Here is a 248640-nt window from a genome sequence, read left to right on the forward strand (position 1 = left end):
ACAAAGGAGAATTTTATTATCTGATTATTAGTAGTTCTAGTAAGTACTGTTCAGAATATACTGTGTTCATTTGCTGAATCTCTTTCTCTAGAAGGCCAAAAGAAGTAGTGGCTAGCAGCAGTACTGCATTTAATTAAAGTAGGTAGTCTGTGAAGATTTTAGTATAACCCAGTTTATCTGTATACTGTTTTTACAAAGAATGTAATATGCAATAAGCTCAGATCTTGAGCAAAACTAGCAATGAAAGAGGTGTGAAACTTGCCAGTAAGCCACCTGTATGCTTGTGTCTAGTGTCCAGGGAGTAATGGAATTTGCTCAGCAGCTTGATGGTAGCCATTGCAAGGAAGTTATACCATTTAAAAGCGTGCAGTCAATTCTCGTATCATGACAACCTTTGGTCACAACGGTTTCATCAGCTGATCAGTAGCACCTTGTTTATGTGTTTTTCTGTTTAAAGATACTGTATTTAATATATATTGTTGATTCGTTAACATTGAACTCACAAGCAACAGCACTGTAACTCATGCCTGAACAAAACTTCTCTAACAACAAGTATTTTTGTCTATAAGTCACGTCATAGCCTTCTTGCACTTAGGAACTCTAGACAGCACTTCAGCACAATCCTTGGGGGCCATTTTAAGTGGTGAAATCACCAGCAAAACCTACAAAAAGGCACAAACATGGCACTAAATAGACTGAGAAAATGACACATTGACAGTGTGAAAGCTGAAACAAGAAGGCAGAGCATCACCTTTGTCAGGCCTCAACTGGGAATGTGTAGGTCAGACAACTCAAATTTTTCGCTGCTGTATACATGTCTGTAAATGACCATGAAAATGCCACAAGTGTTTATTTGGGGTTACAAATAAATTTTAGCGAGTGGGTAAATTCACAAATAAGGAATCCACGAATAATGAAGATTGACTGTAATTGCTTTCTTAAAGCTCTGGTCTTGGGAGAATATGTCTCCACAAATGCAGATGCTTAATTCCAGTAGGCTTTTAAAATAATAAATATTCTTAGCTAAAGAATACTTGTTCCCCAGTAGTATGTTACTAATAAACCTAGTTCTTTATTATAAAAACTATTAAAATAATAGTGATTTGAATATAGACCTCATAATGAAACAGTAACTAAACTGTATTAGCAGTAGAACCTTACTTCTACCTCCATCACTGTTTCCATGGAAAAATTTGTTCCAAATTCCAATTGAGATGCCAAAGCCCTTTTGCTTCCTGAATCCTTAGTTCCAACGAAGACCAACCCACCATACGCACCTACAGTGTAGGACTTCCCTTTTTCCCTCTAGTCTAGTTCTGGGACTGGGAGCAGAGCTATAGGAAATGGACTGTGGAGGGTATGAAGGAAAGAACAGACTTGCAACTCCTAGAAGGGAGTACCAGGGGCTTCTAGGACGACAGACAGCTTCTTCCAATGACTCTCAAGACTAACACCACGATTTTTAGGGAAACTAGGGATGATTGTCAGGACTGCCCCAAACTTGACAGAAGCCAAATTCTAAAAGCAGTGGCCCTCCTAGAAATAAAATTTTGGACGACATGGTTCATTGATCTGACGCAGCAAGACATTTCCTACCCTCCTTAAGGATTCAGTTTGAAAGATATTATCAGTGGTGTTGAAACGAAAACATAGAAGACACGTCTTCGCTGGGATAAGCCATTGTGGAAGTCTCTGATCAAGAGGATAAAAGCTCTGCAAGTTCATATTAACTAAGCAGTATTATGCTCAGGGTTTTCCCTCAGCATTACTAACTCTGTAATATTCAGCAGATGTACACATGTTTTATGTTCATTTGTATTCTCTTAATGTTTAAAAGTTTGAGGTGAGACAGTGATAATTCAGATAGGAAAATATGTGGTGGTGAACTAAAACCTTATAGAACTTAAAAATGAGCCACACCAGTTTCCTTTAAATGACAGATTTCTTTAGGGAGAGGGAGGCTTCTAATGAGATCTGCCGTCTTTCTTGTTAGGTTTCCCAAGTTTAATATCTTTTAATGGAAAATAAGGGACTAGGTACTAAATAGATTTTAATTCTGCTGAGTTTTTTTTATTTTAATAAGATAATTTAATTTTAATGTATTATTTAACACAATATGTTAATGTTTGACCATTTTTTAATTTTAAATTTTATCCCAAGGAAGAATAATACATAATTCTATTTTTAGTAAATAGAGCACCTAGCAGAGGAGGAAACAAATTTTGTTTTAAGGCAGAACTCTTCTGTTTCCTTTCCTTAAATATTCTCTAAATGGATTGGGGACAGTAGCATATAAACCTTATTTCAAATTTTGAGTGCTCACCAGCCTATTAAAGGCTTAGAGAAGTCTAGCTGTAAAGGAATTTGTTTACTTACATTTCTCAGACTTTGGAACCCTTTTTTCCCCCAGAAACTTTTTTTTTAATTTAATTATTTTATTGAGGTCATGTTGGCTTATAACATTGTATAGTTTCAGGTGTACATTATTATATATCAGTTTCTGTATAGACTGCATCGTGTTCACCACCAATAGTCTAGGTTTTATCTGGCACCATACACATGTGCCCCTTCACCCCTTTCACCCTCCCCCCATTCCCTTCCCCGCTGATAACCACTAATCTATTCTCTTTATCCATGTGTTTGTTTATCTTCCACATGAGTGAAATCCTATGGTGTTTGTCTTTCTGTCTGGTTTAGTTCACTTAGCATAATACCTTCAACATCCATCCATGTTGTTGCAAATGGCATGATTTTGTCTTTTTTTATGGCTGAGTTACATTGCGTCATATATATATACCACATCTTCTTTATCCATTTGTCCATTTATGAGCACTTGGGTTGCTTCCACGTCTTGGCTATTGTAGATAGCACGGTGATGAACATAGGATGCATAAACCTCTTTGAATTGTTGATTTCATGTTCTTTGGATAAATACCCAGTCGTGCTGGATTTTATGGTATTTCTATTTTTAATTTTTTTAGAAATCTCTGTAATGTTTTCCATAGTGGCTGCACCAGTTTGCATTCCCACCAGCAGTGTATGAGGGTTCCCTTTTCTCCACATCCTCTCCAACACTTGTTATTTCTTGTCATTAATTATAGCCAGTCTGATGGGTGTGAGGTGATATCTCTTTGTAGTTCTGATTTGCATTTCCCTAGTAATTAGTGATGTTGAACATCTTTTCATGTGCCTGTTGGCCATCTGTATGTCTTCTTTGGGAAAATGTCTGTTCAGATCTTTTGCCCATTTTTTGATTGGGTTGTTTGTTTTTTTTGTTGTTCAGCTGTATGCGTTCTTGTATGTTTTGAAAATTAAACCCATGTTGGATATATGATTTGCAAATATTTTCTCCTAGTTGGTGGGTTGTCTTTTCATTTTGTTCATGGTTTCCTTTGCCATGCAGAAGCTTTTTAGTCTGATGTAGTCCCATTTGTTTATTTTTTCCTTTGTTTCCCTTGCCTGAGGAGACATGGTATTCGAAAAGATACTGCTAAGACTGATGTCAAAGAGTGTTCTGCCTATATTTTCTTCTAGAAGTTTTATAGTTTCAAGTCTTATCTTCAAGTCTTTAATCCATTTTAGTTAATTTTTGTGTATAGTGTAAGGTAATGATCTACTTTCATTCTTTTGCATGTGGCTGTCCTGTTTTCCAACAGCATTTATTGAAGAGACTTTCTTTTCTCCGTTGTATGTTCCTGGCTCCTTTGTCAAAGATTAGCTGTCCATAGATGTATGGTTTTATTTCTGGGCTCTCAATTCTGTTCCATTGATCTGTGTGTGTGTTTTACTGCTAGTACCATGCTGTTTTGATTACTATAGCTTTCTGGTATAATTTGAGTTCAGGGGTGTGATACCTCTAACTTTCATCTTTTCTCTCAGGATTGTTTTAGCTATTCGGGGTCGTTTGTTGTTCCATATAAATTTTAGGATTCTTTGTTCTATTGCCATGAAGACTGTTATTGGGATTCTGATTAGGATTGCCTTGAATCTGAAGATTGCCTTAGGTAATATGGACATTTTATGCTTGTTCTTCCAGTCCATGAGCATGGAATATCTTTCCACTTGTTTATGTCTTCTTTGATTTCTTTCAATAATGTCTTATAGTTTTCAGTGTATAGGTCTTTCACCTCCTTGGTTAAATTTATTCCTAGATATTTTATTCTTTTTCTTGTGATTGTAAATGGCATTGTATTCTTGACTTCTCTTTCTGCTAGTTCGTTATTAGTGTATAGAAATGCAACTGATTTTTGCATGTTGATTTTGTACCCTGCAACTTTGCTGTAGTTGTTGATTATTTCTAATAGGTTTTTGGTAGATTCTTGAGGGTTTTCTGTATGTAGAATCGTGATCTGCAAACAGTAAGAGTTTTACCTCCTCCAATTTGGATTCCTTTTATTTATTTTTCTTGCCTAATTGCTCTGGCTATAACTTCCAGTACTGTGTTGAATAAGAGTGGCAAGAGTGGGCACACTTGTCTTGTTCCTGTTATCAGAGGAATGGCTTTCAGTTTTTCACCACTGAGTATGATGTTGGCTGCGAGTTTGTCATATATGGCCTTCATTATATTGAGGTACTTTCTTGGATCTCTTTTTTCCCCCAGAAACTTTTATGTCTCATGGGACTTGATAACTGAGGAACACAGTTATGAGAATCAGCTTGTCATAGGCAAATGGCCCTTTCTCTGGTCATATAGGGGGTTTAATGAAACCATTGTGGTACTGCAGCATAGGCAGAGAGCTGAAGCAGCACCCTGGGAAATTAACATTCAGCCAGTCCTTTCTCTTGTTCTCAGGATGACAGAAGTAGTTTTGTACCTTCTCTGGAGGAGGTACTTAGATTTATTCTCCTTCACCTCACACGTGTTCTAACTCATCCACCCAGGTGACCAGTTGGCCTAGAACTGTCTTAGGACCTTTAAGAGAATGTACGAGGACTAAGTTACTGTTTGTAGTAAATACTAGTTTACAAGAAAATTTTTTAGTGTGTTTTAAATAAGCTTTTTAATAAGTCATTAATCCTGAAACACCAATTCTATTGTAAACCTTTAAACAAAGTTAAATTGTTCTTTTTAATTAAATCAATGCATCTTATAAACTTTGACATTCTTTTTTTTAAACAACAAAGAAATAGGAAGATCACAGGACAATGGACAGACAAATCACAGACTGATTAAAGATTTAACACAGGAAGAGTTGAGATTTTAAAAACCCACAGGGAAACGGATTATGTGTAATTGATTTTAGCAGACTAATAATAACATTCTAATCAATAGAAGAAATCACTGCATTTGGTCTGACTATATGAGAATGTAGAAATTTCTTCTTGGCATATAATGCAGCTAAACAAAAAAACAAACATGGGGGAAACACAGCAATATAACAAAAGGTTAAGGTTTATAGAATTACAATGACTCTTACAATTTGAGAAAATTATCAAACCCCAGTTAAATAAATGAGAAAAGAACAAGCAGTTCATACTTGGGGAAGTTGTCAGACATCAAAAGAACTCATTTCCTTAACTAACATTTTCTGCACACCTGTGCCTTGTGCTCTGTTTGGGGTTAGAGTTTCAGGGTGAAGACAATACTGTGGGTCCTTTGGGGGAGAGAGGGAGGCAAGTGATATATTCAACAAAGGAATGCAAGGATTATGAAGATTCCTTTACAGATGCTGCAAGGCTGTGGAAACTGGTGCAATTATTGATGAATCCTAAAATGACAGAAACTTTTTTTGTTCTTTCAACCTCAGAAGTGATCCTAACGAAATAATTTTTTTAAAAAAGAAAGAAACAGGAGCTGGCCTGGTGGCATAGTGATTAAGTTCTCACACTCCACTTAGTGGCCCACGGTTCATGGGTTTGGATCCCTGGCACAGACCTGCACACCGCTCATCGGGCCATACTGTGGTGGTGTCCCATTTACAGAGTCGAGGAAGACTGGCACAGATGTTGGCTCAGCGACAGTCTCCCTCAAGCAAAAAGAGGAGGATAGGCGTTGGATGTTAGCTCGGGGCCAATCTTCCTCAGGCAGGAAGAGGAGAATTGGCAAGGGATGTTAGCTCAGAGCCAGTCTTCTTCACACACACACACCAAAAAAAGGAAAGAAAGAAACAGCTTGTATATTGAGCAGTAGGGGTTGGCCAAGTAAATAAGATTTCTTTGCCCAATGGAGAGTGACTCTGATTAAAACTATAATTATGAAAATTGTAGCAGTGTGAAACAGCGTTAAGATAGGTGGCTATCGTTGCATTCATGCTGCTGAACTCAGTTCTGTAAAATAAGTAAGCACATGCTTATTAATGGTAGTATGATTATGATATATTAAAATCTGTTTTGTGTAATATTGACTTCCTAGAAGAAATGTTAAGATTCATTTTGTTAAAAATGCTTTTTCCTCTTTGTCGCCGACTACACAGACTCTGCCTTCTCCATGTTTCCATAGCCAGAGACATGACCTGAAACCTTGGTGACCAGTCTCAGGGCCCTTGGGTGACTGGCTGGTGCACCATGGAACTTAAAGTATGGGTGGATGGAGTCCAGAGGATTGTGTGTGGAGTCACCGAAGTCACCACTTGCCAGGAGGTTGTAATAGCCTTAGCTCAAGCGATAGGTAAGTGAACCCTCTGGGTGGCTGAGATGAAGTGGTTTATGCTTTCTGTTGCTATTTGTTTGTTTTAAACATAGCTCTCTAGTTGGTTTTGCTCATTGGTTCCATGATACCTGCCACAGGCACACTTTTACTGTGCCCTTTGAGGAGGTGAATCTGTGAGGACTCTTGTTCTCCGGCTTCCCCCAATTTTACTGAGTCTAGAGTCTGCACTGTCTTCTCTCGTGGTGTAGTATGCTAAACAATGATTTCTGGAACCAAAAATGTTCTTGAGCCAAAACATAGATTCCTACTTCCCAGACCCCTCATTAGGAAAAATCCTATTTACTGTTTATTCTGAATACTTTTAGAAAAGAAAATGCAACGAATTGAATAACATCATTTTTCTTTAAAAAGGTCACATGTACTTTTTTTTTTAAAGATTGGCACCTGAGCTAAAAACTGTTGCCAATCTTTTTCTTTTTTTCTTTTTTTTAAGCTTTTTCTCCCCAAATCCCCCCAGTACATAGTTGCATATTTTAGTTGTGGGGCCTTCTAGTTGTGGCATGTGGGATGCTGCCTCAGCATGGCTTGATGAGCGGTGCCATGTCTGCGCCCAGAATCCAAACCAGCGAAACCCTAGGCCACCGAAGTAGAGCACACAAGCTTAACCACTCAGCCACGGGGCTGGCCCCTCACGTGTACTTTTTAAATCTTATTACAGAGTGAAGATGAAATTGTTAGGTATATGTTTTCTAGCTACGTCTTATTGACCTACCCTATTGCAACTTTCTTCTTATTTATTCTCAGTTTATCTTTATCGTATTTTATGTTTTTTAGTTGCCTTAAATCCTTTTGGAACATGGTGAAGGCATAAACACCTGCATCAGTAGAGTCAGTAATGTGGGTTAAAGTTTATATTTGCATCTTAAATCCATCATTTAGCAAACATGTATTAAGAGGAAACTGTGTGTTCAGCGCCGTGCTAGGTGCTCAGGGCCTCTTTGTCTTTGAGCTCCTTATCAAAAGTTTGTTTTATGTCATGCTAGTTTGTATTGGAAGCATGTCAGGTTAGCTCAGGATTGAAACAAGTCACGCTGTCACCATGGCACCCGCATTGTGACAGATGCACTGTTAGAAGTTGACAGCCCAATACAAAGATAGAGGCACTCTTTTAATTCTGACATCTTTTGATTTTTTTCCTTAAATACTGTATAACACAGTCCTACAGTAAAATAATGCTGAAAATCCTAGGCTTTCACATCCAATGAAATTTTCTTGCATTTGAGACTAATATACTTATGGACTTAAGTTTAATTATTAAAGAGGGGAAAATTAAGGCATTTAATTTTACTTCATATTCTTTGCAGCCAACTTATTTAGTAATTGTCCCTTTTAAAAGTCTCACATAATTTATTTGAATTAATATATTCAGCTTTTTTTTTTTTCCTCCTTCATGAAAACTAGAATTAGCATGCATCAAACCCCACTTTGTTCTATCTGAGAATCAAGCCATGGGCAGCAGCCAAACAAACAGACGAGTGAAAACAATGAGTAGTATTTACAAAAGTCACGGTAGTTGAGGCGTGCAGCAGGCTGTGTCTTCCACGTGGTAACCACATTTTCTACCCAGAGTTTCAAGGGGAAAATGCTCAGATGTACCAGGTGTGTGTTTATCCATTTGGACTGAGTGTGCTTGTTTGTGAACAAGCTGAAAAGTTTTAACTGAATCTGTTTCCCATTTTTCCTTCCTCAGTAACTCAGTCCAGACCTGTTTTGAAAAATTGACAACTTGAATACAAATGTTTTATGATATTTCTCCAAACTTGGAAACAACTCTTTCTCTGTATCATAAATACTTCATTGAACTCAGAATTCATCTGAGAGATGAGGCAGCTGGCAAGCAGCCGAGGGCCGGTGATCCTTGCTTTTGTTGTGCCTTAAGATTTTCTCAGCATCAAATTCAATCTGCTTCTGATACATACTTAAATATTTATCTGTCTTGTAATGAGAGTGATTGGTATTCAGAGTCTAAATGCTAAATGAAAATTTTATAGCATTTTGTCCTTATTTCTACTATAAGAAATAACGGAGAGTTTATTAATTAGAGAAAATTTCTGCTGTAACAAAAAACCCCAGAATTTCTGTGCCTTAACACAGTAAAAGTTTAGCTATATTATTTTCAGAGTATGGACTGACTGAGCAAAACTGCAGAGGTTTCTAAAAAATATATAGTGAAGCAGCTTGTAGACTAGCTTCTTGGGTTTAAGTTCACATATTTGCCTCATGGGGGCACTATCTATCTATCTATCTATCTATCTATCTATCTATCTATTCTTGCTGAGGGAGTATTGAGTTTTCCTGATTAGGTAAAATTACTTTCAGAAAACCATCAAAATATAAAAATATGGGGGTTAGCCTGGTGCTGTAGTGGTTAAGTTTGTGCACTATGCTTCGGTGGCCCAGGGTTTGGATCCTGGGTGTGGACCTACACACTGCTCATCAAGCCATGCTCTGGTGGCATCGCACATAAAATAGAGGAAGATTGGCACGGCTGTTAGCTAAGCAACAATATTCCTCAAGCAAAAGAGGAAGATTGGCAACAGATGTTAGCTCAGGGCCAATCTTCTTCCCACACACACAAAAACAATAAAAAATAAAAGTAAAAATATGTACATGAGTTGGCAATCTGCGAATATGTATGACAGCTAACATTTCCTGACTCAGTGCTACTAATCAGTCAAATCAAATTAGAAAAGAGCTAAAGACAGAACATAATTTGATAAAAGATGTTGAGTGTATCTAATAGTATAGAAAGAAATACTTTCTACTCTGATATTTGACTACCTGAACAGGTTGTATTTAGGTGGTGGAAATAGAACACATTCTCAAATTATAAGAATAACTAAAAGTGACATCATGATTGAAACTCGTAATTGGCATGAAGTGGTTAAACTGCCCAGCAGGAGTGCACTGTGTCTTTGATCACTGTGCATCCCAGGCTTTCTGAGACATTCCTAGTTTTAAATATTCTACCTTATTTCTCCCATAAACTATCCCAGAAATGCCATTATTTCAGAGTTCAAACTGCTTCTCAAATCTGTGTATGAAACAGAAAGCCATTGACAGATAATCTGTCCCAAGGTATAGTCAAGAAAATGCATTTGCTTTTACAATATCCTAAACCAGAAATATGAAAAGAATGTATTTCTGCCCTCAAGGAGCTTAGAATGTAACATACAGCTAACGAAAGATTAGAGAGGAGGGGGAGGAAATGAAGGTGTCTGAGGAGGTTTTCTGATTCACACTGCTTTGGTGCCTCGTGTCATTTAAAGTACGAAAGACTCAGAATTTTGTTCCCAATTCTTGTGATCTTATTCCCATTTCTCCATCAACTGTGGCCAGAGCTAGCATTTAACAGAAACAAATTGACTGGGGCCGCGGCCCAAAGTGGAATAGGCTCTTCCTAAGGAACCATGTTTCATATAGTTTGCCCAACCAAATCAGTTTTCAAGCACATTTTTTGCTAAACCCTAGTTTTAGTATTTGTTAACACTTCTTTCTCTTTTCCTGAAGTCCCTCCAAAGTAGGGGACCTGCTTGTTTATCTTTCGTACACCATCGCTGTGCCTAAAGTAGGTATTCATTAAATCATAGTTTCCAGGACACTGCTGCCCAGTAGAACTTTCTGCAAGGAGAGAAACATTCTCTATCTGTGCTGTCCGGTATGGTAGCCACTAGCCACGTGTAGCAATTGAGTAACTGAAATGTGGCTAGTATAACTGAGGAAATGAATTTTTAATTAAAATTTAAATGTGGCTAGTGGCTATTGAGAAGACAGCACAATTCTAGAAGCTGACTGATTGGTATCTCAGACTTAAAATGGCAAAACCCAAGCTCTGTGTCCCAACTACTGCCCAGCCTCAAATTTCCTCCTTCTAATCTCAGCAAATGAAAACTTTTTTTTTTCAATTGATTAGATCTAAAACCTTTGTATGATCTTTGATTCTTTTCTTGCTCTAATTCCTTACAACCAATCTATCAACAAATCCTACCTGTACTACTTCAATATACATCCAGAATCTTGTTGCTTCTCTCAACAACCACTCTTAGCACCTCCATGTAAGCCGTCATTTCTCACTTAGATTTTTGTAGTGGCCTTCCACCTCATCTCCCTGCGTCGTTCTGGGCCCCTCTAGCCTGGTTCCAACAGATTTCTTTTAAAGTAATACTTTTAAAATATGTTGCATCATATCACTCCTCTTCTCAAAACCCCTCAGTGGTTTCCTGACTCAGAAAATTCCTAAGTCCATGCAGTGGTCTTCAGGGCCCTAAATGAATCCCTATTTTACCCCTTCACCGTTCTGACCTCATTTCCTAGCACTCGCTTTTGATTGTCCCCTCTTAAACATCCCAAACACTCTGTTCTTCTCTCTGCTGAGAATACTCTGCACCCACATAGCTTCAAAATTCACTCCTTTGGATCTCTGCTTAAACGTCATCTTATCACAGAGCCCTCCCTGAGCACATGGCCATGCGCACTGCGCACACGCATGCATGCACACTCATACTCCCTACCTGCCATACTCTGTTTTTCTCTATAGCACTTACTCCACCTGACAATATTACATATAGGCCACAATTTTATCCACATTTTGAAATCTAAAAAGTTTTAAAAGCCTAAAGTTTTTCACACTTCCTTTGTTAGCCATAACTGACATGGCTTGAACTCATTTGGTGGTAAAAACTGATCTGATTTGATGCAAGGCTGTTCTTAATCTATATTTATTCCATTTGGTATGAACTTTGATACATTTTACTTTGAAATTTTAATATGTTTGATTACAGACCTCCCGGATAGCACTCTGCTACCTTTCTAAAATCCAAAAAATTCTGAATTTTCAGCATATCTGACCTTCAAGTTATTGGATAATGGATGGTAGACCTACATTCATTTATTTGTATATTGTCTGTTGCCTGCCACTGTTTTGTTATTGCTTATTCTGTCTTGTCTAGCATGTGGTACACAGTAATACACATTTGTGAATAAATGGATGAATTTTTAAAAATTTTTTCCTGTTAATTACATACTGAACTAGGGGACCACCTAGTGTCCCATCCATCTCTAAAATTATATGATCCTTTAGAAGATAAGGGAAAGAATTTATTTTATATTGTCACATGTAACTCTTAATTTCTTGTATAAATTATCAATTTTAAAAGTTTACAGATTGATGGATTTTCTGCCTGTTTACAAAGTAATGCTATTCATTGTAGACTGTTTTGAAATTGAGAAAATCACAAAGAAAGTCAGAGAATCACTCACGATCCTACCTCCTAGAAGTAAACACTATAAGCAATGCTTTCTCTGTACCTATAGATGAGCTTAAAAAAAAAACTTCACTCTTCATAATCCTTCATAATTGTAAAATCTCATTTTTTATTTACTGGATTACAGATTAAATTTTCCACATCAGTTAATTCTCACAACAATCTTATGAGGAAGGCACTGTTATTATCCCTACTTTACAAATGATCAAGCTGAGGCACAGAGCTGTGAAATAACTTGCCTAAGCTCATATAGCTAGTAAGGAGGGTACTGGGATTCAAACCAGTAGCCTGATTCAAGAACCCTGCTCTTAACTACTATTACACTGTCTTCTTTATACCCCCTATAATATCAATGGACAACTGTTAGAAAATAAGACTACTGATTGAATTACATTGAAACAAGAAACAAAAATCCTCAGTAGTGGGGCCAGCTCCATGGCTGAGTGGTTAAGTTCGCGCACTCTGCTTTGGCAGACCAGGGTTCACCAGTTCGGATCCTGGGCACGGACATGGCACTGCTCATCAGGCCATGCTGAGGCGGTGTCCCACATAGCACAACCAGAAGGACCTGCAACTAGAATATACAACTATATATGTATGTGTATATATATATATATATATATATAGTAAGAGTTATCTTAATAGCTACACAGAGGACTTGTAGAAAATTCACTGATAAATTTGCAGAATAGCTGTATATCATTGGGGAATTGCTTTAAATTCTTTAAGCTTTGATTTCTTCACTGATAAGTTGAGAATCATAATACCTATACTGCTTAACTCACAGAACAAATTAAGATTATGTATATTATATATATTATATGCTTGTATGTTATGTATATTTATATTTATAAAAGCATCAAAAGCATTTAACAGACTATAAAATGATACAGTGTAAGTTCTGTTACAGAAATCAGTGTTTGTTGTAAGAATTCTAAGTCATCATGGAAAGGATTAGTTATGTTCACTAGAGTCTGCATGAGACTCAAAATGGTTATAGCTCAAGGAGCAAAGCTTCTGTTATTGGAAAAGTTCAGTGGGGTAGGATAGTTTATTCTCCATAGATAAAGAATAACTTCAGTGTTACTGGCATTCCTTCCAATATGTCCAGAAACAGGATATGTAAGCACTGAATTTCTAAGTGATTAATACCTGCTCTCTCTCACATTCTTTTGAACAATGTACAGTAGCCATCAATGTCAGTTAAAACTAAAACTTAAAAAGAGGGTTGATGATCAAGGTGTTTAATAGAATCTATATCCCCAGGGCCTGACACTATTTCTGACAAATATTTGGTGTTCAGTATATATTTGTTGAATAAATAAGATATGACTTTTAAATCATGATTTGTTTGTTGGCTCTAAGGAGCAATTTACTCAAATTGTGAAAAAATGGTTGCAATACAAAAATGGTTGAGGGGCCAGCCCCATGGCCAAGTAGTTAAGTTTGCACACTCCACTTTGGCGGCCCAGGGTTTCGCCAGTTCACGTCCTGGGCGCGGACATGGCACTGCTCATCAGGCCATGCTGAGGCGCCATCCCACATGCCACAACTAGAAGGACCCACAACTAAAAATACACAACTATGTACCGGGGGACTTTGGGGAGAAAAAGGAAAAATAAAATCTTTAAAAGAAAATGGTTGAAATAAGGGCATAATGTTTCTGGGTGACCCATATTTGAGTTTTGGTGTATGTTTTCAAAAACTTCATATTACTTCATAGTCATATATTACACTTTAAGTGAGAGTAATCTGTTATCCTATTTCCTTTTAATTTGTGTCAGTCATCCAATGAGATTCCACTAATACATTGAAATCTCTTTGTGCCATTTTCCTTATTACATGAAGTTAATGATTCTTGGAATTACAGTCAATTGCTTCAGCTATTCAAAAGTATAGTCAGTATTTTATTTACCATTACTTAATGTGGCACACAGGCCGACATAGCCAAAACAGCTTAAACTATAGATTCCACAGAGAGAGAGATATTCTTTTTAATTAGTTTTAAGGCTACATCAACATAGTATGCAAGGTAAAACCAAATACATTTAATAAAATGCACTAAAAGGAATTTTGCAGTATCTATATAATTTTGAATCTATATAAATAGACAGGATCTGTAGGGCCTTGCCAAGTGTAGGTATTAAAAACAATGATTATGGGATTTGATTCTTATATAAACTATCTAAAACCCAATTCCTATAATAAAATTAAAGCTATTAATTCATTTACCTTTGTAAAAAAGCTTTTTTTATTGCTGGATAGAAATTTTTTTCTTTTTGCCTAATTGCACTCTAAATAGGCATTATTTAACAAAAAGGGAAAACTAGCAGTAAAAGCAATTCTAAATAATCTTCTACCAAGACATTCTCATAGGTCAGCAGTACCCAATTCTTTCCATTAAGAATTGGAAAAATCAGTTTTATATTTAATTATGACTAAATTAGGGGCTTTAAAAATTTTAATTTAGCTCATATAATGTAATGATTCCGTTTTCTTTTCCTAGATGCTTCATTGGCCTGATAGAAGTAGAGCAGGCTCTTCTGACCTGCTCTCACCCTTCATGTTACTGATGAGGAACAGGAGTCCAGATAGCAGGAGTGAGGTCCTAAAAGTAGTTGATAAGCAGCCGAGCCAAGAACAAGAACAAAGAGTGCCGGGATCTCTGAGGCACTGTGTACACACGGAGCAGTGGTAGCCTTACACATTTGTCATGTGGTTTTTCTTGGGGTAATTACAGTAATTTTTAACCTGAAAATTATTAGAAACATTTTTTATTCCAAGAAGCCAATCCAATGTGCTAAGGCTTTCTTTTTCATTCCCCTTGTTTGCCTAAGTATTTTGATAACAGTAACAACTAATATTTGTATAGCACTTTCCATTTTTCCAAAACATTTTTATATTTTACATCTCACTTGACTCTCACAACATTGTCATGTAAGACAGTACTACTCTCACCCTATAGATGAGGAAACTGAAGCTAAAGGAAATTTAATAATATGTGCCAATCATGTAGATCAATGGCAGAGGCAGATCTGAACAGACCTTCCGTCTTTAGGACCCTTGTTCTTTACGCTCTGTCCAGCTTCACATAGTTGGGAGTTGCTGAAAGTCACTTAAGGATTTTTTTAAAGCCAGATTTTTGTCATCTCACATCACTATTTAAAGAGGTCTCTGTCAGCCCTTTTATTACGTGAATAACAGTGTTTTAAGTTAATCATGGCCCCCACGTACTGAATGCCTGCTGTGGGCCAGGCAGTGTGGCAGGTGCTTATTACACCTGACTCGGACTCTCGGAGGCTGTGAGGTATTGCACTATCCCCATTTTAGAAGTGAAGTCATGCTCCTTTCCAGTAAGTAATTTACCTGGGATTAAAACTCCAGTCTGTTTGCCTCCAGCTCTAGCTTTTCAGCTGCACCCAAGATTCAGGTTTCCTTAAAGGAGAACATACACATATGCTTGTTAGAGCAATATCATTCTTCATGTGCTGCTTCTGAATTGCATACATCAGTGTTCGTATTTACATATCCAGATCTCCATTTATTGACCCCGTAATTGAGAACCTGCTACTGTTGGCTCAGAAGCTTATGAGATTAAACAAAAGGCAGGGAAGATAAATCAATAGGTGTATATACCAGTATTATAATTGCTACATGGCAGGGTCAGGTTTTTTCTTTTGTAATAATATCAAGTCTGACACTTTTTTATTGAAGTATAATTGATATATAACATTATATTAGTTTCAAGCGTCTAATGGACACTTTTTTTTTTAAGATTTTATTTTTCCTTTTTCTCCCCAAAGCACCCCCCGGTACATAGTTGTATATTCTTAGTTGTGGGTCCTTGTAGTTGTGGCATGTGGGATGCCGCCTCAGCATGGCTTGATGAGTGGTACCATGTCCGCGCCCAGGATTTGAACTGGCGAAACCCTGGGTTGCCACAGCGGAGTGCGTGAAACCACTCGGCCACAGGGCCAGCCCCTCTAATGGACACTTTTAACAAAATGAATATAATCCCTCTGACCCACCCACCTTAAATGGAAATATTTAGGAGCTGTGTTCAAGCTAATGACATTGTATTGTCTTCTGAAACTTTATCTTCCATAATTACTAGTTAGGTTCAGTGTAGTTTTTTATTTAAATGCGACTTTATTCTGTTTTTGTTTTTTAATAATACCATTTTTGTCTTTTAAAAAATTTTTAGAAGAATCTTAGAAGCTATTACTACTGAACAAGACTTCTCTTTAGGTCCCTCTTTTCATATGAAATTATTTAAGAATTATTTTCATTGAGGTAATTTTTTATTTGCCACAAGTGTGCAGGAAGAAACCAGCTATGTGAGCTATGGGTCTGCCAAGCCCTCATGGGGAAACAAAGGAAAGACCTGTCTAGCCACCTGTTAGCTGAGTAGTAGGTTCTCCCCTGGCTCCCTGTCTCCCTTCAGAAGGATAAGTGGAGGCTTCAACCTTCCCAAGTCCTGATGTGCAAAGAAAGCAGAGCGATTTACAAAACAAAAGTTTATTCAAGTTTTGAAGTTCTACGTAGTTCCTGAGACCAGGCCCTCTTGGCTTCCAGTGGAGCATTCTAGAGTCCTCTTTTGTTCCAGCTGGAGGTCTTGCCCCACACAAGAAGGTCGAGGCAACCAGGCATTTCACAAGAGTGTAAAATTCTCACTGAGGTTTAAAGTATAAAGTTGAATTTCTAAGCAAGTCTGAAGAGTGTATGCAATTCACATCCCGTAATTTTATGCTGTTACATATCTTAAGGAGTTCGGTATCCTCAAGTGAAAGTTTTAAAGGCAGCATGGACTGAACTTTGATGCTAATCAAGAAGAAAGTTATCAAATAGCATCTTCAGTTGCATTATTTGAGCTATTGCGTTATCCCATTTTGACAATTCATTCTTATCTTTTTCATCTAGGTCGAACTGGAAGGTACACTCTTATAGAAAAATGGAGAGATACTGAAAGACACTTAGCACCTCATGAAAATCCTATCATATCCTTAAACAAATGGGGGCAGTATGCTAGTGATGTACAGCTAATTTTACGTCGAACGGGGCCATCTCTCAGTGAGCGACCCACTTCAGATAGTGTGGCTCGAATTCCTGAAAGAACTTTATACAGGCAGAGTTTGCCTCCCTTAGCTAAACTGAGGCCTCAGATTGACAAATCCATCAAAAGGAGAGAACCTAAAAGGAAATCATTAACATTTACAGGAGGTGCCAAAGGATTAATGGACATTTTTGGGAAAGGTAAAGAAACTGAATTTAAGCAAAAGGTGCTGAATAACTGCAAAACAACAGCAGATGAGTTAAAGAAGCTGATCCGTTTGCAGACAGAAAAGCTTCAGTCCATTGAGAAAGAGCTAGAATCAAATGAAATAGAAATACGATTTTGGGAGCAAAAATATAGCTCTAACCTTGAAGAGGAAATTGTCCGCCTGGAGCAAAAGATCAAAAGAAATGATGTAGAAATTGAAGAGGAAGAATTCTGGGAAAATGAATTACAGATTGAACAGGAAAATGAAAAACAGCTGAAGGATCAACTTCAAGAGATAAGACAGAAAATAACAGAATGTGAGAGCAAATTAAAGGACTATTTGGCTCAGATCCAGACTATGGAAAGTGGTCTCGAAGCAGAAAAATTGCAACGAGAAGTTCAGGAGGCGCAAGTCAACGAAGAAGAGGTTAAAGGGAAGATTGGTAAGGTCAAAGGAGAAATTGACATTCAAGGCCAGCAGAGCCTGAGGCTGGAAAATGGTATTAAAGCTGTGGAAAGATCTCTTGGACAAGCCACCAAACGATTACAGGTAAGAACGCTTTTATAAAAAGAATGTTTCATCTATATAAATGAATCATCTTTAATGATTAGCTATTTTCTCTTACATTTAAAGTTAGAAGCCTACCTTTGTTTATAAGTTTCTTAGAATTTCTGTGACTTATGACAAAGTTAAGTTGTGGGATCAAATCAAAGATGAGAGCTGAAGCCACACTGACCCTTGCTCCATGGAAGGAGCTTTCTTGCTATGGTGGTTGTAGCATTCCATAGTTGGACACAGGAGAATAGAATCTCAAAGCTGGAGTGGACACTAAGGATGAGATAGCGAGTCTGACCTTCTCCTGTCAGAGGTAGGGAACTGAAGCCAAAGGAGATTGCCAAGGATCGTGTGGCTAGTTGGCTGCTTATCTATCACTTCTCCATTGTCGCTAACCTCCTCTTCTTTCCTAAGATGTAAGTAGTCCCCCACCCTCCTCCCCTCTCCACGTGACCCTCCTGTGCCTTCCTGAGAGGGGAACAAAGTTTCCTCTCTGACTTTCCCTCTCTCGTTCATGTACAAGAACATCTGTATTTCTCCACTTAGACCCCCATCACTCAACTTATATTTCTTGGATGCCTATTCTTGAAAAGACAGTGGAGTCATGTTGTAGGAGTTGCAAAACGGTGTCAGTCTCTAACAGATGAAATGAGAAAGACACACAATTGATTATAATATGACTACTTTAATTTAAATTAATTAAAATTAAATATTTAATAATGCTGTTTTAAAAGATTAAACAAACTTAAAATTCTGTTTTTAGTCACCTTTGGCTACATTTCACATGCTCGACAGCACGAGCGTCTAGTGGCTCCTGTATTGGACAGTGCTGGTTTAGAAGCTTGCTGTTCAAAGTGTGATCCCTGCAGCTTCAGAGCACCCTGTATTGTAACAGGCTCGCCACAAAGCGCCTGTGCACTGTGAAGTTGGGAAGAGCTGCTTTAGAATACGAACAGTTCCACAAACAGAAAGCAGAGGAACTGACGTGACTGTCACCAACTGCAGTGAGAGGGAAAACTACCACTAAAAGTTTGAAAATCAGGCATTTCTCATGCAGTAGAAGGTTATTAAGCCCCGATTTGAGAGTATTTTACTATTTGGATTCATTTTGACACTTAAAAAGGGATTCAGTTGGAAATCGTGTTGTCTTTGATATTACTTTCAGGAAACACTCATTCATGACGATCATTACTAGCAGATCTCACTCCCCAATGAAAAGTGTCTGACAATCAGACTACTAACAGATCTCTATGTAACCTCGGCACTCAAGGTACATACTTAAGGTACATAGAGAAAACAAGCACTGGTTTCTGTTCTCTCTTCCCTCTCCCTGCCCAGCCCTTCAGACACACCCAGCCTGGGTGCGGTCTTGCCCTCTTTCTTAGTGCAGTGAAGGAAAGAGAAGATGATCCTTTTCAATAATAGAATGCCTCGCTTGCATTTGGAGCTTTCTGGCTGCCCAAACTTGATCTCCTTTCTCTAGTGCTCTTCAGTTCTCAGACCTGTCTTTGTCAGGGATCTAAGAACCCCAGAGTGGGACTTGCAGGAATCTTGCTTTCCTTGTGCTATAATATAAATCTCAGTGACAGATCCCTTGAAAACCTAAACAGTTTACAAAAAATAAGAACTCTGAACTCATGGAACAAATGACTGCGACTTTTGCAGCCAGCTATGAGATGTATAATAAGGAAATTTAATTGTGAACAGCTTAGCAAGATTGCTGTAAACACTGGGATAGACGGAAACCAATATTTTGTTGATGAAAGTTTATAGGCGTACCTTTATTTTGTCAGGTGCATAGTCTCTTCCCAACAGAAGAAAGCATCACATTTCAGAGGACAGATGAAGAAGCTATTGTCCTTTATTTGCTTATTTTCCGGCCCATTCCACAGAGTGAAAGTGACCTGTTTAGGCCGTCATATTGATATAGAGCAGACTTGTTAAATGTGTTCTTGTGAAACCAGGTATCCCACGTGCATGCCTTGTAGCAGATGGGCTGTCGCCAGGATGTCTTGAGCTGGCCGACAGTGAACCCTCAAATTAAAACAAATTAACTCGCATCTAGGACAAAGAGCGAGGAGCTGGAGCAGCTGACGAAGGAGCTGCGGCAAGTCAACCTCCAGCAGTTCATCCGGCAGACAGGGACAAGGGTGACTGTTTTGCCAGCAGAGCCCACTGAAGTGGAAGCCTCACAGGCAGACAGAGAGAGGGGTAAGATGCTGAGAAATCTGGTTTTTTCACTTTATTCTCATTGGTTAACTTTGAATACACTGCTTGCATTCAAATAAAGTGTTATGCTACCATTCAAACCTAATTCTTGGGCCACTTAAGAAAATTTTTGATGTACTTCCTCTTTCTACAGAAAATGAGTAATATTTAGGTTATTTCCTTAGACGGGCATGTAATCACCAAATCTCCTATCATTAGTTTTAAACTGCTTCTTTATAAAACTTTTTCCTGGAGTATGTATGAGTCATAGTCTGTTCACTGTTTTGGCTTGTCTCTGTCCCTGGTGCCCCATCTTCCTCTCCTGAAAGTCTTTATTATTAATTTGTGCCAATATTTAAGACACTCCTCAATCTGTGTACGCATATGGTCTGAACAACCAAGAAAGACAAGCAAAGTGCTCAGCTTTTTAAGAAGATCATTAACTGTTCAAATCACTGAAAACTGTTTTATCAGCTGAGAGGGTCAAGCAGAGTCAGCCTTCTCTCACCCCAGGACCCATGGGGATTGCAATTGTACTGTATGTGATTTGGTTCTTTAGGGCAGGAAAAGTTCCAGTGTTTCATATTGCTAAGTAATTCAAGTTGATGAGTCCATCGAATGACTTTCTCTGTTTCCTGTCTAGAGGCACCATTCCAGTCCGGGTCCCTGAAGCGGCCTGGTTCATCTCGGCAGCTCCCCAGTAATCTTCGTATTCTACAGAATCCTATCTCATCTGGTTTTAATCCTGAAGGCATATATGTATAACATTATCTGTCTTTAGGGGAGAGACCCACTAAAGGTACCAAGGACAATAAAAATTCCTTCTTTGATTTGTGCCAATGATGAACAGAGGATATATTTCACAAGCCACCCTATCTTTTTTCTGTCCTAAATTGCATACCACTTGGAGCCATACCCTGTGCACTGATGCTAAAGAACAAAGAAACTGTGTTTTCACACATCAACAGTGTTGACCTTTTTGTCCAGCAGCTGTAATGCAAAGCCTTCATTTTTATTTGTAGCATTTTGAGAGCATTAGGGAAGTAGTATACTGTGTGTATACATAAATAAAACCGTGACTTCAGAGTGAAGAGAAATATGTGACTGGCTTAGTTTAATTTATTCCATGTAATCGATTAATGTGTGAATGTTGATGTTTTAATAGTTTTTATTAATACTTATCCTGTGACTGAATTACATTACATACTGTGTGATTATGACTTTGTGTGCATGTTGCCAGGCTCCATCCGTGTGTTGCTGATTTACAACTACACAAGTGTCATAGGGTGCTCCGCCATCAAAACTCACTCCAAAAGAACCCACTTGTATTTATTTTGTGAACCTGTCCTAGCCATTGCTTAATTAGGTGAAATGATTAAGGTTTTATTTTTAATTTGGAGTTTAATCTTTTCTTTACAATATTTCCAGTATATGAATGACCACATACCAGAACAGAAATATTTTCATGAGGTAAATTGTGTGTTTAAAAGGTTTGCAGTGCTTCAGACACTGTTGAACAAAAATGTAATTCTGGAATATCTATTCACACAGGCGTGGGGTTTGCTGATACATTATGTGTTTTGTTTCTGCCCTTCCTTCTCGTTTTAATCTTATGGATCCTCAGAGTTGCCATAATACATAAGTTAGAGAAATCTGAGGACCAGGTTGGTCTACTTCAGGAAGGTTACCTTAAGTAGTATATTTTTAAAATAATCCACTTCATATGTATAGTCTATTGGTGTAAGCATCCATGGGTAAGTTATTGCTTGCACATAATTTACTCTGTACATTATGGACTACTGCGATTTCTCCAATGACTTAGAGAGAAAGTAGATTGGAGTTTGTTACTTTTTACCAAGGAAGTAAAGTTAATTCACTGTTTGTTTTCATTTTGAACTTTTACAGGACATTAATCTCCATTTGTACATATATTTTCTTATTTATAAAACCAAAAATGAGTCAGTACCCCTCCCATGAGTAGTGACTTAACTAAGATTCATTCACAAGTAATATCTAGACAGATGTGGTCAAATACCTCTTAGCCATTTTTACATTCCCTCTGATCAAACTTTGGTACAATATAATTAAGACTTTAATCTGAAATTTATTGTAGTTTTTAATTCTGAGGAAAATACATTCTCCGTATTATTTACATGCAACAAAGTAAAAGTGGATTAGTATATTAATGCCATGGTAACAATAAAAAGATGTAAGTTGTGTCTTATGCATGAGGGCAACTTTGGATGTTTTAACACATATGACTTATTTTTGGTTTAGTGAATGCTGAGAATGCTGCTATATTTAGGTTTCCAATGAAAAATTGTAAGAATGGCTATGAAAATATATAGAAGCTTCTAGAGAACTGAAAGTAATAATGCAGAGTTGCCTTTTCTAGTCCAGCTAAATGGCAGACCTCAACTAAACATATTATTTTCTTTGGGTTTTTGGAGTTATCGAGTTGACCTTGCCATTATACTATTTTGCAAATAACTTGAGAAATAAATGAGTCTTACCTAAATAACCACAACCTATACACATTTGCTCTCAATTTATAATAGTTCTTTCCTATCTACATATGTTTAAAAATTAGGAGAAAAAATCAAAATAATTTGTAGATTTTGTGACAATAATGATGTATGTAAGCCCAGGATATGCCTTATTTTTAAAGCGTTCCATCCTATACTGAGTCATTTTGTTATTATTGTTCAGGGAAATTAAGATCTTATTCACAAAGAAAAACATTTTTATAAATTGACTACATTCTATTTAAATCAAAATGTTAAACTGAAGATATATTAAACTTCACAGTTTTTAATTGCAAAGATGCCTCTGCGTGCCATGAAAAACACAAAGTCAATATCCAACTTAATTGTTGTAAATTATTATCAGCATTAACCTAATAACTTTAAAGAAAGACTGGTAGCATTCTGACAACTTCATTTGAATTTTCAAGCTGCCGGGTAATTTTCGCAGACCCAGTTACAGATAGAAATACTATTTCCTAGATGAGCAGAGTATATAAATGTGAATTTAGTGAATACATTGAGCAGCTGTACTTTTTAATTGCTTAGATTACTTTTGGAAGTACATCTCTAAGAAATATTTTCTAAGTCTCTTTTTAAAATAGAGGAAAGAAAATGCATTTCCCTAGAACATCTTAAGAATATTTTAGTCTGTTCCTGATCATTTTTATCAATTGTGAATACAGATGAATTAGATGAAGTGCCACATCTTTGGATGCATTTCAGAGGGGGGAGCGGGCAACGTTATACAAAAATACCAAATATAAAATTTTGCATCTGGGGGAATATTCAGGTTCTAAATACTAAATTAGATTACAAGTTTTTTTTAATTACTATACTGCAAGTTCTTTTATTGTGATTTTCTACAAGTATTAAAAAGAAGATAATTCTTTTTCCTTACCAAGGAATAATTTGAAATAGTGTTGGTCTGTTTGACCCTTTTGAGTGTCTGTCATCCTCAGAGAATGATCCATAGTGGGTTGCCTCAGTCCTTTTGCTGTTACAAGATATTTTGGTGGTTAGCATTTTTTTTGTCCTGATGCACAGGGAATTTATGTCTGAGACGTTGGGTGGTATTAATAGGAGTTAGCCATCTAATTCCCTCAGCCATCACTGACCCAAGCATCATTTCCCATAGTTCAAATTAATCATAAACTAGAGCTAAAACAAGACTAATGCCCTAAAAATAGAGAACTTATGGTATGAAATGTGCATTTTAACAGTGTTTAAGAAGAACAAATAAGCATTTGCTTCCGGGGCATAAGTAAATTTTATACTTGCATTAAAAGAAAATTTTCTTTGTGAATAAGAGCAAAACGGTCTTTAGAGAAAAGAAACTTCATTTAAAGCCATTTCCGTGAACATCTTTCCAAGTTACAACTGTAATAATGTATTGAGGAATTAATATGGAAAAGGCAGAAACTCTTGATTTCAGGTGTGCAAAGGGTGTGAGGAGATGAGCAGTTAATTCCCTGTGTGCATTGCCTTGAAAACTGGGCCTTAATTTATATGTAAATAACAATGCTGTGTTCACATCCCTCTTCCACCTAAAGTTATCTTTATTAGTCTATATTGTATTAAAATTTAGCTCCTAAGTATTACTTTTATATTATGTCCATTTTTTTAAGTTGCATGTTTATAACTATTTGCTACAGTATTTTTAAGTTTTGGGTGAAGGCCATCAGCTGTATGGAGAAGACAAAACAATCACTATTTATTCAGTATTGCTGTTTTACTTTTCCAGAATAAGCTTTCGATGCCAGGACAGTGACTGCTTGAAAGCTGCAGGAGCTCTATTCCAATGCATTTTATATATTTTTAAAAACCAAATAAATGCAGATAACTATTTAGTATACTAATTATATTAAACCAGCAGAAATATAAAGGCAATAAAGTATATACATATATATATATGGGGGGGGAAGGGAAAGATTAAAAAATAGGTTTACAGCCAGACGTGGTGATAGCCCTAAATGTATTTCTCAATCTGTCTTTCTTTATTGACGCAAGGAGAGTTTGAGTTGCTGCAGCTTTAAACAGAAAATTGCCATGTTCACTACTTGTGAACACATAAATATGCTTTTAGTACTGCTTTGCTTATGTACAAATAAATATCTGTAATCTGTATTATATGTAATTATTCTTTTCTTTTGTCTTTCACTTCAAAATGTATATTTTCTGATTATTATCATGAGCTGTAAAACAAAGGTATCTGATATTCTCCCAAATAATAAATTTTCAGGATTCACTGGGGCATTACAAATGCTGGTTTGTTTCTTACGTATTTAATCTTTTAAAATATAATTTTATTTCCTTTAAATGATGCCAAAGAGAAAAGGTCTGCATATCATTGACACAAAATTACATTTTTCTAAAAGTAATGTTAGTTATTAAAACTAAAGAATTATCTATTGCTGAAAAGGTAGCTGTTTCACCAAGTGAAACTGAATCGAGAAACTAATATCCCTCCCTTCATTTCAAAAGTAAAAGAAAACTTTACGTCTAAATGAAGCTCTGTATTCCCAGATCTCCTTAAGACCATAAGTGAGAGGAACAGAGCTAAGAGTTCAGGAGCCGCCACATGCCAGCCAGGTATGAACAGGAAGTTCATTCAGAGCTTTTCCCAGATCACATACATAACAAATAGCTCACACCGCATTTGAATTTAGACCTGTCAGATACCAAGTACTTTGTTGTATTCCATGATAAAGCTGCATCAGCTGTACAATGCCCAGTTTCTACATTTTAACCACTTTTTAGTGTGGAAGTATATAAATTGTCACTTATTTTTTATAAGTAGAAGTGAGTTCTTGATCAAGAAATTATACATGTAAATAATGGTATATTATAAAAGCAAAGATAAAATAAGAAACAAAATAATTCAAAATATAAATTTTCCTATGTCCTACTTTGGGACACTTTTAGAATCTTAATTATCCATCCTATCCTCCTCTGAAGTCATATGTTTTGTTAATGGCAGAGCAAGAAATAAACTCCAGTTCACTTGGCTCTTGACCTGCTGCCCACTCCACATATTTGTGCTGCCTCCCTTAGCAAAGATCAACGGAGTCGTAAAAAACAGGCATAAACATGCTGGACACATTCACGCTGTCTACGGACATTTAGTGCGCCTCTATTGTTGACCAGACACTGGAGTGAAAGTAATATGATTTGCTTTGCACCTCAAGGAGGTTACAGTCTAATGATCACCACTAAGGAACAAGGATAGAGTGCCATGGGAACACACCAGGAGGGCTTTTCTGCAGCCCAGGGTGTCGGCATACTCTGGGAAAGGGGATATAAATTGGGGAGGGCTATCTGGCACAGACTAGAAGATGCGAAGATGAAGAGCCTGTGGGGCCATGACCAGACGGTGAAGGATTGGGAAGGGCTAAGAGGGAAGGTAGGCTTCAGATCATCAAGGGCCTTGGTTGCCATGGTGAGGAGTTTGGACTTCATCCTTAGTGCCATAGAGGAGTTTTAAGCATGGAAATGAGATGATCAGATTAGCATATGGGGAAGATCCTTCTGGCTGGCATTGTGGAGAACTGACTGGAGAAAGGTGAAGACTAGAGGCAAGAAAGACACTGTAAGAGTCCTGCAGGAATCCAGGCCAGAGGTGATGGTAACCTGGACTAAGAAAGTAAGCTGTCGAAGTGGATTCAATAACAAATTTTCATTAAGAACCTACTTTGTGCCAGGAGAAGAAGAGACAGGTTTTAGACATCCTAAGTAGACAGAAGCAAAAGGATACGATGGTTAAATGGTGGGGGCAGAATAAAAGAATCCAAGACACCCTAGGTGCTTGACAGCTATCTACAGCCTTAAGTGGCTTAGTGGAAATGGTACTGTGGGTCTCGTAATAAGTAATACAGGTACTCTGTGTGCCGGGGGTAAAAAGATGGGACAGGAAGAAGGGAAGACAGAAAATAAACATATGGAGAATACGTATTTGAGAGGTGGGCCTGCAAACGGGCCTCCCCTTTGTAGAGAGCCCTGCAGTCTTTCCTGGGAGAATGGCGTGAATTTGGGGAAAAACTCCTTGCAGCACCAGATTTAACCATCCAAGTCTCTTCATCTGGTAGGTTGGAATCCTGTTTTCCCAGCATTATACTTTGTGTCCTGTATGGGCCACTTTCATTCATCTGCCGTAAGTATGTGTCCAAGATGGTAGAACGGTCTGACTTTGGTCCAGAATGAAAAGAAGTGAAGAGAGTGGACAATACAAACTCATCCCTGTCTATACCAAGCCAGTATTTACAAATTTTTGCAACTGCTAGCAGCATGAAAATCAAATAAATGAATTGTAATACTTAGTAACAAATGATTTTTTTAAGCATAAAGGAAATTATAGACACTTTAAGCAAAGAACACAATGAGTTAAAATGCTGTGTGGCAACAGGTAGCACTCAAAAGGAGGCTGGGGAGAGCAGGGACACCTGCAGAATGTACACCAGGAGCCACCCACTCAGCCAAGAGGGCGGCAAATGTGGCAATCACTGAGTGCCACCGTGACCCATTTCCACATCCTCCCCACCAAATCCAGCCTGCACCAGGATCCTCAAAGACTATACCATCCTGGGCTATCTCCACAGGCGAGAAAGGTTTCCTTTTCATTGAGCCAGAATAGATTTCCCTATAATTTCCAACTTTCCTTAATACCACACAGAAGAAACCATTTCTCACCAATATGACAGCGCCTCAGATATTTGCAGGCATCTGTTATGTCCCCTAGTGTTCTCTTTCCCAGGCTAAATTTTCCCAAGTTTTTCATACAGTATAATTTCCAGTCTCCTTTCTCCTGAACATACTGTAGACTATGGGCTGAATGTGGAGCCAAGGACTGATCACAAAACTCCATTTGTGATTTGACCAGGTCAACCTGGAGGAAATTGATTCATCGTTATGCAGCCTAAAACTAAACTCCATGGGTGGGTGGTTAGTTTTTTGCGAACCTCCTCTCTTTGAATCATTGAGCTGATAGTTCCCTAAAATCCTGTCTTTTTCACACTTTCTGCTGTCAGTGAAATCCTTCCTAACTCGTATGTGTGTAACTGAGTTTTAGGACGCATGTGCAGAATCTTACTTTATCAAAATACTTACCTCCTCTAAACACTTTTAAAGTAATCAATCCCAAATGGAAGATGTGAGTTTTAATGTCAGATCAATAATGAGTTTACTTTTGTTGAGGGTGGAGTGCTACAGGAGCCAGTGGGCCGTGAGTGGGCCAATCAGACAGGCCCCGCTGCAGAGGTGGATTAGGCTCCAGACGAGTCAAAGGGCTTTCACTCAGATGCGGGAGGTAGAGCAGTATATCAGACCAGAAAGACCAGAGTCCCTGCCCACGTGGAGCTCATATTCCAGAGAGAAAGACAGAGGAACCAACTAAAATATATAGTATTTTTGATTGTGATAAAAGCCAAGGAGAAAAAAAATAAAGCAGCAAAGAGCAATAGGAAGTGCCAGATGTTGGGGGAAGGATTGCAACTTTATATGTGTGGGCTGGGGAGACCTCTCTTAAAAGGTGCCGCTAGAGTAAAGGCCTGGAGGAGACGCCGGCACACCTGCAGAAAGGAAGAGGAGGTGTCCGGGCCGCAGAGCCCGCGTTAGGCTTCGGCAAGCAAGGATTGGAATTCCTGGCAAGCCTGCAGAGACCAGCTTTGTTTCCAAGCAACTGACTCAGAAAGGATAGGCCTTTTCCTAGCTGGGAGCCTTCTCCCAATTACTCATTCGATCAATCTTCTCAAATCTAATAAAGCGAAGGGAGAAGATATTTTAAAGAGGTTTACACTTTTAAAAAATCTGAATGGAATTACCTTTAAGCCTTCCCAAATTAAAATTAAATTCATAGATAAAATGTCCTATGAACAGACTCAAACTTGATCTACTCTATTTCCAAAATAGTGGCTAAAGAAATACCTTTAGATCTAAAATGCTTATTTTCTAGACATCCCCTCCCAATTTAATGCAGCTTTATAACCTAACAATACGTATTTTGCAATTCAACATCTTAAAAACAATCCATTGTCAGATATTCTGCCATATACTGATCAATGTTACAGTCTCAGTTTATGGAAGGGATCTGTAACTTGAGGTCCATGGACTCCAAGGAAAGTTTTCAGAGGCTCCTTGTGTACAGATTCCCAATATGGACATTTGGGAGGTCACGGGAAAGTAGAGAGTGCACTGAGTAGGGGTAAGAAGAAGAGGGAATGATAGAAAATGAGGCCATATTGTGAAGGACTGAATTTCAGGTAGATAATGGAGAGCCAAACAAGGTCAAAGGACCCTCAAGATTAGATTCGCTTTTTAGAAAGCTTACTGTGGCAATGTTGCAGTGATTGGGCTGCAGTGGGATGAGATTGATATTAGGGAAACTCACTGGGAGGCAGTTGTAATAGACCTGCTTAAATGTCGAATCTGTGAAAAACTGTCCTGATCTTCCATCCTCTCCAAACTCCCCTCTAATAAATAGCATTGAAAACTCTTCACCTTGTGTCACCATTTTGCCCTGAAATATGTCTAACATAGCCCATGAAAAATCCAAGGTGGACTAAATGGAAAATTCCTAGACTGTGCAGTGCAAGGACAGATATGAAGAGATTGCCCAAAGGATGGCACAGCAAAAATTTCAAAGTCTGGCATCTGGCTTAAGGCCCAGTCAGTTGACACACAAAATTAACCATCACAGTATATACATGTACATGTATATGTATATATACACCTATATATGCACTATGTTATATATAGACTATTTACATTATAATACATACAATAGCAGCCAAATCCAAACCTTTCTTCTTATTGAATACCACTGTATACAGACTCTCCAGTAGGAGTCTCAAGTAAACCACTGGAATGGCTATACCGCTATTGCTATTTGACCATATCCCTCTTGCCAAGAGCTCTGACACCAAATAAACTTATAAGATTTAGAGAAAACATAATGGCTCAACTCTTTACAGGGTCCTCTTAGCAAATACTCACAGAGGGCTTCCCTCTGCAGTGTGGTAAGTGGAACTTCTAATGGAGGCACCAAATGGAAGCCTGGGCAAGTTCTTGAAACTCTGTTTTATAGGAATCAGTTCATATCTATTATAATACCCCATTAAGTGCCTTGTTGCCTTGACAGTTCTTCCTTTATGACACAAACAAGTAAGAGAAATCTTCCAAACTGATTTTCACTGTTTTTCATTTGCTATTGCCTTAAAGTTATGCCCCTGATTCTTCTAAATCAGCAAACATTTGGCATTTTTTTCAGGTCCGTTTAGGGCACTAGGGACCTGGAGGACATCCTGAAATTCTACCACTTCGTGATATCTTTCACGGAAGTGGGATCCACCAGGAAAGAAGCTATTGAGAGGATGAGGAATAAAGCGTTGCACTTGTCCTGTTGGGATGCTGGTAGGATCCACACTGAGGTATCCAGAAAGCATCTGAATATGCAGGTCTGAAACTTGAGAAGGAAGCAAAGCTGGAGATGGACATATAGAAACTATCTGCACTGAGACAATAGTTAAAACTGCAGGAGAACCCCTGCTCCCAAACACAAATATACTTTTAAATGAAGAAGAGGTAAATTTTCTCAGGGGGAAGCACAAACATTTGTTCTCAGTATGGTCAGAGGACCAGCTGCATTGGTGTCACGTAGGGACTGGTTAGAAGTGTAGAGAGTCAGGCCCCACTCCGGACTTACTGAGTTAGAATTTGTATTTCAGCAAGATCCTCACGTTATTCACATGCAGGTTCCAGCTGGAGGAGTGCTAGAGGACTCCAAGAAGAGGAGCGAGGCCTAGAGCTGGAGGGACGTCTGCATTTAGGAGGTCAACAGACAGAAGAGCCCAGAGAGGGGACCACGAGGAATTAGAAATGAAAACGTCAGAGGAGGTCATCATGGAAAAACTGGTGGCATGAACACTTGTCTAAGCAGAATTGTACTTAGGTAATAGGGTGACATGAGGACAAATTTAACCATTGTCTTTTGGTTTTTAGTTTCTTTTGGTTTTGTTTTTAGCAACTCTAGGTTTTCTCGAGAATATTAACCGCATCACCTTTCTCTTCAATTCTGGCCTCAATGCCCAGAAAGGAGAAAAGATCAGTAAGTAGCCAAACATCTGGGCTCTTCTTACCTCTTAGGGTGGCAAATTGCTTTTGGTATGTGGGTGATTTAAGGTAAATGAAGAGAATTTTGAGATGAGAGGAGACTGCCTTGCAAACGATCTTTATGATAGAAACGTAGCAGGCCAACAGAACCGATAGACTGGATTGGACCTGGGGAGCGAGGGGTGAACAGGCAAGTCAACACCTGGAGATGAGATCCCTCCAGACTCTGAGAGGGGATGAGGGTTGTGGGCTGCAGACCCCTTTGCGCTGGCTGCTGAGGCCTCAGGCCAGCGTGGGCCACCCCCGTGCTGAGCTCAGCTGGAGTGCCGATGCACACGTGTGGTGGTGGGGAGTAGATAGCTGCCAGCTCAGCCTGGGCCTTTGATGCTGCTCCTTCAACAGGGCCTGAGAACCAGGCCCTACTCTTCTTCCCTGAATTATTGAGGTCCAGGGATTCTTGTGCTCTCCAAAGCGGAGTAAAGGGCAATGGTAGGGAAAGTGCCTCAAACTGACGGAGACTATATGTAATTAAGAGAAAGAACAAATGTGATATTTATTTAACATTTAATTGTAAAGAAATTTTTGCCTATTTCATTTCATTTACTGTCTTTTGCCAGAGTTGCTTCACTGCTAGAATTTATTAGAAATGGTTTCTAACAGGTTAACTTTATGTTTGTTTGAACTCACCGTTTCCTGACTCTGTCGGACACGTTAAAAGAGATGGTAAAGCAGAAAGTACAAAGAAGTCTGGAGACTCAAGTTCTGACGTCATCTCTCTTTCATAAGAGCCACATGACATTGGACAAGGCACTGACTCTCTCTGGGCCTCAGTTTCCACCTTTGTAAAATGAAGATCTAAGATGAGATGATTTCTAACTCTTTTCCAGCTCTAGCCCCCGCAATTCTATGATGTGCAACAAAGACATAAATGTAGAAAGGTTTGAAAATCAGGACGATTAAGAATATAAATCACAAATATGGCATAAATTTAAATTCATCAGTCAATTCAGTCTCTAAAGTTTTTCACTGAACATTGTCCACACTTTGGGCAGCCAGGGAACACAGAGAACAGTTAAGAGGTAATCAGTCTGAGGAAAGGTCAGTAACTCCTGACACATATGCCTAGGATGAGGATCCAGTCTCCCCACTCGGTGTGGCTGAAACTCTGGCTAAAACTTACCTGCTCCCACACCCTCACTGCAGGGTGTCCTTCTACATCAGGCTGTCTATTGCTGTTAAAGACTGACTCTGCACAAAGAGGCCCCTATGGCTCCAATCCTCACACCTGCCCTACTGGTTTTAGTTATAAAACTTTACCTGACATCCTTCCTTCCCTCCTCCCAATTAGGTTCACCCATTCTATGCTCATAGCATCCTTAACTTGCTATCACAACAGCTATCCTAATTAGACAGTGATCTGTCTGATGACTGAATATCTGTCTTCACTATACTGTAAGCACCACAAGGGCAGGGACCCTGTCCGTTTTGTTTTCCCTGTATTCTCAGTACCTGTTCCAAGCCTTGGCACATGATATACATTCAGTAAATATTAATTGAATGAAGACAAATGAATGAATTCCATCTTGCATATGAGTAGATGAAGACTCATTAACCAAGTCAAATCACTAACAAATGAGATAACAAAAACATGGATCTGTTCTTACTGGCTCCACAGCCTACCTGTCCTCCACTCCAGATGGCCTCTTCATCTTTCTCCTAGACTTCACTCTCCTGGCCACAGCACTGGTGCTGGAGGAGCTGGCAAGGGAGAAGCAGGCACAGAGATGAGGATATGCTGCTGTGGACCTGGTCCCTTCTCACTTGCCCTTCCTCTGCTTGTTCACCAATGCTTAGTATATACTTTATGCATATACTCTCGGCACCTACTTGAAAGAAGTCTGCATTTGGCCCGGTGACCTTACCTTCATATAGAGGACCATACTGAAGTATTCAAGACTATGACCTCTCACCTCTCATCTGCCTTCATCTATATCATGGACTCCAGTACATGAACATTCAAGTTGGAAATACATGGAAATTTATTTCTCCAATGGACTCTATTCAGGATCACCTCTCATTCCTAATGCGCAATTCCATCTCTGTCCCAGATATCTGAGTTATATAACCTGAGGTCAGTCCTTGATCCACCATGCCAAGCTCTAGGTCCATTTCCAAAGCCCAGGTGTCCTTTGCCTCAATTTCCTTTCTCTTGCCCAGAGGTACATTCCTCAACATGTCCTCTCCATCTGCTCTATCTGCTTACCTCCCTCTCTCTCTTCCATGCCCACAGCTCCTTCTCATTGAATTATTTCTTCAAAAATCCATTAGGCTTAATATCTCTAATTTAAGATAAGCAGAATGAACACATTCTTGCCCAAATGGAAATTAGTTTAACTACCTTTCTTCAGAATGTCATCAAAGCAAATTCTTAAAGTTTGAGTGGCACAAGTAGTTTTTAATGATTCTTTTACTTGTGTGTTTTATTTACCACAACTCGGAGAAAATGCGTTCTCAGTAGACTTTCCTCAACCTCTGCTGACCATTTATTTGATTTAGAAAAAGCCTGACTTTTCTCCAAACCAGCCTGCAGCACAGAGGATGTGTGCAGAAAGAGTGGGAAAGTTTGCGTGCGTGGAGGGCACGTGAAGCCTGACGTTGCCTCGTTCTGTTGTCTCCAATTGCCACCGGCGTCATCCTCCAGGTCTCCCTCAGAGCGCCATTGAAGCGGTCTCCCTTGCGGGGTGCGCCCTGCACCACAGCTGTGGCTCCCTGCCTGGTCATGCGATGCCCTCTGCAGGAGGACTCCATTTTGGCTCAAGTTACGCTCCTTCAGTCTTTACAAAACCAGAGCTTGATCTTCTGACATTGTGAATATTACCTGCAATTACCCCACAAATTCCCATCTTTTTAAAGTTGGAGATTTATCTTTATGCTGCTAAATTTCACTGAAAAATTTCTGTCTACACTGAGAAACTGGTGCTTGGAAGACTTTCAAATTTGAAGGGATGTGAATATTAATATTCTGCTTTTATTTTACCTAAAAAAATCCCTTGGCATATAAAACTAATTACCTTCTTGTTTTCCCTTTGTTCTGGATCTTTACTCCAAGCCTATATTTGTATTTGATTTTCCATATTGAAGATAAAGCATTTGGAGCAGGTTGAGTTGAAGAGCAGAAAGAGCTGTAATGAGAAATAAACCAGGTTCTAGGCCTAATTTTCCGCTTTTCCTGTGAGGCTTTGAAAAGCCATTTCACTCCTCTGGGCTTTGGCATTATCTTCTGTAAAATTAAAAGGCTGGCCAGGATGATTTCTAAAATTTCTTCCAGCTCTGAAAAGTAGTTGCCTTATGCTTACTCCTGGGTCACCCTTCTCTATTAATATTTACAGCTGGGGTTTTTTTTGTTGTTTTCGTTTTGTTTTTTTATTTTTATTTTTTGAGGAAGATTAGCCCTGAGCTAACATCTGCTGCCAATCCTCCTCTTTTTGCTGAGGAAGACTGGCCCTGAGCTAACATCTGTGCCCATTTTCTTTTTATGTGGGACACCTGCCACAGCATGGCTTGACAAGCAGTACATAGATCTGCACCCAGGATCCAAACTGGCGAACCCCGGGCCACCATAGCGGAAAGTGCGAACTTAACTGCTGCGCCACTGGTCGGCCTCTACAGCCATTTTTTAAAGTCACATAAATTGGTTTTATTTCCTACCTTGTCTTTTGTGCCTTTTGATGGTCACATTTATGGCTCTGCTACATTTGCTGTATTCTCTTAAACAGAGATCAATGATTTTACATATAGATCTTTTAAGGAAAACAATGTCATAGTCACTGTGGTCATATTTTTAAAATTAAAGAAACGTTTTCTTTCACAGTCCTCTTTCCAAATTATTTACAACTTAGATGTTAGTTCACTCTGTAGGTTCCTTAGAGCCCAAAATCAGTCTCTTAACAGGGATGACAGCCAATGATCTTTATCAGCCAACAATAAGAACACTTGCGGAGCACCTCCTATGTGGCAGGCATTCTCCTGGGTGGTGTGAATACAAAGACAGACAAACCCTGGACCTTGTAAACGAAGGGTAAGAGAAAATGTCCCTATATGTTTAGAAGTTAATGTGCTACGACCTACTCCTCGTTCTTCCTGCTCTATCCCAAAACTCACCTCAAGGCTATCATACTGAATCTACACACCCTAACATGGAGAAATAATCTAAGGCAGAGGAACATGATCTTCGTACATAAAATAAAATATGGCTTCTGTTGTGTACCGGTGGCAAATGAACTTAATTCTTACATGATTGCCTCTTTTATCTGTAAAATAAGAACGCTTTGTGTGTGGAGGCAAAGATTGGACTATATGATTCTGAGACTTATTCTAACTCTTATAAGCCTGTAGTTTGAACTTATAGTTCAATTATATAATGCTTTCAACAATTGTTAAGAGGCAGGACTTTTCTTACTATAAAGACTAGAAAAAAATGAAGCAAAATCCACTGAATCTTCCATTATAGGAAAACTTCCATTGTAGGAAAACCAAATACATGTCTAGCCATGTCTATTTTGTATCTACAGTGGTGGACTAATTAGTCAAGGCCACAAGATCAGTGGAACAAAAACTCACTTCATTAAAATTGGGAGTACGTGCATACAAAAATAAATCTCATATCTGGCTGATTGTAAGATCATTACTGTCTTTCAAAATAAAGGTGGAATAAACAAAGTTGAAAGAATTCATCACCAGAAGACCTGAACTGTAAGAAATGTTAAAGTCCTTCGGGCAGAAAGAGAATGATACCAGTTGGAGATACGGATCCACACACAGGACTAAGAAGCTCTGTCTGGAGACAAAGTCATTAGCTGGTATTCCAGCCTTTGCCCAATCAGAGGCAGCAAGTGAAGAAATGGAGAGTAGCTGGTCTGATGGAAACAGATACACTGATCATTCAGAGAAGGAAAATACTGATAACCCTACACCCAGGGAAGAAAACAGGAAAAGGGAATTTTATTGAAGGAAGAGGAGAAAGAAGGGAGAAGAAATAACTTGAAAATTCTAACAGGCTAATGCCAATTACTGTTGGCCATCAAGAAAAAAATCAAATCGGATTCCAGATACCCTTTGAGAAGGCAGGAAACTGAGATATGTCATCAAGAGATTTTTGTCTACGTTGAGTGAAATAAACTTTTATTACTAGACTAGTGGAATTTTTAAAATTGGACCTTACACTGTTTTCTTATCATTCCATGGCTGTCATTCTGATTTCCAAACAGATGGGTCCTGGAAGGCAGGAGCTCTGCCTTCTACTTCCGGACTCTCACTCTCCGCACCTGCTCTGAGCCTGGTACTCACAGAATAAATGCATTTTGATTGAATCTTTCATAAATTAATTTCATAAATTTTCAACTAAAATTCAGTCCTACCACGCATATTTCAACACCCTTTAAAAGGTTAAGCTGAAGAAACTCTACTACTTATCTGTTCTGAAATACTACAAAGTTTTAAAAGTAAACTTAATCATACTGAGGAGTAGGAAAAACCTCTTTCTGGTTTCTTTACTGCAAATATCCTCTGGTCTTTTAAAGCATGCCCCATTAGATGTAGTAAACATTCTCTCATGATTCCTGTATTAATGATCTTTATCCCCATTTCAGAATGAAGGCTCTGAGTCAGAATGCCATGATTTGTATTCTGGAGGTGGGGCCCATGCACATGGCTCCAGCCACAGAACCCCATTTCAGCTGTCCCTGCCTACGAGTAACCATTGACCAGTGGCTGTACACTAAGAAAAGTCCCTCCACATTCTTCCGAAGAGCCTGAATTATACATTCCCATTTGAAATTGATGCAAGTCCAAACAAGCCAAACAGATTTGGGTTGTACTCTCGTGGAACTGATTAAAGTTACTCACGGTGGGATTCGTGGGCGTGCAACCTGTGCAGCTGTACACAGTCCTGAACTCAGAAGGGCCCTGTGCTTGGTTTAATGCTCTGCTGTCACTGTCATGAAATTCTTAATAATTTTATTTTTAAACTTGGGTTTTGTAAGTGAAGACCGTGGGACAATGGAGCATGCTGTGAACAGAGGAGATACACACAATATGCACGTCCATCATTCCTTACCTCCCCATCTGCATGTAGCATTCTCCATGTCCCATGAACATAGAAGTCCAGCGGGGCCACAATGCAAGGGAGTTCAGCGAGATTCAAAGCAAGTACAAGATACATATGTCACATCTATGGTTGAGTAAATGGGGGCACTGAGAGCCCCAAGAGGGCATTCTCTCCCCTTGAATCATAACTTGCTTCTAACGCAGATAGAAGGCAATGGTGTTTTAAGAAGCACAAATGACAAAGAAACCCTATCATATCCTTTTTCTTACTCATGTTACTTAGCCAACCATGTCTGCTGCATATTTTGACATAGAAGAAAAGGGAAAGTCAGGGCAACCCACACTCCCTTTTCTTTTCAGTCCTTACTTACCCATCAGTAAACCAAAGATAGTTGGTTGAATGTGCATGAATCAGGAAGTGAAACAAAAACAGCTGAAGCACTTTTGCTCAGCATTTCCACTGTTCTGGGAAGAACAAAATCCATATGCATGTGTGAGCTACAAAATACAAATTGTGTCATTTCAGTAATTTCATAGTATGAATTAAATTTTCACTTTATACAATTATATTTGTGCTTATATTTGCACTTATAATTTGCAGTGTACAACATAAAAATAAATGATAAAATTCATTCTAGTAATTAAAAAGTTTAATTTTTCTTAAGAATGACACTAAATAGCAAATAAAAACCACCATAACAAATCAAGAGAGAGATTGCCAAAGAACGGAAAAGGTATTTTAGTTCCTTTAATGGCACTCTTTTCCAGCTTTTTAAACAACGGATCCCACATTTTCATTTAGCAGTGTGCCCTGCAAATTACATAGCCAACCCTAAGTGAGGAAGCAGAAAATGATGATGATAAGCAGTGACAGGAAAACATTTAAAGGACTGTTTCTTCAGGCAATTACAAAAAAGTGTTATAACTATACATTCTGAGAGAATGAGATACTAAAACGTTCTCAATTGTCTGCATCATTTAAACAAAGCACCTTTGTTTATTTCCCAAGCATTTGGCAGTGGGCTGCTGGTTATTTCAACCCAGTGTCTGCAGTAACAACGAGTCCCACACTAGGGGGCAGCAGCTACCGTCCGTCAACCTTCCAGGGCTCGAAAGCCACAGGATTACTATGATTCCTTATTGAAGGGACCCTGAGACAATGAGGAGATATTCACCACCTAAGAAGTTTGCTGCTTATTTTTATGTTAATTTGCTTTGCTGCATTGTTTTTGAAAGAGGATGGGCCTGTTATTCCAAGGACTCAAGGTGTTTCTTTACTAAAAAACACATAGCACTGAACACCTATTTTACCTGCCCTCACTCCATGACTCATTTCTAAAGTGACAAAGTAACGTAGTCTGAAAGATCGTTTTAAACTTAGTTTCTTTGTACAGCCAGTAGTAACCGGTCATTTTTATTTACTATGGATCTGATCAAAAGGAACAACTCATTTCACTGAGGTCACTTAGCAGCTACCAAGTGATAAGAATTTTGTTAACTCCTGAAGGGTGTGAAGATTTCACAGGGAATCTGCCAAGACAAGAGATTAGTAAATCATTACAAAATCCACACCCCGTCACCCAACTAGGCTTATTCATTGAAGAATCAGAATGTCCTAAAGAGAAACAAGAATCTAGACGTCTATATATAAAAGGAAATAATTTGCAAAGATGACTATATTTGCCAAGACATGGAAAGTTATTCAGTTAGCATAAAGGTGAGAATAGCATTGCCCTACAGATGAGTTGGCTCAAACATAGCTGGCAGTATTGTATTTCATTGTTCCAGCAAGATTTTCCAAATAAAAACTTTATAAAAATTGGATTGAAAGTTCCATGAAACAATATGCTAAGAGACCACTATTGTGAATTCCAGACCCTCTGGCAAAACTTAATTAAAAACTTTCTTTTATTTCAGCTTATCACAAACATCCAGGGAGGTGCTTCTCAATGAAAGCAGCTCTACCCATTTGGAAATTTGCAGGGGTGTTTCTGGTGGTCCCAGTGATTAGAGGCACAACTACCATTGTATACAGCAGTGAGCCAGGGATGGGAAACCTCCTACAACGCATAGGGCATCCCCAAATGATGAAAAAGTATTGTCACATATCTCTCACAACTTTTAATGCCCTGCCTTAAATTTACAGGTGAAAAACTTTTGTATAATTTTTTGAGCCTAAAAACGAAGTCTATTTTACATATAATCACAAACTATTTTTAGCATGATTTTAATAAAATTGAGTGTTCCAGGAATATGACTCCCAGGTAAGTTGGGGGAAGATTGTGCTTTATTTCATTCAGAACTTCACCAAGAAATGTTAACCATCTTTAAAGATGGTGTCACCAGTAGCATCTCAGCTTGTGGAAATGAGTCACCAACAGAACACATTGGCTACAGTCTGCGTTTGTTGCTCTTGATTCATGGTGATTCTAAGGGTGCATTTAAATATATCTTTTTCGTCCGTATTCAAAATGTCAAATATAAAAAGAAGAATCAACTTGAAGATTTTCCTACATCTCTTAAATTCAAACATTTTCATTATCAGTGTAAACATCTGACCACTTCATTATGTTCTCTTTTATATTTCAGTGAAGGCATGACATATATCTTTAACTTATATGTATTATTGACTATACTTTCTATGGATTCTGTTTCAGGGTAGTACAGGAGCATAACAAAATATTTGTTATAAATAGGGGGCCTTGGGTCTCACAGGTCTGAGAGCCAATGTTCCAGGGATTCCCCTTCCAACTGTGGCTACTCCACATTCCTCCCTCCCTCCCCACCCACCCCTGCCACTTGCACAGAAGAGAGTGGTCAATAAGAAGAAATGGTTAGTAGTTAGGCCATGAAGAAAATTTTATTCTAATAATTTTTTAAATAGGCACTTGTAAGTTGAGCATTCTTACATGACATGGATATACATATAGAATTGTCAAAAGTACATATTAATTAGTTAATTATTCCATTCATTAAGGATAACTAAGTACCTACTAGGTATAAGGCGTTTTGCTGTTAGATAGTGTCCAAATAGCACCAAAGTCATTGTTACCCTAAAGAAAATCTCTTCCTGGAAAAAACAAACAAACATGAATTTAACAAGGATATTACAAAAGGTGACAAAATAATTGACTGTGTGAAATTTTCAACTGGATATTTTGGAAGCATTTAATTTGTATTCTATCCATATTAGGCAAGTTAGGTCCTCCAATAAGCCAAATCAGAGTAGAAAAAAAAAAATAAAGCTAAAACTTAAAATATATCACATTTAGGGGAATAAAGCAATTTTTAAGGAAAAAAATTCTTAAAATATGATAAATAAAATAGTAGGACTCATTATTTTTTACCCAAATATACATTTTTTAGAATCAGAATTATGTGACTGTGAAATTAGTCCTGTTTTTAAAGCTCTTTTGTATGACTGTTTGGAATCAAATTCTTTACAGTAAATTTGGTAAAAGAAAGAAATCTTTCTCTGCAATTATTAGAAACAAATTAAATGTTACTATGGAGATTTTTTTTCTTTCCTTTGGCCAGTTGCTAAAATCAAATATGGAATAACAAAAGGCAAAACAGCCTAGGGACGGGTGGCTGTGTGACTAGGAGCAAGTCACTTAACCTCTCAGTGCCTGGGTTTCCTTATATGGTAGCACGTACCTCATAAATCAAATGAATTAGCACATGTTATGTGCTTAGCACAGTCCCCAGCATATAAAGTAAGAGCCACATGGCGAATAGCCATTATCATATTTCTTTTCCATACCAGAAACGTGAAGACTGCTCGTGGGAACAATTGCCCAACAGAGGAAGGGCCATCTTGACCTGACTAGACAGTCACATGACTTCCCTATTACTTCAGAGCTCCAGATGTGAGAGACGTCAACCCGTCCGAATGTAATTAAGAGTGTTTGACAGCCTGGAAATCTTAGGGCGTTCCTGACTAAGCTATGTTCAATTGTTCTAGTTAGAAAAATGAAAGGTCTGTGCGGATTTTAGATATCGGAGTTTATTACCCAGCAACAGATTGAAATTCCTGAAGACATTCTGAATTATCTCACAGCCAAGTGACTTCCTGATGGGTGGCTATTGACTCTGACCACAGTGAGAACTCATGATCCTCTGACCCAGAAAAAACTCACGTGAGAACTGATTAGGTGGCAAGACACCAAGAAAACTAGTTTTACAACCTATCTGGTGGCTAAAGGTTGATGCTTTAGCCTAACTGGCTGGGGGAGCAGGAAGAGCAGGACCAGCATTTCACAGGGGGCTGTCAGCCTAGAATACGCTGTATGGGAATGGACTCCAGAACTTTGTGCAGCTCGGCAGCCCCAGAGAGGGCCTAATGCAGCTGGGGCACGCAGGCCAACTCTACCAAATGGAAGCTACGTCAGTCTTCCCTCCTTCTAGCCTTTCCACAGCATTGCACGACCACTGAACTCGCCCAGAAAGAAATGCAAATACAGGAGGTTTTAGATTATGTCTCTAAATCCTTGGAACTCTCTTATCTCGTTAAAATTATCCTCTTTACAGGCAAGGAAACATAGATTTAGACAAGTAATGCTTACGGTCACAAAGCTGATAAGTGAGACTCAAACCAAACTGTCTCACTTCAGATTTCATGCTCTTGACCTCTGTGCTAGACTGCTTCCTAGGAACCATTACAACTAATGCTTGTTTAGTGTTTTTATATTCATGAAGTTCCAAACACTCATGGACCTTATATCTTCATCTCCATTATATAGATGAGAACACAGACAAAAAGATGTACAAGTGATTTTCCCAAGTTTACACAATTAGGTAGTAGAGCCAAGATTTGCACCCCAGGTCTTTTGAGTCTAAGTAGAATTTATCAAAGGAATGCTCAACAGAATGGGGTGAACTACACTTAGCACCCAGCTTAAGGGGAAAGAGTTATGAGGGCAGGACCTTAACCTATTTTTGTCTTTGCTTTGTCTGCCCAGACAATGCTTTTATATGAATAGAATTATCTGATGATGACTTGCATCCCAATTACTGCATTTGTACATTCTAGATATAATACCTTTCCCTAGATGATACGTAGACTTTGTATAATCTGGAAATGTCTTCTGTGTTAAAGATGAATATTGAAGACAGCACTTTTGGATTTAAGCACTATCCTTAAAATAGGGTGTCAAGAATACTCAGCCCCACATGGAAATCCCCCCAGGGTAATAAGCAAATACTATCTGTCCAAGATGCCAAGACTTAGAAGGAGATAACAAGACGAGAACCTTCCATCCCCCCAGAGGACAAACATCTCTGAATTTGGGGGAAAATGCCATTTTCAGACTTACTGCACTACTTTTATCTAATTACGTGTTGCTTATCATGGATTTCAGAAGTTCTGCGGAAGGCGGGGTAGTTGAATTGGTAGGAGATTATTCAGTGTAAGACAGGAAATAACTTACTTAGATCTCTGCCAAAGTTCATTCCACTGAGTTCATCTTGAGACACTGTGTTACCTGGTCTCATAATGCTGGCAGGCATCCCAAGGAAGTTTTGAGAGCTTGATGATGGCTGCAATCTACAGAGGCCTCGGCAGCTAAAGAAGGAAGAGAGTGACCAAGATCAGTTACTTCACACCCATTTTACCACATTTTTCATCCTATAGGGTACTGAGTCTATTCATCTAGAAAACTGTTTTTTTCAGTTATAAAACATGATAAAATGTTTCATTATTTTATCCCTTTAGGCTCAACTGTAAAATTTATTTAACTTTCTCTAGTTAATTTATTGTCAATTTATAATAAATGTAGAGTACATTATTCTCAAGAGATGAAACGTCCTTAAAAATATGTTTGACCCATGAAGTAGAAAGTAATGCAATGCTTCTCTCAACTACATAATAAATTGTCAGTACCACCAAATTTTACCTATTTCCAAGATTAGAGACATGAAAAATTTAGAAGGGTCATTCATTTGATGAGTGAATGCGTGAAGAGATGAACTAATTAATTTTTTAAATATTTCCCGAATGCTAGGCACGGCGCTAGGTACTGGGCATAACCGGATTATAATTAACCAAAGCCTAGCAACCCACCCTCAACATCAAGACAAGAAACATAATTTCTTGAGCAGGAACAGGAAACATAAGTACTTCAGAAGTATCCTAAGAGGAGACTTTTGGGGAAAATTCAAAAATAGAATTCAGGAGATGTGACTTTTGTCCTATTCTGGTTCATTACTTTGTTCTCTGTGTGAGCTGGAAAGCACATGTTCTCCCATTGTGAGAGGAAAGGGGTGGCATGTACTCCAAACCAACCACTTGTGCCTTAGGCAGAAACTGTCAATGTTAAGACAAATCACATACAGTTTATTGTAGACCTAGATCAAAACTGAAGAAAAGAGATGGCCTCGGATGCTTGAGAACAGTGCTTTGGAGCTTGACAGGTGTAAAGATTGTCAAATCTTTACCTCTGCCAAAATATATATTCTCCAACAGACAGAAAGATAAAATGACTAAAGCCATGAATGTGGGGAGGGGAGCTGAGTATTAAAAATTCCAGATGTCTTGCAGGCTGATGCTAAATCCTGAGGAAAACCAGCACATCAGAGTTCTTACCCCAACCAATTTTCCAGGAAAGGAATCCTTGTCTCCACAGGCAACAGTCAGAGAGTTTACTGGTTATAAAGGAATAGAGTCACACTGACCTTCAACAAGACCAAAACCATGGCAAGCCAACTCATCAGGCCTGATGACCAGTTCCTTGAAACTGGGTGATTTGAGTTCTAGCCAAGTCAACCGTACAAGAGTGGGCCTTCACCAATGGGTAAAGTGGCCAAACAGTGAGGGTGCTCCAAACCACTACTCGGACAACTGGAGTGTGGGAGACAGGGGCCTGAGCACCTAATTTCTCAACCAGAAAAAGGTGAAGGTGGCTAATCTTCTCCAAGTTTGGGTAGGAAGTGCAGTCAGTCTGATTTCACAGTAGAGAAGGCAGGCTCTCCTGATCTGATGGCATCTCCTATGAGTTTCTTCCTTGCTCACTCTATATTAGGCATACTGACCTCCTTGCTCTTACATGTTGCACATGCTCCTAACTCAGGGCCTTTGCACTTGTTGTTCTCTATGCCTGGAATGTTCTTCCTCCAGATTTCCTCACCGTTCCTTCTCTCACCTCCCTCAAGTCTTTGCTGAAATTTCATCTTTTCAATGAGGCCAACTGTATTAGTTTCCTTTGCTGCCTTAATAAATTACCACAAATGTGATGGCTTAAAACAACACAAACTCATTATCTTACAGTTTTGTAGGTCAGAAGTTCGGTGTGAGTAACACTAAACTAAAATCAAGGTGTTGGCGGTCGGCATTCCTTTCTGAAGGCTCTGGGGAGGATCCATTTCCTACTCATTTGGATTGCTGGCAGAATTTAAATTATTGTTGTTGTAGGACTGAGGTCCCTCTTTCCTTGCTGGCTTTCAGTTGAGGGCCATTCCTGGCTTCTAGAGGCTTCCTGCATTCCTTAGCTGGTGGCCCCCACCACCACCTCCATCTTTAAAGCCAGCAATGACAGGTTGAGTTCCTCTCCAACTTCAAGGCTTTCCTTCTTCTTTCTTCTCTTCTCTCTTGCTGAACCAGGAAAGCTTCTCCACTTTTAAAGACTTATATGATTAGATTGGGCGTACCTGGATAATCCGGGGTAATCTCCCCATCTCACATCTGCAAAATTTCTTTTGCCATGTAGGGTAACATATTCCCAAGATCCAGGGATTAGGGCAATTAGGGCATGGACATTTTCGTGGTGGAGCCTTAAACACATTAAAAATCATGACAATTTAGTAGAGTTATCCAGTAGGAGAACAACTAACTTTGTTTAAAAACCCAATTCAGGATTATCCACCCTCCCCTATGGTCAGAACTTGCCCAAAACCCAATGCAACATGAACCTCAAGTTATTAGTTGTGTCAGTGATGATTCTTTCCATGCTCAGGGCCTTTAATGAAAATTCCCCTGATGCCAGCAACTGGTGAGTGGGGCAGCCGTGTTAGGTACCTGTGACCTTTTCTTTTCGTCACAACTGATTGGAGTAGAAAAGGCACTTTAGGAAAGGCCACCAATCCTGTGATTCTTTGATTAGAGCAAAAAAGACCTAAGAGTAATGGACAAACAATGATAGAATAGTAACTGATATTTTTCAGAGCTTGGTGTATGCCAGGCTTGTGATGGCTCCTTCCTGATCGCTACTCTGTGGGCACAGGTGCCCCAAATCACATACATACACATATGCCAATACTCACAAGACCCTGTGATGAAGGCACTCCTACTAACCAACAGATGAACCCAGGTAGCCAATCTCCAGAGTCCCCACTCTTGCTATTGCCTCCTAACTAGCAAGGAATGATTCTAGAGAAGCCAAATATACGTTTTTAATGAAAAATTCCTTCTTTCCTCCTTTCTTAATGACTGGAAGTATATATGCATATAAATATATATATATATATAAATGAAATAAATTTTAAATAAAGATGTCCTATAGGTCATTCAAATATTATGAATGGTATTCATTCAGTAATATTGGCATTTGCATTAAAACAGGACTACACGTAAAAAGAAAAAGCACTGTATTATACAAATGTTACAAATTTCTCTGGACTACAAAATTTGAATAAAATTGACAAATAAACACATATCATCCTCATCCTCTAGAGATAGATGCTAAACGAGGTAGAGATAGATGAAATGGTTAATATTTACTCAACTTGAAAGAGTATTTGAGGAAACATGTATTTAAGGACACCCATTAGTTCTTGATTTGGGTTATAGATTTTTGATTAGGAAAATCTGTTCATGACATAATATCATATATGTGGGTATATGATATCCACATGACTTACCACTGGCGATGTTAACCTTGATCATTTAGTTAGGGTGGTGTTTTCCAGGTTTCTTCGCTGTAGTTACTATTTTTTTTCTTTCCATATTCTAACTTTGGATATGAATCATTATGTTCAGTCCACACTCAAAGGGATGTTTTGTTTACTATTTATTTTGAAAACATTTCAGACTTCTAGAAAATTTCACAGACATAGTGTGATGAATTCTCATATATACTTCATCTAGATTGGCCACTGATAGCATTTTCCATATATACTTTATCAATCTCTCTCTATACAAATCTACATATTATCGCTATTCGTAGAATTCTTGTTTTGACTGAATCATTTGAAAGTAAGCTGTAAATAACATAACCCTTTACCTCAAGTACTTCAGCATGTATATCCTAAGAACAGGAGTTCTTTTATAACCACAATATAATGATCAATTTCAGGAACATTAACATAACATAATACTATTATCAAATATGTAGCCCAGCATTTCTGCTTTTGTCTATGATGGAGTATGTGGTACGAGCCCTCTTGCCTTTACTACAAAACTAAACAAAATGTCTGAGGCAAGTATTTTCAGACATTGGAGAATGAGCAACAGCAGACAGGGCAGGCAACGAGAGCCTGGAATCACCCCGTGAAGGCAGGGAAACCTAAGAGGGGAGCCTCATGACGCCTCTGGCTCTCTGCCTGGGACAATTTCCTGACTGCAGTGCAGCAATCTGGAATCCAAGCGGAGAAGGGCAGCCCCTCTGAGCTGAGGGCAAGAGACTGGAGGTTGGGGCAGCTGAAGTGCTGGACCCTGCAAGGCAGGGGCCCACAGAGGCGGGAGCTGTGCCGTTCATGTAAACATAATCATGAGTTCATACTCATACTTCTAATTCTGATCCAATATCACAAGGCTTCCCTAGTCTTCTCCTATTCCACGTTTCTGGATCTCTTTCAGAAACCCAGTCTGAGAGCAGACTGGCAAGGTAAGTCTCCATTTTCACCATCCAGTCTCCTAGCCGAGGAAAAGCCTGCCAGTGGGGACGTGAGTAAAAGGGGGGACGAGGAGCAACAATCACTGTGTGAAACTCTGAGAACTAATGATGGAAAGCTCAGGAAATAATGGATTTGGTGTGAGAGCGCATCAAACATAAATAGAAATTTAGGGGGTAGACAAGCCCATTTGCCTTCTGGAGCTCCAATCACTATATTCTTTAACTAAAATTCTAAGTTTTTCAGTTGGAATTTATTTTTAAATTAATTCAATAACTACCTCTCACTGCAGCTTCTTTGCTCCTGAGGTCTTTATTTCGATTCATTTCTTTGTTGTCTGGAGTCCATCTTTCAGTAATTTTTCCAAGAAAAACTAAATTTCAAAAATTTTTCTTGGAAAAATTTTTGGTTTCCCTTGATTCAACGATTCTCAAACTGGCTGCATACTCTAAGGACCTCGGGAGCTTCTGAAAAACTACTGACTTCTGGCCATCATCTCAGACCAATTCAATCAGGTTCTCTGAGGGTATGACCCATGCAACAGTATTTAAAAAATAATATTAATAAACTCCTCATGTAGGTCTAATTTGCAGACAGATAAATATCTCCAGTCTCAAAGAAATTACATAAACAGGCTCTCTCAGAAAAAAAAAAAATTAAAAGACCAAAGAAAGTTGCAAGCAAGTTTCAAAGAAGCAGCCTAGGTTGAGAAGCACTGCTTCAGTTCTTTCAGATTTGAAAATGTTAATTTGTTGTCTCCATACTAGGGATTCCTGAGATAAGTTTTTAAAATTGCATCACATTTTAGTTCCCTCAGAACTTTAAAATGCATAGGAATCACCTGAAAATCTGGTCAAATGCAGATTCTGCTTCAGTAGATATGGAATGACAACTGAGATTCAGCATTTCTAATAAGCTCCCAAGTGATGCCAATGCTGCAGGATCATGGACCACATTTCTGAGTAGCAATGGTATAAACCTCACTCCTCTGTCTTCGGTGAATACTGCGATGGAGGAATCTGGAGCTACCTGAACTTGACCTTTTTTTCCCTTTTGGGTGGCTTGATTCTTCTTCCTGGATGTCCATATGATTATCTTCTTATCTTTGAAATTCAGATGTAGTTAGGTTACACACGTTAATAAAGTATAGAATGAAGAGTCCCACACTGATAGTGCATTTGCTTCTGATCTTTTTGTTTGTTTGGTTTGGTTTGATTCTCATGCCTGGGAGGCCCAAATCTACAACAGTTCCAGCTCTTTTTGAGGACTTCTCATAGGACTGACATGATGCCTGGCCTACTGGTGGATGAGATTCATGTTTCCTCTTTTGCACATTCATTCTTAAAATAAAATGCCCACCACTTGAGTCAACGGGAATGACTTTGTTCCTTACAACAAAAAGAAATTAATTAAAACAATTAGAAACCACAGATTTTAAAATGTACAATATGAAAATAAAGATGCCACAGAATGCTATGACAAAAAGCCACATTAATGTAGAAACAAAATGTACTTACGGTGACAGTTGGCAAAAAGGGAGGGAGGGGCAGAGAAATTTTCCTATTTCAATGTGCTTCTTACAAGCCATTATTTGAACTAGATTGATTGACAGAGAATAAATAAGAGAAAAGGTAGAAAAGTTATAGTGCCAAAAAGGAAAGGAAGAGAGAATAAAGATTAAAATATGATGCTAAAGTATTCTGAAAGACTTAAAACCAATTAAAAGCTGAAAGTTGAGAAATAAGGAAATCTTAAAGGAATAGTAAAGCAAAATTTTAAACCAGGAGAATTACAAAAACTCATCAAACAAAAATACAACATGAGCTATAAATTAAGCTGAATAAAAATGAGAGCAAAATAATAAAATTTAAAAGGAAAACAGAAGGTTATAATAGTTTATTAAAATTAAAATAAAAATGAAGTTGGTTATGAAATAATTTCAAAAAGATGAAATTCAAAATATATGAAGGTTGAAAATCAACAGGGGAATGAGGAAGATACATATTAGGATATGAGATACTCGTTTAAAACATGAGAGTAGAACTAAAGATAAATATAATTAGATTATATTTTAGATAATAGTATAATTAGATAATTTATAGAAATTAAAAATACGATCAAAGTAGAAAAAAATTAAAAGTTTAAAAGTTAGAGGAAAAGAAGAGAAAAATCTCTTGAAACATACAAGGAGGAAGAGGGCTTGGTGCTTATCCACCTTTCCCCAAGAGACAGTATGCTAACGAAATACTGGTGTCTTGGATGGAACCTGAGGGGACAGAGAGCGACGTGACACCTTGTGGAGGCTTCCCCCTTGCTCCCCTCAGCAAGTGCCACCGGCCAGCCTCACCAGCAGTAATAAGAGAAGACAGATGGAAGGTATTAATACAGCAAACTCACAGCTGGATAGCACCAACCTGACCCAGGAGAAACTCCCCAGCCTGCCAGCTACATTCCCTCTTGGATTATCTCCTCCAAATTTAGCCCATGCGCAGAGTCAAGGGAAACTACTCTCTCTAGTTCAATAACCTGTGAAGCATCAGGTGTCAACAGTTGTCTCATGGCTCTAGAAAAATGTTTTAGGAACTGAGGTACAGCCCCCAGATAAAAAAGGCAGTTATTCCATAAATGTTGACTGGGCATCTTCCCTGTTCCTGGCAGCGTACGAGACTCCAGGAATACAAGGATGAATGAATAGCAGAGCTCCCTTGACAGAGATCCACATGCACCGCCTGGAAAGGTTAGTGGAGTTTTAATAGATAGTTTTGGTACATTAGCCACAGCACAAACAGAAGAGTTGGCTCTGAACAGGAGGGCCACCTTTCCTTCTGCATTGTAGGAAAAGGAAGTTAGGGTGTGGGAGGAGGTCTGGAGGAAGCATCAAGAGTTAGGAAGATCATGCCCGATGGGCTGAATTTTCTTGACGAAATAGGGGTTTTCCTGACAGTAAGGCATCTGGAGATAAGCAGGGGGAGAGAGAGGTCTGGGAGGGTCATAAAAGAAATTCGAGAAGGAGGTAAGAACAAGTAAACAGACTGATACACAGCAGCGAGGGCCAAGCGGAGGGTGGAAGTGATGCCAGTCTGATAGCAGCAGCGTTTGGGTGTCCAGGTGTGGGACACACACACAGTTAATTACAATACAGTGTCAAAAGTTCTAGCATGACAGGGTAATTTATTGAGACATTAACCTGTGCCTGTTGTCATTTCATTTTTCCCTCCATCCATTTTCAAGACTGACTTCAGGGCTATTGGCATCAGGGAAGTTTTGGGTTAAATTCTTCAAGGAAACTTCCCACCAGGCCTTTTTTTCCCCCTCCTTTAAAGCAGAAGTCTCAAAGTGCCTTCCCCAGGCTAATCCTTTTACACACATGCTTCATTTGTAATGAAGACTGTTTTCAAGTTTTTTAAAATAGTTGCCAACATTTTGAAAGTAGATTTCACGTTAAAATCTAAATTTGAGCTCTCTTGGAACAATCAGATGACCTGGCTACAATTAGGTGGAGCTGAGTAAAGTCTGTCCCTTTTAAGGGGGCACAACCTCCAGTTTACAGTGGTCCCTACCATTGTCTATGGTCTTACACTTAGCCAACATCACTCATTTGGGTTAAATGCCTGGTCCCTGTAACCCTCTCTAAAGCTGGAGATGATGTCAGGAGGAAGGACTAGAGGCAGAAGCAATAAGGCAGTCAGGTTACAGGTCTGTAGTTCCTTGGGTGTGGAAAAGGCTCAAAGGGGAATGGGGACCCCATGCCCTAAGGCCTGGATCATCCAGCCTCAGCAAAGACTCCTACCCAGAGAGCAGCAGAGGACGCAGGGCTAGCAAGCAGCAGCCTCGGACACTGACAATTACCTAGGACAGTCTGAGAATGAAGTGGTCCTTCCCCTGGGACCTGGCATCCCAGGTCCTCGTGAAATCCTAAAGCAGGTGGGAGTGGGAGAGCCCACAGTGACTGAGATTATTTTCCACCAGCCATTGGGGAGGTGGTTGAAGTTAGATTTAATGAGAGAAAATCAAGATATGCATCATTTCATGCACACACCCATTTGTGGAATAAGATTTTAAACACCCAAGTAGAGAGTTAAAGAGCTAAGAGAACACAAGGCGAAAGAGTGGGTGAGGTTAAGTTTTGACTAAGATAGTTTTGGACAGTTTTCACAGAGGAGATGTAATTTGAGCTGAGTTTTAAAGTGTGAATAGGAGGCCTCCAAATGAAGGTTATTCCACCCAAAGACAAACATTTGAGAGTACAAACCACATTCAGGAACTTGTGGTAGTTCAGTGCAATTAGAGCATTAGATACCCATCTTCTGGTTGGGAGAAAGGAGAGAAGGGATAGAGTGGAAGGACAGTGACACTGCAAGGGAAGGGTTAGGCCTTCACACCTTCTTCATGTAATGGGGAGTCCCTGACTATTCTGTAGTATAGTATCCTTTAGTCTGGTGTTTAGAAAGTTAATTGTGCTGGCAGCGTGGCCAATGCATAGGGAAAGGAAGATTGGACAAAGGTCACTGAGCAGGTTCTTGCAATAATCCAGGTGAGAGATAATAAAGCTTGGAACTAGGGCAATGATTATGGGAATGGAGAGGAGGGTTTGGATTTCAACAGCCATTTATTGAGTGTTTGCTGTCTGCCAGGCATTGTGCTAGATGCTAAGCATACACTGATAAATAGATACTAGTTCCTGCCTAGAAGAAGATCATTGTTTAAGAGACAAAGGTTACCACACCTGGCAGAGCCAGTCAAGTGCTGAAGCATCTGGAATCTTCGAGCCTTAGTCACATGCGTTGTGTATTCCATCATGGGTTGCACTCAGAGAGTCCCACTCAGTTCCACACAGGTTCAGGGGCCATCTCAGAGCTGAGATAAAACCTTTTTTGAAACTTCTTCTTCTAGGCGGCTATTGTAGCTTCTTCTCTCCTACTCAGGGGGTGGAGAAATGATCAGAATCTTCTTTAATTTTAAATTTCAAAGAAAGTATTTCAGTTAAGTGAACAATTTTTTTTAACATAAGAAGTTATAATCATTTGGACTAAAGTGAAATTGATATTAACTCTATTGTTAGGGGAACTCTATTAGTGCTTAGATACCATATATATAATTTTATTGCAGCAATAAAATTCAACCTGCTTCTAAATCACCCTGCATCTTTTCCCATCCGCAGGTACGAGATGCTAACTGCCTTTGTCTCCTTACCATTTGTTGACATCTCTATGCCACCCAGTGCCTGGGACATAGCAGGTGCTCAGTGAGAACTGAGGAAATGGATTCACAGTATGGAAGGTGATGCTTTGAGAAGTTGTGTGCTGTTGTCTCTGGAAACCCTCAAGCTGAAGTACTTGCCAGAGATATTCATTCATTCATCCAGCAAATATTTACTGAGGAGTAATACATGTTTATTTATAAAAGGCAAATAAATATTTATATATTTCTATATTGCAAGGTATTATTTTGGCACTGGACAAATGGCAATGAACAAAACAAGGTCTGTTCATCTTAATGAGAGAGATGAACAATAAACAAATTATTTGTATATGTGTGTATACATATACACACACTATGTTAGGGGTGATACCTACTATGAAGAAAAATAAAACAGTAACAATAAAGAATGATGTTGGCAGGGGGTATTTTATATATTGCCTATGGGCTGCTCAGGGAGGGTCTCTCTGAAGCAGTGGCATTATAGCAGAAACCTAAAGAAAAGGGGTGGTGGGGTTTGGAATCAGCCATCCAGACAGCTGGAGGATGAGCGCTGCTGGCAGATGGACAGAGCAAATGCAAATATTCCGGGAAAGGATCAAGCCTGTCCTGTTGGAAGACCAGTAGGGAGACTAGCATGGTTCCAAAAGGGTAGGGGAAGGGGAGCAGGGATAGGAGGAAGGGCAGGGGACTGATGGCGCTGGAGCCTCAGTCCCTTCACCTGGCATTCTTCCCAAGAGCCAAGGAAAAAATCCAGGGTAGACGAATACAGTCACCAGTCATCGTAAATCATATCGGTGGGCAAATGCCTGGGAATTTGTGAGGCTTTATTACCAGTTTTAAGCACCATGATGGGTGATGAATTTGCATGGGTCACTGCTGTATGCCCAACATCTGGCACAGAATAAGAGCTTCATCTATATTTGTTGAGTGAATGTCTGAAGTCTATCTTTGCTTTTTCAACTTTCAGAATATTAATAATAACTAAACTGTCTCATGTAAACAGCCTAACCTTTGGGAGGTAGGGGAGTGTTACTCAAACTCAACCTGTAGGACATTATGCATACATATTAAAAGGCACCCAAACAATGGATTGGGCAAGTGCTTTGTGAATGTCTGTTGGCTTATAGCAGCCTGTCTCCAGGGTGGCACTCACTGCACCCTTTAGACTGGAGAGTTTAGCACACTCTACGATGTCTTAGCAAATACTGGCACCTGACCTGTCCAAATATCACTGGCAACGCCTGAGATGGCCTTTCCATCACATGACCAGAATCATATTTGCAGGGAGTAGGGGTGCTTCCATACTTTTGTACACCCCCGGGGTATACTCAGTTACCGAAATGTCATCATCAACTCCAAACTCCTCCAAACTAATTATTCATTTTAGATCGTTAATAAACATACATGCTTCCGGAAGTGTTACAAATCAAATAACGTTATCGTTTCAGTAAGTCAAAGTGTGAAACTTCATCATTTTTCCCGAGGAGTTTGTAAATAATTATTTTAAACGTAAAAAAAAAAAACCCATCCCTCAGCCCCTGGCTACGTTAATTTCCTTCTCTTGACTGCACCACGCAGAACCCATCAGCGGCAAACAATCACTTATTTTACCTCACACCTTGCACGGAAAGTCCCAATATATTTTATCAAAATTAAATAAATTCCTTAGTGCTTAATCAGTCGGCATTTAATTTGCAAAAGTGAGACCAGTGAAAGAGGCAATGCCTCCATGAGCCGGTACTGCGACACCTCTTCTGCCCAGATCACTGCTCTGCATTCCCTCCCCACCCCCACCCATCGCCGCGGGGCTCTGCAGTGAGTCTTGGCTAGGGACCAGGACGGGCTCAGGGTCTGCCCTGCGTCCGGGCGCCACCGGGTGTGTGACAGCGCCTCACCCCCGCCCGGCCTGTCACTTCCCCCGGCCGGGGCCAGCCCAGGCTTGAAGGTCCCCCGCCCCCAGGCCCTCCCGGGCAGCTGTCGACCTTCCTCTAACCCGCGCCCAGACGGGCTGCTCGGAAACTGCTGTGTCAGAACGGTTCGAGGAGTCCGGCATCCCGGGCAGCTTTAATTCGGGAGGAATGACTATCTAGGGCCGGCCCGCGAGACGCCGCGGAGCAGGGTGTGGCGCAGCTGTGGGGAGGGCACGTCCTCGTCCCCGCCTGGCCACCCCGCCCTCGGCCCGGCCGCCCCGCACCTGGCCAGCCTCCACAGAGCAGCCCGCCGACTGCCGGGGCCCGCGGCCCGGCGCGGGGGGGCGGTGGCGGGCGCGGTGGCGGGCGCGGCGGCCAGCGCGCGTGCGCGGAAGGCCGCGCGCCGGCCCCTCCCCGCCCCCGCCCCGCCCCCTCTCACGTGCCGCGCAGCGTGCGCCCCAGCATGTGCGGGTGCACGTGACCGCGCTGCGTCCGGCTCCGGCTCCCTCACCCCGCGCGGCTGTACTTTGAACCCGGGCGTGGGAGGGGGAGGGGGGGGGAGAAAGGGAAGCGGGGCGGGGAGGGGACTGGAGGGGGAGGCCGGGCTCCCGGAGAATGATATCACCGGCAGATTTATCGCTAGGCAACCTAAGAATGCCTCTCTCTTTCCAATCCTGGAGCTCCTTGCAGATCGCGAGGCTGATGACATTATTCCCCCCTGCTTTAATCCCGCCACCACGCAGCGCTCGATCGGCGCTTTAAGGAGCGAGGGTGGGTTTACCAATTTTTAAATGAGTCCGTTTCAAACACGGAGCTCAGAAATAGGTCCTTTATCACTCCCACTCGGGTCTGCAGAGCTCTCCATGGGTGCGGGCGTGGAGTCGGGTTTCTCCTCCTGTTGGGTCCTACTCGGATCACACAGCCACCTTGTAGCTCTGCCGATGAGTCTCGATCAAAATAACATGAACTCGAAAACAAAGCTCTGCTTAAGGTATCGTGGAAGGAGAAGCTGGTGTCGTTAAAATGTTACAGGGAATTTTCTGATTAAGTAGTTGAGATCTTCAGGAATTGGAGCCAGGGTGAAGTCCCCCTGTTAAAACTAATTTTCAAAACACAGTGCGGAACCTGTAAAGCCGCACATGGAAGCAAAGTTTATTTCAGAGCTATGTGGTGGATACTCAATACCTCCGTTGTGAAGCATTTGATATTCTGTGTACACATGTGCATACCCATATGTAAAAGGCTTCAAATTGAAACGGCAGCTAGAGTTTACAACACCCTAAAAATACTCCATATAAAAACTGTAGCAAATCGCCCTCTTTCCTACTTCCTCATCTGAAGGTTCCCTCTGTCCAGCTTCCTAACTTGCTTTTTGATCCCCTCTTTTGTGGACAATCTCTTAGAGTTGAAACGGAACCACCCAGGTAGAGGGGTGGAGGCAGAGGTGGAAAGCTCACCAGATCACATGGAGACTTCCAAACCTGGGAGGGCACATTTCTGGATGTCTTCAAATTGAGTAGAAGGCAAAATTGTATGGTTCTTTGTAGGGGACCTTGAAAATTGTTTCTCCAGAATTTCTCTATCTTAAGTATTGCAGGCACTATGCCATCATTTAGGCACGCTATTACCGTGACGATCTTTCCTTCTCCACCAACAATGTGTACTCGCCTGTTAGGACCTCACACGGACTAGCTCAACTCCTTCCATGAGGAAACTTCAGCCTGTGGCCTCCTCTTTACTGTTACTATGGGTTGATAGTATAAAGAGCAGTGGACTCAGAACCAAAAAATCTGATTTCAATCCTGGTTCTGCTACTTACTGAGCTGTGTGACCTTGGACTAGTTGCTTGCCTCAGCTTCCTCCCAGAGGGTTTGACAAACAGGCCTTAGGATTCCTTGTTGCCCTCTAAGGCTTGTCTCTCTCTCTCTCTTTCCCCTTTGGGTACTGAGTGGAGAACATGGATCATCATGCCCTTATTTGAAGGGAAAGAAGTCACGCTTAGTTTCTTTTGTAAGACAGGTGGATGAATGAGGTGAGCCAGAGCTGCCTGTGAGGGATGTTTGTTCCCCGCTTCTGCATTATATACTATCACGCTATGCATGCGATCCTTTGCAGTAGAAAGTACCGTGACTCTCAGTGCCAGCTCATGGTTCAGATCCTCAGGAGGAGACGATAGGGAAAGCCAGTATGGCAGTCAAATTCTAAAGAAGCTGAGAAGTTGGGAAATCCTTACTCAGACCTCAAGTCGAATAGAACCAATTAAACTGTCCTGGTGCTCAGTGTGCCACAGTCTTCTCCTTGGAGATAGCCCCATGGGCTTACTCTCCTGTTCATTCTGTAAAATGCAGCTACTTCTCAAGGCCTTCTCTGTCCCACCCGGATGAAGTTAGCAATCCTCACCCCCCCAGTATTGTATTCACCCCTGCATAGCACTTAACTATGTTTATTTTAGTGTGCGTCTGTCATCCCCACTAGACTTTGAGATGCTTAGAGATTATTAATCTTTGATTCTCCAGCTCTTACCACAGTACCTCACGAAGTAGGAGCAAAACAAATGTCTGTATCCCCTTACCCACTATTTATTGAATCTGTAGGCTCAAAGAGAAAAGGAGTGTGCTGCAATCCGTGGGGAGCCTGAAACCTCTCACCAGAAGGTTTCCAATGGGTGTGTCTAAACTCAAAGGCAACCTCTAAACTCAAAAGCACATCCTCCCTGCCAGTTCCCCAGAATGGTTTTCTGGACCTGCCACCCAAGATGTCCAAAATCCAGCGGTGGAGGAGATTACACACCAGAAGCAGGGTCCAGGGTCATCCATGAATCAAAATGTCAATCAGTTTTCACTAATGACCCTTGGTCTCCCATTCCTATCAACCTGAGAGAAAGAAGTGTTCATCGAATCAAATAATTTGTTTCTGGCATGAAAATTTCTTTATTTTGTGGTTAGCTGTGGAATAAAACCATTAGTGAGCTGCTTTTTTATGTAATAAAATGATCAAAAATATATAAAGTATTTGAAGGCTTTTGCATTAAGTGTTCTGAGAGGGAACATTGCTGAGCATGTCAAAGTTAAAAGAAATGAGGAAAAAAGGTTGGAAGGAGAAATGTGTCACTGTAGAAACATTCTACAAGCTCATACAATTTAGAGAAGTACCCTTCAGGTACTGTTAAAGCCTATTTATTCTAATTTTAGACACATTTCAAATGGGTGTGGTTTTGGTTAAAATGGTTGCACAGGCCATAGTAAGTCAGAGTAGCAAATTAGATAAAAGTTGGAGGCAAGCACTCTGACACATCAAGAAGTGACAGCTGGCAGCCGGACCATGAGTAAAGAGACTGAAAAATCTAATAAAAGCAGATATAAGAACTCAAAAAGAATTTAGTGCAGGTGCCAATATTCCCAGATGACAGGCATAGTGCAAGAGTGATGTTTATAATGATGACCCTGAATTATTGAGAAAGGTTAACTACAGATCAGGTATTTTTTTCTAAGACGTGCAAGACTCTTTAGAGGACCTGTATAACATATTTTAGTAAGCTTTTCCACTAAAATAATTTAAGAAAGAAAAAAAAAGAGAAACAATGTTGGCACTTGAACATAAAAGTTTCACTGTTCTGAACCATTGTTACATGGAGCACGTTAATTCCCTGAGGCCAGATGAACTGGGCATCACTGAATTCGGAATTTTAAAATATCAACTTTTAGAAAGGTATAGTTTTACATTTGTCTGGAATTTTCAATATGGAATCACTGAACAAGTACAAGAAACCCAATTTTAAGACAAATGTCCAACTCCTTTCTAGGAGCATATTTTTAAACTACATGTTGCACATGTTTTTTAGTATAAATCCCATCTTAATCACAGAAAATATGTGATAATTTTCCATGTCAATCGTCTATTAAACTCTGTGAAAAACTGGAACTTACATTGAACTTTAGCATGCACTGTATATCCATTTTGAATTTATTTAAAACAACACCGAACAATGAGGGGCCCTAAATATATTGATCTGAGGGTCCAACAGATTAAGAATTTTTGTTTAATGAAAAACATCAGATTGCTATCTGAAGTAAAATACTGTGATCACAATAGTACAACTAGCTTTTGGCATTAGGATGGCCTTCATTCATTCATGAGGGCTCTGTTGATTTCTTTCTAAAGTAAAAGGCCCTAGTCTGTTTGCCCAGCCATGTCTTCCTAGGTCTCATTTGGCAATCGCCTTCCATGGCGAGGTTCCTGACCTGTGACATAGTTAGGAAGAGCCTAAGGCTTCTTTTACATACTTTTGAACAAATCTCAGGTGATGGGCAATAACCAAAGTTATGACCTAGACGGCCAGCAACAGAGAACCAAATGAAAAATAGTTTTCATAATGATAGGAACTAAAATGCCAGTGATACTTTTCAATAGCTATGAAAATGTAGTTTCTAGTGCCTTACAAATGTGCTTAGCTCTTTGGGAAGAAAAGGCCATTTATCAATTCAACATAAAGTTTGCTGAAAAATATGTGAATGTAAAATTAATTGGTATACTGCTATATGTATAAAGGTATTATGACTCAAGATTCATATTTGTCTTCAATTGAAAAATCACATACACTGTGAAGCAGTTTGGCTAAAATTTCACCACTGCAGGTATAAAACCCTCCTTAGTGAATTATGACTCCAGTCTTTTAATTCATTAAAATAAATCAATGACCAAAATAACATTTTTCAGATGCCATATAGACAACATTATTTTGCAATTCTGTCCTAACTTTATCTTATTACCATGTTAGAATATAGGCATTTGGACTAAATAACCAACCTATAAAATCTGGTCCAACCCTAAGGTTTCCCATTTTATTATACCAAAGTTATACAAATGCTAAAACATTTTATTATCCTCCAATTTACTTGGAATCTTTTTGTTTATGAAACATATTAATACAATATGGCATTAAAATGTAGCTCAAAATATTTAAAACACTATTTTTCCCATTATTCTGGTCTACACAGATAGAATATTTTTCTAAACGTCAATAAATTGCAATGCTCAAAAACCCTATGTGGTTTTCCAGCATTAATTGTTATTTCCTTTGTTCCTGTGGTTTATTCATGATGTTTCATGAATGCTACCCAATCAAATTCAGTCTATTTGGTTCGAGATGCTGCCGTGGGAAGAAGTTCACTGACTGGGGGATAAGATAGATCTGGCCTCTAGTGCTGGCTCCAGGTAGCTGTGCGACCTTTGAAATATATTTGCTATCTCTGGGCTTCGTTTCCCTCCTATTATCAAGTGCAGGGACCTGGACAAGCTGATCTCTGAGGTTCCTTCCAGCTCCACTTTCTGAGACTTGTAGTTTGATTGCCATAAAGTCAGCAGAGGGAGCACTTTTTCTACATCTCATAAATTTTGACTATTATTTCAACACCTTTCAAAAATCAAGGGGTTTGTAAAGAACATTATTGAAACTAACAAATTGACAATCCTTCACATAGTTTGTATCAAATCACAGATTTGATTATAAATTTGAGAAAAGTCTAGAAATTATTTCTGTTTCTTGAATTCCATGATAAAGTCCCACAAAAGAATTATTTTATAAAGGTTAAGGAGCTAAACTAAACTGATCAATTAAGCACCCCCAAGTGGTACTATATTTTATAGGGGACCCAGAGAAAGAGAAACACCAGACCACACTACAGTGGCTATGTGGTGTCAAAGATGAAAAGTGAAAAATTCATCAATCTTAAAAATATTAGCGAATTGCGTCTAACATAAACCACACAAGTGATTGGTAGGTTTTTCTTTTACACTTTTCACTAAAATAAGTTGGGAACAAGCAGGTAGAGACAGCCAGAGCCCGGAGACTTGCAAAACACTGGAAACGTGTGATATTAAGCCAATGACAAATAAAGTTGTATTCTGAGAACCTAAGTGACTTTCATCCCTATATTCACAGATACCCTAAAACTAATCGAGCATCCATTATCTTTTTAATTATTAGACAGTCTCATATCGTATATTAAAGTTTTTATTCCTTAGTAAGAATTTTAAAATCACAAAAGTGTGGCAATATTTAAGTAATAGAACTTACGGAGTGCTGAAAATACTAGAATATAAAGATAATTTCTAGTTTATCTTCACATACTAAACTTTTCTAAACCAGGTGGTTTCTTGCAGACAGTATTTATTTATTTTTTTTAATAATTTAAGACAGCATAAGCTTGTACCAAGCATAAGCATTGTAACAAAAGTGCAACTTTTCAGCAAATCCTCCCCAAAAGATATTTTAACTCAAAATATCATTAGCACATATTTTCTCCCTACAAAAATAGCAATGTCAGACATCATTAATTGGATGTATTAACAACTATGTACATAAGAGCCACCTTGTAGGCTAAGAATTTAACGTTGTTTAAACACAGCGTTTGAGGCAAACAGTAGCAACAGCAGCAGCAAATGCACCAAACTGACTAAAAGACCCAGATATTTTCTTCACTCATAGTCAGACTGTTGTGTCTCACCCCTTACATAACATTCAAGTGAGATTCCTCACAGTGCTACCTTGGCAACAAACTAAAAATATCTAGACAAGGTCTTGGTTTAAGCCTTATTAAAAAAGCTTTCTTTGTGATTATCTGGTATCTGGTTTGGTCTCCAGAAAATACATAGACTTGGAGATCGGAAGGCCTCCCAGGGCTTCATTCCACATCTTTACAGCATTTCTAATCAAAACTGACCAGTTTAATGCTTTCCTCCGCTTTTGTGATCTAACAGAATATAGGATAAATCAGTTTGGACTTGTTTTCTTTCTTTGCTTTTAAGTTCAGTGCACATTCTTTTTTTTTTTTTACAGCAAGATTATAAAAACTTAGGATCATGATGGATTAAATAATGCCAGGGTGGGAATAGATGCACTTGATATATATATATTCATATACATATATATGAAATTAAAATGGGTCAATTGATTCACGGTCAATTTCTCAATAAAGTGCTAGCAAATGGACTAAGAATGATTCTGGCCTTCCTCACCCATCTCCTTCCCTGACTTAGTTCGGACGATGGCACAACTCCGTGTCTCTTTAAACAAGTTCAAGTTACTAAGGGATACCATTCAAACCACTTCAGAATACGTGGCAACGCAAGCGACTGCATCCTCACCTCTTCCTCTTTGAAAAACATATGCCTTTTAAAAAGCTGAACATTATAAAATACTGAAGAGTAAATTCAATTCTAAAGGAGCCTCATTCTGTTTGTGGAAAGCCTCCTGAAGCAGGCAGGACCGCACTGAAACACAGATAACAAACAGCTACCTGCTGTTCGATGTCAACTCCTCAGCCACCTGTCCCCCTGCCCTGGTTCAATGCCCTCAGCCACAGAACAGACCATTCTTACTTCCTCGAGAATTAGCTTCTATATTTTAAAAGATAGTGGAACGTGGCCTAAAGAAAGGCAAAACTTATTTGGGGGAGTTCTTTAAAGAAAAAAGAATCAGTATCTATCGCAGAGGTTCTTTTACAGCTGGTGGGAGAAGAAAGGGTGTGTGGAGGGTGGGGTGGTGAGGGATGAGCAAAACAGGAACTCCAAATGTACACAAAACACCTGTGTTTTTCTTTTTTTTTTAAAAAAAAAAAGCCTGTCGTGCATCTATTACACTTCCTCCCTTAAAAACGTTAAGGGTGTTTTAACTTATTAATATTATTATTCCGCGTGTACCCTCGTCCTTTCGAAGAAAGGGGTGCAAGGATTCAGGGGGTCTCCTTTCCTGGCTGCGAGGGATCTTCCTGAGCAGAGCTCTCCGGATTCCCGGGCTCACGAGGGCCGGCAAAAGGCAGGTGGGTGCGGCCGTGCGGGTGCGGGGGGTGCAGCGCCCCAGGGGGCGCCACCTCGTGTGGCAGGAGGGTCGCGGCGGCGGCGGCGCTCGCTTTCTCGGGCGGGGGCGACAATACCGAGGACAAGCAGGGGAAGGCGGCGGCCGCGGCGGCGGCAGCGGCGGCCGCGGCAGCGGCGGCCGGGGCGGGGATGCCAGGGTAGAGCAGCGGGAACGGGGCGGCGGCCGCCGCCGGGTACAGGTACTTCTCCAGGCCGCTCTTGTCCAGGAAGGGCTGCACGTAGGCGGCGGCCGCCGACGGCGAGAGGAAGTAGAAGGGCAAGCAGAACGGGGCGGCGGCGGCCGCGGGCTGCGCAAAGGGCGCGCCCCCGCCTCCGCCGAACGCCACCAGGGAGCTGAGCAGGGCGGCGTCGGGTCGCAGCAGCGCGGCCGCGGCTGCCGGGTCGGGCCCCAGAAGCGCGGCTGCTGCCGCCGCCGCGCCGCCCCCCGGGCCGCCGCGGGAATCCAGCTTCATCCTTTTGGGCGCCGGCGAGTCTTCCCCGGGGGGCTCCTGCTTGATGGTGATGCGGCTCGCCCCCGCGCCTTTGCTCTTCTCACGGTCCGGCCGGGCCTCGGCCTCGCCACCGTAGCCGCTGTCGGTGTCCGTGTCGTTCTCGGCGGCGAGCTCGGCGCTGGGCTGAGTCCGCTGGATGACCGGCACGCAGTGGGCGAGGGGCTCCAGCTTCTGGCCCGCGCGCTCCAGGCAGGGGGCGGCCGCGGGGGCGGCGGCCGAGGGCGCGCCGGTGCTTTTGCTCAGAGGGACCTGTTGAGTCAACAGCTGGGGAGTGGGCAAGAACTGGGTGGCCACGGCGTGCAAGTGGTTGATCAGCTGGACACACCGCGGCTCCCTGGGCGTCCAGCTCTCAAACCGGGAGAGGTATTGCAAGACTTCTTTGGCGCATGTTTGAAATCCCGAGTGGAACGCATCCAAGTCGGACTGAATGGGCGATTTCAGAGATCGCTCCCCTAGGATGAGGAAGGGGATGGGGGTGGGGACAGAGGAATGGAGGCAAGAAGAAAAATACCGACGTTAAAACATCTGCTTATCACGTGGGCCCTGCATTGACTAAAGTGATCTCGGTTTTTCCTCTGTATTCGAGTGATATAATCCACCGGTTGCCGCGGGGGGTGGGAGAAGTGGGAAGCGGGGGTGGGGGGCGCTCTACTCCCAGCTGAAAAACCAAAGTGGAGAGGGCGCAACCGCCACTTTAAATAAAAATCTGATTCCTCTGAGTTCTGCTGAAAGCCTCTAGGATGCTGCGGGAAATGGGCACTTTCCAATGAAGGGAAAGTATAAGCAATTTAACAAATGAGAGGGAGCCCGTGGCCCACGGCAGGAGGTGGGGGTGGGGGAAGAGAAGAGTCCTAACACTGCTCCTCTGTGGGCTGCCCGGCTTCATCAGGGTGGGTTGGCCTCCCTGAACTGACTTACCATTCTGTAAAGCAATTATCTTCTGATGCTGCTGCTCGGTTAAGGCTGTTAAAGCTTTTAAGTGTTTCAAAGTTAATTCCAAGACTACGGCTTTCTCCAGATGCCCCAGAGTCTGCAGTGGTGCAAAAGAGAAGGGGGCACTTGGTTACTTAAAAACACACCTTTGGCTTGATTGGCTCTCCATTCAGCACAGCAACTTAAGCAAACACTTTGAAAGAAGTACTATTCCTATACTTCTTGAGCTTTCCACAAGACAGGTTAGAAATGATTTCTTGGCTTCAGTTGTGAGCACCTACTCTTGAGTTTGTAGGAAACTCTACACTATAGCACAAGTTGTATCGCATCTGATATTTACATTTATTCTGATATCTCCGGGAGGAGTACTAGGCTATTAACACACCCATGGAGAGCAGCAAAGAATGAAAATGTGCATCTTACTGTCAACTTCAGATGTTCAGGCAGTAAATCTTTCAGCTGAGCAATACATTCATTAATTCGGTCTCTTCTTTTCTTTTCTATTAATCTGTGCGGTAATTTGTAGGTATCCTTAATGTATGGGAGTCATGGAAGAGAGAAAACAATAAGCTAAACATTCATTTACTGGATATAACAATATCCACCCCCCCCCCCGCAACCATACTATGTGATAAACTATGCCCAAGAAACCTCTTTCCTCTGCACTATTCTGAAATGCAATCTAAATTCAGGTATGATTTTTAATCTCCCCCTGAGAGTATCCAGCAAACGACTTAAAATTCACAGTTGGGGAAGCTCAAGGGCTGGAATATATTTGAGGGCAGAGCTTCGCTGTGAAATCACTGGCCCTAATTAACTATCCAGGCAGGTTAGGAGGAACATCGGAAACTTACACTTACCTTGCTGTCGTCTCGCTTCATGCTCCTTTTGGGTTTACACATATATAAAGAAGAATAGTCCAGTCTGCAAAACAGAAATCAGCATCAGGCACCCATTCGGGGAGGTGCTCTACCCTCGCCCGCTCCATACCACTTTCTGGAGAAGAAAAAAAAAAATCAAACTGAAGCCTACACAGATATTCGCAAGGGTGCCTGCACCTTACCCTATAAAATCTCTATGTTCCAGTAACTGTCTCTCTTGCAAATGAGGAATTCCTTCGTCCATGTTCAACCGCTGTCCGTTTCCTCTGTTTCGATTTTTGGGGTTCTGTTCTATAATCTGTGGGACGGTAGCTTTTGGAGATCTTGGGGGGATCTGTGCGTCTCCAGTCTCTCTCTCTCTCTCTCTCCAGTGCAGTGTTGAAAGTGTGAAGCAGTTGGTCCCCCCCTCCCACCGCGCTCGCCCTCTCGCACACACACGCACACACACGCACGCACACTCGCGCCGGCCCCACTGCGCTGGTAGTTTGCTCTCACTCCGGGCAGTGTTTGGCCACAGGGCACGCGCGTCGCCGGCCAGACCAGCACCCAGCTCACGTGCGGAACGTACCATCCGCGGTCCAGCCCGGAGGGGGGCGGGGGAGGAGGGGCCGGGCCGGGAGGGGGCGTTGGAAGAAGGCTGCGAGGGAAGGCGAACGGCGGGAGGGGGCGGGGACACCTGATCAGGGCCACCGGAAAGGAAAAACAACTTCAGCCAAGCTATTCATCTTCCCAAAGGCGATGCAGTCAGCTGAGGGAGGGGGAGGGGGCGCAGGGGGTGCGGGGCAGCCAGGGCTTCCTCGGCTCCGAAATGCGACTCCCTCAGTTTGTCCGTCATTACGGTGCAGGAACGTGAACGTGGCTTTTTGCTTTTCCACCGACTGTACTGTTGGTTTGGACCAGAAAAAGGAAAAAGAAAGAGAATTCGCGGTGGGTAAACTTCGGTCCCGAAGGAAAATTTGGAGACTTGTTTGCTCACCGCTCAATGGCCTGGGGGGACCCCCCTTGGCCCCGGTTGGAGGTCGCCTCCAAAAGGGGCAACTTGAAATCTGTTTCCTGAAGGATTTAAGATAAATGAAAATGTAGTCAGTGGGTCAGAATGTCGCAATCCAAGTCTCTTTCGGCGACACGGTGTCCCTGGGCCACCCAAACTTCCCGCAGCAGCCGGAATTGCGGTGCCACTAATCACAGCAGCAGATGACGACGTTTGGGGCCTCTGGTGCTCCCGGAGGAACGCGGCGGGGAGGGAGGGGGAGACGGGGGGGTGGCACGAGAGGGGCTACCGCGGAAAGGCAATGCAGCACTATCACTCGCCCGCGAAACTCCGCCGCCCCTCCACGCCTCGGGTGGCGCTGCGTGCTTTCCCCGCCCCCCACTCCTCGTGCGATAAGCGACACTAGGAGTGTGCAGAGCCCACGTTTACTACCGCTGGCACCTCCAAAGCCTCCCTCCTTAATCCTGTCTCAAACGGGTACCAGCACAGGGCCAGCAACGTGATCCGACCTGCGGCTGCTGCCACATCACTGCGCGGGGAGCCCGTGCGCGCGTGCGCGCGCTCTCCCTGCAGCCGCGGCGCCGGGCGCGGGGAAGCACAGACCAGCACGAGCCGGGCTACCTTTCCCCAGAGCCACCCCGGAGCATGACTCACTGCTAGTGAGAGTTACCGGGAGGTGCCCAGAGATGCGCACAGCCCATGCCGCCCGGCGCAGCGGGCGGCTGCGGCCTTGGAGGCCAGGGGAAAGCATGTCCTGAGGGACTCCCAGGTCTCTGGCCCCGCTGCCGCTACTCTGGTCTGCCGGGGGTGGGATGGAGAGAATATATATTAATTTCTTTATATATCGGTAGACAGATATAAAAACCAAAGATCTTTCCTTCCTGCACCAAGAGTAAGATTTACATTCTCCTGGGTGATCCCCGAACCAGTCACGATCGCCACTGGCACGTGGACCAAGGGAAGAAGTACCCCGAATGCACACGCACCGGGGCGCGGCTGGGACTGGGGCCGTCGCTACGTGTCCCCCAGCCCGCCCCGCCAAGCGCGGGTTCCGGGGACGGATCTGGGTCGCGGGAAGCGGCGGCTGGGAGGAGGTCACGTGTCTGCAGGAGTCGCGACTCCTCCCCGCCCCCAGGAGCCGCCCGGACAGCGGCCGCGCCGCGCGCTGCTGCAGTCTCCAGAGTCCCGGGCGGAGACGCGCGCCGCGTCTGGCTTCGTGACTCCGGCGGCGGCCCAAGCTCACCCCGGCGTGAGCAGAGGCTCAAAGTCCGTCCGCTTTGTCTGTTTCGAGGGCCCTTTAAGGTCTCTCGACTGCCTCGAATAGGGGGACGTGTTTTGCACCAAACAGGCGATTTAATAATGATAAATACGTAAAAAGTATTTTTAAAACATAGATTTTATTTTAAACCTAATTCCAACCTTCGTCTTGTTTCCAAGTGATTGGGTGATTAATTCCCTTTGGTGGGGAGGGCAATTTGGTGTCCTAACAGCGGCATATCCCTGAAGTAATGTATCATTTTGTCTTCCTGTTCTAAATTGACCCCCCCCCCCGAAAAAAAAAATTTAAAAAGCAGGGGAGGGGAATGCCGTTAAGGTGAATAATCAAAAAATAAAATACCAGCTCCCCTTATAGCTTTCTGAATGGTTGGAGAAGAAAGAGTGTGTAAATATTTGCTCCAGAGCTAAATTTTCACTTGAAAAGGATGGCTGGAGTAGTTAGAGAAAATGACATGAAGACTAGATAACTGCATCTTGGCCTTGTCGGTAGAGCAGACAAGACACAAGGCAGACCTCTGATCAGGGCAGACCTTAGGGACTAAGCCTGGAGCAGACTCTAAAGCCAGTTAAATTAGGAGGAATAGGGAAAGCAGCCCAGTGGATCATGGGTGTGTTAATTTTGGATGTAAACTTCCCATAATTTAAAGACATAGAAGCCTGTTGCTGTAAATGAAGTCTTTTGTGTTAGCAGTTTTGTCTTCTCTGCTCACATCCCTTCTGTACCAAGTTTCCCTACTTCTGTATACAACGTTTTGTTTTCTCTCCACTGCTCTCTTTTTCTGATACACAGCTCAAGCTGTAAATGGAGTCTTTTCTAATGTTTGGTTTCCTATGTTATTCTCAGTCCTCCTTTTCTTCTGTCTTTCCTTTTCATGGCTGCCTTTTATTCATTTCCCTTTTTCTGTTCTTTCCCATCTGTTTTTATTCTTCCTAGCTTTCCCCCCATTAAATGTCTGCTTTTGCTTTTTCCCTGTAGTTTGTTCTTTCTCTTACTTTTTGTCTTTTTTTCTTTAGTCTTTCACCTTGATGTCCCATCTTACTTATCTGCTTCTCTTAAACTTGAGTCCTACTCCCGTTCTTTCTTAAACTCTTGCCTCTGGAATATGGGCATAGTTTAATGCTTCCAAATGTCCCTTTGCTGCAAGGAGGGTATAACAGTAGCTAACAACTATATAGCATCTACAATTAAAGGATCAGACACGATTCTAAGAGCTTTTCATGTGTTAACTTATTAATCCTTTCCACAACCTTGTAAGTAGATACTATTATTGTCTCCATTCTACAGATGAGAAAATAGATGGATGGGGATATTACAAAAATGTGTTCTTAGTCCCAGAGGCAGGATTAAAGCCCAGACATTGAGCTCCACAGTCTGTGCTCTTAACCATCACCCCTTGATGTGAACAGTGAGGGCCCAGGTCTAAATGTTAAATAGCTGTTTAAGAGTTTTTTGGGTTTTGTTTTTTTTTTTACCAGTGTGAGTGTGCACATTTGGTGTGTGTGTGTGTGCATGTGTGTATGTGTGCATGCGCACGAATGTGTGTGGGCAGTGTTGGAAGAGAGATGGGAAGGGAACGATGTTAGCACAGGAGCTAAGAAAAAAGTATAGAGAAAGAAAAAAGTATAAGAAAAAGAAGGATGGCAGTCTTTTGTCAGTGAGTGATTCAGTTGGCACCTACCTCCAAATTTATTAAATCGAAATATCCTAATTAATTGTTATAATTTCATACAGAGGGACGCATGGAAGTACAGTTTAGAGGAGGCTAATGGTGACCAGCTGTTCACCATTTCCATGGAGCAAACCAAGCCAAACTCTAATATGAAAGCTTCAGGTTAGTAATGGGGAGTTCACCTGTGGTGAGGTTAGAAAGGGAAAAAAAATTCCCCTAACAAAGGAACAGAAGACTAGAATGCCCTCTTTGGGTATGTTTAAAAATAGGTTGAGTCTTATCTTTTTAGGAAGGTTTAATGCTGTCCTGCTGAAAGCCAAGGAGATACAAGATGAGCTCAAAGCCCCTTTGAGCCTATAATTAAAGAATTTTATGATGCCTTGCTTTCAATTAAAGATGCCCATCTTTCTCCTTTTAATAGGTGAGGAGGAAGCTGCTTCCACGGCTTTTCTTTGGTTGACTAGGGAAATCACTACCTATAGAGACTCTAATGAAAGGGAACGCTTATCCCAGGTCTCACCCCCACAACCCCCCACCCCTGCCTCAGGATTCTAAGCCCTACACTCATTATTTTTACCTTATGACTTTGGAAGTTCTTATCATGTTTGCTTGCAAAGTCTTGGATTTCCAACAGAAACAGAACTCTCCTGAGAGGATTAAACTTTCCATAGAGAAGAGAGGCTTTCTGCATCTTTAGGGTCCTGCAAGCCCTGTCGCTGTCCTGGAGAGGAGATGAGGGTGTTTTGGGACCCTGGATCTGCTTCAAACTAACTGTCCGTCTCTAACGATCTTGAAGGCCCCAGATCTGCCCAGGATAGAGCCTCCTGCCTGTCCTGCTGTGAAAATGCCCCATCAGGTGGGCAGATGCCTTTCTTAATCACCTCTGTTTTGGATGGTGGACAAGAATTTCTAGTCATTCTACATCACTTTACATCAAAAAGGGGAGTGTACCCCATTAAGCAGAGTTCATAAAAATCTAAAGGACAAAGCTTAGGGTTGATGCTAAATTTAATGTGGGGGCGGTGGGGGACCAAAGTGGGATGATAGATGGGGGATGTGTGAAGCCCCTTGGTGTCCCTTCTCTGGGCACACACATTGCTCTTAGGGAGAAAGGTTAGTGTTGTCAGGCAGACCACAGAAAGAAGCCACCTCATTGAAGGATCTTAGGAGGGAGGGACACCCCACTGCTACTCTCCAGAAGCCAAATATGACTTTAAAATATTGATAATGCGGGGCCAGCCTGGTGGCGCAGTGGTTAAGTTCACGCATTCCGCTTAAGTGGCCCGGGGTTTGCTGGTTCGGATCCTGGGTGTGGACCTACGCATGGCTTATCAAGCCATGCTGTGGCAGGCATCCCACATATAAAATAGAGGACGATGGGTACAGATGTTAGCTCAGGGCCAATCTTCCTCAGCAAAAAGAGGAGGATTGGCGATAGATGTTAGCTCAGGGCTAATCTTCCTCAAAAAACACACACAAAAGACGAAAAGATTGATAATGCTATTTGCTGAAGGTACCAGATTTAAAATGCCAGAATAGAAAGTTGGGTTTTCCAGTTGCATACTCAGCGAATTAACAGGAACAGAGCTGGTGTCCCTATTTAATTTGTGAAAGAACTTAAGTCTTTGTGTAGAATACCAATTAGTGTGTCTTTGTGGTTGTAAACATGCACGTGAATCACATTTTATATTTCTGAGACACCACTCAAGAAGTTTATACACTTATTAGTCTTTGCATAGCACCAAGGAGCAGGTAATATTAAGTATCAGAAATGAATTTTATTACTGTTGAAATCATTTGTGTTTTTGTACTTATGTGATTATCATAAACACTCGTGCAAGTGGTCCCAAATTTAACATATGCTCAGTGTTCCTGGGGTTTTTACATAGAAGAGACAACTAGAAGAGAGCCAAGTCTAAGAACACCACAGGGGATCCCCCTGGTATTTATCTCACCTGCCCATTATGGGCATGGATGGTCCTTGAATCAGTTTTCAGATGGTGTCCCCCCAGTGCAGAGAGCTATTTATAGCAGAGTCTGTTGCTTTATGAAAGCAACAAAAAGAATAGCTAAGGAGAATTTAAGGCTACCCTTAGAATTAGAATGTGGTAGAAATTCTGGAATTAGAATCTATTGGTATAAATTTTATTCAATAGTTAACTTAAAGCAAGAATTCATATAAAATTACCGAAAAAAGTAATATGGTTCTGACAGTAATTTAGAATCTTGAGTCACAAGGAAGCTGATGGAAATCTAGGCTAGGTGTGAGTTTTCAGTTAAGAATTTGAGCCAAAATAACAGCAGCTTAAACAAATTAGGATGTCTTTTTTGGTCACATGAAAGCAGTCTGGAGGAAGGGAGTCCCGAGGTAATGTGAAGCAGTAATAGTGCCATCAGTGTCCTAGACTTCTCCATTTTTGCTCCACTCTCCACCAGCTTCCATCCATCCTCAAGATTGCCTCATCGTTATAAGATGGCTGCTGGAGCTCCTGTAGGGAAGGATAAAAGCGTGCCTACGAGCTGAGCAAGTCTCCTTTCAAGAGCTTTTCTTGTAAGCTCCACATTATGACTGCTGCTTACCCTTTATAATCCAATCCTATTAGAAGGAGGCTAGAAGTATAGAACCCCAACAGCGCGGGCGTTCTTTAGGAAAGAGGGAACGGAGAATGGATATTGGGTTGGCACTAGCTGTCTCTGTGGTGGTCCAACTAAAGGAAATGGCTTGTTCAGGCCCTCTTCTTTTTTTCATCAGTGAGTCTTTTTTTCTCTACTATGCCATATGTGTTGGCAGTGTCATTTTATTGTATGAGGTTATTTAATACTAATTTCAGAAAATATTCAGTCTTTCCATCTGTAGTTGCACACACTTAACTAACTCCTTAAGCACAGGGTCTTTAACATCTGTATTTTTAAGTCCTAATAATTGTAGAAATCTGCTTAGGGAGTGTAACAGGCTTTGCTCTTCTTCCTGTAGAAGGCAAGTTGCAGCTGCATGTATTCTGGGAAGTGATTGTCTTCCCTTTTTTGTAGTGGCATCTGTCCTCTGGTTGTTCTGTCTCTGTAGCTATGCCTTCTGTCCTTGGCGTTTGAATTGAAGAGAGCAACTTCCAGCAGAAATGCACTCTCTGATAGTTCCCACCTGAGTGTAGCTATGGTTATGCTCTTCAGCTACTTCTAGCTGTATTGCTGGGGGATACAATAGCTTTAGGGGCAGAAGATTAGGAGAAGAGCTTTGTGACTGAGTTGAGTTCTGGAGCAGAGGAGGGAGGAGAGAAGAAGTAGGTAAGTGCAGTAGAATGGGAGCAGTGGGCCAGTCTCTAAGGCTGGAATCTTGGGAGGTGAACTCTGGAAGAGAATGCATCTTTGGAGCACTTTATTGTGGGCACATATTAAGGCAGGTGTCTTACAAACATTATTTAGTTCTCTGCGTTCTTTCAACTAGGCACCACAAACTCCACTTAACATGGACAAACTCAGGTTCAGAGACTGTAGGCACCTTGTCTTTGCCGTGTAGTAAATAGCAAAGCTAGGCAGTAGGGAACCTAAGGCCTGAGGTGTGCTCCTGGGTGTTGTCACTGGCAGGAGTCTAGGGTTGTAACAGTCACCTTCTCTCCTCAGCCCTCGAGGGCATCCCCATTCCAAGCCTTTCACCTCCCTTGAGAAAGCTCCTACTCCAGGTTATGGGAGCCATCACCAGAGGCTGTTTAGATGATTGTTGAGAGATGAGGAGGAAGATGGGAGAGGGGGTCATTCTTGGTCCCATTCTAGGTGTGGAGTGGTGTTCCTGACATATGAGTTGGAATTCTGGGTATATTTCCCCACAAGTGGACACTGGATAAAGTTTGTGATATGCCCACTGGATAAAGGTACCCAATGTCTTGGAAACTGCTATTCAATCCTCTTCTATTAAATGAATATTTACTGTGCTTGTAGATGCTATGCACTGTGATGGGCATTAGGGATTCAGTATTGAACCTTGTCTTACAATTTAGTAGATCATAAGTTCTCAAAAAGGAGAGATCACTAAGAAATCTGAGTAGTTATCCTAAAGACATTTCATGTTCCAAAGGCAGTACTCAGACACCGCCTCCTCAGTGCATTTGAGATACGCTTATAGCTATGCCTCTCTAGTAATACACTTTGGAAATCATTCCAGAAAGTGTAGTCAGTGACTCAGTCTATGGGTAAGCCTTGTCCTCTTGTAATCAAAACCTCCCTGAATGAAAAGATGGGCAAGGAAAATGCTGTCTGCCCTGCTCCCATCAGCTGTCTAGACCATCATTACCTTCCCCCATTTTGCCCTAACTGCCTGATGCTGGTGGGAATGCCCCTTCAACACCCACCCCTCTAAACCTATACAGCTTTACTTTATATGTTCTTGATCTGCTCTGTCTCTGATTCTGCCATCTCCTGTGACACATATCATGATCTCTTCTCGTGGCTTAGTGTTTGAACTTTCTCTCTTTGGTATTTGACTCTAAACTTTATCCTGTGGATTATAAATTGGTTTGCCTCCTTGGTGCTCCACATCCTCTGTTGTCTCTAGTAAGAAGCTCCTGCTCCATCCCAGGCCCTCTGCCCTCACCCTGACCCCAGCTGCTTGGTCGTTGCCCTAGCAGGTTTCTTTTATGGGGAGATTTGATCAGAGTTTGGCTTAACCAATTTCCTCTGCTCCAGAGCAGACTGGAGCAGTTTTGAAAAAGATGATAACTCATTACAATGGCCCATAAACTCCAGGGTGTAGATTTTCACATCCTGCAAAAGGGCATATCTTCCTCACCATCATACTGTTGACTTCCTTAGTTCTTCTTTGGCCTCAGCCCTTCAGTCCAGTAAGGGGCCTGGCAAGGCTGGCAATGTGGGGCAGCCTGATGTCCACATCCCTTCCAGCTACATGGACCAGATGGCAAATTTAGCAAGATAGCCTGACCTTAAAACAGAACACTTGGTGGTCATTCTTGATCCCTTCATCTTTCTCACTGCCCCCATCCAATTAACAACAATGTCCTGTAGATTTCACTTCTTAAATATACATTAAATTCGTCCTCTTTTTTTTCCATCCTCACTGCCTACACTCTAGATCAAGCCCTCATATTTTCTCACCCCAACTACTGCAAGAACTTCTTACCTGCCTTTAACAGTTGAGTTCTAGTAAGGAAAACTGAAACCACTCTAGATATTTCAAGTAGGAGGGATTAAACAGAGGGAATTAGAAGTATACATGACCTTTGGATATATAAGCTGGGGTAATCAAGGTTGGGAAAAACCGTTGCTGACTTTCAGGAAATCTTGACAGTCAGAAGTTTCAGGGAAACCTGGAGGCCATTGAGCTCAGCTGCCTGCCTTGCTGAAGAGGCTGACTTGCAGGAGCTTCCCTGGAGGCCACTGTAAGCCTCACCTCTGCATACAGCTGCTGCTGCCACTGGAGAAATATGGTGTGTCTCTTCCACTTTCCACATCTTGTACAAGGGCTTCTCATTGGCACAATCTCAACTAGAACCCTGTGGGCAAGGGAGAGTGGAAAACGTCGTTCCCAAACTTCTCACTGGTGATGAAAGCCCAGTGCAGAAGGCAGTGGAGCTGGGGCTGAGTTGACAACAGATATCTCACACCCCATAACCACTGGGTATCCCTACCTTCTCCCTCCACCACGCCGAATTCAATCCTGTATTTTGATCAGAGCAGTCTTTCTATCCATGTCATTCCTTTGATCAAAACTCTTTATTTCCCATTTCCATCAAGGTTAAAATAAAAATGAAAACTCTTCCGTGTCCTGGAAGACACTGTGATTTAGCCCCTGCCTACATCTTCAGTCTCATCTCTCATTTCTCTTCATCTCTTTCTATACTCCAGCATACAAGCTTTCTTTCAATTTTTTTTTTTTTTTTTAGTGTACCTGCTCTTTCAGGTCCTTCATTAATGCTGTCCCAACTGATTGGAATGCTTTTCCGCATTTCCCTGGCTCCCTTCAACTCTCTTCCTCCTGCTCATCCTTCAGGTGTCATCTGAAACATCGCTTTCTCCAGGGAGCTTTGTCTGAGTTCTTAGACCATGTTCGTCCCCTTCTCTAAGTTCCTTTGTACTTTGTAATTCTCTTTCATAACACATAGACTGTTTGAAAGATTCACAAGACTTTTCAATGTCTGAATTCCCCTAGTTGGTAAGCCCCATGAGGACAGACACCTGAATGGTTTATAGCTGTATCCCCGGTGCCCAGGACAGTGTTGAGCACAGAACAGACACTCAACTGTTTTTTCTAAATGACTCCTGGAGATGCCCCACCAAATCATCTATGAACTGAAACCGTGTTCTAGGAAGAGGCTTGAAGGACAAGTCATAACCCAGCCACATAGCATTTGAAGGGTCCTCATACCTGCTGGAGATGGGGAATATAATGTTGGATCCTACCTTCCCATCCTCCTGCTAGGACTTCTGTATGTTGGTGCAGTGTGTATGGGCAAGAGCACCCTCACTGCACTTGGGGTCCTGCATATTTGTTTCTTGGCCTCACCGGGCGTGTGAAGATTAGGAAGTAGGTAGCATGAAGGATCGTAAAGTGCTCCTGATATAGCAGGAAACTCAGGAGCCTGGCAAGGTCTTTAGTGAAGTGGTGGGTAGTTCTATTGGGAAATAGGTCCTGTGCCTCTGAAATTGCTGTTAGTCACTGTGCCAGGATGGACATGTTCTGTGCCCAGAAGGGAGGAGACTCTGCCAGTGTGCTCCCTAACAGTCTTGGTAAATTGGTGTTTCTCGCTCACAGAAATTGTACTTCCTTTCACAGTGCGCATGAGCAAGACAGAGAGACTTTAGGGGCTGGAGCTAGTCCAGCTAAGTTCCACAGGTGCTCTAGAGACCCCTGGTTGGTTGGGGACATCCAGGACCTGGCTCTCAGAGGCCAGAAGTGGGGATGGGGTACAGAGTTTGGCGTGGCAAGCTGTGTTTACAGGTCTGCTGGGCTGAGTGGATCCCAGGAGGGGGTCCTGGGGCAATGCCAAAGAGCTTGGTTACCAGGAGTGCAGAAAGAAACAAGAACTGTGCCAGGGTGTAGGAGGCTAGCCTCAGACTGTGGAACAAAGTCAGAGGGTTGAGAGCCAACGAAGCCAGTCCATCAGAATGCCAAACTGGTAGGCACAGAGGAGACAAGAAGTAAGGGGTCAGTACAGACAAAAGAGAGCTGGAACAAGACGTGGGAGGCAGGAACCGGGTCTGGATGAGATGCTGCTGATCGGGGGAGTTCTCCTTGGGGTGGCCAGTCATGCTCCCGATAGGCTGGAAATAGGGACAGGACCACTTTGACCCTCATTCCCAAACCACCTTTGCATTTACTCCTGGCTCTTATACTTGCAAAAACACAGAGTTCCCGTTTCCCTAATTAAGTATTCAGACAGGCAGCGTTGATTTTCCTGACCATGAGGTTGCAAAATAAGACTACACTTAATGAACACAGCCCCGGTGGTAGCAAGCCGTCAGCAGGCCTGGGTCTGAGTTCACACCTGCTCAACAGTCTTGCATTGTCAGTGGTGATCCAGTGGATAAAATTCTGAATCTACTGTGATTTTGGATAGCTATGCTAATGATTTTTCTAGAACCTGTGTTTTTTATTATATTTTAGAAATTCTGCTTCAGTCGTACTAAAGGTAATAAAATAGACACATCAGTATTTCTGGCCTGTTTCTTAGTATTTCCTGTTCTTGCTTATGGTGGCAGAGCAATATGGGCTCTGGCTTTAAGATCAAGAAGACCTGGGTTCAAATGCAGTTTTCTGGGGCCAGCTCTGTGGCCAAGTGGTTAAGTTCATGCGCTCCGCTTCAACAGCCCAGAGTTTTGCTGGTTCGGATCCTGGGCCCGGACATGGCACCACTCATCAGGCCACGCTGAGGCGGCGTCCCATGTAGCACAACCAGAGGGACCTACAACTAGAATATACAACTATGTAATGGGGGGCTTTGGGGAGAAGAAGAAAAGATTGGTAACAGATGTTGGCTAGGTTCCAAAAAAAAAAATTGCAGTGTTCTCCTGCCTAGCTGTGTGCCCTTGGGCAGGTTTCTCAAATGTAACACAGAGATAGCAGTGCCTACTGTTGGCTGGTTGTTGTGCAGGTTGGCGATAATGTATGAAAACCTGCACCATAGTAGCTGAGTAGTAAACGGTAGCTATTATTTTCCTTATTTGAGTTGTTTGGTTAAAATTATGGTATCGTAGAATATGGTTTGAAAATAATTCATAGATGAAGTAACATATTTGAAGTTCAAGAGGTAAACCTATTGCTTTCAACTATTCTTTTCTTTACTAATAAGTGAACAATAACAAAATAGAGAACCAGACCTGTCAATGTGATTTTCCATTAATGAGATACAATTTTAGTGCATGTTAGAAATGGGCAATATACTGGCCACAACCTTATGATTTTAAGCCATACTCTTCAGACAGTTCTTCTGAGAGGTCACACAGTTCCATATTTGTACGTGAATGGGGGGAAATGCTGTGAGCCCATGCTTTGTCACAAGTTAAAGCCTTGTTCAGGTCTTAAAGAAATGACATGGCTGAATTAAGTTTCCAATTTTGCTAGCTGGCCACTGACTTCTTTCTTCTTTATGTCGTTTATCCTAATAATAATAGCAAGCACTTTTATAGCAGTTACTCTGTGCCGCACTCTGTTTCAGTGTTTTACTAATATTAATTCATTTAATCATTCAGCAATCCTTTGAGATAGGAACTGTGAGTATACCATTCAGAAAAGCAGGAAACTGAGGCCTAAGATGAAGTAATTTGTCCACATCGCCCAGCTAGTAAATGGCAGGGCCAGTATTCCAGGCAGCATTGTGACTGCAGAGTCAATGCCACAGCCTCTCATTTTACTGTCTCTCTGCACAGTGACCTCCTCAATATCGAGAGGTAAATTGAACATTTCTATTCACCATCTGTGATTTTTGTTTAGAGAAGAGAGGGCTCACGGTGCCAGAAGAAACATGGACTTTGGAGTCTGAAACTCTGAGCACAAGGTCAAGCTTTGCCACTACATGTTGGCCTGACTGTGAAAGGCAAGGTATTGCATTTGCAAACCTCAGCATCCCCACTCATAAAGTGAGGCTATTATATACCTGTTGGGAGGGTGACTAATATTATGTCTTTCGCATAGGAGATGCCCAATACTAAATATCTAAATACTATACATTGACTATATGAATATTTGAGTATGTTGAATATTGCATACTAAATATCTAAATCATATATGCAATTATTGATGGATTCTTTTCTCCTGAAAAATAAATTCTTGATTTCTTTTAACTTCTCAGCTTAAAAAAAAAATAGGGTAAAATTTGATCACTCAGTTAATAATTGTAGAGCATCTTCTATGTGGAAGGCGTTTTCTAGGTCAGTGCTGCCGGCAAATCCTTTAGTGATGATGGAAATGTTCTATGATCTGTGCTGTCCAATATGGTACCACAACTGCATGTGGTTGTTGAGCACTTGAAATGTGGTTAGTGGAACTAAGCTGATTTTTAAATTTTGTTTAATTTTAACTAATTTAAATTTAAAGAGTCACATGTGGTTAGTGGGTATCGTATTGCATAATGAAAGTATAGATGCTTTAATCAGGTCTAAATACTGGCTGATCAGCACACAATTCCTTTAAGAAAACCAAGTCAGTTTCCTAGCCTGTTCTTTTTCTAAGGTGTCTATGATGCTCAGCATCTGTGCGGGAAGGAAAAAATATGAATTATCAAGCATAAATTCAGGCAAATAAAGAGAAACTCAACCTCTCTACGTTTTATGATATTTGACAGATCCATTTTAATTTTACTGGAACCCAAATGACATAACTTATCAACATTTTAAAATACTGATCATGAGTTTGCTGTGAATATTTTAGTCATTTCCCATAAAGAGGCTGTAATATAATGATTTTTAATACTGCATATAATACCATATGTCTATTAGGTTTGGATGTAAGCAGTGGTGTTCTGGTAAATGTTTAACCTGTTCTCTGGGAAAAATGAGTGTGTGTGTGTGTGTGTAGTTTATTATACATTTTACTATTATAAAGGATGTGTAACAAAGCACACATTTACACATAAAAATAAAATATACATTAGTCCTGTAAATTCCGTATTGCCAGTTGATTCTCACTGAATGCTTTTATTGATTTTTGCCAGACTCTTTTATCCCTTGCCAACTTGTGTTGCAATTAATTCACAAGTGTAATTCCAACATGAATGTTGATATTTTTGTTTATGTTAATGAGTAAGGTGAAAGTGAAACAATGGAGACATTTGTTAGAGCCTCACTCATTCCTCAATGATATAAGCTACCTCTTTCCTAACCAGATAATCATTTTCACATATCAGAAACATATTTTTTCAATTTTTTGTCTTATTCACAATATAATGACTACTGATATGACACACTTTTAAGTCCAATCTGCATGATTAAAATTTTCTGTCACTTTCTTGAGTCTAACAATTGACAAAATAATGTATCAAGCGGTAACTTGTAGCATTTGCCAATTTCCACAGCATAAATACTCCCACCATGACCAATTTCAGCCTCCCAATGCAGCATCACTGAAAGTGGAGTTGGGAGGCTACAATAGACATAACCTCAAGACCACAGATAATAGTAAAATATAGTAAAATAATTAGAAAGTGATGAGTTTTGAGTATTTATTGCCTCTATTCTTAATATAATTTATTTAGTTATAAGTTTATATAACTTAATTTCTAATAATGGTTAGTTCCAGAATTAGTCCTGTGCTCATCAACAATTTGTTGAGGGACCACTCCGTGCCAGGACTAAGTGCCAGGAGTATAAATATGAATAAGGCCTGTCAGTGGCTCGTGGCTTGAATATCATCCTTATGCTGGTGACTCCCAAATTTGTGTTTCCACTTTTGTTTTCTACTGCAAGCTCCAGAATCAAAAATCCAGCTGCCTACTTGATGATTCCCCTTGGATATCTTATGGTTATCTTAAACTTGGCGTAATTATTCTAGTCTGATACATCTTAATGTGTGCCTTCTGCCTCAAATCCATCCACTCTTTCTCTATTCTTTGTAATTCTGTCATTGACACTAGAGTATACCAGTTGATTGAGTCCCAAATTTGGGACCCATTCCTGCTCCTTCTTTTTCATTACTTTCTACATCCAATCCATCAGTAAGTTCTGTTTCTTCTATACCAAAATATTTTCTGAATCTGGACAGTCTTCACCATTTCACTTTATCATTCTAGTCAAATCCACTGTCGCTCACTGGGACTAGGAAGAGACTCTTCTTTGGTTTCCTTGCCTCCACTTTTCCTTCATGTAGACCTTACACACAGTATCAAGGGTGAACTCTAAAAAATATATAACCCAACCCGTGTCACGCTTTTGCTTAAAATCTCTCCAGTGGTTATTTATTACAATTAGAATAAAGTCCAAATTTCTTTCCATATCTGTGGTAGGCAGAATAATGGGCCCCCAAAAATCTCCATGTCCTAACCCCTGGAACCTGTGAATGAATATTTCCTTCCATGGCAAAAGGAATTTTGCAGCTTGAATTAAGGACCATAATTAAGGAATTAAGGACCGTGAGATGGGGAGATTATTCAAGTGGGGCAATGTAATCACAAGGGTCCTTAAAAGTGGAAGAAGGAGGTGGAAGAGAGTCAGAGGGAGATGTAACTACGGAATAGTCAGGGAGATGCAACATTGCTGCTTTTGAAGATGGAGGAAGTGGGACAAGAACCAAGGAATATAAACAGCTTTCAGAAGCTGGAAGGCAAGGGAATGGATTCTTCTCTAGAGCCTCCAGAAAGGGATGCTGCCCTGCCAACACCTTGATTTTAGCCTAGGGAGACCCATGTCAGACTTCTAACTTCCAGAACCGGAAGATACATTTGTGTTGTTTAAGCTGCTAAATTTGTTACAGCAGCAATAGGAAACTAATATGATAGCCTACAGGACCCTACAAGATCTGCTTCCTGTCAGTCTCTGTGATCTCATCTCCTGTCATTCTCGCCACTTGTTCACTGTGCTCTAGCCATCTGTGCTTTCATTTTGACTGCATAACAAGATGGATCCTTTCTTAGGGTTTTTGTACCACCTGCTCCTACGCCTACAATTTTCTTCCCCAGATCTTCACATAGCTGGCTATCCATCATCTGGATTTCCAAAACTTCCTCAAAAAGGCACCATACCCTAGTCACATTTTTTAGTCTCATTGACATGCGTCAGTACTAATGTGCCCTTTAATCCGTTTCACCCTCTCCCAACCCCCTTCCCCTCTGGTAATCACTAATCTGTTCTCCTTATCTATGTGTTTGTTGTTATTGTTGTTTCATCCTCCACATGTGAGTGAAATCATATGGTATTTGGCTTTCTCCATCTGACTTATTTCGCCTAGCATAATACTCTCAAGGTCCATCCATGTTGTTGCAAATGGAAAGATTTCATCTTTTTTTTTTGATAGATGAGTAGTATTCTGTTGTATATTTATATACACTGCATCTTCTTTATCCGCTCATCCACTGATAGGCACTAAGATTGTTTCCAAGTTTTGGCTATTGTGAATAATTCTGTAATGAACATAGGGGTGCAAATATCTTTTCAAATTAGTGTTTTCATGTTCTTTGGGTAAATAGCCAGAAGTAGAAAAGCTGGATCATATCTTAGTTCTATTCTCAATTTTTTGAGGAATATTCATACTGTTTTCCATAGTGGCTGCACCAGTTTGCATTCCCCCCAGCAGTGTATGAGGGTTCCCTTTTCTCCACATCCTCTCCAACACTTGTTATTTCTTGTCATTTCAATAATAGCCATTCTGATGGGCATGAGGTGATATCTCAGTGTAGTTTTAATTTGCATTTCCCTAATAATTAGTGATGTTGAATATCTTTTCATGTGCCTTTGTTGACCATTTGTATATCTTCTGTGGAAAAATGTCTGTCCAGATCCTCTGCCCATTTTTTAATTGGGTAGTTTGTTTTTTTGTTGTTGAGTTGTATGAGTCTTTTATATATTTTGGAAATTAACCCCTAGTTGGATACATGATTTGCAAATATCTTCTCTCAATTAGTAGGTTGTCTTTTCATTTTGTTGGTGGTTTCCTTTGCTGTGCAGAAGCTTTTTAGTTTGGTGTAGTCCCATTTGTTTATTTTTTCTTTTGTTTTGCTTGCCCAAGGAGACATGATATTCAAACAGATACTGCTGAGACTGATGTCAAAGAGCATATTGCTTGTGTTTTCTTCTAGGAGTTTTATAGTTTCAGATCTTACATTCAAGTCTTTAAACTATTTTGAGTTAATTTTGTGTATGGTGTCAAATAATGGTCTACTTTAATTCTCTGTCCCTTAGTCACTTTTTAATCTGTTTTATTCTCTGAATACCTTTTATCAGGGTCTAAAATTGTCTTAATAATTTGTTTATTGTCTTTTTACCCCTCTACCAGAAAGGCACCATTAAAATATAAACTTCATGAAGTCAGGGACCTACTGTATTATGTTCACCCATTAAGCACTCAATGAATATTTGTTGAAAAAATGAATGAAAACATGGTGACTTGCCTCAGGATGTGTACATTTTGTTGGAGAGAAGATGAATAAAGCAATGATTATAGAACAGTGTAATGAATGCTGTGAAAGGGGTTTATATGGAATATTGTGGGCACCCATAAGAAAAGCACTTCGGGAGCCTTCCAGAGGAATGTCGACTGGGAAGAATTTTGAAGAGAAAGTGGGAAAGTAAAAGCCAGATAAAGAGGAACAGGTGGATTTTCAGGCAGAGGATGTTGGAGGGGCAAGGGCACAAAAGTATGAAATAAAAAGGTGTTATGGGGACTGCAGGTGGTTTGGTTACCTGGGAGGCTAGAGAGAAAGGTGAGAAAATGCCTCATCACAGAGAACTTTGTATGACCTGCCAAGAGACTTTTAATTTGTCTAGGTGGCAATTAGGGGCCCTTGAAGGGCTATAAGCAGTATCAGTTTTGCATTGTGAAAAATTTATTCTGATGGTACTATTGAGAATAGATTGAAGAGGGAGCAGACACCTGTTGGGAAGAGACGGCCATTGTCAAGATAAAAGACCCTAGGGCAGTAACAGTGAAGATGGAGAATGATAGGGAGAGCTGAGAAATATTTTAGAGGTAGATTCTAAGGCATTGGGTGACCAATTTATTGTGTGGAGTGAGGGAGGAAAAGGACTAGGAATGACTCTCTGGGTTTTGGCTTGGGTGACTGGGCAGAGAGTGGTTCCACCAACGAGAATAAGGAACACAGGAGGAGGAGATGAGATAAATTTCACTGTGACATGTTTACAGTGCCATGAAGGTGGAGGAGATACCTCAGAGGCATTTAAATAATTGGATCTGAAGCTTGGGGGAAGGATCAAGGCTAGAGACTTAGAGTTGGGAGTCAGTGGCATATGTGATGTGAATGGTTGACATAGTTCCAAAGACGTAAAGATTAAAAGAAAAGTGGGTTGAGGGTGGAATCCTGTGAAGTACCAGTTTTTATGCATTGGATGGAAGGAGATTAGTCTAAGAATGGGACCAAGATGGAATAATCAGAGAGGGAAGAAAAGAACCAGGAATGTGCTCTCACGGCCAGAAATGCCTGGCTCCTTCTTCTGCACCTGTGATTTGGCACCCGTTTCAAATGTTGCCTCTTCCAGGTCCTCTCAAACGCATGCAATTGCTTTTCATTGAATCACTACCATATACCTTATTTGTGCCTATTTTATAGTCACTGTTACATTGTAATTTTTTTGTACTTTGGTCTAATTATCTCCCTCCTAGATTGTAAATTTCTTGAACACAGAGACTATGCCTTTAGTTAGTTTTCATGCTTTGTAGTTCTCAGAAGAATATTTTATACATACTGCCTTTATGACAAATGAATATGACCACTGAATGTAGCAAATGTTTTGGAAAGTAATATTTCTTCATATTTTAAAGAAAACAGTAATCATTTGAATAACCATAGGTGATATCAAACAGCTAAGCAAAATATTTCTTCGAGATGACAATAGTGTACTGTCTTGATACTCTTGATCATTATGAGTTCCTATGTAGTCATAATAGAGAATTATTATTTTGGGTTTTTTTTTGTAATTTATTCATTTTAACTCTCTCAGTATACATATCTTGTCTAATCAAACTCATTGTTTTTTCATTTGGTTGCCCAGAGAGCTTCAGCTTGCTATTTTTTTCAATTGAAGTATGACAGACATACAATCTTATACTAGTTTCACATGTACATCAAAAGTGATTCAACATTTATATATATTATGAAGTGAGCACCACGACAAGTCTAGTAACCACCTGTCACCATACAAAGTAATTACAATATTATTGACTATATTCCCTATCCTCTACATTACATCCCTGTGACTAATTTGTTTTACAACTGGAGGTTTGTACCTCTTAATCCCCTTAATAGAGAATTATTTATTGAATGCTTACTGTGTTACAGACATTCTGGCAAGTACTTTATACATATTATTTCATTTAATCTTCACAGTAACCTATGGGTTGGCATTATTATTATTCACATTTCACAAATGGAGGATGGGAATCTCAGAGAGGTTGAGTAACTTACCCAAGATCACACAGTGGATAAAGGGCTAAGATTGAAAGCTGGGCAGCCTGTCTCCAGAGCTCTGGTGCGTTTCAGGTGACATTGTAGGAAATCCTGAGCCAAGGCAAGTAGGGTGAAGGAGGGGGCACTTCAGAGACCTGCAAAAGGAGTTTGCTAATTTAATTGCTCATGATTCGGTGTGCATTTTGAATGGTTAGAAATAAATATTTGACATATTTGCATGTGAAACAAATAGTTGCATTTTTTTGATGTACCTTAAAACAAAGAGCTGATTTAAACAAATACTAGAATAAGACCAATTCATTCAGTAAGAGATTTAGAATGCAGCGCTTGGCCATGGTATACTATGGCACAAAAATCAAATACTGGCCTCTGTGATCTAGGGAGGAACAAGTCAATCTAATGGAATAAAAGATGCAAAAAGAGGTCTTAGTGCCCAAGTAGGTGGGCTTAAGAGCTATTGTTCCTGCAGCTCTCATAGCAATATCTGTTACCCCTGGATCTCTACCGTTTAACAACAGGTGGGGAATGGTCTTCGTTCCCACTGGCCTGTTAATATTATAACATATAAGGTATAAATTGGGTTTCTCCCTTAGACTCTTAGCCCCTCAAGAGCAGAGCTCAATTTTCCATTATTCTGTAGCAAAGACACAACGCGAGCAGGTAATGAATAGGCTACAACCTATAGCAGTTATTGCCACAGGAGGCAGATATAAGCCCTGGGCTGGTAGGGGCTTTGCTCTTTTATTTACCATGGACCTTCAAGACGGATCCTGAGCTCAGTAAATATTTGTGGAAAGAAGAGTTTTATAGAATGGAGCGATTGTCTGACAGGTGAAATGGATCATCTACTAAATCTTTCCATTTCTAAGGTCTGTGATTATGTTACTCATAGTCTAAATTCCTATTAAAAATTGTGGGTTGGTCACTTCTCTGCCAATGCGCAGTACAAACTCTGTTCATTTTTAAGTTCAGTTTTCCAGATTGTTCAACATAATGATAAATTTGCTTATAATCACTTCTAGAGCACCCTATAGGTATGTTTTCAACTATTATTCAATTAATTGAATAATAGAGCAAATGCAAATGATTGACTGTCTTACTGTGTTATTGGAGAAAAAAAGAATTCTGATACTGTGAGACACCACCATCACAAATCTATATTCCATGAATTATATATTGTCTGTCTATTGTCCCATTTATTAAGAAAAACTAGAATTGACATGTCTGTCAAGCTCTTGACACATCTACATTTGTGTAATCAGAATATCTCAGATTTCACCAGGCAGATAGCGCTATTGTATTATTCAGGACCCATCCCACTCCAAGCCAAATAGAAATTAGCTGAAACGGTGAAGTAGAGTATGGGTCTGTGTAACCACCTGAGGGGAGGGCAAGGTGACAGCACTACAGATGTGAACATGATTAGACCTCCTTCTGCCTCTCAGTTCGCTCAGAGTTCTCTCTGCAAATTAGCTTTAATCTCTCAAACCAGTTTCTTCCTCAAGGCTAAAACTGAGGTGGGGGATGAAGGGGCTGCAACTTTAAGGCACATCTTCATGGATTTGTAACCAGAGAGAAGGGTTAATTCTCCCAGTTTCCGTGCAAGAAAGGCTGGGAAAGGACTCTGATTGGCCCCTCTTGGCGCACCTGATCAATGTTTGTGTCCCAGAAGGACTAGTGAGAAGCTCTGATCCGTTAGCCTCAGTAAAGGTTCTGCTCTTATGGTTGGGGATCTGTATCAAAGGAGTCGGGGAAGAGTGCAGGGTAGGCAAAACACAGTGGTGTCCACAGCACTCACCCAGGACATTCACGTTCACACCTTGATGGCTATGAGCAAGGTAGACAGCAGGAAGTTCTGTCTTGTACAGAGCCTCCATGTGCTAATACTTCTGGGAATCCTCAGGATGCCTACGAGTATCCCATTAGTCCTGGACATGTTCATGAAACTCCTCATAGGAGGCAGCAACAGCGCCACCACCACAGCCTTGGATTGGGTACTGGTGGAGGTGAGTACCCACTTTATGAAGACGAGAACGGAATGCTGCCCCGGTCCCACTGCCAGGAGTCTGCAGTTCTCGCTCTTGCCATGAGGTCGTTCCTTCTTGGGAATGTTTCTCGTGCAGACTGCACAACTTCCGTGGTGGGTTGACTGGGCGGGGTGGATTCTGGTATCACTTTCCAAGTCGTATGCAGATGTTTGTATGATTGAAGTAGTTACCTTTGCTCTCCGGGTGAGTTCTTGGCATGCTGTCAGTCTCACCTCATTCTGACCTCTGTTGGGACCATTTCAAGTTGAGAGGTGTAAGGAACATTTGCGCTGTTAATTTGTACCACGCAGGAGTTATCCTTTGGTGTCAGTTGATTTAGTTATCTACATAATTCCTCGAAATTCAGATTAATCTTAACTTTAGTAGTAGTAATAGGAACCTCACCCTCTTCACACACAGCTATTAACTTTTTAAACCATGAAGAGAATGAGTTAAGGCAAACTTTCAGTTTGTAAGGTTTTTTTTATAACAGTTTTATTGAGATATAATTCACGTACCATAAAATCCACCCATTTAAAGTGTGCAATTAGTTTTTAGTATATTTACAGAGTTATGCAACCATCACCACAGTCAATTCTAGACCATTTTCATCATCCAATAAAGAAACCCCTTACCCATTATCAGTCACTCCCCATTCCCTCCCTCCTCTCTGCTTAGCCCTAGACAGCCACCCATCTACTTCCCTCCTCTATAGATTTGCCTGTTCTGGACATCTCATATACATGGAATCATACAATATGTTGTCCTTGCCATGGGCTTCTTTCACTTAGGATGTTTTCAAGGTTCCTTCATATTGTAGCATGTGTCAATACTTCATTCCCTTTTATGCTGAATAATATTCCATTGTGTGGATATACTACATTTTGATTATCTGTTTATCAGTTAATGGGCATTTGGGCTATTTCCACTTTTGGCTATTATGAATAATCTGCTGTGAACATTCACATACAAGGTTTTGCATAGATAAATGCTTTCAGTTCTCTTGGATATATACCTAGGAGTTGAATTGCTGGGTCATATGGTGACTGAACTGCCAGACTACTTTCCAAAGTGGCTGCATTATTTTGCATTCCCACCGGAAGTGTCAGAGTCCCAGTTTCTCCACATGGCAAGGGATATTTTAACAGAAGACATGATGAATGTCAAAGTGAGGCATGTGAAGTCATGATCTCTATTTACAGGCAATAATCTCAATAAACTTTAAAGTTTTAAGACTTAATTGATTCAACCTAAAAAGTAGTATTTAAAATACATAATTTTACTCACAAACATACAAATCTGAGTAAGATATAAGCATAAAACTTCAGTGTGCAGTGCAAGTTTACCCCCCAGGTTTTAAAAAGTGACAGATAGCAAGGATTAATGTACCTGGACAAAGATCTCAGGTTGGTAAGGGTCAACTCTTTTTCCCAGGATGCTCTTCAACATGTAAGTGAATTAGTACATAAATACAACTGGATAGGTGGGGTAGAGGTGTTGCTTAATTCCAGTTTCTAGAAATATCCATCTCTGAGCCTTAGCTTAGCCGAGACATTCTATAAGGTATATAATAAATATACAGTGTAGCTAGGATTGAAAAAAATACAGCACGATAATATTTACAAATGACAAAAAGGCATGGAGGAGCTATTCAAATACTACTTAATGCAGCATCATGGAATTCTTTGTGATCAGAGACAACTGTAAGGGATGTGGCACTTCTTTTCTCTCCCCACACTTCCTCAGCAAGCCTGACACTGGAAGGCTTTCGGGGGAGCGGGTGTTTGCATTTCAGTGATCTGTCCCTTTCCATCGTCAGGTGAATTTTGGCAGAGCCCTCGGCCCTATGGGTAGGTGGTTAGGTTGGTGTACAAGGCTCTCAAAACCTATCTGAGGGGGTGGGGTGCGTGTTCATACTTCTGTCTTTGCACTGATAGCATCTTCTTTTTAGAATGATTGTGTCTAAGAGAACTTTTTGGAGCTTTAGAATCCATCTTAGTATTTATACAATGAAGTAAATGTTTCATTTCATAAAATAGAAATGACTAAGGGATTATAAAATAATTCGTCCATTTTTTGGGGATCTCTGTTGTGTGAATCTCTGTCAAGAGAGGGACTCAAAGATCTTATCCATGGCTAACAACCCATAAATTAACACAGTGCACTTCTATACGATTCAGCTACTTTTCCATTCACCTCCCACACTTACTGTTACTCGCTGAGCGTCAGGTTATCTCTGTGGCTTTGTGTATCTCAGCTTTACCTTGAGGCTATTTTGGAGTCACCTGGCTTCTTCCGCAGATTCCAATTAGGCGGAATGGCCTAAATTTATGCTATTGTGGAGTAAATAAAGTAAGATGCTGCCTAGATTGTACTTTTGTTCTGGGCACTGGTGGAGAGGAGACCTTAAATCGATCACAATAAAATTGAGGCAGGGGATAATCCTGTTGAATGCTTTAGAACTGACTTTGTGAGATAAACGTGAACACTGCGGGCTTGTGTGATGATCAAGAATGGACCAACACTATGTGCTGCCTTACAGAGTGGATCCCAGTGAAAAATGCAGGGGTGAGAGCAAGCAATAATTTCTCTACTTAGGTTTTAACAATTTTGGCATCTTGTATTCTGTATTTTAACTCAATTCCACCTTGTTTCAAGCATGGTTTTCTAAACCAATGTCTACATCAAGTGAAAACATGAATTCAAAAGATGGCAACATGGTGAACTTTTCTCTTTGAAAAAGCTTACTTCATCATTATGAGATTCTCTCAGTTGTGCTCTTATGTGACATTTCCATTCAGAAATGTCTTGAAAATAAATGAAGACTTTACAGGAATCACAGCGGACAAAGTGCTGTGTCTGTCCGATCATTACTGGCTGCCCTAGTGCAATTACCATTCTCATCTGCAATGTTACACACTCAGACCTGCTGGGTGCCCCATGCAAATGCCTGGATTTTTTTTAAATCAGAAGTTCTCTTTGTTCCCATCAAGCATTACTTCTGTTTAAGGTTTTCAATTAGAAAAACTTCGAGCCATCTTGGATTTTAAAGGAATGGTAGATTTTTCTTCTGGAACATTTATGTTATGTGGAGAAGCACTAACTATGAATTGATGAATACACGGCTTCTGCCCGTTACTTGATGTGTAAAAAGTATTTTTAATTTGGCTTCAATGTGATGCAATCTATAAATTCCACCTCAAAAGTACTGTGTCTATTTGCTTGCATTGCGCATTTATAAACATTTAATAAAAGTTTTCTCGTTCGTAATTCTCATGATTGGAACTCTTCATGTTTTGTATTTTTTATACACCTACCATGCAGTAATTAGTGACCAAACTGGTGATTCAGAGGCACTGTGACAATAAGGATTATTTTTTAAATCGTCAAAGAAAGATCAAATGATTTCAATATTTAATCCATTTTATTTTAGCATAAAAAATAGGCTTCAGAGCAGCCAAACACCAGTCTTGAAGCCAAGCTTCACCTTTGTCTAGCTTTCACTTTGGGCAAGTGACTTAACCTCTCTTAGCCTTATTTTCCTCATCTCTCTTTTATTGATAATCAAATATTGCTCATAAGTTTTCTCTGAGAGTTAAACAAGCTAATAAATGTACTTCTCTGGCGCATAATTTCTACTCAGTACATGTTACCTATTGCTATTGTCAACAGCAGCAATGACAACAATAACGATACTTTGCAATTGTTATTCTGTGTGGGGCATATGTTGTAATCTTATTAACCAAGTAATGTGATGCCCCATTACTCAATTACTATACCTTTTATTATATGGGTAATATATGTAGCTATGCTCACACGTGCACATGCACACACACACACGAGTCCATATATACTGCACTTGAAGTTTTTAAGGAGAGGTTCTTGAATTTAAATCCTCCTATATTTGGATACATTATGTTCTCAAGGTCAATACCTTCTCACATCTTCTCAAATGTAGGAAGAAACATGGGCACATAACTATGCTATATGGTATACTGTCTCAAACTGGAAGACAATTCCGGCCGACTGAACGCCGTCTTAACCTAGGGCACCCATGGTTTACAGCTCCCCCTTGATTGTGTCAGGAAGGGCTCAAGGCCAAGCTTGCATTAGCCACGAGAAAGAAAGCACTTTGGCGAGAGCAAAAGTGGATCTGACTCTGGGGCCGCACAGGGCGCTTTGTTTTGCCTACCCAACTCACGGAGATTACACTTCACACAAAGCCCTACGGAACATCAGACAGCGAAACATTTTAACACTGCACAACACGTCTCAGTGAAAGCTTTTGATAATTTCTATGTGACCCCCTCCCAAAAATGGCACCCTCACATTTTAGTCTATTAACCAGTTACAGTTTTACACACTGATGAGATAAAACTGGTTTAATTATTTTTTTCACGTGAGCTAGTGATTTTATTTCCCCAGGAATGACTAAGTTGTTTCTTTGTCCTTCCTATACATGTAGTTTAAATATGCTTCAAAAAGAGCTTGTTTACGAGTGTCCTTTTAAAAAGAAAAGTCAAGTGATGAAAAGTCATATTTTTTCTTTTTGTGCAAATCCTTGCAAATTTTTAATTTGGGAAGTCATCTGCATCATTATAATCTGCTTGCCTACTAAAAACTATGTCAAGGGAGACCCTTGAGACTCCAGAGCCGAGAACACTTTGTAATAAATGAGCATGGAGCCCAATGCCATGAGTGCTAGTGGGTTTTGGAAGGAGGGCTAAGGCTCTTGTTTCTTTAGACCTTTCTTAAAACCTGGAAGGAGACAGTCACCATTGGGATTTGGGACGTATTCTGCATGAGGATAATTTTGCCTCTGGGAAAATCAGAGCCAGGCCAAAATCACTCCTGGGATTTGAAGTCTGAAGTCACTTGTTTGGCTGTGCTCACTAGAGAACTCAAGAATGCTATTCATCGGCCAGTATGAGCAGTGGTTGAGAAATGATTTGCTGCAACAATCATTTCCAGAATTTTGTAACGTATAAAAAATTCTTCTACATTGTTTTTCAGGCACTGGAAAGGCAAATCTTGGTGAGGTTTCCAGGTGGGCCTTGGAAATAAAGGAACCAGTATATATTTTTAAAATCTCCGGGAAGGTTTCTCTCAGAGAACTCTTAAGTGTCCTGTTAGTCTTTTGAACAGGTTTTTTGGAAAAAGAATCATGCTATAATGCCAGCATGAGATCAGCTTTGTTAAAATACCCAAGCAAAACCGTCAAACATTACTGAATCATTTTGGAGATGCTAGAAGAGAGCAAGGAGAGAAAGTGAAGGGAGATAAAGTTCATTCTGGGATATTTAGATTAGTATTGACATTATTTCCATATTTAGACCTCTCTTTTTTAGTTTAATTTTATTATTCTTTTTAAAGGTTGGCACCTGAGCTAACATCTGTTGCCAATCTTCTTCTTTTTTTTTTCCTTCTTCTTCTCCCCAAAGCCCCCCAGTACATAGTTGTATATTCTAGTTGTAGGTCCTTCTAGTTGTGGCATGTGGGATGCCACCTCAGCATGGCTTGATGAGCGGTGCCATGTCTGCGCCCAGGATGCAAACCAGTGAAACCCTGGGCCGCCGAAGCAGAGCACGCAAACTCAACCACTCGGCCGTGGGGGCCGGGACCCCAGATCTCTTTTAAACCATAAGATGATAGTTATATACATTGTGTTAATTTTTTTCTTGCTGTTACCCAGCATGACTGCTTCTTAAAATCCTCAACTGAGTCTCTAAGCTTCTGTTCAGAAGCACTTTTTCATATAAAGTTTCACAATCTCAATTAAAAAAATCATTTATTCATTCAACATGTATTAATGAAATACCAAGTGTGTGTCAGGCACTGTTGAAAGTTCTCAGGATATGTCAGTGGACAGACAAATCTCCCTGTCCTCATAGAGCTTGTAAGTTAGCTCACCGAGAGCATCTTTATCTATGCATGATAAGACCCAGCCTTCAGCATGCTTTACGGGGCCCTGTGGTCCAAGGGGATCTATTACAAATTGCTTGTAGCGTGGCTGTAAATTCACCAACACACTCCACTCAGATATGCAGAAAATAATATTTTTAAAAAATTTTGTCCACACCTGATCTAATCTTCCTCATGTGTCTCTGCCTGGTAGAAAATGAAAACAAAACAAAACAAAAAGCTAGATTTTTTTCTTATCCAGTGCAGCAATTTAGCCATTGCTCTGAGTAATGCTTAGCCTCTAGATTGAAAGAAGGAGGGAGGGGGAAGAATTGCTGCATCAGAGAACACTTTTGAAAGCCAGAAGGCTATTTCTCAATATTTTGTGCTATTCATAATTTAATGACTACAGACAATACTTTTAAGTCTAATCTGCATTATTAATATTTCCCCCTTCATTTTCTTAAGTCTAGACAATCAACAAAACAATAAGTCAAGCCCTGATCGTAGCATTTGCAATGTCCATGGTGTAAATATTCCCATCGTGGCTGATTTCCAGCTACCAACGTGCCGTCACTAACCATAGAAAAGACGTGCAGCAGCTTGCGGTTATGTAATATTTCCACCAAACGGATATGTAACAATAAATAACTTCAAGATAAAAGACAATAGTAAACATGTAGGACAAGTAAAATACTTAGGGAATGAGGAGTTTTGAGTATTTATTACCTTTGTTTTTAATCTAACTTATTTAACTATAAATTTATATAATTTGATTTTTAATAATGGCTGTGTTTAACAACTGGCTTGCAAAATTCCTAAAAATTTAACAATTGACTCTTACAAGTCACTATGTCAGGCCAAAACCATAGTAATCATAAATGATCTCTTTAATTCCCTTGTCATTCTCCTTCAATCCAGCAGCGAGTCATGTGACTCTAAAAGCTGTCTTGAATTGCTTGCTTCCCTGCCACCATCACAGTTCTCATCACCGTCACCTCTCGGCTGTGTTCTTGCAACAGCCACCTAACTGCTGTCTCTCCCTCCACTCCTAATGTGTTTACGGTCCATTCTCCGGGCAGAAGCCAGAGTCATATTTTTTAAATGTGTGTCACATCACATCACTTCCCATGTTAAACTCTCCAACGTTTTCCCATTGTTCTTAGAAGAAGACCCAAGTTCTTATCATGCCCAATAAGGCCTGGCATCATCTGGCTACAGCCTCCCTTAAAACTTTATCTTGCCCACTGACCTACTCAGGCACTACCTTCCAGCTACTCTGGTCTTCTTTCTCTTCCCAAAACATACCTACTTTGTAGCTATCTCAGGGCCTTGCTACTTGTTCCTTCTGCTGGGAATGCTCTTCCCTCCCAACATTCCAGGGCTGACTCCTTTTCATTAGATTTCAGTGAAATATCTGTGTGTTGGTTAACTTTATGTGTCAACTTGACTGTACCATAGGATGCCCAGATATCTGGTTAAACATTATTTCTGAATGTGTGTGTGAGGGTGTTTCTGAAGAGATTAGCATTTGAATTTGTTGACTGAGTAAAGTAGATTGCCCTCCCCAATGTGAGTGGTCATCATCCAATCCATTGAGGCCCTGAATAGAATAAAAAGGCAAGTAAGGTTGAATTTGCTGTCTGCCTCACTGCTGGAGCTGTGACATCAGTCTTCTCCTGTATTTGGTGCCTCTGGTTCCCAGGACTTCAGATTTGCGCTGAATCTATACTGTTGGCTCTCTGGTTCTCAGGCCTTTGAACTATAACAATGGCTTTCCTGAGTCTCCCGCTTGCAGATGGCAGATTGTGAAACTTCTCAGCCTCCATAGTTGTATGAGCCAATACCTTGTAATATGTATATATGTATATACATACATATATATCTTATTGGTTCTCTTTCTCTGGAGAACCCAGACCAATACACATTTTGGTACTGAGAGTGGTTCTAGAGAAACAGAATTTTAAGGATGAGTTTCCTGAATTGGTGCTAGGCTTTCTGGAATTGGCTTTCTAATCTGCTAGACTTAAGACACTAATGTTTTTCTTTCCAGTAGTAAAGAGAACACTGACAGTCCATGGAGTGAACTGGTAATAGAGATATGCAAAATATCTGCACTGGATACTCTTAATCAATCACCTATAAGAAGCAAGGAGCTGAATGACGTGTATGTGGTACTTTTGAACATTTCGGGAAAACTAACGAATATGATGACATTAGTTGGAAGCTCCTAATGTCTCTGGACAAAGTGATAAAAGGAGAGGAGAGCCAGCCCTGATGGCCTAGCTGTTAAAGTTCAGCGCACTCCACTTTGGCAGCCGGGGTTTGGTTCCGGGCATGGAACCACACCACTCCTCTGACTGTAGCCATGCTGAGGCAGTGGCTCACATAAAAGAAGAAGAATAACTAATAACTATACACAACTATGTACTGGGACTTTCAGGGGGGAAAGGAAGAAAAAAGGAGGAAGATTGGCAACAGATGTTAGCTTAGAGTGAATCTTCCCCTGCAAAAAAAAAAAAAAGAGGGTGAGCTCAGGGATTTGACTTCCCAGCTCAAGCACTGTATAAATGACCCAAAGGCTTTTATGTGTGCCCTGAAAGAGACCATTATCTCCTGTAAAGGCAAGGCAGAGATTGCTGAAAACCAAATGCAGAATCTTATTCTGTGACTGCCTGAATTATAGTGTATGTTGAATTCCCACCCTCGCAGAGTGTCTACTGTAAAAATGAGGGCATTGATTGTGAAGTAATGGGATCCTGTAAGCTGAGATGGGGACATGTGGGAAGGCCGTGATGAAGCTGGGGACCTCAAGCCCCTAAGTTCTGATGAGTCCTTTTTGCTACTGGAAGAGATCTCTCCACCCTGAGTGAAAGTGTTCTCCCCATCCCCAGTGGAAGTAACCTCCTTCCCCCCAGTGGCAGTAGCATCCCCAACCCCCCTTTCCACTTCCCTCTGAGGGGATTAGCCCTGTATTGCCTGAGAAACTGTAATGGCCTCTCCTGAAGCAGTTGGCACGTGGACAATGCTGCTTCTCCTCAGGACCTGCCCCTACCACCCATCTTTGCTTCTAGGCCTATAACTAGTCCCATCAGGGCCCTAAAGGTGAGGTACAAAGTGTGATCCATGAGGATGTATGCTACACTCCAAAAGCACTACTTGAATTTTCTAATTTATCCAGATAGCAATCCTGGAAACGTGTGGGAATGGATACTGAGAGTGTGGGATAATGGAGAAAAGAACGTAAGTTTGGATCAGGCCGAATTTATTGATATGGGCTCACTAAGCAGAGACTCTGCATTTAACGTTGTAGCTCAGGGAGTTAGAAAGGGCTCTAACAATTTGTTTGCTTGGTTGGCTGAAACATAAATCAAAAGGTGGCCCACAGTGAGTGAACTGAAAATACCCAGCCTGCCGTAGTTCATTGTAGAGGAAGGCATTGAAAGTCTTAGGGGATTGGAATGTTAGAGTGGATTTGTCATGTAAGACCTATTCACCCATCCTGGGAGAGTCCGGAACACATACCTTTCACCAATACTGTGAGAAGTAAATTTGCTAGGGGAGCTCCAACATCCCTGAAGAGCTCTGTGATTTTTTTTTTCTCTGTAGGCCAGACATCACAGTGGGAACTTTAGTCACTGAATTGAGAAACCTAAATGCAATGGGAATAATTGGATCCTGGGGTGGCTGAGGCCAAGTGGCAGCACTCAACACCAATGGCAAGGTGAGAGTGATTACTGTAATGGATAGCAAAATCAAAGCAGTGATCAAAATGCGCTGACTCATGCAGACCTGTGGAGTTGACTAGTTGATCATAGTCTTCCTAGAAATCAGATAGGAAGCCTACTAAATTCTTACTTGATCTGTATAGGCAGAAAACTTCTAGGTCAAGTGAACTAAAGTCTAACCTGATCTATTAAAACAGAGTCATGGCCCCTTAATCAATTCCTAGACTGAGCCCATTTATAGACACAAAACCCCTTGATTGAAAAGGAGGCTGTGTTCCCTTGAGGAGTGCTGTGTACTGAATGTTTGTGAACCATTCAAATTCATTTGTTGAAGGCTAATCCCCAATGTGATGGTATTTGGAGACGGGGCCATTGGAAGGTAACTAGATTGTGAGGGTGGGACCCTCATGAATGGGATTAGCACTCTTATAAGAAGAGACACAAGAGAATTTGCTTCCTCAGTCTCTGCTCTTCACCTTGTGAGGCTACAAGGAGAACACAGCCATCTGCAGACCTGTTGGAATGCTTCAACAGACACTGGATTTGCCAGTGCCTTGGTCTTGGGCTTCCTAGCCTCTAGAACTGTGGGAAATAAATGTTTGCTGTGTAAGCCCCCAAGTCAACGGTATTCTTGTTATAGCAGCCCAAACTGACTAAGACAAGGAAGGACCCCAGTATACTACTAAAAATTTATACTCAATCTTTCTCCCAGCCCTCCCCAAAGGGACCTATGACCTCTTACCAGGGTAGCTGTGCACTGGGGAAAAGGAAATAATCAGACCTTTCAGGAACTACTGGATGCGGGCTCTGAACTGACATTAATTCCAGGAGACCTGAAACGCCACTATGGCCCCAGTCCGAATAGAGGCTTATGGAGGTCAGGTGATCAATGAAGTTTTAGCTCAGATTTTTCCCACAGTGAGTCCAGTGGGTCCCTGAATCCATCCTGTGGTCATTTCCCAGTTCCAGAATGCAAAATTGGGATAGATATACTCAGCAGCTAGCGGAATTCCACGTTGGTTCCCTGACCTGTGGAGTGAGAGTTATCATGGTGGGAGAGGCCAAGTGGAAGCCACTAGAACTGCCTCTATCTAGGAAAAGAGCAAACCAAAAACAATACTGCATTCCTGGGGGTTGTCGACGAAAATAATCCATAACCAATCTATAAATGAAAATTTGGGTGAGTTTATTCTGAGCTGAAATCTGAGGACCATGGCCCGGGGCCTTTCTTCCTGAAGGAAGAAAGAGCACCAAAGAAGTGAGGTATACAGAGTGGTTATATACCCCCAAACAGGACGTTTCACATATGATTGAAATGCCCCTCCCACAATAGTCACAAGATTGCCCTGTCAGCACAGTGCTTGATGGACACAGTGGGGAGTGGGTCTGCTATCTCAGAGGGCGTAGCAGGAGGCAAGTCTATTGTCTCGAACTGGGCAGTCACACGTGAGTGCAGCAATCAGTTTCTAGCCTAAGGAAAGATGCTTAATCCTTAAGGAGATGCCAACGTTGGGAGGGGGAGGGAAGTTGCACCTTTATCTCAAGGGTCTTTGTTCTTGCCATAGTGAATATTTAAAGCAGATATACAATGCATGCTCAACAGCCACGGTCAGGCCCTTTTGGAAAGACAAGGTCAGACCGAATTAGGTTTATACCAAATGGCTTCCTCATATTCTCCAATATATCCTATTGCTTGCCATTTTTATTTGTCAGGGTATTGCTTAGATTGGTGCCACCATCAAGGACTTGAAGCATGCAAAGATGGCGATTCCTACCACTTCCCCACTCAACTTGCCAATTTGACCTGTGCAGGGGGCAGATGGATCTTGGAGAGTGACAGTGGATTATCATAAGCTTAATGAGGTGACTCCGGTTGTAGCTGCTGTACCAGATTTGCTTTCATTGCTTGAGCAAATTAACATATTCCCTGGTACCTGGTATGCAGCTACTGATCTGGCAAGTGCCTTTTTCTCCATCCTCATACATGTGGTCAACCAAAAGCAGTTTGCTTTCAACTGGCAAGGCCAACAATACGCATCTTCACGGTCCTACCTCAGGAGTTTATCAACTCTGCAGCCCTATGTCATAATTTAGTTTGCAGGGATCTTGACCACCTTTCCTTTCCACAAGATATCACACTAGCCCGTTACATTGGTGACTTTATGGTCATTGGACCTATCGAGCAAGAAATAGCAACTACTCTACACTTGTTGGTAAGACATTTGCATGCCAGAGGGTGGGAAAGAAATCCAACAAAAATTCAAGGGCCTTCTATCTCAGTGAAATGTTTGGAGTCCAGTGTCCAGTGGTGTGGAGCGTGTTGAGATATTCCTTCTAAGATGAAGGATAAGTTGTTGCATCTGGCTCCTCTTACCACCAAAAAAGAGGTACAGTGCCTCGTGGGCCTCTTTGGATTTCAGGGGCAACATATTCATCATTTAGATATGTTACTCTGGCCCATTTACTGAGTGATCTGAAAATCTGCTAGGTTTAAGTAGGCCCAGAACAGAAGACTCTGAAACAGGTCCAGGATGCTATGCAAGCTGCTCTGTCGCCATAATCCAGCACATCCAAAGGTGCTTCAAGTGTCAGTGGCGGATAGGGTTGCTGTTTGAAGCCTTTGGCAGGCCCCAATAGGTGAATCACAGTATAGGCTCTTAGGATTTTGGAGAAAAGCCCTGCCATCTTCTGCAGATAATTACTCTCATTTTGAGAAACAGCTGTTGGCTTGCTGCTGGACCTTAGAAGAGATTGAGGACTTACCCACAGGCCACCAAGATACCATGCAACCTGAGCTGCCCATCATGAACTGGATGTTGTCTGACCCACCAAGCCATAAAGCGGGACATGCACGCACAGCAGCACTCCGTCATCAAATGGAAGCGGTATATATCTGATCAGGCCTGAGCAGGCCCTGAAGGCACAAGTAAGTTACATGAAGAAGTGGCCCAAATGTCCATGGTCTCCACTCCTACAACAGTACCTTCTCTCTGCCAGACTGTACCTATGACCTCATGGAGAATTCTCTATCATCTGTTGACAGAGGAAGAGGAGACTCAGCCCTAGTTTACAGATGATTCTGAATGATATGCAGAACTACCCCAAACTGGACAGCTGAGGAACTACAGTCCCTTTCTGGGACATTCCTGAAGGAAAGTGATGAAGGGAAATCCTCTCAGTGGGCAGAACTTCAACTAGCACCTAGTTGTTCACTTTGCTTAGTGCTTGTTGAAGGCAAGGGGAATATGGAATGGGTAGTGGAAGAAGGTAGTTATAAACACCAGCCGCAACCACGTGATCAGTCATAGAAACGAGGACTGTTATTACAATGAGTATTTCCTCCTTAGTTTGTTGTGAATACATTTGCGTGTGTGTGTGTATCAAATATCTTTGTTTTCTTCCTCCCTTATTCGCTTATCATGTAAAATAATATATCTTGACTTTCTATCATGGTATTTATGTTTTGTTAATTTTACATCATAGATTTAAATTACAGGATATCAAGGAGAAGAGTCAACATTAGTCAAAGACTTTACCTCCTCTTCTGGGTAAGAGGTTAGAGCATTTTCAGTTGTATGCAGAATAGTTGTATCATGTTAGGTGGAATTATGGCCTTGTTATCATCTTTACTTGGAGATTAAGTATGGTTTAAGGAGATGTGTATGCTGCCAAGTTGACAAGGGGTGGACTTGTGACAGTTAACTTTATAAATCAACTTGACTGGATCATAGGATGCCCAGATATCTGGTTAAACATTACTTCTGGGTATGTCTGTGAGGGTGTATCTGAAAGAATTTAGCATTTGAATTGGTTGACCCCATGAAGTAGATGGCCCTCCCCAATATGGGTGGTCATTGTCCAATCCTTTCAGGGCCTCAATGGAATAACAGGTGGAGGAATTCAATCTTTGCCCAAGTGCTGGAGCTGGGGTGTGGATCATCTCCTGCCTTCAGCTCCGGGTTCTCATGCCTTCAGACTTGGACTGGAATCAGATCTTCAGACTTGAACTGGCTCTCTGACCTTCAGGGCTTTGAACTATACCACTGGCTTTCCTGTCTCCAGCTTGCCGAGAGCAGATCTTGAGACTTCTCAGCCTCCATAATCGTGTGAGCCAATACCTTATAATAAATCTCTTTCTCTCTCTCTGTCTCTCTGTCTCTCTCTTCTATTGATTCTGTTTCTTTGGAGAACTCTGACTAATACAATGTCCTAGGACAGTCTTCCCTGACTATTTTGTCTAAAGTAGCACCCACTCTTGATATCACCACTCTCTGTCACATAACCTTATTCCCATGAACTCAGGCAAATTATTAAGCCTCTTTATGCCTCATTTTTATCATTTGTTAAATAGAAATAACTGTAATACTTCCCTCATAAGGTTGTGAAGATCAAATGAGTTAACATGTCAAGCATTTTGAACATTGCCTGGATCATAATTAGCACTATATAAGTTTAGCTGCTAGTATTATTATTATTGTTATTATTATCATTGACGTATTCAAAGTACTTATCACTGCCTAAAAGTGTTTTGTGCGTTTACTTTTTTCTGGGTTTATTTTCTGTCTCCTCCACTGGAGAGCAGTAACCTTGAATGACTTATGCATTGCTGTGTTCCATCACTTAGAATAGTGCCTGTCACACAGTAAGTACCTAAATATTTTTTGAATGAATGTGTGTATAAATGAATAAACACAAGAACTGGGGATGACACCATTCTGAGACTTGGTTTATTTTAAGAAAAAAATTATCACAGAGGCTTGTAATCAGCATGTAAAGGCACAGCGTTTTGCGTAGGCAGTGGAATTCCTTTACTCCTGCTATATATCATCAGGGGCTTTTATGAATTCTGGGTACCACTCCTTCCTCAGTTCCAAGTAGCTGATCCCCAGTGGTCTCCATCATCAGTGATACCGTGGTTAAACTCAGCTTCAATAGTAAATTCTAGGTTGTGAGAAGTAGTAGCTTGCATCCACAGTGATGAATGAACCCAGACATAGAACTATGAGCTTGGGATTCCTGAAGCAGCCTCATGCTTGGGAATCCACTACCTCAGAACACCTTTGTTCTCCTTAAAGAAGAGGATCCTCAATGGTTACCTTCACTGGAAGAACTTGGAGTGGCCTCAGGAAGACTTCCAACTTTGCTTTTTCCGTGGTTGTAGTTAGAGCAGTTACATCATCTATAGTAAAACCTTATCTTGAGCTCACCTATCTTGAACCTGAGCAGTTGCTCAAGAAGGTGCTTTCAAAAGACCCATTTCCATATTTTTCATTTTTCATTTAGATCCCTGACATGTCAAAAGATGGTAGAGTTCTTGAAGATTCTCTGCAACTCACCATCCATTGATCTGGAAAACCAAGCTTCTTCACTCTGCTGTGAGCTTTTTGAGGACAGACTGCATGTCTTCCTGGCAATTGCATATTGAGTACCTAGCACAGGCCCAGCACTGAACAATAACCTACAGATGAAAGATAGAATTCCCATGTTCAGGACAATATCAAATTAGAGTGTGGCACCTGAAATCCTGGAAAGCAGGGCCTTGGGGAAGCTCTGGGGAGTTCTAGGGGTTATAAATTCTGAATAATCTCCTCTCCTCCTCCGCCAATTCCTGTTAAGGAAGCACTGAGCAGAAAGAGGACAGGCGTTGCAATCAGACAGACCTGGCCTCAGGTCCTGACACAAGTTAAATAACTAGTTAAATGACCTTGAGGAAACTACTTAACCTCTCTGAGTTTTCTAATCTGTAAAACAAGAATAAAAATGGTACTTATGAGGATTAACTGAGATAAAGTATGTGAACGTTTTAGCCCAGAACAGATACCTACTTTGCATTCAATTACTGGGAGCTGTTGACCTGAATCTTGTGGAGTGCTTTTTGCTTGTGTATTATCAGCAAGCAGGTTAAGGGGCAGAGGTATATCTAGAACACAGTAGAATTGGGTCCAATAACACAGAGCCATAGCAGATCCTGGGCCAGAATTGTGTTAGGAAGAAGTAGGGTTTGGGCCTAGAGGTTGGGGCACTGTGATGGTAGGTGTGTTGTCAGGAAGTTGGGCATGACAGCATAATAACAGAGAAAACGATCTGTGGAACCCAGGAGTAGATTAATTTTCATAAATGGGAAATTTTATTGGGAGTGATATCTGGATCTCTATCACACTACTGGAGAATCTCTATTCTTTACTGAATATCTACTTTTTAGAGAAAAAAAGCAAAACCATGTTCTATGAGCATTGAATTGGAAGAAGCTGGCAGTTGGCTGATTTTAAACTGACTAGTGTATTCTTCGTCCAGAGCAAGGCCATTGGGGATCATCTGTTTCTTCTTATACTGAGTAAATCAGATAATAGAGAGTAAATCATGAGCTAAAGTTACTGGTCCAGACTGATCATGGAAAGTTGAATCGGGGGGACACAGAATAGAGCTAACATTAGTGACTATGTACTACACATGAAGCCTACTCTGTGAAGCTTTTTATGTGTACCATCACTTTGAATCACAGCAACCTATAAGATGAGCCCTTATGGTTAGCCCATTTAACAGGGCAGGTGGGTGGCTTGTTTGTGGTGAGAGAGCTGGGAGGTAGGGAATCCAAGTTTTGCATCCAGGCTCTCTGAGACCAAAGCTCCTTTGCTTAACCCTTCAGGTGGAGTGCCCAAAGGGCTCAGAGAAGATGATGAAGATAGAGAAAGGATTGGGAAGGAAAGGTACAAATAACTTTGATGGTAAGGAATCTTAGGATGGAAGTAAGACACAGCAAAGAATAAAAAGAAGAAGAAAGCATCTATAATGGAATAAGGGAATTAATGTTTATCGATCACTTTGTATGACTCAGGTGCACATATATAATCTTTCATCACACAAGAACCCCTTGAAATAGACATGATTTCCATTTACGCAGATGAGGGGATCGAAGTGCAGAGAAGTCACCGTTAATCACTTGGTTTGTAAATACCAGAGCCAGGATTAGAACCGCTGTCTGTAGCATTAGAAAGCCCACAGTATTTCCATTCGAACAGCTGCCTTGGGAAAGGAAGTGCAAAGACTGGGTGTGAGAGAGCAGAAATGGCATCTCCTTCGAATGGTGGGGTAGATATGCAAATAAAGCATGACTAGAAAGACAAAAAAAGGAAATGAGAAAGGGAGGACCACAGGGTGATAATCAGGCTCACACCACCTGTTTTTCTTTTGGCCAAAGCTGTCTCTCTTCATGGCTCTGAGTGAAAAAACAAAGCAACCGAGCGGCTCAGAAAGGCCAAGAGACACTCTTCCCTCAGTCGTCACATGGAGTGTTCAGTGATGTTGAAACCTGTGATTTCAAGAAATCCTAAACTGTGACAAGAAAGAGATTCCAGACAATTGACATACTGCTGGCTGCAACAGATGTTGCATAGAAAACAATAATTTTAAAAAGGGATAAAGATAGAGAGGAGCTCAGGAAGACACACTCTGTAAAGGTGGTTGGCAGGAAGTAGGGTTACTATATAGGATGGAGACAGACATAGCTGAGTATGAAAAACAACCCTGTGAAGCTGGTAAGGGAGGTTTTATGGTCAGCACTTTGCATATAAGGAAACTGTGGCCCTCAGAGTTTGGAGGACTTGCCTCTGGTGCCTGAGTGTTAGAATGTAGGTGTCTGACTCTAAATCTAGTGTACTTAATACTGTACCATTTTTCCTTTAAAGAAATACATATCTAGTGGTGAATTTGGGGTATTGGATAGTGGGGGAAATATTTTTGAGCAGGGCTCTTTACCTTGTGCTATACAGGTAGCTCTTTTTAAACATTCTTTAGTTTTTAATAAAAACAACCCTACTTTTCAGATGAAAACGACATCTAGCTCAGTCTCGTTAGTGCTGTTTTTGGTTGTGTTTTCCAGGTGCAGATTCATATAGAACCTTCGCCTTGTATTGGCTAATCATTAACAAAGGTGGATGCTGACTTCACAAAGTGATTCCGGATTTTACTGCAAGTCCTTTTGTTTGCAGCTGTCCAGGATGCAATGATCCTCTGGAAAGCAATTCTTTGATGGCCAACTCAATATCATTCATAGAAATGAGCTGACTGCTAGGAAATACATTCTCACTCCCAGACCCTGGGGTCTTTGTTTCACACTTAGTAAAATGTAGTGAATTGACTTTAGCCCATTCAGAACAGATCAACTCATTTTGGCCCACAAAAATTCACATTGGACATACTCACAATGATCCATGCCATACTGACACTCTCGAGTTGTTCAGATTACTAATTTTGCTTCTCCTTTAAGGAAATCTGGGAGAATGCCCCTCCACCCCCACCCCCTGGATTTCTATACTAGGGTGAATAGAAGACACTAGAAATCATGGTCAAGGTGACTTTGAAGTTCACTGTTGAATGTCTCTGGGCACTTCATGGCTATATTCTACACTGCTGCTTCACTCCATTAGGATAAAATAAATACACCCCAATTATTTATTTGATTAAGCAGCTCTGTAGCAGCATAGCACCCCCAAATCATGGGACAAAAATCAATACTTTGACTACTATCTAGGCTCTTCATGAAGAATGCAGGTATTTCCTGAGTCCAGATGGACAATGTGCTTATTCCTCCTTTTGACACATTTTGTTCAGGATTCAAAATATTTTACAAGAAATGTCTCATGAATTTCATTATCTACCCTCTGATCTGGGTGGACAGTTACTACTTCTTTGCTTAAAATTTCAAATCCAGGGCAACCAGAAATGGAGAAAAGGTTTTGTTTTAGAAGGTAGAAAACGTGTTTGTTTTAATATAACAAAAGACACAAGTAGGATATTGATTAGTGTAGCTTGATGTGGGAGAAGATCTCTAGAATCTTAAGTGCTAACCCTTTGTCATCAATCAGCTCTTCCCTACCTTGCTGTGTTTTCTTCCTTCCTTCCTGCCTTCCTTCCTTCCTGCCTTCCTTCCTCCCTCCCTTCCTCCCTCCCTTCCTTCTTTCCATCCTTCCTTTGTTTTTTTCTTTCTTTCGTCTCTCTCCCACTTCCTCTCTCCCTATCTTCCTTCTTTTCTTTTTAATTCATCTGCATTTGTACGTCCTTACCTACTTCCTGCTCTGGGCCTTCTCTTCCTCAGAACATAGCCATGTATGAGCGCACCACAACCAGGTTCTGTAAACAGACGTATAACTTTCCTGGCCACATCGGACATCCCCAGACAACAAACTGGTCAGGATAGAGAAGGTTCGACAGCTAGTCATGGCACCTTCACGCTCTGAGTGCCTGGGGCTTCTTACCATCTGCATCACAGGATCTGCAGGAAGTCCTTCTGACCATTCTTATTGACTCCAAGAGGCCCTGGCAATTCTTTTTACAACCAGAAGAGGCAGATAAAGTCCTGGCTGAGGGACGCTGGCTGGAGGGTCACTACACAAACAGAGCTGAGGAACCCCAGCAGGCAGAGCTGCTTCCACAGCAGACCACTAGGATCCTGTTTAGTTTTTACGTCTAGGACTCTGATTTGCCTACTGCCACTCTAGTGGCCCCTTTACAGCCAGGTGTTGTGAGTCCTGGTTGAATGCTGTTGAAAGATTGACCTCATATCATGGGCATGACATTAACTTCCCACTCCTGCCAGTGTCGTCCATAGTGTGGTCAAGCTCACAGGCACAGGGGAAGATATCTAGGATCAGGATATCTTCCATTTCCACTCATAAGACCAAGGAGAGCCTATCAGAAACTAGGTTGGGCCATACTCTCCTTTGCTCTATTGCCTTTAATTAAGATTCCTTATGGGCCCAGCAGCCATGTCACTAGCTCTAGGGCCAGGAAAGGCAATGCTACCCCGTGGCCGGAGGCTGGTTGCACTCAGCCCTGGTCATACTGGATAGGGAAGGGAGGTGGTGCTAGCTGGAATGCAGAACCAGTTCGTGGGGTGTAACAGACACATGGACAGAGGACAATGGGGCTGACCCTGCAATAACCCTGCTGGGACGTGCCCTGGGTTTGGGGAAGGGTCTTGTAGGGCAGCACAGAGGCCCCAAGTCTACTTATCTATCCAAAGAACTAATTGAGCCATTCAGACAGGAGTTTTGCTAATACCTTAGAAACGATGGGTAATAAAAAGGAAACAGGGATGGGCTGGACAGAGGCCTAGGCAACATGATCAGGCTAGAGATTGGCCACTAGAAGAACATCAGGGGGACAGTAGTGTTCCAGGGGTCTGGAAAGATGGGTGTGTGCACTCCGGCAGGGATCCCATGGGGCCGGTAGAGCAGTGCAAGGCGTAATACCCAGGTGAGCCACATTTGCTTCTGTCTTTCTAGATGATTCCAGGAACTGTTCCAGGGTGATTCAGGCTTCAAGGAGCAGGGTCCATTCTGTACCCATTCATGAAGATAGTCATGTCTACAAACACAAGAAGGGCTGATACCCAGGGATAGATACAGTCATTGAGTATTCCTGTCCAGAGGACAAAATTCCAGATGGAGGCAGAATTTACAAAGAGACAGATGTTGGCTGAATGAGAAAAACTCATTTTCTAACCTTCCAGCAGCAACAAGTGCTCCCTGAGTGATATTCTCAGCGCCCAGCACAGTGCCTGGGATACTGTACCCATTCATTGACTGGATGGCCCTTGCTCAGGATCCCTTACTACAGAAGGGCTCCCCTCTGAAAGAGTCTGGGAGATGAAGGGATTGACCATGACCTCTGTGCCCTGATGAGCCTTTGTAGATGATTCTGCAGATCTGAGTGACCTTCTTCCCTACAGCACTATCGGCCACTGACACCAAGACCAGGAAATCTCAGCACAGAGGCTTGCGGGTACAGAAGGGGTGGGAGGCTGAAACTAGATCTGCCCCCGATGGAGCGGGCACTGTGGTGGACTGCAGAGGAAGGTGGAATTCCATTTTGAAAGCGAGAACCCAATAGCATCGTGTATGTCTCGGACAGTCCATGCCATTCAATATTTGATCGAGATCAAGATAAAGAAAACCGAATAATTCCCTTGTGTACAAAGGGACACTTCTTTTATATTCCTCACTTACGCTTGTCCCCTAAATGGTCTTCTACTTTCAAATGAGCTTCCAATTTATTTTTTAAGGCAATTTACTTTGTTTGCAGACAAACAGAGTAATCACTGCAGTCTAAACCCACAAATAACATCAGTGTGTTACGTTGTAAGAGAAATTACTCTGCTGTTCTCCAATAATAGCCAGAGGAAACTCATCTCTACCTCAAATGCTGTCAGTCATTTTGAGAAATTATGCAGCAACATTCAACGTAAACAAGGCAAACACACAGTGGTTGATTTTGTTTCCTTGATGAAAAAAGGAATGTGTGACTCTTTCCTGTATGGGTACAACCTGTCTATGGCAGCTCTTGGACCATTTTTCTTCCTTGTTTATAACCTGCTATCACCCTAACTTATTACCTCTACTGCCACCACCTCAGTCGGAGCCACTATCGTCTCTCGTCTCACGGCAAGAGCCTCTTGAAGGGCTCTCTGCTTCTGCTCTTTCCTTCTTCAGCCGGTTCTCAACACAGCAGTCTGAGTGAGCATTTTAAGATGAAAGTCATATCCTGTCACTCCTCCGCTTGAAACCTTGCCGTGGCTACTGTTTCACTCACAGTAAAATTGAAAGTATTGACCAAGGTCTACACAGCCCTTCATGATCTGTTTCCACCCCTCTTACCTCCAACCTCCTCCCCCGTTTCTCTTCCCGCACTCCCTTCCAGCCACGTGGCCTCCATGCTGTTCCTCCAACCCCCACAGGGGCCTTGTGCCTTAGGGCCTTTGCTTCAGCTCTTCCCTCAGCCTGGAGCAGTCATCCCCAGTGACAGCCGCTGGCCTCCCTCCCTCCCCCCATCCTGCAAGTCTTTACTCAAATACTTGTTCTCAGTGAGGCCTGCCCTGGCTGGACCACTCTCATTCTGCATCTCAGCCCCCACCCCTGCACTCATGATCCCTTTTAATCCACTCTACCTTTTTCTTTCTTTCTCATCACTCATCACATCTTAACATACTTTATGATTTACTTATTTGCTACCTTTATTATTTCCTGTTAGTGACCCTCTAATAGCATGTAAACTACACATGTTCGAGTGCCTAGAACAGGATCTGGCATGTAGTTGGCACCCAGTACACACTGCTGAATGAATGAGTGAACAAATGAATGTTTTCGGTACGTATTATGTTATCCAAACCTTTGCCAGCCTTCTGTGTAACATATCACAGGCCAGTCCTTAGGGTCGTCACCTCCTTTGTTCTTTGGGCACCTGTTGCTATCTCATTTGATCATCTCATATGCAAGCAATATCAAAAGCTCCTTTTTTTTTTTTTAACTTGGGAAAAATCATTTCCGTATTCCTCCATGTAGTTGTGCTTTCTTTTTATAATTCTTCCAGTTCCATGGGGCTTCAAGAGAGACTCTCAGCCAGGTCCTGCTTTTAGGCAAGTGAAATCCCAAAGTTTCCCATGTGTTTGCTATTCTCATCCTCAGTTGACTGCTGCAGCCGAGTTCCTCCTGCTGCTAACTTGTGGCTCTCTTGCTTTAAGTTAAGCCCTGAGTTTCTTATTTATCCTCTCTAGACATGGATAACTAGTAATCATATATCTCTTTCCCAAAAGCCCTTCATGCAGATGAACACAGTTAACCCTCCACATTCTGGTCTGTAATGAAATAGCCCCAATATCATTCATCTTTCTCCAGGGGACTTTTTTTTTTCCTGAAATAATGTTATTTTAACAAATATATTTCAAATATATATTTCAAGTATATGCAACAATTTACTCAATGCAACAGTTCACTAAAGCTCAAGCTTAAAGTCGTGAGCAAGGATTGCCTTATGAGGAAACCACTATATAACTTGGTTTAAAAGAATTTTGTTTGGTTTAAACAGTAAAATCTTCATGGAACAAGGAGAAATCCCATTAGGATACAACTTCAAAATGATCTTAAAGCTTGGGAAGGTGAGTTAGTATGTTATCTGGCAAAAAATGACAGGGGCCAGCCCCTTGGCCAAGTGGTTAAGTTCGCACGCTCCGCTTCGGCAGCCCAGGGTTTCACGGGTTTGGATCCCAGGTGCAGACATGGCACCATTCATCAGGCCATGCTGAGGTGGCATCCCACATAGCACAACCAGAGACACTCACAACTAGAATATATAATTATGTACTGGGGGGCTTTGGGGAGGAGAAGAAGAAGAAGAAGAAGAAGAAAAGAAGATTGTCAACAGATGTTAGCTCGTGTGCCACTCTTTAAAAAAAAAAAATTACGAAGAGTAACTCCCAAATGACATTGATAAGTGGGTAGGAGGAAGTTTAAGTAGAGAAGACAGGAGAGGTTAGAAGAAGAGAAGTAGGCAAATCAAATACTGTACACTTCAGCGTGTGTGTGTGTGTGTGTGTGTGTGTCTATGTGAGAGAGAGAGAAAGTCTGTTAATCAAGAGAACAAGAAAGCACAAGACCTGGGATTTTGGGAACTTAGAATATAAATATGGCAATAGCATCACAGCGTGAGAAACTGAAAGCAGTCTTTTCTTGAGAGGGGGCAGGTTTAGACCTGAATGGACTGAGAGTGAAGTGCAGGGAGGGGAGAGGGACACAGTGTTGTTCCTGAGAAGGCACTTAATACCTTCTCTGTGATAAATTGTAATCAACTGTTAAGGTAATCTGAAATGACTCCCAACCCCTCAGCCAGAGTAGGTAGGAATGGGTGAATTCTGAACACAAGAATGAGTAAAAATTTTCTATTCATAGTGATAAAGCTTGAATATAAGTGGGAACTTCTGTTACTCAGATTTATATTTCTTTAAATATGGATATAGGTTATATATCATATATCATGTCTTACAACATTAATAATTCATTAACATTGTGCCTAACATCCAACAAAAAATATAATTGAGGGGCCAGCCCAGTCGCGTAGCAGTTATATTTGTGCACTGTGCTTTGGTTGCATGGGGTTTGCGAGTTCAGATCCTAGGTGTGGACCAATCACCCCTCATCAAGCTATGTTGTGGTTGTGTCCCACATAAAAATAGAGGAAGATTGGCATAAATGTTAGCTCAGCAACAATCTTACTCAAGCAAGAAGAAGAAGACTGGCAACAGATGTTAACTCAGGGCCAATCTTCCTCACACACACACACAAAATATACATATATATATATTTATGTTTGTATATATATAATTGAATTCTGGTGTGCTAAGTACTAGGGCCACCAGAGTGAACAAAAACTGTCCCTGCTTTCAAGAAGCTTAGAGAACAGAGAAATATTCAAATCATAGTATGTATCATTTGAGCAGTTGGTTTAATAAAAGTTATATTTTTAAAGAAATAGAAAAACAGAAGTGGATGACTTGCACATGAATGTAATTAGTCTTAATTCTCAGGTCTGTACAAAGCCCAGTATACAGATGACTCAATTGAAAGTCGTAGCAGCACCACATACCAATGTTAGACACCTAAACTGCACACAGAGTGACTGAAGAGAATTGATCACCTTCTAGAGTGATGTTTCTCAAAGCATGGTCCAGAGACCAATTTGCATATGAATCATGGTGCAAGCTTGTTTAAAATACAGATTCTTGGGGCCGGCCCGGTGGCACAGTGGTTAAGTTGGCATGTTCCACTTCAGCGGCCCAGGGTTCGCAGGTTCAGATCCCGGGTGCGGACATGGCACCGCTTGTCAAGCCATGCTGTGGCAGGCATCCCACATATAAAGTAGAGGAAGATGGGCATGGATGTTAGCTCAGGGCCAGTCTTCCTCAGTGAAAAAAGGAAGATTAATTAGCAGCAGTTAGCTCAGGGCTAATCTTCCTCAAAAAAAAAAAAAAAATACAGATTCTTAGGATCCTTCTCCAGGACCTATTATATTATATTTGCAGTGTTAGTTATGGAGTCTCATTTTAAAGACTCTCCAGGTGGTTCTTAGGCACTATTTCGGAATTATGCTTTTTTGAGTTTAGCATAGAAGCATTTTTGCACATGTGAACCTATGACATGATGGCAAACATCAAAATAGCCTAACTTTATATTGGCTTATCTCCAGTGACACTCTATTATTAATTTAATTCAGTTCATTGTCAAATATGAGCCCAAGTTCTTCCTTATTGTCTTGAGGCCTAACTGCTCCATCCCAATATTGCATCTGTATTCTTGGTTGACTTTTCTTTTCCCTCTGGATATATCCTTGTATATATTTCCCTATTAAATTTCATCCTATTAAATGTTCCTCTTAAATCTCATCAGTTTTGACCATTAAAAAATCTAGTCAAGGGGCCAGCCCAGTAGCACAGCAGTTAAGTGCACACGTTCCACTTTGGCAGCCTGGGGTTCGCTGGTTTGGATCCCAGATGCAGACATGACACCGCTTGTCAAGCCATGCTGTGGTAGGCATCCCACATATAAAGTAGAGGAAGATGGGCATGGATGTTAGCTCAGGGCCAGTCTTCCTCAGTGAAAAGAGGAGGATTGGCAGCAGTTAGCTCAGGGCTAATCTTCCAAAAAAAAGGGAAAAAAATCTGGTCAAAGCTATTTTGATTTACCTCTTTTCTCTGCAGTATTTATTAACAGCCAGGTGATTTAGAACCAGTAACATATTTACTAAGCCAACGTTTGATTTCTTCTTTCATTTGTAAAGATAAAGACAAGCAAACCCCTCCTTACTTTCCTCCCCAGACTGATTTCTGCGGAATACCACTTTACCCATTAGCGACCCTCGGCCATGAGTAACTTTGGCCTTAGTTTCTATGACATTCTCGTAAAGAGAAATGATTATTTTCTTCATATGTAGTTTATTGCCTGGTTTATACAAACATCCCATGAAAAAATATTTAGAGCATGGGGGTGAGTATAAAGAAGAGTTCTTAAATGAGTATTTTTATTTGAAAGAGTCTTAACTTCTAGTTGGAATAAGAACAGGACGTGTACCTTCTTCATATCTTAAATTAAGAAACAATTTAGAAAAGCTCTGGCAGATAAGGTAAACCACCACAAATCTGGGGCCCCAGATTCCATCTATCGATCTCTGGGAAAAGGATGTCCTCTTTGTAAAGAGTTTACTGCCCTTCTTGGTCTGACCAAGTCCTCTGGCCTTCAGAACATCTTGTACATCTGGTCCTTCTAGATTTTGAGACTAGTAACTGTTAAGCTGATATTTTAATGCACCGTGTTTTAACTGCCACTGCTTTGTTATATGTGTCCTAATTGAATATTTTCAATTTTGTACTTATGGCCTGAAGCAATCTAATCATCCAAGATACAATTTAACAAATTGAAAAAAATTTTAAATGTGCAGTAATGAATGGGACTAATTGCCATTGTGCATCACACAGTGGAATGCAACCAGCAGATGCTTAATAAATATTAATTTACGATCATGACAGTTAGCCCTAGGGGCAGGGAACATGGTTTTCCCTTTTTCTGAGTCACCATCCAATCAGAGAAAAGACACTTTTATAGTTCAGTTTCACAGTCCACAAAAGGAAATAGTTCTTGTTCATCATTATCAACCCAGAATAGAGAAAGAAATGCAGAGGGATTAGCTTAATAATTGTCTGTGTGTTTGACAGTGGCAGCTGGCCAGGTGTTCCCAGGCTCAACTGAAAAATTAGAATGAAATATTGTTTGAATTGGGAAGATTAAGGTTAGATAATGAAATCTTGGAGTGCCCGTTCTGGACACCTTTTTGGGTGTGTGTGTGAGCAAGATTGGCCCTGAGCTAACATCTGCTGTGAATCTTCCTCTTTTCGCTTAAGGAAGATCATTGCTGAGCTAAGATCTATGCCAGTCTTCCTCTATTTTATGTCGGATGCTGCCACAGAGAAACTTGACGAATGGTGCTGTGTCCGCGCCTGGGATCTGAACCTGTGAAGCCTCGGCTGCCAAAGCAGAGTATGTGAACTTATTCACTACGCCACTGGGCTGGCCCCCTGGATACCTTTTAATCTGGAGCTTTTCTTGCTTCAGATGGCCATGGCAGAAAGTTGGACCAGATGACCTGTCATATGGTCTTGTCATCCTAAGTTGATTTTAAGAAAATTGTTACTGGCCAGAGGTAATAAACTGCAAGGGTAGTTCTTTTGCATAGTCTTTTAATAATTATGTGGTCCAGGATGAAAACACTGGCTATTTAAGTGCCTGAACTCAGAGATTTAAGAACCAAGAAATATGGTTGAAGGTAACCATCAAAATTCCCAGCAAGGACCTGGCTGATTGTGTATCCTTTGACCCAATGATCCCTAGACTCTAGAGCAAACTGTAGGCCAACTGGCCATATCTAATCTGCTGCCTATTTTTGTACAGCTTGTGGGCTAAGAATGATTTTTACATTTTTTATATGACTGAAACAAAATCAAAAAAGAATAACACACCATGACCCATTAAAAACTAAATACACTCAAGTTTCCTTGCACATATATCAAGTTTTATTTGAACATAGACATGCTCATTCCTTTGTGTATTGTTTATGGCTGCTTTTATACTATATCAGCAGAACCAAGTAGCTGAGACAGAGACCATACGGCCTGCTCAGCCAAAAATATTTAGTATCTGGCCCTTTAGAGAAGAAGTTTGCCTACCCCTAATCTAAAGAATCTATCCAAAAGAAGTAGTCCACAAAATGTGGAAGAAGCTTGTTATCGCAGTGTTATCTATAATAGAAAAACTGGAAACAGGATGTAAATGTTCCCCAAATATATAGATATTATTAAGTAAATTGTGGCATATCCACTCAACACAACTTTTCAAAACCATTTAAAATGAAGTCAACAACCATCTACCAATATTGAAAACTAAAATGGCTGTTAAAGTGGAAAAAAATACCAGAGCACAAACTCGTATGACTGTTTGATTATAGCCTTTAATGAGTCAATTAGTTCAGTTAGCCAACAAATATTTACCAGAGGATAGAATATTATTGAGGTTTATACCATACGCATGAGAGAAAAAATAACCTAGAAAGCATTTATAGTGTTTGGGTAAAAGTGATAAATTTTGCCTATTTTTTTTCTCATCTCTATTTTTATTTTTTTCTGTATGATGTGTATGTTACTTATATATTAATAATCATATTGAAAAAGATTGGAAAAAGCATCAGAACGCACAAAGGATAGTCAACAGCTCTCCACAGGACTGAACCTGCGTCACCTTGCAGAAGAACCCTGACACTGGGGACTGCAGCTTGTTCTCCTCCAGCAATTTCTCAGTCTTTAGCTCCTCCTTTACCATGTTTCTCTTTATGACAGAAAAGAGCAGGCTTCCCTTTAAAATCTTCCCTGCTTTCTACCCTCACCAACCCGGGCAGCCAGTAGGTATGAAAGACTTTCCCTCCATTCAATAAATACAAACAAGCTTGTTTACCAACAGTTGTATCATCTGAGCAAATCACCACTCTTTCTCTGAAGAGATTTAAGTGGTATTCTGTGTCCCTCACAGTGACCTAAGAACTCACACCTGAGCAAGGTTGAAGTAGGAGTTCTCTGAAGTTGGCTTGGTCCTGGAGCCTGGATGCTGTCCACCTTGCTCCTGACCCCCTCTCCCTAGACAGGAAAATGACCATTAATTACATTACATTGCAGTCTTTAAAATAATGTCACCATTCCTTAACATTGCTTTTTCAATATTTCAAGACACGTGAGGATGAAATTAATAGCAAAGGCAATATATTCATAGGATTAAGTTTGTGACTGACACAAAACACTGAAGAAAAGGGCACTAAGAAATTATTATACTGTATGTAAGGCATCCAAAGAAAGATGAAGAAAAGAAGTTTTAAAAATGCCAGAATGATCCAAAGAGTGGTCCACCTAAGACCATGTTGTGAGCCTGTCATGGCAGTAGTGGGATGACACAGTGGAGTAAAGGGCAAGAACTGATGGTTGCTCCACAAGAATGAAATAATATTGACATTATAGATAGTCTTCTCTCCTCTGGATACAGTTCTTATGCTGGTCAGAGACGTCTTTGTGGGGACTGGAAAACTGAATTAAATCTAACAAGTGTTTATTGAGCACAAATAATATTGGGATCAAGAAATAACTGATGATGGTGTTGTGTCCTGGGTGGCAGGAGGAGGGTGGCGGGAGCGGGTGGGTCATCGAACTACCATAGCTGTGACTCGGATATGAGGAGATGATGACAGTAGAAAAGAGGAACAAGAGGAAAACATGAGGTACATTTCAAAGGAAAAATCTATATGACTTAGTGATTGATTAGATAGAGGATGTTATATAGATATTTTGTGGGGGCAGAGTTTGTGCCCTAGACCCATTGTATGCCACAATGGCTAACACAGTACCTGCCATTTGTGTAGACAATGTGGTTTGAATGAAATTGGTTGAAGATGATTATCATGCTGGGAGAAATGTGGTATCATTAACAAGATTAAAAGATAAAGAAAGCTAGATTTTTTTAAAGAGAGATTATGAACCTAGTTTTGAAAAAAAATAATTTAAGGAAATGGTGTCACCCAACATCAATTATCTACTTGGCTGATTAGAATTATGGAATTCTAGGGGAACTCTTGAAAAGTATTCCTGTATTCAGCAAGCATTTCTTTTGTTTTGAAACTCCCAGAGAATTGGTTCTGCTTTCTACTAACAATTTTTTGCTCTTTGTTTCGGCCTTTTAAAAGTAGTTGGAAGGCTTCTTAAGATGCAACTTAATGCTGTCCTTTAGAATTGCCTGGATTTGGAGTAATCACAATCAGTTGTAATGGGGGATACTTTTGAGATACATTAATGAGATTTTCTCATATATTTTTCTTATTCTTTCAGAAGCACCCATTTGCCTTGAGAGGATTTAGGAATGTTACAGAAGGAATACGAAGCGGTAGGAAGAGTTGGTATTTAGCCTCTGACATCAAAATAGGATTTTCAAAAGAGGCAACAATCATTTAAGCCAGATTTTGTCCAGAAAGAATTTTCTAAATTTCTTTAAGTATCAAGACAAAGCAGAGAATTTGAATCACAGATTTTCTTCCACAGTGCAGAGAGGATGGCCCTTCCCCTTAAGATAGCTAAGCTATGAGGATGGCTGACTAAGGAGAAAAGAAGATACGACACAGAGGAAGCAGAAAGGCTGCAGCCTGCTGCTTCTGGTCCAAGGGAAGCAAGACAAGGAGTTTGGGAGATCAATATCAAACTCTTGCCCCTATATCCCACGTAAGGTTGAAAGCTTAGGAAGTAAGGTTTTAGAAACATCCAGATAGGATGTGGAAGCTGAAGGGCCTTTGGACTAGGGCCTTACCTCTCTGAGGATAGTATAGAAGAGGGTGTAGCTCCTAGAAAAAGCTCCAGCCTTGCTGGATGTACATTCAAGATGGCGTGGGGGAGATGGCGTGGAGTGGAGGACAATGTGGATTGAGAGGTGAGCAACTGCTTCCTCCTGCTCACAAATGCAACCTTAAAGGGGACCCCCAGTGAGGGGTCTCAGGGGTGCAGAAGATCTTGTAGACCAGCAGAGGCTTACGAACAGAGAGGAGAGGCTAAAGGGTGTGAAGACATAGAGGCAAGTGACCAGGACCACAGACTCCAGTGCTGGAAACTAAGTTTTCACCTTCAAAAGCCTGATAGCACCTGTCACACCTCAGCAGTCACCAGTCCAAAGAGCAGCCCCCCTGCATCTCCCCTAAGCTTCTGGAAGGATGCAGAAACTTCAGCCCTCTTTCCTCCTCTGTTTCTAGAGAGGAACAGTGGAGAGAGCCAACTTCTGAATGCGAAGTCATCCAAGCAGAAACAGAGTTATCTGAAGAGACAGTGAAAATGATTGGACAAGATTAACATCTGCAGATTAAAAAAAATATGTACCCACTGGCCACCCCCACACTTTCCAATTCCCCAACAATGTGGGGACTTTTGAGGAAATCTGAAAAGTTATAATGAAATGAAGAAGCTGCATTTCTTTGTCCATCTGGGTGTACACAGTGTGAATGAATATTCAGCACTACTACACGTCATTGAAATTAGGGGTTAAATGAGCGTTGACTGCAATAAATTATTCTCAGTGTAACTCAATAGATATATGATAAAGCTGAACTAAGAAACTTGTCTTCAGAATGTATGGCATTATTTCCAATTGCTCTAAGCAAGAACTATCCTAAGCCGTTATTAGACCATCTTCCTCCAATGACTTTAAGAGCAGACTTCAGAATATAGTGCTATTTTATTTTCATTTTATTTTTTTGCTGTGGAAGATTTGCCCTGAGCCAACATCTGTGCCAATTGTCCCCTATTTTGTATGTGGGTCGCCTCCACAGCATGGCTGCCAATGCATGGTATAGGTGTGCACCCAGGAACTGAACCTGGGCCACCAAAATGGAGCGTACCACACTTAACCACTAGGCCATGGGTCTGGCTCATATAGTGCTATTTTAAGGGTCTTCATGTATTTACTAAGATCCAAACAAGTGGATTGATTACCACTATTGAAATCCTTTCAAAGTGTCAAAGCACTATAAAAAATCTATACAAACATCCCTGAATTGTATGCTTCACCTCTTGTTCTCTAATCATCTATTGTCATTACTCTAATTTTTCCCTGTGGTCTATGATTTGCTAGTTCCAAGTAAGCTAGAGGAAATTTGCTTCACTTCAGCATCTGATATTTTATGTTTCAGAATTCACTGAATAAATGCTTATTGGGTAAGTTCCTCTTCCAAGTTAGGTATTGTTTCCCTTTTTAGCCCCACTTCTTAGTCAAATGGGAGAGATGGAGAGAGCGACAGCTTTGCCCTTTCAACAACAGAAGTAGTAATAAATATAAGTGCTCATCATTGGTCAAGCATTGTGTGTACTTGCCATTACTTTGTATAAATTATCCCATTTCCTCATCACAGTAACTCTGCAAGCAGAGTTATTTTACAGATGAGGAGACTGAGACATAGAGAGATTAAGTATCTTGCTCAAAAATAAAAAATCAAGCTAATTAGTGGCAGAGATGAGATTCAGACCCACTCAGCTTGACTTACTGGTTTCTTTTCCTGATGATGTCACTATATTCTAGTTTGGTTACCCTATATCTCTCTCAGAGCTCTGTAGTTCATACTATTTTTCCTTAGTTGCTGTAGTGTATTTCTTGGCTTCATTTATTTATTTATTCCACATTTACTGAGTATTCCCTAGGTATTAGGCACTAGGTGGGGGCTGGAACACTGATGAGTTTACAGCTTGGTAGAGGAGATGGATTTGTCAACAACTATTACACAAATAATAAAATTAGAACTAACTTGAGGTTCAAGAAATGAATTGTGGGAACAACACTGAAGACTTTGAATACTTCTTGGGGAGCTCCCTCAAGGAATGGAATCCAAAGTATGGTCTGGAGACCCATAGAGGTCCCTGAGACCCTTTCAGAGGATTTACAAAGTCAAAGCTATTTCCTTAATTATACTGATATCATTTGCCCTTTTTATGTGTACAGTGGAGTCCTCCCAGGGGCAACTTGATCGGTGCCATCACAACACCGTGAATGCAGAGGCAGTTATGAGAATCCAGCAGTCTTCTCTCAATCCAGAGATTTACAGATATTTAAAACAATGCCCCTGTTTTTACTATTTTTTGTTTTGGAAACTAGTTATTTTTACTAAAATATTTATATTACCATATGAGTTTTTAATTTGGTTTTTAAGTGGATTAATATTTTAAAATGTCTCAGTTTCAACTTTTACTACAGTACATATCAATAGATAAGAGCTACATAAAAAAATGTCTGTGGGCTTCTTAATAATTTTTTTTTGCTCTTTCTCCCAAACTTCCACCAGTACATGGTTGTATGTTTTAGTTGTGGGTCCTTCTAGTTGTGTCGTGTGAGATGCCACTTCAACATGGCCTGACGAGCGGTGCCATGTCTGCGCCCAGGATCCGAACCAGCAAAACCCCGGGCCACTGAAGCGGAGTTCGCCAATTTAACCACTTGGCCTTGGGGCCGGCCCCAATAATTTTAATTAAGAGTATAGAGGAGTGCTGAAACCAAACTTTTGAGGACCACTGGTTCAGAGGAAAGAATACTGGAGATGGCATCAGAAGACTACCGCTCGCTTTCCCTCTGCCTCTTATCACCTATATGCATGGGGGAAGCCATCTAAATGCACCACATCTTGGTTTCTCACTGATGCAAAAGGATAGCAGCACCTAACCCCACCCCCACCCCAGGTGTAGATCAAATGAGATAGAGTATGTGAAATTCTCAAGTCATGAGAGTCTCTTATAGTATTTGATGGGTAATAGATCCTGCTTATTTCAGTATGATCTATATATACTCACCTTAGAATTTTAAAAATGTGTATAAAAATAATTCAAGTACATGGTAAAAAATCCAAATATTCCAGGAGGATTTTTTGTGGGAAAAAAGTCTCCTAGCCAGTAACCCATCACTTCTCCCCAGAAGTAAATATCTACCCTTATGCATTGCTGCTTTCAGTTCCTTGGGTCGTTACCATTACAGCTCTAAGTAATAGGCTTACTCGTCTGTGTCTTAGCAATTTTAGACAGTGTCTAAAAGGTCCCTGCTGTGAAAGATGAGGATACAGCTCAATTGCATTATCCCTAATTAGATGCTAATATGTTATTTTAAATATAAATAAGATAATTAGGTCTCTACTTGCTGCCTCAGTACCTTTTTTCCTTTTTTCCTCCACTATTTTTGGAGACAGTCTCTTGGCTCTATCCTATGAAAGAAGAGGATACAACTTTATTAGCATTCCCTCCACCTTTACTCCTTCTCTTCTGCTTCCCTCTTTTGGACAGTGTACACTTCACATTGTCGAAGTCAATGTGATAAAAATGTTAATTTTTATCCTGTATCAAATTATTTTTCCTATATCGTGTCTATATGTTGATTGAGCTATCAATGGACAGCATATGCGTTGCTGTGACTTTGTAAATACTGTTCACTGTAGGTTCTTCTCTACAGGCTCAAAGTCAGGTGAGATCTTTGTGCCACTTAAAGGAGATTTCCAGCCTAAAAGACAAATGTGTTTTCAGCATATCCTCAAAAATATCCTGTTTTTCAATCATCATACCGTGAAGAATCTACTTCCTTTACAGAGCTCTCTCTCAGAATCATCTGACTTCTTGCTCCAATCTACTATTTTGATAGCTTCCAATTCTCATTTTATGGATGTGATGTCTTCATTGACAGCCCTGAGGATACTGATTCAAAATTTTAACCACTTCTCTTCTGGTTCCCAAATTCTCCCTGTTCCTTTTAGGGCTATTCATTTTGGTCCTTCTGTTTTGTGCTATTGGTTTTACTTCTACATTCTGTGATCGTTGGTTGACATTCATACTTAGACAATGGGACAGGATATAATGATTGGCAGGCTTCTGGTGACTTCCAACTTCCAGAATTGGAGAAACTTTACTCTGGGGCAAATCTCAGTTTGTTTCATTTCTTTAGAAAAGAGCACGGGGATAAATGTCAGGGTGGCGTGTGAGGGTGTTGCTCTGCGTTGAAGAGTGGAGGTGGAGATAGAGATGATGGGTGCAACTGTTCTCTAAAGAGATCTTGAGTTAAGTCCCCAGTTTTCAGGTCCACTTCTGAACTTTGCCCTCAATACCTGCAGATGCAGAGCCCAGGGCCTCCCTAGGGCTCTGCTTGGGATCCTGCCTCTGGAACCCTTCCTTCTGGGGGTAGTCAGGGCTGTTTCTCCCCTCACCATGCCCCCTTCCTCTTCCCAACATCCAGATATTTCTTGATCTCTTTCCTGTGCTGACGATCCTTCCCTTTCTCTTTACTCTTACAGGCTTATTCTTTTTTTTTCTCCCTTTTTTATTTCTTTATGGCCATTTCAATAGGCTCTTGGGAAGGAGGATAGGCAAATGCATAAGCTCAATCGTTATCTTATATGAGAAGTCCATGGTATTTCTCTTAAGAAGCTGTTTTAAGGATTGACGAACTAGTTATTGTATCTTCATATTTTATATTTCAAGAAATCTGGAAATTAAATCCCACTACATTAAAATATATTGCCCTGATCATTTCTCTTATTTCTTTTTGTTATTATGTTGACTGTGGCTCATGTATGTGGATGATTAAACTTAAATGGTGTCTTCAAGGATGAATGAAGAAATGAAGATTTATTTAATACCATAAAACTGGTAGACAAGGAAAAATTCATTTTCAGCCATCTCGAAAATTCAAATGAAATATGTGATACATGTAATTTCTGTATTAAGTTCACGAATTTCTTTTAGTGAAATATCCTAGGACATGGAAAGCAGAACTGTCATGGTTAAAAGCATCCTAGGGAGGAAATGGCCAGGGTTTCATTGGTCACAAGAAAGTAAATACACCTTGTTTACAACTTAGTAGAGATGAAGTAAAAATAAATCAGGAAACTTCCTTGCGGTAGCCGCGAAAAATGTCCGCCATTATTTGAAGGTCAAACTCAGACTTTTCAGGGCGTCATCACTAACTTATTATACACACTTGCTCTTTAAATATCATCTTGGTTAAAAATTGATTGTTTTTCAGGCTCCACTTAAACTACAAATACTGACCACATCTACCTATTTTTTTTCATTTTCAGCAGCTTTATTGAGGTATGATTGACATATAATGAATTGGACATATTTAAAGTGTACGATTTAATACGTTTTGACATATGTATACATCTATGAAATCATCACTACAATCGAGATAATGATCATATCTATCACCCTCCAAAATTTTCTCCTGTCCGTTTGTAATCCATCTCTCCTACCCCTCCCCATTTCCCCTACCGTATTTCAGGAAACCACTGATCTGCTTTCTGCCTCTATAGATTAGTTTGCATTTTCTAGGATTTCATAGCACCATGTGTACTTTTTCTTTCTGGCTTTTTACTCTTGAAGTAATTATTTTGTAGTTCCGCCATGTGATTGTTTCCACTTTAGGGCTGTTACAAATAAAGGTGCTGTGAACATTTGCATACACGTCTTTGTGTGGACATAAGCTTTCATTTCTCTTGGGCTGGGTCATATGGTGGGTGTATATTTAACTTCTTAAGAAACTTCCAAACTCTTTTCCAAAGTGCTTATACTATTTTGCATGCCTACCAGCAATGTATGAGAGTTTTAGTTCCTCCATGTACTTGTCAACACTTGCAATGCTCAGTCTTTTTAATTTAGTTGTTCTAATAAGTGTGTAGTGATATCTCATTGTGGTTTTAATTTTCATTTTCCTAAGGACTAATAATATTGCACATCTTTCCAGATGCTTATTTGCCATCCATATATATTCTTTTGTGAAGTGTCTATCCCAATCATTTGTCCCTTTTTTATTATTGAATTTGAGAGTTCTTTATATATTCTGGGTATAAGTCTTTTATCAGTATGTGATGTGCAAATATTTTGTCCCAGTCTATGGCTTGTCTTTTCCTTCTCTTACCATCTGGATAACTTTATTTTTTGTAGTCCTTATGAGAATTTTCATTTTTTTAAACAATGATGGCAATCATAAGCAGCATATTCAGTTTAGCTGTCTTAGAGAGCTGATACCTCAGCCTTTCAAACCTGCATTTCAAAGAGGCAGTTTTCTTGAACTGTTAGTTGTCATGGGAAATACAATTCTATATAATTCACAGAGCTTATTTCTTAAAATTAAAAAATTACAAGAGCTACAATTTTCATGATTTTTAAATTGAATTATATTCTGAGTATAAAAAATGCATTTTGAATTATTTTGGGGGGGGAAGATTATCTCTGAGCTAACTACTACCAATCCTCCCCTTTTTGCTGAGGAACACTAGCCCTGAGCTAACTACTACCAATCCTCCTCTTTTTGCTGAGGAAGACTGGCCCTGAGCTAATATCCATGCCCATCTTGCTCTACTTTATACATGGGATGCCTGCCACAGCATGGCTTCTGCCAAGCAGTGCCATGTCTGCACCCGGGATCCGAACCGGCGAACCCCAGGCCGCTGAGAAGCGGAACGTGCGCACTCAACTGCTGCGCCACCAGGCCAGCCCCTGGTGGCCAGTTTTTAATTGTTAAAGTATTTCAGATGTAGGAATTCTTTTAACTCACTGTCTCTTTCTCTCTGTTTTCATTTAGATATTCAACCTGAATTTTTCCAATGAAATAATTTATTCAGTCTCTCTGTCTTTCAATCTTTTCATAGATAGAAGACTTGTAAGTATTGGATTGGCCGTAGAATATTGGGTTATATGAATCACATTCAGTAATGAATGAAAGGGAGACTATGAGTGGTGGCCCTATCTTGCAGGGCTCTCTAAATTCTTATAGTGGTATCAAAGTTCTGCTAAATATAATCCTGGAATTAAGACAAACTCTAGATAAGGATGTTCAAACAGTATATTTTAAAGCCAGCATCTTAGACCTGGTTATGCCCCTGGTGTGTTCTCCCTGTGGGAGCAGCTAGTCTGGGGTAAAAACCTGAAGGCCTCCTGAGGAGTTTAAAGATATAGGATTCTCTAAAGATATGATATTGGTGTAGATATCTGGACTAGATTAATTCATTCAATCATTCACTCATCACATATTTATTTGGCACTTGCTGTGGGCCAGGTTCTGTGCTGGAGATGCAACAGTATGGTAAGAGCTCAGAGACACACAGGCTTACAGCCCAGGAGGCAACAGAACATCATTTGAAGAACTGAAGAACCGACAACAATGTGGGGACTTTCAAAGGAGAAGCACAGCTGCCCTAGAAGGGGTCTTGAGAGGCAGAACTGACCAAGGCTGGGGGTCAAGGCAGGCTTCCTGGAGGAAATCAGACCAGCTGAATGGGACATAGTAGGGGGTGGTGTGTTCCAGGCATGGAGATGGGACAGAGAAGAGAAGATGAGGGCTGAGGTGCCTGCAGGGGAGTCACGCTAAGGGGTTTGCACTTTTATACTGACGGTGTTGGGAAGGGGTGGAAGAGATTAAGCTTGTCACATGTGGCCTGGATCTCACTCACACTGATGGATTGCCCTCTCCTGTTTTGCTGGGGACAAGAGCCAGTCACTGTGATGTGGGGGGCGGGCAAGGGGGACGCTGTACCATCAGGACAGAGGAGGATTCAACAGCCAGGTGGCCCTAAGTCAAGAGAAATCCCCTCTCCTTCACAGTTTTGCACGGGGGCTCTGTGTTTCTTAAACTGTCGCCAGTAAACAAAAGCTGTGCATGGGTGTGTTTGCAGTTTCTCATGACTGCACTCACACAGCATCGGAAACACTGGCTTGACTCTATAGCCTTAGTTTCAAATGCCCCCTAAAAGGCTCTACAAAATGGTGTCAGCAAACTATGTGAAAGTCATCAAGAACAAACAAACTAAATTTCATGCCTCTTGGTTTAAGGCTACCTGTTTAAGAAGGCAGCAGATCTGATTCAGCTGTGTACCATTCTGTGGGTTCTCTACAACCCTCAAACATCCACGTACAGGGTCGCAGTCTCTCTGCTGGTGCAGAGCACTTGGGTAATTGAAACTTTCAGATGGTTGGATCTTGATTCTAGCCAGGATTTTTTTTTTTTTTTTTTTTTTTTGCAGTGCCATTGTAAAATATTTACTTAGGTTAGGTTACTGTCTTTTCATATGAAGAGGATTCACTTTGTCCTGATGTGAGGATGTGTGTTTTGTTTTCTGATGGCACAGCAAAAGATAGCTTCCACTGAGTGCTCCATGCTCTCCCACAAGCCCTCCTGGAACCAGAGAACTTGGCAAGATTAAGGATGTTGTTAAAAAAGGTTGGTGAATTTATGTTTCATTTTCTTTCTCCACTTCTTCTCCTAGAGGTGTGAACAAATAACGAAACTGCTAAAAAAGAAAGGCAGCATGCAAGAAGGAGGCCACACAATTGGCCCTTGAAAATTCAGAATCTGGATCATTAGCAGCAAATCTGAGCTGGAGGTGCTGAATATTCATTCACACGATCGTGCGCACAGTGGTGAGGTTTCTTTTCTTGACACAATGAACAGAGTGTCCTGACACTTTTAGACACTAGGGTGCTTGCAGGACCTAGTCAGGGGTGACAATAAGAGAACGACATTTTACTTCACCTCCCACACCAGCCCAAAGGCCCATTGTCATACAAAACTACATACAAAGTCTCATGCTACAAAATATAAACTAAACCACTAAATTTAAGAAATTCGATTTCTCCCACTTAACTGTCTCCTGGGCTTTCTGGGTACACAGCATATTTTCCCCCAATCTAAAATTTAGCTTTAGGTTAAGTTTGCACGTTCTGCTTCGGCAGCCCAGGCTTGGCTGTTTTGGATCCCAGCTGCAGACATGGCACTGCTCGTCAAGCCGTGCTGTGCTAGGCGTCCCACATATACAGTAGAGGAAGATGGGCACGGATGTTAGCTCAGGGCCAGTCTTCCTCAGCAAAAAGAAGAGGATTGGTGGTTGTTAGTTCAGGGCTAATCTTCCTCAAAAAATAAAATAAAATAAAATTTAGCTTTAAAGTTCATCATTTAATAGCTAAGCAGTTCTAGTCCAGAGATTCTGGGGTGAAAGAAACATTATTTTAAGATACACAAAAACTTGAAAAGGACTTCAGATCAATCTTTTGAGTGGAAAGGAGTGGAAATCAGATATTTGTCTTTTCATCTGCCCCAGACTCATACAGAATCTTGTACATAGTTAGAGACTCAACAAATGTTGAGTTCAGCTCCAAGCTACAACATCTATCAAGTGCTGTTTGCATGAATAGAGCATAGTGAGGGTCAGCATAAAAGTGGAGCGATGTTCAGCAGAATTTATAGCTTTGGAAGGGAAGAATTAAAAATTTCCCAAGGCAAACAACAGCTGTTGTCTGCCAGTCCATTTAGATATATGCGCTGATGTACACGGCATAATCCTTGGTGGTTTGGCTGTGCTCTGGGGAAGATATTGTTCTCGGGTGAGAAGTAAGCTTAACAGAAAGCAGAATGATTCTCTTACATGGCACCGAATCTCACACAACTTTTACTTTTGTTTAAAGAGGCTCTATTTTCTCACTTTGGTCGTATCAGTAAAAAACAGAAATTTCTCTAAAAATCTTTTTCCTGTCTTAGAATTTAGTACTCATTTTTCTCTTTTATCCAAAGAAGCTGTTCTCAATATAGCAGAGAAAACTTTCATTTTATGCATTTCTTTGTTGACTCAAGTTCTGTGTTATTTTCTCTTGGAAGACATGATAGCAGCAAAAATTATATTGTAAACCAAAATTATTATTTAGGACCAAAGTCCTACTCCAATCTTCTGATTGTTGAAGGGAGATTGGTCAACAACAATGAGCTGCCTCATTGTTGTAAGTGTTTTCTCAATGGCGGCTTAACGAGGGGGTGTGGTGAGAAGGCGTCTAAAACGACAGTTCCTCTTGGTTCTACAGGACGGCTTACAAAAGGCAGTTAGGTAGGCAATCTGGCAGTCTTATCTAAAAATGTATGATGTGAAAACAGAGACACCAATTACAGATCAAAGTTTAGTTAACTTTCCTTTTTTTTTTTTGCTTTGTAGGATGTTCTGAGCCAAACTTGTCCAGTGAGATAGTGGCCGGAAGGAAACTAGTAAACTAAACTTGGCACATTGATGCCTCTCATTGGCACACCTGTAAGTGGAGGGTAACATTGTGCAACTTAGAAATGTACAATCAAAGACTGAGTTTTAAGAAACTAGAGTGTAAATGAAGAAATAAATGTGTCCCTTTCAAAGCAGTCCCTTTGGAAGCCATTTCACTCACGTAGTGTTGCTGCCACTCTAAGTATTTTTGTTAATTATTTTTTGAGAATTGCTTTTAAACCCTGTGCAGCCCATTATTTTTAATGCTCTATATGGAAGCTAATAGCCTTCTCGAAGGACGGATTTAACTTTTGGAACAATCAACAGTTGTTTGGAAGTGAGCAAAGCATGTAGCAGGACGGGAGGAGTCGATGACAGGGCTAACCTGGTTTTCAGTCCCGACACTGCCATCAACTCGCCACAGCAGTGAGACTGTGGGCAATTGGCAAAACTAATCTGAGCCTTCTCTGTAAAAATGAGGAAGCAGCATCATTCATTCACTCATTCACTAGGGGCTTATTGAGCATTCATTACGGGGAGTGGATAACAAGGGTGGAGACATGAGTTGATTACCTCCGACTCTAAATTTCTGTCCTAAGTTGTTATCAATTTTTTAAAAAATGAAAATTACAGCTAGGTTTACACAAGCAATAAGTGATAAGCATTATCTTGGGCAGCTCTTAAATCATCTTTGATAAAACTTGCCAAAGTTCCGAATGTTTGAGCACCTATAGCTTTACTAAGTAAAAATTTCACTTTTTTTTTAATTGACAAGGGTGAAGGACCAGGCTCATTTCAGATGCGTTAGTGCCTGGATTTCCTTCTTTTTAAAATTTGGGACAATGGCTTACAGTCCTTGCCATGCATCAAGATCATCTACGCAGCCTTTGAAAAGTACGGTTGCTGTATGCCAACCCACTTCCTGAATTAGAATCTCTAGAGAAAGGTCTAGGTCATAGGCTTTTAAAAAGAACGTCATGGGTGATTCTGATACACAGCCAGGGAGAAGAACCACTGGCTCATTATGACCCCTCACACTTTCAGCAATTTCTACCTTTATCTTACTATATTATACCTCTCTCTTCTTTTCACAAAACTTTCTTTTAAAAAAATTAGCAGCATTTTATAATTGAAACTGAATTCAATCGATATATAAAGATCTGCTCCAAAGAGAATTTCTCCATCTACCAAGTTGTAATATCTTTTTAATTAAGCATCCGCTATGTACCTAATTCTCTGGTTGCTGTTTAGGTGACTATAAAATAAATATAAAACCCAATCTCTACCCAAAATGGCGAATGTAAGAAATTGAGGAGGATGTTGATAGTATTATGAAAGGGGTATTCAGAATACTCAAATCCGCTCGAAACAACAGTCACCCTTCCTCATAAGTTTCCCAAGGGAGATAAACACGTAGGGAATGAGGTAAGTTGCTAGCCGGACTTTAAACCCACACACCGTTGCAGGTTGCATTGTGATTCTGAGCTGAAGCACAAAGCCCAGGTTAGGCACCCATCCTGAGCCTTGTCACAACTCTTGGTCATCATCCCAAATCGTACTGCACTCTAGATGGCCACACAGAAGGAAGAAACTGGAAAAAAGAAACCTGTCATCAAATAAGAGCAGCAGGAGCCCATAAATAAGCCTTCTACAGAAGTAGCCCCTGACTCAGCCTGCTACCTTTGATTATGGGTGAAAACTTAAGAAAAAAAGGAGCAAGCAAGCTTGCCCCACTTCCAACCACTATGCCAGTGGGTGCACTGGACTCTAACACGCCCATGGCAACTTCTTAGGGATGGCAGTCAAGGTGTGGGGTGGAAAGATGGGAAGATTGCTGCTCCATAGCCTGCAGATGACAATCTGGACGGGCAAAGAGTAAGTTACTCCCTTTCTGGATTTGCGAAGCATTGTGCATTTTTATGAACTGCTATTGTGTATTACACTCTATTCTAAATGTCTATTTTCTGCAATCCATCCTACTCGTTCTCCTTAGTGCTAACAGTTTCTAGCACACAGTAGGTAAGCAATAATGCTTTCTAAGTGAAGACTATCAGATGAAACAATGACAAATCATATAAATAAAACTTATGTGATAGATATAATGCAATAGAAGTTCCAAAAAGAAATAGTTCAATGGCTTGGACGTTTGAGAAAATCTTCAGAGAGAGGGGGAGCTTGAGATAGACCTTTGTGTAGACTTTGTATGTAAACAGAGGATGTCTGACCTGTGACCAGGGCTGTGGAATCTCTCTTTGGATATTGGAGAAGAGTGCCAAGTCAGTTGTCACTTTGGAAGTTAGCATAAGCTGGAAATCTGACCAAAGACCATCATTGGTCAATATATAGAACATTTACATGGCATAATTCATTTCTCTTCTAGATGAGCATCCACAGAGGAAAGATTACTATAAAAATTAGTAAATAAAATGGAAACATTTTATCTCATAAAGAGGGAGGGAGCAAAAATGCAACCTATGGAACAGTTGAAGTGAGTTTCTTTCAAAAACTAAGGGTTTTTTGTTTGTTTGTTTTACATTATAATGTAATGTGCCCATGAGGGGACAACAGAAAAATCAGAAGAAGAGGGAAATATCATTTGTGTCCCACTGCCCCCAAGCAACCGCTTTTAACATTTTGATAAGTTTTTTCTAAGTGCTAGTTTCATTCTTGTTAAACCTCAAGCAACTTGCTTCAATAAACATTTCACATTTCCTTCCATTTCTTCTCTTGTGTTGCTTCCCCTGCTCTCTCCAAACAGGGTGTACAAGAAGGTTAAATCATTTTGATTTAAAATATGAATCATAGGATTTTAGGAACAGAACTTGAAATAATACATGAACTTCAAAATAATACACGAGGGGTCGGCCCCGTGGCTGAGTGGTTAAGTTCATGCTCCACTTCGTCGGCCCGGGGTTTTGACAGTTCGGATCCTGGGTGCCGACATGGCACTGCTCACCAGGCCATGCTGAGGTGGCATCCCGCATGACACAACCAGAGGCACTCACAACTAGGACACACAACTATGTCCTGGGGGACTTTGGGGAGAAAAAGAAGAAGAAGAAAAAGAAGATTGGCAACAGTTGCTAGCTCAGGTGCCAATCTTAAAAAAAAAAGACAACAGCAAGCTTTAAAAAAAAAAAAAGCATGATATTGAAAAAATACCCCAGATTGTTCATGAACGAAAAATGTTACTAAGTAAAAAATAGATGTTGAAGAAAGTTGCTAATGACTGACAGGGAGAGACTTCAGGGACTCCAGCCAGACCTCGGTTCTTCAGTGTTCAGGGGAGCTGACAGAGAGCGGGCCACCAGGGGCCGGCAATAAAGTTGGGCATTTAGAGTCAATCTGTCCCTCCTCCTCTTGTCCTGGACTGATTATACCTTACCACCCTGGGGCAGAGGAGCAATAAAGTGAAACTAGGAAGGACTATGCCGAGGTCTAGGCATAGGGGAGGAGCCATTGGTTGGGTGCCGTGGTAATTCTGAACCAGTACACCTGACCCGACACATTCCAGAGTCACCTCATAGATAAATAACCACAAGGCATGAATGACCATTCTGCCATGCCACACATTTCCCAACTACTCGGTCTGTGCCCCTTAGATTGTGACACTCTGTAATGGAGTCACTTTGACCTCTACACCTTGCTGTGCCTTACACATGATTCTATCCTTGCACATGTAACACTTTATTACACTTCTCTGTTTATGTGTCCGTCTCCCTCCGCTTGGGTTTGAGCTCCTTGAGGCCAGGACCCTGCCTTTTTACCATCAGTGCCTACCAAGTTACGTGATAAAACTAAGCACTCAATAAATGTTTATTGGATGAAAATGTTTACTCTGTCAAGAAAGAATGTTGCGGGGCCAGCCCTGTGGCCGAGTGGTTAAGTTCACGCGCTCTTCTCCGGCGGCCCAGGATTTCGCTGGCTTGGATCCTGGGTACAGACATGGCCCCACTCATCAGGCTGTGCTGAGGTGGCATCCCATATAGCACAACCAGAGGCACTCACAACTAGAATATACAACTGTGTACCGGGGGAGCTTTGGGGAAAAGAAGAAAGAAAAAGAAGATTGGCAACAGATGTTAGTGCAGGTGCCAATCTTTAAAAAAAAAAGTGAGAGAAAGAAAACATGTGGCACAGGCAGCTCACTACTGAGATGGAGTTACCAAGAAGAAACAAAATGAAAAATTACAGTGCGTCTTTGGAAAAGGAGTTTCCTATTGCTGTAAGGGATGGCAAGAGTGTTGAGCTTAGCTTGGGGCGTGTTCTGGGCAGGTTTTTAGAGTCGTACTTAATCACAAGAGTACATCTCAAATATACTGAATGCCCAGAATCTACCCCAAACACAAATAAATCAGAAATGTAAAAAAAAACCACGTTTAAAATGCCGTATAGGTGATTCTTACCTGCACCCCTGCTAAAAACCAGCACGCATGAGCACCTGTTAACATACGACTTAATTTTATGATTCAGGCTAATAAAAGAGCAACAAAAGTTTCAAGTAGCATTAACTAGTTGAGCATGATGCTCTATTAGTACAAATACTCCTAAGCTAAAGGTGGTGTAGATCATAAAAGAGCACTTGGCATTTCCCCACATGTCAAATTGCAAAAGTATCGTAAATAGACACCTTATAAAATGTCTGTCCTGCCCTACAATGGCTTCATATCTTCCTACACAATTTGACAGAAAAAAAATCTGTTGTTTTACTATTCCTATCTTGTTGGAAATGAACTCATGGCTCACTTGTCACTTCTATATGTTTTTCTTATGCTACTGAGGGTCTATTATTGTAGAGATGAGGATGCTCATGGGCAATCCTGAGATTCACCTGGGTGGGTGCATTAGTCAGGGTACCTTCAGTTTCAAGGGATAGAAAAAACTCATTCAAACAAAAGGAATATCTATTGACTTGTTTATTTATTTAACCATTCAACAAATATTGATTGAACGCCTCCTGTATGCCAAGAATGATGATGCAGTGGTGAACAAGGCAATCTCCTGCCTTGGGATGTTCAAAGATGAGCTTGCTTCAGGCATAATCATTTACTGAGGTTTAAACGATGTCATCAAACCTTCCCTATTTTTGGGCTCTTCTAGCCTCTATTTCTCTTTGCCTATTGGCCTTATTCTCACCTGTCATGAAAATACTCCCTGCAAGTTGTGGGAAAGAAACCCTACAATTGGCAGCCCCCCTTCCAAAAGGAAGAGAGGACTGCACCCCGCCCCAGCATCCCCTTATCTCACGCCTGATGGGAGGATTCTGATCCATCCTGCTTTGGTTTGTCTTTCATGTGCCTGACCCTTAAACCAAGGGTAGGGACAGGGATGCCACAGTTGGCCAGACCAGGTCCAAAGGCCCACTTCTGTGGTCACGGGGTGGGCAGCAGCCCCACAAGGCCATGTTGGGAGTGGGTAAGGAATCATTCCCCAACACAAAGAGTGATTTTAGGCCCAAAACAATGACATCCACCATACCACATGTGATAATTTAGGAGTATATTTGAGAAATGTGAATTTTTTTCTGTGAAGTCTTAACTAATATAGCTTAATGTTAGATGATCAAAACATTGTTTTTGAAGTGCCAGCAGTTCAGTAACTTCTGTGAAATAATTTGAAACCAATTGGGGAAATCAAGTGTAAATGTTCTACTTATTTTGATGTAACCTTCACAAAGTTACATAGCAAAAGATTATAAATAAAATGGCAGTCCTTTTATGACTGGCTGGGGTGGGTGACAAGCAGCCTTTGAGTTAGTCACTTCTCTGAAGTAGTAGGTGAGGTAAAGTTCAAATGGGGGGGTGCTCTAAAGAAATAGAAAACACTAGAAGAAAGGAGGGATGTATCACCTTTCTCTAGGGGTCATTCTGGAAAAGTCCCAATTACAGAGTCGGGTGGGAGTACAGAGGGTGGTGGTGAGGAAAAATAAAATTATAATGTGAAACAAAGTACTAATTCAGTAGCCGAAACTTCAAAGATATCAGGCAGAGAGTATACAAGAAGAACCGGGGGAGTCATACTTTCTGTGGAAAGTGCAGAACAAGACAAGAAACGAGGAGGACAGAATTGCCAGAGAAATTGCACAGAAAGATAATGTATAGCAAGGGAAAGGTGAATAAGAAAAGAGGGCAGGGCTAGGATAATCGCTAACAATTCTTACTTATCCATACCAGGAAATGTTCTCCGTATTTTCATGAACTATTGTATTTACACTTCATAGCAAGCTTGTGAGGTAAGTACTTGTAATATTCACATTTTACAGAGAGGAAATGGAGGCTGGGAGAGGTGAAGGAACTTGTCCATGCCACACAGCTGGTAAGAATTAGAGCCAATGGGAACACAGGCAGCTGAGTCCAGTGTTTGCACTCACAGCTGCATAAAAATGAGAGAGAATTCGCAGAAGAATGGTCAGAGAAAAAGAACATGGCCTCCATGGATTTGTCTGGGGGCCAAAGATGTCTTTGAAGGTGGTGATGACTGGATATGGAGTCTATGGAAAACTGTATCTTATAAAAATGATAAAATATGTCAATCTGGCTTAGAGTCAGAGACTCATTCTAACAAGGAGGAAGATTAGTGGTCAAAGTGGAAATTGTATAGTTTGTTTATAACACATAGGATATTTTAAATGACTTTGTGGTGTTTTTAATGTTATCATTTAGGGGGGATTGGAGGAAAGTGGTCAAAAGGTACAAACTTTGAGTTACAAGATAAATAAGTACTAGGGAAGTAATGCACAACATGATGACGACAGCTAATGCTGCTGTATGATATATAGGAAAGCTGTTAAGAGAATAAATCCTAAGAGTTCTGATCACAAGGAGAAAATTTTTTCCTTTATTCTTTTCTTCTTTCTTTTCTTTTTATTGTATCTATATGAGAAGATGGATGTTAACTGAGCCTGCTGTGGTAATCATTTCACAATATATGTAAATCAAACCACCATGCTGTACACCTTAAACTTATACAGCAATGTATGTCAATTATTTCTCAATAAAGCTGGAAAAAAAGGGAAAACCTCATTATAACTCATCCAAAGTGTCCTGGTTGAGTTATTCCCAAAGATGACTCTTAAAACAAAAATAAAAATTTACATACAAACTATGCAGTTCTAGGATTTTAAGGAAATATTGTTTATGTCAGGAATATAAGAATCCAGATGAATCTTGCATGTAAATTGTATGACTATTTAGGATTTATAAATATTTATTAAAACTGTACAATGTCCTTTGTACTGTGCTGAGTACTGTGGGACCAACGGTGATTAAGAAAGCCTGGTATCTACCCTCCTGGTGCTTATGGTCCAGACTCTAGAAAGCATCTGTCTTGCTACCCCAGGACTTGGCAGTCATATCTGTGCACATAGAACTGTATGCTCTTAACATGTATGATTGCCTATATGTGCAATGTACTAATGCAGTTTCTCTATACAACAAAACATCCAATTTAGCAGGATGTATACATTAAATTTGTGCAATTTTTGGTATATCAATTATACTTCAATAAAGCTAAAAAAAAAAAAACCAAGTCATTTAGCTAAAACAGAAATAGAAAGAGCACTGGACTTAGAACAAGAAGGAAAAATGTAGTCTTGAGCAAGTCACTTAACCGCTCAAGAAATCCCAACTTGGTAGAGTTTTGGTTAGATTTAAAGAGATAATATTTAACTTTGTAACCTATAAAAATATTCCGGACATTCCAGACATTATTCTTATTGTGATTTACAGAAAATTATGTTTTTGTTCTTTTAGGGAAATTTTTCAGAAAATGACGTGGTTTCCTTAAAACTTATCTATATTTACAAGATAGAGCAATAAAATGTGCTGTGGGATAGGATATAGAAGTAGAATGGCTCTATATCTAAAATCTGCATCATTTAGAAGAAAAATATTGATACAACCTTCATTGTGTACATATCCTAGAAGAGGCCAGAAGATATGAATTCTCTCAACTGCCTTCCTCCCACCCCTGCAAACTTAACTGCGTTTTATCTCGTTTTACATTCTTTCCTCCTATCTCAGCCTGTGAAGGGGCTTTGCTTCTGACTAATTCTCCCACCTCAAGGAATTTATCTGATCAATTGTCCAAAAAGAAAGGCAAACTTTCCCCCGACTTTGTATTATCCCTTTAGCTACAGCTTTTTCTCTTTCCTTCCCTTCACAGCTGAGGTTTTCCATAAATACTTTACACGTTTTCTCCCCCTTTGTCACCTTCCACTCACACTTAAACTCACTGGAGTGTTGAAACTGCTATATGGGATTGCTCTTGGCAAAGCCAACCAATGACTATCTTGCCACTAAAGTCTCTGGACACTTTATGTTTATCTTGCTTGATTTCTCTCTGGAGTTCAAGGACAGAGTGAGTTTAAGTTTCACTTGGGACATTCCAATGGGGGATGTGAGTAGGTATTGACATTTGCAAAGCTAGAACTAGGGACAGAAGTCTAGGCCTCCACAGATAGATTTCGGCGTCTTCAGTGAAGCCATGGAATGCGTAGTGTAAGAAGAAAGAGGACGGAGAAAGGATCCCTGAGGAATACCAGCATTTAGGAGATCAGCAAAGAAAGTACAGGCCATGAAGAAATATGTCTTCAATACTCTTTGATTCTTTGATACTCTTCCTCTCACTAGACGGATCTTAATTCTTGTCCCCTTGAATGTGGGCTGGACTTCGTGACTCCCTCCTAAATAATAGAATGTGGCTCATGTGTTGCTAAGTGACTTCTGAGGCTGTGTCATGAAAAGGATAGATTTTACCCTGTTCTCTCAGTCTCTGAATCTCTCGTTCTGGTTGAAGGCAGCCACCATGTTGTGATGATCCTCAAACAGCCCTGTGGAGAGGCCAATGCATGAAGAGGCCATGTGGAAAGGAACAAACTTGCCAGCCGGATGAGTGAGCCACCTTGAAAGCAGATTCTCCTGCCTCAGTCAAAACTTCAGATGATTCCTGGCCCCAATCTCAAAGTCTTTCAGCTGAGACCTCAGATAACGTGAAGAAACGAACCGTCTCTGCTGTGCCCTATTTGAATATCTGACCCACAGAAACCATGAAATAATAAATTGTTCTTTCAAACGACTAAGTTTTGGGATGATTTATTATGCAGCAATAGATAATTAATACAGAGGAGTCAGAAAGGCAAGAGAGAAATTAAGAGAGTTTGATAAGATAATTTAAATTAAAAAATCCCAACTCCTTCAATTGTTACTACTGATGGATATACAATGACTCCCTGTATTTTTCTTATTATTACGTTTCAAAAATTGAGATACCATTGCATACAATAACATGCACAGGTCTTAAGTGTTGTTCAATGTTTTCACAATTGTTTGTGCCCAGGTAATCACCACCCAAACCAAGATATGGAAGACTTTCAATATCCCAAAAAGTCCCCTCTTATTCCTTTCTAGTTGATTTTTTCGTCCCAACTCCACAATCACTTTTTTTGGGGGGGGGTCAGGAAGATTGGCCCTGAGATGTTAGCACCTGTTGCCAGTCTTCCTCTTTTTGATTGAGAAAGACTGTCACTGAGCTAACATTTGTGCCAAGCTTCCTCTCCTTTATGTGGGATGCCATGACAGAGTGGCTTGACAAGTGGTGCTAGGTCTCTGCCCAGGATCCGAACCTGCGAACCCCAGGTGCCTGAAGCGAACATGGAAATTTAACCACTATGCCACTGGGCCAGCCCCTCACAATCACTTTTTAAATTCAATTATGAAAGGTTAGTTTTGCCTTTTTAAAAATTTTTATATAAATTGAATTATATAGTATGTATTATTTTGTGTGTGGTGTCTTTCTCTCAGCACACTGTTAATGAAATTCATTCAAGTCATTGCCTATATTGATAGTTCATTCCTTCTTATTGGCAAGTAGTATTCCATGGTATGAATATACTACAATTTGTTTAACCATTTTTCTCCGTTTCTTAAAATAAATTTAGTTATTTCTATTTCATCATTTGAATGGAAACATCAAAATTACATGGACAAAACTACGTGAACAAAATTACATGTAGACAATGGAATACTACTCAGCCATACAAAATGATGATATTCGGCCATTTTGACAACATGGGTGGAACTTGAGGGTATTGTGCTAAGTGAAATAAGTCAGAGGGAGAAAGTCAAACACTGTATGACCTCACTCATAAGTCGAAGATAAAAACAATGACAAACAAACACAGAGAAACAGATTGGATTGGTGGTTACCAGAGGGGAAAGGGGGAGGGAGGAGGGCGAAAGGGGTGACTAGGTGCATGCGTGTGGTGATGGATGGTAATTAGTCTTTGGGTGGTGAACAGGATGTAACCTACACAGAGATCAAAACATATAATGTTGTATGCCTGAAATTTGTATAATGTTGTAAACCAATGTTACTTCAATAAAAAAATTACATGTAGAAAAATTTGATATCATTATAAGTAAAAACGTATAAAGAGGTGGACTGCATTAGGAAATGATTTATAGTTATCATCTCTACAGACATGGTAGAATGAGAAAATCATCACTTTCCCATATGAGTACACTGCCCATGTGACATTTAACTTGAAAATACAAACTGCCATGCAAAGATCATAAATGGGTCGATTCTTTTGAAAAAAAAATTGAACCAAAAGACGCATTTAGAATGTGTCTTTAGAATTTAATGACATAGAAATAAATAACATAGGAACAAACAGGAAGTTTCTTTTATTTATTGTATACACACACACACACACACACACAAATGGATCAGCAGTATTCCTAGGGTCATTTTTCGTATGGGACCCAGTTAGACATACAGGCCAATTGTGCAGCATATCTAAATGAATTCTCAGTTGTTCTCTGTAGAGTATTTGATGCTCCTTTAAATCAAATCTAATTGAATGTTTTTTGATATATTTCCTTACATATTAAAGACACTTGACACAGACATGGGTACTGTAATAATTTATCTATGAAATCTTTTTTGTTCCTGGTGAATCTAAGATCATGTGTTCAGAAATATGTTGGTTTAGAGATTATTTCTAGTTGGATTTCCTAAGGACATTTTGTTAATGACACTAGTTTTAAAGAGTTATCAGAGCCAGCCCGTGCTGTAGTGGTTAAGTTCACGTGCTCCACTTCAGTGGCCTGGGGTTCCTGGGTTCAGATCCTGGGCGTGGACCTATATACTGCTCATCAAGCCATGCTGTGGCGGCATCCTACATACAAAATAGAGGAAGATTGGCACAGATGTTAGCTCAGGGACAATCTTCCTCAAGTAAAAAGAGGAAAATTGGCAACAGATGTTAGCTCAGAGCCAATCTTCCTCACCAAAAAAAGAGAGAGAGAGAGAGGAAAAGAAAAAAACTAGTTATCATCTTCCTGGTTCTGAACTTCTGAAGTATAAACACTTCCAAATAATGTTGAATTTGAGATACAGCAAAGATAGAGATACTAAGCTTAATTTTGTTATTTTCCCTAGAGGATCAAAATAATCCAAAACCATATATTAACCTCTCCCCCGAAATTTCTAATTTATAGTCTCTGTCAGTTTTGAGTTATGGGAGCAGCCAACAGAGTTTCCAAAAACACTTTGTTTCTACTTTGCCTTTCTTCCCCGGTAATATAAATATCTGAAGAGATTATTGCTTAACCTATAAAACAGATATTATAATTTATGAATATGAAAAAAAAACCCTGTTCCTTTCTGTTAAACTATGTGACGAGCTGGAAATGGTGATTTTTCTCCGTGGAAAGGACATATTAAGGGAGGAGCTTTCTTTGTGTCCTTAAGGACCCTCTGATCCCACTTAGCCTGGTTACTCTCTATCGTTAAACCTTGGACAACTTTTTCACCATCTTCTCTGTTTCTGCTTTTCTGTATCAATTATGCAAAAATACCATCCTCATCAGACTCGTGGTATTGCCAAAGATGAGGTCCCTCAGACACAGATTCAAGCATGCAGTCGGGAATTTGAGCAGATGTAAGATTCCCTATACGACTGCCTTGTCTGGAAGCTGAAAATTGAAGTGGGCAGTTGTAATCAGACTAGAAGGATTACAATTTATCTGGGCTGTTGTTCACTGCTCCTGGTTTCATTTGTAACTTGTCTCAGCTAGGCAATTAAAGGTAAGCCTTTATTAGAAGAATTTATGTACAACTCTTTTACAACTATAAGCCACACGAGTTCTGAAACTTAGAAGACAAACCTATGGGAATATCCTATTATTTTGCTTAACTATTCTAACTTACATCTAATTTAAGGTTTTGAGGAAAGGGCGAGGTATATTTTATTCCTAACTATAATGACAGCACAGCAGTATGGTCAGCAAATAGAGCCTGTATCTAGTTATAAATTAGTAATAGAAGTAACGGTCTCCATTGACTATTGTATATATTATGGTAGTGAATCAAGATATTTTTATAAAGTATGCAGGTAGCTTTAGGTTCTATTAGCTAATTCTGTGATAGATGCTATACTTTGAAATCAAAATTTAAGCAGTCCATCCACTTGTTTGCATATTTGTTGTTAGTGCCATCCAATTGATGGCACTGCTAGTGACGCTGTGTTCATCAGAGTAGAACCCTGCCCAGTCTACCCGGTCTGTTTTGCACCATCTTGGTGCTAGATCAGACAAGGCTCCAATACTCTGCTGCTATTCATAGGGTTTTCATAGACAGTTCTTTTGGAAGTGGGTGGCCAGGTCCTTTTTCCTAGTCTGTCTTAGTCTTGAAGCTCTGCTGAAACCTGTCCACCATGGGTGACCCTGCTGGTGTTCGAAATCCTGGTGGCATGGCTTTCAGCATCACAGCAACAAGCACCACCACAGTGTGACAACCAATAGACAGGTGGTGTGGTTCCCTGACTGGGAAGGGAACCCTGGCCGTGGTGGTGAGAGCGCTGAATCTTAACGACTAGACCACCAGGGCCGGTTCTGCCTGCCTATAGGAAGCAATTAATAAAGCAGGTAATCCACAAGAGCTCACATTTGGTTTCCCTCATCTCCAACCCTGACTAGGACAGTGGCTTATTAATGTGATTACTTAATAATTCTGATACTCAATTTTTTTCATCTTTAAAAGTAGAAACTAGAATTAAAAGGTGGTTGGAAGGAGAAACAGTCTAGTATGTAAAGCACCTCGCATGTGCTTGCTTCAGAATAGTAGATCCTCAGCAGTTGGTGGCTATATTATTCACAACAACAAATAATTAATTCCATGTAGTCAATTAGCATCCTAGAAATGTGTATTAGGTTGAAAAACCAACTATTGTTCTGTTTTGTCATTTGGATTGTTGTCAATCAGGCCCAAGTCAGGTGGGCAGCTTGGTGTAACACCAGCTTTTATTTGTCTGTTCTCACTAGAGACCCTAATGGTGTAATGGCCCCAAAGCCGACAATGACCTCCCCTCAGCGCCTTTGCTCCCCGTGTGAGAGACAGCGCTGCTTCACCGGCTTTCAGGTGGAACGCGGGAATGTGCAGTTTGGATTCTGCTTTTTAAGCTACTACTTTTGTTCCATGGACCACGTTTTTCTCGCTGATCCCAAAGGAAGGTATAAGGAAAACACTGAACGCCCAAGTTCGTGGGGACTTGGCCATTTACAAGGAGCGCTGCTGATGATTAGTTCAGAATTCTGAGGAAACACAGCAGGCAGTTAGCCTTTGTTTAAACTAGTTGATTGTGAACAATCTAGGAGTGGGCTTTATCTATCCTAGCATCTTGGCAACATCAATTATTTTTTAATACAGCTTTCTGAATGTTAAAATGACCACACCAAAGTAGATATAAATACTCCAAAGTGATGGGATCATTTCTTAGTGGTTTCACTGAAATTTGCTCTAAGTGCTACTGAGTAGGGGTATGTGGGAAGGAGAAGAGTCGGTTTTATTGATTTGTTCTGTGACTTTGGGCAGGGACCAAATCGCTCCTGAACATCCTTATACTGCAGCACACAGTAGGTGCTTTAAAAATAGCTCCAATGTGGACTGAGTTAAATTGTCCATGTCCAAGGGTGAATGATAATCCCCCAGGCACTATTGTGGAATTAGTGAAGACTGGCTGGGGACTCCATATAAACGATTAAAAGATCCTTGAAAAACAAATACATGTGAGAGTTCACAATTAGCCCAGCATCTCTATAAACAGTTATTTCAAAAGCAAATGCCTCAACGGGAAAAATGCCTTTATTTGTCAGCTGGGTTGCAAAACTTAAAAAGAGAAGAGCCTATGCTTTTGCTGGAAAATAAGAACAATTTAACTTCTGGAAATGACTTCACAGCTTGGAGCCCAGCAATGCCTATTTTGGATTTAAATTGTCTATTAATTAAACTCAAATGATTTCAACATTCATCACCTTGCATTGCACCTCTCGGAAAACAAAAACAAAAACATCCTGGGGTTTTGAGTGAGGAAAACAGACACCACACACACAGAGACACACGCACACACGCAGCCTGTCTACAGTGCACAAGCTTCAGGAGGCTAAGGGACCCCGCCGGCTCCTGCGGGCACTGGGCAAACCCTGCCCGCAGGTCCAGCAGGCGCTGGGGCCGGCGCGTTGGCAGTTGGCGACCCCCCTCGGCTCCCCCTCTGCTCCGGGCTCCCTGTGGCCTTTGGAGGCTCGGCGAGTCGGCTCCAAATGTTTTCCATATTTGTTCAGCCTCCGTAATCCGAAGCCCGGGGCCGGCTCGACCCGCCCCCGCCGCGCTCGGGCCCTCGCGCTGCACGCGCAGCTACCCGGGCGGCGGCCATGGGCAAGGACCGGCAGCCCCGCGGCCAGAAGAAGCAGGGGGGGCCGCCGGCCGCGGACGCCGCCGGGCCCGACGACATGGGGCCGAAGAAGGGCAAGGGGGCCCCCAAGGAGTGCGGGGAGGAGGAGGCCCGGACGTGCTGCGGCTGCCGGTTCCCGCTGCTGCCCGCCCTGCTGCAGCTGGCCCTGGGCATCGCCGTGACCGTGGTGGGCTTTCTCATGGCGAGCATCAGCTCCTCCCTGCTAGTCAGAGACACTCCATTTTGGGCTGGGATCATTGTAAGCATCAAGTCTGTTTTGCCTAAGCGTTTGCCAAACAGGAATGCAAATCCGCATGGTGGAGTTAAGACTAACCCAACTGCATGCGCCCCCTTCCCCAGCTCCACTCCTCTAACTCACGCTCTGCTTGGGGACTGGGGCCTGCCACACTCGCTGTGCCCGGGGCAGGGCTGGGCGCGGTAGGACTCGCCCCCCCCTCCTGCTTGTTGTTGCTCCCAACGCCTCCAAATGGGCCTGACTCGAACGCGCTGGAGCTGGGGAGGCGAGTCAAAGTCTGCTTATTTTTGGTTAAATTGAACATCCTCCATAACAGCACAGATTTTCTTTGGCTTTTTTCTTATCCTAGTCCCTGGACCCCACCCTTGTCCCTAAATAAGGAACAAAAAGTGAAGTAAGTTCATCTAGTAAAAGCAGGTTAGGGAAAAGCTTGTACTTGGAGCTGCCACGTTGGATAGTATTCATTTTATTTTTTACATTTAAGGTTCAAGTTTTATAAAATAATGGTCTAAGGCAGGAAATGCGAATACGGCCAGCACAGCCATAATCCACTGGAGCCTGAAGTGGGATAAACCCGGGGTACTGGCCATAGCAGAAGTATATTTGGGAGTCTGCTATTGGATGTACTGTTTTAAGCAGAACACTGCTCAGCTGTTGTAAGTGTTGAAACACACAGCCTATTTGGCTTAGTTAATTGGATTCTTACATGTGAAATGGGTGCCATTTATGAGCGCCTACAGTGTACCTGTCCTGCTCGAGGCCTTCCATATATTATTTCTAATCCCCACATGATTCTTATGAGATAGTTTATCATTCCGTTTCTCAAAGGAGAGACCCAAGGGCAGACTCACCCAGGGTCATGAGTTGGCCAGGTTGGCAAATCAGCCAGGTTGATTCCTTTTTGCACCAGACTACATCTGCATTTTCCTCCCTGAGCCAACTTGCCACCACATTTAGTTTGCATTGTAGTTTTATGTTATAGTGCCTTGTGGCTTACGAAAACCTCTTTCATGTGCATTATTTCATTTGATCCACCAAACAGCACTTTGAGGTGGGACCTGTAATTACTCTTTGGACCTGAGGAAATAGGCTAAGCGAAGTTAAATGACATTCTCAAGGCCCAGAGATTAAAAGTAGTGGCATTGGGCAAGACTAGAATCGACACTTCTGGCTCCGGGTCTCATATTGCACCATTACAGCTATTACTGACCACAGGACCTGTAACTCATGAAACCACCCTCAAAATAATTTTGAATCAGGGCAGATGTAAAAAAGACCTGATGCATATGCAGCAAGGCAGGTATTTTCTAATTAAGATTATTTGAACTCACAAATTCTTGCAGAGTAATTTAAAACTTTTAATTTGTGTACTACGAATTCCCATGAAATTATCATGATTGGGGTTTTCTAAATCAAGTGATTTTAAAAATAGCTTTTCACTAAGTTATACTGGGTATTTTAGTCACCTCAATGACTGTCAAGATGGAAAAAATGTCTGTCCTTTAAGCCTAGGCAAATTAAAAGAAAAAAAGGAATGAAATTCCTTCATTCAATGGTTTGGAATTTCATTTGCGAATTTGTTTTCTTTAGTTTCTTTATTTCAACTTTAAAAAAACACAGTACCCAAAAAGCAAATTAGATAGGAAAAAATTTGTCTTCATGTTTAAGTCATGAACATACAAATCACGCAACTCTGAAATTTTGTGAACTGAGCAACTCTGAAATTTCCTAAGCTCCTGCGAGGAGCGTCACAGGCTCCCAGTCGCCCTGGAAGGTCCCTGGGTGTGGTACAAAGAGCCTTATCTATAGCAGGTCTCTGTTCTTTCCAGTTTTCTAGTTTATGGTGTAGGATGCACTTGGAAGTTTGCTTGTAGTGATATCTGTACTGATGATCCTGGGATCTGAAGTTTTCTTTCAACAGAGAATATGTGTAGAGCAGAGCAGATAGTGGAGATGCCCTGAGCCAAGTGAGGAGGGTCTCTGAGGAGCCAGGTGAGGAAATGCCCTCATCCCAGCTGGGCCAAAGCTGCAGGCAGTGTGTCGCTGTCTCCCACCAACACTGTGCGTGTTGTCCTCATGAAGCTGTCTGTGGCGGGTCCTGGGGCATTCTTTCAAGCTTTCAGGGAAGGGAGAAGACAGGGAGGCAGGATGGGGAAGTGCTGCGGTCTAGCACCACTGGACCTGGTGCTGAGCACCAGCTAGGCCATTATTCCCTGAGTAACTTTGGGCAAGTTACTGAACCTCTCTGAATTCAGAATGGTAATAATCATTCCCACCGCTTAGGGTTGTCCTGAGGATTTAGTTAATACACATTCTAATACTTAGAACAGTGCTGGCTAATGGTAAGCATTCAGTGAGTTAGCTCTTTTTATTAGCAATTAGTGAAACGATCATTGGTGGTGTCACTCTTCAAATTAGAAGTGGCTCTATTTTATCTCTAGTCTTGCAGAACAGCCATTTTGGACTTGAAATGTTTTTCAGACCAGTTTGAACCCTGAAAGAGGTATCAGTTTGGCCAGCCATCTCACCTTTTTTTCTTCTCAGCCATGTCACTATTAGCAATCTGAGTGATATTAGATTAGTTCAGTACTTTCTGGATCTCTCTGGAGGTTTATACAAATTAACTTGGATGAAAGGGGCCTCCTCAGGGTCATTTTATCCAGGAATATGGAGTCATTCTGGTCTGGTACGTCCCCTAGGAATACTGAAAAGTTTGCCCTGTTTAAGGGCAATCCTTTAAACCAAGGCAGTACAGGTCACTCCCTGGGGCTGAGGGAGAGTCAAACCTGCTTCCAGAATTGAGGCTGAATTCAAGGGGGGCCCCGGACTGATGCACTGACCCCATCAACAGTCTACATGCTTCGCTTTTCTGTTTCTCTCTATACTGATTGCCTCTTACTGTATGCTACTTACTTCATTTTACAAGGGTTACTATCCTATTATCTTGGGATTTGGGCCTCGCCATTCCCATAATAGAATCTGAGTATATGGATAAATCCACTTAGGTAAGTTCTTGTTGACTAGAGTCTGGGTGACTTGATGAATCTTCAGCGAACCTCTGGTTCTAGACTGAAAGTCCTTAGTGATCTACGATCAGAGATATATGTCCAGTGGAATTTTAGGAAAACAGGTTATTTCTTACTATCCATAAGTATGACTCCCCTCACCCTCTATCAGAGAGATGACTGAAGTCTTAGTTCTTCAGTTACAAAAGATTCCTGTAAAATAAAAAAAAATGAATGGAGTCACTATAGAGACTCCATAACCTGTAAAAGTGCCATTCTTCTCTCAAAATTCTTTATAAAGGGCTCGAGGGTCACACTGTAATGAAGATACAAAGTCAAGCAGGGGCTTTGAGGATGAACTTGGCCAGGGGCAGGGGATCCTACGAAATAGGAGTTTGCTTTGAGTTTTGCTCTATTAATGGCTTGAGTGGCTGGGTCAAATAGGCATTCAAGTTTGCTCGTCATTCCAGAATTCTTATTGATGACAAATGTGTATGGATTGAAGGAATCTAAGAACTTTGGGGCCTTTACTTACTTTGTACTCGAATATAGTTTTGGTTCACGTGAAGCATAACATGTTTGAACTTTGGCTTATTTTTCTTCATTCAGTAACATTTGTTGGGGTTGTCCACCACACTAGGCATTAGTCTAAAAATAATGAAGCATATACTAGGAGCAGATCTCCAGAGATCCTGATGGACACGTGCCATTATCATATCTGACAGTAATGAATACTTCTGATTAGAAAATTTAACCTACACAAATATTTTTAAAGCCCATTTACCTTTCAAAGTATTTCACTTAAACTGATTTATTTGCTTTGGCATCTCTACTCTGAAGTCAATTTAAGAGCAAACTCTTACCTCTCATCCCCAATGGGGGTTTAGTGTTAGTCTCTTGGCCCTTGTAGGGATTATTCCCATAGAAAGTGGGAATTTCTTTGTCTTATTGTGGTTTTTGGCTTTCCTCACTCTCTCTCCATTGCTCTCATACCCCACCCAGCTGGAATAAAAATCCTGAGCTATATACTACATTAATCACATTAGAAAGTTTAAGGAAAGGGCTTTAAAGGAAGGAAGAATCTTTCCTTTCCTTAATGTCATTCATAAAATTCATCATATGAATCTGTAATGATTAAGAGTCCTGTCAAGAATTTCAATAACAGTTTTCATATGTTAACTTACTCTAAGGAATTCAAAATCCAGGTGTATTCAGATTTTAAAAATCTATTTTTAATTCATGACTTAATGGAAGGGAAATTGGTGGTTATTTATTTTAAAACAGAATATACCCTGAAATTCACAAGTAGATATATGACATATAGAAAGGAAGGAACAGATATTGTTATTATCCACAATTTGTAAGTAACGAAACTGAGATATGATGATTTGGCTAAATGATTTGATCATGGATTTATGAAGAGAAACTGGAAGTGAGGGAGGTTTGGCGTTGGGGTTTTGGATAGACCCTAAAACAAGTCAAGAAGCTAAAAGTGTCAATTTTCTCCATAGGTATATTGACATTTGAGAAATTTAATCTGGAATTATATTTTTAGGAATATATTGCACACTATTGCATTATTTTTCGTATCAGGACTTTGCTATGATTCAAAATCTAATGTTGCACCTCTGATACCACTGGGGAATAATTTTTATTATAGCAACTGTCACAGGATTGTTAGGAACTGAGGAGTGATAATTACATGGCCTAACTTAATCTCCACTAAGTATGTATAATAAATAATGGTAGGAAAAATATCTTATAGGTACATGAAGTTCTCCTATAACTATAAAATTGGAATGTAATTTGATTAATTTGGCAAAAGAAATTAATTTTAATAACTGTATGAACATAAAAGGGAATATTCAAGAATTTGGTGACATGTTTCCTGTAACAATTTTAAGAATATAGAATAAAGAATAAGGAAGGTCAAGATTGAAGGAAATCTTTAGATGCTCAGAATCATTAGGAGAAATATATTTTCACTTCTACTGTTAGCCTTATACGAAGCCAGAGATGCAAAGGCCAAGGGAGTGCTTATATGATGAGGAAGTCATCCCTGAATCTTCTTTCTCTTTTTAAAATGAGGAGGAGATGGGGTGGTCCTGATATTTTTTAATCTTGTAATGTTGATATATTCAATTCAGAAAGCTAATCTCTAGAAACTTTTGAGATGTCAATTATCATTTGTTTTTATTTTTTATAATAGTAATAACATATGTAGAATTTGGGGATAATCAAATAAAAAATAAAGCAATTTGTTGTCTTTAAGTATATGTCCATGGGGCCTCTCTGTATCCCTTGACACATAATGGGTACCCAGTATGTGTTGAATTGGACTCTGTCTATTCCATACTTGGCATTATCAGAGATTCTGGTTGAACTCGTGTATCCCATTTTTAAACTATGGTTTGAGAAATGACATATGGTTGTATTTTCCAATACAGACAAATTTAAGTTTATTAATAACGTTTGAAAGAACTAAGAGACAATAATAAGAAATGTTTTATTACTTCATTTTGGGCTCTTGGGTTCCAGAAATATTCAGAACACAGCTTGGCATTACTGAGATGTGTTATTTCATCTTGTAAAATGACTGCAGGATTAAAAAAAAAGAGGAAGAAGAGGTCATTTGACTTATTATGCATTCTCCTAATTAGAACAAATTAGAATTGAAGTGGCTGAATGCTGGATGTCAATATTATCAATCTTACCTTCTACAAAGAAAGCAATGGCATAGATTTTCCTAACAGTAGGTCCAGCAGTTTCGTAGATTGCCAATATGGTGTCCACTTTCAATCTGGCCTGAGGAAATGGATGTTCTAGACTTTTTCTTGCCATTAGCCTTGCCCAGGACATTTCTGTTTAGGATGTTCTTTAACTGGATCTACTTTCCTGTGTTGTATCCTGAAGGGTTAGCATCAACATTAGAGGATACACACAGGGTATGTGAAGAGGTCAGTATACAGATTTCTGTGTTGCGTAGACAGGAATGGAATCTAATTATTAAACTTTCATTAGATATCATTTCACTGCAAAATACAGTTCATTTTTAGGGCCTAGATCCTGGCACACTAGAGAAATGCTGATCAAAAGAGCCCATCAAAATCCAGAGCTGGATGGAACCTCAGGATGTCATCTTTTAACCCTGTAGCTATTACTTGCTGTGAATATTCAAGTCCAGGTTTATTACAGTGAGTTCATAAGCTGAAGGTGAACTTCTTTTATAAAATGGATGTTGGGAACAGTATTTATAGCATAAACTATATAAAAGCCTGTTTCAGAGGCATATCCTCTTTCAGATGGTTTGGATGCTGCTTCAGATCTCAGTGTATTGAGATAAAACTTGGCAGGAGTAACTGTCAGATGCCTGAGCGAGGCAGCTCACTCAATCACCCTGGTTAATTTTAAAATTCATGTGTGTACACCTACACATATGGCAATAACTAAAATACATTTTTCTTTCTGTCTTCGTCTGCTCCAGCCTGGTAGGGTTCTGGTGAGGCCTTTCTTCCTGGATTGCAGATGGCTGCTTTCTCCCTGTGTGCGCACGGGAATTTCCTCCATGCTTGTGCCTGGAAAGAGCGAGAGATCTCTCTCTCTTCCTGTTCTTATAAGGCCACCAGTCCTGTAGGATTAGGACTCCACCCTAATGACCTCATTTAACTTTAATTACCTCCTAAAAGCCCTGTCTCCAAATTCAGTCACATTGGGAGTTAGGGCTTAAAGGTGAATTTGCGGGGGGGGGACACAATTCAGTACATAGCACTTTCAGGGAGGGATATAAATTCGTACAACCACCTCAGTGATTCTTAAGCTTGTTTCTCAGCTTATCCATGAAGGCCCTCTGGCTTTCATGGAACAGCCAGAAGTCTGAATGTTTCTGATGAGAATTCCGAGCTGGTAAACTGACACGTGGCGGTGCAACGCGGTGGCGTGGCTTTGTGCTCATGCCAGCAGTGAAACATAAGGAGGAGGTTGTTTTCAATGTGTTTACAGATTGCTTCTTTTGTCAAATTTCTTTAAAAATAAAATCAAGGCGATTCAGCTAGTGAACACAGTTCTAAGGATAACTTGGGCATTTCATTTGCTGCATTAGCTCTTTAAGGCTTAGGAACCACCATTTAGTAAATCCCAGCCTTCCTTTACTGCTGCGGGAGTGTCTCGCTGTCAGGATCTAGCTAAATGACACCTTGGCTTCCGAGGCAAGGAAATGAGGGAGGTTGGCTGAGCAGTGCCATTGGGCGATGCTCAGATTTTCAGCAATTAGATGAGCTTGCTGTCCTCTGAAGGGCAGTGATCTCATGTTTGGGGTTTCTAGAACTTAAGGAAAGCAACTTCTAAGGTCTTTTTTTATAATATGCAGCCGTTTTCATTTTTGATGGTGATTCTGAAAATTAGATTAATGCTCTTTGTTCTGTGGAATGGGTCAGAATAAAACCCTGGAGTGTTCCCTCTTTGGGCCTCATGATGTAACAGGCTCTAGTAGGAGCTGCACCTCCTTGATCGATCCCTCCACGTTTGGCATACATTTAAGGGCTTCCCGTATGATCCTGTTCATCCAGGGTAGAAATCTGGACCTAGGCTCTGCTTTGCTTTATCAAGTACTGCACAAACTCAAACCATCCCAGAGGGAAAGACAAAAGAGGACCGACTGAGACTGTCCAATATGCCACCTTTCAACAAGGGGTTCAATCCTAGTTCCAAAATGAGTAGCAAACAATAGCCATGGCTGTTGTTCTAGAGGCATCCTGTAATATCTCTGGTTTGATTTTCAAGTATATTTAAAGTTGATGCTCTCTGGGCCTGGCCTGGTGGTATAGCGATAAAGTTTGCACACTGGGCTTCAGCAGCCCGGGCTTTGCTGGTTCAGATCCCAGGTGCGGACGTACGGACCACTTATGAAGCCATGCTATGGCAGGCGTCCCACATATAAAATGGAGGAAGATGTGCACGGATGTGAGCTCAGGGCCAATCTTCCTCAAAAAATAAAATAAATGAAAAAATAAAGTTGACGCTCTCTGATCTAATGTGGTGAGAACCGTATTCCCTGCCTAACCCAGTCGTGAAGGTGCGTGTTTCAGTGCTTTCCTGGGTGCTGGCAAAAGGCCAGTAAGTGACAGGACATTAGAAAGCAAAGGGTTTGTTCGCAAATAAGTATTTTCAGAGTCTGCTGAAGAAGTTCTGTTGGGCCTGCTTCTGTTGTTGCAGAAATGAGCAACTCCCCACTGGCTGGGAGTGCCGTGGGGCTGGGAGAGGCAGCGAGAAACCTTGAGGATGCTGTTGCAGTGGCATCGCACTCAACTGTTGTTTTGAAAGTGTTGGATTCAGCATTCATTGTAACGAGTCATTAAAAACCCCTTTAAGATAGGTTATTATCAAGGCCTCTCTCTCTCTCTCTCTCTCTCTTTCTCGTGTGGAAGATAATAACAGGTGACAAGAAAAGAGGGGGAATTGCTAATGTGTTAACCAGACTCTGACTAGGGAGAGAATTTTAGCTTTATTACTTAGGCTGAGAAAAATAACACCAGGTTCCTTCTAAAGTATCAGGTGTGGCACACATAACAGGCCATTAGGCTCAGGCTGAGCCTTATCTCACATTTAGCTGTGCCAGGAAAGCTCGGAAGGAGGCCTTTTCCAAGATAAGGGAAACGGCATTTCAGTCTTCTCTGTTTCTGTTGGAAGGTGGAGGTGCTGCTCAGTTAGGGAGCAGAAGGCAGAATGACCATCCCTACCTCCTGAAAGGTGAACCGTCCAAGGCAGCGACAGGAACAACCAGGACTCCAGAAGGCGAACACATTATAATCAATGAAAAATAATTTCTCCGTGACTGCGTACAGATGAAAGACAGAATTGATCATTTTAGTAAACACGTTACATGTTCATTAAGTTCACGCATTTCTCTCATGCTCTCAGCTAGTCAGATTCCGAAACACGAGGACCAAACCCACGCAGGTTGGTGTCCTCTCCTAATCTTTTCATGAATACGTAGTGTGGGGCGCCTATGAAAGGGTTTCGATCTGAGTTAAGGGCTCTGAGACCAAATATAATTTTTAAAATTAACATAAGGTGACCGTAACTATTGTGTTATAGAACCCTCGATAAATAATTCTCACTCAGTCACCGAATCTTGTGCGTCACAAATTTTTCCACCTCGAGACCTCCCCGGAGCCTCGCTCCCCTTCTCTCGGTCCTCACACACACATCACAAAAAGCTCAGTGTCTAGCTAACCCATGTTGCCATGGTAGGGAAGAGCAGAAATTCTGGAGAGGCCACAGGCTGCTTGGGGACACTGACCTCGTCCTGTTGAAGAGGACAGAACACTTTTCAAAGGAGAAGTAATATTGCTATATATTACTTAACATGCCATTATACCCTGTTTCTTTTTCATTTTTGTAAAAAGTGCTATCAATTAGAAAAGCCACTTGATATTTTTTAAGGTTGAACAGGATGGTTCTCTCATTTATGCTCCTGTTAGAATGTTATATAGTTTTATATTGATTTACTGCATCATTTCTATATGCTTTACTAGTTCATATATTTTTATTTAGTGTACTACTTCAGATATATGAACCCAGGGGTATCAATGTGGAATTATCTCTGCAATCATTTCTGAAGTGGGACCTAATTTGAGAACCTACTCAACTATATGGCTGGAGTAGGCTAAATCCATGTTTACAAGATTCCTTTCCTTCTGAAGACTTAAAAAATCCCAAAGTGAAACCCATGAGCTGTAGGTTGTTTATTTTTCCCACAAAGATGTAATCATTCTCCCTCTCCTGTTGATTCACGAGAAATGCTGGAACACAGTCTTTGTTTCTCTTACATTCTTTGAAAATGGATTATTTTGCAAAAGTAGGTATTTATAGAATTTGTCAATTGTTTCTGATAAATCACCACAAGAGTGAGTTAGGTGGTGGAAAAGCCACAGAACAGAAGCCTATAAAAGAATCCTTACTAGTAAAATAGAAACTTTTCACACCTTAGCCGGTCTCCCTTTGTCTTTCTTTTCTTTTATGTTTTCAAAGATTAGCACCTGAGCCAGCAACTCTTGCCAATCTTCTTCATCTTTCTTTTTCTCTTGTTCTCCCAAAGCCCCCCAGTACATGGTTGTATGCCTCTGGTTGTGGCATGTGGGACACCGCCTCAGCATGGCCTGGTGAGCAGTGCCATGTCCACGCCCAGGATCCAAACCAGTGAAACCCTGGGCCACTGAAGAAGAGTGCGGGAACTTAACCACTCTGCCACAGGGCAGCCCCTCCCTTTGTCTTTCTCTGTGCCAGGTACAGTGCCCCCGGGAGCTCAGTGTCTGGGAGAGGACACACACGTACAGCTAACTACAATGCAGCTTAAAAAACCAAGTGCTAAGGAGGTGCCCTGGAGAAGGTAGTACAGAGAAGAGTGTGATTAACTTGCCTGGGGGCATCAGAAAAGGCAAGGAGAGGGGGCTTGAAGTTGCAGGAGGGGTTCCAGCTTTGGGAAAAAGAAATATGGGTGGAACCCTGTCTCTACCGCTTTGTAGCTATTTTCAAAACTTTTGATTATGATTTTTATTTTCATTTTTGTGTGGGTTTGAACAAGTATGGGCAATTCTATCATTATTTTTTAATCATGAAAATTTTCGTCTGTAATAGCATATAGACAATAATAATAATAAAAAAAACCCCACCTACTTATGCCCAGGTTTGTCAAGTTTTAACATTTTGCCATAAATGTTTTAGATTTTAAGAAAGAAAACATTACGATACATTGAAGTTGCCTGTTTCCTTTCTCAATCACGTTCTCTGCCCCCACCCTCCTTCTGCAGAGGTATATACTATCCTGAATTTGATATTTGTCATGGCTGTCTATGTTTTCATACTTTTTTATATGTATATATCCATAACCAATAACTAATTGTGTTTTATATGTTTTACATTTTATATAAATGGTAGTATAATATTTTTGCTCAACATTATTTTGTGATTTATTCACAATAGTACATGGGTACCATTCATTCATTTTTGCTTTACTGTATTTCACTATAGAAATATACAATAATTATTCATTCTGCTGATGAAAATTTTGGTTGTTTTCAAAAAAGGTTTTTTTTTTTTGCAATTGCAAACAGTGTTGCAATGGACACTGTTCCGTGGCTCCCTTTGCATGTATTTCAGTTTCTTTAGGGCATGTTCCCAGAAACTGAATTATTGGGTCATAAGATATAGGGTCTTCCGCTTAGCAGATGTTGCCAAATCAGTACCACGAACCCAAAGTTGTACTAATTTGCCCTCCTACCAACGCTACTTCAGCATTCCCACTGATCTACATACTTGCTAATGTTAGTTACTGGCACACAATTTTAATTTTTGCCTATTTTATTTGTGTGCAGTATCTTGTTTTATGTTTTTCTAAACACTACTGCAGGAACATACATTATATGTTTGTTGGCCATTTTATCTTATTTTCTATCATTTATTCAAAAAATATTTTCTAGGAGTTGTTCGTCTTTTACTAATTGATTTATAAGATTTGTTATCTTTATTACTTAAGCTTGTGGTTTCAACTCCTGCACATATCTTCTCCTAGTTGGTACTCTCTCTTTTGCTTTTTTCGTCCTGTGTTGTAAAAAAGACATAATTTTAGTGTGTTTGTATTTATCAGATACTTTTATGGTATATGCTTTGATGTATTTTAAGGAAAACTCTCCCTACTCCAGGGCCAAAAAGATATCTGCCATATCATTTTCTGAAAATGTCGAAGGTTTCCTTTTGTATTTATATCTGTAAGTGGTCTAACTTTTTGCATATGATGTGAGGTAGTGTCTGTATTTCATTTTTTCTCATATGGAGTGTTAGTTGTCTTCATACCATAAATGATTGGTCCTTTCCACACTGATCTGCTGTGTCCATTTATCATCAAGTTTCCATATTAGATTTGAGGATTGTGTCTGTGATTCTCTTCAATTCCACTGTTTTCTTTGTTTATCACTGTTCAGATACCACATTGTCTAAATTAAAGTAGCACTATAATACTTCTTGTTACAGAGATGATGGCATAAGCAGCCCACCCCCATCCCTCCCACCCCCGTCTTATTATTCTTCAAAATTGTCTTGACGAATCTTAGTCATATTCTCTTCCATTTACAATCGTCCCTCGATATCCGAGGGGGATTGGTTCCAGGTCTCCCCGGATACCTGGACTTCGGATACTAAAATCCAGAGATGCACAAGTCTCTTTATAAAATGGTGTAGTATTTGCATAGAACCTACATATATCTCCCCATATACTTTCAATCATCTCTAGATTGCTTATAATACCTAATCCAATGTAAATGCTATGTAAGTAGTTGTTATTCTGTATTGTTTAGGGAAGAATGGTAAGAAAAAGTCTGTACGTGTTCAGTACAGACGCAATCATTGTAGGCCTTTCGATCCACCGTTGGTTGAATCTGTGGGTGGGGAACCCGTGGATACAGAGGGTCAACTGTATATTTTAGAATTGGTTTTTCAAGTTCCAAGAAAAATACTTTTGGTATTTTCATGGGATTTGTACTTTCTATACATAGGCATAGAATCTCTCTCCATCTATTTGGGTCTTCTCTAATGCCTTTTTTGGGTTATTTTTTGATTATTGATTTCAACTTAATTGCTTTGTGCTCAGTTCATGTGTTCTTCATACTACCAATTCTTTGATATTTTATGAGACTTACTTTGTGGCCTAGTATGTGATTAATTTTTATAAACATTTCATTTATGCTTGGGAAAAATGTGGATTCTTTCATTTTGGAGTTTAGGGTTCTATATTCAACTTAAAAATCAAGGTTCTTAATCATGTTGTTTAATCTTCCTCATCCTTACTAGTATTTTTTGGCTTGATCTAAAGATTACTGAGAGAGGTGTGTTCAGATTTCCCAATATTATGTGAATTTGTTTATTTCTCCTTACAATTCTGCCCATTTTCATTTAACATTTTTAGTCTACTTAGTAGCTATGTGCAAGTTAATGATTATAAAATATTCCCCTAGTCTTAGGTTGGCAGCTATTTTCTCTCATTTTTTGGAAAATATTATTCCATTATCTTCTGACTTCTGTTATTGCTAAGATGTCTGCTTGATGTCTGATTGTTGTTTCTTTAGAGGTAACATGTCCCTTTTCTCTGATTGCTTTTCAGATTTTTGCTTTGTTTTTGATGTTCTACAGATTAACTACTACTATGTCTCCTGATCACAATTCCAATGTGGTTTGGGAGCGGGGTTTCCTCACACCAACAAGCAATTCTCTGACACCAGCAAGGTATCCTACAATTCAGCCCAATTCTACACTCTCTACGTGGAGATGGCATCGGATCCCAAAGATTAAGGGTTCCATCCTACCAGACTGCCTCTCCCTCCCACTTCAGACACCAGTTGAAAGCTCAGGTTATCACCTGTACTTCTGACCCACTGGCTATAAATCAGAAGTTCCCACGACCCCCTCCTTGGGTTTGATTAATATCTTAGAGCTCAGAGAACTCAGAGAAACATTTTATTTACTAGATTACTGGTTTATTACAGAAGGCTATAACTCAGGAACAGCCAGATGGAAGAAATGCATAGGGTAAGGTATGTGAGAAGAGGTGTGGAGCTTCCATGCCCTCTCCAGGTGCACCTCTCTCTCCCAGCACCTCCACATGTTCACCAACTTAGAAGCTCTCCTAACCCAGTCCTTTTGGGTTTTTATGAAGGCTTCCTTACATAGGCTTGATTGATTAGATCATTGGCCATTGGTGATTGAACTCAACCTCTAGCCCCTCCCCCCTCCTCAGAGGTCAGTGGGTGGAACTGAAAGTTCCAACCCTCTAATCACATGGTTCGTTCTCCTGGCAACCAGCCTCCATCCTTTTGTCCAAAAGTCACCTCATTAACATAATAAAAGATACTTTTATCACTCTGGTCACTTAGGAAATTTCTAGGGTTTTAGGAGTTCTGTGCCAGAAACTGGATAAAAACCAAATGTATATTTTTTATTGTAAATCACAGTATCACAGCTGCAATGTATCTAAATGTGGGTTCACCTTTTAATTTATCCTACTGGGTACTTGTTATGTTTCCTGAATCTAAGATTTTTGTGCTTTTCAACAATTCCGGAAAAATTTAGATCATTATTTATTTTTTCAAATATTGTCTCTCTCTTCTCTTAAGTCTTTTGTCTGGAACTGCTATCAGATGTATTTTAGACCTTCTTTTATCTTCCCTGTTTCTTAACCTCTGTATTGTGTTTCATCTCTCTTTACCTCTCTGTGCTGTATTTGGATTGTTTCCTCAGATCAATCTTCTAGTTCACTAGTCCTCTTTTCATTTGAGTTTAATCTGCCTATTACTTATCCATTGAGTTTTTAATTCCAATGATTTTATTTTTCATTTTTAGAACTTCTTCTTTTTTTTTTTTTGAGGAAGATTAGCCCTGAGCTAACATCCGTGCCCATCATCCTCTACTTTATATGTGAGATGCCTGCCACAGCATGGTTTGATAAGCAGTGTATAGGTCCATGCCTGGGATCCAAACCTGCAAACCCTAGGCCACCAAAGTGGAGTGTATGAACTTAACCACTACTCCACTGGGCTGGCCCCTAGAGCTTCTATTTTGTTGTTATTGATGGCTTTTAAATATATCCCTGGTGTTTTTTAAAGTGCCCTGTTCTTTATTCATATTTTCCATTCCTTCTTTTGTGTCTTCAATTATTTTGAATGTTACTTTTTTATAGGCTCTATTCATTAGTTCCATTATTTGAAATCAATGTGGCTCTAATTCTCAGACAGAGTATAATTCTTAGACATGCTTACATGCACACAAGTGATGGCCTTCACTAATGAATTGATTCCTCATGTGTTTGCTATAACTGATTTGTGAGTTCCTATTCCAAGAGGCTTTGTATGTGATAATTGGTGTGGCCTATTTGAAGGTGTAACACTTTTAGATGGTTTTGTCTTGGCAGTTGTCCCAATGGTATCAAGAACCTAGAACCACCCTTTTTTCTTAATCTATTTATTATGGAAAATTTCAAGCATACACAAAAGTCAGTAAAATAGTATAGTAAACGCCTATGTTGCCATCACTCAGCTTCAGTAATTATTAATTCATGATCAGTCTTGCTTCATTTGTCTGCTCCTATAGTCCCTCCACACCCACACACCACACACTGAATCCTTTTGAAGTAAACCCCAGATATCATATCATTTCATCCATAAATATGTCAGTATGTAAGTCAAAGATGAAGACTGAAAATAATCAAAATACCAATCATGCTTAACAAGTTAGCAATTTCTTAATAGGATCAAATCAGTGTTCAAATATCCATGATTAACTCATGAATATTTCTTCACAGTTTCCCAAAAAGATCTAAACACTGCAATTGGTTCGTATTTTTCTTACATCTCCTTTGCTCAAAGATTCACCCTTTCTCTTTCCTTTCTATTCCCCTCCCCCACCTCATTCTGTCTCTCTCTCACTTACAATATTTTTTGTTGGAAAAAACCAGAGGTTTTTTTTCAGGATCTGTTCTTTGTTACTTTCCATCTGAAGAGATCTCAGGACCATATAAGTAGTAGAAAACCCTCAAAACCTCCACCCGCCATCACCTGAGGCAAAACAATTTTCTTGATGATTTTCAGTGCTGGGGGTTAATTGTTATCTAGCCATGTAAGGGCGTAGCTATCTGAGGGGCCTACCTGTGTGCCATGGTTTTAGCTCCATCTCTTGCCTGTAGAAGCTCAGAGCATTTTAAATTGTTTTATAGGGAGAAGGGCTTCATATAATTTAGTCTTTAATATTATGCAAAAATAAAACCTCTTGATGCTTTTAAAAATCTTCTTGGATCAACTTGTAAGTTTCTTAAATTCTCTGAGTCACAATTTTCTATAAAATGGGGTAATATTTTTTACTTATTGCATTGTTTTAGGGAATAAATGAGATAATGTATACAAAGTGGGTGATGCCTAAAAAGTACCCTTTCTCGGTGGAGGATCTCCTTGAACAGAGTTTGAAGAATGGATTATTGGATTATTATTATTGGATTCAAAATGGTTGAAGGAGGAGTACTATACCAGGAGGATAAAGAAGTAAAGGATGTTGTAGGTCAAAGGCACAATTCATGTCCCATGACTATGAAGCCTAGTTTTCATCCACAACCAACTTTATTGCTTCACAATTCTGTTGTTTGTGCTTATTCAGTCTTGAGAAAGAAATTGCAAAAATTCCCAGCAGTTCCTATATAATACGAATCTTAACATAGAAACACAAATCTGTTATAATCTTAAAATAAGACTCAAACCGAGAGATTCTACTTGAATGTCTTCATGATAAGTCATACACTAGACTATTTGTCAGGTTTTTCTTCTCAGTGTTCTGTGAGTTGATGAAACACTCAGCTGTGGGATTCACTGGTTTAAAATGATGAGCTATTTGCAATCATTTTCAAGCAAGGTTTTTGGAACTTATGAATTGTAACAACTTTGTGCTGGCACATCTCTCGATCTCCCTATCTTTCTTTCCAGCCTTACTTTGGCAGGAACATCGATGAAAGTACACTATATCCATAGGATTTCGGGGATTCGTGCTCCATTCATCCAGCTGCTGGTCACAAGTTCGAACTCCTTTTTGTTAATTCCATCAGGATAGTTATCTAATATCTTATAAAGCAACATGGGAGACACAAGTGAAGATCTGCCAAGCACAAGGTGTGCTGAGAAATTAGTGCAATCACTTAACAAGTGCATTTTCCTTCTCACTCTTTCTGTGCTTGTACAACAGATCGGGCTAAACCACACAGCAATACAAATTACAACACAACATTGGTTTAAACAAATCAAAGATATACATATATCTGGTATTATATATATGGTATGTATTTATATCTGGTATATAATAATCTGGTTATCAGATAGTTTCAAATCATAATAAAACCCGCCACTTTGAATTAGAAAGGATGATCTTACCATACAAAGGACTTCAGCCTAGTGTGTAAGTGCTTCTTAATACTCCATACTTTTTACCAACCAATCAGAGCTCTTATCACAATGGAGCAGGTGAATCCACTCTCATTGCTGGCAATTGCATGAACAATAATTTTCTTAAGAATTGCATCATAAATTCTGAGAAATTTTATTTTTTAGAATTCATTTCCCAAAGAGATCTGGATTTAGCAAAGTTCTAGGTGATGACAGGCCTGCTTTTTTCAATTTAATTAATTAGCACATAAATCATTTATTTTGTTCAATTTTAATGTATTTTCACACTCATATATGAAAAGCCTATGCATTAATAGTAATTCAGACATAGATCTGTCAGATATCAACTCCTCAGGCAAAAGGACAATTGTAATAATAAAGGGGGAGAAAAAGATTGAGTGGATGTTATAGATGGGCTATACTTAGGTGTGGTTGAACAAGTGTCTATTCTCTTTGGACCCTGAAAAGAAATAATTTCTTTGATAGAACTGGTCATCTAGAATTGCCTTTTTCCTGAGAAATATTGTTCTGGATCTCTACTACCTTCTTTTAAGAATACTCTCCTTGGTCATTTTTGCAAAGTAAATATTACAAATTGTTCCCCCCAACCCCCTCACCAAAAAAGATGTGAAATGCACAGATGGGGATTGTGTGTCATAACTCAAACTGCCTGGGCCAGGTGAAACTTAGCCCTTAGATGAAGAGAGGATTTCTGTGCTAGAGCTCTCCATTGGCAGCTTTTACTCTAACGAAAAGATATATATATATAAAAAGAGTAAAAGAGTGAAGCTCTGGGGTTGTAGAATCCTAAGGCAAATGAAAAGGCCTTGAACATCTTCCTGATATATGATAGGCCAAATAAAACCCTCCTTAACAATACTTGCTAGCTATAAAAAAATTGTTTCCAGCTATAGTGTTGTTTGTAGTGGAAAAGAAGCTACTACTTTGAGCTTCATTTAATAAAAGACAAGAAAAAACATTTTTTCAAAATTATAATTAGTGTTCTGGGTTTTAATGCCTGTACATTAATGTCTGTAGTGTTTAGAGATAAATAGTTACAGTTTCCCGTCTCATTTTGATGTTCAATTCTGCCATAACCTCTTTGGTTGATTTTGAATCTTTATATTTATTTACATGCCTATCACTTTTGGGATTTCCCATTAATATCTGTGCCCTAAGTTTGACTAAAACAATTTTTCTTTTTTTTTAAGAAAAAGGAATATTAATTTTGGATCTGTTATCCAGACAGAAAATATTTTTTAGCTTAACAGCGTTTTATTCAGAAATTAAATGCTTATCTTTGTAAAACCACAAAAGTATAATCAAAGAAACATATACAGCTTGCCATGGTTACTAAGGTTTGTATTTCCTGGTAGTACATAATAAACAGGCTTGTAGCAGAAAGGAAAAGAAGCAGAAAAGGAAGCTTTGTATCTCTTACGTATTGGCAAAGTATTTACATCAACATTGTTAGGAAGATTTTTGAAAAGTAGGGCCTTGCTATGAAAGCAAGAGTAGCCCAAGTCACGAAATGAATGGACTCATTTATTTATTTGACCGATATGTTTTGACTGCTACATATGTGCTGGGTACTATACTAAGCTCTTTACATATGGTGTTTTACATAATCCTTACAGCAAATTTGTGAAGTGGGCATTGCTGTTATCATCCCACAGATGATGAAACTGAGGCTCGAAGAGGTTAACTTGTCCAAGACCAAAAGCTAGAAAGTGGTCGAGGTGGGTTTTGAATCCAGATCTCTCAGATCCAGAGCTAAGATAGACTGCGTCGCTGTCCGTCTTTACATATGTGGCCCATTTTAATGTAAAACTTTGTGCAGTTACCCTGTGTTGCCTCTTCTCTGGGGGCATGTATATATTATCTTTTATGGAGCCCGTGAGGTCTTAGATAACTTAAAGTGGATACATGTTGTCGAAACAACAGAACCGGGAGGGTCTCATAGGAAACAACTGTGAGTATACCATCTCTTTTTAAGGGGTTTTTGGGCATTACCAAATCATTTTCTTGGGGAATATATCACTTGAAGGATTTATTGTTTGTATTTTTCTAATTACTATATGTCATGTTTGTTGGAAAAAGAAACTATGATGATAAGTGCTGTGTTCTCAACAACTGACATATTATATATCTACTTAATTATGTGTTTATGGTCTGCTTCTCCACTTTAAAGCATCGACCCTATCACGGCAGCGATTTTTGTCTCTTCTGTTTACGGTGATGCCTCTAGAGCCCCAAAGAGTATCTGGCACATGATAGGTACCCAGTGAATATTTACTAAATGAACAGAATGAGATTATTTCTAGGATATGATAGAGGGCTACGTTTACGTATTTTGTTTATTTCAGCTCAAATTGCAGAGTAAGTTATACTGGCACAGTTTGAGATCATATGAGATGGAAAAAATAATACCTACAATTCCAGGCACATTTCTTATGATCCTTCAAACAAATTATAAAGTATTATTTTCTCCGTTTTCTACATGATGATGCTGAGTCTCAAAGACTGTGTCACCTTCTCCCAGCTTGGACAGGTGTGTGGATCTCAAAGACAGTTCTTTACACTATGCCACAGGAATGGGGCTTCATGCCCTTCAGCACAAGAGAGGAGCAAATGGTGGACTCTTCCCCAAATCTCTGCAGTTTTCACTTCACTTACAGTGCTGGAAAGATTCCACCAGGGAGGCAGCCAGGCTAGGTAACGGTTAAGAGCCAGCCGTACTCTGGAAGGTATGGCTCTCTGCTCTGTACTTGCTATGTGACTTTGAGCATAAAACCTTTCTGGGCTTTGTTTCCTCATCTATAAAATAGAGCTAATAATAGCAACTACCTCACAGGATTTTTGTGAAGACCAAATGGGATAATTTACATAGAGTGCTTAGTTTAATGCCTGGTATATAAAACTGCTCAATATTAGCATTAAAATGTCAAACCCTCTAGACTTGGTAATTAGTTTTCCTTATGTAAATATAAAGATCATGCCAAGTATCCACTGGTGCTAACACAAAGTAGACTGTGTGATGTTTGTAACCAAGATAATACATGTGTACCAGTTCCAAATATGGTTAAGTTGGTAATACATTAATAAGTGCTTAAATATATTTGATCTACTCTAATAAACTTCTGTAACTGCAATAATAACAATGAGATTAATCACTATAGTTATTCTCCAGCTATGTTAGGATAATCCTGGTCACTCTATTTATATCATCATTAATCCTTGGATTAACCATCAAAAGAAGGCAGTATTGTCTCCATTTCGTAGTTAAGAAAACTGAGGCTAAGAAGAAATAAACAATTTTTTTTCAATATCATTTAGCTAGTAAAGTAATAGAGTCAAGAGTGAAACTCTAAAACCCACAGTTTTTCACTAGGCAGCAATGTTTCTCTACCTATAATTATGGCTCTATACTCCATTTCATTTTTAGTTTTTTTGCTGAGGAAGATTTGCCCTGAGCTAACTAACACCTGATGCCAATCCTCCTCTTTTTTTGCTGAGGAAGATTTGCCCTCAGCTAACATCTGTCACCAGTTTTCCTCTATTTTGTATGTGGCCGGCTGCCACACGGCCACTGACAAGTGGTGTAGGTCTGTGCCCAGGAACCAAACCTGGGCTGCTGAAGTGGAGTGTGCTGAACTTAATCACTAGACACCGGGGCTGGCCCCTCTATACTTCATTTTAACAGAACTAAATAAGCAGTTACCACTTGTTGAATGAACTGTTACTCAATGTTTCATACTTTTGAGTGTTGTTTTCACCTTTGTTACTTCATTGAATTAAGGGAAAATGTATTTCTGAGTCCTTTTCTCTTGCTTTTACCTAAAAATATAATTAAAAAATAGTAAATGTGGGAAGGGGGTAACTCCATAATTCTATTATATTTAAGTACTATTTGATTAACACCAAAAACTTATTGTCTTAAAAAAAGTAATACACAGGCACCTGCCCTGTGGTATACTGGTTAAGTTTACCACACTCTGCTTTGGCAGCCCAGATGTGCGGGTTCAGATCCTGGACACAGACCTACACACCAGTCATCAAGCCATGCTGTGGTGACATCCCACATAAAAAATGGAGGAAGATTGGCACGGAGGGTTAGCTCAGTGACAGTCTTCCTCAAGCAAAAAGAGGCAGATTGGCAAGAGATGTTAGGTCAGGGCCAGTCTTCCAAAAACAATAGCAAAAACCCTGCAGGGGCTGGCCCCATGGCCTAATGGTTAAGTTCAGTGGGCTCTGCTTTGGCAGCCCAGGTTCAGTTCCCAGACACAGACCTACATCACTGGTCTATCAGTGGCCATGCTGTGGTGGTGACTCACATACAAAATAAAAGAAGATTGGCACAAGTGTTAGCTCAGGGTAACTCTTCCACAGCAAAAAAATTAGACATATATACACAGCAGAAAAAAATATAGTTGATTCAATGTCCCTTCCATTATAGAAAGGATGAAGGTTTTTCAGCGATCAGTAAGGAAGGATTTGTATGAGCTTCTATTGGCTGCTCATTTTCACACCTGGCCTACACTGGTCAAATGACATTACCCATAGCAACTAATTTTCTTGTGCATCAGTTCCTTTGCAAAGTGGAATTAAACTGTAAATTTCTAAAGGGAAAAGACCATATCTTATTCTTCTTCATATTCCCAGTGCCTACTGCAATAAAGGTTGTTGAACCAAACTCAGTTGGGGAGTGATACCTGGATTGGCGTGGCCATTAATAACGGGATCTCAGTGATTACATTGTAACAATTCTCACTCCATGTCCACAAATTAGGATTTTCCCTGGCTCTCTCCCTTGCATCTTTATACTGCTTCCATAGCTTAGTTTCAGGGATTCCAAACTAGTCTTTCCAATAAGTAAAGAGGAATGTGCCAAACTTCACTCTTGTGTAGTTATAAACTAATCCCACTTGGTAACCAGATCATTCTGTAAGAGAAGGAACTCAGAGGAGGCAGAAAAGGTGGTAGAGGTGCAAGGGTGTGCTAGAGCATCTCTGATGGGCTTGTGAAAGCTGGTTGTGCATCTCTCTTTCCAACTCTGCACTCAGTGACCTCACCTTGGTAGCTTGAAATCAGCCATGATAGAAGTATTTACACCATGGAAATTAGCAAGTGCTACAAACAGCAGCCCTGGCCCCTGCAGCTGATTTTTAAACATTTACCAACACATCACTGTAGGGGTGGTCCCATTCTGGAGGTGATTGCTTTGCTTTGGCTTGGAGTGGGAGTGAGTGATGCCTGTCAACAGGAGCAGAGTGCTACATCACACTCATTGATGATATACAGATGCTTCCCAAACCACCAGCCAGACACTGGGGCTAGAGGCTCTGGAATGAGGTTGTATTTAAGTAGCAATAAAGACAAAGGGTTTTTCTCTCCAATTTTAAGGACTCCTACGTAGTAAAGACTAAATTTCTTTATGGGGAAACTATTGTTGTTACATCTCATTATTACTTACAATAAACAACCCTTCTATAGGAAACTCTGCTTGTCAGTGTATCACTCTAGTTTATCACCCCTAACCGTTCAGATAAGCCCCACGCCAGGCATCAGCATTTAGAAGACTATGTTTTCAGCTTAGACTAGTGGTCCTCAAAGTGTGACCTCAGGACCAGCAGCATCAGCGTTACCCGGGAATTTCTTAGAAATGCAAATTCTCAGTCTCCAGCCCAGACCTATTGGATCAGAGATTCTGGGGATGGAGCCGGTTTTTACCAAGCCCTCCAAGCGATTCTGAACCACTGGCTTCGACTTTGTCTTCCCTTAAGGCACTAGCAATGAGAATCTAGTAAAAATGCTTAAGTTATGCTAAAATATTCTCTCCCATCCTTCTGCAATCTTGGTCCAATAAACATCCTTTAACAGATCCTCGTGAAATGTTCTTTTGTATATTGTTTAAATCTCTGGTACAGTATGTGTTAATCAGCAAGTCTCCTGAGTGAGACTGCATTTAGTTGACAGACTGCAATATATTTATCATTTGTTGAAAATGATTTCTAATCTTCTACCTTAAATTCTATTAAATAGATGAAAATCCATAGAAATTCTCTTAAGAAATATCCAGAGAAACATTTACAGTTCTGCAAAATCTCTTCTTGATCGATTGGCTGTGCAAACATGAGAAGAGAGTTCATCTTGTTACTATATTGACTGAATTAAAGCTCTTTAAATACAAAGGTGAAAGTTGGTTAACTTAAAGAAATAGAGTCACATTTCAGGTACACAAATGAAATGGGGGCATGGAAGGAGAGAAACCTTGAAAGGCATTTGACAGGAGAAGGTTGTATTCCCCAGATAGCCCTGTCAAGCAGCTCTGTTGACAACAAAAAGAAGAAAACAAATAAATTGGAGGTTGTGTGAATGTCACAAGACCAGAATATAAATACGTATGACACAGAGAGAAGTAAATACCAATAATTCACATTCTCACAAAATGTTTTAGGGTGATACCTTCTAGCTGTACCAAAATGAAAAGGGAAAAAATAATACGTAGGTAAATCTCCAAGACACTGGTCCGGCATTCACCTTTTATTCATAATACCAACCCTCAAAAGGTACCACTGTAGCTACCATAGGCTGAATAACAAAAACAAAGACGATGTGTGACAAGACTCAGGACTCGTACATCTAGAAAAGGATTTAACATTCAGAGAAGATTTCAACTCTGTTTAACTTTCTAACTCACAGGAGAAAATGCAGTCTTTACTCTAAGCAGACAAAGAATATGTTTAGACAGAATGCAGAATTCAGGACTTGGGTTTTCTCTTTATGCTAAATAAATTGTAGAAACACACATCCAAAAACAGGTCAAAAATGATGGTAGTTGTCTTTTTCTTTTTTCTATTAAAAAAAAAGTCATTTCAGGCTTTCCTTATCAACATAATTATCCATCCAAATATGAACTAAGTCTTAACAAGCTCTTAAAGGCTAGCTGCTCTTCCATCACTCGTTGTCCCAATGCCACTCAGTTCTTACTTGGCTTTGTGCACAGTGACACCACTGTCCACCCCAGGCCTGGGTGTCTGCTCCAAGGGTGCCTTCTTGAAAATTTTACATAACTGCCTTTTTCCGGTGCCATGGGCCTCACCTCACCATATCTAATGGAATCTCTGGCCCAGAATCCAGGAATGTTGTTCCAGATAGGCCTGGCGGGTCTCACTGCTCATTAACATGAACTCTCCCTTCCCTTACTGGGAAGCCAGAACACCCTGTCTTCCTGGCGCGGCCACGTCCTGCCAGCTCAGGAAACAAGACCCTTAGTCTGGCATGAGAAATCTGGTTTCCTCCCCATGGCCATAAAGCCTTCAGTTTTAAGTATTTAATAAATACTACTCTTCTAGAAGGTCCTTACGCTCAACACCAATAAACTCTCTGATAAAGAAGTATTGTTCTAACATGCAAAGCTGTAGGCAAGAAAATGAAGCCCCCCCCTGCCAACCCCTGAGCCTACGTCTATTAGAAGGCCAAGAAATTAAAATACGTTAAATTGATTCAGGCTTTATAGCAAATACCATATACAAGGACCTAGAAGTAAAATTTTCAAAAATCCAAAAGGATGATCAGTTTCATCTTTAGACACGTCACGGTGTACAACCAAAATTATAAGAAGTATATTTAAGATGCTTTCTCTTCAGAAGATTCAAAGGTTCTTCACAGCTGGGTAGTTTCCTTGGCCCTTTTCTGTTTTCGCTAGACTCTCTCAGATGGTCCAGTATTTCCAACGGTTTCAGTTGCGTCATATGCTGATGACTAACAAGTGCTTATCTCCAGCGCAGACCTCTTTCCTGAGTTTTGGGTCCACATGGCTGAGCTTTGAGTCCACGTGGCTGAGCTTTGAGTCCATGTGGGCATCATCATTTTCCACTCCCATTCTGCTCTTCCTCTTGTATCTTGTGTCTCCTTAAACGTCAACACTATCCACCTGGCAGCTCAAGTCAGGTAGCTGAGCACCTTGCTGACCCCTCCCTCTCCTTCTAGTGTGTCCGTAGAGCCTATGGATTCTGCTTCCTTCCTCTCACTCAAACGCACTAATTCTCTATCCGTGCCGCTACCTAAGCTCGGGTACTCTTCTTTTCTCTGTAAATGAAGAACAGCCTCCTAGCTGGTCGTCCCAATCCATTCTAGACAGCCAGAAGGGCCCTTCTAAAAGGCAAAGTTGACCACATCATTCCCTTGCTTCAAATGTACTAGATTGAAATAAAAGATCTTTGTGACCTACTTCCTGTCCATCTCTACAAGCACATTTTTTTTCCTTTTCTTCTTTCATCCTCTGTGCTGGAGCTATAGGGATCTTTCATGTTTACTCTGCATTTCTCCATGCTTTTGTACCCACTGGTACTCTCTCTACCCTTCCTCACATCGTTCTCCTAGCTAATTTCTGCTTATCCTTCAAAACCAATCTTCCTCCAGGAAGTTTCTCCAAGTCACCTTTGGGTTAATCACCCCTTCTGTGTATTACAGCAGACATGGTCCTAGTACTTACACGGTCTTGTAACTTCACTCTCCTCTCTTTCCCCACTGGACTGAGGGCTCCTTGAAGGCTGAGACTCTGTCTTTTCACTTCTCAGTTTCCAGAGCTTTGCACAGGGTCTGGCTATTGTATGTCTTCAAAAAATTTCTGTCAATTGACAAAATGAAATGCTCTAGACTGAGGTCAGATGTACCTGTGCAAATTCTTGCTGGAAACCAGGCCAAATTAAGGCTACAAATAAGTAGATACTCCTGAAGTGGGAAAATTTGTTCAAGCAAGGCACAGAGTCAGATTTTAAAGATGCTGGTCAGTTAGGCCTGATTATTGGAATGTGTCTCACAAAGACAAAGAGGAAAATCTTGGCAATTGCCAACTTCGGCACAGCGGCCTCCAGAGACAAAGACAGTTATGCGGGAGAGAGCCCAACCCTGTGCACCTGCAGACAGACACTAACAAGGGAGCCCAGGCACGTGCTTAGGGATCTAACAATCCCCGGAGAAGCAGGTTTAGAAGCCTCCATCTGGTTTGTCGCCAATAAACAAAAAAGGAGGTCCTTCTTCCATTGTTTCAGTTCGGTAAAGAATTTACAGACATGGTAAGCCCCTGCAGGCCCTATCAAATTTATACCTCAATTAGATATTTTTAAAAAATGAGCTATGAGAAAGAAATTCATCCCTGACTTGGAAATGTCAGCCACATTGTGAGCTACATAAATGACTTCAAGGTCATTACTTCCGCATCTGCCAGTCCCTCTGCTGAAAGCTGCCTCCCTGGGTCCTCCCTGCTTTGTGTCCTCCCCAGACCTCTCCAGTCCATGCCTTGCTCACACGTTTAATGCTGTGTCTCTCCACCGGGAATGTCATCCACGGCTATTAGACCATGCAGCCAGTCCTAATGATGGAAAACCCTGCGAACAGGCTGTACTAAAAGAAGGTTTGGCTTTTGGTTTCACAGCCCAGTAGAAATCTGAACAACCCTCAGCTTGGGAACCCAGGAAGGCATAAGAAACTCACTGATTTTATGGTCAAGGGGAGACTAGGATAGAGGTGGTACCTTAATGTGCACTATCGGCTTTGCAAGCAAACAGCTCTCCCACCGTCCCAGGGATGGCTGATGGTTTGAAGCTGGCCCTAGTGGGAGGAATATGACTATTACCAAACCAGTCATTTCATGACTTGCTAGGTTACTCTCAGTCACCCTTCCAACATCTGTCTCTAGGAAAATTGTGCTTATCAGAAACTGCAATTCTATTGCTTGTGTTTTCTATCCTAAAGTAGACCTTACCAGCATTTTAAGGTTTCTAAAATTGAGTGTCAATGGATATGCCTAGATAGGAAGCTCTAAATCTCAGTTTAAAAAACTCCAGTGCACTAAAAAAGAAAGTCCAGTTTCACTAACCAATGGAGTTATCTTTCCTCTCAAAGTCCCCATTCCTCCTACCCACCTTCCTTCAATCAGGAACAACACCTCTCCTTCCATCACTGACACTCAAGACCTTGGTAATTGCTCTCTCTCTCCCTCTTCAGTGTTCTCTGGTCACTCAGGCAATAGCCAGGATGTATAGATTTGGTTTTGCTCCACCTTTTCTCTCCGCCTCCTTCTCTTACTTAGCCTGCCACCATCTGAGCTCTGGCCCACCTGAGACATTAATCTTGCTTTGCTTGGTAAAATAATATCCTGATGTTCTCACTGCTGACCCACCCAACAGCACTGCTCCTTTTCCTGAAACAGCTCTTGAATCGTGTCATTCCCCTGCTCAAAAAAGTTTCAAGGGAGCCCCACTAATTACCAAATCAACCCTACAACTCCACATTTTCAACCTAGCATTTCTGCTCTATATTTTGTTATTTCAGCTACAGGAACATATTCGCTCCTCTTTCCACACAATATGTACAGTCCTGCCTCTGTGCTGTTGCTGGTGCTCTTTCACCCAAGCTACCTGGTTTCGGTGCTGGTTCCATTTATTTACTAGCTTCGTGCTTCTGTTTCCTCATTTGTCATGTGAGGATCATAATAGCACCTGCTTCATAGGGTTTTGTGATGATTACATGAGGAAATCCATGCAAAGCCCTTACTTAGAAGGGCCCCCGAACAAAGTAAGTATTCAGTAAATGTTAGTGATCATTATTATTATCATCATCCCTTTCAAGGACTATTCAAAATCCAGCTCTTTAGTGATGCCTTTTTTAATTGCCGTATTCAAGGTTATTTCTTCCTCTTTTTGTACTTCTCTGAATAGCATTTGATGTATAATGCCCTGCCCTAGAATAGTGTGTGTACTTATCATGGCCTGCACTGGACTGTACACTTAGTGAGGTGGGGGAAATATTATACATCCTTGTATACTCTAAAGGGCCTTGTATAGCACCTGGCATATCAAAAGGACTGATGAAATTGAAATAAATTGATTTTACTATTTTTAAAACTCTGTTCCACAAGCTGAGAAAAAAAGAGCACATAAAGATAAGCAAATGAAATGAACACCCTGATAACAAGGATGTTACTGGAGAAAGACACTGAGATTGATGTCATTAGAATGCACGACTTGCCCTGATAACATCTTTTCGTCCCTGTTCTCCATTGCAGGTCTGCTTAGTGGCCTATCTTGGTTTGTTTATGCTTTGTGTCTCATATCAAGTTGACGAACGGACATGTATCCAGTTTGCTATGAAAGTAAGTTGTCATTTTTCTTTCTCTTTTATCATTGCATAGAAACACAAGTATAAAATAAAGAAGTGCTTTTTAAGGGGTTGCATATCTGACTATTCTAGAAATTGCATTTTTAGGCTGGCCAAAAAATGTTTTAGGAAGGCATTCATCCAGACTCCAAAGGTAACACTGATTTTTTTTTGTCTTAATTTCTATGAACTGGGTTGGCATGGAGCATATGAAGTCTGTCCTTCAATGCCCTTAAAAGGAATATTGAAAATTCAACAGTTCAGCAAAACATTTGGCCAGGGAAAAGGTGTTTCTTTCAGTGCCCACTTCCATATCTTGGGGGTTTTTTAGAATATTTTAATAATGAAGCAGTCTAAGTATATTTCCTCTTGTAGGCGGGATCGCTTAGACAGAGAAAGAACATTGGGTGCATCCAAATCATCTGTGCCAAGAGTCTGAGGGCAAAGGGTGGGGGTTGGGATACGCATGGTTTATCATGAGTGTGTGTTTCATGTGCACATTTTTTTCTCTGTTAGAGACAGTGGTTTGGTTGGAGCCAACTCAAGTGCACAGCATTTTCACTGCACAGTAGAACGTACTCCAAAAGGAAACACAGACACACCCTTTCGGAGATTAGGGAGACAAACACCCATCTCAGCAATCAGAGCTAGTAGAAATCAAATTCCTACATTTTCTTTTAACTACTGTAGCAGAGAACAAAAAGCTTTCTGTAATTTTTTTTTTGTACACTCACATTGTTTACTTTTCTTCTACAAGAAAACACATAAAAACTGGATACTCCTTTATTCACTAAAACAAGGAAGCATAAGCATAAGAGTAAGTATCTGGAAATCACAAAGATGCAGAAAGTAAGACGTTAACATATTCTAGTATAATTGAAGCTATGGACATAGAAAAGCAATGTGCTGCTATGTATACATATTTTAAATCATGTTGTAAAGGAATATTTAATGAAATTCAAATATTCTCATTATTTTAACTAGCAAAAAAAAACTGCCTACACAAAATATATGATACGATCCTACAAAAGAAAAAAATAGCTCTTATGTGCATAGAAAAGATAGTTATCTGTGAATGGTGGGATTATAGCTGTGTTTTGTAGTTTTTTCTCTAATTTTGAAACATTCTCCTTAATGAGACATAACTTTTCTAATTAAAAAAATTAATGGATGCTATTTTTTAAAAAATGGTAGAGTTAGTATTTTGGTGGATATACCTACATTTGGGAATTTTACTTTTTCCCTCTGAGGGTGTTCCTTAAAAGAAGGCCAGATAGAGCAGACATCAGTCTGTGTTTACTTTTTTCCTGGAGGTCTGATTAAACACAAGGCTTGGTGATGATTAAAAAAAAAAAGGGCAGAAAGCCTAATAAAAAATGGCCCGTTAAATTACAGGAACTTCATTCACCAGGTAAAAAATGCTCTAAACTAGATTCATCAATGCATGTGAAATGCCCTCATTTCCCCCCAAGATGGTCTCAGGAAACAGCAGAGGCAAAAGCATCAGCTTCACAGAGGCCCCCAAGCCATCTCAACATCTGCACTTAAAATAAGGAGCAAGTGCAAAAAAATAAAAATAAAAAAGTCACTGCCAGTGTCAGCCAGGTTGAGAATTCCCCACTAGGAAGATCTCATTAACTATCTTTTTTCCCCACCTATGATAGACATTGACAAATAGGAGGCACTTTTCTCTTCTCCTGAACGTGACCTTTAGTGATGCTTGCTGCTCGCTCTGTAAGATACCCGCTACTTTATCTTCAGGTCAAAAATGAGCTTCAGTCAATCTCCAGGTTTTCCAAAGGTACAACAGGTTACAGCAGACTTCCCTTGTGCTTCTCACGCCATTTTGGGGGGGAAGGAATAAAATGCATCTTCATGTGGTGTTTCTGACTAGCATAACCACATTTTTAGTGCCCCAGTCCTGATACCCTGGCCTAAGCTTTCTTTGAGAATTTATTTCCTCCTGTTGATCGCCCAGAGAGCCAGGGGCAAGCAATCAGATGGTGATGACCGCGTCTCAGTGTAGTCTGCGCACACACGCCCTTCCCTTTTTCTTAGAGACAATAGCCACGGAGACTTGTCTTTTCATCTCAAGTTAGCGTGGTATTCTGCGGCTGCCCTTTGGCAGGCCCTCCACAGCACCAGCGCGTTCCTTCTTTCTCCCTGGACTCGCTCCTGAACCTGGGGGGCCATTCGCCCTCGAATTGGGCCGCCTGCCTTTCCCTGTGGCCCTGCTTTATCGGGGCTCACTTTGATGATTTTCAGAAACATGTCGGGTTCATGTGCTGGCAGAAACACTCCAGGACACATTCCCCATGAGGGCATTTAAGGCGCGATTGCTTCGTGCCCTCATCCAGGAGGCCCCTGGGCTGCTGCTGCCGTCTCCTCCTGCGCGGTGCGCTGCAGAGGGGCCTTACCATTCCTGCCACCGGGGAAGGTAATTAAAACGAAGCGGAACCGCCCTCCTCCCGAAGTCACCGAAGGTTGAAGCTGCAGCTGGGTACCAATTAGAGGCAGCGAGCGAGCGGAGCAGCGTCTGGGCGCTGCAGTTGCATAAGCGGTGGGGCCACCGCGCCTCTGCCCGCCCGCTGCCCAGCGCCAGACGTTCGGGCTGACACAGGCGAGACAAACGCCTCCCGAGCCGTGCTTTTATCAAGATATATTTGCTCGCCTTCCCAAGGTCATCGTAAACTCTTTCATTGATAGTTTATTCGTGCCATGTAGGTAAAACAAGCCACTTGATTTTAAATTACAGATTCTAACCCAGAAGCTTTTTGCTGTCAGATGAGTTAAAAGCAGCGAAGGAAAAATCCTACAACGCTGCAGATGTAGCCCACAGGCTTTGGGGGATCAAGTATATATTTATGTCTTAAAATGGCTAAGAAACTTGATTCTGTGGCTCACTCCTGTTTATGCTTTCACGGAGTGGGAGAAGCAGAATCACAATGCATGAGATATGTGCCAATGAAAAGGTACTCATATTCAGAGGAGCAAAGGGGTATGGCTTTTGTTTGTGCTCTCTTTGGCTTCTAGCATATTTAAGATGCTCAATTAACACTGAGCAATCACTGTGTTTCTGTAAATGTTTACATCCTTTCTACAAGCCAAGTATGCATTGTTACTCCCACATGACAGAGAATAAGACAAAGCTAGCAGAATTGATAATCTAAGAGTCCTGAGAACTGGCAGCTCTTTCCATCTCTACTCATTTGTTTATTTATTTCAGAAATACTTAAATAGTGCTACTATGTGCCAGGCACTCTTCTAAGCCCAACAGATATCAACTCTTTTGATCCTTGTAATAATCCTATGAAGTAAGTGCTATTATGATCATCATTCCGAGTTTGAAGATGAAAAAATGGAGGTACACGTGGGATTGATTAATTCATCCAAGGTCCATAGCCAATGAGGGGAGAAAGAAGGTTCCACCTCAGGGAGTCTGGCTCCGGGTCCATGTTCCTAAACAATACCCTTCTATTTGTTAAACCATCTTGGGCAAATCTTTGGATCTCTGTGACAAAAGGTCATCTTTTAAAAATAGACAAAATTCTCATTTAAGCAAATGGATTTTTGTAATGATTAGAGAGATTAATACTTTTTGCACCTATTTGAATTATTTAAAGATTATTTAAAGATTGCTTCAAGATATTGCCCTGACAAATGTTATAGAAATCTGCTATCTAAGGATGTGTGGGGGTGCGTGTTGGAGGTAGGAGGGCTATCCATCCGCTGATGGCAATAAAATGTGCAGAGAAAACTCCAATTGGAGCCATTCTACTAAGCAGATGACTCTCAGGTGAGAAATTATCCCTTAATTTGGGCCTTCCCTGCTGGTAAAGTCACCAATGTATTCATGTTCCCAGAGCAAATAGCTCCCAGTTCTACGCTGCCTGCACTGAAATGAAGCCACAATGGCCACACATGCACAACACAGACAGCGCAATTTAATTTGGCTCTTGGCATCAAGAGTTTGAAGTCAATTGTCAAGCCTGAATACTTCAGAACAACCCAGAATATTTCAAATATTCTGCCCCAATGGCCCCACAAAATAAGACCATACTTTTTAGCCTAAACACTACAGTTTAAATACGGCCACGGAAAGTTTGGGAGACAGGACCAAGGTGATGCATTCAAATCACAAATTAAATATTTCCTTTTTAAATTTTATAAGTGTTCCGCTTTGTATTTATCTGGTTCCCTTCCTCCAAGGGAGACTAAACATGTTGAATGTGTTATCCCTGTTATATTCCTGAGATATAAGATGTTTCAATAAACTGTTTCACAGACGAAGCCACTTGGGTTATATTTGACAATCTTTCAAATTATTTGAAAATGAAAAATAGTGTGTGTGTTGAAGATATCTTTGATGAGAAGATCTAAAGAATACATTCACTCCTTTGTTGTCTGCCCATATTAAGACAAAATGGCTTTAACCAGTTCCACTCTCTTCCTGTGCTCAGCCAAGCTTCCAGGCAAACCAGCACATGCTTAGGGCACCAGCACACACACACACACACACACACACACACACACACACTACACTCATGAAAGAAAAAATAAATTTTTAATTATTCTATATTTAAGACTTGAAAACACTGAAATTGTCACTGTGTAGAAAATCACAAATTTGGAGGAGCTTTGTGCATATATTTCGTAATTTTGCGTGTATGTTTTTATTTTGAATTACCTATAGTTGGAGGTAGGGAAAGGGCATAATCTTTTCAGAGCTGCTTTAATCTGAACCTGGCCATGACTGGAACTAATCTTAGTTTGGGGAGTTCACATTCACCAGAACTGCTCTATGAGCAACTTTTGACTGTGATAATATAAATGTTGCACTAAGAACTGGGTTCAATACACTGGTCCCAACAGCTGGGGACTCTCTTCCTTATCTAGACCCACCCCCCCCCCCCCAGTGGCAAGACCATTAAGAGAAACATTTCCAGTAGATGAGCCCAATCACAAGAACATTTCTTGCTCTGTAGGATGGTTTAGATTGTGGCCATGTCAACGAGCACTCACAATTTTTAATCAAAGTATTTCAGGTGTAGGCTAAATGTCTAAATTGTTCTGAAATTCCATGGTTGTTTAGCAGCAGAGTTAGAACTTTAACCAAACTGCCATTCAAAGGCCGACAGCGTTCAGAACCTTGGTGGCTGAGGAACCATTTAGAGTTTATTTGCATGCTCAGGAACTACATGGAACTACATGAGCATAGTTGGATTTCGGATGAGACTTGTAGGTGATGAAGCTGACATCAAGTTGTCTACCTTTGGCAGCCATATTTGTTTTTCTCCCAGCAGCCTCTTACTGGTGATTCTGGCATTCCTGGACACAGTTTGGCAGCTACTACATTGAACATAGTCTTTTTTATTAACCCATGTTGCTGGTTGACCAGTCGTTGCCAATTTTGGCCAAAAGAGTGTTAACATTGCAGAAACTTGTTCTTTACTTCCTAGTCTCGTTTCAGTCTTTGTATCAGCAGTTCTCGAGGTCAAAATAAGCCCAGCATGCTTTTCAGGGCTGGCTCTCTTGTGTTTGGGATTCATCTAAGCAGCTTGCTACATCCAAACACAAATATCCCACCATCAAGCTAGTATTGTTGGTTCAATTCATGAAAAGCACGCAACATCTGTATGGCAAATGAAAATATGAACAGGGTTTAAGGATTGCTCACTAACACATAAACATGGAACCATTTCCCTGTCTTTGGTATTACATTTCTGATGAGACAGTCCCTTCATCAGGGAACTTCCTGGGAGAGAAGAAAAACAGCTTCTATTAATTAGCTTTGTCAATAGCCATCCAATGTTGTTTGTAACTGGCAAGGTTTTCTTCTATTTTCTTGCAGCTGTTGTACTTTTTGCTGAGCGCCCTCGGCTTGACGGTCTGTGTGCTGGCTGTGGCGTTTGCTGCCCACCACTATTCGCAGCTCACACGGTTTACCTGTGAAACCGCACTCAACTCCTGCCAGTGCAAACTGTTCTCCTCGGAGACATTCAGCAGGACCTTTGTGTACCAGGATGTGACTGACTGTGCCAGCATCACTGGCACTTTCAAACTGTTCTTACTCATCCAGATGATTCTTAACGTGGTCTGCAGCCTTGTGTGCTTGTTGGCCTGCTTTGTGATGTGGAAACACAGGTACCAGGTCTTTTATGTGGGTGACAGGATATGCTCCCTAACAACTTCCGAAGGCCAGCAGCAAACAGTCTAACATTCTTTCTCAAAGCTGGGAGAGAAAACACACTAACTAGCTGAGGTTCAAGAAAAAGAGAGAGAGAAAGAAAAGGAAGAAAGAAAATAAAACTTTTGACAATAATTAATATTCACCATTCTAAATGAATATTTTTATATTTTTCAGGAAATGAAAGAGCATTTCTATAGTATTTTTAAAAATTCTTATGGGGAAAATAAGGTCCAAATTGACTTTGAGATATTCAAAGGACACTGAAGAGGGAAAGAATGGCATACATCTATCTTCACAGTCTGGAGTTTATTCCTAACATTCATTTTATCCGTTACTGACGTAATCTTCTTTCCTGTTAGTCCAGTTTGATGGTGTGAATTGGTGTTCCAGGCCCACTTGCTAAATTCTATAGTCTTTCCCAGGCCTTCCCACCTCCCACCATTATCCTCAGTATGTCTTGGGGAATTGCTGGACAGCCAGGTTGACTTTATTTTCCCTGGTAGACGTGTCTTCAAGGCATGAGACAGCTTAAAGGAGCAAAGTGGAAAAGGAAGAGACTTTGCAAAAGGCTAAATAATTATAAACACCTGGGTGGGGCGGGGGCCTTTTCTCCTCAGCTCCCGTTGTTGGCTCTGTAAGTAGATCACTTGCTTAATGCTTTGGATGATTGTCTGCTTCTCAATAATTGGAAGTTGGTGGTAGCTGTATTCTTAATGATGTAGAAGGTTTAAGAATAATTACATTATGCTTCTATTCTATCATCTAAAACAAATCATTAAAACTAATTTCTAGCTAATTGTTAATTATAATTATGCTCAGAAGTCTATTTAATGAGCCCTGGCTGTGCTTGTGTAGCACTGTCGGTATTAGGAGAAATTACTCTCACAAGAGAGGAGGCGTAAAGATTCTTTCTTCTGAAAGCCAAGCTTTACAAGGGAGAAAAAAAATTTTTTTTAATAATAGCTCAGGTTAAAAATGCTCATTTAAGTGAAAACAAGAGCATATGTAATGGGAAACGTTTATACAAATAGCACATTTGTGATATGTTGTGAAGTCTCTCTCTTGGCAGCTAAGTACTTTTGAGAAAGATTGGGTAATGCTGATGTGTTCCATTCATGAAACTGTATCTGATATGTAATCCTATTATTGATTTGTATGCACATTCAACCTACAGACTTCAACTAATGTTTTGAAGTCCTGATTCGAGCATATGCCCGTTGACTCGGGGGGTAGTTTTGTACTGTTTTGTTTTTAGGTGACTTTAACTTTAAAAAGCACACATACCCTATGGTAGGAGTCTTTTCTCTCTTATTGTTTTTATTATTAAATTTTGAACAATATCAATGTTTTAAGGAAGGAGCTTAGAATGCAAATTCATGCAGCGAAAATGCTATCAAGAACTTTCTCTATTAGTATCCTCTGTTGAAAGCAGAAATTCAAGATAATAATTGAACTCGATTTGCCTCTCCACATTGCCTATTGATATGCTTTACTAATCATGAAATTCTACCCTAAAAGAAAATCATTTTCTTCCTTGTCTTAGAAGATAGATGAATAATTCCATTGATTATGATAATAGTGTCAATTTCTACACATACCCAAATAAAAGGGATAACGGGAAGTCATTTAATTGGAGGATTGTAAATATCTTTTGTGTCCTCCAGATAAAACACCTGATTAACAGATGGTAAAATCTTTTTATGTATTGTCTTGCTTTAAAAGTGTCCTTCCTACATATTGGCTCAGGCCAAGAAGGCACACTGGAATGCTTAGTGGATAAGACTCTGGGGCAGAGTTTTGATCACAAACAAAAATTACATTGACAGAACACCAGACATCCTGATGATGACCTGAAAAATACTTTGTGCCCCATTAAAAAAAAAAAACAAATCCCAATAACTGAATCCATTTTGATTTTGCCAGTTTCCTACATAAAGAAGAAAATGACTGAAAATCTGAAAGGTTGTAGGCTGTTCTTTAAAGAATGCGAAACTAGTGCTTTAATGCTAATTACTATGAATCAGGCACTACTAGAAACACACGCTGAATACCTTTAACAACTTTTTATAGTAAATACTACAGATTTTTATATTAGAAAATTGAAATTCTACACATCCCTAAGGTGCTTTATGCTTTACAAGCAATTCACAGGGTATGTCAAGTGGTAGAATAACTTTAGCTTACGTGCTTCCTTTTTTAAAATAATGCAACCAATAAGAACAGACATGGTGATAATAATCAGTTTATGTCTATATATACATGCAATATATAAAATGGGGATTTTGCTACTGTGTAACTGAATCAGTCTTAAATCTCCGAAGAAAGAAAAAAATCCTAAGTGAAAGAAGGAACAGAAAAACGGGAAAGAAACAAAAGATTCCTGTTCTGCAGACTCGCTGTGTATTGATACACATAAGAATTGTGTTGCATGAATAACAAACTGCTTTGGGCTGGATTTGAAGTATTTTGAGTTTGTGTTTTGCAAATATTGAAGTTACAATAACGGCAACAGAAAAGGAACAGACACACAGATTTACACTTAGCAAAATGTTACACTTTAAATCTGACAAGGAGCCAAGATGGTGACTGTCTCCTCGAAACCATAAAGCAGTCAGATTTGCGCAATCCTCCTCCTCTTCCACCTCCTTCAGGAGAACTAAATGAATCAAGACTTTGGAAAGAGGGGGAACAGCCGGGACTTGGCAGTGCTTGAAATAGGAGGAATACAGCAGCCTAAATGTACAGACTTTGTAACCAAGCCCACTCGATCGGTCTGTGCCTTCACGTGACCACCATCTGTGCCTCCCTTGCTCCATCCAAATTTGTGTAGGCAGCTCCTTGGAGCCAAGCCTAAAAATATAGCTACACCAGGCCCTAGAAACTGTAGTCAAGGAACAGGCCTAACTTTTTTCCCTCTTTGGATTAAAAGTCTGTATGATCTCTTTTGAGGGGTTTCCAGCTGCACACGTTAATGTGTTGTTCTGACAGTGAGAGCCCATTGTATGTGTGTTTTCTATTTGTGTCCAGAACATCAGAGTCTTTTGATATTCTTGCGCTGCAGTATATCTGGAATATGTTTATAGATTTATAGTAAAGGGGGGGAGGTAGAGGGTCTACAAGGGAGATTCTGAGGGACAACAGTGGAGTGGTTATTTAAGGATAATCGGAAAGGAATTTACAAGATGCCCTGAAAAACCAATCGTATACTACCATGAAGCAAACGTTTATATTTTCTAGCGTTTGTCTTTGCACTATTGCTATGTGGCCATAAATTTCTGTAAATCGCGCTGACTCTTGGTTCTCACCATACTCGAAGAACTCTATCGTGTTTTTAGACGTATACTGTATATTTGGGATGGTGTTAAAAAGAGCTGATGGCCAAATTTACTGAGCCACGGTGGAAACATTCATTTGGATGAAGGCTCAGTAGTTCAACCTGTGAAATAAATACCTTGATTCATTTCTTCTAATTTTCTAGCACTTTACTATCTGAAATAATATTGAGAAATCATTTCATTGTCAAAAATATTGGTCTGTACTTTGGTGTTGCAATTTCATTCTTCTGGCATTGATGATACCGTGAATTGAGAACAAAGTGTTTCCTCCGTGTTTGAGGTGGTTGTTTTTAAAGGGGATGCGTATAATGCAGATTTTCTTTGTTAATAAAATTCTTATAATCTCTGAAAACACCGTGTTTGGATGTGCTTTAAAGTGATGGTATGTTGCACATGGACTGGTATACATAAAATCTCTCAGATTAGTGTTTACTTCAAAAATCTGGTTTTGGAATAGAGGAGAGCTCATTTTCATCTTTACTCCTTTGTTCCAGGGACTGTCTCTATGTTGGTGCACTGCACCCGTCAGAGGAGTCAAGGTTGTAAATCCTCCCCAGGCAAAGAGAGCTCGAGCTGGAAAAAAATCTTGCAAAAAGTACTTGGAATGCTGAGTCTTAATTTATATGTATTAATTTCAAGGAAAGCTTGGCCTAGAGAATGGGACACATGTTGAGTGTCACATGTTCAATCATATTCTACATCTAATTGTGTAGAAAAACAGACGGCCTATTTCATTTCAAGTCTGAATGCAAGGACTCCTTCTTACCAACTCTGAGGCAATTTAAATAGTTGATCATACTGTAAGATGCAGTGGTTCTTTTTTCTTTAATTTAGTTAGAAAAGCTTGTAGAATGCGAAAGGAAAGGGATAAGGATTTAGGACCATGGTCTGAGCTGGATTTCTTATCCTTGGGTTAAGGCTGTGAGTCCTATGGTTGGAAATCTGACTGCCACTTTCTGGCCAAGTGACTTTGGACAAACCATTTAGTCTTTAGTTTCCTCATTTGTAAAGTGGAGGAAAACCTAACTGCCTCACAGCATCACCGGAAGGTTAAGTGAAATAGCGCTTAGCAAAGAGACTGGCTCATAGAGGAAGCATCATAAACCTTTGCTTCTTCCTTTCTTAGGTGGGTTCTACACAGCCTGGACACTTCGCATTGATGCAGGCTCCTGTCCCCACATCCAACCAGAAAAGTAGCTCTGCTTTGCTGACCCCTCTATGATTTCCTTTTTATAAACCAGAAACATTATCAAATGAGCCTCAAACAGAAATTCTGTTTTTAGATAGGACAGCACCAATTCATTGATGATAGCATACAGAAGTGTGTGCTGGCTGGATCCCTGTTTAGAGCCATCTGGATGTTTCTTGAATGTGGCCATCTTCTCTCAGTTCTTCTCCCAGGCAGAAGTGGAAACTGAGACATTTCTCCTGATTTTCATATCACTTCTAATATAATGTCATAGATGCATGTTTACCACCAACTTTAATAAAACTTTATTGGGCTTTGATACATTATCAGTCCGCTGTATATTAGGTTGTAATGTACAACCCCCCATTTATTTAAAAACTATCAAGCACCTTTAGTATGCTTGACTTTGCGGGGCACTGATTCTCATTCAAGAATCATAAAAAGGTTTATTTTTGAGCATAGTCCGAAAATACCAAATGGAGCTTCATTTTCCAGGCTGGAAGTAACCAGGATGAAAACACTTACATGAATCTTTAAATTTGTGGCAAATTTAATTATTGAAATTATACAGCTGGAAATCTACTTTTTCCCTTGATAGAGTCTATCTATCTTTATAGTTCATGATAAATTATTATGAATTACTTTTTCATTTAACACATTCATATCTTTTATAAGTTAGCCTTTATGAAGTGTAGGCTCATATTGGCTATTGTATTTTTCAAAAATTCAGATTGTAAGCAAAAGAAAATAAAACTAATATATGAGGATACCAGGTTGGAACAATAATTCATCCTTTTATTTCTTTCCAACAAATATTTATATATGTTTACTGATCCCTTCCAAAGTATGGGTTCTTAGAGGAAGACTCTTTTCTTTGGGAAGGTCATCAGAAAGATCCTTTAATCAAAGGGATGTGGGACATAGACTCATCTGTTATTCTTGGGAAAATACAGATACTAGGGTAATAATCCAAATATAAAGATTTCAACTGAGAGACAAAGTCTTCTGTTTGCTGAGACTCTCTGACTGGGGGATAAGAAGGCCTGAAGACTCACTTGTGAGACCTGTGCTGCTTCTTCCTGGTCCACATGGAAGCCTGCTGGAGAAGGAGGCAGATGTCCCTGAGATGGGACCCAGGCCCACCTGCTGCTGCCAGGAATTGTGGAGGAGGCTAAGATAATACCTGGGGAGGGGGCTGAGCAATGAGATGTCAGTGAGCAGTTTGGGGTCTCTGAACCTGGAGACCTTGGACTACGCCTCTCTCGCCGTTGGGGGTGGGGGCGGGTTCCATTTACTCTGTTTGACTTCCTATCCACACCCTTCTGCTCAGAAACTCACTGTGTTGTCTTTGCCTGACCAAGTGGGATTGTAAAGAACAAGAGGATGACTCTCAAGGACCACAGGGGGCAGCGGCACTTGTGACCAGGGAAGATAACTGTAATCTCATGAAATCCACCCCCAGTGGGGTCCCGCATCTTCCTAGGTGTGTGTTTATTAGACCATGGGTTACCCAAGGGAGGCCTGAGAGAGGTGTGCTGGCCATAGCGAATCGTCAAATATAAAGGAACCAGAGTTTGAAGAGTATGTGAGCAGAGTTGTCACTAACTTCAGTGGATTATTTTTAATTCTTTCATTCAGGATATAATTCATGTACTCTCACAAAATAGGCAATGTTCTCTCAGGTACCTTTATGGGCAAGAGTAAACAATTTTTTATTAAATTTTCTTTTTAGATTGCAACAAAAGTGGCCAAAGGGTGGTTATACAATTGAAAAGAGAGAGAGAAAGCTCTTTATTTTAACCTAGAGAGGCTTAGGATGTGGGACACTGAGCTTGGCTATTTAACCAATGGCTGGGAACATGTGCTCAGGTAAATGCAGGGAGGAGCGACACCATGAATCTGTTTAGGGGCTGGGTGAGGTGACCACAAATGAAAACCAGAATTCCGTTTGGCCTAGCCTGGGTTGGAATAAGAGCAGACATCCCGATACAATGCTCATATCTTCCCACCACCAGATTTTAAAGTCTTTCCAGACAGGTGTGTGTAAAATGACCAAGAAGGCCATGTCCACTTCTATGATTTATGTATCTCTCTCCTGGGCTCTTTCTACTCTTCCAGAGAAGAGTCTACTCCCCACCATACCTCATTCCAGAGCAAAACCTGCCCCTCCTTCATCTCCTGTCCCAGACTAAGGTATTATTAACTCAGGTGCTGGGAGTTAAAGCCTTAAATACAGAGATCCCTATAAATATTGTTTTCATTTTAATAAGATATTCCTAAAGATCAGAAACTTTGCAGGTCCAGAGAAGTGAGGCATGATGCCAGGGAGGGGAGACCTAACCAGTGGTCCTTCAAACCCAACCCTGGAGGGAGCCACGTACTCTGTCTGGTCAGAAGATTCGTAGTTTCAGAGCTGGCGGGACTTGGAGAACAGTTCCCTTCAACCCCAGCCCTGGCTGCGGCTGGGGAGCATGTGTGGGTCTGCAGCTGAACAGGCTGCTGGTTACAGCTGAGCAAATCTCTGCTCAAATTGGTTGAAGGGAAGCATCCAGAAGTCTGAGGGAAGGGGTTTTTCCTCCCACGATTTGAGAGGGCATTTTATTATGGAAGGCAGAATGAGTAAGAAAGGGAAGAATTCATGCAGAACCTCTTTGCCCCCAGTGCCCAGCTCCCTGAGCATTACTGACAACTCACCAAGGTTGACTAACTTTGCTCAGACCCCCAGGCTTCTCTATTCATCCCACACAGAACACCCTCAGAGACTGGCTTGGCTTCACGTTGCTGCCCAGAGGAGGACGTGTCAGGCAATGAGAAAGAAAAATGCTCATTTCTTGTTGAAAAAGTCCCAAATTGTAACTTAACAGGGTGATCTTTTTTTCTAATTTCCAAAATGTGCTTTTCCCCCAGAGTCCTTGAGCACAGACCTGCGGTTTTCTCTCTCCTCGGTTTCACAGTCTATCTGTCTCAAGCCAAGCGACTTGGCTCTGCTCCCCCTGAGTCAGAGTCTCGGCTGGTAGCTGAACCCAGGAAGCCCTGGCCCCACGTCTCTCCCTGGAACCACCAGACCACACAGCCTCCTGTGCTCAATCCTTTGGCTGGGTGTCCTGCCTCCTCTTTGTTTGGAGAGAGATGTCTTACGTAACTGCACAACCTACTAAATGCTCCATTGTCTTCCACTTGCAAGAGCTCAAAATAACCCATTAGTGACTTATGACTTATCACAAAGATAGAATCTATTACCCACATATCCACAGCCCCCAGGAGCGAGCCTCACCTATCTTACTTAGATCAATAATGAACAACGAGACTTAATGACAGTGGTCTTTGGGGAATTATAAGTTCAGGACAAGGAGCAGGAAATACAAAGTCTAGTTCATCTATAGGTCACAGTACTTTGCTCAAGCAGCACATGAAAGTCATTCGTAATTCAAGATTGAGACAGGCACAAACAATTCTCATCTGACTATTCTTTTACTAATCTGATTTTGATAAACAGCTGATGAAAATGGAAGGTGTCTGGTCACTAGGGGAAAGATACCCAGGCAGTGAACTCAGTTTATCTCACTAGGCAGAGATTTATTCCAAGGCTCCTATTAATAGCCCACAATCCAAGAACTGTGATGGCTGCCCCGGACTGCAAGAGCCTTCTGAGCAGAATGGGAGAAACCCACCGGGTAAGGTCTTCTCCTCCGTCTTTATTTTCTGTGATTAGCCCTGTTGGGAATTCTAGTAATTACTTTAAGCTGGCACCTCTAAAAAAAAAATATACCTCTTAGGATTCAATTAAAAACGAAAAGAACCTCTGCACGGTGTTGCCAAGGAGCTTTCACTGTGTAAGACAGGGGTGTAGACCAGGATGAATAAAACACTCCGCATTAGGTGACATTTCCATCTGGTTCTGCTGCCAGAGCAGCCCTGGGGAGAGGAGCTGGAGAGAGAGTGGGGGACAACCTGCTCCAGCCTGTTCTCTCTTCCCCACGGACCTTATAGTCTTTCAAGGATCCCGCAAGACTCTTACTTCTTTCTTTCTGCAGCAGACGTTTGCTCATCTGGGACCAGCTACGTGATTAGTTTCAGGTGGAGGCACATTTCTTTTCGTGCTCAGTGACATGTGAGTGCACAGCAAAGCCTTCAGAAAAGGGTCCCTGAACTTGGTGAAGTGCAGTCATCTCCAGCTGCCTTGTGAAGTGTCCTGGGCACCATGGAGAGAGGAGGTGAGGGACTCTCTGCCCTTGCTACAGCTGCCCCTGCCACTTCCGTTAACGCCTCCGTATCATGTACCAGGCCACCGAGTTCAACGCATGGCTCTCTGGACAGCAGCAGCCAAACTGAGCATGTAAGAAATTTCACTGTGCTGATATTTTGTGTGCAAATGTGGCTCAGGTCTCATCATATTCAGCTCGCTGAGTAAGAAAAAGCTGCAAGTAGAGGGAGGCTTCCATTCTGGCTTCACAAGAGTGCTTCCTGGAAGGATCTCTGAAGCCCAAGCTTCTTGCGGGACCTAGTTGCCTACATTACAGGGAAAAATTTTAGGGTATATAATCTGAAAACTCTGCTAACCTTGAAATAATAAGGAAAAAAATCACTTCTTTTGATTTCTGTTTTCCGGAAGACAAGGTGGAGTTCAAGTCCACCTCAAGTGGGAAAATTGGTTAGTTTCCATTTTATTTGAATACAACCTACCTACAAGAATGGGTGGGGACTACTTGCACTGCAAGAACAACTCTAAAAGCTCAACATAGCTCATGGAAGTGTCATGGCAAATCTGTTTTCCTTTTTAATGCCAACTTGCTATGTAGGAAGGATCTAGTATAGACATAGGAAGAAATTCTTAACTAGGAATATGTAAATTATGGAAGAAATTACTAGGGAAACTTGTAGAATCCCAATCTCTGAAGAATATTAAATAATCTTATTTTAAGATTATTGAGAAAGTAGTGCACAACTTTTTTTCTAGTATGGCTTCATTCGAATCCTACCCAAAAACTATAAGAAAAAAAATTTTCCAACTGGAAACCATGGGAATTTACCAAACCAATAGACTTCCAGTCACGTCGCTGTCCCTCCTTCTGCCTCCTGGCCTCTTCTATGCCTAAAAATACTTCTGGCTTAGGGAGTTTTGGAGACAGGATCAAAAATAGGGAAGTTATGGGACTGTAGGAAGGAGTAGAATTGAAATATCAATAAATTATCACTTCAAAGGAGCAATAAAAATGAGATTTCAAGGAAAAAAATCCTTAAGAATAGACTACATATTTTAAGTATGTACACGAAAATAATATGAAAAATAAAGTCCTCTTTAACTAGACTTGGGAAATTCCAGAATGATATTTTAAGGATCCTTTGAATTGAGTGTCCATATGTGTTTGAGAGGCCATATATTATGGTCATTAGAGTATGGTTCTGGAACCAGGCTACCTGGACTTGAATTCCAGTGTGTGGCCTTGGGCAAGCCACCTACCCTCTCGGTGCCTCCCTGCCTCAGTTTCTCTATCTGAAGGATAATAATAGAGTTTTTGTGAAGAATGAATGAATGAATGAATAAACAATGATCTGTAATAGATTTAGAACAGTGCCTATGGTCAATGCTATGTAAGTGTTTGATGATGATGGTGAGTATAAACTTTCAATAAGCTGAAACTCAGGGGCACATCAGGAAACCAGGAAGACAGTGCTAGCACGTAAAATTCCTGTAGCAAAGGACTCTGGAAAAACACACAAATTAATAGTTTCTATCTTCTGGAACCTAAGTACAAAGCAGTAATACCTCTGCCCCTCGCAAACACTGGGAGTGCAATGCAGATGGTTTTCTTGTGTTTATTTCCCAGCCGTGATCTTGCCTCAGTGGGCAGACTGGATCAGGGCTGCAAAGTCCTGGCATCTAAGTGCCCTGAGGCTCACTGGCCTAGGGGAATGACATGCCAGGGCCAGAGTAAGACTTTTAGAGCTCAGAGCCATCCTGTGGGCCACTTCCCTACCCCCATAGATACAGGCTATAATAAATACCTCCCATTGCCTAAAGGGAGTCAAAAAGTCACAAAGAGCTTTGAGCAGTGGGCAGTATACACTGGGAGGGTAAACCCAACATCTCTGCTTTGTAGATACTGGCGGGTCTATGAATTAAGTGTTTGCACAGATATGTATGATTTCTTTCTTCAAAGTGCTGGCAGAGTTATTTTCTTCCTACCCTATCCATCAACTCTGAGGCTCTGCCCAGCACCACTAACTCAGGATCCATGCAAGGGCAGGACCTTAGCAAAGCCCTGGTAATGACAATAAGATGGTGCATAGCAAACAGGGATCCCTGAATTTTATGGACCCATGTCCAGATAGCCAACGTCAGCATTAGAATCCAAGAGATAAAACCCACAGAGGCCTTTTCCAAAGCTGTTCTCTCCAGGCCACATCGCCTGCCCCAGGGTCCCTGTGGGCTGGTCCCTGAAGTGGGCTTAAAACGCAGGCGTCCTCTGTCCAGACCTAAATGCAGGATTCTATAAATTGACATCTTGGGTACTCTGAAGAGCTAAGAGAGACAAGATTTAGACTCGCAGCATGCCTGTGAATTAAAAATAGAAATTAAATACAGACATGATCAAACTGTCCCGTTGGGGAGAGAGACCTGCCTTCCCTTTAGGAGAAATGTAATGGGATCTGATCTGAGCACAGGCAGACACTCCAAGCCACATCCATTGCGCTGACACTAGTAGAACTATGATGTCAAAAAAGAGACATGGCCAACTTCGCACTCGACCCCAAGCCACCTCTCCTTCTGCCCCAAGTTTACTCTCTTCTGCTTTTCTTTCATGCAGAGGAAGAAGGACCACAACCAAGGGCAAGGGGCCAAGGAGGCATTAGCATGAAAGCCCTTGGAAATCTGCCTGCAGAGTTTTGTCTTCTTTCCTCCTATAGCACCAAAGCAGTTCTGGATGAAAAAGAGTCAGAAGGTCAGAGTGAATAAACATGCGAGGGACTTAAAGATAAGCACCAGGTTTTTCACACTATGTTCTGTGAAAATGTAGGATTTACTGAAGGTTCACGTACTTTTTGTAAGAAGAATTAGGCTTCAGGTGGATTTTTTAATGAAATTACCAGAGTTTTAAATATTTTTTTAGAGGTCATATTTCTCTTCTCTACCCCCGGATTATACTCCCATCCACACTCTACGTCTGTGCATTGCTCTCCAAGAGCAGTCATGCCCCTTGACATAAAGCAAAAGGGTGAAATGTTTTTCTGTCATTAAGTGTTAAATTTTGAGTCTTTATTATTTGCAGTCAAAAGTTATTTACTACATTTGTTTTACTGTAATAAGGAAAAATTATAAAAAGGGAAAGAAAATGTTTTACAATCTCTTTTAGTTTATTCTCAAGCCTTTTTCTCTAATGTTTACTTATCTTAAAATCATTGTGTTAGATCTGGAAAGAATCTTTCTAGTCCCACTCAGTCCTTTAACAGAAGAGCAGACTGAGGCCACACAAGGGTGAGTGACTCGCTCAAGGTCACTCGACTCAATTTCTCTCTGTCTCTCTCCTTTCCTTTTTTTTTTTTTTTTTAAAGATTTTATTTTTTCCTTTTTCTCCCCAAAGCCCCCCGGTACATAGTTGTACATTCTTCGATGTGGGTCCTTCTAGTTGTGGCATGTGGGACGCTGCCTCAGCGTGGTTTGATGAGCAGTGTCATGTCCGCGCCCAGGATTCGAACCAACGAAACACTGGGCCGCCTGCAGCGGAGCGCGTGAACTTAACCGCTCGGCCACGGGGCCAGCCCCATCTCTCTCTCCTTTCCTTTTTAACATAAATGTTTGGCTTAAAACTGGCACAAGTTTTTCTTTCCATTTTTTTTTCTTTACTCTTTGCCATATGAATTAAAGTATTTTTCTCTTTGATTGGGATCTGCAGTTACACGCACTCTGATATCAACCAGTTAGAAGCCCCTGCTCTGTATTCTCGAGGATGCTCGGCAAGGTCTTGTTTCTTCTGGAACAGGGCGAAAACTCCACATTCATACTGCTAATATATCCCAGGACATTTCTCCTGCACTTTTTTAGAATAAAACACAACAAAACAAAATAAAACTTACTCATCCGCTTCCCAACCTCAGTGACCCAGAGTGAATGGAAATAGTGGAATGGAAAAGGTGATTCAGGGACCCAAGAGTCCATTTGAAGAGGAGTAGCTGTAAGTGTGACTAGGAAATACTGAGGGGCCGACCAAAGCAGCCTCTTTCTTTGAGGACGTGCCCTTGGTGGTGATCAATAACACTGGTGAGTGGAATCCCGGAGGGGGTCCGGTTACAAACACTCTAGACCTAGTCAGATTGCCTGGGTCCAAGTCCAGGTTTTGGTATCTGTACTAGCTGTAGACACCTGGACAAATTCCTCAACTATACTTAGTTCCTTCATCCATAAAATAAGAGTAATAAGGCACCTACCTCACAGAGTCATTGTGAAAATTACATGAGTTTATATCTGCAATGTGCTGGAAAGAGTGCCTGGAACATTCTAAGGGCACAGTCTATGCTTGTCCTTATCATTACCTGTTATCAATGCTGTTTCCCAGCCCATCTTTGAATCTGAAAATATGAGCCAAAGACAGAAGAGGAGGGGAATTGTTTTTTGGGTTTTTTTTAAAGATTGGCATCTGAGCTGACAACTGTTGCCAATCTTTTTTTTGTTTTTTCCTGCTTTTTCTCCCCAAATCCCTCCAGCACACAGTTGTATATTTTAGCTGTGGGTCCTCCCAGTTGTGACATGTGGGACACCACCGCAGCGTGGCCTGATGAGCGGTGCCATGTCTGCGCCCAGGATGCAAACCCGTGAAACCCGGGGTCTCCGAAGTGGAGCACGCGAACTTAACCACTTGGCCATGGGGCCGGCCCCAGGAATTGTTTTATCATGTTTACCAGGTGCTCAGGAAAACAATGCTGTTATGGCTTGACAGTGAAAAGTCCCTTTTCCTATACCTAAACCCAGCTTTAACTGTTAAGGCATACTTGCCTGCAATTAACATTCAAAATAGAGAGCAGTTTCCAGAATGTGCTTTCTTAGAGAACTGTGTGGTAGATTTCAGACTTTTAGACTAGAGTCTGGTTTCCGGTTAACATAACATGCCTCTGTACCTACTAAGCACAAGTTTTCTCATTGTGGCACCAGATCTGCAGCAGGAAATGACACCACCAGCACCAAGTCTTTGAATGTGGGATTACTTTTATACTCTGCTCCAAATGCTCCTATTGCCAAAGTGCATTGGATAGTCCTTGCCGGTCACCTTCCTGTGCCTTTGGTGATGTCCTTTTCAAAGCTGGACCCATCCTCTGGGAAGCTGCATGCTAGTACTTCTAAAGAGTGCCAGGATTTCAGAGTCAGCCCTTGTAACAGCGTGAAAAGTTTCCATGTGCAAGTAATGAGACATTTCTCCCATCAGACCGTCAATCTTTCCAGTGTTGTGTCAATCCTTTCACCTTTAGTGGGGTTGCCATGGACCACTCAGGAGATATCATGTGATTACCAGCACACAAAGAAAAGGTAGGGAGGGGCTCTAAAGAAAATTTGGAAATGGCAATGGTAATTAATTGGCCTGACACCCACAGATTCTGGAGGCCATTTTATGCTTGGAAGAACAGTGATCTGGGAGTCCCTGACAATGCTAGCGGAATCATGCTGCAGGCGAACCTTCCACTGCTTCTGATTTTTTATCTGCGTCTTTTGTACAACCACCAACATAGACACGTGACATGCACAACGGCTGGAGAATCTGGTGAGCAGCATAAACTCCTTCCAAAGCAATCAGGTCTTATTCCTCCCTACCACATTTGAAGGAGAAATCAAATATGCGACTTAAAGCTAAAAACATTGGGCTTTGGAGTCGGTAGGTAAAACAGATATAAGCACCATCATTGGTCACAATGCCAGAATAGTTAGAAACATTCTTCACCTGCTCAGGTTGAAAAAAGAACCAGGCTCCAGCTTATCTCCTGCGGAGTAAGTGACTAATGTGAAATCAGCCGTGGGGAAGCCTGCCTTGGCCTCAGAACAGACTCCTCGGCTCTGTGTGGTGCCCTTGGCAACACAACAGAAGGCTGGAGGAGCTGGGAGAGGCCGGACCCAGTAGAAGGAAAGAATGGCATGAAATACGATGCAGCTGCTGAACTTTCTTTTCATTAACTTTAAATTATATCAATTTCTAGACTTTTGGATACCTACTGAAAGGAGAAAAAAGACTAAAAAGACAATCTGTCTGCCTTTAACTCAACTCAAATGGAGCAATAACGAAAGTAATTCAGCCTGGGGCAGAAAGACAGGACCACCACTATCCCTGCTTGCTACCTTCCAATTCTGTTTAGCCAGAAGTTTCCATTTCAGCTCTCCTCCTCGGAGGCAAGGAAAACACAGCTCCAGAAGGAGGCCGTCCTTGCAGCTGTCTCCTCTGCCCGGTCTCATCCGGAGCCCAGAGTGACTCAGCAAAGCAGCCCCTTCCAGGGTGGGAACAGGGCAGGGCGTCTGTAACGTGGCTGCAGGAGTGTGCGCCATCTTTCCAGCTTGCTTATTCACACTGTCCTGAAGCACGTCTATTAGAAATGGCCACCAGCCCCTGGATCATTAAATTATTCATGTACTCCATACTCCAAGCGTCCTTTGGGGGAGAGGTGACCAGGAAGATGTTTTTGTCTGTGCTAGGCCAGAAGAGATTGGGGTGGATGGCTGGGAATGCGGTGGGTAGAGGGGCAGCCATTAGCTCTTCAAATCCCCAAGTGTTCAAGATCCTAGGACTCCCAGCCCTGCCCTGATCTTCTGCCCCAAGATCTGTTCCCTTTTACTTAGCCGGGTCTAGAGATCTTTGAATGCTCTGTGCTTCTCCAGAACGCCTGTACTTCTTGATCACAAGATAAAAAACAAGGGCAAGAGGGAAAGGAAATGTAAAAGACTCAATATTCCAGTACAAGTTTATTGAATATCTGCTTTGTGTTAGTCATCATTCTAGAAGCTGGATGCACAGAAATCAATAAAGCTTACATTCCTATTGGAGAAACAGACCGTGAAAATATAAGCAAATAAATAGAACATTTTAGATAGTGGTAAATATCTAATGGGAGAGTCTTATGGGAGAGAATGAGGGGGAAGGGCAACATTGGCATGACAAGGGAAGGTCTCTTTCAGGGCATGCCATCTGATCTGGGACCTCACTAATGAGAAGCAGCAAGACATGCAATGATCTGGGGGAAAAAACCATTCCAGGCAGATGGAACAGCAAGTGCTAAGGTCCAGGAATGTGGTTAGGCAATCAGAGGCACAGAAAGAAGACTAAGGAAGCTTGATCAAGGTGTCAGAGGGGCGGGCTGCCACCAGGTGGGGATGAGGAGTAAGTTGGGGTCAGATCACAGAAGGGCTTGCAGCCCACGGGAAGGAGTTTGGGAGCCACTGGAGTGTTTTAAGCAGTGGAGTGACATGAAGTTCATTCTTTCTGTTTTCCGTCCCCACATATGATACATACATACGTACACACACACACACAGGAAAGATATGTAGTTAGGGTAGAAACTGAGTTTGGGTTATAAAAATATTTTGTGTTTTCATAATCGGATGTTACTTCAGATTTGATATTTAGAAGGCTGAACAATTTCCCAGAAACACAAGAGGAAGGGCTAGGTTGGAAAATAAGGCAAGTGTTTCTTTGAAGACTTTTATAAAAATGATACTTGAAATAGAAAAGCATCACCTCTACACTGGTCATGCTGGACATTAAACTTTCAAAGCCAATTTTTAAGATATTTTGTCACGGCCAGAACAGGGACACGACAGGGAAGAGAAAGGTAGACAGCTTTCTCACTAAGTCCCCAGGACTTACATATCCATTAAGAGAAGGCATGACTTGGTTTAAGAAACCAATAGCCAGTAATTTACAGGTGGCATGGTTTATCCATATTTGCACAGAGTACCAGGTCTCCCTCTGAGATCCAGACGAGAACCTTCAGTTTTACCCACTGTTTTAACCACAATGGTCCCTCTTTATTCCAAGGCATTGGCACCACTCTGGAAGACCCAGTCAGTGAAAGGATTTGGACAAGTCAATGTTTTGGGGTGTTGACCTATGAAACTCCTTCAAATATTCCTTTTCTATGTGACTTTCTTTCTTTCCTTCCTTCTTTTCTTTCAAGAATTTTAAGAAAAGGAAAGGAAAACCTGAGAGAAAAGGGAGATGATTTTTATTATGAGTTCCATGATTACGCCTAATATGGCTAAAATTACGTGATATTATTCTTGCAAAAGGATGGAGTTTTAAACACCTAGTGATTAAAGGTGTTCTTTCAGACTACGAATAAACAGAGACTGCATATCCACAGAATTTCTTGTTGTTTAAAGCAAATATGTACAAAAATCAAACAAATGCCTTTTTAAAAAACAAAATTAATGTCTGAAGAAAACTGCGATGGACTTGAGCAGCCTAGTTATTAATAAAGAACAAATGAAAACATGAATTACTTGTAGATATATTTTTATTCACTTCATCACATTTATCGTCTGCCAACTTAAAGACGTAATGAAAGACAATATTTTCAAAGAGTGAAAAAGCAGAAATCAAATATTAAATAAGATAGGGAGTATACAAAAAGTAGTAGGAGAAGCAACTATAATTAAGCAAACTACTTAACTCTGGAAAATGTGGACACTTTCTGCCATCATGTATTTTACTTTCACAGTGCTTGCAGAACCCTAAATAAATCAGTTTTTAAAATTTCATTTTTACCTCAGAGATAGTTCTTTCATTTGAATAGATAAGGGAAGTTAGCTCAGTAATTAAAAATCTGAAGAATAAAAGGATGGGAGAATATTGAATATTGGCTCCCAAAAGATATCTGAATTCTGATCCCTGGATCCTATGAATGTTACCCTATATAGCGGAAAAGGACTTTGCAGATGAGATTAAGTTAAGGATCTTGAGCTGGGGAGATTATCCTGGATTATCTGGATGGGCCCTAAATGTAATCACATGATTCTTATAAGAGAGAGGCAGAGGGACGTTTGACCTAGAAAAGAAGGAGGCAACATGACCACCAGGCAGACACTGGAGTGATGTGGCCACAAGCCAAGGAATGCCGACACCCACTAGAGCTGAAAGAGGCAAGGAATGGGTTCTCCTCAGAGGGAGCATGCCCCTGCCAACACCTTGGTTTGGGCGTGTTGAAACTGATTCCAGACTTCTGAACTCCCAAACTGTGAGAGAATAAATCTCTGTTGTTTTAAGCGACCCAGTTTGTGGTAATTTGTTACAGCAGCTATAAGAAACTAATACAGAAAGCTATAGTGAATTAATACTCACTGGCATCTTGAAGGGAGTAAAAATAGCTGAGAATTTTTATAAATAAAGTAGCATTGAAAATGATCTGTTTGTATATCAGAAGAGTAAAGCACAGTACTTATTTCATTGTTTAGTAGTACCATGACTTCTTTAAAGAAGAGCAGGTAATATCTAGACTGGTAAAGTTTTAGCACTAACCGTATAGGGAGCTTTGATTCTTCACTTGTTGAAGGAACTGTAAACTCTTACAGATTTTTTATGTCAACATAATACATGCACATAGTAAAAAAAAAAAAAATCAAATAGTACAGAGAGGTTTAGACTCAGAGCTGCTTTTCCTCCCTCTGTCTTCACAGTCCCCCTCGTTCTCCTCGGAGGCAGCCAAATTAATCCTTTCTGACTTCACTGCTTCTGGATTATGTCCACAACTCTGAATAACATGATTATACCTCTAGTATTTTATTTTATCAACTTTAGGGAAAAACACAAAAAACTGCTAAGTCTCCATTAAGAAAGGTGAAGATTTAGCTCAGTGGATTTTTATTTGGCTGCATATTAAAATCATTTGAGGAGCTTTGAAACTATGCCTACAACTAATCCCCACCCTTAGATGTTCTGATTTCATTGATGTTGAGTGGGACCTAACCATCAGGCATTGTTGAAGACATTCAGGTGATTCTGCTGTAGTCAGGGCTGAGAACTACTAATTCAGCTAAAACTCAGCCTCCACGTTCCTTCCCTCCTTCCTTCCAATATTTTCTAGCTACATTACATATTTTCTTTCTTTTTTGGCCATTCTTACAGCTATGCATTATTCAGTGTGTTAATATTCATCCATTTAGTCTTTATTTTAAATAATATGGTTAAATATCTATTTGTTGCCATCAACTTTAGATGCTATTTTCTGATTCCTAACTCTTCATAGGTAGAAATTCTAAGACAGCCTCCAAAATTTACCCCCTGGTGTGCACACCCTATGTAATCTCCTTCCATTAAGTGTGGACAGGACCTGTAAATATGAAGGCATATCACTCCCTTATTTAGGTTACTAATCAGTTGAGTTTAGTTAATTAAAAGAGAGACATCCTGGGTGGGCCTGACCTAATCAGATGAGTCATTTTAAAGAAGGAAAGGCAACAAACAGATGCTCTCCTGCTGGGCTGGAAGAAAGCAAAAAGCCATGTTGTGAACTGTCCATTGAGTATTTCATGGAGGACGGCAATCCTACAACTGAAAGGAATTGAAATCTACCATAACCAGTGAGCTTGGAAGAGGACTGCAGCCTAAAATCAGATCACAGATTACAGACAGGCTGACTCCTTGATTTCAGCCTGGTGAGATTCTGAGCAGAAAATCCAGCCAATCCATGTTGAGACTGCTAACCTACAAAAAGTATAAGATAATAAATGGGTATTGTTTTAAGCTGCTAAGACTGTGGTAATTTGTTATCCAGCAGTTGAAAACTAATGTAGTAACCTAGCAAGATGAGGATATAGTCACCCTTACTATTTGCTTAACACCACCTCTCTCTTTCCTGAATCATAGTTTCTATCAACCATGCATTTGCTTTCACCTTTTCAAGGTTGATACATTTACAGTCTGTTCTGTAACAGTGAGAATGTTGTTGTGAGAACAGGACCTGTAGCAGACTGGCTACACTTGAACCTGGTTCTACTTGACATTTGCTAGTTAAATGTGGGTGAGTGAAGTAATCTCTCTGTGGCTGTTTCCTCATCGGTATTATAGAGACAGAAAAATAGACCCTACCTCATAGTGTTGTGAGAAATGAATAAGTCAATGCCTGTAAAGAGCCTAGAAGAATGACTAGCACAGCATCATCATTATCATCAGTACTCGATAAATATTGCTATTTTTATTGCTACTGTTATTTTGTTTACACTTTTGTGATTTGAATACGTTTCTTCTAAAAGATGAAAAACAGCAAATTGCATTTTCATAAAGAGGACTAGGTATTTTTCACAGCACTGTCAAATAGTGTGTTAGCATTAAGTATCTTTATCTGCCAATATTGTAACTTCTGGACTATTTGAAGGAATGTTTCTAGCACCAAGGTCAAATGTTTACCATTTTTTAATACATTATCAATTTCTTGAAAATTTATCATATTTTAGTTTACTTTGTGTTGGACAATGACTTTCTCATTTTTTATTTTCTCTTCTTGACAAAAAATTTTCTTTCATAGTACCTCAAAACTATCCAGTCCTTTAATACTTCAAGAAATTGCAAGAATCTACTTTCTCTTCAGAGATATCTTTTAGCTCCAATCTGGACTAGTTCTTGAAGCTGTGAAATAACAACAAACCTGGGATTTTATGGTAGAAATTTGAACAAGTTTTTTTCCATTTATCAGTAAAAATAAACCAAAGTTAGTTGTGTAAAGTACAGTTCCTTGGAGAATTCTGTCCATATGATGATCGCAAATTGTTGGCAGTCCCATGAGGATAAAGACCAGCTTTGGAAACAGACACTCCTAAATTCTAATCCTAATTTAATCTAATTCCTATCTGTGGGAGCTCAGACAAATGATTAACTCTTCAGACCCCCAGTGTCCTCATCTTTAGAATGATGATCGTGGTACGTGGCTGGTAATTCTGTAGGCAGCAGATCACATGAGACAGTGAGTGTAAAGCTCCGTGTGTGATGCTTGTTGAACAGTGAATTCTTACTAAATGCTATAATCATGATCATATAATCAAATATAATCATTAGTCAAGGACTGAAGCTAATCACCCTCGTAGCACTTAATTAACTCATTTACAACAATTATTTCTTTTTATCTTTTAATTTCTGGAATAGAAAACACATAAAAAGCACATAAAATATAAACATCCAGTTCAACCAATAATAGAAAACCTACAAACAACATACAAACATACATAACAAACATACAGTTTTTAAAAAATGCGTTGCCAGCATCTAGAAGCCATGCTCCCCGTCCCCCTTTACTTCTTCCCCATTAGAAACACTTGTTTTCACTTTAAGGATAACTGCTATTTAATTTTAATTTTTAATTTTCTGAACTTATATGGTAAACACTTCTCGACTGTGTTTTTTAGTTTTATCACCTAAAGAGAGATAGCTCTAGCAAGACTTAGATAACTTATGAGTTTCCCAAGAAAATTTGCTGGGTTGATTTCATATTTATTAAGATACGTAATGTGCAGAATGTACAGAAACTAATAAAGTAGTATACTGCTTGCTCTCCAGCGGCTCATAGTGATGAAAAATAAAGCCATGCTCCCAGCTACTGGTTTGTCTGATGACTTTTATGCCACTTTCCTATGGAGTATAACAATATTTACTAGAAACAAAAGTAATACTAGAAACTGCTCTTTTTAGAATTGTATTCAAAGCCAACTTTGTACCCACATCACATAACATGAAGACAAGGGGAACTGGGAAGGGGCTTAACATTTATTGAGTACTTGCTACATGACTAACAAGGTGCTAAAGATTTTCCATTTTCCTTATTAATTGTTACAACAATCTAACAGGATAGATATTATTAACCATATTCAGCTCTTAAGGAAATGGAGGCAACAGCTAGACAGTCAGGGCGATATAATCTTTAAAATGGAAAATGATGAGACTTCCATGCCATTGCATCAGGAAGATATAAAACTTATAAATGTAAATGCACTTAACAATAAAGCCCCAAATTATATGACATAAAGTCTAACAGAATTGAAAGAGATTAGATAACTCAGCATTTATAGTTGGCGATTTCAATACCTCATTCTCAATAATTGATAGAAATACCAGACAAAAAACCAGTAAGAATATAGAAGACTTGCAAACACTGTCAACTAACTCAACCTAACTGACGTATAGAGACATTCTACCCAACAGTTGCAGAATGCACCTTCTTTCAAGCACATATGGTTAGACCAGGATCGACCAAAGACTGAGACCTAAAACAAGCCTTAATAAATGTAAAAGGATTAAGATCGTACAAAGTATGTTTTCCAATCACAACAGAATTAGAAATCAACAACAGAGAGAAATCTGGGAAATATTCAAATATTGGGAAATTAAACAACACACTTCTAAGTAATGTGTGGTTCAAAAAAGAAATCACAATGAAAATTAGAAGATATCTTAACTGAAAGGAACCAAAATATAACATTTCAAAATTTAAGAGGTACAGCTAAAGTGGTGCTTGGAGGGAAAGTTATAGTTTTAAATAACTGTATGAGAAAAAAAGAAAGCCTTCAAATCAATAACCTAAGTTTCCACTTTAAGAAATTAGAAAAAGAAAAGCAAACAAAACCTAAAGTAAACAAAAAAATGTAAATAATAAATATTAGAGCAGAAATCAATGAAATAGAAAACAGAAAACAGAATCAATGGAGCCAAAAGTTGGGGTCTTTTTTTAACATGAGGAAAACTGACAAACCTGTAGCTAGACCGTCTAAGATAAAAAAAAAAAAAGACACAAATTACCAAAATCAGGAGTGAAATAGAGGACATCACCACCAACCCTACAGAAATTAAAAGGATTACTGTACGCCAATAGCTTAGACAACTTAGATGAAATGAGCAAATTTCCAGAAAGTCACAATTACCAAAATTGACTCAGGAAGAAACAGAAAATTGGAAGAGATCTACAAAAAACAAAGAAATTGAATTAGTAATTAAAAATTATCCCACAAAGACAAGCCCAGGCGCAGAGAGCTTCACTAGTGAATTCTATCTGATATTTGCAGAAATGATAACCGTCCTTCAAAAAGTCTTTCAGAAAGTAGAGGAAGGAAGACTTCTCAATTCATTTCATAAGGCCAATGTTGCCTTGACACCAAAGTCAAACAAAGACATCACATGACCTTCATGAACACAGACACAATAATCAACACAATTTCAGCAAATTGAATCCAGTGATGTATAAAATGAAGACAAAGTAAGCTTTATCCCAGGAATGCTAAGTTGGTTTAAGATCTGAAAATCAATCTAAAATATAAAGGACAAACACCATATGATCATTTCAGTAGATACAGAGAAAGAATTTGACAAAACATAACATCCATTCATGATTAAAAACTCTCAACAAACTAGGAACAGAAGGGACCTTCTTCCAGCTGTGGATGTAGTGATGCTTGCTCAACTCTATAAATTTACTACAATCATCTAATTGTATAGTTACAATAGGTAAATTTTATTATGCATAAATTATATCTCAGTACAGCTATTATAAGAAATGAAAAATGTGTAAGGTGTTTAATTCTTATCTGTAGAAGCCACTATAGGCAGGAAGTGTATCTTTACTATCTTCTCCTTAGAGCACAGCTCATTAAGATTGCTGAATCAATTTTTAGTAATTTATTCAATTGAGCTTTAAAAAATTAGCCATGTTGGGGCTGGCCCCGTGGCCGAGTGGTTAAGTTCGCGGGCTCCGCTGCAGGCAGCCCAGTGTTTCGTTGGTTCGAATCCTGGGCGCGGACATGGCACTGCTCATCAGACCACACTGAGGCAGCGTCCCACATGCCACAACTAGAAGGACCCACAATGAAGAATATACAACTATCTACTGGGGGGCTTTGGGGAGAAAAAGGAAAAAATAAAATCTTTAAAAAAAAAAATTAGCCATGTTAATGTGGACTATTTGACCTGTAGCCTGGCATTCAAGTTGCTACACGTCCTTGCCACAACTTATTCTTTTATCTATTCTATTTCCCTCAGTGCAGCTTTTTGTACCCACTTTTTCATCTCTGTGCCTTTGTTCATGCTGTGCCCTTCATCCACTAGGTGGTACTTTTGGCACTTGTAGCTTCGTTGCTATCCAGGAGACCTCAGGGTAGTTTAAGAGAGGGAGAAACATTATGTAAACAGGCCATTTCTTAGTCGCATAGTCTCAAGCTGAAGAGGGCCTTTACCAGATATAATTACATAACTTTAACTCACATTCATAGAATAAATCTTTTTATTTTCCTTAGCAAAGTTGACTATGAAAGATCTCATGTTTCAGAATTTTTCCAAAATCTGGGTTTCTTGGGCTATGTGCACACAAAAGCCAGTCATATAAGGGAGCAAGTGGACAGCTGCACAAGTAATGGGGCTTCATTTGTAATTCTTCAACCAATATTTATTGAGCACCTGCTCTGTGCCAAGCACTGTTCTAGGTACTGGAGCTACAGCAGTACGGTCATGCGTTGCTTAACGATGGGGATATGTTCTGAGAAATGCGTAGTTAGGCAATTTTGTCATTGTGTGAACATCATACAGTGTACTTACATATACCTAAATGGTACAGTCTACTACACACCTAAGCTATATGGTACTAGTCTTATGGGACCACCGTCGTATATGCGGTCTGTTGTTGACTGAAACATCATTAAGCGGCACATAACTATACGTAAAAAACGTTCCTGCCTTCGTGAGGCTTACATTGTAGTTGGGGGAGAGATAATCAATAAACAAATAATTCCTAATGATAAGCTTGTAAGGGCTTTGGAACGCCCAGAAAAGCAGGAAAGAGGAAAATGGGAATTGTGGAAGCGGTAGTTACCTCTGAATGTGGAGTGGACAGCCAAAACTTTTCTAACAAGATGACACTTAGTACATCTAAAGAAAATGAGGGAAAGAATCAGGCAGCCAACTTGGGAAAAAGCAACCCAGGCACAGAGAAAACAGAATATACAAAGGATTGTAGGCAGGAGCATACTTGATATATTCATGTCAGAGCAAGAAGGGCAAGTGTGTGGGTGGAGCACAGAGTGTAAGGAGGTATGTGGTGGAGGTAAGTTCAGAGAGGTGGAGATGGTGTGGCTTTTAGAGCATGAAGGGCCTTACAGGGCATTGTGGGGACTTTTGATGTTACTCTGAGTGAAATGGGAGATATCAAAGGATCTCGAGCAAAGAAATGACACAATCTGACTTCTGTTTTAAAGAGATTAATCTGGCCTCTGTGTTGAGATTGACAATAGTAAGACAGACACAGAAGCAGAGAGACCAGTTAAGATGCTATTGCAATAATCCAGGCAAGAGGTGATGATGACTTAGACTGGGGTCTTAGCAATGGAGATGAGAAGTGACCATATTTTGTACATATTTCTAAGGAAGAGCCAATGAGATTAGCTGATGATTAGATATAGGGTAGGAGAGAAGAAGAAGAGCCAAAGGTGATTATATATTTTAATCATTTAACAAAAGTTTATGTAGTACTAATTATATGCCAGGCACTGTTCCAAGTTCTTGACAAATATTGACTCATTTAATCTTTGCAATAGCCCTATAAAATATGAATTATTTTTGTCCTCCTTTTCTGCCTCCAAGGTTTTGGCTCTGAGGAGCTGGGAGGGGGGAGCTGTCATTTACTGAGGGAGGGAAGACTGTGTGAAGAGTCAGTTCAAGTTGATAAGTTCAGGTTGACAGGATTGAAACAGCTATGTGAAGATGTCAAGCAGGTGATTGGTTATGCTGGTCTGGAGTTAAGGAGAGTGGTCTGGGCTGGAGATATACACTCAGTACTCCTCATGAAAGATGGTGTTACAAACGATGAAACTAGATGAGATCTCTAAGGGAGTATAGCTACCAAGGACCATCCTGGAGGCCATCCAGCATTTAAATATGAGGACATGAGGACGAACTGTCAAAGAAGACAGAAGAATGATCAAAGATCTTGGCATCCTGGAAGCTGTGTGAAGAAAGTGTTTAAAGGAGAATGGAGCAAGCAACTGTGTTAAATGCTACAGATTGGTTGAGTAAGAGAGAACTGAGAATTTATTTATAGGTTTTTGAAAAGAGCTGATTCCTTGAGTGGTAGAGATGCAAGTTTGAGTGCAATGGGTTCAAGAGAAAACGAAAGGAGGAGAATAGGAGATGGTGAATAAAGAGAACTCTTTTGAGGCATTTTCTACAAAGAGGAATAGAGAAATGGCAGCATTCACAGAAGAGTAAAGGATCAAGAGAGGGTTTTGTTTTGTTTTGCTTTAAAGATGGGAGAAATAACAGCATATGTGTATGCTGATGAAAATGGTTCAGTAGAAAAAGAGAAAATGTTGATACAGGAGAAAGGAGATTAAGTGATGTCAATGAGTTGATGAGAGAGGATGATAAAGCACTGGGCTTGGACTTAGATAGAAGCAGAGACAATTCATCCTCAGTAAATGGAGAGAAGGCAGGATATATGGGGGGAGATGCAATTAGGTGGGGAGATGTGGTTGACGTTTGTGGAAGTTCTCTTTTGATTGCTTCTGTTTTCTCAGTGAAATAGGAAAAAGATCATAAGCTGAAAGAGAAGCTCAGAAGAAGTATTGGAGTTTTGAGGAGAGTGACGGTGTGAAATGAGCGTCTAGGAAAATGGGGACTACTATCCAAAACATTAGCCCAACCACAGGTCATTCCATCATAACATCTCATTATTTGGGTCTAGAAAAGTTTGGTTTGCAAGAGGCCCCTATTAAAATGCAAATACTTAGAAACCCCAGTGCTTTTCAGCTGATTTTCTTGGATAACACATTTGTATCAGAAGACATCTCAGCTGTCAGACAGTTGAGAGTAAGATCGCTCAGGTCATGATGCTTTTACTCTATTTTTCCTAGAAAATCTAAATTTCACCTCATTTTATTTTTTCAAGAAAAGTAAGTTGTTAAACATAGAACTGAGTGTAATTCATCTGAAAAGCTTTGCAAGATTTAATATAATTAAATTCACATAGTAGAAAAATAATTCACCAAACCACTTGCCCCCAATTTTTTTTCCCTATGAAGGTAAGACATAAGTCCAGGTGATTGGTAGGAATCAAAGAGGTGAGGTAAGGAAAGACATTTGTTCTTAAATAGGAGGAAAGGAACTTCCTACAAGAGACAGGGAGCTGCTCCAGACCAATAATACATTACAATTATGGAGGCCTTCTCTGTGTCTATCAAAACGTAAGTATATGTAGTTTAATTAATACCATCTCTCAAATTGATAAATTCTGAGCAGGAACACACTTGTTCTCTCCTCTACTATTATAGCCAATGAACTTCTATAGGATTTTCTTTTAAAAAGAATGCATGAATTTGGCCACCAAAAAGTAGCAAGAAAATACTGTACATAAGGTTCACAGGCTCTTAAGGCATATCCCTTAAGCTTGAGTTATAATCCGAGCTCTAGCACAGCCTAACGTTATGATGTTGGGAAAGTATCTGATCCTCACTAAGACAGCTGCTTCTTTTAGAAGTCATGGGCTACTGAGGAAGGTGGTGGTAAACTTAAATAAAGCTACATGCCACAGTAAGTGCACGCACAATGTCTGGCACATTGAAAGATCTATTGTTATAATTTGTATGTTGCCAGACACTTAGACTATATCTTCCCTTGTACCTGGAGAAAGAGCTAGAGTTCTCTCTGAGGATTTCTGTTTACACTCAATCCAAAGACCCAAATACCACTAAACAGAGGGAAGTAAATGGAGAAGAGTTGGAAAGTAGGGAATGTACAGGCTGTTTTGGGTTTTTTCCCTTAGAAACATCCATATTACAATTTTTCTTTTGTTTTTTAGAGATGGATCTGAGAGTAGATTTCACTTTTTTCCTTAATTGAGGTATAACATTATATTAGTTTCTGGTCTACAACATAACGATTTGATAATTGTATGTATTGTGAAATGATCACCACAATAAGTCCAGTTAACATTCATTACCTCACATCATTACAAAAAATTTTTTTCTTGTGATGAGAACTTTTAAGATCTACTCTCTTAGCAACTTTCAAATATGCAATACAGTATTATTAACTATAGTTACCATGCTGTACATTACGTCCCCAGGAATTCTTTATTTTGTAACTGGAAGTTTGTACCTTTTGAGCCCCTTCATCCATTTTACCCACCACCCACCCTCCAGCTCTGGCAACCACCAATCTGTTCTCTACATCTATGAATTTGGTTTTTTTGTTTGTTTGTTTGTTTTGTATTTCACATAGAAGTGAGGTGATACAGTATTTGTCTTTCTCTGACTTATTTCATTTAGCACAATGCCCTCAGGGTCCCTCCATGTTGTTGCAAATGCCAGGATTTCCTTCTTTTTTGTGGCTGAATAATATTCCATTCACCTTTCTTACACATTCTCACACTTAGGTTGTTTCCACATCTTGGCTATTGTAAACAACGCTTCAATGAAAATGGGGGTGCGGATATCTTTTTGAGTTAGTATTTTTGTTTCTTTTGAATAAATACCCAGAAGTGGAATTGCTGGATGATATGGTAGTTCTATTTTTAATTTTTTGAAGAAATAGCCTTTCCAGGCTATGTTTGTAGTTGTCTCCTTGGTAATATAAACATGTCAGAGGCTGCTATATTTTTTACTCATCTCTAGCTTGTCTAAGTCTCTGGGAATCCTTAGCCAACTAATGAGGAGGACATCTTCATTTTACCATGACATTTAAGAAGTTTTGTAAGGGTGGGGACCATGTGTCTAACTGAACTCAGTGGAGCTACTTAATAACTCGTTAAATGAAAGGTAATAATCTAACAAAAATGTGTGAATTTCCTGAGCAGTTGGGTTTCAGAGGACTGCAGCCACCAGCTCCATCTCATACTGGCTTGGGCCTGGGAAGTGAGTGGGTGTGCTGGCTGCTGGACTTGAAGCTGGATTTAATGACATCCTCCAGTGCTGCATCCCTTGCTGATATAGCTGTTTGAATCTTGCAGCTGTTTTGCTGTTGTGTGTAATTTCTTATATGTAACAGTTTAAAATGAAGAGAGCAGAGAAAATTCTTGGAGCCACATATGGAGCCCCCATGGGCAGAGTTTCTGTCAGCTAGGATGCTTAGGGAGCAAGAGAGCCAAGAACACTCTGTATTCCACAGAAAGTCCTTCCTTCTGTTACCTGTGTGTATCACTCAGCCAGGATTCCAGACGCTCTGGCCTATGGAAAAGGTTAGAGACCCTCGACAGCCCCACCAGTCAAAGCCCCAGCCAATAACTGGAACTACTATCCGTTAACCTGACCAAGCGGGAGGAAGTCAGTCCATGCCTGACACACTAGGTTACAAGCCACAGCTATGAGGCCATATGTCTTTTACAGCCACCTGGTGCGTAGGGCCACTCCCATACTTGTCACCTGGACCTTTTCTTTCTTGGCAGGTGACTGTTTACTCCTCGTTGCTCCAGAAGCTGGCCTGGCACTTTTGGTTCTACTTGCGAGTTATGCTGTGCAAGGGTTTTTAGCTTATTTATTTAGCCATGGAAACTCTTCGCCCGACAAAAATCTCACATCAAAGTCCAATATTTAGAACAGCTAACTCTAGATGTATTTGGCATGAAGTGGAAGTAGATGATCCAAAGCTGGACATCTCAAACCCTCCCAAATCCATAATACACGCACACACACACACACACACACACACACACTCTTTGAGGTACCTCTAAAGAATTCGTAGGACTCTGAGTGGAGACAGCTTGATAGTCTCTCATTTTACAGATGAGAAAACAGCTCTAGATCTACCCTGTCCCATGTGGTAGCCACTGGTCACATGTGGCCACGGAGCATTTGAAATGCTAGTCTGAACTGAAGTGTGTTGTAAGTGCAAAAGACACACAAAATTTCAAAGACGTAGCACAAAAAAAAGGAACATAAACTATCTCAGTAATACATTCTTTATCGATGACAGGTTGAAATGATAATATTTTAGATAGACTAGGTTCAATAAAATATATCATTAAAATGAATCCCACCTGTTTCATTTTACTTTTAAAAATATGACCACTAGAAGATTCAAAATTACACACGTGGCTCATATTTGTACTTTGCATAATAATTCTCTTAGACAATGCTGTCTAGATTATTCCGCTAAATGCATTGTTCAAGGCTGCCTGGATCATTGGACGCAGTTCAGGACTCATGACTCCTCACTCAGTGCTCTCTTCATTCCACCATTCTCAAATTACTCATTTGCATGGAGATATAATTGACAGATAGCAGCTTAAAGTGACATCCCTGGGCAGTTTCATTTAATGGCATGGGCTGAGAGGAAAGAACTTGCAGGCGAAGATGAAGCTAGGGTAGGATTAGGCCCATGGATGGCCTCCCCAATCATATACGTTTCTTTGGCATCTAGGAGGAAATCTACCTAGAGAAGGCGCATTGACTTAGAAACAAGAAGGAGTGAGTATTACACTCTTCAACGATTACTCTCTCTCCTTGCACAGGTCCCCAGTCTTCCTGCATCTCCCTCTCCTTCTCTGTAAAGTAAGGGAATAAGTTTGCCAGCGCCCAGTCCTCTTCCATTTCTGCAATTCTGTAATTTCCCATTTGTGTATTCATTTATGTTCTTCCCTGCTAGCAAATACTTTTTGATAAGGTATTCCCACGTCCACTTGTTTTCCCTTCTTCATATTTCACTCCTCCTAAAAGTCAAATTCAGCAAAGAGAAGTTGGGTTGGGAAGGGAAGATTACTTCAAAGACAACTCCAAATCACTCCTTTTACCCTTGACCCTGAAAGCAGTGAAAGATTGACTGTGTGCTCTTACCTCTAGCCCGGTAGAGGAGGACCTGGAGGAGGAAGAGGACAAGGAGCAGACGGAGGGGAGGGGGAGGTGAAAGGATAGAAGAAAGAAGAAGAGGAAGAAGAGGGTGAAAAATAAAAAGGAAATGGGTTTTAGAAATCCATATCTGAAGGGCTGACCGGTCTTCTATCGGGAACACTGGTTTATAAACTAGAAAGCAGGGACTGTGACCTATCTTTTGGAGGGCTGGCTTGTCTTACACAACAGCCAAGTGCACTGCTGCACTGTGGACAATAAACGTGAAGCCAGCAATGCCTTCCTTGGGCTCACTGAGTGGGTTTACTGCCCTGCCTTTTATGGCGGGCACATTTGTAATAGGGGTGATAACGAAGGCAGATGAAACAGGGAGGTACGCAGAGCAGGAGAAGTCAAATTAAACAACTAATTTATTAAACTTTTTACCCTCCTTCAGAGGTCCAATGGAGCAGAAAACACCCAGACATTGTTTTAAGTCAGGGAGTTTCCAACTTTGCAACTGAACTCCCTGGCGGAGGGCCAGGCCTGCCGTCAGCGCGTGGGAGCCAGTGGCATTCTCAGGGCTGCGTTGGAAGTTCCAAGTTTATGAGGCGTTTATGTCAGGATTTAGCTGTTACCTATGGGTTTAGGGTTTAATTTTTCCCCTAAAATACACTTCATCTCTGAATTGCAGCATGTGCTAAGATGCTGGTTGTGTTTAATTTTCTTCTTAAGGCCTCTCTAAATTTTGCCTCAAATGAAATGATGAGGCTGGGAGCTTCTCTCAGGCCCCACCCGTACCTGACTGCCCTGAAGGAAGAGCAGTGTTAGGGGAAGCGGCTCTAAGGAACTGTCCTGAGACGCTGGCCCACAGTGCCCCATTGTCCTCTTCTTCACGTAGGCGTCATAGAAGGGAGAAGGGATTGGCACAGCTTTGAAAGGCCGCCGGAACCCAACCTTTCCTGCCCACACCAGGGACATTAACAGTTGAGGTTAGCTTTGCAGAGAACCAAAGAGCGTTTAATTAAAATAGAGTTTTAAAAAAGGAAGAAAAGAAGGAAGAAAGGAAGCAAAACCAGAATATTCAGTTAAAACATTAGATTTCTGGAAGGTTTGAGAAGGCTACAACTGGGGCAATTGATACGAAGGGGAGCAGGGGGTCCAGTCACTAACCCTCCAGGGGTACCATCCTGTTGAAGCTGGTGTCCAATACCTGCATCGTGGGAAAAAGAACACGAAACTAAGCTCTACCAAAGCTCACAGCCAACTATCCAACACTATGTATCCGGCAGGATTCCTTCCTGAAGGGTCCGCTGACGCCCTCCTGGCCTAAGCCTAAGATCAGTTTCCCTTGATACAATCGAGGCATATGGATAAAGCGCTCCTTTGGCAGTTTCTTAACTGAGTAGGAGCTGCTGGAGGCCTGGCCAGGCTCCAGGTAAATGGAGTTATAAAGTGGGGCTCAGGGAAAATGCCTCTTGGGTTGAGCACACTGTTCAGACAGTGCTGGTTAAGGTGTCCTGGAGTAGAAAGCCCACGGAACTGTATTTCCTTGCCAGGACCTTGGGACATTCTTGTGCTTCTCCTCACCAGGGCCTTTGTGCCTTTGTGTTTTTATCAAAGAACTCAGGAATCCAGTCTCCACAGCTCCATTCATACTCAGGGATTTTAATTGGAGAAGGAAGACCTGTCTCTCTGCACGTCCTAGCTTGTCTTCTGAAGACTACATATGAAAGGGACAGGATTAGAGCTACAAAGAAAAGCCAAGGTCTCCAAATTTAGGAGAATTGCAGAGTCACCATGCGCATTAGTCTTCTCAGGCTGCTACAATAAAGTACCACAGGCTGGGTGGCTTAAACAATGGAAATTTATTGTCTCACAGTTCTGGAGGCTGGAAGTCCAAGATCAAGGTGTCAACAGGGTTGGTTTCTTCTGAGGCCTCTCTCCTTGGCTGCAGATGGCCATCTTTTCTCTGTGTCTTCACATGGTCTTCCGTCTGTATGTCTCTGTGTCCTAATCTTCTCTTCTTATAAAGAGATCAGTCATATTGGATTAGGTCCCATCTCGTGACCTCATTTTAACTTAATTATCTTTTTAAAAGGCCCTGTCTCCAAGGACAGTCACATTCTGTGATACTGGGGTTTAGGACTTCAACATATGAATTTTGAGGGGTACAACATTCAGCCTATAACACCATGTCAATGACTTTCAGGAAGGTTGAGAACTTCAAGGCAATGCCCCATTCATGGCGGCACACCAATTTTGGGTAACATAACAATGCCATTCCACCTGCATTTCTCACCAAAATGCTCCAGTTTTGTAGGCTTTCCCGAGCTACTTAGGCCAGTCTTCTCAAGATCTCATTTCTCTGTGATGTTGGGGGATGTTTCCTGGAACATTCCCCTTGAGGACTGAGGCATTGCCAAGCTGGAGGCCAACGTGATCCCTCAGCTACCACTCCTCCCAAGCAGGCCCTTCCCAACTCAGCTCAAGCAGACAATAAGGTCCACTTAAGGAGGGTCATGGTCTTGCCCAAGTAACCAGGTATATAAACACACCCTAAGCCCCTAGGGGTGGCATCAAAAAGATAGTCTTCTCTTCATCAGCTTGTACTTCCTGTGGTATCTATAAGCAGGACTTCTCTATGTGAAACAGGTTCCAGAAATGGATATTCAGAATTTGTTCTGCTTCCCACCACTGGGAATTCCCTGGTAATGCAGACTGGGAAAAAAGACAGGATTACTAAGCCCAGAGATGATCTTGACTAACCCCTCTGTTTCTTTCGAAGAGCAATTTAAAGTCACTTCTCCTCTCCCTGAACCAGATAAACAACTGTCTCCTTTACTCCGGGCTTTGCAATTCAACTCTATTTTCTCTGATCACAGTGCTGAGCTTATTACAAAACACAGCTCTTGTGAATCCTCTCCCTAAGATGATCATTCCTGGGTGGTCTTTCTTGGGTGGGTCCCTGGGCACCGAAACCCCAGGCCACGTTTCCTCGGCTGTTTGGCGTGCCAGGCGAGATTCCGCCTCACGAAGCTCAGCTCCAGCTCATCAGGAGATAAGATCAGAGACTCTGTGGAAGGGCTGTGTTTTAACGAGGCAGAAAATACAGCTATTCCAAACATCAGGCCTACTGTGCAAAAAAACAAGCCCCCACAGCACACCCTGGCTTTGGGGGCCTTCTCCTGGAGAGGGTTTCTCCCCTCATAAAGATCGGTATCATGGAGTGAGGAAAGAGTCATGTCACTCCCAGCAGGGCTTCCAGTCAGAAAGGCTTCACTTTCAATTACCCAAGAGCAGCTGTAGACTGCTGCTTATGTAATGGGCTCTGCGCCTCCTTCCCGGGAGGAGGATGTGGAACCATTTGGTGTTTGCTGAATAATGAGTCATGGCCAGATTTAGGGAGTAGAAACAGTGAATTTCTCTCCTGCATTGCTTCATCCGGAACTTCTAGTAAAGATTGATAAGCAGTGAGTCAGTGCCTGGTGGGGCCTGCCCTGGGAAGGGAAAATACCGCAGAAGCCTCTGAAATGCAGGCCCCCAAAGGGATCACGTGTCAAGCTGCTGAAGGGGACTTTGGGGACCTTTGAAGCTCAGCTGGGTTCTTTATGAGGAGATTCACTGTTTGTTTAGGCCTGTGACTGACCTGACAGGGGTTTTCCTGTCTTGAGCAGACACAGCCCCAGCCAGGATCCAGGAGTGTCGGGGGTCAAGACAGAGGCTTCAAAATGGACAGAGCTTTCTCCAAATCTCATTTTAACCTTAAGAAATGAAACAAGTCTGAGAGAGAGGAGGGGCATGTTTATATCAACCGAGAAGTTAAAGATTTGGTTTCAGCCAGAAAGAAAAAAAGAAATAAAGATATTCTCTTATTCATCACATTCTGAGGTAAAACAAATAAAACCCAGAGAAAACAAAATTAAGCCCTGTAAGAAGATGGACCAGAAATTATATGTCCCTCTTGTTTCTCAGGAATCCAGTCAAACTTTATAGACTTTTATCATGTCAGCAAATAATTTTTCATAACCCCCTTCCCCAACTCCTGGGATGCCCAGCAAGAAGTCACAGACTTCACTGTCTGTCTTTACCAAGTCACAACCCAAATCTGTGTGTGTAGGCAAGGGTCCCTACAGAGTTGATGGGTCTACCCTGTGTTGTGGTGGATGCTGCAAGAATTTCAGGGCATCTGGCTTGATGAGGGGAACGTTTTCCTCAGTGCACAAGCTTCAGAAGGCTGGCTCTGCCTGTGAGAAGTAGCATAGCACAGAGGTCAAGGTCAAACTGCCTGGGTTTGAATCCCTGCTCTGCTATCTACTACCAGCTGTGTGATTTGACATACAATTAGCTTCTCTGCTTGGTTCCCTCATCTGCAAAATGGAGCCAATGAAAGTCTCTACCTCACATGGTGGTTGTGAGGTCAGAGGTAAACTTATAAAGCATTTTGAGTATTTTTTAAACATTCAATAATGGTAATGATAGTGATATTATCACTATTACTACTATTATCATTATTACTTAATGTTAGCCTAATGTTCATCTCTAGTGACTTCTACCCAAAAATATCTTGGTGAGATAGAATAGAATGAGCAGCCCTTATGGTCAAGCAGATATGGTCTTTTTGCAACTAGTAAAAGTTTTTCTTTAGTGTTTTTGTCTGTAAAATGGGGAAATATTATAAATTTATAGCAAAGATTCAATAAAATAAAGTATATAAAGTTGCTTAGCTTGAAAAGTACCCAACAAATGGTAGCTATTTTCGTTATTATTATCAAGTCCATGGACTGAATTTCTGCTCAAATAAGTTCAGGTTTCTTTATTCCATGGAGCAAAACAAAGTTCCAACCCCCAGATCACAGACACCCCTTTAGAGAATCTCTACACATATTTATTATATAAAATTCCAAAAATGAGGCAAATTCATAGAAATCTAAGTTAACACCAAGTTCATAAGGGATCTATTCTCGTGTTTGGTCCAGAAAAGAAAAGATGAAAGATGATGCAATTCTTTAGATTCTTTAAGAAGGGCCCTTTTTGCTTGAGTAATATTGATTGATTTTTCTGGATTTACTTCACGGTATTTTGTTCAACTCAGCTGACCACAGGAAGCAGATGACACACCTCCTCTGAGACTGGCTCCGAGTGCTGTAGGATGAGCGGGGCAGCCACACAATCGACATTATCATCAACAGCAGCAGCAGCAGCATCACCACACATAGTTTTCACATTGAGGGAGCACTTACTATATGTGTCGAGAACAGCTCAAAGGACTTTTATCTCAATTTTATCCTTAAGACAATCCTGTTGGCTTAATATTGTTATCTCCATTTTAGGAATGAGAAAACCATGTATAGAGGCTTGCAACCTGCCCATGATCCCACAGCTGATAAGTGGTGCAGCTGGGACCAGAATCTAGGATTCTGATCTTGGAAGCATTGTCCACTAGGCTCCATTGCCATTACTGCTGAGGGTGGGGCCAACATGGAACCCCCCCTGCAGCTGTGGTGTTTAAGTTATCTACCTTCATGCCTCTGCTGAGCAGCCATCAGGTGACCTGCTGTCAAGGGAAGCTCACAGGCAGCCTGTGTTTGAGGAGAGACTGTGGCCATTGCTGACAGGCTGAAAGAGGCTGTTGCCATCCTTGGGTTCTTGATGTAACTGAGACGAACTTGACAGAAACAATCAGTTCCATGGGAGAATGAAATTTTCCATGGCACTGCCAACTTATTCTGTGGAGTCAGTGGTAAAGGGAGGAGGTGCTCCCGCTCCACCCATCCTTTGGTGTGGTGACCTCACACGGGAATGACCCCATCCCCTAGTGTCTTAATGCAGCTATCAGAGCTTTTGGAGAAGGGCAGAGCTGATGGCTTGGACAAGTTTCTTTTCTTGAAACAACGCTAATTTGTCCAGTTTTGTGGCTTTTTTCTGTGGAACAACATTAGCTCATCCAAGCTTGTGGTTTATTTGAAAACGAAATTCCGGTAAATCTTTCGCACCATCTGGCAGTGTGGTGATTGGCTGTGAGTTAGGAACAAGCCACTGAGCACACAAGAAAACAAAGCGAAGAAAACCCACCCCAAACAGAGAGGCTCTCTGTCATCTCTGTGCCCAAGCAACCCCACAGGGCTCTCTGAGGACGGACTGCTCCCATGAACAGAGCTGTAACCTGTCACTCTTGGTGTGGGAAGTGGTTTCTCTCAATAGCTGAGGCTCAGTGGAATTTCTTAGCTTAAGCTTTATCCAAGGTCTTAAATTCTTTCTATAGAAACAGATTAGAAGGGGCCCTCTGAGGGCACAGACACAGAATCTAGAAACCAGCATGAGTGATCAGGAGAAAAGGGAACTTTAAACATCAGAGGTTGACTCTTTGGAGTGTGGAAAAATGACTAGGCTTGGGTCCCTGAGGGACATAGAAAATGTTATTACTTATGTTTCAGCCACACCCATCAATCCTTTGCTGGCTTTCATCATATACACAACAAATGTTTCCCCAGTGCCTTACACTGCCTTGAGCACAGGGGACAGTATTGTGAACCAGACAGATGTGACCCTGCCTTTAAAGAGCTTATATTCTAGTAGGACAGACCGGAAAACATATCATTTAAAATAGTAATTTCAAATACAATAAGTGCTATGCAGGGAACAAGTAAGGGGCTGAGAAGGAGAGTCAATGCAGGGAGCAGGGGATCAGGACCAGTTTTCACTGGATTGCTCAGGGAAGGCTCTCTAGGAAGTGACACTTAAGCTGAGACCTCATGATGAGATGCTGCTGGCCATGCAAGGTGTGGAAAAGCGAGGGAGCTGGAGGAACTCAAGGGCCAGCCTGACTAGAAGGTGAAGGGCACACGAGATAAGGATGGAGAGGCAGGCAACGGCTGCGTCCACAGGGCTGTGAGAAATCATTTCCTCGTTTTACACAGGGGACAGGCATGATCTAACTGGCAAGGAATAAAAGGGCACTGTTGTCACTCTGGGGGGAATGGATTGCAGGAGGTCAATAGTGGGAGCAGAAAAACCAGTGAAGAAGTCACTTCAGTTGTCCAGGCAAGAGACGATGTTGGCTTGAGCCAAAGAGATGGTAGCAGAAAGGGAGAGATGGAGCTCTGAGGTAGAACCAACAGAATTTGCTCATGGGTTTGATATCAGAGGGGGAAAAGAGAGAGATCAAATAAGATGAGCCCAGGTTCTTCAACTTGAGCAAGTGGGTGGATAGCGATGCCATTTACTAAGATGAGGAAGACTGGAGATGGGAGCACAATATTTGGGGGAAAGGACAAAAAAATTTGTTTTAACCACGTTAAGTCTGAGATATCTGATATACCTAAGTGGAACTATCAAGTAGATATTCTGGAATTCAGCAGAGAAAAAATATAAATTAAGATGTCATTAGCGTGAAGCTAATATGTGAACCCATGAGAATTGATGAGCTGATCTAGTAGATGGGGAGTAGAAAAGTGTTCTAGAAAAGATTGCTTGGGGATTGCTCATGCCCTGGCCTGCATGGGCCCCTGGGCAGGAATACACACAGAGGCTCTAGGTCACATCGGGAGGGGTCTCATGCGCATTTGTGTGGAGACCCCAGTCCACTTGTGCACAGCCACCAATCTCTGCCACCTGCCTCCACACACAGCACTCACTGTCCACTAGTCAGGGATGAACCTGGGCAAAAGGCCACAGGCAGGTCTTGAAAATGGGCCTTGATCCATTTGCACAGGAATTCTGGGGCTCTGGAGAGTGGTCAGAAGGGACAGCATGTGTGCTGGGTAGGTGTGTCCCCTCAGACCTGTGGACTCTCACTCATCTGGGTAGCGGTCAGAGCAGAGACCTCTGAAGCACAGGACACAGGGCAGCGGCTCTCACTGCGGGATCTGCGGGTAAACTTCTGTACATGTTATATTCATAGGGTAATCAAGGCCATTTCTCCAAGCAGCTGATATGTAGGCCCGGGGAAGGGAGCCATATAACTCACTCTGCCACCCCTGGACTCCTACAGTTTCTGCTACACAATGCTGCGCCTTTCTCCATTCTGATCTTGTCATAATGGGAGTGGGCACCCTTTTAAAACTTAAGTTGCCAGAATATATATTGGTGGGAAGGAGAACGCTAAGATGCAGGCCTGGGTGAAAGGGAAGCAACTCAGAGGCAGAGGATTACCTCAACCAGGTTTGTCATAGACCTGATGCACAGGGTCCAGTGGGTTTTCGATGGGCGTTGGAATGACAAGTATGGTTCACATAGGTGCCTGGGAGAGGTCATCCCTCAGGCTGTGCTCACAATGGGAGTTCCAGACCCTGAGTGATGTGCAGGGAGGTGAAGAGCAGCATGGCTTCTGTTGGACTGTCCACTCCGGGCCCAGATCCAGCCAGGGGCTGATTGGCTGAAGAAGAGAATCCATCCAGTGCCCTTTGACCCTGAGGGCTGGGAGTTGGCAAGAGCCAGCTAAGGAACTGAGGTTTAGGACTGTCTTCCCATCTTAGTGCATTATGAGGATGCTAGGCAAGATAACTCACTGTCATTCTGTCAACATTTGGGGTGAGGCAGAGGTACTGAGGATGAGATATGCTTGCCCATTCACCACACATGGGACTATGGACATCAAGAGTTAATTCCCTGCTCCACACTAGAGGGCTAAGTTGCCTGCCTTTGACAGGGTTGGCTCAAGCCAAGACAGGGCTGCAGGCAAGGCCCATCAACATTCCCTTTACAAAGACTCAAGGACTGGCAGCCCTCCTGTCAATTCCAGAACTGGTGACCAGGCCTTATTCGCTATCTGAATAATGAAATCCTTAGCTTTCCTCAACTACTGAGCAAATTCACAATGGGCAGATGTCACATACAATAGGGCTAGCTATAAAAATAGCACAGCTGCAGAACACTTTTTAATTCATTTCTTTTTGTCTTCATAGCAACTCTGGTATCCCTGTAGCCAAAAAGAGGTAGGACTGTGAGGGAAAGGTCCTGAGAGCCAGGAATGAGATGTCTCATTCCAAACCAGAGTGGTGGCACATTCTGTGGCCTTGGGCAAGTCACTCAGTCTGTCTGCTCCTTCTTTCCAAAATGTGAAGCAAACTGCAAACGGGCTGGGAGATTTCATCAGTTTGTAGAAAGGTTTGAGCAACTTGGTTCCATCGGTGCAATAATGACCTCTTTCTATTTACAAGACTTTGGCTCCTCTCCTCATTTCACTTTTGATAGTCAAGTGGATTTGCAAGTAAATGGGAGCTCTCAGCAGCCATCTGTGGAGCATTCTAAAAGCCTCTGCTTTGCTGCATCCAGAGAAAATGTCAGGGACTCTTTAGAGTGTTACTTAAAGGGGTTTTCAACAGGACTTAACTCAAGACCACTTTGAAGCAAGTTTTATGTGAGAACGAAATTATGTTATACATTTTTTGCAAACTAAGGCAACAGGAAATTTGTGTTTCTGAATTGTGGCCTTGAACTTTATATGTTCAGTTACCTCAAAAGATTGACTCATATCTAGTGCACTACTCCGCCTGTGACAAATCTAAATGCTTAACAAATGTTTCTGGCTAGATAGATGGATGAATGGATGACTAAACCATAGTTAGTAAATAGTCACCTATTGTTAAGTTTTACCCCACCCTGGAATTCTCAAGATTTGGGGTTTAGGATCCTCAGGCATCCTTGATGTTAACTTCCATCCTCTTACTGTAACAGAGCTCAGCTTTTGCTTGGATTGAGATGAAACCAAAAGCAGAGTCACTACACTTCATTCAGCTGTGTGAGGACACCAACAAATACTGCTTGTGTAGGGCAAAACAATCCGATAGTATGGGTGTGATTTGCAGAAAAAGAAACTAAGGCTTGGAGACATTGAGCATTGTAGTGTAGTCTTATCCCTAGGTAGCCACCTGTGATTTGAGAGGCATTGAAAGCTCCCTTGCCCCCAAACTTCGGACTGCCATCTTGCTTACAATTCTCCGCATGCTTATAGTTCTCTCTGTTGACAAGGGAAGTCAATGTCATTCATAATGTCTTCACAATATCAGTTTATCAGATTCATTTCTGAGAGTCTGAACATAATCAGGCCCAGAGAAGAGACCATTTAAACCTTATTGGTCATCAGTCCATAGAGCAGCCCAGACCAGCCACTTCACAACAGAGGCTAGGGATCTAGGGATGATCCAGAGGTTTCATAGATCCCATCTTCCCATTCTACCACGAGGTCACTGAAGACATACCTCTCTCTCATATACCCAGACATTCTGCCTGACAGAAGCAAGGGGAGGAGACAGAACTCTGAAGGACTAAGTATTTTATGTAAGAGAAACTAATGAGTTACATAAGGAGACTATTTAAATTATAACACCAGACTAAGCTTATTGTAGTGTCGAAAAGCCTTACTACCCAATGTGTGGGCCCCAAATGGACAGCTTCAGCCAGGATCTCCTTAGGAATGTAGAACTCAGGACCCACTCCAGACCTAATGAATCAGAATCTGCATTTTAATCAGGTCCCTAGGTGATTCATTCACGTGCACATAAAAGTTTGAGAGTGCTAGTCTGAAGTGCAGAACGCTTCCCAGTCCCTTCTCCGTTGTCCAGTAGGTACAGAGCAGCTACAGCACAGTAGGAAACTACACTTTATCTACACAACTCACTGTACCCTCAGTAAATTTGTGGCCCCACTACAGTTAAATGAAAGCAAAGAGCAAAAAGAAGAGAACAGTGGGAGCTTCTGTTACCCTTCTGAGTCAAAAGGAACAGGTAAAACCATTCTGGAAATGGGTGTCAGTTCACATGTGAATTCTCTCTGTTGGTAGTTGCTGTCTTGAGTGCTGTGTTGAGAAGGATTCTAAGTCACATCAAAGGTCAGTGGGAAAGAGAGCCATGCCAGATTAGCTATAACGGCCATGGGTGAGGGATGGGAGAATACCAGCCTACCTTCCCCAATTTGCCAACTCCCAGGTAGGAGGCATGCCAAAAGGACTAGTTAGGAAAGAGCCTTTAATCTCATCTCCCAAACGTTGCAACAGGGGAAATTATAAGTGCTTTCCGATTCTTGAAGAAAGTGTGCCAGTGAATCAAGTGGCCATATAGCATCAGAGGACAGCCCTCAAGCCTCATCTTCTAGAAGCCTCCTTACTTTAGATCCCACTTATTTGGCTTCATACTCACTAAAATGAGAGTGGCCAGGAGAAAGGGTTTTGCTAAGCACAGTGCCAGAAGATCAAATTATCAGGACCATGCTCACCTTGTTGTGAAAATGTTTTCTTAAGTTTTAGAAGCACTGATTATATAGAATTTAGGTCTCTTATGAATTGTACTGGCTAAGATATTTTTAGCAAAGTCAGAAATACATTTCCTTGAAACTGTATTGTTTAAAAGAAATTCCATAATGAAGACTTTTTAAATCAGATTTCTTATTTCTTTCCCCTCCTTATGGCATTATGGTAAGAGCACTGTATGAGGAGTTGAGAAGATGTGGGTTCCAACCCTGATCCTCCTATATATTAGTTATGTCTACAGGGAAGCTAATAAATCTCTCTAAGCTTCAGTTTCATTGGTGACTGGAATATACTAAGCAATCAATAAATTTTTTTAAGAAATCAATCCTAAGCTCCATTATAAATGTTATTTAGTTTGAGTACATATTATTGTTAATAGAGTGACTCTTTCATCTGTGAAATTTTCAGGGCATCTGACAGATGCTGGAGATGGGAGGAGGACGAACCTTTGCTGCTAACATCATTCCTCTTCTGTCTTGAATGATTTCAAGGCACAGAGCTCCCTGGACGCAAGAGACTGGGCCAGAAGACCCCATGAGGTCGCTGGCATCTATAGGGTTATAGGATTCCATAAATAAACGTAGACAGGTTGAAGAATATCCATATAAACAAAAGGACAGCAGGAATTTGCCTCCCCCTCCCAAATGGCTAAAAACAAACTAACAACAAACAAAAACAGGCTCCTTCTGATGGCCATGCCGGTGCTACATCCCCAGCCACGTGTCCCAGGAGGGCAGATGAGGCTCACCTGATCCCTGAGGTGCTGGTCCCAGAGTCCCCAGACAGACTGTTTATTTGCTGATTCCTAGGGACCCAGTCCAATGTCACTTACAAGCAATTGCATTTGCTGGGAGTCTTTAGCAGCTACAGTGGTCCCACCCTAGAGAGCCAGAGAGGACTGAGGTTAGTGATCGGAGGCCACCTCACTTCCGGTGGGCAGGGCAGGAAAGGGGGAGGAGGCTGAGGGCCCCGGGCCCATTCCCAGCTGCCAGCTCTATTTGGAGGCTGAGAGCAGGGACAGCAGATGGGAGAGTGATGATCTCCTCCTGCTGCAGGTGATTCATAGGGCATCCGGGCACGTGGCCCACCTCCAGCACCAGTGGGAGCAGATTTCACATGGATCCAAGAGCCTCTGCTGGCGCATGAGAACCATAGGAGGCGGGGGAAGTGGCGGGGAGAGGGGAGTTGGGTATTAGTTCCCACAGCCCAGACCATCCTGGTGCCAAATGCACTGCATCTTGCTTTTCTTGCCTTCAGAGACTTTGGTCCATTGCTCCATTAGCCTGCTTAGGGAAGCTGTATTTACAGTCATATTTACCTTTAAACTGCTCCAGCTGCATTCTCTGCCTCACTTTCCCAGGCAACCTACATCTCTGCCTCTTTTGGGGTGAGTTCTATATTTTCTCCACTGACATCCTCACCAAAAGTTGTCCCAAATCTTCTAGCAGGGCATAACCACTTTCTACCCCCAGGCAATGCAACATTCTGGCCAGGGCCTCTGGCACCTTATTGCCTGTGCAGTTATGAGAGACTTGGGCTCCCTGCCTTGTAGGTGAGGATTCTGAGACTACAGGGATATAGAGTAACTCAGCTATTTGGCTTTTTCCCATGAGGCAGTCTCCAGCGGGGTTTGACCTATTTCCTCCTCTCCTCTCTCCTTGCCACAAAATGCCTTGGTGATGATATTTGGCACTGGAAATCCATCATGTGCCAACCAGGAATTGAGGTGCACCTTTTCCTTGGGGATCTCGATACTTAAAGCATCATCTGAAGCAGACAATGGCTTCCATCTCCTCATTGTCTAAGGGTTTTTCTCCCTTCAGACACCTTGAAAGTGTTGTAATCACTCTGCCCTTCCTTCTCTTGCTCCATCCTTCTCCCAGGGGAGGAAACTGAGATTTCTCTCCTCATGTGATTTCTAGTCACGGACATAATCCTGAAGTCAACACTGGTTTACCAAAGCTTATGTCTGTGCTGCCTGGTATCCTTCCCTATCCGCCTGGTTGGGCATTACCACAGCAGGAGTCTGGAGTTGCTTCCCAGCTCCCAGCATGTGACCCACACATGCCCAGAAGCATGAGGCGCAACGTTAACCTTTTAGGGGATTTTCCAGAGCAAATGAGACAGTCCATGGAGTGTTATTTATGTCTTTTCTTCTTTCCTCCTTTTGGGAGCAGCTATTTGGAATGGACAGAATAAAACAGAAGTTAAAGAACTGTCTATGCATCCTTTCCCAAGCTATAATTAAGATGGAAGCTCATTTACCATCCTGAAGATTGGTGTAATCAAGCACACGACAGAGCAAGATTTTGGAACATTTTTATCAATTTTGGAACCACAGCTCTCCCATAGCCAAATTTCTCTTCATGTCTCAGATTTCAGAGAATGGACTAAAATTTCCCGCATAGACAGGCCATCCCTCTGCTCTCTTGATTCAGTTGACCACTATTCACTGTAGCTGCATGCAAGGGGTAGGAGTGGATACATTCCAGCATGCTGGGGTTTGGAACAGCACCTCTCATCCCCAGAGAAGGGATTCTCTGTGGGGGCTGAGTTGGCAGTGCTCAAGCTTGCCTTGTGGTCGGCACGTAGGCCATCAGAAATTATCTGGGTGTCAACCTGCCAAGCTGAGGCCATCCTGGGGCGGAGAGATTTATTACCAAGAGAAGGAAGAAAAGAAGCCATTTCCTTAAGTCTGCTTTGCAGGCCACTTTCATGTAAAGGGACTCCACTGTTGCCCCAATCAGTTCAATATCTAATTCATCATTCCTGTGTTCTTTCCCAGCAGTGCAGGCCTGTCTGCTACCAGGAACAGGTGCCAAATCAGAGTGTGGAATTTTCCCAGCAGGCCCCAGGGTGTGTTGCTGCCAACGCAACTGTGGTAGGGTTGAGGAATAACGAGTGAACCACAAACCCAGAAAAGGAAGAGGAGGCTGCCCTCTTGGCGTGGGCTGACTCAGGTACAGGCTGTCCCTTGAGCAAAGATGTGGGTTGTGAAGAACCCTCCAGTGCCAAGGCTGGACAAGGCCAGGGCAGGCAAGGCTGGACCCCACAAAGCAGCTTCCCAGAACTAGGTTAATCAGACCAGGTGAGGACAACTCAGAGTGGCTACCCGCTAAGGCCACAGCAGGCTCTGCACAGTAAGAGTAGCAAAAAGCACTTGGTTGCTGGGAAAGTCCTAGAGACCTGTGTTCCATGAGCAACAGCAGCACTGAGTGAGCATCTGAAATGAGGTCTGGAGCTAAGTGGGTGCCAGGGAGGAAGCAGATCTGTGTGCCACATGGAGGTGGGACTGGCATTCAGAATAGCAGGAAGAAAGCCAGTGATATCCAAGGAGTTGCAGTCAAATGTCTAAGCCAAATGAGTAGCAACAGAGAAGAAAGTTATTTTGGGCCAATCAGTAGCAAATACATATTGGCATCATCTGATAGAGTGTGTTTCTCTTCATCTCTGTAAAGGGAACTCCACCAACAGGGCACACAGAACACCTAGACAGACAGGAGATTTGTAATCAGAGCTGGTTACTTGCCTTTACTAGTTCTGGACTCCACAATCTTGGCTGCAATTCTGAGACCACATCCAAGGTCAATGGGAATGAGTGCCATGATTTGCTGTCTGCCATGGGAACAGGAAGAGAAAGTGAAGGCACACTGGCCTTGGCCTTGGTTTTGCTTCATTTGAGGATTTCTTTAGCTTCATGAAGACAAGAAAATGATTTGTTGAAAATGGCTGAATCCATAGTTTGAAATGAGAACCATAGCTTTACATTTTACTCTACATGAATTTAAACAAAATTGTCTACTGTAAATTAAGGACACGGGGTGAGCTTTGATATGAAAATGCAGGCCTTTATCACTAAACAAAGGAACACCTGCCCTCAGTGTACCTGACTATTCTGTTCTCATAGAGTTTTGATTCATCTATTGCTCTTCTTCCATGTACATACTTTTTGATACGATTAAGATTTTTCTGGTTTGAAGTCTGAATTTAACTTCCCACTGGGCTGAAACGTAGATATCGTGACACTCTCTATATTCCAACATAAACACCCCCAAGCAGCAAAAACTTGAGACTTTCCTTTCTAAACACTATCGAGCAGGTATAGAAGGGTTGTTCTAACCAATGGCCTTTTAAGGAGATAGAACAAAGCTATTTCCTCCTATTTTTTTAAGAGACAGCAATGAATATCCAATAGTTGTATGGGGTCTAAAACCTCAGAGTTTGGGATGGTCATCTTTCAAGAAGAGTAAACAAACACTGAGTAGTCCAGGTGTCAACTACTCTGCTGGTGCATTCCTATAGATTATATCATTAAATCCTCAGAACAATCCAGAAAGGAGTCTTCAACTTCTGTTTTTATAAACGAGTATAGGAAAGTTCATATTGAACTTTGAAAGATTGAACATTGAGAGATTGAAGGTTATAGACTCATAACTGAGAGAGCTGACATTTGAACCTAGGTCTGATTCTAAACCCCATGGTGCTGCTAGATTCTATTCTCTTGATGGTGGCTCTTTTGAACTACTTGTTTCTTCAAGCACTTTATGCTATAGCTTTGCAGCTTGAAACATTAGCTGCATTCATAATTACATAAATAAACTGACTAATATAAAATAAACTGACTAATCAATTTGAGCTCATTTCCCAGTAGTTATTATTGTTTAGTATTGTATCTATAACTTAAATGTGGAAGATATTCCAACAAAATTTTTGATTCAGAGGCAGATTATTCTGCAAAGTGTATGGTATATAATAAAAGGCAAAAAAAAATACCACATGAGGTGACCTCATTGACTCCTCCTTTTCCATTTGGAGGTTTTAAAAGTTCTCAGATAATCTGTGGACATCATAATTCTTGCCTAGGAACTATGTTCATTTTCCTCTATCATTTCATTTTTTTTTCACCTCCTCATTCTCCTTCATGTGGGGTATGCAAATCTCCTCACTCTGGGATTCCCACTCCATAAGGAGCTATATTTTAAGTCATGAATAGTTCTGACACATCTGATAGAAAGATTCTGAGGCATATGGAAGTATGCAAACAAAGAAATTATTGGCCTGAGTCAGAAGTGATTAGAAAGAAGTACTCAAAGCCCAGACCTGTCCACAGGAAACCTGGCTGTTGCAAAGAAAAAACAGACAGGCAGCATTTGAGTCTGAAAACAGAGAAAATCAGAGGCTCTCCAGAAAGAGTCTTCAGAGAATAGAAACTCTTGAACAACAACAAAAAATTACTTGAGGCACAGGTGCTGTTTTTATCACCTAATTCTACTGAGAACACGGATTTGAGATGAAAGAGAAAGAGCTAAGAGATCAATGACTGCTTGTCCAGATAGTGTTGATAAAATGGATTTGGATTTGGGGCCCATTGGCTTAAGATGTTGGAATACTGGGTTCTTGGCCGTGGGTGGTTCACATTTCACATGCTCAGAAAGAATGTGTCTGCCTAGAGGCTAGACTGACAGAACGAGAAGGCTTTTAACTCAGTATAATGGGAGAGGGAGAAAAACAGTCAGCTAAACCTGGGGAAACAGTTACCATGGAGAATTGCAGGTAGAAACATGGAAAGAAGAAATAGAGTGGGAAAGGGCATGGTGAGTCACAGGTGTGATAGGGAGTAGCCTTCAATATCAGTGCATTGAGCATGGGGAATTCACAGGGGGAGCTGACCATGATGATGCAGGTATCTGGTCCTCTGCCACTGGGACCTGAGGAAACTTCAAATCAAGTGTACAACTTAGGTAGGGGATAAAGCAAGAGGCCAGGAGGTGGAGAGGCGGGAATAGGTTGTGAACTCGATCCCAGAGCAGTCTGTAGTGACTGAGTTCAAGAAGTAGTCTATGATCTTCTCCAGGTTTCCAAGGGTTACTGAGACTGCCTACTGTATGTGTGTGGGAGGTAATGAGTGAAAGGTGGCTTGTTATAAGGCCTGTAGCTGGGCCATAAACACATCACTGGACTTGATTTCATACATATCAATAAAATTGGGTGGAATGGGACTCAAAAATCAAGTGAGTTTCTTATTGACTCATTTATTTATTCAACAAATATGAATTGAGTGCCTACTGTATTTGGGTGCTGAGGATAGAGCTCTGAATGAGACAAGAGCCTTTCCATGATGGAGTTTACTGAAAAATGGGAAGAGAAGAGACAAAATATAAATAGGATAGCATTTCAATAAGTAAGAATATTTCATATGGTGATTTGTAGTATGAAAAAAAGTGATAAGATTGAGAGACTGACAGTGGAGATATAGTGAGGTGAGGAGTCAACCTTAGATGAGTAGGTGGTCAAGGTAGGCATCTCTAAGGGTATAACATTTGAATGAAGTCCTGAATTATGAGATAGATCCACAATGTGAAGGACAGAATGATGCGAGCAGAAGGAGCCACATCCTTAATGGCCCTGCAGGAGGACCCTACCTGGGAAGTTAATAGAAACAGAAAATAAGCCAGAGTACCTGGAGGATAAGTGAGAGGAAGATGGGGAAAAATAAGGATGGAGAGGTAGATAAGGCCTGATTATGTAAATATTTGAGAGTAATGGTGAGGAATTTGGATTTATTTCTAAATGCAATAGGAAGCCACTGTACCCCTGTAAGATTATCAGTGGATTTCTCAGCCAGACATTTTGCAGGCCAGAAGTGGGTGGGACAACATATTCAAAATATTGGAAGAAAAAATCCTGACAATCAAGAATACTATACCTGGCAAAGCTGTCCTTCAGAAACAAAGGAACAATAAAGACTTTTCCAAACTCACAAATGTTGAGGGAGTTCATCACCACTAGACCTGCCTTACAAGACATACCAAAGGGCATTCTTCAAACTCAAATGAAAGGATGCTAATTAACGTTGTAAAAACACACAACTATGTAAAACTTACAAAGGTAAATACACAAAGTCAGATTCTCTAGTATTGTAATGGTGATGTGTAAGCCACTTATAATTCTAGTTTAAAAGTTAAAAAACATATTAAAAATAACTATAACTACAATAATTTGATAGTGGATACACAATATTTAAAAAAATGTGAACTGTAACATCAGTAACCCTAAGTATGAGTGGGGAGAGAAGTAAAAGTGCAGAGTTTCTGTGTGTTACCAAAATTAAGTTATCAGCTTAAACTAGGATGTTAGCACTATAAGATATTTTACGTAAGCCTCAGAGTAACCACAAAGGAAAAACCCATAGTAGATGCACAAAAGATTATGACAAGGGAATCAAAATATACCACCACAAAAAGGCATCAAATCACAAAGGAAGACAGCAAAAAAAGAAAAGATCTAACCCTATAGGAGGGGATGCAGTTTAGCTGCTTGTCGAGAAGCTGTACACCCGTGTAGAAATGTATAAAGTTGAGGATGAGAACACCAGAGAGGCATATGGGTGGTTTTAAGAAGGAGAACACACTTGGGGCCAGCTGGCAGAGAGAACGCTTTCCTGACCCAGATCTCAACACAGCTTAGAAGCTTACTTCAACCAGGAGGGCATCTGCAGGGAGTCTCATTTGGCTAAAAGTAGAGCATCTGACAAATTTTTGTCTTACTCTGCTGACAGAATCATCAATCAGTAAGTGGAGGGAGAAACAGGAGAGCTTCTACTTTAACAAAGAAGAATGTCTTGGGGAAAGTGAAATTGATGGGAATTTAGAAAGAAAATGGTCTGATTCCCTTAACTGCTCTAAATGAGCCCAACTCTCCTGGTTCATGAGATCACCGAACCCACTCTTGGTGATTTTTGTGGGATTATGAAGAAAAATAAAATAATATTGGCAATAGATAAAGGTTCTGACTTCAAGAAAGAAGCTATCTTTCTCTCTGCAAAACAGCCAAAGGACTACTGGAGAAAAGGATAATCAGATGGAAAAATAAATAGTTGCAGATCTTACCCAAAGGATGAAGATTAGTCAATCAGAAGATATCTCTGGTGGGAGTTAACAGGAAGCAGGAGTAAAGGGTTAACATAAAGAAGCTATAATCCCAATCCCAAATGGCTCCCAAATATTGGGACAGTGAGCTAAATCTACCAATGGCAATAAATGGGTTAAAAAAAAAAAACACCTGTTTTTTTATTGTGTACTTATATGGATTAGCATTTTACACCTTTTTTTCTAATCCTTAAAGCAACTCTGTAAGTGGAATTCTTATCCTTACCTTATGGTTGAGGAAACTGAGGTTAGATAAAATAAAGGACTTTCCTGAAGTCTTATAGGATATGATAGAGGCAAGATTCAAACTAGGTCAGTCTCTCTCCAAAGGTCATTCCACGGTGTGACTTGTGTCTGAAAAACAACTCGGTGTGAGAGATTTGCAGTGATAAAGACAGTAGCTTTAGTTGACAGTAAGGTCATTAAGAACCAACAGCATGGTTTGGTCATCACAAAAACTAACATGATCTTAGTTTGCATCAACATAGGGTCAAAATCTGAAAAGGCCACCATGAGTCTCAGCCATATCTGTAGTATTGTCTCTGATTGTAAGTACCATGCTTGAAAAGAGACATAGACAAACCAAATTATATTTGTAAAGGAATGACTGATTTAATGGAAGCTCAAAATCACGTTGAAGTCTCATTGAAGCAACTAGGCAATTGGAGAAGGGAATACCTATAGGAAATATGATGTCTTTCCTAAAATACTTGGGCTTCCTTGTGGAAGAGAGAATAGGTTTATTCTGTATGACAACCAAGTGATAAAACAAGGACTAATCGATAAAAATGAGAAATCCAAATAAAATAGGAGCTAGCTGAAAAATATATTTGGTATATATCCTGGTATGTTTGCCAACTACTGAGCACAGATATTATGGAGGCACTTCAAGCCTCAAATGGGTGATTGTGTTACATAATTCTTATATTCCCTTCCAACCCTAAGATTCTATGATTCCATGACTTCTCGCTTTAAAAAGTCAAGTTTCTTTTTACATACAACTATATAGTTTTATAATGCAGAAATGCTATTATGTCATACCTGATTTTTTTTTAAAGTAAAGTCCGATGTCTTTCTTTTCCTTTTTTGAAATTGGATTTCTCCTTTTATTCTCCCCACTCCACTCATTTCAGCAGTTCCACAGCCCCCAGCGTTCAAATCCTAGCTGTGCCACTTACTAACGGTGCATCCTTAGATAACTCCTCTATAATAACACCTGGTTCATAGGGTTATTGTGAGTATCAATGACTTAAGACATGTGAAGCCCTTAGACTGTGCCTGGCATTTAATAAGCACTACATAAACCTGAGCCATTATTATTCCCCATGTTAACCCTTCCACGTCAACTGGCAGAGCACTAATTGACTGTAATGGCTTCATGATATTCTGTAATTTACTCAGTCCCTCTTCCTTTGATGGGTATTCTCTTTTTTCCCCTCGTACAAATAGCACTGCAATATATATGTGTACTTATGTCTTTTGTATTGCTGTTTTTATTTCTATGAGATTAAAACAGGAGTGGATTGCTGGATTGAAGGTTATATGTATTTTCAATTTTAAGTGGTGGTGCCATTTTGCCCTCACCAAATATTTCCTGCAGTAACATAGGAGTACGCTTTTCTCTACTTTCCCACCAACAATAGGTTGTAGAGCTCTTTTTAACTTTTACCAGAGTAATAGATATTAGTAAAATGATATTTCATTGTTTCTTTAACTTACATTCACATAATTTTAAGAAATTTGAGCACTCTGTCATATTGGTTAGCTATTTACTCATTTTTCTATTGAGTCGTTCGTATTTTTCTTGTCAACTTCTAAGAATTCTTTGTGTACCATAAATATTAACTGCTTTGTGACTTCCCTTAAAATAACCTAGGTTCCAACCATGGGCACAGGCACGTTTGGCTCCCTTCTGCACTGTCATTTCTATCTGAATCATTCCCCCTCTCCTCTCCTGAGTTCCTGGGATGGAGACTGGCCTGCGAGGAAGTAAAGCCTCCCACAAGAACAGGATGGGGCTCAGGTGCAGAGAAGGACATTACCCTAGAGTTCATGAGAGAAAGAAACAAGAACCAAATGGTAGGGCGAGCAGCATGAGAGATTAATCTGCAGAAGCCAAAGACACAGGATCAAAGTCTGGATCTCAGAGCCATGAATGTGGAGCCAGAGAGATGAGACCAAAGTGTAGGCAGGTCAGGGTGAACGGGCAGTGGTGTGGTCCATTTGCTTAAAATACCCATTAATGTTTGAAACTTGTTTTTATGGACCAGCAGGAGTATAATGTGCTGGGTGGACCTGGCTTCAAATGCTCAGGCAGAGATAGATAATTTGCTTGTTTAAAACTCTTTATTGAAGCCTTAGTGCCTAAATATCAGAGTCCCAGGTAATTTAACTTGATCTTCAAGGTCTTCTAAAATCTGATCTGACCTTTCCTTCCTCACTTTGCACTCTCTATTCCTTTATTGCTCCTCAAATTCCTTTCATCTTCTGGCTTTCGCCAGGAATGCCTTTCTCCCACCTCTCCTGCTGTACAAACTCTATTCATTTTTAAAGCCTGTTTCTCTGAATACTGTTCTGACCACTCTAGCCTGATGTGAACTCTCCACATGCTGAACTCTCACAGTAATTATTATCTGCCCACGCATTTGGCAACTGGTCATCGTCTCCTTGAGATCCTTTTGGAAACACATCCCCCACCAAGCCAGCTTAAGCAATAAAGAAATTTATTATCTCATATAGCAGGAAGCCCTGAGTTAGGACAGGCTCCAAGGTTGATTCAGGGACTCAAATACGTCATTGAAGGACCCAAGTTTTCGCCACTCTGCCTTCCATGTCTGGTTTCTTCATTGTCACAAGATGGCTGCCCAAAGTAGGTAGGGCCACACTCTTCTTTGTTTAACATCAGCAGAGAGTGGGAACCCTCTCCCTGAGCAATGGCTATCGGTTTCCTTCAATCTGCTTGAGCCAGCATTGATCACATGCCTACTGCTGGACCAATAACAGTAGCACTAACAGTACTAGTAACAGTAGGAATGTTGCGTGTTCATTGTCTTTACTAATTAGGACTGACACTTGGTCTGGGGAGAGTGTCCTCTTCCCCACCTGGGAGGAGTGGATACTTGAATAAAGTTGGGCTTCTGGTAGGAATCAAGAAGGGGAGGAAAGAATGCTGTGTAGTCATCAGTTGCCCTATGACAAGTGTTTATTATCTTGAATTGCTATTTATACCTTTTCTTGTCACCTTTTCACAATTTTTATATCTTTTCTCCCCAGGTAGATTGCAAACACCTTGAGAAAAAGCCTATATCTTACAGTATGCAATCCCCAAATGACTTTCTTGTAGATGCGTCAGTAAATATTTATTGATTGAATGTGACTTCTCTGAGATTCACCTACATTCTCCACCTTACTAGCACCACAGAAGAAGCAATTGAAGCTTTTTTTTCTCTCAGTAAGGAAGGTTGGCCCTAAGCTAACATCTGTTGCCAATCTTCCTCTTTTTATTTTCTCCCCAAAGCCCCAGTACATAGCTGCATATCCTAGTTGTAGGTCATTCTAGGTCTTCTTTGTGGGACGCTGCCCCAGCATGGCCCATTGAGCAGTGTGTAGGTCAGCACCCAGGATCCAAACCAGTGAACCCCAGGCTGCCAAAGTGGAGCACGTGAACTTAACTAACGGGCCACGGGACCAGCCCCCACGATTGAAGCTTCTAAAGTTCATGTGATAAACACAAAAATATAAGGCTTTGGGGACCCCAAACCCAGAAAGCTGGAGGTCTGTTTGGAACAATGTTGTATTCTTTCTCTCACTCTTCCCCAGGAATTACATGGATCAAAAGAGTAAGACCAAGAAGACTGAACATTCTCTAATGCAATAGATCTCCTTGTCCTTGACGCTTGCATTTGAGTACACTTCATGGCTGAGCACTACAAAGTTTGCGTTAGCTACAAAGCACGCTTTTTATTACATTCCTTTCAGGAAAGACAGTGATCACAAACATTGACATTTGACATATTTCATTCATTCATGCATTTAACAAACATCTTTTCTGAATACTTATTACCAAGTTCTGTACTAGGCACAGAAAATATAAAGTTGGATAAGAAATTATTCCTGCCCTCAAGTTGCTTATTAGTAGACACACTATGACTTCTTCAAATTTGGTAGCAGTTATTTCTGTACAGTCACTGGGTTCAGACCTCAAACCATCACCTGGGTGTCTGCTCTAGAACTAAGTATTTTGCTGTGGACATTTTTGCTGATTTGGGTGGTAAGAAGAAAAAGCACAGTTTCACCCTCTAATCAATGTCTAGCCTAAGGTGACTCACTTAACACAGCTTCTACATCAGTAAAATGGGAATTAATACTACTAGCCTACTTCTAGCACAAGCTATAAAACCCATTACCCATGTGTGAGGCATAATTCTGACAGCCTAAGCTGGAGAATATCATTAACCATAGTATGGTAAGATTGGGTGAGGTGGTTGTTAAGAGGTTTCTGAATGAGTCAGGCCTCTGGCTCTAAATTTATTAATGAGTCATTTTCCTTGCCTAGCAGACACTGTGGCAGAAAGTGAAAGAAGAAGCCATTTCATGTCTGTTTTTAAAAAATGTATTCTGACCCTTAAGCCACCAAAGTAGATTTCAACATATTTTAGTGTTTTAGACCTAATGCTTGTCACCATGACATTCCCTGGTACCTCTCAATTTGGAAAAAGCAAGGGAAGTCTTTTATCCAAAAATGAGGAAATTTGGTTCATCTCCTCCCAGGAGTTTCAGATGATAAATTCCTAGTGCACAGACACGGCATCTATTACCTTGTTCTGTGCAGCACTTAAATTCAAATCTGATTGTCCCAGCCTCTACTAAAAGCTTCTTAATGACAATCATGATGACAACTTGTTGGCCTCACATTCATTTGCCTTATATGACCTTACTGGCCTTCATTTCTAGCCCGTACCAGCTTTCCACCTGCATAGCTGTATCCTGGGTCTCTTTGTAGGAGATCTCCCGACCAAGATCTCAAATTGGTCCTTTCATCTTTCTATTGCAACCTTCTCATCTAGTCTCTCTTCCATTCATTCATAAGAACTAAAAGTCCTCTCTACCCTTACCTAGTTTCAGTCACTCACCCTTCCTTTCTACCACTCCAGCACATGGGTGTCCTTCTAACTCCTCTCGTTGTTTCATTCAGCTTGGGCTCCATGGTCAGCTCTTATAACACTGTCCCCATCGTCCTGGACTCCTCTATCTGTTTGGCATTTTTCTGTGTCTATTATGCCAACCCCAAACCCTGGTCTGCGCTCAGTATGTTCTCTGGACCTGCCCTTGCCAATCTGAGACTGTGGGATAAACACTCAAAATCTTATGGGATTTGTCTTCTGCAAATTTGCACTACAAACTTCAACTAATCTGCAACAGCAGGGTGATTCTTAAATTCTGTCAGAAGTCTTAAACCATTCCTCCCAGTCAGCATTTCCAAATGCTCCGTCTTCTTCAAATCTCTAACCACATCATCCTTGACTTTTGCAAATAAATTAATTTGCAAAGATCAAGGCAAGTTAGCCTTCTTAATCTATAGAAAATATTAATTCCTTTCCATAATTCCTCCTTCCTTCTTCTCTTTCTCTGTGCATGTCCATATGTGTGTGTGTGCACATACTTCTCTATATCTATCTATCTATCTATCTACTATCTGTCTATCTATCTAATCTATCCTCCTTACGACATCTGTCTTGGCTCAGGCCTCGTGGTAGACCTGGAGATACACTGTTCAGATCCCCCTTGAAGGGATGACTTGCTGCCCAGGTGTGGGCAATGTGATCAGCTGACAGTCTTTAGTGTCAGTCTCAGAGGCAGAGTCACCTCACCTGATCTCACATCCTCATAGGAGTGGCTCACATCTATGACTGAGGAAGGCAAAAAGAAAAGTCCTATCAATTTCAGCCGACTGCAGGATGACTGATGAGCAATCCTAGCTCTTGGGCTTCCTGCCACATTCAAGTTTCTCTACCTAAACCTGTTCCTTCATCCTTCCTTTACAGGTGTTCATCCCTAATATATGTCTTGACCCCAAACTCTTCTCAGTATCTCAGTATCTCTTTCTGGAGAACCCAGCCTAGGAGCGGTCCCAGAAAATGGGCAGTAAGTTAGGTTTTGACCGCCAGCTGGCAGTGAGGAGACAGTTGCTGGTGGAAGGTGAATCACAGGTAGCCCCTGGTACAAGGTGTTTATCCAACGGTTAAAACTTTTACCAGGGTGAATTGGGAAGGTGTACTGGTGCAAGAGAATGCACTAGAGGGTGCGATGTATCAGGCATTTGAGACATATGGAGGAAAGAGTCGCTATAAGGATGATGATATTGGGTAGCCACTGCTGAATAGCTATCCAGCAGATTTCTGCTCTGCAGAAATATAACAAACAGCTGAGAAATGGTCAATTGAAAGCTGAGTGTGAAATCCAGAGGGTTCTTTGTTTGCATGCAGAAGTCCTCATCTCCTGCGACTGTGAGTAGAGAAAGAGCCCAGGACTTGATAATCTGAGTGACTGAACTTCAAAGATGGTAAAACTCCCGGGCAAGGCAGGCCTCGCCTCTTATGCCAAGGTCAGGACCCTGCTCGGAGAAACTTGGGACCCAATGCATCTGGGTGGATTTGTATTTCTTTTATGGCATTTGTAAGATTATAATTCTGTTACTTGTTTATTTGTCTGTTCCTCCCATTAGACTGTGAACTCCTTGAGTGTTAGCATGGTTTACTCATTGTTGTCTCTCTCTCCTTCATCCCACAGCCCCCATGCCACTCATAGTAAACTGCCTGATACGTAGTGAATGCTCAATGCAAGTTTTCATGGATAACTCTCCAGTATTGACTTGGGATTATTTATTCCTCAACATCCCTTCTCTCATCTTTGCTACTGAGTTCCAGAGGGATATGGGTTCCCTGTTTAAGGCTAGCCTATCTTGTTTTAAAAAATTTTAGTTCCTATTTTTCTTTATTAAATAAATTTGATGTGTAACATTGTGTACGTTTTAGGTGGACAATGTGTTACTTTGATTCATTTATGTATTGCAATATGATTGCTAATTATTGTCTATATCCATTATATTGTTCACTAGATCTCTATGGGTTATTTGCTACTCATTACAAGTTTGTACCCTTAAACACCATCGATCTTATCCCCTCTGCTCATCTTCTGGTAGCCACCATTTTACTCTGTCTTTCACAGGTTTAACTTTTTTAGATTCCACATATAAGTGACATTATACAGTACTTGTCTTTTTCTATCTGACTTATCTTATTTAGCATAATGTGCTCAAGATCCATCCATGTTGTCACAAAATGGAGGATATCTTCCTATCTCATGGCTGAATAATATTCCATTGTGTATAAGTACCACATCTTTTTTTTTTAAAGATTGGCACCTGAGCTAACAACTGTTGCCAATCTTCTTTGTTTTTTTTCTGCTTTTTTTCCCCAAATCCCCCAAGTACATATTGTATATTTTAGTTGTGGGTCCTTCTAGTTGTGACATGTGGGATGCCACCTCCATGTGGCCTAATGAGCAGTGCCATGTCCGTGCCCAGGATCCGAACTGGCAAAACCCTGGGCCACCGAAGCGGAGTGCGTGAACTTAACCACTTGGCCAAAGGGCCGGCCCCTACCACATCTTTTTTATCCATTCATCAGCTGATGGGCATTTGGGTTGTTTCCATATCTTGGCTATTGTGAGAAGTGCTATGATAAACATAGCTTATCCTTTTTGACTTGTGATCTCCTCCCTTTTCAGCGTCTTCAGTCTTTTCCTCTCTATTAAATGCCCTTCCACATAGTACTTAGCACCTACTGAACAGGTGCTCAGCAAATATTTGGTTAATAAATTAATCTTCCATTGTTTCTCTCCATAAGTCTTCCCCATTGATAAAGCTGGTTCCTCAACCAGAACCATGATCAGTCTCAACCTACACCAATACCCATACTGCTGTTCTCTATCTGTTCTAATCCCACAGGATCTTGTCCAAGTTCCACAAGCAGGAGTGGGCACTAATAAAGGGCAATATGTCCAGAGCAGGGATTTGTACTAGCAACAAGAAAGTATCTCACAGGCCAGGGGCTAGTCAAACAAATGTGGACATTTGCAAGTGGGCAACTGGAAGATTCAGGCTGTGAGGAATGGGTACTATCAACAAGGAGATTTCATTCTCCCAATATCTGGGAAATACTCTTTTGGTCTTTATCTGTAGCGAACCTCTCCTCCCGTTCACTCTCACCCTGTTTTCTCCCTTCTTCTGTGGGGCTTAATCATTTTCCATGATATAAGCCTATGTTCTTATCCTCAGCTCCTACTATGATCCTCATGATAACTCCACTACAACCCCCACCTTGACACCACTAGCTGGCTATTTAAGGAGCTGATGATCTTGCTACTTGCTAGCCATCCCTGCAAGATAGGGGCTCCAGGCTCTTTGTCTAAGCCATGTTCAACTTAAAAATTTCAATGTGCTCAAGGGTCTGATGGCCAAGTAACTATCAAAAGTCAGTTGGTTTGAGAGATGGGAGAGCCTCTTGGAAAATAAATCAGTTTGGGGAAGACAAACTCATAAATGTCATCTATGAGCACTGGGTCAGTGTCACAGGAAAGAGGCAATTTTGACTTCAGCAAAATCTTTACTGCTGAAATCATGTCATACCTATTTATCTCCCCTCTATCTTACCTCCAGTCCCCCCATGTCCATTCACTTATACCGGGGCCATGGAGAAAGGCCCTGGTATAAGTAAATAATATGATACTTATATTATAACAGAATAATATTGTACTAATTATTTTTAAGTCTAAGAAACCACGTGATATCTGGAGATATCAGAGTGGAGCATAACATTAAATACCAAGTTTGCCCATTTCCTTTTGGAGAAATTAACTCATTAGAGCAAAGCGGGCCTTTTTGTCTGTGAAGGGGTAACAGCCAAGGGGGTAACACTAGAACCGAGACTTATTGAAGGCCTGAAGACCCAAGGAAACCCTGTGTCCTTTGTGTTCTTCAGATATAACTCCTTCTCCCTCACCAGCCCATACTGTTGAGCCCTGAGAGGGGCTCTATGTGGGCTGACCTGTCTCACTATTACATTCCCAACACCTGTTTCAAAGACCTTCCTTGGCACCTCCACTCTCTATGATATCTGCTCTTTTAGAATGTCTAAAATGCTTATGGTCTGTGTTTAGTCAGAGTTCTCCAGAGAAACAGAACCAATATGATGTGTATACATATATATATATTATAAGGAGTTGGCTCATGAGATTATGGAGGCTGGCAAGTCCCAAGGTCTGCAAGGTGACTTAGCAAGCTGGAGATCCAGGAGAGTCATTGGTTTAGTTCCAGTCTGAGTTTCAAGGCCTGAGAACCAGGATAGCCCATGGTGTTGCTCTAGTCTGAAAGTCAGCAGATTCCAGAACCAGGAAGGGTCGATGTTTCAATTCAAGTCAGAAGGCAGGACAATGTCCCAGTATGAAGGCCATTAAGCAGGAAGAATTCTTTCTTACTCAGGGGAGGGTCAGTCTTTTTGTTCTATTCAGGCCTTCAAACTGCAACTGATTGGCCAAGGTCCATTCACATCAGGGAGGGCAATCAGATTTACTCAGGATAACCATTTAAATGTTAATCTCATCCAAAACACCTTCATAGAAACAATCAGATTAGTGTTTGACTACTATCTGGGCAACCTATGGACCAGTCAAGTTGACACATAAAATTAACCATCATAGTGTGTTCTAACAATTTGGCCTTGAATTACTATGTATATCCGGATGGCTTACTTATTGGGGGATGTGGACCCTGGTGTTTGAATTATCTGTAGTATCCAGCAGAATGCTAGGCCCGTTGTGATTTAGACAAATCTGTTGTAACAATAAACGATTTAAGATAAGGGCTAAATGTGAAATAAGAAAACATTGACTTAGTGACCTTGCATTCGGCTTCTTACTCTTCACTATGCTCCTTATGGCTTTCTTCTCCCTCTCCCAGGGCACCCAGCCAACATAATTCACTCTGGCTGCTCTAGTGTGAAACCTCAGTCAAGAGGTGAAACCCTGCCTGAGAGATGAAAACCAATTTGGGAAATACCTTATGTCTTTGGTATTTTCTTCTTCATTCTTGGATATGAGTTTTTCCCTGCTCAAAAGTGACCATCTCATGGTGTGTTCCCATAGGGTCCTTGCTAGGTCACAGGCAAGTCTGAAAAGCTACCTTGAGATAAGATGCTGATGGCCTGCGGTAGTTGAATAGAAAGCTTTGGTTTAAATAGCAACCTTGACCATGCAACTCATTCAGATTAAACATACTTATATTGAGTATCTTCCCTGTTTAGATAATACAGGGCCCTGTGTTGGGTGTTTCCACGTGTTATATCATTTGTTGATTAGAACACCATGAAAGGTGGCATCCTTACATTATAAAGGAAAAAACAGAGCTTCAGAAAGGGTAACTTATTTGCTGAAAGTTAAAAAAAGCTGAATTCAAACCCAGGGGCAGTGTCCTGTCCACTTGCTAATGGAGAGCTTCCAGCTTCTGCAGCAAATTGATGATGCTTTTGACCCGTGGAACATGTTGTATCCCTTACAGTGTCTGTCCTTAATCTGGCTACTCATTAGCAAGGCCTAGATGAGCACCATCCTTTTATCCAACATAAAAAAGGTAGAATACCACTTTTCTATATGTTCTACATTATTTTCAAAACAGCCATTCAATTGTATTTTAAAATGAATATCAACAAAATTCTTTTATTTATCTGTAGTTACTTTGTTGTTCTCTAGCCTCGGTTATGTGGCAACAGACTCCTGGAGCAGCATGGGTTTCAAAGCCCTCCCAAAAAACTAAACAAACCTTCCAGAGAGTCCTTTTCAAGACTGAAAATGCAAGGCAACATATATACAGCACATGGACATTATCGTCCATCTTCTGCTTTGGAAAACGCTTACTTAGTACCTCTGATCCTCTTACTAAATCTCAGACTTCTTGGTTTAAGATAAGTTGCCTTGTAGTTAAGCTTTTGAAAGAAAAGCTTGTTTGCTTGGTTTTGTCCTTTGCTCATTATTGTCTATAACATGGTCAATTGTAAACCTTAGACTATTTAGAGTCTTAAAAACAAGTGGATACTTCTTCCTAACACCATACACAAAAATTAATTTTATTAGCCGTAAAAGAAAAAATTGATAAATTGGACTTCATAAAATTAAAAACTTCTGCTCTTCAAGAAAGGAAATAAAAGGCAAGCCACACATTGGGAGAAAATATTTTCAATATACATTTCTGAGAAAGAACTTGAATCTAGGATATTTTTTAAAAACTCTTGCAACTCAATAGTAAGAAGATAAACAACACAAGTAAATATGGGTTAAATGTGAACAGGAGGTTCCCAAAAGAAGATCTATAAATGGCCAGCAAGCACATGAAAACATACTTAATATCATTAGCGATCAGGGGAATGAAAATTAATACCACAATGATATCTCATACCCATGAGAATACTAAGACTAAAAGGACTAAAAATTCCAAGTGTTTGTGAGAAGGTAGAACAAACGGATCTCTTGTTGGTGGGAGTGCAAAATGCTATAGTAACTTTGGAAAACAGTTTGGCAGATTCTTAAATGTTAGGCATAAACTTATCAAACCACCCAGAAATTCCACTCCTAGGTATCTACTCAAGAGAAAAACACGAGTTCACAAAAAGACTTATAGAGAAATATTCATACAGCTTTATTTGTAAAAGCTTTCAAAACAACCCAAATTACCACCTACAGATAAATAAATAAACATATTAGGATCTACCCATAAAATGAAATTCTTAGCATTAGAAAGGAACAAACTACTGACACATACAACAAGATGGAGGACAAATCTCACACACATTATCCTAAGCAAAATCATTCAGATAGAAAATATTATATAAAGTATGATTTCATTTCTATGAGGTTCTAGAATTGGCACAATTAATCTATGGTGATAGAAATCAGATCAGTGATTGCCACGTAGTTGTGAGAGGGGACAGGCGATTATAAAAGGGCATGAGGGAATTTTCTGGGGAAATGGAAATCTTCTACATATTGATTGGTGAGGTTGTTACATGATGTATATTTTGTAAAAAGCCATAAAATTGTATACTTAACATATGTGAACACTAATATACAGCTTGTAACTCAATAAATTTGATTTTAAGTGGATAGACACAATATTAAATATATTGGTATCTGTATATGCATTTTATCAGAAATATACATAAAAATGTATGTTCAAAGACAGAGATTGTCAGAGTGGATCAAAACATAAGACCCAACTATATGTTGCCTAAAAGAAACCCACTTAATGTTTATATAAAGACACAGATTAAAAGTAAATAGTTAGGGAAAGATATACCATGCCAACACTAATCAAAAGAAAGAAGAGGGGGCCGGCCCGGTGGCACAGTGGTTAAGTTCACACGTTCCGCTTCTCGGCAGCTGGGGTTCGCCAGTTCAGATCCCAGGTGCGGACATGGCACTGCTTGGCACACCATGCTGTGGTAGGTGTCCCACATATAAAGTAGAGGAAGATGGGCACGATGTTAGCTCAGGGCCAGGCTTCCTCAGCAAAAAGAGCACTGGTAGTAGTTAGCGCAGAGCTAATCTTCCTCAAAAAAAAAAAAAAAGAAAGAAAGAAGAAATAGCTGTATTTCAGTCAAGGCAGACTTTAGAGCTAGGAAAATGATCAGGGAAAAAGAGGAGCATTACATAATGATAAAGGTGTCAATTCTGTAAGAAGACATAACAATTCTTAACGTGTATGTGCATAACAACAGACTGTCAAAACACACGAGGCAAACTGATAGAAATGCAAGGAGAAATATATGAACCCACTACTATAGCTGGAGACCTCAACAACCCTCTATTAGAAATGGACAGATCCAGTAGGCAGTAAATCAGTAAGGATATAGTTGAACTCAACTACATCATCAATCAACTGTATATAACAGACTTCTATAGACTACTTCACCCAACAACAGCAGAATACACATTCTTCTCAAGCTCACATAAAACATTCACCAAGATAGACATCATGCTGGGCCATAAACCACACATTAACAAATTTAAAAGAATAGAAATCATACGATATCTGCTCTCAGATCACAATGGAATTAAACTAGAAATCAATGACAGAAAGATAGTTGGAAACTCTGAAAATACTTGAAGATAAAAAAAAAAAAACACTTCTAGGGGCCAGCCTGATGGCGCAGTGGTTAAGTTCGCTGTTCTACTTTGGCGGCCTGGGGTTTGCTGGTTTGGATCCCAGATGTGGACCTGTGCACCGCTTATGAAGCCATGCTGTGGCAGGAATCCCACATATTAAATAGAGGAAGATGGGCATGGATGTTAGCTCAGGGCCAATCTTTCTCAGCAAAAAAAGAGGAGGATTGGTGACAGATGTTAGCTGAGGGCTAACCTTCCTCAAAAAAAACAAAAAACAAAAGAAAACACACTTCTGAATAACACATGGGTCAAAGAAGAAATTTCAAGAGAAATTTAAAAATATTTTAACTAAATGAAAATTAAACCACAATTTATCAAAATTTTAGGAAGCAGAGAAAGCAGTGTTTAGAGGGAAAGTTATAGTATTGAATGTAGATACTAGAAAAGAAGAAAGATCCAAAATCAACCATCTAAGATTCTACCTTAGCAAACTAGAAAAAAAAAGAGAAAATTAAATCCAAAGGAAGCAGAAAAAAAGAAAAAATAAGAATTAGAGTAGAAATCAATGAAATTGAAAAGAGGAAATCAACAGAGAAAACCCATAAAACCAAAGACTGGTTCTTTGACAAGATCAGTAAAATCAATAACCCTCTAGCCAGGCTAACTAAGAAAAGAAGAGAGAGGACACAAAGTATTAATATCAGAAGTGAAAAAGGGGACATCACCACAGATCACACAGACATTAAAAGAATAATCAAGGAATACTATGAACAACTGTATGGCCTCAAATTTGATAACCTAGATGAAATGGACCAATTCCTAAAAAGGCACAATCTGCCAAAACCCACACAAGCAGAAGTAGACAATCTGAATAGGCTTATATCTATTAAAGAAACTGAATCAATAATTAATAACCTTCCAAAATAGAAAGTACCAGACCCAGATGGTTCACTGGTAAATTCTACCAAAAATTTAAGGAAGAAATTATACCAATTCTCTACTATCTCTTTCAGGAGATAGAAGCAAAGGTACTACTTCCTAATTCATTCCATGAAGCCAGCATTGCCCTAATAACCAAAACCAGACAAAGACATTACAAGAAAAGAAAACTACAGATCAATATCTCTCATAAACACAGATGGAAAAATCCTCAACAAATATTAGCAAGTTGAATCCAACAATGCATAAAAAGAATTATACACCACAACCAAGTAGGATTTATCCCAGGTATACAAGGCTGGTTCAATGTCTGAAAATGAATTAATATAATCTACCACATCAGCAAGCTAAAAAAGAAAAGTCACATGATCATATCAATAGACACAGAAAAAGCATTTGACAAAATCCAACACCTGTTCAGGAAAAAAACTCCCAGTAAACAAAGAATAGTGGGAACTTCCTCAACTTGACAAAGAATGTCTACAAAAAACCTACAGCTAACATGGTACTTATGATAAGAAACTCAAAGCTTTCCCCTTAAGATCAGGGACAAGGCAAGGGTGTCTCCTCTCACTCCTTTTCAACATTGTACTGGAAGTCCTAGCTAATGCAATAAGAGAAGAAAAGGAAATGAAAAGTATACAAGTTGAGAAAGAAGAAATAAAACTCTCTTTGTTTACAGATGACATAATTATTATATAGAAAATTCAAAAGAATCAACAAAAAAATTATTGAAATTAATAAACAATTAGAACAAGGTTTCAGGATACAAGGTTAACATACAAAAGTCAATTGCTTTCCTATATACTAGCTGATATCCAATGAACACATGGAATTTGAAATTAAAATTACTATACCATTTGTATTAGCACCCCGAAAAATGAAATACTTACATACAAATCTAACAAAATATGTATCAGGTCTATATGAGGAAAACTTCAAAACTCTGATGAAAGATACCAAAGAAGAACTAAATAAATGGAGAGATATGTCATTTTCTTGGATAGGAAGACTTAATATTGTCAAAATGTTGGTTCATCCCAATTTCATCTATAAATTCAATGCAATCCCAATCAAAATCTCAGCAAGTTATCTTGTAGATATTGACAAACTGATTGTAAAGTTTATATGGAGAGGCAAAAGACCCAGGATAGCCAACATAATATTAAAGAAGAACAAAGTTTGAAGACTGACACTATCCCACTTCAAGATTTACTACAAAACTACAGCAATCAAGACAGTGTGGTATTGGTGAAAGAACAGACAAATGGATCAATGGAACAGAATGAAGAGTGTGGAAATAGACACACATAAATAGTCAGCCAATCTTTGACAAAGGAGCAAAGGCAATACAATGGAGGAAAGATAGTCTTTTCAAATGGTGCTGGAATAAGAGGGCATCCGCATGCAGAAAAATGAAGCTAGACATAGTCCTTAGACCCTTCACAAAAATTAACTCAAAATGGATTGCAGACCTAAATGTAAAACACAAAACTATAAAATTCCCAGATGATAACATAGGAGAAAAACTAGATTGACCTTGGGTTTGGCAATGACTTCTCAGATACAACACCAAAGGCAAACCCAGGAAAGAAAGAATTGATAAAGTAGACTTCATTAAAATTAAAAATTTCTTCTCTGCTAAGAACACTGTCAAGAGTATGAAAAGATAAGCCACAGACTGGGAGGAAAATATTTGCAAAAGACATATTAGATAAAGGACTGTTATCTAAAGTATATGAAGAACTCTCAAAACTCTACAATAAAAAAAAAACCAACTTGATTTAAAAATGAGCCAAAGACTTTAAAAGACACCTCATCAAAGAAGATATACAGATGGCAAGTAAGCATATGAAAATATGCTCTACATCAAATGTCATTGGGGAATTGCAAATTAAAAAAATGAGATATTACTGCACATCTATTAGACTGGCCAAAATCCCAAACACTGACAACATCAAATGTTGGCAAGGATGTGGAGCAACATTCATCACTGGTGGGACTGCCAAATGGTACAGCTTCTTTGGAAGACAGTTGGCTGTTTCTTATAAAACTAAACATATTCTTACCATATGATCCAGCAGTTGTGCTTCTTGGTATTTACGAAAACTAATGTACACACAAAAACCTGCACACAGATGTTTATAGCAGCTTTATTCTCAATTGCCCAACTTGCAAGCAACCAACATGTCCTTTAGTAGGTGAATAGATAAACTGTGGTACATCCAGGCAATAGAATATTATTCAGCGCTAAAAAGAAATAGGGTGTCTAGCCATGAAAACACATGATAGAAACTTAAATGCATACTACTAAGTGAAGGAAACCCATCTGAAAGGCTGTATACTGTACGATTCCAAGTATATGACATTTTGGAAAAGGCATGTAACGGTTAATTTTATGTGTCAACTTGACTGGCCACAGGGTGTGGGATTAAATATTATTTCTGGGAATGTCTGTGAGGGAGCTTCTGCATGAGATTAACAATTGAATGGGTGAACTCAGTAAAGTAGACGGCCCTCCCCGCTGTGGGTGAGTGGGCATCATCCAACCTGTAGAGAGCCTGAGTAGAACAAAAGGTGGGAGAAGGAATTTACCCCTTTTTGCTTCTGCCTGTTGAGCTGGGAGAGCTCATCTCATCTTCTCCGGCCCATGGACTGTGATATACACCATCAGTCCCTCGGGTTCTCAGTCCTTCAGACTCAGACTGAATCACACCATCAAATTTCCTGGGTCTCCAGCTTGCTAATGGCAGATTGTGGGACTTCTCAGCCTCCACAATCACGTGATCCAATTCTTCATAATAAATTTTCTATCTATATCTATCCTATTGGTTCTGTTTTGCTGAAGAAACCTGAATACTACAGGCCAAATTATGCAGATAGGAAAAAGATTAGTGGTTGCCAGGGATAAGGAAAGATAGGGGATAAATAGGCAGAGCACAGAGGTTTTTTAGGGTAAACTACTCTGTATGTTACTATAATAGTGGATACATGTCACTAAAAATTTGTCCAACCAGGGGCTGGCCCCGTGGCCAAGTAGTTAAGTTTGCGTGCTCCACTTCAGTGGCCCAGGGTTTCACCAAGTTCGGATCCTGGGCACAGACATGGCATCACTCATCAAGCCATGCTGAGGCAGCATCCCACATGCCACAACTAGAAGGACCCACAACTAAAAATCTGCAACTATGTACTGGGGGGCTTTGGGGAGAAAAAGGAAGAATAAAATCTTTTAAAAAAAAATTTGTCCAACCCATAGAGTACACAGCACCAGGAGTGAACCCAAAGGTAAACTATGGACTCTGGGCAATAAAGGTGTGTCATTGGATGTTCATTCACTGTAACAAATGTACCACTCTGCTAGGGGATGTTGCTAGTAGGGGAGGTTACACATGTGTGGCAACAGGCAGGGTATGGGAACTCTCTGTACCTCCTTTTAATTTTGCTGTGAATCTAAAACTGCTCTAATGAATAAAATCTATTAAAAATATTTATGTTTGTTGTGGTAAAGATGTTCTAAGAATGCTGCTTGCAAGCTGCATTCAGATCAGTGTTATTTCGGTAAACGGAAGTGATATCCATTCTGTAATGCATGTAGTGAAGTGTTTAGAACACCTGCAATAAAAGTATTTTTAAGAATACTGACCAAACAAACAAAAAATCTTGTTCAAAGATGTTCATCACAGTGTTATTTTTAATAACGAAAAACTGGAAACTACCTAAATGCCAAGAATTAAAGGATTGGTGTATAAAATAGAGGACTTTGGTGTGATGGGTACTTTGGCGTTTACAACTAGGTTTCCCACTCTGGCCCCACCTGCCCTCCAGGTCCTTGTAAAGGTCTCCCCAACCCAAGTATTTCCGGGAGTTGCTAAAGTTCTCTCCCAGGAACTCCTGAGTCAGTCTATTGGATACAATCACATGTGAATTTTTTGCCCTTTTCTTTCTCTTGCTCCCTCTCTTCCAGCTCAGTGTCCTCTATTCTCAACACTCTTTGAAGGAGCCTCACTCCTATCACTGCTGGCAGGACCTGTCACGAGTGTTGCCAGGGCCCGTGCTAAGAGCGCACCTCCAAGGTCCTACGTCTGCAGCTCTCCAGAACGTCAGAGCAGTGCTGGGTCCCAGTAGCAGTGGCCGGAATCCCTCTTTTCCTCTGAGCTCAAAAGCACTCTTAAGGTTCTTATAGGAACCAAACTCCATGCCGTCCTGCTGTCCTCATTCCTCCCAGCTTGCTCTCTGTCTCCGAGCCTCCTCGTTAAATTCCATCGTCATCCTTCAGGTAACCAAAAGCCTTCCTGAAACTCAACCTCATACAAAAAGGTACTGAAAGGAGTTCCTAGACCCCAGTCTATACATACCCCTCAATCTCAGTTTGGAATTTTATGTATTATGTTATTTATATAGGTTATATAGGCTAGGTTGTGTGTTTGTTATATATGCAGATAAATAACAGTTAAGCTCCAGCGTATGTCTCTTGAGTGTGTTTAGTTCATTTCATTTTTATATATTAGGCTCCTCTATGAATGCAGAGGATGTAACTGATCTACCCTCATAAGAGAAGAGTCAGGAGTCATCTTCTTGCTGTGGGGATGGATTGATGCTGTTCCACTTTCTTTTACTCCTCTGCAAGTGGTACTGGCACCTAAGGGGGAATCTGGGCTTCAACTCCCACTATCTATGGCTAAGTATCAGAACAAAGTACAATATCCATGCAGGACCCTGAATTCACAGGCACCATTCCAGGGAGTAATCCAGGGACAGTAAACCACTAGAAGTGTGGACCCATTGTGGACCAGCTGCAATCATCTCCCATACTGGTCCAGTCACCTGCGGAAACTCAGCCTTATTAAGTTGGCTGACTATGGGTCACTGGAATTTAATTTGGTTTATTGAATAATGTATGAACTAGACAACAGGCCTTCATCTTAGGGCTAATCGGTCACCAGGGTATTTTTTTATGTTGGTGAAGGTGTTCTAGTGCCTTGCCAGGCAGCTTGGGTTTTACTTATGAGTCATAATGAATCAGAATTTTTGTTTTGATCTGGTTCAGCAGTTATGTCTCTGAGTTTGAGAGTCTCAGATAGACACCTGAATACACCCATCACACAGTTTCATTGCAAATTGTTGTGAAGAGAAAATCTACAAATCATTCTCTGATTGGTTCCAAATAGGAAAAAGAAGGCAAGATGTTATGGCATTTAGTGTCACCAATTAGCAAAGTCATGGGGTTTAACCAGTCATTCCAAAACTTAATATCCACCAACTCAAGTGCAAGTGGCCTCTTTTAATTATTTGGGAATAATGGGCCTCAGGGAAGTGAATGCTCTCAGCCTTGTGATCTGAGCAAGGTTCAGGAGCTGCAGCAGTTTTGGCTGAGTCACCGCTGGCTGCATGACCCCACGCACATCACCTGACCTCCACATGCTTCAGCTGGCCCAGCTGTAGAGATGAGTAAATGCGGCCGGAAGGCCCTGAGGCACAGAAACAACCTTCTGCACACAGCTGCCCTGGGGCAGCTTCTGGGGGCTCAAGTTGGCTCTATCAGGGGTGAGTGAACCCTAAGAAGGACTCCCAGAATAGCCTCATCTGAAAACCACCTCTGATAAAGGGACCTTTTCATGCTCTGTGAATAAGAGTACAAATTGGCAAAAACTTTTTGAAGCCTTAAAAATGTTCATACATTTTTGTGAGGAAGATTGGCCCTGAGCTAACATCTGCTGCCAATCATCCTCTTTTTTTTTTTTTCTGCTTGAGGAAGATTGCCCCTGAGCTAACATCCATGCCAATCGTCCCCTATTTTGTATGTGGGACGCCACCTCAGCATGGCTTGATGAGTGGCATATAGGTCCACACCCAGGATCCCAACCTGTGATCCCTAGGCCGCCAAAGCAGAGCACACAAATTTAACCACTATGCCACTGGGCTAGCCCCAAACCTTTTGATTGTATGATTTCCCTTAAGTAAATTTATTCTTAGAAAATAATCAAAGATGCTCACAAATATTTATCTTCAATGATGTTCATCACAGTGTTATCTCTCATGCAAAACTGGAAATTATCTAAACGTTAAAATGTAAAGCATTATTAAAATATGGTACATCTATATGTTTGAATACTGGTCATTCAAAAAGATCGCCATAGCAGAGTAACTAATGACCTGGGAAAATGTCCACAATAGAATAGTAAGAAGAAAAAATCATAAAACAACATCGTTAGAATAATCCCACTTATTTAAAACTCCCACACATATAGACAAATGGCTGGAAGGATATACACTAAATTGTTGACAGTATTTAGTCTCTGGGTTTTAGGATTATGAGTCCCTTTTTTATTCATAATTCTTCCTGTATGTTCCAAATTTTTCGCAATGAACATGTGGTTCTTCTGCCATAAATATCAGTTACCCACATCTCTGTTAACTTGGACTGTCGTGGATGGGGCCAGCCTGCGTGCATATCTGTGGAGCAAATCAGTACAGTGACATATCTGTGAACTGTGGCTTGAGCAATCCCGACCCTGGAGGCTCTCCGGCCTGGGAACAGAGTGGGATTTTTGTTTGAGGAGCCTGAGCCTGGAAGAATGGTGACTCTGTGAGTGGTTTCTTAGATCCCCAGTGCACGTTGCTTCCAGTCCTGAGTCTGCCCTAAAATCCTGGCTTGCTGATCAAGACTGAAGAGTGTTTGCCTGAAAAGCTAATTCCTCCGCATAAGCCTATGGTTTACTCTGCATCTATTTAACATCTATTAAGCAACGTCTGATCTTGATCTTGATCTTGCTCACCAGGAAGTATGTTCCAAGGGAAACCTTTCTTTCAAAGCTAAGTAAACACCCTTGGGAAGCGACCCTAACACCTGGGAATCGTGCAATTTACTTTGCAAGCATTAAATCTATGTGAATGTCTTGAGTCACAATACCACAGTTGGTTGGATGATAATCTCTCTGTGGTGGATCCTGCATGGGAACCAAAATTCCCAGATGGCACATCTTCATTTGCAAAGGAAGCTGTCTCCATAATTCTTACTGGGAAGAAAACAGGCAATTTATGAGACAATCAAAGCACAGCATCTATAGAGCTTTCAAGAAGATATTTTCTGAAGCAACACAGTCATTCTTAATCCTCCTTACCAAAGCCAAGAGGCAGGGACAGTAGAAAATCTCAACATTACTGATATCTGGCTTTGGGATGTAGTGTGCCATTTGCTTTGCTTAGGTCAACACTGAGCATGTGCCTTCCCTGAGCCGAGTTGTTGAAGATGGCCCAGGGGCATGCCATATAAGCGGAGAAGGCAGCCCAAAGTATATATATATATATTTTTTGTCTTGTTTTGTTTTGTTTTTGAGGAAGATTAGCCCTGAGCTAACTACTGCCAATCTTCCTCTTTTTGCTGAGGAAGACTGGCCCTGAGCTAACATCCATGCCCATCTTCCTCTACTTTATATGTGGGACGCCTACTACAGCATGGCTTTTGCCAAGTGGTGCCATGTCTGTACCCGGGATCCGAACCGGCGAACTCCGGGCCACCGAGAAGCGGAACCTGCGAACATAAGTGCTGAGCCACCGGGCTTGCCCCCTGAAGTATATTTTAACATTGTTATAGAGAAGTCACAGTGTGAAATAGGAGTAGTATCATCTCCATTTCATGTAAAAGGAATCAAGAATCAATCAGATTCCTAACACGTTTTTATTTACCATCTACTTTGTGTCAAGTACTGTTTCAGGTACCGAGGATATAGTAGTGAACATAACAGATAAAGTCCTTGCCCTCAAAAAATTTGCATTCTATTGAGAGGAAACAATAAACACATTTATAATATATTGATTGATAATTGATACCTAGAAAAATAAGGCAGGGTAAGGAGACAGAGAATAAGGGAGGTACAGTTTTATATGGAGTACCTAGGGGGGCTTTCTCTGATAAGCTGACATTTGAGGAGAAACACAAAAGCAGTAAGGAAAGGAGCCATGTGAGTCCTTGCAGGATGAATGTTTGAAGTAGAGCAGACAGCAAGTGCAAGGCCTTGAGGCGAGAGCAAATCAGGATGTGTTAGAGGTTCAGCAGAGATGACAGTGTAGCTGAAAACTGTGGTGATGACTTTGCCTCTGCTCTGAATACGATGAGAAGCCATTGGAGGGATCTCAGTAGAGGAGTAACATGGTACAACCTGCTTGTCTTCATAAGCCCATGGTTTACTCTGTATCTATTTGTATGTATGTTGGGGTGGGCATGCTCATGGATAGGAGCACCGTAAGCAATTGGGATGCTATTGCCACCATCAAGGTGATCATGGTTTGGACCAGGCTTGAAACGATGAAGGTATAAGAAGTGGAACAATTTCAAAGTAAGACCTGAAAGGGACTGACTGATATATTGCATATGGGATGTGGGAGGAAAAGAAGAACAAAGGTAATTGGCCTAAGCAACTGGAAGAATGAAGTTATTTTCTAAGCTAAGAATGGAGTGGGAGGAATTCACAGTTAAGTTTTGGATGTACAGTCATTTCTCATTATTCACAACAGTTATGCTCCACAAAGTCACCATGAACACTGAATTAATCAATACTGAACCACTGCTCCTAGGGGAAATTCAGGATTAGATTCCTGCGAGCCCCTGGTCACAAATGTTTTCGTCAACTGATCAATATGTGATCCTGTTTTATGTACGCTTCTGTGTAAAGACACCTTACTTAATATACATCGTCCATTCATTATCATTGGACTCATGGCCCATGACATTATAACTCATGCCTGAATGCAGCTTGTCTAACACACGTATTTTCTTCATAAAGCACATCACAGCCCGCTTACCCTGAGGAACATTAGACAGCACTTTAACACAACGCTTTGGAAACACGTTAAACAGTGAAATCACCAAAAAACGTACAAAAATGAAAAAAGTGTGATATTAGATCACAAAAGGATGCATATTTACATTATGAGAACTGAAACAAGAAGGCAGAGCGTTGCCATGGTCCACCTCAGCTGAAACGTGCATGTCGGGCAACTCAAATTTTTTGTAGCTCTGCATGTGTCTGCAAATGACTGTGACAGCACTGCTACTATTGATTTTGGGGTCACAAATAAATTTTAGCAAATACGCAAATTTGTAAATATGGGATCTGTGAATAATGAGGTTTGGCTGCATTAGGATTTGAGAGGCCTATTACTCATCCAAGGGGAGATATGAAAAATGAGTTGGAGTCTGGGGGATTCCAGGGGAAAAGCTGCAGCTGGAGGTTTTGATTTGGGAGTCATTGCCATCCGTGTCTGTAGCTAGCATATGACTAGATGAAATCATCTAGGGAGTGTAGAAAAAGGAGAGGATAATTCCAGAGACAGCCCTGGGGCATTCCAGTGAGCAAGTGACTGCAAAGGAGACTGAGAAAGAGTGGCCAACGGAGTAAGAAAAGAACTCAGAAAGAGTATTGTTTCAGAAGGAGAGAGTCGAGAATGGGCCAAATGCTGCTGAAAAGTGTTCCATAACAGGACCTTTAGAATTGACCTTTAGATTAGGCAAGATGGAGGCCACTGGTAATTTTGGTGAACAGTTTCATTGGAATAATAGAGATAAACATCTAACTGGAGTGGATCAAAAAGCATATGCACAATTCTTTCCAGCAGTTTAGATGTAAATGAGAGAAAAGAAATAAGATCAAAACTGGTGGAGGATGTAGGATCAAGGATTCTTTTTCAAGGAAGCTATTACAGTATATGTGTCTGCTGAGGCAAATGAACAAATAGAGAGAGAAGGATTGATGATAAGACAAGAGAAGGGACAATTGCGAGTGGTCCTCTATTTTTGCAGTAACTCATTTAACTTCACATTGATTGTATGTGGTCAGTATTATTACTACCTTCATCTACAGATGACAAAAATGAGGCACAGAAAGGCCAGAAACTTGTTCACGGTCACACAGCAAGGAAGTGGCAGAACAAGGATGCATATCTGGCCCTTCTGATTCCAGCTACTTTTAGCTGCTGTGCTGTACTTGCTCAACTTCAGATTCCAATCAATTCACGTATATTGATGACCTCTATCGAGCAGTTACTTACCCAGGTTGAATGGTGAGAGGAAGAAAGAGAGAAATCCCACACTTCTGCCTTTCTGCTCACCACAGTCTTAGAAACATCACACTTCGCCCTCACAGGTAAGCTAGGGAGAAATACTGCTGCTTCAGTTTGAGTGCAGCCCAGGAAGTCTGGGTCAATGCTAATACCTGATGGTTCTAGAACGTGTCACACCTTCAGAAATGCTACAAGGTCAATTTTGTAGCACACAGAAAATAAAATTTATTCCTTGGGGTCAATCGCAAATCAAGAATTTAATTA

The 248640-nt window shown here is 40.8% G+C and overlaps 3 protein-coding genes and 3 long non-coding RNA genes across 11 annotated transcripts; 4 read left to right on the forward strand and 2 right to left on the reverse strand.

The window, feature by feature from the left end:
• The first annotated feature begins 6472 nt into the window (after positions 1 to 6472).
• RASSF8 (Ras association domain family member 8) lies at positions 6473 to 24722 on the forward strand. Of its 2 annotated transcripts, XM_070619365.1 has the most exons (5): positions 6473 to 6607; positions 16834 to 17723; positions 18075 to 18080; positions 19802 to 19940; positions 20581 to 24722. In XM_070619365.1, exons 1-5 carry the CDS (start codon positions 6505 to 6507, stop codon positions 20700 to 20702), a joined length of 1260 nt encoding a protein of 419 aa, XP_070475466.1. In that variant the 5' UTR covers positions 6473 to 6504; the 3' UTR covers positions 20703 to 24722. The 2 variants fall into 2 exon arrangements, with proteins under 2 accessions (XP_070475466.1, XP_008511573.2); XM_008513351.2 differs by lacking the exon at positions 18075 to 18080 and having other exon boundaries at positions 19795 to 19940.
• On the reverse strand, positions 7058 to 54009 carry LOC139083368 (uncharacterized). Of its 2 annotated transcripts, XR_011540027.1 has the most exons (7): positions 53889 to 54009; positions 51219 to 51409; positions 42097 to 42230; positions 39662 to 39737; positions 37039 to 37165; positions 15280 to 15348; positions 7058 to 12487 (listed from the first exon to the last, which is right to left on the reverse strand). It is a non-coding gene; the product is annotated as an uncharacterized lncRNA (long non-coding RNA). The 2 variants fall into 2 exon arrangements; XR_011540028.1 differs by lacking the exons at positions 7058 to 12487; positions 15280 to 15348 and adding an exon at positions 33634 to 33744.
• LOC139083367 (uncharacterized) lies at positions 49016 to 51923 on the forward strand. The gene is made up of 2 exons (XR_011540026.1): positions 49016 to 49229; positions 51654 to 51923. It is a non-coding gene; the product is annotated as an uncharacterized lncRNA (long non-coding RNA).
• Positions 54010 to 59601: 5592 nt separating the features above from the next.
• BHLHE41 (basic helix-loop-helix family member e41) lies at positions 59602 to 65206 on the reverse strand. Of its 2 annotated transcripts, XM_070620851.1 has the most exons (6): positions 64764 to 65102; positions 63970 to 64670; positions 63767 to 63830; positions 63330 to 63437; positions 62892 to 63003; positions 59602 to 62425 (listed from the first exon to the last, which is right to left on the reverse strand). In XM_070620851.1, exons 2-6 carry the CDS (start codon positions 64356 to 64358, stop codon positions 61338 to 61340), a joined length of 1761 nt encoding a protein of 586 aa, XP_070476952.1. In that variant the 5' UTR covers positions 64359 to 64670; positions 64764 to 65102; the 3' UTR covers positions 59602 to 61337. The 2 variants fall into 2 exon arrangements, with proteins under 2 accessions (XP_070476952.1, XP_070476951.1); XM_070620850.1 differs by having other exon boundaries at positions 63970 to 65206.
• On the forward strand, positions 61287 to 134470 carry LOC139083533 (uncharacterized). Its single transcript, XR_011540336.1, has 4 exons — positions 61287 to 61424; positions 123503 to 123594; positions 125354 to 125446; positions 134192 to 134470. It is a non-coding gene; the product is annotated as an uncharacterized lncRNA (long non-coding RNA).
• A 5497-nt stretch (positions 134471 to 139967) lies between these two features.
• Positions 139968 to 244418, forward strand: SSPN (sarcospan). 3 transcript variants are annotated; one of them, XM_008513345.2, is made up of 3 exons: positions 139968 to 140385; positions 168426 to 168512; positions 174369 to 178394. In XM_008513345.2, exons 1-3 carry the CDS (start codon positions 140107 to 140109, stop codon positions 174732 to 174734), a joined length of 732 nt encoding a protein of 243 aa, XP_008511567.1. In that variant the 5' UTR covers positions 139968 to 140106; the 3' UTR covers positions 174735 to 178394. The 3 variants fall into 3 exon arrangements, with proteins under 3 accessions (XP_008511567.1, XP_008511569.1, XP_008511570.1); XM_008513347.2 differs by lacking the exon at positions 174369 to 178394 and adding an exon at positions 242282 to 244418 and having other exon boundaries at positions 139998 to 140385; XM_008513348.2 differs by lacking the exon at positions 174369 to 178394 and adding an exon at positions 179169 to 180011 and having other exon boundaries at positions 140005 to 140385.
• The last annotated feature ends 4222 nt before the right edge of the window (positions 244419 to 248640 follow it).

Source organism: Equus przewalskii, chromosome 5, assembly GCF_037783145.1.
Source record: "Equus przewalskii isolate Varuska chromosome 5, EquPr2, whole genome shotgun sequence".
Lineage (NCBI taxonomy): Eukaryota > Metazoa > Chordata > Mammalia > Perissodactyla > Equidae > Equus > Equus przewalskii.

Coding starts and splice junctions, on each gene's coding strand:
- RASSF8 (XM_070619365.1), top strand. CDS start 6,505: ATGGAACTTAAAGTATGGGTGGATGGAGTCCAGAGGATTGTGTGTGGA. Junction 6,608..16,833: donor AGCCTTAGCTCAAGCGATAG/GTAAGTGAACCC, acceptor TTTTTCATCTAG/GTCGAACTGGAAGGTACACT. Junction 19,941..20,580: donor ACAGGCAGACAGAGAGAGGG/GTAAGATGCTGA, acceptor TTTCCTGTCTAG/AGGCACCATTCCAGTCCGGG.
- BHLHE41 (XM_070620850.1), bottom strand. CDS start 64,358: ATGGTACGTTCCGCACGTGAGCTGGGTGCTGGTCTGGCCGGCGACGCG. Junction 63,438..63,766: donor TGAAGCGAGACGACAGCAAG/GTAAGTGTAAGT, acceptor CCATACATTAAG/GATACCTACAAATTACCGCA. Junction 63,004..63,329: donor CTGAACATCTGAAGTTGACA/GTAAGATGCACA, acceptor GCACCACTGCAG/ACTCTGGGGCATCTGGAGAA.
- SSPN (XM_008513345.2), top strand. CDS start 140,107: ATGGGCAAGGACCGGCAGCCCCGCGGCCAGAAGAAGCAGGGGGGGCCG. Junction 140,386..168,425: donor CATTTTGGGCTGGGATCATT/GTAAGCATCAAG, acceptor TCTCCATTGCAG/GTCTGCTTAGTGGCCTATCT. Junction 168,513..174,368: donor GTATCCAGTTTGCTATGAAA/GTAAGTTGTCAT, acceptor ATTTTCTTGCAG/CTGTTGTACTTTTTGCTGAG.